The 288358-nt window shown below is 36.2% G+C and overlaps 23 protein-coding genes across 52 annotated transcripts; 11 read left to right on the forward strand and 12 right to left on the reverse strand.

Moving 5' to 3' along the window:
- Nucleotides 1–16337: 16337 nt before the first annotated feature.
- Nucleotides 16338–73217, reverse strand: LOC129245205 (tyrosine-protein kinase-like otk). Of its 3 annotated transcripts, none has more exons than XM_054883238.1 (9): nucleotides 73115–73217; nucleotides 42726–42857; nucleotides 42494–42655; nucleotides 29376–30316; nucleotides 20747–21182; nucleotides 19808–20625; nucleotides 18137–18297; nucleotides 17656–17992; nucleotides 16338–16552 (listed from the first exon to the last, which is right to left on the reverse strand). In XM_054883238.1, the coding sequence occupies exons 2-9, from the start codon at nucleotides 42847–42849 to the stop codon at nucleotides 16460–16462; spliced, it is 3072 nt and encodes a 1023-aa protein (XP_054739213.1). In that variant the 5' UTR covers nucleotides 42850–42857; nucleotides 73115–73217; the 3' UTR covers nucleotides 16338–16459. The 3 variants fall into 3 exon arrangements, with proteins under 3 accessions (XP_054739213.1, XP_054739212.1, XP_054739211.1); XM_054883237.1 differs by having other exon boundaries at nucleotides 73074–73168; XM_054883236.1 differs by lacking the exon at nucleotides 73115–73217 and adding an exon at nucleotides 55664–57242.
- Nucleotides 73218–73654: 437 nt separating this feature from the next.
- On the forward strand, nucleotides 73655–75172 carry LOC129244629 (zinc finger protein 184-like). The gene is made up of 2 exons (XM_054882363.1): nucleotides 73655–73986; nucleotides 74045–75172. The coding sequence occupies exons 1-2, from the start codon at nucleotides 73873–73875 to the stop codon at nucleotides 75077–75079; spliced, it is 1149 nt and encodes a 382-aa protein (XP_054738338.1). The 5' UTR covers nucleotides 73655–73872; the 3' UTR covers nucleotides 75080–75172.
- LOC129244630 (metallophosphoesterase 1) lies at nucleotides 75118–80171 on the forward strand. 4 transcript variants are annotated; one of them, XM_054882364.1, is made up of 8 exons: nucleotides 75118–75226; nucleotides 75526–76158; nucleotides 76221–76415; nucleotides 76464–76588; nucleotides 76657–76756; nucleotides 78895–79057; nucleotides 79113–79620; nucleotides 79694–80171. In XM_054882364.1, the coding sequence occupies exons 3-8, from the start codon at nucleotides 76390–76392 to the stop codon at nucleotides 79879–79881; spliced, it is 1110 nt and encodes a 369-aa protein (XP_054738339.1). In that variant the 5' UTR covers nucleotides 75118–75226; nucleotides 75526–76158; nucleotides 76221–76389; the 3' UTR covers nucleotides 79882–80171. The 4 variants fall into 4 exon arrangements, with proteins under 4 accessions (XP_054738339.1, XP_054738341.1, XP_054738340.1 ...); XM_054882366.1 differs by having other exon boundaries at nucleotides 79140–79620; XM_054882365.1 differs by having other exon boundaries at nucleotides 76479–76588.
- Nucleotides 80172–80786: 615 nt separating this feature from the next.
- Nucleotides 80787–111090, forward strand: LOC129244830 (protein 5NUC-like). 4 transcript variants are annotated; one of them, XM_054882709.1, is made up of 8 exons: nucleotides 80787–80870; nucleotides 108457–108698; nucleotides 108771–108921; nucleotides 108975–109231; nucleotides 109300–109421; nucleotides 109514–109668; nucleotides 109748–110048; nucleotides 110137–111090. In XM_054882709.1, the coding sequence occupies exons 2-8, from the start codon at nucleotides 108472–108474 to the stop codon at nucleotides 110700–110702; spliced, it is 1779 nt and encodes a 592-aa protein (XP_054738684.1). In that variant the 5' UTR covers nucleotides 80787–80870; nucleotides 108457–108471; the 3' UTR covers nucleotides 110703–111090. The 4 variants fall into 4 exon arrangements, with proteins under 4 accessions (XP_054738684.1, XP_054738683.1, XP_054738681.1 ...); XM_054882708.1 differs by lacking the exon at nucleotides 80787–80870 and adding an exon at nucleotides 95338–95449; XM_054882706.1 differs by lacking the exon at nucleotides 80787–80870 and adding an exon at nucleotides 95339–95643.
- Nucleotides 111091–113199: 2109 nt separating this feature from the next.
- LOC129244831 (retinol dehydrogenase 12-like) lies at nucleotides 113200–114998 on the reverse strand. The gene is made up of 6 exons (XM_054882711.1): nucleotides 114744–114998; nucleotides 114517–114682; nucleotides 114240–114337; nucleotides 114017–114173; nucleotides 113699–113958; nucleotides 113200–113631 (listed from the first exon to the last, which is right to left on the reverse strand). Exons 1-6 carry the CDS (start codon nucleotides 114800–114802, stop codon nucleotides 113397–113399), a joined length of 975 nt encoding a protein of 324 aa, XP_054738686.1. The 5' UTR covers nucleotides 114803–114998; the 3' UTR covers nucleotides 113200–113396.
- Nucleotides 114999–115395: 397 nt separating this feature from the next.
- LOC129244829 (sister chromatid cohesion protein PDS5 homolog B-B) lies at nucleotides 115396–122260 on the forward strand. Its single transcript, XM_054882705.1, has 14 exons — nucleotides 115396–115576; nucleotides 117057–117233; nucleotides 117290–117675; nucleotides 117736–117943; nucleotides 118008–118176; nucleotides 118267–119008; nucleotides 119068–119331; nucleotides 119408–119501; nucleotides 119551–120387; nucleotides 120449–120585; nucleotides 120646–120725; nucleotides 120780–121051; nucleotides 121130–121480; nucleotides 121541–122260. The coding sequence occupies exons 2-14, from the start codon at nucleotides 117153–117155 to the stop codon at nucleotides 121652–121654; spliced, it is 3735 nt and encodes a 1244-aa protein (XP_054738680.1). The 5' UTR covers nucleotides 115396–115576; nucleotides 117057–117152; the 3' UTR covers nucleotides 121655–122260.
- A 1510-nt stretch (nucleotides 122261–123770) lies between these two features.
- LOC129245916 (GTP-binding protein 128up) lies at nucleotides 123771–125476 on the reverse strand. Its single transcript, XM_054884357.1, has 6 exons — nucleotides 125295–125476; nucleotides 125071–125194; nucleotides 124817–124992; nucleotides 124209–124747; nucleotides 124023–124145; nucleotides 123771–123961 (listed from the first exon to the last, which is right to left on the reverse strand). Exons 1-6 carry the CDS (start codon nucleotides 125334–125336, stop codon nucleotides 123859–123861), a joined length of 1107 nt encoding a protein of 368 aa, XP_054740332.1. The 5' UTR covers nucleotides 125337–125476; the 3' UTR covers nucleotides 123771–123858.
- Nucleotides 125477–126428: 952 nt separating this feature from the next.
- Nucleotides 126429–129064, forward strand: LOC129244452 (exostosin-2). Its single transcript, XM_054882088.1, has 3 exons — nucleotides 126429–127986; nucleotides 128046–128205; nucleotides 128273–129064. Exons 1-3 carry the CDS (start codon nucleotides 126519–126521, stop codon nucleotides 128772–128774), a joined length of 2130 nt encoding a protein of 709 aa, XP_054738063.1. The 5' UTR covers nucleotides 126429–126518; the 3' UTR covers nucleotides 128775–129064.
- Nucleotides 129065–129150: 86 nt separating this feature from the next.
- LOC129244454 (uncharacterized) lies at nucleotides 129151–130241 on the forward strand. 2 transcript variants are annotated; one of them, XM_054882091.1, is made up of 4 exons: nucleotides 129151–129221; nucleotides 129301–129804; nucleotides 129865–129990; nucleotides 130056–130241. In XM_054882091.1, exons 1-4 carry the CDS (start codon nucleotides 129173–129175, stop codon nucleotides 130211–130213), a joined length of 837 nt encoding a protein of 278 aa, XP_054738066.1. In that variant the 5' UTR covers nucleotides 129151–129172; the 3' UTR covers nucleotides 130214–130241. The 2 variants fall into 2 exon arrangements, with proteins under 2 accessions (XP_054738066.1, XP_054738067.1); XM_054882092.1 differs by having other exon boundaries at nucleotides 129152–129221; nucleotides 129319–129804.
- On the reverse strand, nucleotides 130235–132829 carry LOC129244453 (ADP-ribosylation factor-like protein 6-interacting protein 6). 2 transcript variants are annotated; one of them, XM_054882089.1, is made up of 3 exons: nucleotides 132106–132829; nucleotides 130689–130908; nucleotides 130235–130632 (listed from the first exon to the last, which is right to left on the reverse strand). In XM_054882089.1, exons 1-3 carry the CDS (start codon nucleotides 132605–132607, stop codon nucleotides 130506–130508), a joined length of 849 nt encoding a protein of 282 aa, XP_054738064.1. In that variant the 5' UTR covers nucleotides 132608–132829; the 3' UTR covers nucleotides 130235–130505. The 2 variants fall into 2 exon arrangements, with proteins under 2 accessions (XP_054738064.1, XP_054738065.1); XM_054882090.1 differs by lacking the exon at nucleotides 132106–132829 and adding an exon at nucleotides 131545–131696.
- Nucleotides 132830–138225: 5396 nt separating this feature from the next.
- On the forward strand, nucleotides 138226–142563 carry LOC129243897 (uncharacterized). Of its 3 annotated transcripts, none has more exons than XM_054881324.1 (5): nucleotides 138226–138415; nucleotides 139099–139973; nucleotides 140089–140173; nucleotides 141639–141872; nucleotides 141968–142563. In XM_054881324.1, exons 2-5 carry the CDS (start codon nucleotides 139113–139115, stop codon nucleotides 142207–142209), a joined length of 1422 nt encoding a protein of 473 aa, XP_054737299.1. In that variant the 5' UTR covers nucleotides 138226–138415; nucleotides 139099–139112; the 3' UTR covers nucleotides 142210–142563. The 3 variants fall into 3 exon arrangements, with proteins under 3 accessions (XP_054737299.1, XP_054737298.1, XP_054737300.1); XM_054881323.1 differs by lacking the exon at nucleotides 138226–138415 and adding an exon at nucleotides 138422–138713; XM_054881325.1 differs by lacking the exon at nucleotides 138226–138415 and adding an exon at nucleotides 138422–138522.
- Nucleotides 142564–143459: 896 nt separating this feature from the next.
- LOC129243896 (protein lines) lies at nucleotides 143460–148360 on the reverse strand. Of its 4 annotated transcripts, XM_054881322.1 has the most exons (3): nucleotides 147687–147979; nucleotides 144080–147179; nucleotides 143883–143996 (listed from the first exon to the last, which is right to left on the reverse strand). In XM_054881322.1, the coding sequence occupies exons 2-3, from the start codon at nucleotides 147098–147100 to the stop codon at nucleotides 143988–143990; spliced, it is 3030 nt and encodes a 1009-aa protein (XP_054737297.1). In that variant the 5' UTR covers nucleotides 147101–147179; nucleotides 147687–147979; the 3' UTR covers nucleotides 143883–143987. The 4 variants fall into 4 exon arrangements, with proteins under 4 accessions (XP_054737296.1, XP_054737295.1, XP_054737293.1 ...); XM_054881321.1 differs by lacking the exon at nucleotides 147687–147979 and adding an exon at nucleotides 147987–148360 and having other exon boundaries at nucleotides 143460–147179; XM_054881320.1 differs by having other exon boundaries at nucleotides 143460–147179; nucleotides 147894–147996.
- A 14547-nt stretch (nucleotides 148361–162907) lies between these two features.
- LOC129246061 (glucose-6-phosphate isomerase) lies at nucleotides 162908–167785 on the forward strand. The gene is made up of 5 exons (XM_054884582.1): nucleotides 162908–163287; nucleotides 165573–166155; nucleotides 166223–166462; nucleotides 166528–167059; nucleotides 167129–167785. The coding sequence occupies exons 1-5, from the start codon at nucleotides 163154–163156 to the stop codon at nucleotides 167314–167316; spliced, it is 1677 nt and encodes a 558-aa protein (XP_054740557.1). The 5' UTR covers nucleotides 162908–163153; the 3' UTR covers nucleotides 167317–167785.
- Nucleotides 167786–168177: 392 nt separating this feature from the next.
- On the reverse strand, nucleotides 168178–170723 carry LOC129246060 (WD repeat-containing protein 43). 2 transcript variants are annotated; one of them, XM_054884581.1, is made up of 8 exons: nucleotides 170462–170723; nucleotides 170275–170382; nucleotides 169694–170223; nucleotides 169147–169635; nucleotides 168933–169061; nucleotides 168715–168864; nucleotides 168553–168650; nucleotides 168178–168493 (listed from the first exon to the last, which is right to left on the reverse strand). In XM_054884581.1, exons 1-8 carry the CDS (start codon nucleotides 170669–170671, stop codon nucleotides 168315–168317), a joined length of 1893 nt encoding a protein of 630 aa, XP_054740556.1. In that variant the 5' UTR covers nucleotides 170672–170723; the 3' UTR covers nucleotides 168178–168314. The 2 variants fall into 2 exon arrangements, with proteins under 2 accessions (XP_054740556.1, XP_054740555.1); XM_054884580.1 differs by having other exon boundaries at nucleotides 170275–170388; nucleotides 170462–170722.
- Nucleotides 170724–173799: 3076 nt separating this feature from the next.
- On the forward strand, nucleotides 173800–179748 carry LOC129244664 (KAT8 regulatory NSL complex subunit 3). 7 transcript variants are annotated; one of them, XM_054882421.1, is made up of 10 exons: nucleotides 174912–175150; nucleotides 175207–175308; nucleotides 175533–175885; nucleotides 175960–176486; nucleotides 176570–176867; nucleotides 176939–177086; nucleotides 177149–177386; nucleotides 177593–177643; nucleotides 177744–178550; nucleotides 178611–179748. In XM_054882421.1, exons 2-10 carry the CDS (start codon nucleotides 175300–175302, stop codon nucleotides 179549–179551), a joined length of 3372 nt encoding a protein of 1123 aa, XP_054738396.1. In that variant the 5' UTR covers nucleotides 174912–175150; nucleotides 175207–175299; the 3' UTR covers nucleotides 179552–179748. The 7 variants fall into 7 exon arrangements, with proteins under 7 accessions (XP_054738399.1, XP_054738393.1, XP_054738394.1 ...); XM_054882424.1 differs by lacking the exons at nucleotides 174912–175150; nucleotides 175207–175308 and adding an exon at nucleotides 173800–173819; XM_054882418.1 differs by lacking the exons at nucleotides 174912–175150; nucleotides 175207–175308 and adding an exon at nucleotides 173831–174243.
- A 56-nt stretch (nucleotides 179749–179804) lies between these two features.
- Nucleotides 179805–203727, reverse strand: LOC129244665 (mucin-2-like). Of its 5 annotated transcripts, none has more exons than XM_054882425.1 (5): nucleotides 203583–203727; nucleotides 199905–200175; nucleotides 187902–188201; nucleotides 184602–186884; nucleotides 179805–180500 (listed from the first exon to the last, which is right to left on the reverse strand). In XM_054882425.1, the coding sequence occupies exons 2-5, from the start codon at nucleotides 200032–200034 to the stop codon at nucleotides 180013–180015; spliced, it is 3201 nt and encodes a 1066-aa protein (XP_054738400.1). In that variant the 5' UTR covers nucleotides 200035–200175; nucleotides 203583–203727; the 3' UTR covers nucleotides 179805–180012. The 5 variants fall into 5 exon arrangements, with proteins under 5 accessions (XP_054738400.1, XP_054738402.1, XP_054738401.1 ...); XM_054882427.1 differs by having other exon boundaries at nucleotides 203575–203727; XM_054882426.1 differs by having other exon boundaries at nucleotides 203568–203727.
- A 25001-nt stretch (nucleotides 203728–228728) lies between these two features.
- LOC129243378 (serrate RNA effector molecule homolog) lies at nucleotides 228729–234535 on the forward strand. 4 transcript variants are annotated; one of them, XM_054880350.1, is made up of 9 exons: nucleotides 228729–228866; nucleotides 229224–229378; nucleotides 229446–229618; nucleotides 229700–229982; nucleotides 230902–230968; nucleotides 231036–232430; nucleotides 232492–233231; nucleotides 233292–233402; nucleotides 233586–234535. In XM_054880350.1, the coding sequence occupies exons 2-9, from the start codon at nucleotides 229227–229229 to the stop codon at nucleotides 233662–233664; spliced, it is 3000 nt and encodes a 999-aa protein (XP_054736325.1). In that variant the 5' UTR covers nucleotides 228729–228866; nucleotides 229224–229226; the 3' UTR covers nucleotides 233665–234535. The 4 variants fall into 4 exon arrangements, 3 of the variants coding, with proteins under 3 accessions (XP_054736325.1, XP_054736326.1, XP_054736327.1); XM_054880351.1 differs by having other exon boundaries at nucleotides 234115–234535; XM_054880352.1 differs by having other exon boundaries at nucleotides 233295–233402.
- Nucleotides 233819–237231, reverse strand: LOC129243380 (SET domain-containing protein SmydA-8). The gene is made up of 5 exons (XM_054880353.1): nucleotides 236788–237231; nucleotides 236288–236727; nucleotides 235837–236091; nucleotides 235203–235764; nucleotides 233819–235140 (listed from the first exon to the last, which is right to left on the reverse strand). Exons 2-5 carry the CDS (start codon nucleotides 236641–236643, stop codon nucleotides 234601–234603), a joined length of 1713 nt encoding a protein of 570 aa, XP_054736328.1. The 5' UTR covers nucleotides 236644–236727; nucleotides 236788–237231; the 3' UTR covers nucleotides 233819–234600.
- A 91-nt stretch (nucleotides 237232–237322) lies between these two features.
- LOC129243381 (pseudouridylate synthase TRUB2, mitochondrial) lies at nucleotides 237323–238540 on the reverse strand. Its single transcript, XM_054880354.1, has 3 exons — nucleotides 238329–238540; nucleotides 238051–238254; nucleotides 237323–237992 (listed from the first exon to the last, which is right to left on the reverse strand). Exons 1-3 carry the CDS (start codon nucleotides 238456–238458, stop codon nucleotides 237385–237387), a joined length of 942 nt encoding a protein of 313 aa, XP_054736329.1. The 5' UTR covers nucleotides 238459–238540; the 3' UTR covers nucleotides 237323–237384.
- Nucleotides 238541–239561: 1021 nt separating this feature from the next.
- Nucleotides 239562–241296, forward strand: LOC129245721 (WD repeat-containing protein 74). The gene is made up of 4 exons (XM_054884061.1): nucleotides 239562–239773; nucleotides 239894–240579; nucleotides 240642–241000; nucleotides 241066–241296. The coding sequence occupies exons 1-4, from the start codon at nucleotides 239686–239688 to the stop codon at nucleotides 241193–241195; spliced, it is 1263 nt and encodes a 420-aa protein (XP_054740036.1). The 5' UTR covers nucleotides 239562–239685; the 3' UTR covers nucleotides 241196–241296.
- A 147-nt stretch (nucleotides 241297–241443) lies between these two features.
- LOC129245719 (sodium channel protein Nach) lies at nucleotides 241444–244992 on the reverse strand. Its single transcript, XM_054884060.1, has 7 exons — nucleotides 244932–244992; nucleotides 244470–244708; nucleotides 242968–243171; nucleotides 242131–242867; nucleotides 241946–242063; nucleotides 241760–241866; nucleotides 241444–241689 (listed from the first exon to the last, which is right to left on the reverse strand). The coding sequence occupies exons 1-7, from the start codon at nucleotides 244986–244988 to the stop codon at nucleotides 241538–241540; spliced, it is 1614 nt and encodes a 537-aa protein (XP_054740035.1). The 5' UTR covers nucleotides 244989–244992; the 3' UTR covers nucleotides 241444–241537.
- Nucleotides 244993–251205: 6213 nt separating this feature from the next.
- LOC129244410 (putative gustatory receptor 36b) lies at nucleotides 251206–252485 on the reverse strand. Its single transcript, XM_054882031.1, has 2 exons — nucleotides 251433–252485; nucleotides 251206–251361 (listed from the first exon to the last, which is right to left on the reverse strand). Exons 1-2 carry the CDS (start codon nucleotides 252483–252485, stop codon nucleotides 251206–251208), a joined length of 1209 nt encoding a protein of 402 aa, XP_054738006.1.
- A 12330-nt stretch (nucleotides 252486–264815) lies between these two features.
- On the reverse strand, nucleotides 264816–266182 carry LOC129244411 (gustatory receptor 10a). Its single transcript, XM_054882032.1, has 2 exons — nucleotides 265109–266182; nucleotides 264816–264977 (listed from the first exon to the last, which is right to left on the reverse strand). The coding sequence occupies exons 1-2, from the start codon at nucleotides 266180–266182 to the stop codon at nucleotides 264816–264818; spliced, it is 1236 nt and encodes a 411-aa protein (XP_054738007.1).
- Nucleotides 266183–288358: the final 22176 nt, after the last annotated feature.

Here is a 288358-nt window from a genome sequence, read left to right on the forward strand (position 1 = left end):
GATATTGAATATTTTGTTTATGTACATATGTGACTAAATGTCCAATACATATTATATTGTGTTTAAACAATATTATTTAAATTATTTTTGTAAAAAAACATGACTTGCAAGTTGATGCATAAAATAGTGTCGATTATGATGCACATTATACTAGCAGTTTACATGGTCATATTTTGATTATCTTCGATGCAAATCTATAAGTGTTATATATTGTTAGAAAGGTCATTCAATTTACTATTAAAAAAGTATTTAAATTTTATTTTTTGCAAAACTTGGAAAGGCATACATTTTTTTAAAGAATACCTTATTTTGTATGCGTATTAGAAACTTCAAATGGACTTTTGACAGTTAGCTCCGTTTGGCTCTCTCGTAATTTTAATATCATAACATAAAGTAACTTATGTAGAAGTAAAATCAAAAAGAAAATTTTGCCCCAACCTGCCCCAAAATTAATTAGACACCAAATTTCTCTTTAAGAAAAGGAAAACAATTTTCAAAAAATTTTAGTAAAATTTGAATTAAAGATCAATCAAAAATATATCTAAATAAATAAACACATAATCATTTAGTTTGGTTGACATATCTATAGAAACAACACATTTTTTCATATTAAAACCCTTTGACCTTTGACCTCCAAATTAACTCCCTTCCACGCGAAGTATCACAAAGAAAGAAAGAGCGATAAAAAAGAAAAAAAGATTATAAAGGAAAAATTGTTGCGTGAAACTTGCAATGCAACCTGTTTTACGCCGGATGAAGCTTTAAGTTTGTTTGCTGATTTAGATCTTTCAAAAGCACCATATGGATTACTTCGGTTAAGCCTTATTAAGAAGAACTTTAATATATTTCCATCTTATAACGTATTGACAGGCGCAAAAAAACGATGTTATCCTCAACCCTCCAGCATTGAAGTCACAGATACTGGTGTTAAAGTTAATCTGCAAGAGTTACTGGATCATACTACAGCCCGTATCCTGAAAATTGAAAATGCTTACAAGCCAACAAAAAGAAATCTTCAATTGTTTACCAAATGGGGATGTGATGGTTCATCGGGACAAAGTGAATATAAACAAATTTTATCAGATGAAAAAAATTTGGTTTCGGATGCAAACTTATTTATTGCGTCTTTGGTTCCAATAAAGCTGACAGATATTGAAACAGAAGAGGTTCTTTGGCAAAATCCAGCTTGCTCTTCAATTCGATATTGCCGACCAATTTGGATAGAATTTGCGAAAGAAACCCCGGAGAAAACCCGTTCGGTGGTTGCTGATATTCGTGATCAAATTAATAATTTGACAACGTCTAAGATACACAGAGAGAACCAGGTAACAGAAATAAGTCACAAACTATTTTTAACTATGGTGGATGGAAAAGTTACACAAGTTCTAACTGGCACAAGTTCTGCAGCTGTGTGCACGGTATGTAATTCTAAGCCAAGCGAGATGAATAATTTGAAAAGAATAGATACAAAGCCAAAGAAAAGATACAAAGCATACGAGTACGGCTTGTCTACATTGCATGCTTGGATTAGATGCATGGAGTTAATTTTGCATATTTCATATAATCTCTCATTTGAAAAATGGACTGCAAGAACTTCGGAAGACAAAAAAAGTAAGGAAGACAAGAAGAAACTTGTGCAAAGTTTATTTCGAAGCCGGATGGGATTAAATATTGACAAACCCCGGCAAGGTACCGGAAACAGCAATGATGGCAATACAGCTCGACGGTTTTTTGAAAACTACAGTTGTTCTTCGGAAATTACAGGAGTTGATAAGAACCTCATTAAAAGATTTTATATAATTCTTCAAACTTTGGCATCAGGCCTTGCAATTAATCCGGAAAAATTTGGAGCATATACTCGAGCTACAGCGGAATTATACGTCACGAAGTATATGTGGTATAATATGCCATCTTCCGTTCACAAAATTTTAATACATGGCGAAAGTATCATTAAACATTTTGCTGTTTTGCCCATTGGCCATTTCTCTGAAGATGCCCAAGAGTCTCGCAACAAAGATTACAAAAATATAAGATAGAATCACGCTAGAAGGTGCTCTAGGTCAGCAACAAATGAAGATGTATTTAATGGACTTCTTTTTACATCAGATCCATATATCTCTAGTATTAGAAAAGCACCTATAAATATTGAAAAACAATTATTAGATGAAGCCAAGAGCTTAGTATTTATGTAAATAGCAGTATTATATTTTCTTTTATTATTTTTTTTCTTTAAGTTCCAAGTATAGGTATTAAGTATTTTCACTTTTAGAATTTAATTTGAAGTGAAGTATGGTAAAATATTATGATTTTGCTGATGTTGTTATGCAAAATATTTGTTTGTATGACAATATACACTTTTTTTAGTATTACAAACATAAAATAATACACCAAGTGTCCTTTTATTCTATAGTATAAACATTCTAGATATTACATAAAAATTTTCAGTTCGTTACTCCAATTAGGAACAAAGTTACAGATTTTTGAGACGGTACGCACGGTTCTGTCCCACAGTGCGCCGGCATGTAAACCGCACCAAACAGTGATTTTTTCGGGATGCAACGGTGCCTCATGAATCACGTGTGGTTTGTTTTCAGCCCAGTAACGCATATTTTGCTTGTTGACAAAGCTATTGAGCCAAAAGTGAGCTTCATCACTGAAGAGGATTTTTCGACTTTAAACTTTCTTAACAGAACACGCATTTTTATAATAAAATTCAATGATTTGCAAGCGTTGCTCAAGTGTGTAGCGTTCCATGATGAAATAAATGAAACAAGTGTCGTTTCTAATTAGCTGTCAACAGCTGTACGTGCATATGTATGCATGTAATTAAATTTGTGCAAAAGTTTTGTTACTCAGTTGCTTAATTATGGGCGAAAAGTTTGAATAGTGGTTGCAAATGTGTAAATCGGCATATTTCTGAAAGCGTCCATAGCAACTGAGTGGTTTGATTTCGAAATAATTGCTAACACCGCACTTTAATTTTTTCACTCATTCAAAAATTTTATGTGTTGTCGCATTATTGGATTATATTAAAATTAAAATTGAGTCGTTATTTTCCATTTTCATTTTATTCTTTTTGTATAAACATAACCTAAATTAATTGTATAAATGCAGACCCTTCATTGAAGTCTCGTTTTATGGATATGTCACTGTTGTGATCTAACGTGAAATATGTACCAATTTTATAATATATAATAACCAGAGAGCTTCCAGAAAGAACACACCCTGAACTCTATCTATCAGGCCTGAATTACGTAAATTATAAATTTAAAAATTTCATGAAAAAGATGGTTTCTAATGCTATAAAACTACAACTCCAAAATCGGCAGGCAATGGCAAACCTCCGAGAGTATTTCTGCTAAGAAAAAGCTCATCATAAAAATATTTGCCGCTCGGAGTCGGCTTAAAACTGTAAAACACTAATTTGTGGAACAGCATCAAGACGCACACCACAAATAGGAGGAGGAGCTCGGCTAAACACCCAAAAAGGGTGTACGCGCCAATATATAAATACAACACCAAAATTTGCCTTGAACCCTTCCGATATGGATATTACTTAAAAAAAAAAAAAAAAAAAAAATTGGTACAAAAAGTTTTAATCATTTTTATATAGTTAGGTGTTGCAATATGGGAATCTCTCTTTACTTTTCAATTTAAAATTTACCACTAAAAAAAAATACAAGTCTAACGGTTAGACGCGATAGAAGTGAAACCTTCCGTAAAACAAACTGAGAGAGAATGAGATCAAAAACAACAATTGACGCGGTATTTCAAAGATATGTTGACAACATCGAAACCAAAGCATTTGTATCATATTTTAGCTATCATAAGCCACTCGTATTATTTGTTGAAATTGAAAACATTGAGGATGAATAATAATAAAATGAAGAAAATAAAATATGAACTTTATAGCAATATTATAATTAACATATACAGTGAGTCACAGTCAAAGTGAGCCACCAATTCCTTGAAGATATTTGTTTAAACAACTTTTGTAAATACTTTCAAACACCCATTATTTTTTGTCAACTTTATCAAGTGAGCATGCTTGTGTAATCTTATTGTATTTTTGAAGTGAAAACTTCTTTAGAATCGTTGGGAGTGATTTGAGAAAAAGTGAAACGGAAATAGCGACCCTCTTGGCTACGAAGCGTTATATTATATGTTGATATAAACGTAGCGACGAACTAAATAACTTTTATTTTTTCTTGTGATTCGAACCAAGGATTTTGGATCGGAAGCTCACATTGCTAGCCGCTCGGCTACCGCGCCATGCTGTCGGCGCTGGCCTAAAAGTTATTTAGTTCGTCGCTACGTTTATATCAACATATAATATAACGCTTCGTAGCTAAATAACGCTCGGCTACCGCGCCATGCTGTCGGCGCTGGCCTAAAAGTTATTTAGTTCGTCGCTACGTTTATATCAACATATAATATAACGCTTCGTAGCTAAATAACTTTTAGGCCAGCGCCGACAGCATGGCGCGGTAGCCGAGCGACTAGCAATGTGAGCTTCCGATCCAAAATCCTTGGTTCGAATCACAAGAAAAAAATTTTTTTATACAGTTATTTTTTTTTTTTTATGATATGTTTATGAGGAGCTTTTTTTCATGGCAGAAATACACTCGGTGTTTTGCCATTGCCTGCTGAGGGGTGAGCGCTATTAGAAAAATGTTTTTCTTAATTTTGGTGTTTTCACCGAGATTCGAACTGACGTTCTCTCTGTGAATTCTGAATAGTAGTCACGCACCAACCCATTCGGCTACGGCGTTTGTTTAATTTTACTGATGCAAAAATGAGGGAAAATATTTGAATAAAGTTTGCTTACTGTTTACACATTTTCCAAAGGTGACGGAGAACCAAAATCAATAAATAGCATCACGGAATTCATTCACGAAAATTTAATAAAGTATACACCAGAAGTATCGCGGATACGATAAAGTTCCAATGATTTTAAGAGGTGATTTCAACGTAAATTTTGCATTGGACACAGCGGTTCCTTCAATTGACTTTCTCAATACAACATTCAATTTAAAAATGTGTAACAATCGCACTGAATCGACAACACGATCAAAAACAACAATTGACGCGGTATTTCAAAGATATGTTGACAACATCGAAACCAAAGCATTTGTATCATATTTTAGCTATCATAAGCCACTCGTATCATTTGTTGAAATTGAAAACATTGAGGATGAATAATAATAAAATGAAGAAAATAAAATATGAACTTTATATCAATATTATAATGAACCTATAATTATCCCGCCCCTAATGCTGTTTTCGTCTCATTCTCTCTCAGTTTGTTTTACGGAAGGTTTCACTTCTATCGCGTCTAACCGTTAGACTGGTATTTTTTTTTTCTGTTTGTTTGCTGCCAAAGTAAGAGTAATAATGAAGAACAAAAACAAACGCACAAACTAACGTCACACTCAAAGTGAGCCACCTAACATTGTTTCTTTTAAAATAACGGGATATGTATTTTTGGATACTAATTTTCGCTTGCATCTTATTCTTAGAGTTTTAGTTGTTTATTATCAAGCGGCTTATAAAGATGGGTCGACAAACAAGTGTTGAAATTAGACAGTTAGTAATTGATCTTTTTAAAAAAGGAAAATCCCAAAGAAAAATTGCGGAATATGTGAATAAAAGTCGAGGAACTGTCCAGCACATCATACATCGCTTTACTAGAGGAGGAAGAGTAGGAAACAAGCAGAAAGAAAGCAAAAAAAAACGTTTTCAGAAAGGGACGAGGCATTTATTTTGCGGGAAGTGAAGAAAAATCCTCATCTTAGTGCTCCAAAATTGACGAAACTGTAAGAAGAGTTCTCAGAAAGCATGGTTATAATGGTCGTACGGCCAGAAACAAGCCATTTATTAGCAGCAGCAAAAATCGAAAAAAAGGTTGGAGTTTGCGCTGAAATATGTCTACAAGGATATGAGTTTCTGGCAAAGGTTCATAACGGTATAACGCACCGTAGAGGCTATAATAATATTTTTGTAGGTTCTCTTTACAGACGAAAGTAAATTTAACTTATTTGGCTCTGACGGTAAGAAGATGGTATGGCGACAAAAAAACACTGACTTTCAGCCGAAAAACCTAACTCCCAGTATGAAGTACGGGGGTGGCTCCGTCATGGTTTAGGGCTGCATGGCAGGTGGTGGAACTGGAAATCTTCAACATATTCCAGGCATAATGGATAAATACGTTTATATAGACTTTTGAAGCAAAATCTTAAGCCAAGTGTCGAAAAACTAGGGATCGAAGGCAACTTCTATTTTTACCAGGACAATGATCCTAAGCACAAGTCGTTTGTTACGCGGGAATATCTATTATATAACTGCCCCCACGTATTGGAAGTACCACCGCAGTCTCCAGATATAAATATAATTGAAAACTTATGGTTCCGTCTTGACCAAAACTTGCGGAAACATAGCATTTCTTCAAAACAAAGTCTTTTAGATGCCTTACAAGACGAGTGGCGTGCAATTCTTTCCACATATACCTGTAAGTTATTAGAATCAATGCCCCGACGTCTAAAAGCCGTTATTTCCGCAAAAGGTGGCCCAACAAAGTATTAATTTGTTATTTAAGTTCAGTTCAGCTAAGGTGGCTCACTTTCACTGTGAGATAGATTTGTGAATTATTTTAGTTTTTGCTCATTTTTTTATAATAAACAAAGAAAGTTCTTCATGTAAGCGATAAATTATTGAAGCTAATATTCAAACAATAAAAACACATAAATCTTTTTTCCAATCTGTGGTATTTTTAAACAAATTTCTACTAAATCTGATGACTAGGAAGTGTGTCTCACTTTGACTGTGACTCACTGTAATTATCCCGCTCCTAATGCTGCTTTCGTCTCATTCTCTCTCAGTTTGTTTTACGGAAGGTTTCACTTCTATCGTGTCTAACCGTTAGACTGGTATTTTTTTTCTGTCGAAATTCACGACAGTTTTCTGCATTATTTTTCGGCATAATTGCGGTAAATATTTAAAAATGAAAATATTTACGAATATAAAAATACGGACGCAATACAGCACACGCGGTTGCTATTATGAGCGTCGTAACGCGTATAATACACAGACGTACTAACATACACGCAAACATTCGTAGGACGCTTGGTTTGAATTTTTTACACATATGTATGTATGCTATACTATGGCCTAGCCTATGTACGTACATATATATTTGTGTTCTGAACTTCCAGCAAAATAATGCTTAATAATATACACATATGCATCTACATGCAACCGCACACACAGGCCACTCACTTTATTCCTGTAAATGCGTATGTCGTCCAAAGCTAAAATTCTATGCCTAGCGACTACAAGAACAAAATGCATTAATAGGCGCAGGCGTAGTGGCCACCATCCTAGTTGCCATAGCGCTGAACAGTCGCGGCGGCGCCGAACAGTTTCAACTATTGTACTGTGCAACAAAAACTCATCATCAAAAAATTGATTTATAAATTCGAGCTCATAGTTCTAAGAGCAAGTACTTTCATTCATAAAACGAGCCGCCCATATGCTAATTTTCTCGACAATTCGAAAATAGTCAATATTGGAATATTTCGCGTAGAATTATTTGCCAATATTCAATTTTTGTCAAGTCGAGTGCCCGCGGCTCCGTAAATATGTTTGCACCCATATATGTATGTAAATATATGTTTCTAAATGCTCGACAACCGCAGCTGCCTGTTCAAGATTACTGTACATTAGGCCGGGTCGATTTGTGGGAAGGCAAAAAAATCGCCCATTGCTCTGTGAAAATCATATTCTAGGGATCAGAATAAGAAATTTTGCCGAAGGAACCATACACCAATTCCAAAATATCACCATTTTTGGCCTTTACTTGAAAAAATCAGCTAAATGGCTATGTTTTTTCTTTATTTTTATTTATTTATAATATTATCTATTTTTTCTCTTAAGAAATTTATTTAGTCAGAACATATGTAAATGAATGAATGTGAGCTATAGAAAAGAAACTAAAAAGTTCGACCCATATTGGGGGACATCAGAAATCATTTTAGAGGTATGGTTCCTTCGGCAAAGTTTCTTATTTTGATCCCTAGAATACGATTTTCATAGAGCAATGAGCGATTTTTAAATCGACCCGCCCTACTGTACATGCAATGCTGTGCCTATGAATGCGCGCTGGATTTCTTGAGAAATTTTACCGTATGTTTTGCTGTGGCGAGGCACGTATGTACATACACACAACATATATACATATATCCGCATATATACATACATATATAAATTCACAAATTTAAATTTGCTTATGCCATCCTTCTGTGTGCCTGGTAATGAAGCATTTTCTATACATACATATATATACGTATATCTTTTTTCTTCTTCTTTTTGGTGTCGCTTTTTCGTTTCATCGAGTCTCAAATCACTCCCAACGATTCTAAAGAAGTTTTCACTTCAAAAACAACTAAAGGTACTTCTGAGAGTTAGCCAACATTCTCTCTGAGGGAGGCAAACATCAGAAATGTACAAGAATGAAAAACAAGTAAGATCTACCAAATTTCCAGGGCGCGCTATTCAAACAAGTTATAAAAAAGTTGAAAATTATGTTACCTTGTTTCTATTTGAACTTGCTCACTACACACTTTTCCAAATTCAGCCGATCGTTTTTTCACGTATTGCATTAGCTTATGTTTGCGAATAACTGTTTTTCTCACTGGCTGATTTTCCAAGTAAAAATGTTTCCAATAAAAACTTTGCAACTTCCCCTCAAAACCAACTGCCAGATTGCTCTTTCAATTTCCCAGCCGCAATAACCGCAAAACCTGATAGTAAAAATTCGTATCGCGTACGAGAACACTTCAATGGAAAGCAACAAATTATTTCCATTACTGAAGTTCTTTAAATAATTTCAAAGAAAAATTACCAGTAACTAATTTGATGATTTCTATTTATTTTATTTTCATCTTATTGGTGTATTTATGTATGCTTTATTTGCTCATTTTTTATAAAAAAAATAATTCAAACATGATAAGCTTAAAATGCACTTAAAACTAATATACATACAAACATGTCCTTTAAGACAATATAGACATATTCACTATAGATATCTCAATTCGAATTTCAATAAAAAATACGAAAGAAATTAATACTTTTTATAAATTTTAAACAAAAGAAAGAAAACAGTTATGCAAAACATACAAAAGTGGACAAGTGGTAAAAATATTTACCTTCGTAGTCAAAACTACAACATAAGCCATCTATGTTGTTTATAGGTAAAAAAAAATTAAGTTTAAAATTTTATTTAAACATATCTATTTAACCGTTCATGTTAAAAACAGATTATTTAATGCGTTTACGAAACGCTTCGCGACTTCCCAAAACTATATTCGGCACAATTGCATGCAACCGCATTTACTTTATGGTACTTTCGAAGTTTGCTGGAAACTAAAATCCACCTCAGAGCTTTCAGATGTCCTCAAACCTATTTTGTATGAACGAGAAAGACACTCAAAAATTTGTTTTTTATTCAGTGAATTCCGGAGACTGAGGTTTGTGAAAAATGCTCTAATGTTATGTAACTAGTAACTGGTTTCAGTGCATCTGAAAATATTTCTGTGTGGAGACTTTTCATAAATTTCTTGTTAATAAGTATTTTAGACTTCGATAATATGCATGCAAGTACCCTACAAGACAGTGCTGAGTACTTTCGCCAAAAATTCCAACACATTGACAAATATTTTATCAGTCTCTAACACATGCGCATTGACAAATTGAAAATTGTCGAATGAGCAAAAGAGATAACTAAATGTGAAACTCTTTTTCTCGTGAAAGCGCTGTTGAAATGCTCCTTTTTATAATATTCGTCAGTAATGCCACAACGGGAGAAATATTGATTGGGTATTTTTAAAACAAAAATTGGGAATTTACAGTTTCCTTATTTTCAACAACAAAATAAGCACACTCAGTATAAAATACATAAATAAGCAAAAAATTAAAAAAACATACATATTTACATACAAAAACCAACTCTCAGTTTTCAATAGAATTACATGTATTCAGGAAAGTGTGATTGAATTTGACAGTGGTCTCATAAAAATTATATTATAACATAAAAAACATATTATATAATATTTTAAAACAATTAATTAAATGTATTACATTTAAATCGCGAAATTTTTCCTTTAACGTAAAAACGAACTGTTTTCGTCAATTATTTTTTGTGCTCTATTTCTGGCAGCACGCCATTCCGACTATTAGTTGTTCCCAGGAATTGGCAATACTAAGAAGTTATGAAGGAATTTCTAAGCGCGCTTTCAAACAAAAAGCGCATCTAGTTATCCATAATTGTAAAAATTTTCGTCGTGGAAGGCGGTTGTGCTTATTGTGATACGAGTATTATTTAAAATATTGCCGCAGTGAAAAGGGGATTGTGAATAAACAGAGTGTAAATCAGGTATGTATATTCAAATTCTAACCAAATGTGATTTTATCGTGGTTTCATAAGTATTTTGGTAAAATAAGCATTTTTAACATGGACTGTCACTTCAGCAGTATTCTCCGTATATGTATGGATAATGCTTATGCTGCTAAAGGGTGTTTTTTTAGAGGTTAGGTTTTCAAGATGAAATAAAAAGTATATAATTTAATGTTATGGCCAAGAATTTAGCTTTATTATAAAGATAAGGGTTTGCCATTATGTTTTAAAAATGATTTCGGGCAAGTGGCCGCGGCGGCTGGCTCGGATAAATTCCAGCCGAGAGACCCAATTTTCGACCACTTTTTGCAGCAATTGGGGCCGTATGTCAGCAATAACGCGCCGAATATTCCCTTCCAAGACGTCAATCGTCTCGGGCTTATCTGCGTAGACAAGCGACTTCACATAGCCCCACAAGAAATAGTCCAGCGGTGTTATATCGCACGATCTTGGAGGCCACGCCACAGGTCCACGGCGCGAGATAATGCGCTCACCAAAAGTTTACTTCAATAAATCGATTGTTGCGTTGGCTGTATGGCATGTAGCGCCGTCTTGTTGGAACCAAAGGTCGTCCACATCAACATCGTCCAATTCAGGCACGAAAAATCATTAATCATGGCTCTATAGCGCTCTCCATTGACTGTAACATTATGGCCGGCTTCATTTTTAAAGAAATATGGACCAATGATTCCCTCTGCCCATAGAGCACACCAAACAGTGACTTTTTGAGGATGTAACGGCGTCTCAGCAATGGCTTGTGGATTATGTGCACTCCAAATGCGACAATTTTGCTTATTGACATACCCATTCAACCAAAAGTGAGCTTCATCGCTGAACAAAATTTTCTTCGATGCGTCGCGCGAACCGGACCATTATTTTCGTAATAAATTTGCACGATTTGCAAACGTTGTTCAGGTGTAAGTCTATTCATTATGAAATGGCAAACCAAACTGAGCATAAATCAAGTGACAGCTGTCAAAAAGACCATTTACGAAAAAAGTAGTGCCAACTTGAAAACCTAACCTCTAAAAAACACCCTTTACAACAAAAACAACAACAACGTGTGAAGTTGCAGTTTTGTGGCTGCTCTGAAGAAATTGTGATATTTTGTTCAAAATAGTGAAAATTGCGATAAAATAAAATTTTCATAAAAAGTAAAAATAATAAATATAATAATATAAAAATAATAATAATAGTGAAATAATAATATAGAAATAATAAAAATTTTCTTTTTTTCAGAAGATTATACAGTAAATAAAAGCGGCAATTTGTCATCAATGAAAATATAACGTGAACTTTAAATAAGGTATTGTAAATTACTAACATAAACTTAAGTAGTTAAATACTAATCAAAATTTAAGTTGCAACAACAAAAGTGCATTGACTGACTTACTGCAAACATTGAAGAAGGTTGGGGTTGAAGGAATACCTTTATCCGCTAAAACTCTTTTAGTTTTTTCAGTTTTTTTTTAATCAAAAAATTTTGAATATTTGAAAGATGTAGATTATATAGACGTTGGGATTGATGGTCTGAAAGTATTTAAAAGTTCGAATCGGACATTATGGCCAATTTTTGGTTCTGTTGTAGGTTTTCCTTATAAATTTGAAAATTATTATACACAATAGATGTAACCAAAAAAAAAATATATTAATAGAAAATCTTTAAATCTGTAAATATGTAAAATCTTTAAATCTGTAAATATGTAAATGAAAATTCTTAGTTTGTGAACAAGAAATGAAAAAAATATATATTATTAGAATAAATTTAAATATGTAAATATATAATATAAAATTTTAAAATACTTAGTTTGTAAGCAATAAATGAATATAATAATATAAATGTAATTTCGTTTTCGTCGTGTAATTTCGAATAAGGAGTTTAGGTCATTTGTGCTGATGAGTTTGTGATGACAACAATGAGGAGTTTAGGCGATTTGTGCTGATGAGTTTGTGATGACAACAATGAGGAGTTTAGGCCATTTGTGCTGATGAGTTTGTGATGACAACAATGAGGAGTTTAGTATGCTTTAGAGCAGGGCAGATATATTTTTCAGTTATGAGAAATTGCTATTGGTAAAAGAGAGATAGAATATCACATCGACAAGGGGAAACTATCAGAACTTTCCCACGGCTAGAACAAAAATGTGTAGTTGGATGAGGATAGTGATGATGATAATATGAGTGCTTATATGATAGTCATCTGTCTTGTAGGGTACATACATATGTATATACATATATACATCTGTGTACTTTCTGCCTGTGTTTTAGCGAAATGTTTAAATCTTATGTTATTGACAGATTTAGTTTACCAACCTAATTTATAACGAATAAGAAAAAGATTTCAAATAATTTTAAAATAGCATAATTTAAAAGCATATGGACATGCAGTTTTATATATCATTCGAAAAATATTAACACATTCATGAATAAGGCTCAAAAGGTTTTAAAGGGTCTTTCAAAAGTTACGCGTAGAGTAGTGAATAATTCTTAGACGGTACCTTTTTTTATGTCATCTTTCACATTTGACAATTGAAGCCAACAACTGATTGAAGATGCTTTGTGCCCTGAGCTTAAAGGAATTGACATAAGGCGATCTTTATTTTTAGCAGGATGGAGCCTTTAGAAGCCACACAATACGGGAAAACATTGCATTTTTGCGACCCAAGTTTCCCGGTCGATTAATTTCACGTAATGGGGACATAAACTGGCCACCTATATCCTGATCACCAGATCTGGACTAATTTTTGTGGGCTTTTTTGAAAAGTTGAGTCTATTTGAATAAGGCAACAACGATTTCAGAGATGAAGCCCAACATTCGGATTGAGGTTGTTGAACTATATTCGATAATGTGCGAGCGAGTCCTTGAAAATTTTGATTCTCGCCTGCTGACGTTCCCATGGTGGACATATAAATGATGTAATTTGTCACACATAATTATTAAGAGCTGTTTTTTTGAATAAAAACAGTGAAATCTGAAAGAATCTAAATTTTTTACATGTTTTATTTTTGAACAACATCTAGGCGCGTCTTTTGAAAGACCCTTGATCTCAGTAAAATTTTAATAGTAATGTAAAAAATAGCAGTGAAAGCTATGAGTAAAGAAATTTTAGTTGTTATGTCAAATGTACGCAGATATACATTCATACTCGTATAAGTATGTATTTTTTATGTATCGATTTTTTGATGTTTTCCACACTTGACTACTTGATTAGTGCTTTGGATGAGATGAATTTTAGTGTCAGCTCCTTTGTAAAATTCTTCCGTTATACTTATATATAAGCATACAAATGCGTATACTCATACGTATACCCATACGTGTCTGCTTTGTGTTATTTAAAAAATTAGATTATTTATATTATTAATATATGGATGTATGTATGTATATTTGTTATATATACAGTGGAAATTATATTACTTATATATATGTATGTATATGTATGCTTATAAATGGCTAGTTACTTAGTATGTATGTATAAGTATATAAAGCCCCTAAGTTCTGTTTAAACTGTATTTGATTAAGAACCTAAAAACATTCGTTGATAATTTTTGAACTATCATGTCCATCTAGCGACATACATAATATACATACATATGTATTCATGAATGTGCGTAAGTATGCGCCTATTTACCGTACATTAAATACATTTGAAAGAATATGCCATCAAAAATACAAAATAAATACGTATGTATGTGCGTTTGTGGGTCTGTATGTATGTGTCTTAATCAAAGGAAAACTTTTCTGGAAGTTACATTTGCACCTAATCCTAGTTTTCAATGTGATGCACACAAGTACATATCTATTTACATATGCACGTTTGTTTTAAAATACACATAGCGCAACTTTTCAAAATTATATACAAGCACAACAATATTACGTAAAAATGGCGCTCGCCAATTATGCAATAAGTAGAATTCAGCACAAATTTACCAGTGTCGAATGTATGTATGTTTTCCAACTTAACCATACATATGCACGCATGTAAGTAAGTAAATCTACATTAATTTAATATAGTAAATGCATTTTCTGTACTTTTTTAATTGTTTTACAAAATGGCAATTTTTCTGGCAAACGAATTACGCAGCTATTTTGCGTAACATTTCCACGAGACTTTAGACTTTTTTCTAAAATGTGTTGAACACATTATCCACCACTCCTCAGCCAAGCCCTGCATGTTTATGCAAAATACGTATTTATAATTGTAGAATATCGGATGCCTTTGGAACTACAATACGTTTAAAAACTATAGCGCAGGGACTTTTTGACAATTTGCTTGCTTCATAATAAATTTTAATAATATTTTTTTTAAAATACTGTTCATTCACCTTCGAGCATCTAATAAATCTAAGTTTCAAATTGCAAATTAAAAAAGAAAATTCAACATTTTTTCATAAAAATATCATATTGTTTAATCATAATTTTTAGAAAAATGTCGGGTTTGCAGTGTTATAGCCCATTGAAATGTAACATAATAAAGTGCGAGTTTGAAGTGGCGCAAAAATCACGTTAATTTTCAACAATTATTTCGCATAAAAAACTTATTAAAATTAAATAAGAAACTTATAAATTGTCAAAACTTATTAATAATAGGTCTATCGATAAGTTCGTGCGGTTTTACAACAGATGGCGTAACTTGATTATTATTCCATCGATCCACATTTCCAAACATTCATTGGAGAGCTACTGTCGTAAGGCACAAACGTCAGTATAAGTTTTTTATTTGAAGCGTAAACAACAATATTTTTACCACACTTGAAAATGTCGAATTTCGTGCCAAATAATGTGTTTTTGCGGGGAATTTTTTAATATGAAGAAAAAAGCAGCCGAAAGTCATCGTATCTTGGTGGAAGTTTATGGTGAGCATGCTCTAGCTGAGCGAACGTGCCAGAAGTGGTTTGCACGCTTTAAAAGTGGTGATTTTGGCTTGGAAGACGAAGAACGCGAGGGTGCGCCGCCAAAGTTCATGGATACCGAATTGGAGGAATTGCTCGATCAAGATCCGGCTCAAACGCAAGAAGAGGTTGCAAAAACTTTAGGAGTTGATCAATCAACCATTTCCAAACGTTTAAAAGCCATGGGAATGATCCGAAAGGTAGGCCATTGCGTGCCGTATGAATTGAAGCCAAGAGACGTTGAACGCCGTTTTATGGCATGCGAACAACTGCTTCAACGGCACAAAAGAAAGGGTTTTTTGCATCGAATTGTGACTGGCGATGAAAAGTGGGTCCATTACGACAATCCAAAACGTCGGGCAACGTATGGATACCCTGGCCATGCTTCAACATCGACGTCGGCGCAGAATATTCATGGCCTGAAGGTTATGCTGTGTATCTGGTGGGACCAGCTGGGTGTTGTGTATTATGAGCTACTGAAACCGAATGAAACGATTACGGGGGATGTCTACCGACGACAATTGATGCGTTTGAGCCGAGCACTGCGAGAAAAACGGCCGCAATACGCCGATAGACACGACAAAGTTATTTTGCAACATGACAATGCTCGGCCACATGTTGCACAAGTGGTCAAAACATACTTAGAAACGCTCAAATGGGATGTCCTACCCCACCCGCTGTATAGTCCAGACCTTGCGCCATCCGATTACTATCTCTTCCGATCGATGCAACATGGCCTGGCTGACCAGCACTTCCGTAATTACGATGAAGTCAAAAAATGGATCGATTCGTGGATTGCGGCAAAACCGACCGAATTTTTCACAAAGGGAATCCGTGAATTGCCAGAAAGATGGGAAAAAGTAGTAGTAAGCGATGGACAATACTTTGAATATTAAATTTGTAACCTTTTTACGTCAATAAAGTTTCAAATTTCGAAAAAAAACCGCACGAACTTAAACATAGTCCTATTAATAATAATAAAAAAAATTATTTGGCTTACCACTAAAGCCCCCAAAAATTATATATAGATTCTCAGCTTCTCAACTTATAAGTAAAATAAAATTACATAAATATTTTAAGGTAAATATGTTGAATAAATTATAAATAAGAAAAGTATATTTATTTATCACCATTTTGCATTGCTTTACTGAGTGCTGAGCAGAGTTGACTAAATGATGGTCGCTCTTTCGGATTTAAGTTCCAACATGTGAGCTGTAATGAGAGGAAAATAAGAGCAATTTAGAAATAAAATGGGAGCAAACGTCTGTTTTAACTATACGTATATGAGTTCAAGAGGAAAAAATTAAAATCTCAAAATGAAATTTTACTACATTGTTGTTTGAGTCAAAATTGTAACCTATCTCTCTTTAATAAATCATGTTGATATCTTTAAACATTACAGAAATATCAAACGTTGTCATTAATCAGTGTGCACTTGGGATGCCAATTTTTGAGATATTACTCATTCCGGTGTTTTCGGGAACTTATTTTATATTCACACAATCCTGAAACTGCCCCTTTGATTTTGTTAAAGTTAATTGTTCAACAGGTGTAACATAGATGAACTCACCTTATTACAGTATTTTAAATCAAAGCATTACAAAAATTTAAGTACTGAGGGTACTATTCTCCAAGCGCGATCTGAATTTATTGCATATAAAGCCAACAGATAAGGGCATCGTTCTGCTCAAGACTTGTTGGCCTCCATCCCCACCATTAGAAAACAAGAAAATTTCCTTAATCAGATCTACTAACTGCCATACGACTTTCTGTTAAATTAATTCACCGAACTCCTATGCAATTTCTCCTGCAGGCTAACTGTTTTATGAGTCGCATATTTTTGAATTTTTTTTTTGCACTCTAAAAACACAATGCTCGGCCAAATACTAGCTCAGCTGTTTTACAAAAACGCATAAAGTTCTACAAATGTTGCAAATACAGATTTTCTTCCCTCGAAAAGGGGCATTTTTGTGATGAAAATTGTGCTAATTGCATCAGATATAGGTAAAAAAATATTTAGTAATTCCAGCATCTGAAGTGACTGAAAAAAAGACCGGAACTCCGGGATTGGCATCCCTAGTGTGCACTACTTTGAGGACAAGTTTATAGTCAGGCAAAATTTATACAAGTACACTTGAATTTATGGGCAAGAAGTCTTCGAAAATTGTTTAGTCCTTTTATCTATGTATTAAATATAATTTCGTGAAAAAAAAAATGGATTGCGTTACTTTGAGACTTCATAGCTAATAATACAAATGCATCTTAAGATCAATTTAATTAAATAATCAATTAGCGTAAATACATAAATTACTCACCAAAATCTCTTTCAAACTATCTGGTGTGCCATTCGCACATGCCCACTGCAATTTGCAAGACTGACTGCGTTGTATAACCTCTTCGTTACTCAGCTCTTCGAAAGGTAATTTCGTGGCCTGGCTGAATAGCTCCCAAACAACAACACCAAATGCAAAAATATCACTCTTTGTTGTGTAATCATCCTCTTGAATACATTCAGGCGCCAGCCAGCGAACAGGCAATAGAGTGTTGCGATGCTTGTAGTATTCTCGACTGTATTTGTCTTTGGATAAAGCGGGGTATGAGACTTTCACAATAAAATCACTGGAGATGACACAGTTGCGGGTAGCTAAGTCCCTTCAAAGGAGTGTAGAAAATAGTAAAATTATTAGTTTGTGTATTACAATTTACAAAAACTTCTGTTCAAATTAGAATGCAAATGCAGTAGGCTATTTTGCCTAAGAAGCGCAGTTCAGCAAATATTCAAATTTTATTCCTTACTTGTGTATAAATCGCGATCTGTAAATGGCATCCATGCCACGCGCAATTTGGTATGCTACCGCCAAAATTTGCCCCGTCTGGAGTGGTGGAGGCGATTGTGCAGAATTATTTGAGGTATTTACTTTGCCGGCAGTGGCCAGAAGGAATTGTTTCAGGTCACCCTAAGAATAAAAAAAAAGAGGTTGTCTGTAAAGTCGGTTTACTGACGATAGTTTAACGTGACAACGTCATAAGAAAATACTGATGTAATGGTTGCAATTTTCAAAACAAAATTTTAATTTTATTTGTTTGATAGATATTTTGTATGGATATAGAGGGGAGGTAAATGGAATCGCAATGGAATAGGTCAAGTTACATTTACACAAACATGAAAAATGACGAAACATTTATCAAATTCATGAAAGATATGTTCAATTTAGATTGTGCATCAGACGTTAATAATTCAACAAAACTAAGAGGCAACATCATCGATTTGCCTTTTTCAAGACACTTTACACTCGGAACACTCCCTTTCATTTCTTACTTTTTCTATCATCATCCTATTCTCAACAGAGAAATGGTTCCTTGCCATGCGCAATACATACATATATATGCTCACTAGGCCGGGTCGATTTGTCACATTCATTCATTTACATATGTTCTGACTAAATAAATTTCTTAAGAGAAAAAATAGATATTATTATAAATAAATAACAAATATTATTATAAATAAATAAAAATAAAGAAAAAACATAGCCATTTAGCTGATTTTTTCATGTAAAGGCCAAAAATAGTGATATTTTTAAATTGGGGGGCATCAGAATTCGTTTTAGAGGTATGGTTCCTTCGGCAAAGTTTCTTATTTTGATCCCTAGAATACGATTTTCACAGAGCAATGAACGATTTTTAAATCGACCCGCCCTAATGCTCACTCAAATAGGATAGAGCCAGTTGTCGATCGTTGCCGAACGCGGGGGCCGATTGTGCTCGTTGTCGTTCGTTCCGCGCTCTCGCTTGCAGTTCAAGCATTAGCTTACATTTGCTTGCGTACAGAATATGTAGATTCGTACATTTGATATGTCCATATGATTTGTATGCATCTTTACATATAGATTTGTTCTTTTTGAAAATTGCGCGAAATTGTATATGTATGTATATGTATGTTTAAATATATATATTAGTATACAACATATCTTATAAGGTATGTGGTAAATATTACCATAAATTTTTTCCTTCATATATAATAAAAAAATTAATAATAATAACATTAAAACAACATTATTAACAACTAGTCGTCACTAATTATAGATTCGGTAAGGATGATGATGATACACTTGGTTTTATTTTAAATTCTTCAAGTAAATCAAATTAATAATAATCAATAAGAAGGCATATGCATATACAAATGTGTGAATTTATATATGTACATATGCGCATATACATACATATATACGCTCACTTAGGTAGGATAGAGCAAGATGTCGAACGTTGCCGAACGGTGTGCTCTTTGTCGTTCGTTCCGCGCTTTCGCTTGCAGTTAATGCAAGGTAACGACCATGATCAAGATAACGACGAATGAGCAAGATAACGACCATTGAGCAAGATAACGACACATTTTTTCGTGCGTGCAGTCAAAACTAATAAATCATGAAATAAAACCTTCATACTTTGAGTATAGCAATTTATACTAACCCAGTCTGTGTATTCCAGCACCATATAATGTGGATCTTTCTCGCGGCAGATGCCAAACAATCGGACCACGCCCTTATGTGAAATAGCGCGAAACATATCGATTTGTCTTTTGAATTCCTGACAAATATTTTCATCCTTAAATTTATTCAATGCCTTAACCAACACTAATTTGTATTCATCTGTTGTTGTAGATGTAGTATCACCATCGGCACTGCCGGTTTCTTGTTCTTCTCGTATCTCTTCAATGTCATCCATTGATGTTTTCGAACGTCGCTTTTCGATTGAAGTGATTGTACCATTATTTTCACCGTTATTATGTCTGTCTGTTTCGATATCTTTTTCGTCCACCTGACGAATAACCGACGCCTTTACTTTGCCTACAAATATATCACCAAACTCGCCCCGTCCTATTTGTATAAGCTCACTGATACCTGAACGTGGCAAGGCCAACTGATCCAGGGCGTGTGAACGTTTTGAGCCCTTCGAGTGGTTACTACAAGCCGTGTCGTCGGATTTTGCTGCCTCGTTGCCGCTGCCACGAGGGTTATTATTGCCATTTACTTTACGAGTCTTTCCAGAGGACACGTGCTCTGGCAGGCAAGGCTCATTTTCGGGCAATTTGCCTAGTTCACCAGATTCGGGGTTATCTTTATTAGCTTCGTTTAAGCGTGCCTTACGTGCTTGACGGCGGAAGCGGCACCAAATCATTAAGCCAACAACCAGAACTATATAAGCCAGGGCTACAGACATTGTAATAAGAACAGCGCGTGTGATAAGAAAGCCATCACCTGTTTCTTCGGAAGCAGCACCGTCAGAGGCTACCCATTTATGAAAAAAAAGGGAAATAAAAAAAAAATGTTTATGATCGTCAAGAAGTGATATAATTTTTATGCATTTTATTAAAATTTAAAACAAGTGCTGTTATGAAAAATTACTCACATTTAACAACAAAGCGTACCTCCTCGCGCTTCAGTCCGGCACTGTTACCAATCGTACATCCGTAACGACCCTCATCGTCCATATGTACATCACGTATTTCGAGCGTGCCATTCTCCAGAAAACGAAAACGATTCTTGTCAGTATTATTCTCACTTAAATATTTCAAGTCCTTGTCCCACTGTATTGTGGGTTTGGGATCACCAATAGCTTGACAATGCATGACCGCCACCCCCATTTCACCCGTTTCGATGGGACCTTCGGGCGCAACAGAGAAGCGCGGCGCCACTACTACATTCACAGTGACGGTGGCATTGATTTGCCCTTGCGAATTGCTCGCAACACAGGTGTAATTGCCACGATGCTCGGCGCTAACGTTCTTGAATATTAACGTACCGTTGATGTCATCGACTGTCTCGGACAATTGACCATCAGATTCCTACGCGAAGATTGAAGGATAGAAAGAAAAGTGTAGTGTTAAGAGAAAACGAAGAATAAGAATGAGTATAACAAATATACGGTAGGGTGGATATTGCATTTGAGAGATTAAATTTTTTATATTGACTTTGAAAATGGAATGCCTTAAAAAAGGCAACATTTAAACCGAAAAAGTGTTGTGTTTTAGTTTTATAATTATTATTGTAATTTACAAATTCAAATTCGACTGCGATCCAATTTCAGCTTGTATATATGTATTTTAGGCAATTTTATAGATTTCTTAGATTGACAATGTTGTATTTCTGAGTAATTTTTAGAGGCAGAGTTACCAGCGGATTTAATTACTTGAATCGTCAACTTGAATTTTAACAATGTTGCCACTTATTACTTTAACACTTTCCCTTGTTAATTAAAGTTGAATCTTAAGTCATAAAATAATATTAATAATGAAAGCAGCAGCCAAAAAAAATCTTAATATAATATATATACATGATAAATACATATGTATATCTATGATAGTCCCATTTTTATACATAGAATCTTCAAACGGGTTCTTGGTAGCGGCTTCGTCATAATATCAGCTGTGTTTTGATCCGTGGAAACTCGTTCAATTCCCAGTCGTCCTTTGGAAATTTTATCCCGGATGAAAAAGTGTTTCATTGCTATATGCTTCGTTCTGCGGTGGAACTCTGGATTCTGTGCAAGTCTCACCGCTACATTGTTGTCAACTTGAACAATAGGGACACGTTTTAGTTTTACGATTGCACGAAAAAGGCGACTTAACCAAATGGCTTCTTTGGCTGCCTTGCTTGCTGCTATAATTTCTGCTTCCGTCGTGGAGCTCGCTACCCCTGTCTGCCGTTGACTTAGCCAGGAAATTGCTCCTCCTGCGTATTTGACGATGACTCCAGAAGTTGAGCGACCTGTTCTCAAACATCTTCCAAAATCTGCATCGCTGTAAACTTCCAGAATACCTTTTTCCTTGTTTCGTTGATAAACTGGGCCCAAATCTAAAGTTCCTGCAATGTATCGAAAAATTCTCTTGACTCGGACGATATCTTCAGAGGAGGGGTTCTCCAGGGATCTGGATACAAATCCTACGCTGTATGCCAGATCAGGTCTTGAACCAAGCATGAGATACATTAGATTTCCGACTGCCTGGCGGTAGGGAAACTTCTCTGACTTATGATCATCTTGATCATCCCTGATCCCAAAGTTTCTGAGTTCTTGAGAATTGGAGTTGAGATCGGCTCGCATTCTGAAAAATTAAACTTCTCTAAAATTTTTCTTGCATAAGAATATTGACAAATTTTAATGAAGTTTTCCTCTTGTTGAATTTCTAATCCTAAAAAGTAGTCAGCTTTCTTTGAAGTAATTTTAAATTCCGATTCCAACTCTTTTATGAAAAACTCCAGATTTCATGGATCTGTAGCTGCAACTAAGCCGTCATCCACATAAATAACAAGTATGACTTTATTGCCATCTTTCTCTTGAATGTATAGACATGGATCTGCACCACTAACCTGAAATCCTATAATAGTTTTTTCAGGAATTCCCCAATACGCTTGTTCCAACATCTTGGCGCTTGCTTCAGACCATAAAGGCTTCTTTTGAGCTTGCGGACTTGGTTGGTTCCATCTCCGTATCCTTGGGGCTGTTCCATAAAAACAGTTTCTTCAAGTTCTCCATATAAAAACGCTGTAGAGACGTCAAACTGTTTTAAAAACATATGCTCGTTTGCTGCAATGCTCCAAATTGATCGAATCGTTCCTAATTTTGCAACCGGACTAAAAGTTTCCCTGTAGTCTATGCCATGTCGTTGAGTGAATCCCTTGACGACGAGTCTTGCTTTGTACTTGTTGATTGTGCCGTCAGGATTCTTTTTCAAACGAAAAACCCACTTGCATGGAATCGCCTTTGAAACTGAAGGAAGTTCTGACATGACCCAGGTCTGATTCTCATTTAAAGAGGCGATTTCTTGATCCAAGGCCTTTTTCCACTCATTTTGTCCTCACTTTGCAAAGCATCTTCAAATATTTCAGGATCTTCAGTGATGTTGGCAAATTGCTCTACTGTTAAAACATAATCTTTGAGCTGTTTCGGTTTCGAAATCGTTGACCTATCTCTCAATTTTCTTTCTGTTGGTAATTTTGAGTTTTCTTCTTCTTCTGAATCGGACTCATTTCCAGTTTCATACTCTTCTTCGCTGCTCAGATCTTCTTCAGAGCCACATGTCTGCTTAGTCTTCAATGATGAACTTCTTCTTTCTTCAATGTAGTCCTCACCATCGTTCTCGACATCTCTCATTGGTAGTTTGACTTCTTCTTCACATTCTTTTGGCTTCTCTTGAAATTGGACGTCTCTTGACAAAATTACCTTGTGTTCTTCCTGAACGTAGATTCTGTATCGCTCGTCCTGATCGTATCCTACAAGGAATCCTCTCACTGATTTCTTGTCCATCTTCTTTCTCTTCTCAACTGGAATGTGAGCATAACAGGAAGATCCCATAATGCGCAAGTGCTTCAGCCTTGGTTTCTTGTTCATCCACAGTTCATAAGGACTAACACCGCCTGCAGACGATTTTCCCATTCTGTTGAGAATATAAATTGCTGACGTCACCAATTCTGCCCATATTGCATTCGGAAAAACAATCTCAGGATTTGAGTACTTGAAAGTTCTCGCCATCTCGACGATAGTACGGTTTTCACGCTCACTGCCGCCATTTTGCTCAGGCGTGTGCGGCGCTGTCAGTCTCTGCATGATTCCGTTTTCTGCTAGGATGCCCTTGACTTCTTCACAATCGAACTCTCCTCCATTGTCACTGAGTAGCTCTTCAATGCTGTGCCCAAGTGTCTTTGCATGTGCTAAAAACTGTTTTAACATAACTTTAACATCTGATATATGCTTAATTACGAAGCCATAACAAACTTTGTGTAGCTATCTTTGAACACAACTAGAAATCGTTTTTTACTAAAGGATTCGCAAAATGGGCCTACAACGTCTGTTGAAACAAGTTCTCCTGGTTTCGTTGCCTTTACTCTAGTGCCGAATGGTAGGCGATGTACTTTACCAAAAATACAGGGCTCACATATGTCTCTTACCATCTTCACGTTGACTCCCAGTTCCCTCTTCAGTAGCTCTCTTACGTGCCGCTTGTCCTGATGACCCCACCGCTCGTGGTACAGCTGCAGCGTAGAAGAATCTGCTTCAGCTACGTTGATCCTCTCTTCTTTCTCAGGTATAACTGGTTCAATAGCTGCCTTGTGGGCTGCTAAGACTGAAAAAAGATTCTTTGAAATTTTTGGTACAAACCAAACATCTTTCAAAATCATTTTTAATGTTTTTTCCCTTGTAAAAGACAAAATTTCAATGGTTCCTTTTCCGACTGCTTGAAGTGCTTCTTTACCAGCAGCTTTTATGGTACACGGACTCTGAAACTTCTCAAATTCGGTGAATAGATCCGGACAATTTGTCACATGCTTCGTGGCTCCATTGTCAATCCACCACTCTGTAGAATTCCTCCCAGTTGCGCCGATATTTTCACTGATGCAATCAAGAGCTACAGCCGTATCCAATGCGTTGCTCTGAGGATCGGCTTGTGCCTTATTTTTCGGTGGTCGTCCGTCTGCAATCCACTTTTTACATGTTTTAACCCAGTGTCCTTTTTTTACAGTAGTTACAAGTGCTATACTTCTTCTTTTGAAAGGACGTTTTTGCGAGTAGAGCCTCGTCGGTGACTTTTTCAGTGTCTGCAATCTTTCTGAAATTTCTTTCATACATGCACAACTGAGATATTAATTCATCAAAAGTTTTACTTTCATTTTTGGATAGCAACATCCAACTAGATTGAAAATTGTCAAAATCACTCGGCAAAATCTGCAGCGTTTTACAAACTAAAAGCAAATCAGGTAATGCATTCTCGTTTCGGGCCTTCAGCCCAATGTTCAACTTATTCCACAAACTTTTCAACTTTGCGACGTGCGTACTTACATCATCTCCACGCGCCCAGCTAAATGCAAAAAATTCTGTGCAAATCTTGAACAGCTGATCCTTCGACGATGCCTCGAAATGCTGTTTCAATGCTTCCCACGCCTCGTACGCAGATTCCTTGTCCATGATTTTCTCGTATACCGCGTCTGTTACTGAACTTGAAATCATTGATTTTGCATAGCTGTTAGCCTTGCGGTAGAAATCGCACTTCCTTTTGTGCTCCTGCGCATCTTTATCACTAGCTCCTTCCCACAAAGGTCTTGGCTTAGTTAATGTAATATTATCGATAACCTCCAACGCTCCTTCGTGGTAGTCTAGCATATCGCGCATTTTCCTTTTCCATATAGGCCAGTCTGACTCACCAGCTAAGGGCTTTATGTGCTTCGCCAAATCCATTGCTTCGTCAATGCTGAGATTACTTTTCTAGCCACGCCCTGATCACACTCGACTAACGAATTATTAATTACTCTCGTTTTTACGTACTTGACCCATAACCTGTTGTGTTTTAGTTTTATAATTATTAATTTACAAATTCAAATTCGACTGCAATCCAATTTCAGCTTGTATATACATATGTATTTTAAGCAATTTTATAGTTTTCTTAGATTGACAATGTTGTATATTATTTCTGAGTAATTTTTAGAGGCAGAGTTACCAGCGGATTTAATTACTTGAATCGTCAACTTGAATTTTAACAAAAAGTAGTGTTATAGATTAACTTTTTAAGTAGTTTAATGAATTATAGGATTAATAATTTGATTAAGAATGAACGTACATATGTATATATGCATGGGAATAAGTGTTCACTAAGTAAATACTTTTAAAATTTTCATTGAACTGTAATTTGGCATAAAATTCTTATTAATCGATATATCTAATTTAATCACTCCTTTAATTTCACTTAAAAAACGTATTATAAAATCTCTATTTAAAAAAAGGCACTTTTAACTGCTTTTTATACTGATCTCGAAAAAATGTGCCTTTCTATGATAAAAAGTAATTAAATATCGACCTACATACATTCCAACTAACTTTTAAGAATTACGAAAAATACCAACTTTGAAGAACATTATTTATTTTGGGTTACGTCATTTGTTTCCAAAGGGAGCCTTCGACAACGCAAATTACAAATCCATGGAAACAGCACTCGAAAAAAGAGGTGCAAACCCAATATTAACACACTGGATAAGCCAAATGCTTAATCAGAGGATTATTAAAGCCTCGTTAGGCCAAGCTGAACTTAATGTCACTGCTATGGTCCCTACTAGTTGATGACTTGGTGCAGCACCTAAACAATAAGGGATTTATAACCATTGGTTATGCAGATGACATATCTGTTATAATAAAAGGCAACCATGAAAGGACATTAACAGACTTAATGCAAAATGCCTTGAGTGCAACATGGGAATGGTGCAAAAAGGAGGGGCTGTCGATCAACCCTAACAAAACCACAATAATCCCCTTCACAAGAAAAAGAAAGTTAGAGTTTCCTGCATTGAAAATAAATGAAACAGTGATAGAACTAAAGGAAGAGGTCAAATATCTAGGTTTAACCTTAGATAAAAAACTCACTTGGGAATCACATATAAATAATATAACAAAAAAAGCCACGAAATCCTTGTGGACAACCAAACAATTACTAGGGAGATCCTGGGCCTCAGCCCTAGTATGGCCCTCTGGATATACACCCAAATGGTTAGACCAATCATACTGTATGGGGCACTAGTATGGTGGAGCAAATCTATCCAACAAACAGCGAAAACCAAACTGGGAAAAGTACAAAGGCTTGCTTGCCTATGCATCACAGGGGCTATGAGAACTACCGCAACAACTGGCATGGAAGCACTCCTTAATCTCCCACCACTTCATATAGCAATCCAAGAGGAAGCAGCTACGCAAGCACTCATGCTACACATGAAAGTAAATTTCAAATTGGGCAACCTCACCGGTCACCTTAATATCCTAAATAAAATCAGTAACACCATAAGCATGGCTCAAGTTTCAGACCACATTGACCCAACCCTCTCTTTCACAAAAGGATACACAGTTACCTTTCCTGAGAGGATCGAGTGGAAAACAAACCCGAAATGGATGAATGATGATTCACAAAAATGGTACACTGATGGATCAAAAACACCTTATGGTGTAGGAGCAGGTGTAGTGGGGCCCAGAATCCACAAATCATACACTCTCACCAGGGACACCACTATCTTCCAAGCGGAACTATACGCAATAATGGAAGCAGTAAACATCATGCAACGCAGAAACCACAAGAGAGTAAGGATTAAAATACTCTCGGACAGCCAATCAGTCCTAAAAGCTTTAGATAGCTATACATACAACTCAAAAACCCCCTTAGAATGCCACAAGGCACTCAATAATCTGGCATCCAAAAACAATGTCTCATTAATTTGGCTACCGGGATATGAGGGATATGACGGCAACGAAAAGGCAAGCCAAAAAAGGGGCAGATGTAAACTTCATCGGACCTAGTCCTATGTTCGGATTCAACAAAAACAACCTAAAACTCTATTAAATCAGCATTGGAACAATGTAGAGGGTCTTAGACACTCCAAAAAGTTCCTAAGTTTCAACGCTAAAAGAGCCAACATGGCCCTCACGTTAAACAAAAAGAGCATTCGCACTCTCACAGGCGCCCTCACGGGTCACTTCACCTGCAACAAACACTTACATAAATTAGGCATAACTAACACCAGCACCTGCAGATTCTGCTGCGAAGATGAGGAGTCTATGGAACATCTCATTATCGAATGTCCGGGGTTGACGCATAGAAGGAAAAGGTTTTTAAACAAGTTCATGCTTACAGATGAGGACCTTCAATCACTTCCTCAGAAGGAGCTGGTACAATTCATAAGCATACTTAACAGTCAATAGACATCATAGGGTGCACAATAGATCAATATGGTCGCAGTGCTAAAGGGCCACACCTTAACCCTTTACAACCATTAACATTGTTTCCAAACAAAAAACAACAACAAAATGCAATTTGCCTACATAAACACTTCTGGTTCTAAGGCTTATGGGCATACTGCACATGAAAACAAAAAAACCTTAGTAATTTCATTCGATACCTCATCTGATTTTTTAAGGCCTTATGAGCTCACCAATAAAATACTTCGTTCACAAGTATATATGTATATGTAAATACGTACATACAACATACGTTTACTCATACATGAAACCCAAAAACTATTTATGCATGTAGTTGCGTTTCTGCATTTTTCAGCGGCCTGTAAGCTCTTTTTTATTGCTTGCTGTACTGGTTTAGGCATCCCCTCGAGCTAACTAGGGGCTTGCATGTTGGTCTCAGACCGCTGCAGGTCTCAGACCTTGTGTACATACATATATGTATGTGTATGTATTACCATACAATTGAGTGGGGTTTAGGACGCCCTAATCCATTTCTGGTTTGTTATTGCTAGTCTGTTTTGAATATTCACAGTTTTCATTTTTCACAGTCATTCAATCGCTTTGTGCGGCAGTCAACCTGAAAGTGTTGCCATTGCCTTTGCCATTTCCATTGTAGACTACATAAAAACGCCACATAAAAAGTGCAAACATTAATGGATTAGAGAACGAATGCATTTTTTTAATTGAAAGTCTAGCCTAGCAATATGGATATGTGTATGTATATGTATTATTGTATCATATACATATGTATGTACATGGAATATATACATAAGTAGAAATGATCAGTTTTTTTATATCATCGCATGTAGGCAGACTTATTGATTCATTGCTTAAGCATCAATACCGCAAATTACCAACGATAAGGGATTTGTTGGCTTAATTCTAAAAAAGAATGCTACTCAAACTCACATAACCACAAATACACCTAATAACAGATTTCGTGCTATTCAAGCCGCGTTTCACTCAAGTCTTTCCTTTTGCATTTGTCAGTTTCTTTTTTCCAGAAATAAAACTCAGACTTTTTGACAACAGTTGCAGTCTCAATTCGTTCTTTGTAAACAATTCACAAAGTTTTAGTTGAAGTGGACAATGGCAAGTGGAATAACTGCTGCGCTTTTGTTGCACTGCCACATTGTTTGCACATTTAATATTTCAGGCAGTCTTTTAGCGTCTTGGCTTCTTTACATATTCTCATTCTAATGCCTTTGCCAGCTGTGGCTGACATATATGAGTATTTAATGTCACGTTGCTTACAGCATTCAACACTACTTACCCGTATCCATTTTACTTGTGGTGGTGGTGTTCCCTGCGCCTTACAATGCACCTTTCCCACACTGCCCAGCTCCAAGTTCTTTGACGTCGGCTGTGGCACGAACTTTAACTGTTCGATGACTTGTAGCTCACCAGGCTCCGAAGTAATCGGCCGATGACCTTCCACGTAGATTTGACAAACATATTGTCCGGCATCGCTTGCAAACACATTGTTGAACAGTAGGGAACCATTAGTTCGACTGAGAACTATGCGCGAATCCTCGCGCATCGTCAATTCCTTGCCCGTATCGGTAGGTGTAGAAGTAGAGGCTGTGGTAGCTGCACCGAGCTCCATCATACGAAAAACTTTACCGTCTTTCCGCCAACGTAGTTGCACTTGGCGATATTTTTGCGGCACCGAGTGGGAGCAGACTAATTCGATGGGCTCATTCTCTTTGACGTGCTTACTAGCCGGTCCCTCCCTGATGGTAACATCTGTGATGGGCGGCAATTTGTCTTCATCCATTTGACCACCACGCTTGCCGCGGCAAAGGAGCATTTCATTCATTATTTCCATGGGCAATTTTTGAATCTTCTTGAGACGCTCTATGCAATTGGAAGAGGTGAAGGCGGTATTGCCATTTCTGCCACCACCGATAATGGCACGCTCAGGCAATCCACCATCAATGTTCGACCATTGCAGTACATAACCTTTTTTGCTCATCGCACGTCCTGCAGCATTGGAGGCAATGCAACGATAAAAGCCGCTATCGGCAGCATTCGGTTTACGTATAATGAGACGATTTTGCTGTAGCTCGATGTTTTTGAGAGTACTCAATTTTTCGCTGTTGCGGAACCATTCGATTTCGAGCATTCCGTCGCCAGAAGAGCCCTCGACGTGGCACTTGAGAGTGACTTCATTGCGATTGCCGCTCAACAATTGAACGGTAGCCGTTTGTATCCCTGTAAGAGGATGAGAGAAGATAAACAAGGGGTAAGAGAGAGTAGTAGAAATTGAAGTGCTTTGTAAATTAGGGCCGTACGGGTATATTTTGGGTATAATGCTTTGATTGATTGGCAGCTACTTATTAAAAACTTCAAATGAAAAGTGAAAGTATATTAAATTGGAAAAACAAAAACAAACAGGTACGGATAGGGCATAGGGAATGACAAGTGAGAGTAACTTGTTTCATAATATTACTTAATATTGAAAATTTATGGAAAATTAAGAAGTATTCTGTTTTGAATTGCGTAAAATATTTGAAATGCAATTAGCATTATTAAAAAAAATGTTTATATATGTGCAAAAACGTTTTTAACATTCACAAGACCAAAAATATTAGCATGATAAATCGTTAAAGTTCATAGCAATGTTTATGCTAATTTTCCTTACAATATTATATTCTTCGATAAACGTACGTACCTATGTTATTGGACTCATTAAGGCACAGGACATTTATTGTACGCGCAATAAACCCATAAAATTCTATTCTAACACTGAAACACTTTTACGTGTATTGCAAATTGCCACTCACTGTTGCCACTTGTTACTTTGTTAGAAAACAATCAACACTACTGCATTGTATGCACATGAAATTTCGAACATAAGGCAGCTAAGGTATTAGTAGTCTTTTAGAACGGCCGCGAGTGGGATTAAAGCAGTCGCAAACTTCGCAGTGGAAATTACTTAAGTGTCACGTGATAATAAAATCAGACAATCAACTGCTAATTTGCACACGAAGCACCTTAGTACACCTGTACATTCAAAATACCACATGCATCAAAAAGTTCCCAGAAAATATTCAAAAAATTCAAAATACAAGTTTATTCCTCAAAAGTGATGCTATCGCCTTCAAAGTATTCTCCATCAACTGCAACGCACTTATGCCAGCGTCTGATCCAACTCTCGAAACATTACTGGAACTATTTTTTTGGTGTAGCCATCAGAGACGTCTTCGATTTTTCCATTACTTTCGTTTGTTAAAACTCGTTCCTCGTAGTGGTTTTTTGGAAAGAAGCAAAGCGAACCTTGTCAGGTGAATTCGATGGCTGTTGGATGATATTTGCTACGTTCTTGATCAAAAATTCACAAAAAATTATAGCACTGTGCAACGGTGCCCTATTATGGTGCAAAATCTACGAATTGCTCCACGCAACCGTCCCATAACGTCTATATAGTAGTCTTTAATAACTGTCTGACCGTGAGCATCACTTTCTTTTTTGGCTGAAAATGACGTGATTCTTTTGGTCTTGGTTCATTCGGAGCCCTCCACTCACTCGCCTGATGCCTGGATTGCGTGTCGTACTTATAAACCCACGTCCTGTCTCCAGTAATAATGCGTTTGGTGAATGTTGGGTCAATTTCAGCATTGGAAACCATGTATTTAGCGATATCAACGCGCTCCCTTTTCTGCATGACGGATCCATAGCCAATGTTCAAGTTCTCTGCCAGCCTTGTGATGGTTAATTTGCGGTTATTGATCAATATTATTAATGTTTTCATCAGTTTTCAATGTCGGCTGCTCATCATTCTCAATGGACTAACGACCATTTCTAAAGCGTTCATGGCACTCGTAAGCGGCTGTTTTCTTTAGAGTATCATTACCAACACAGTTTCCCAACATTTCAACCTAAGGTTTTCGCACCATCTAATCCATTTTTAATGCAAAATTTAATACAAACTTGTTGTTGGAAATTCAAATCCATTTTTAAAACTGTAAAAAATCGAAAACGCTTGCGGAGTTAGATTTATTCAGGCTCTTACAAATATTAAACAAAATAGAACTCAAACCGGTTGACGTACACACATGCATACATATGGAGTATTGGTGACTTATTCAACGAAGTTGCTAATCAAAATGCTAATGCGAAGGTTGAAAATAACTACTGGTTTACATTTACCCTGAACTGTATATATGGTATGTATATAGAGTATTTTAGCGTGAGGTATGGAACCTCGCAGTTTGTGCTTTTCTGTAAAGTGATAAATGGGGATGCCCATAGTAACATACATGTCACACACGGAATCTATACATCTTGTTCTGTGTGGCTAAAAATGGGCTTTTTTATTCATTATATTTTATCATGTCATCATGGAAAAACTCACGCCTCAAAAACATTTACAAGTTTACTTTGAAACTGGTACATCAATTCGTGCAACGTATAGAAAATTACATGTAACTTATAGTTTGGCAATCTTAGCCAGCAACTCGTTGTTCTGTTAATAAATTTTGCACCGCATTTACTATTTTCGATCAATGAATCAACGATTTTCTGCTTCAAGACATGGAAAATATGGATCCAGATGAAATGTGATTCCAATAGAATGGAGCTGCAAGCCATTCTGCAAGTGAAACCATGAAATTTAAATGAATGCCATTTGGTCCTTTTAACCGGGCAACTAGATCATGTGACTTAACACTGCTCAATTATTTTCAATGGGATAAGTTAAGTCATTGGTGTACGCTATCAAACCAGCAACAATTGATGGGCTGAAAGCCTACATTTATCGAATTATAGCAGAAATAAGACCAAATTTGCTTCAAACAATTATGGAAAGCTGGACTGATAGATTGCGTTACGTTTTATTTTTTCAGGAGAGCCAGAGGTGGACATACATACACTTCCAAATAAAAATAAATTCCTTAATCAAATTATTTATTTCGTTTGCTTTTTAAAAGTTCTCATAAGTTGTATCTTAGAAAAACACCCTGTATATATGTACACTTTGACAGAATTCACTTGCTACCTTTTCCGATCTTTATTTATGTATGTATGCTATTTTCTTTAAGCCAAGTTTATTTGCTATTCCAGTTTTTCTTATGGGATGTGTAAAGTTTCTTGGTGTGTTATGTAAATTTTACACACAATCCTCCGCTTGTTGTTGTTGTTTTTGTGATGGTGATGCACTGTTTGCCTAGATTGTTTATGTTAGAAAATCAGAAGAATCCACTACAAATGAAGTCGCATTGAACTCCAGTAGCATTTATTTAAATTTAGGGTCAAGTTTTGAGTGTAAGTTGAATCTTCCATTCCCGCCCAGCTAAGCTGAAACGTCTAATCTTGTAGGATTAAATTTGGCTTAAGAATTTGTCGCAGTTAAGTTCCACTGAAAAACTGACCCTCGGTACCTCGAGTCACGAACACTAACATAAATTTATCTTGCCCTCTACCAAGGGGTCTAAGATTTAGTTTTCTCTCTATCGAGTCAAATGCTACTGGGATAGATGGTGTAACATTCACCCTATTTCTTTAAAAACTGTTTGCCGACTTTGCATCCGTATATTACTCACTGTTTTAACATGATACTAACAACGTCCGTTTTCCCAAAATGTTGGAAACCTCAAAAATTTTGCCCATTCCTAAAGCCGGCGGTGAACTCAGACCCATCTTTCGAAGGTATTAGGATTAGCCATAAAAACTCGTATGCCTCTTTTACAATGGGCATCCCATAATGCACTAGCTCATAGCCGTAAGAAGTCTCAAGTGCTTATTATCTTCAGAAAGCCTCTCGACACTTCAACTTTTCCAAAAATCTTACTTGAAGGCATGTGCAATTACATATAGTACATATCTGCATTCGGCTAAAAATCTTGGAATCATTTTCAACCAACTCAAATTTAGTCGTAGGTAGGCTGTACCGAATGCTTTGCACATTTTAGAATACGTAACCCTCTACTCCTAATACTTTAACAAGCTTAATGCAGTGTTTAATAATATTGTTCGTTCTGTGCTCGGGATCAGGGCAAGAGATCACGTTTCTCATTTTGCTGACATTATCTACTCCATGTCCTCTTAATAATATAATAATAATAATTGGCGCGTCCACTTCTGTTAGGTGTTTGGCCGAGCTCCTCCTCCTATTTGTGGTGTGCGTCTTGATGTTGTTGCACAAAATGGAGGGACCTACAGTTTCAAGCCGACTCTGAACGGCAGATATTTTTTATGTTAACATGATTTGGTTTTTTCTTTGTAACTTAAAATATCTAAGTAAATTTTATCGCGAAAATTGTAACCTGTTTGGACTAGCACCAGTAATTATAAGGTTTCGCCTTGCTGTGTTAGGATGGAATCCTTAATAAATAACATACTTACATGTAATATGATACATAAGTAAAAATTGCTTGTTTTTAATTTATACATAATTTTTATATACTGCACCAGTTTATTTGGAAAAACATTAGGAGCGCTTTTCAGATTTTAGATATGCGTACATTGCCTTCATTACGTGGCAAAACTAGAAATTGAATTGGTGAAAATGAAGATAAGGACTTCATGACAGGATCACCAATTAGTACCATATATCTTATGAAACTTTCAAGGGGGCAGTTTTTCAGAGCTATTTTAACTGGAGTATTTTTTTCGATTGGGCGATTAAACTCAGTATAACAGTAAAGCAGGGTTAAACTTACATTGAAGAACTGGCCTCCAGAGTAGCTCTTTTTAGTATTTAATTAACGTTTAGCTCTTCAGCTGGGCTACAAATTTTTCCATGTACGATAACAGTATCAGATACATACGAGTATATTCTTCAGAGACCCAAAAGTAAATGCGTACGTCAAGTAAATACATACGTGCAATGCTTTTAAGTTTAACTCTTCTATCATTTGGGTTAACTTTTGGATGGTGAAGATACCATATCAACCCTTAAATTTTCGGAAATGTATAGTAAATGAACTAATTTATGTATGAGTTGAAGCTTACTCCAAAAACGGACACCTGGAGGTCATTGGTCACGCCCCAAATTCTTTGCATCTACTTATATACAACAAATTTCGAACCTAAAACTACCTTTATGTATGTACGTACATACACAGTATGAAAATAGAAGTTGATTGTAAACGGTGTTGTGACCCTCCAGCCATTAAAAATCCTTAAAGATTAATTGCGTCTCGATCCCACCTGGTCTTCGGCTCCTCGTTACCTTACGTTGGAGTGTTAGGGACCGACGCTGAATAAACAAATACGTTAAAGTTTATTAATCAATTGGAAGACTTCGCTGCATCGAATGCAATTTTATTTATTTTATTTTAAGCGCTGCGATAAGTTTGTTTATAATATAGTACTACGGTTTTGGTAAATGCAACGCGAAGTGAATAAGCATTGAATTTACGGTATTGTACTGCAAGCAGGTGCAAGTAAATGGAGGTGTGAAAAGATCGAAATAAATTTAACGCAAACTCAATGTACCGGGTACTCTTTGGTAAAATATGGCGGTAAGAAAGACAGCACTGCGGTAGAAGCCTAAAAGCAATGCAAGTTCCAAAAAATCTAACTGATCGATATAGTATGTTTTGCCTTGTTTGTGAACTTGTGATGTGTGTATGTATGCTGATGCGCGGTCACTTCACACTGCAAGTCCCGTCATTTCAGGGCAAGATACAGATATGTCTAATACATATGTATAAAGCTTATCAAAAAACATTTTCATTATCATATAGACATTTTATTATATTAAGTGAAGTTAAAAGATTGGAATGTTTTCCGCTAGATGTCTTTACTCTTTAGTCATATCTCCTGATGTATATGTACCTCGCATCGGGTCCTACTATACATTGTTTCCAAAACGAAGCCAGAAAAAGGGAAAATTCGCTACATTCTTCAGTACAACTACGCGCAAGGTGAAAGGTCGGCAGGCCGCCAAACAAATTTGTGCTGTTTATGGACCAATACAGGACAGTACCTAAACAGTCAAGCAGTGATTATTACCATTCCGTTGCGTTCGTCGAAAATGTCAATAAAATCTAGAAAATAGTCGAGGCAGACCGATATGTTAGCACTTATTCCATTGCACAAGTGTGGAATATTACTCAGAAAACTGTTCTGAATCTGGCGAATACCGTTGAAACCTTTTTATTTCACTTCATATACTAAAATTTATTAAAATTTTGTTCCGATATATAATATTATATATCAGTGGAGGATAGAATTGAGAAATTTCTGCTTTAAACGCTCAAAGGCTAAGTAGACTGCCTGAGCTGATACATAAATACATATGTACATAAATACGTATCCCACATACATATGAATGGATATTTTGGCCATGGATCTACTCACTTGAGGACTGGAGTTTTTACTTTACAGGTGCCCACTTAAATCATCATAATACATATGTATCCTTATACATATTATTTTCCTGGCTAAGCATTGCATTGTTCATATCGAGGGGAACAAGGCAACTGAGGGCCTTCTTCATGTATGTATGTATTTATGTGTAAGTATATACATACATATGTACGGTATGCGAAGTGAATGCATTTGGTTTACTTTTCCGCTACAGTACTGTTTGTTTTTGGAGTGTTATGTATTCTGTAAATTAATTAAAAACAAATTTAATTTACTGATTTGTTATACTAAAAATATACAATTCTTTCCACATTTTATAACTACCCTTATTTAATTTTTTACCAGAACAAGGAATTAGTATTGTTTTCTTGGATTTTTAAAATAGCTAATTATTTTACCGATGAATATCTTGCTGGCACCCAATCTACGTTTTTTATTAAACATTCATAAAAATTATAACACTTTTACACCAAGGAAGTAATGTTCACCACTTCACTACCACCCACCCCTATCCATCAAACAAAACAAACCAGTCTACAATACTCCAACCCATGTATAAATGTAAACAATAAACGTCAACAACAGAAAAGCAAAAACAACGAAGTCAATCGCCTCTAACGATGAAAGTGAAAAAGGCAATAATATTTGTCTGGCAATGAATGGCAGGCGAAGGATCCACTGAATACTGTCGTTCAGAATGAATGGGGACATTGAGACAATCGCCAACAATCACTAAAAACCGTGTTTGCAGAGTCAGTCGTTACTTGTATTTACAATTTTAATACGAGTGTTTGAATGCAACCATAAAGGGAATGTTGCTTCGTATACGTCTTGAGATTTCAATACGTCAACATCATCCACACAGGGGAAAAAGAGATTCTCTCGTCACTTACCAACGATATTTATGGGGAACTCTATATGGATTTTATGAAATATGCGCGATAATGAAAGTGAAACACGAAAATTAAGGAAAGTTTGGAAAATTGAGAACAACTGTTGTGAACATTAGAAAAACGTGAAATAGAAATACAATTATTTCAAAGTATGTATGCACATATTACTACCGGGTGCTTCAAAAAAATGTATACACACTTTGAACTTCCATAGAAAATTTATTTACCGGTCTACAAAGTTAAATTTCCGGAAAATAGAAAGCTGAAAGTCCAATGTAAATGAAACATAAATAACAAATGTTAATACTGTTCAAATTGGTGACCTGCAGCATCAATACATTTTTGAGTACGAGTCACCACAGATTCTGTACATCGTATCAAAACGTTGATGACTCATCACTTGTAGCTGTTCGAGGCCGACCTGAATGACCTTTATGCACATCACACACTGTTCCATGAACTTCGAATTTGTCTCGTATGCGTGTAATTGTTAATCTTGAAGGTGGTTCTGTATCATACTCCCTTCTCCACTGTCTTTGAACTTCATTTACATTCTCAAACTTCCAGTACCACTTAATAACCTGCTTACGTTCTTCAAAACTCAAACGTACGTCCCCCATGTTGATATTACAAATTCCAACTGATAATACAGGGTGGGGCAAACTCGATTCCCTAATGTAAACTGGCCATAATTTTTGACGTAGACGTAAATGCGGCTTAAAGTATGACATTTCAAAAAGTAGACGTCAGTAGAATTCTAACCATGTCGCAGGATACACCTGTCGAACGTTCTGAAATCGTCGAACTTTACATTAAGAATCAGAACTCAATTATTCTGACTCAACGCGCGTTTCGTGCAAAATTTCCTCGGAAAAAAGCACCTGATCCTAAGACAATTCGTGCATTATATGCTAAATTTAAATCTACTGGTATTCTCAGTAATGTGCCACGTCCAATTATACACCGCAGAGCTGATCAAACATCAATATCACCATTGCACAGGAGCTTTTACAGGAAAATCCAAATTTTTCGACTGAACGCGGTGCTCAGGCTTTGGGCATCAGTAAAAGGTCAATGCGACGTATTTTACGGATCGATTTGAAGTTGTTTCCGTACAAGATTCAAACTGTGCAACAATTGAATCCACAAGACTACCCTAGACGATTGCAATACGGCAAAACAATGGGAAATGTTTCCAAGTCGATTAGTGTCAAAAAAAGGTGATTTTGACTGGCCGCCGCGTTCACCTGACTTAACTGCTCCCGACTTTTTTCTGTGGGGATATTTGAAGGGAAAGGTTTACACTAACCAGCCGAAGACACTTACAGTTTTAAAAGAAAATATTCGACAAGAAATTGCAGCCATAGGACCAGATACATTAAAAAAAGTCATGGAAAATGCAAAAAAACGAGCTCAACTTTGCGTTAAAGAAAAAGGCAAACATTTGCGTGACATCATATTTCACACATAGTGTAATCGAATTCTATCGATTAACATTAGTTAACAAAACCGATTAAACTTAAATCTGTTGTATATTTTTCACATAATATGAAAAAAAAAAATAGGGAATGGAGTTTGCCCCTCACTGTATAACATAGAGGGACGATTATGCTGGCACCTGGCGAAGAAATATAACATTAGCCTTGTAGAGCGGGAAAACTACAATAGTTCAAAGTGTGTATACATTTTTTTGAAGCACCCGGTATATATAGCTATGTATGCATGTAATATACACATTCATATATAAAAATGAGAAAAGGGTGGCCGGATAACACCAGAAGACGGAGAAAAGTCGTAAAATGCAGCGGAGCGCTATGAAAAACATAAAAACCAAATAAAAAGGCAAATCGCTAAAAACAGCCAAACAACCCAACAACTAACGGAATAAACATTCTAACGACCCTCTGTAAAACATACAAGTATATGTACATATATACCCAGCTGCTCTTCTTCATCCACCCGCATGCATACTCGCGTACCAGTATGTATTAGTGTAAATAGCACTCACATACCTACATACATCCTACATAATGTGTCTCAACATTACAGCCGTCTATAACATTTGCACCCCGGTTCGGTTTGATGCGATGCGAGAAACAAATATTTGTAGAAAATTGCGCCGAACAACTTCCATTTCATTTTCAACGCCGGAAAAACGCATAAAATTTTACGAGCAGCAGCTGAATACAGAGGAATAACAGTGGTAAGGCAGCAGCAGCACGAATGGCGGCAATTTCGCCTACAGCAAATCACGGAATGAATTTGAACTGGTTTGGGTAAAACAAAGTGAGAGCTAAACTTTACTTCCATGTAAGGAAGGGAAGTAGAATAGAGCGAAGGTGGTGACTATGGAACACTACTTAATCTCTTGAGTTCGGGAATTCCTGGTATTTTCTGTTATTTTCCCCCATTTTTCATCTTAAATCAAATTAAAACAGTTCAAGGAAACACTTGGAAGCACCTTTAAGGACTTTTATGTATGATTTCAAATTTAATTTAATTAGAGGGAATTAAAAATAAAATTGAGCTAGAGATTTACATGCTTAGCTACATTAATAGCACAGTTCTACAAAATTATAATTTTTTCTTATATGGGAGTGGTTTCCGATGTATTTTTGTAATACAAAAGAATTGAGCTAAGTTCGTGAAACTGAACATTCTGAGGTTTTGAGAGTTTGGAGAGACTTTTGAATTTTGAAAAATTTACATCGGATTTCTAATCAATGACACCAAAAACTGGTAATTTTAATGCCCATTCTTTAACAAAAGTTATATGAATCAACGTTCCGAATTTTATTCGTAATTTATTAAATTTTCACCTGTTTTATATAGAAGAAAATGCGCAATACCATCAGCAAAACAAAATGTTAAAACCCAACGCGATTTTTGAGGCGCTTCAAAATTTCACTTAATTGCAATAAAATTTAATGAGATAGAAAACTGCTTCCTCAAAAGTTTTCTAAAAATTCTGATTAAAAAGTTGATGCATTTTGAACTGTGATCCATTGGACTTTTGTTAAAGAGTGAACTATGATTTTATTGAAAATTAGTTGAAACTAAATTCAAAAAATTAGTTTAAACAAAAGTCATAATGTGCATAATTGCAGTATGTGGCCTAATACTTACTAAAAGGAAGAAACTTCAAAAGAAATTGAGAGCGGTCGCAAAGCTAAGGAAGTGATTAAGGGGGTAGTATGGTTAATTCGGTGTAAAACAAGCATATTTTTCGAAATTTTTTTTGTCGACTCAGTTGATTTATTCAAAATTTTAAAATTACTTCATTATAAAGTCATATTTAAAGAATATTGTGTGAAATTTTCATTGATTTTTATGAAGAAATGAGTTGGTGGCAGCGAATCTTCGCGGACGTCTCATAAAAAAGTTTTATTGCGGTGTCCCTCAGAACTCATTACTGGATCAACTAAAATCAAAAAACCAAATTGATTTCATCAGCTAATAAAGTTTCGCAGGTAACAACGTCGAATTTTTTTTTTAATTTTTTAAAGCGCTTTGAAGTCAAAACACCGATTTTTCATAAAAAAAACTTGAATACTTTGTTGTTTTAAAATATGACAAAATTAAAAAAAAAAGAAACTCGACGTCATTACCTCGTGAATAAAGTAAAGAAACAAAAAAACCAAATTTGAAAAGAATCGGTGCAGTAGATATGAATCTACAGTGGACACCGACCGTAAAAAAGGCAAGTGTGAGAAAAACGCGTTTAAAGATTTTCGGCAGCGTGAAATCCGGTTGGAGAGGTAGATACTTAATCCTTTGTGTCTTTGTCAATTTTACTCTAATGCACTTCAAACTTTCACACAATAATCTTAAGATGTTATAGAATAATTTAAATAAAAAAAAAAAAAAAATGAAAAAAAAAATACCATACTACCCCCTTAAATTAAGGTGAAATCTGTACAAGTATAATATTTAGACGAATGCATGTATGTACAATTTTGCATGTGTACATTTTTATGTATTTATCTCACAAGAAATAGTTCTAGACATAAACGAGTTGTTGAAAGATGAAAGCCACAACTTGGAGGGCGGCAAGCAATGCGTAATGCACTAAAAGACAAATACTGAGTCGAATGGAAAACGAATGCTGCAGTAAATAGGGCGAAAAAGAGGCAGCTGAAACGCTGGCGTGGCGAATGCAATGAACGAGTATGTAATTCATAGATCTGCCCTTAATACGTGTTGCGTTCATACGCACATACATATGTATGTATGTACATATATAAAGTTTCCTTGATTCATAGCACATGAAATTTAATGAAGCGACAAAAGTGAATTTTCCAGCACTGTGGAAAAAAAGTTAAACCACAAACAACAAAGTGAAAAATAATGCAGTCAATTAAGCTGATGAAGGCTACAAGGCTAAAAAATAAACAAATGGGAAATCAAACATGGCTATAGTAAGCCAAAAGTATGTTCAATATATGCTGTTAGTTGCATGTAATGGCTCCGACGCTTGTTGTTTTTGTATTTTGTCTTACTGCACGTTTTAATGCATAGTTGTTGACAGCTTTTTGCCTACTCCGGCGAAATTTCGAGCTGGCGGCTTTAAATCAAAGGAAATAAATGTTTATGAGTTAATTAATGCCCAAATTATTAAGCCACTGGCCGAAGGATACGAACGCCAACAAGTCTACCTATTTAACTATTTTTCAATTTTTTTTCGAATATTTATTATTTCAGTATAGTATGTACAGCTCCATAACAAAAACCGTATGAATCCAATTTTAAAATCTTACACAAAAAATAGAAGAATTCAACCAACTTTCATCTCCAATCCAGTTTTTAATTATAATTTCTAGAAAGATTTTCGGAATGCAGTTTATAGTCCTTCAAATTTCATTGCAAGTTTAAACTGCTAAAAAATCAATTTGAATTTTTATAATTTTTTTGCCTTGACGGTGTTCTCCAAATAACAAATGGACGACAAAACTATTACTACTGTGCCGATTGACTTAATAGCTGGTAGAAGTGACCAGGTATAAAACGAAAGCAAATACAAATACCACAAATCCAAAGAAACTAATAGCTAACCGAGAACCTCATTGAGTCAGGGTCTTCAGTTTGGTGTATATTGGTTCTCATTGCAGTGATACGATTTTTACCAGAGGTCTTATTTCGTTTTGAAGTAAATTAGTTCACAATTCTAACAAATTCCACTTACAAATGATATTGAGCCTTGCCGGAGGTGATGCTTGACGTGCTCCACTTGTCGCACTCGTCGCTATACAAACGTAATCACCAATGTCAGTTTCACGTTGCGCTGCCTCAATATGAAGATTCGATTTAAATTGTCGCACACGTGTCGAATTTTCTACGGGTACATCTGAAAGCGTAAATATGAGTGTTAAATTTTTTTTTAATAAAATTTTATATTATATTATAATTGCACTTACTGTTGTGCAGCCAAGTGTAGTGGAGTTCATCGACGGATGTCGCGCGACAATTAAACACAACGGGATCGCCTTCGACGACTGTTTGACTTTGTGGCGTGGTAATGAAACGCGATGAATCTGCCATGGAAGACGCTGCAAAAAGTAAAAAAATTGACTACATAAATATTTTTCTTTTATTTACAAAAAAAAAAACAGAATAACGATGGCAACTAAAACGGTCTATTCCACTGCTAGCTTGGACTAAAAACGTATGGATACAATATTAAAAAAAGTAGATATCCTTTAATGATGTTTTCGTTTCAGGGAAGTTTTAAAACTCATTTAAAGCTCAACAACGCGCAAGCACTTGTATTTGCAGCCAGTCAACAATATGGAACAAATAATCAACCTTTCTGCTGCAATAGCAGGGGCAAGATATTTCTAACAAAAGAAACAGGAATGGCAAACCAACAAAAACAAAAGGCAAAAGCAAAAACAAAGTCACTCAACAACAAGACACAAGAATAAACCAACTCTGGTTGCAGGCAAATTGCAGAACAATGACAAGAACAACAACAACAAGAAAGAGGATAGCGTCTGCAGTCAGACAAATAGCAATGGCAGACAGACAGCCAGGCATGTGCAGCGGAAGGAGAGCAAGTGCACCGGCAGACACCACAGCAACAGACACGCTTACAAATGCATGAAATATGGAGGTATACTTATGTTTGTATGTATGTATACATATCTATGTAAACATGTGTGTATACATGTTCATATGTATGTCTACATACTCTTATGATTGCAAATGTTTGTACACGTGTGTGTGTGTGAGGAACGCATTTGCTGGAGGTCGTCGCCATCCATTAATGGTTGGAAAAACTTTGTTCCGTGGTAATGGCTAACACACACAGTCGCCGGTTGTGTGACTTTTGCTGATATTGTTTTTGTAATTGTTCCACGTTTTTACGAGGACTTTTTCACGGTTTTTCGATCCTTTCTATATTGTGTCATGAAGCCATAAAGGCAGCAGCTCAACCATTGCTACTTCCAGTGACAACTGAGGCTTCATTGTTTTTGCGATTGTCTGCACATATATATATACATACATATAAACATATATGTACATATGTATTTCCATTGTGCACTCTTTCGAGTGCATTGATGCTGTTGCGGCAATAAATATTGTAGTTCTCTGTTTATATTATTTGGCATGTCTTCCTATTGTTGTCACATTTAAGGTAATATTGTTTTTGTTTGCTTCAATTCGTATTTGCGCTGAGTGTGAAATAACATTTATTAAAAGTACAGACATATATTCATTTATTTGATTAGTGCCCCGTCACTTTTTAATTGATCAGTCTGTTAAAATTTAAAATAGCAGAGTAGTACAACATTCAATTCAAATTCTTAGCCAGAAAGACGTTCACAATGATCATCCTGTAAGATAATGCGTCGCTTGATTCAATATCCGTGAGTTATTATAAAAAATCTGGCCTTTTTCTCGAATATTCTTTCTCAAACGTTGCATATTGCCCAGATAATAATCTTTATTTACACCGACAATATCTTTGAATGGAGTTGGCTGTTTGTGCATCTATCCCGAGAAAGTATTGAAAGCTCGAAACACATTCAGCCACAAGTACTTTCAGGTAATATCCTCTTAACATCATTATTTTAGGTCACCCCACAAAAATGCCTAACACCTTAAAATTACAGCTCTGGTGGCTGACTATTATTGCAATTGCCAGCATATTGCGAATATCAATAACATCAATATCAATAACCAAATATTTAGAAGTTGTGCTCAAAATGGCACTCGCCTCGAATGCCCACTTGGAAGTGGTATGAATAAGGCGAGGGAACTTTCCTAACCTTCTTACGGTCTTTGGGAAAACAGAGGCCACACTGTTGTAAAAATAAACCAGTAGTCACCCAAGCAGCCCAAGTACAAAATTTAGTAAAATACATTTGGAGTGGTGTGCATCTAAATAGGAGGAGCAAGGAAATGGTCATCATAAAAAAGCTCATGGAAAAGCTCATCATAAAAATCATTTGCCGTTCGGAGACTTAAAACTGTAGGTCCTTCCATTTGTGAAACAACATCAAGCCGCACACCACCAATAGGAGGAGGAGCACGGCCAAACACCTAACAGAAGTGTACGCGCCAATTTTTTTTTAAGCCAGGAGCATTACGTGCAGTTTTCCGCGTAGTCGAAGGAGAAAGGCCAACAACGATAAATCGACATTTCAAGGTCTTCGTCTGTACTTCGTGAACAGTTTTATTGTTTCTTAAAGCAAATTTCCACAATTTGGAAGCGTTGTTCTGATGTTAAACAAGTCATGATGATTTTTCAAACCTTACTGAACAGAAATGTCAACTCAGTTTGGCTTTCTAAGCTGCCAAACCATAGTTATCGACATGTTCTCATGCAGCTAAATAAACACCCGATGTTTTTGTCGGATCTAAATGAGGTGGGAAGGAATACAATCACCAAGATTGGGCGAGTTTTACTGAGTGGTTTTCGAGATATAAGTATTTACCCAAAAGTGTGTATTAGACCGCCTATTTTGAAGAATATTATTTGCGACGTATTTATTTTTTTGGGCTCATTATTTCTACCAAATAACAGACTTTTTTTTTTAAAACTACCGTTATTTGATAAGTGGGCGCGGTTATTGCCCGTTTGTTCCGTTATCATCAATACCAAGCTTCATTTAAATTCATTAATTTTTGCTCGAATTATCGGACGGACAAACGAACGGATACACATCGTTAAAGCGACCACTCTCATCATTCTGAGCATTGAGGTATGTATATGGGTATGTCTGCATATATATCAATATCTATCTCGATTCTTTTAAGCTGTTACATACAACCGTTATATGAACAAAATTATATTAACCTTGGGCACAAGTGCGTGTGTATAAAAATAAGGTTAGAGCTGATAGAAACCAAATGGCGTGCTGTCCTTTGGACTGATATTTCTGCCAAAAGTTATTTATTCGCAGCTCGTACATAGCCAACGTGTCACGGTTATATGACTTTGTCACACTTCACGACGCGAGCAATCAAAAGTACAGCGCGTACGTGCCACATATGTATGTATTGTACTTACTACAACATACATATGTAACATATGTACATATGTAAAAAGGTTGAACCCCAGACGCAACAAAGCCGTTGCAAAAAAATAAAAAATCACTGAATTTTCTAAGATCGCTGAAAAAGCGACAATGACGCATACACACATATGCAAACATCCTCTGTTAGTTGGCATTAGGTACCTCATGCATAGTGAATAATCGATTTCATACTTGAAGTCACACAAACAAGCCGACAGCCGACACAGAGGCTAAACCTCACTCCACTTCATTCTATATTATAAACAATATATGTACTATATACATACATATGCATGCTTGTGCGAGTATGTATTTAAGCAGTTTATAAAGAGAACCTACACCATTAATAGCGGCATTATCCTCAAAACTACGAGAAATTCATCAGAATTGCCCAATCAGATGGTAAATCGGCAAGGGGGTTCATGTTGAAAATGAGCTTAGCCTATGACAGAGGGTTTTCTGTGTATTTGTGCGATAAAAATTCATGCATTCGTATATCTGCGAGATCACTACAGATATGGCAAATAATTTCGCAACAACGAAGAAAAGCTAAAGCGTGAACGCGGAGAGGAATGTACAGTCACTCACATTCAAAGTCGGGCAGATGCATACGAAAACTTCTAGTCATAATATCTATGTTTTGATGAAAGAAAACACTTTCTACCTTTTTCTGTTTTTTCACAAAAAGTGTTTTATTTAACAGCAACAAAAAAAATATATTCCAAAGTCTCTTATAAAATACACACGAAGGCTTAACTTAAATAAGGTCTCAGTCTCACATTCAAAGTCGGACACGACATAAAAAATCGAAAAAATTTGTGCACAACGCAAAATTAATACTTCGTTGCTCCACCTTTTTGCGTTTCAACAGCTTGTAGCCGGCTTGGCATCGATTCCACTAACTTTTTGCAAACATCAGGGCTTATTTTATTCCATTCTTCCTGCAGAGCAATTTTCAAGAGTTGAATTGATGTACACTGCCTTTCCTGCATCCGGCGACCTAATTCATCCCACAAATGCTCAATGGCATTGAGGTCGGGACTTTGTGCAGGGGTTTTTATTACCTTTGGACAGTTATATAACAACCAGCTCTTGACGTCATATGCGGAATGTTTGGGATCGTTGTCCTGCTAGAATTGAAAACTACTTTTGATGCCTAGTTTTCTCACGCTTTCTTTCAAATTTTGTTTCAAAATTGTTAAAAAAATGTGTTTATTCATTATTCCATCAACGAAATGCAATTTTCCAACTCCTGACGCTGCCACGCATCCCCAAACCATTACAGATCCACCACCGTGTTTAACCGTTTTTCTTTAATTCTTGCCTTCCAGCTCCTTGTTGGGTATCCGCCACACTTTACCCCTTCCATCACATCCAAATAAATTAAATTTACTTTCGTTAGTAAATAATACCTAAAGAATGAATATTAAAACCACTTACAGTGCTCCAAAAATCGAAATCCTTAGCCATAAATTGGCGAGCAAAAACAAGCCGGTCATTCTGGTTTTTCTTGCTTATTAGGGGCTTCTTCCGCGCAACTCGGCCATGAAAATCATTTTTTCGAAGAAGTCTTCTTATTGTTTCGGGATTTACCTCCACCCCACAAGCTTCTTTAACCATCGCAGTTAATTTTGGAGCAGAAATGAATGGATTTTTCTTCACTTCCCTTAGCACCATGCTCTCATCTTTGGAGGAAAGCTTCTTTGGACGGGTTCCACGATGCTTATTTGCAATGAAACCATTTTCATTGTATCTAGCAATAATATCGTGCACTGTTGACTTGCTTTTTTTTATCAATTTCGATATTGCTCGCTTAGATTTTCAGTCTAAGTGCAGTTGAATTACTATTTTGCGTTCCTCAAATGTAGACTGTTTAACATTACGCGGCATTTTGCAAAATACTTTTATAAACTCACCCAATGATTGACAAGGCAAGAATGAACAATAACTTTTAATACAAATATAGAAAATTTAGAAATAACGGTATGCATATTTGCAAAACATGGTTTGCCCGACTTTAAATGTAAGGCAGAGAAGTGGCCTTTTTCAGTTTTTTATACATTAACATTTTATAAAGCAACTTGGAATATATATTTTTTGTTGTTTTTAAATAAAACAATTTTTGTGAAAAAACAGAATAAGGTAGAAAGTGTTTTCTTTCATCAAAACATAGATATTACGACTAGAAGTTTTCGTATGCATCTGCCCGACTTTGAATGTGAGTGACTGTACATATTGTTTGAGTCGAAAGCGGACAATTTTTAAAAAGCAAAAATGGATAAGGAAAACACATTATGTGGGCGGTGGTAATGGGCGTGGTAAGTTGAAATTACCACCAAAAAGCGTATGGGTGAATGTAGGCGTAAATATTCAATGCGATCGCTGCGAAAATTGCAACTTAAGTGACCAACACTTCAGACCCTAATGGGTGCTTGTGGTCATGTTGTTGAAGTTTTTGCGGCAACGAGTTCTTAGCAAAACAACACAAATAGTCCAACAAAACTGCCGCAGGCACCCCATAATTAGGCTAAACTGAAGCGGCGGCCAATTGGCGCACGGACGGACAAACTTGTGGATGAATGTACTTGTAGAGAGGACCGAAGGAGTCACAAGGCAATTGTTGCTGCAGTGGCGTAGCGTTGCGCATTTAATTTGACGTGCACAAACAGACGCATAACGCCGACAAATCGACGGCACCAGCACACACACATGCAAGAGTGATTGCGATTAAAGCTATTCGTTCCTTGAATGGTTGCTGATGTCGGACGATGAATTTGCTGAGTGCGCTTTAGTGCCATGAATGCCGATGGAGCTGGAACTGCTTCGCTGTCATAAAACGTATTTTTTATTCGTTGTCGCAGTTTTTGCGGCAACACAAAGTGAGTTTGTGTGCTGCCTTACAATTTTATGACCCCCCTTTTTATTGGCATTCTCCCTTGTTTTATTTTATTTTCACAATCAACTGCAAAGACGTACCTGCTGTAGGATTGAGAAGTTGCTTTATGCTACATATACCATAAACTTGAAATTTATGATGCAACCGAAAGAGATCAGTTCGCATCAATTTCTCGTTGAAAGTATATCCGTACGCCCATGAAGATTTGACTGCTTGGGTTTGTATCAGTATCGGTGGATGGTGGCGTCTGCATTTGCCTACATCTGATTGTTGAAACTGCAACTACATTAATGACAATCAGCACTGTTGTCCTTTGAGTTAATGTTGATTTTGTTGCCACCGCTTCGGCTGCTGAAAGCATTTTATTGTTCATCAAGATTCGCCGGAGTGATAGTGGCATCGCAAGCGGAGACGAAGCAATTGAATTCTCTCCATGATGGAAACATTTGTCGGGGGAAATAAGCAGATCAAAAATTGCAATAATAAATTCGAACACATTGCCTATTAAGCGTTTTGTTACCAGCAGCATACACATGCACATTATGTCTATGCATGTAGGTAGTTTGGACATGTTTTCATTTTCATTTCCATTTGGAGAAGCAGCCAGACAGATTAGCTCATAATGGTTACAGGTTTTTCATTTAATTTAATTCTGCTGAACTTTTAAAATTCATCTTCCTCTAGTTTTATTTTGTAATGAAAAAATGCATTCTATTGCGTTTTATGGGAAATCGTTAAAACCAGTGAATAACTATCACCAAATTTGATAGAGGCAACCTAATTTATACTTCAATTAACGCAAAAGCAAGCGGAAGCAGTTTTCTCTCTCTGAACAGATTTAATGGCATAATATATATTATTATGCAAGAGCAGCCCGAATTGGTGAAAAATGGAGTCCTGCGATTGACATAGAAGGTTTTTAGTCTGGATAATAACTACTCTGACCGCAGTCGCTCCTAAGCAGGAAATACAAACTAATTTCATATTGAGCATTTTCTGCTACTAAATGCTGAATACTGAACACTTTGTTTCTAGAGAAGAATTGAAACGCTTCCCACAAATTGGGGGAGTATACCACGCACTACTTCCTCGCTGAGAAACATTTTATTAGAGGTGGCTGAAGTTGAAAAATGCTTCAGGTAGCTAATATTTGTAGATCTCAAGGTAAAATATAGACAAAACTCTAAAAATTACAAACATTTCTGTAACATTTTTATTTAAATGACAATTGTTATGTGGAAGCGGCTTTGTCAATATGTATTTGTTACATATTATATTTTCAAGTGTGCTTTACTTTACATTTGGCCATGTCAAATCTTGAAAGAAGTCCGAAAAGCCATTAAATAATTTTTTTATTTTTTTGTGTAAACAGTGACGATGCAACATTGGGAGGTAGTGTGCATCGTAACTCGCAACAGAATCATCTGAAACAAAAAAATCAAAAATGCAAAAAAATCAAAATGCATCCGTTAAAGTAAAAGTTTATCGAGCTATCCATGGGAAGACTTATTTTAGATGTTTCAAGTTTTCGTAACACTTGGATAACAAAAAACCGATTTATTTATTTATTTTCACTTAAAAAATCGGCTAATTTATTATTGCAAAATTAAGACTGTATTTATTTTAGAGTATTTATATAAAGTATTTTAGCGTATGGTATGGACTGCTGTAGCCGAATGGGTTGGTGCGTGAAACATCAAATGGTAAAAAAAGTTTGTCAAATAGCGATCGCCCCTCGGGAGGCAATGGCGAATCTCCGAGGAGTGTACTTTTGCAATGAAAAAGCTCTTCATACAAAAAAAAAAAACATCTGCCGTTTGGATACGGCTTAAAACTGCAGATCCCTCCATTTGTGGAACAACATCAGAAACAACAGTTAAACACCCAAAAAGGGTGTAGGTGCAAATTATATACAGATTAGTATTCAAAAAACCAAAAAGCTACCAAGTATGCCTAGTGAATTTTGTGAAAATGTACGTGCGACATTTTTAAGCGATTGATCTAATAGATTTTGAGTTACGGCGTGCACGGACTTCAAAAATAACAAGTTTCAGAAAAATGCTTTCATGTCGGGCAGTTATAGAAACCCGGCTTTGAGCAACGGAGGTTCAAATACTCATAACTTCGTGAATTTTGCTCCGAACATTAAAAACAATAATCTTGAGATATCATACATTTATGTAAAAAAAAGTCGAAATACTTTAACGTCTCTTAAGTGTCGCTGCATAACTGCACAGCATAATCTGAATTAAAAATCCCTTTGGAGCGTATTAAATACTATAAAAACGATCCAAACTACCCCTAAATTCGTTAGAAAGGCCTTTTGATATTAAGACCTCTCTATTCAACGAAAAAACCGCTTCGAATAAGCCCCTTATCTTGCAAGTACTACAGGCGAAGGAGATTTCATCGAATTAAGATACTAAATATAGATTGGTAGAGTTGTGATGGTTCGCCTCATTGTTCATTACAAAATTAAATGCACCTTCCAAAAACGATTACACGCGCTCCATTGAACTGGATTGAAATTAGCTTAGGCTCAAGGATATGATAGCGATTACGTTTGAGTTAAGGAAATGCCTTTCAGAGCTATTGAGGAAGATTAGATATGTCTGCAGCATCTATGCACATTTCAAAAATGTATGTATATTTATGAACAAGGTGTGTGGTTTAAGAAATCTTCAAGCGGTCTAAAATATACTTACGACTATACGGATACGAAAGCTGTTGAGCAGTCACTTACACTACGGCGGTAATAAGTTTTAAGTGGCCATTGACAGTCTTTGACAAATAGAAACATCTTCAGCATGCAGCGCAAAGAGAGATTAAAGAACGACAAAGAAGAGTACATGTATGAAATATGAATATGTATAAGTGCATACCTATAAAGAACCAACTATGAAAATAATGCAGACAATAAGAATAATTCGTTCAACCTCAAAACAAGAGAACAAAAGCCAAATCAGTAGCCATGGAAATGATTACGTTAAACTATCAGTAATGCAGCAGCACAGGAATAATACCTTAGGCGAAGCGAAGCGTAGACGAGCAAAGGAATGCAGATCTTCGACAAACCATGGCACACTAAACAATTTCAGACGTAGCTGCAAGTATTAATGGTACGGCACAAAAGACAACAAGTAAAGTTGTTTATGCTACCCACTTACAGAGCATATGTGCATATGTATGCATGCATGTTTGTTAAACCGAAAGGTAACACGATAAGGTTGCGCTCCGAACTAATGCTATTAGAGTTTCTTTTTCCTGTAGGTGGCTTTAGTTCCTGGTGGCATTAGTGGCCATCTATGAATGTATGTTCATGCGGGTGTGCATATATACAAGAACACACCACTGCTCATAAGCAAATACAAAGCCACGAAGTATATTTAACGTGCAGTTGAATTTATACTCGTATTAATATCTACAATGAGAAATGGTACGAAGTAATTACCACATCTTAGAAGGTGGCAGTAGCACAGAATGCAACGTGCAACATGCACTGGTACCTATTTAGTTGCACTTACTTGCATATAGTACATAGTGCTAGTACTAAAATAAGTGGCAGACCCGCAGCTAGGAAACATGGCAGCTTTAAGACATTGAGGGCAAAGCGGACACTTTTGTACGACATGGCCCTGTACGTCGAAACTGGAATCGATAAATTATCATGGCGCTAAGAAAGTTATACCAATTTTTTGCAAATAACAATATGCTCGCACGGTAAGGTCTAATGTGAAACAGCCCCTCTCGACGTGACGCTCAATGTGTTAAGACGTGCTTTTCTCCCAATTTATGTCAAGCGTCTTGGTTTTTCTACAAGCTTTATGCCGACTTAATTTTATTTTATTGATATTTTTTATTGCAGACCGACACATACCTATATAATAATATATAAAAATATATAATTCTGACTCTTCATATCTAAAGTTCTCGTAATAAGCGAACCCACAACCATTGGAAATGTAGCTGACATGCCATATTCAAGGGTACGCAACATACATAAGACGTACTTACAATACATACTATGTATACACATATACATTCATATGGTACTCAAATTCGTAGTCAACGTACATAGCAATAAAGTCAAATAAAAAATATTGTTAATATGCTCAACATACAAATTTAGTTAATTAAAAAAACTTTAAAAACTAATTTTATCTATTACCCTAGAAAATAATCCAACTGGAACGCTGATATGCGTACGTTTACCTACATGGAAATGCATGAGATCTGCAGACTATTTCCAATGACTTTTAGAATAAACGGGTTTGTCCGTGTGCTTTCAATGCGAGTATAAAATTAAAAGTTCCTGTATTCGAAGGAAGACATGTAGAATGATACGCCACAGGAATGAAGAAAAGGTATTAAATTCAACACATTATGGTTGTGTGAACTATGTCTACTAATAGTAAAGCGTATATCCTGAACACAAAAAACAATATAAGACTAAATAAAGAATATTATCTTTGCAATATGTGGCCTTTGGGAGAGAAAATTCGTCGAAAATGCCAGATTTGCCGAAAAAACTCATGGATTTTGCACCACTCGCAAAGTTTTTATTGTGAACGAATTTCTGGCTAATAACACAACAAATATCAATGCACAACCACCGACGTTCATACATTTTTCACTTCGAAGGTCCCGTTTTTCGCAGATAAAGTGTCTTTAAAAAAATATGCTTCCAGATGTTGTTTTAAAATAAAAATGTGATTCATTCAGGTTTCACTATTTTTATTCAAAATACGGCTCTTAACAATTATATGTGGACATTAAAATGCCCACCATAAGAACGTCTGCAAGTAAAATCTGCCAAACAGTCAATTCATGAATGCCTAATTGTTGAGAACGTCGACAGAACGATGTTAATCAATACTTTGCGCTGCAGCAGCAATGTTTTCAACAGAATCAGTTTCTCGAAAGTTTTTCACCAACCTTTGAATTATCGACTCATTCGGACAATTATTTCCACAAAAAAAAAAACGAATTTTGCGTTCCACCAATTTTAAAGGTCCACCATTGTCATAATAAATTTTAATAACTTTAACTCGTTGTTCTATCGTGTAATTGCACATCGTTTACATGACAAATATCAAAGATGGCATAAGAAAAGTACCGTCTTGTAAATATTTACCACTGATATCTAGGCGTCACTTTTGAAATACCCTTTAGAAGACAAAAAAATGGGATTTGCGATGAGAACTGAAGTCGATTTCGAAAAATGCGATTGACATATGTTTTGATGATTGGATTATACGTTGGCTTAATTTTACTCCATCGGAATGAGCCTATTTTGAAGGTGATACAATCAATTTTAAAAAGTAACAATCCTTTTTATTTTTACCGATTTCCGGTACTTTTTGACAAAATGTATCTTACAGCTAATGTTTTTGAGTCATTTGTGAATTCACTAACTCAGAAAAAGATGGAAGAGGAAAAGTGAAATCGCCTTAAGGTTTTAGAAATACATATTTTCAGATATCATAACTTCTATGTGGAAAAATATTATTCCGATGTCCATTTTTACCAATCAATTTTAAATTTATGAGACTATTAAAATTTAAAAGTGTAAAGTATATTTCAATACGAAAATTGTACAACTTTAAATTTGAACAGCCTGATTAATTTCAAAATGAAACCGGGAATGATATGTTTAAAATTGTAAGATATTCCAGAGCCGACCGCGACTAAGTTCACCAATGCTGGTGTAAATCGGAGATACAAGAGGAGATAGCGGATGTTTTCAAAGTGGTTATTACTTAAATTTTATGAAAAAGACCACAATGTACAGTTTTACATGACTCATCTTATACGATGGTCATCTCGTCTGACCAAATACACCCTTAATTTGTAAATTGAACTTGCTTCTGAATATACCCATGAATATACATACAATACCAAATTTATTAAAAATATATTATTTTTCTTCAAACGTCGCGATGTACTTACTTCAATTACATATAAACCAGCCGTTTCCCTGGCAGTCACTTCTACGTTACCGGAATACGATGAATTTAAATCCGACCAAGGGTCGCATTCTTCAAAATATATTGTTACAACAACAACCAGTAGGGAATTAAAATTTATATATCATTTTCTTAATATCGCATCTTTCATTTTATTTTTATCTGTCAATTAATCCGTTGTTTACAAGACATTTGAAGTTAATGTGCAAAAGTAATTTCATGAATACATTATATGGAAGAAAATGCATAAGACTCTTAGCGAAAGCGATGCGAACACTTGCATTTATTGCACTGAAATTTAACGAGCTGTAAAACTGCATACCCAGAATATTTCTAAAAGTTCTGATTAAGGAATTTTAAATTTTGATAAAAATCTAATTTTTTTTTTAGTTTTAAAGTGTGAATCTTAAGATTGATATCATTGGCCGAACTATATTTTTATAAAAAAAAAAAAACAACGAAAAATATTTAACTTAAAAATCATTGTGAATATTGTCAAAATAATCATTGTACGCAGACTCCTGCTGCTGAGCGTACATACCTATGTATACATACATATAAATAGCTGCTGCTGTATACATACATATAAATAGTAAACAACTTTCAAATTGTGCCACTATAATGTTTCGCTATTTATCGTAACCCAGGTATCAAAATAATAGAAAAGTTGTTTTCTAACTCCTTGGTAAAGTTTCTTATAAAAATCATCTTGGGTTAAGCGTAAAAATTGAAACCTCTTTCAATAGTACGACAGCATCAATACGTACTATACAGATTGTAGTACCGACTTGGTTTAAACACTCCACATTATTACTGTTACTTATTACTCATTGCAAAAACATAAGTTAAAGACAAACAGGATCTAGCACAACTTTTTTTGTTTTAGGTAGTCGCCCGGCGAATATCGCGAATATTCCCTATATTAAAATATTTAAATTTCCGAAGTTTCATTTTTTTTCAATAATCCTTACCTATCAGTTGGAGCACACAAACAACAGCGGCGAATAACCAATTTACAATGCAGCAATAATCCATTTCGTTTTTAGGTAATTCTTATTAAATGCAGAATAAGCCTTTCAGCTCTTATCTTCGCTAATGCTTAATGATGATTGCGAGATGGTAATGGCAACATTGGCTGCTCAAATATACTGCGGAAATCGCGTACGATGCAAAGACGGTGGTTTTAATAGTTTTTCACAGAAATTTTACACTTCGCCACCGCGCTACTACGAATGGAATGTGGGCAAACAAATGCACATACATACATGCATACGCATGAGGGGCCACGGCTGAGTAATGGATAAAAAATGCCCACCACACACTCTTCAATTCAAAATGTTCACTTCACTTTGCACATAAGCAAATATTTATTGTTTACCGACTAATATTTGTTATTCCTTAAGTCTCATGTAGGTATGCACATACATACATACACCTATGTTTTGCACTTTTCGGTTGAGTCTACGGCGAGACCGGGCAGACCGATTCGATGGCGGCCGTAAGTTTATTTAATGCCTGTATTCGAAGTTGTTGATTTAGTTGTTAGTTTCGGTTTTTTCGGCGTTGCACTTTTTAACAAGGCATCTTTTTTGTTTTTGTGTCCATGTGTATGCACTACGTACATACGAACGAGGCCTTATGCACTTGTTATTGCCTCAACTTAATTGTAATTTACTCAATGCAGGCCGATGAGTGAAACCGAGTTCGGCATTAAATGCATTCGATAGTTGTGTAATTAATAAAGAGTTGTGGTTGATTCAGCAATTATAAACACATATGCACATATGTACATACCTATGTATGTATTTTCGTAATCTTTTTATGGTTCTTGTTTTTATTATTTATCTTTGATATCGACGCACGGAATGACAAATGGCAGCATTTACAATGATAGCGAGGTGAATGGTGACGGCTGCGGCTCTACGACAAATGTATGATAAAAGGCGGCGTGCGGCTCGATTGATGGCACTAAAGTTTGTGTATGAGTAGAGTCATGCCACCAACAATCAGACAAACCGGCATGGCCAAGATACGCGACGCAACAATCGTATTACTAGATACTGATACGCCGAAAACTAATGGAGGTGTGTGTTGGTGTGCATTACACAAATGCAACTGCCGACATCGACTTTGTTGCGGTTGCCGGTAATTGTGCATAAGTGCATACGCTCTTTTATGCGTACATACTAGTGCGTACGTTTGTAAACGCCTAAATGTATCATGAAGAAACGCGCGGGGTGTTCAATGAACAACTACTGTGACTGCGTCAAATCGACGTGAGACAGTTCAATTACCTTTGTGTGACTTAATTAAAAATGTTTGCTCAAATAAGATGTATGGTAAATACTTAAATACACACCCAATAATTTACAATGCAAGAAGTGTTTTATTTTTCGCACAAATCTTTAATTTTGTATTCAACCAATTTGTTTTTTTTTTTCTTTGCATTCGTATTAGCTTTTCCTCAATATGAATCAAATGAACACTTCCCCCTCTTAATTTAATTGTTTCACAAACACGCGCGTATTCTTGAACAACTTAACCGTACTCATTCAACGTTCGACAAGAACTGAAGTTGAAGAACAGGAACAGGAACGACCAACCAGCCAACCCGCCACCCAGTTACCACTCAGCATATATCCCATTGGAGTAGACCTGGCGAAAGCCGGTTTCCTATGTAGCTCTCCCATTTTCTCTATACATGTAAGGCAACGTTAAATGAATGAGAGAACAAAACAAACGCGAGGAAAACATATCAACACACACATGCACGCCTGTAAATAATCATACAAGTTCTCTACATAGAGACATTGCTGGTATATATTTAAAATAAAAACTGTTCCCGCCACTGTCGAGTGAATCACATAGTAATAGAGAAATGGATAATGGGGGTTATGTTATGGTTTCTGGCACGGGCTCCATACACCGTGAATAAAATTCTTGATGACTTACTGATTTGCCTTTTAATTTAACATTTTTATGCGCGGAACAAACTAATTTTATTCAGAAATTTACGATTGTTCAGATGAGAGAAATGAAACCTCTTACTAAATATGAAAGTGATATGGCTTTGTGCGTGATTACCATTCGGTAGGAATGAAAAATCAAATGATGGAAAAGGTCCAAAGAAAAATATATAATATAATATTTTCAAGAGGCAAGCTTTCGTATTTTGGCGAACCTGCAGCCCATGACCAAACCTCAATATTTCTACCAGCTTTGGCTATTGTTCTCTTGCTTGTTGGAATCTTCATTATTGGTTTTCTGTACATATAAAAGTATACATAGCTTGTAGCTTAATTAATACAAATTTCAAACTAAACACAAAAATTAGAAGATTCCATAAAATTTCCATTACAGTTCCACGACTTTTAATACGAATTTCTAATAAAATTCTTCATTTTAGCTATAATAGGCAAGCTTGAAGTTGCTAAAAAATATGGTTGTTTTTTATAATTACTTTAGAGCTAAAAAATTATAAAAAATTAACGGAACTCAATCCCTTAGCACATCCGTCTGATTTTCGATATTACAACTTGTGTATCTTAATAGGTTTTACTTTATGGCCCATACATTCTGGCTTATCATACCTAGAAAAATGTAATATTTTATTGAAGTTTTATTAAAATGGTTACTCAAGCTACTATAAGTGAAATATTTTTAATATATTGAGAAAAGCAAGCAATTTAGTGTCTTGCAGAAAAAAGTGCCAGGTCAATTTAGGTTGTTTACCAAAAATACACAGAAATATGTAAACATAAAGGTAGTGATGCCAAACGAAAGAGTCAAATAACAATTATGTAGAAGAAGACAAGTTTCGCATTATTTTCAATAGGTTTAACGAGTTCCATCTGGAGTATTTTCATGTTACTTAATTTTCTCTCCAGTAAATGTATTAAATTACTCTCAGCAGAAGAAGGGCGAAGGGATTTTGGAATCTTATTTTTTTTATAAAGGATTGATAATAATCACAATAAAACCAACGAGGGTGTCAGCGCGAATTATATATCCATATATATCTAATAAATGATCTGCCTCTAATCTATAGTAATATGAGCTCATAACGAGACAATTAGCTAAAAAAATTAAAAATTTGGCAAGGAAATTATTAGAAAATTTTAGTATGAAGTCATACATATGTATGTACGTATTCATATTTAAAACAACGCCTTAAATTAATGGAAACTGCATGCCAGCAGTCATAAGTAATTATATACAACGAATGTCTGTACGTAAGTATTGTTGTTCGTAAACAAGTTCAAAGTAAAATTCTCCATTGACATACGATGCAGAGTATTAAAGAGTTGCTGCTTATTTTCCGATTCCTCGTACACACAAACGAAATCAAATGAAGACGTCACACCTTGATCTTAGCGATCGCTTTGAACTACCAGCCTTTAAAAGCATAGCAAAAAAATGTGTTTACTTTCAAACATAAACTGCAGCCCACACCCCCTTCGACACCTATCGGCATTCAAGAGTACATACATACATATGTACATACGCGTACATAGTAGTAAAGTATGTGAATGTGGATATTGTCGTATCACAAGTGCTAAACTTTTTAATGCCTTATTAATGCGGCTACAAAAAGTAATGAAATCAACCGCCTCCAGTTTGATCGTATTTTTATTGCTGTTTTTTAAAAGAGCGCCTTTGCTTGCCTGCAGCATCTACTACTCCGCAACGATATTTTAAACACAAAATTCTTTGTGGCGTTTTTTATTGGAAATTTCGCCTTTTTTGTTAGCAGCATACATACATACGTACCACACTACCAACCATTTGAGCGATCTACACGAATTTTACAAGCTCGCGCCGTCAACTTGTTTACTCGGAGCACTCGATGCTGTTAAAGCAATGCTTCCGTTGTTCTTCCGCAGCTGCTGATGATGTCGAGCAGTTCTTTTGATGTTATGCAGCAATGCAACTCACATTTTATTTTTATTTGTGTGTTTATTACTTTCTTTTATGGCAGCTGCCGAAGAATGAAATTAGCGTAACACAGAGGCCGTCAAATTCGAGAACGATCCTCGACGCTTCCAATCAGCCTTCGAAATGTTGCTGAAAGTTTGGCAGTGGAAGAAAATTCAAAATTTAACTTTTATTTTGTTTAGTCTAGAGGTATGGAATAATTATGTACATATATGTACATAAGAAAACGCTAAAAAGTTCAACTCCTTAACCTACGATTTAGATTCGAAGATGTTGGGCCGAAATCGTATACAATCTCGCGCAGTTTTTTTAAATCATCTAGTTTAATCCACACCATGGCACATGTAATATTCACTTCTGGCCCGATCACCGTATGCGGGATATGCCTGTAATATTTACGTTTGACCCAATCATCGTACGCGGGCTATGCCCGTTAACGAACTAAAAATATTTAATAAAGGAGGTCTACATACATATGTAATTGATTAGACCTGGCTGGATCTTCTGTTCTTGATTATTTAATATTTTGCACTTATTTACTTTTGAATTTTATTTTAACATTTTGTAAATGCATATTTACATTTTTAAATTCCTGCGCTTGAGAGGCTTATTTATATATGTATGTATGTATGTACATACATTCATATGCACAAAGCTAGTTATGTACATATGTATATGCATATACATACATATAAGCATACCACCCTACTCCTAAAATACAAATCACTATATTCGTATCATTTAATCAACAATTTTATGTAGACGAAACCATAAACTTTTTGAGCAATTTTCCTCAGAATTCAAGCTTAATTAACATCCCACACGAGAGACGGCATGCAGAGCACACAGGGTGTCGAAGATCGTAAAATTCCGCAGTAGCGCACAAAAGTTCATTCCACTTTTCATTAGCAAATTTCAGCAACTGAAAGCAACTTTTCAGGCGTCAATTTAAAAATTTACGACTTTTTTATTATACTTTTCCATGAACGTTTTGTGTTGCAAGCGCCTGATAACAACGCCTTTGCACATACAATGACAATGAAAGTGAAAAGGACGACTTCCACAGGACTTCGTGACAGGACACGGTTGTCCTGTTGACTCATAAAGTAACTGAAAGCCTTGCATACGCATAATACTGTATTAAAGGGCTGCGTTTCTGAGGGTATGGCGGAGAAGGGAGTTAAGCTAGGTGATAAAATGGTGTATGCTTTTTAAAAGTAGTAAATTTGAGAGTGGAAAGATATGCAGTGGTGTGGGAGCAAAGTAGAAAATTTATGCGTTTTGGCTTAGGCGATTTGCTGTGCATTTGCCAAGGTGTGAAGCACACTCCACATCATGGCACGGCCGCTTTGGGAGCGGGTTTTTATGACGAACTTGTGCAAACGCTATTACGCGCACTGCTATCATTGCGTATGTTGTTTTTGTTATACTTAAGTTTAATCCAGGCGATTGCAGTCAGCGCCACCAATGATCATTACTCGTAATAGCCAATAATGATGTTCATAGTTATGAGCAGAATGACGAGCCGAAGACTGCTCGCTGTTTTACGACCGTACATTCAACCGACCCAACGGTCGATTGCGCTGCAGCACCGCTGCGCTGTGTAATTCGGAGTTCATAGTTTTTGTACACTCCTTAGTCCTGCAGTACTCATCACCATAGTGTGGCATGGCAACATATCCCTGCCATTGGCATAGATATGAAGAGTAGCAACAACCGAATATCTTCCAACCCCACCGTAAGTTTAACTGCTCCCAGACTAATGCAGAGCTGTACTTTTTGAAACCCTTCTGCAACCATATTGTAGAAGTCTTTTAACGCTAACTTCCACACTCGTACAATGCCATTAAGAATGCGTAAGCAAAACCACAGTTGAACAACATCAACTGTTGGGATCATTTCGACAACATCGATATACCTCTTGTAGAGTTCACTTCAACAACATCGATATATCTTTTTTCATCGCTATACATATTTGCATTATCATTATTCATTATTATTCTCTTAACGTATTGTTCGTCAGTCAACTCGGATGTTAACTCTCTATCTAAATAAATGATTGCATTAAATAAATTTTAGTTTTTCAACAGAGAAAAAACCGCCGCAACATTTTTGGTCCTTCGAGCCGGATTACCGCGATAATTTAATTGCATATAGTCACACCGCGTTATATTAACATAACCTATTTTACCGCACCCGAAAAATGTCCGCATTCGTAAAAACACGTGATTCGGAGATAAATGCTATAAAAAGGTACATGACCAAGAGCAACGACGAAGCATTTGTTTTAGATTTAGAAAATGTCGAAAGTTATCTGCAGTTATTAAATGAACAGTGGGTACGATTTAAGACAGCCCAAGATGAAGTCGAGCTTTCTTGTGGTGCAGATAACATAGATGTCGAACAGAACGCGCGCATCCAGGCCGAGACCTGGTACGTTACAGCGCTATCACAATTCAGGCGCGTACAGAATTGTAGAGCCGAATCAGTTGCGAATTCCACAAATCCGCATCCCTCTTTAAGAACGTGTTGAATGCATTCCAACAACACATAAGGGAACTTAAGGCTTTAGGGCGACCAATGGATTTTTGGGACGATTGGTTAGTACATGAAATTGTAACCAGACTCTCCTTTGAAACTCGCAAACAGTGGGAGTTGTCACTCACTAGCGACGATCCTCCTACCGATCTTTCGTCCTTTTTGGAAATAAGGTGTCGCTCATTATCGATGATATCAACGCCGGCAACCCAGTCATGGTCAGGAAACCCGAACAATCTAAAATTAGTCGGAAAATCGGCAAAAGTTTTTCATGCCACCGCAGATCAATCGCGTTGTACATATTGTAACGCAGGTCACAAAATCTATTCTTGTGAAAAATTCCGTAGCTTAGATCTAAACGCAAGATCCAATTTTGTCAAAGATTTCAAGGCGTGCTTAAACTGTCTAAGTACCGGACATTTTAAGAAACGCTGCAATAGCGCGTCTTCCTGTCGAATATGTCGGCAGCGCCACCATACATTGCTTCATAGTTCGCCAGAGGCATCTACCTCTTCCCACGTCGTCGACTCACCCCGCACCGCTGCAGTTATGCTACCCGCCGCTAGCTCGCTCCCGCAAACCGCTGTTACATCCGCCTCCGCTTGCCTTAATTCCAAGGTTAACCCAATGCATAAAACACAAAAAGCCGTGTTGTTATCAACCGCCCTAGTAAAGGACGTGATTCTGCTGATCGATGGCAGAATGCTCGCTTATTATTCGATTCAGGTTCTCACGCCACATTCATAACTGAGGCATGCGTACAACATCTAGGTCTAGCTCGCAAATCTTCGTCCATATTTGTAACGGGAATTGGCGCTTCTCAGGGTGGCCGTTGTAGAGGCGAAACGACGTTATTGCTTTCTTCGCGACATTCAAGTGAGTGCTACCCCATCAACGCATTAATTTTACAAAAGACTACGGGCGATTTGCCGTCGCAGAGTTTAAGCGTTCCTGAATGGTCCCACATCAAGGGGCTGTTCTAAGCTGACCCACACTTCATGGAACCCGGCCGTGTAGACATCTTAGTGCGCATGGACTATATGGATCAACTCACTTTACTGAGCTGCGTAAAGGCCCACCTGGCACGCCAATAATACAGAAAACAGTCTTTGGCTGGTCGTTGTGTGGAAACGTAGATACATCCGTTCCACCCGCAAACCATATACAATCGTTACACTGTGATGTACATTTAGATAGAGCATTGGCTAGATTGTGGGAACTTGAAGAAGCGCCGCAAACACGATGTCTTACCCACAAGGAACGGTACTGGGAAGAACATTTTGAATCAACTCATATTAGGAAGCCGGACAGACGCTTTGTAGTGGAGTTGCCACTCAAGGTCGACGTGCCATTAGGTGAATCAAGGAGTCTCGCCGTACGAAACTTATTACGCATGGAGCGCAGATTTGCCGCTGATCAGGATCTGTGGACGAATTTCAGGAATTCATGCAGGAATTAATTGAAATGGGTCATATGGAGGTCGTGCCTGAAACGAAATATGCGAAATATTATATGCCACACCATACTGTTGTAAAGGAGTCCAGCGTCACGACAAAATTGCGAGTTGTGTTTAACGCGTCTGCTAAAACCACAACGGGGAATTCCCTCAACGATGCGCTTTATGTTGGTCCTCAATTACAAGAAGACTTGTACTCCATACTTTTGCACTTTAGAATACACAAATACGCAGTAACCAGTGTTGCCAATTTAGCGACTTTGTCGCTAGAATTGACGACTTTTGCTTGAGTCTTGGCGACAAAAAAAAAGTTTTGACGACAAAAATGATTTAGCGACTTATCTGGCGACTTTTGGAGAGCAAATCAAAACCGTTTTAGACAATAGATACTTTTCTGTCAACTTGATTACCCGTGAATGCCCTTTACTTTCCATACTCTAGAGTGACAATTTACTGACTATAGATAAAATAACGCACTGCCTATTAGTGTGTTATCGTCGATAAATTATCGATCTATAATTGAAATTTTAAATTTATAAATTAATATTTTTCCATAAAAATTTAGGATGACAGTCTTTAATGGACACTTAATAAAATAAAAAAAATCCGATCCACAAATTCCTTCATTTTCCCCCTAAAAAAATCACGTGGTGTTCCCCCTTAAAGCGTAGCTTTTTTACGACACTTTTTCTTTACTATGCTTAAATATATTTCATAAATCCATTTCAAGACTTTAATTAATAATAATATAGTAAATTGTTGTATAATTTGCCTGGTTTTATTATAAAAGCGTAATAGTTAATATTATTAATTTTATAAACTTTCAAATTTCCATTTGAATCCAGTACTGGATCAACTTCGTAAATAACTTTTTCAACATTTCTTGAATCACTCATGCTTTCCAATGATATTTTAAAGACACAAATGTTTTTCAGACACAAATTAACAAAGCGTTAGAAAATTTAGTAGATTTATCGAATCATAATAAAAAAAAACAGTATTTCAGGAGATTGAAACTAACTTCCGTTGATCTCAAATTTCAGTAGAGTTGGTATTACTGGTTTAATTATTATTCATCTAAAAATTTTAAATCCGCAGCTCGCCTCTTGTGCACCTCTCAGAATGAAATTTAGAATCCGCCCCTGATGGAGTTAGCGGCTTTCTAGCGACTTTTGATATTGGCCCTAGCGACTCAGATTTATTGGCGTTGGCAGTAACTGCAGACGTTGCAAAAATGTATCGACAAATCTGTGTTTCAGTTAAACATATCGACTTACATCGAATTGTTTGGCGCTCTAACACATCTCTACCGATTACAGATTACGACATGCTACGCGTAACTTATGGAGTTGCGTCCGCCTCGCATTTTGGCTGTCAAATCGATGCAACAAACCGCGAAACAATCTTCCAATTCTTTTCAGAAAGCAGTGGACGTAATTCTTAAGGGCTTTTACATGGACGATCTTCTCACTGGTGCGTCTAGCAAGTCGGAACTTAAAGCATTGCAGCGAAATGTGTCCGATATTCTACGGGAAGGTGGGTTCGAATTAAGAAAATGGGCGTCAAATTGTACAGAGCTAAATGAGACTATCGCTAGAGAATCCAAGAACATATCGCACTACACCGTAGATGGCAACAATGTATATGCTCTGGGACTAATTTGGTATATGGAAGAGGACTATTTTACATTTTCCATTTCTCTAGGAGAACCGCCCCACGTCTTAACTAAGAGAGCATTTCTGGTCGATGCCAGCAAACTTTTTGATCCATTGAGCTTACTTTCACCCGCAACGATTAGGTCGAAAATGTTGTTTCAGGACATCTGGCGTTCCAACACAGGATGGGACGACCCAGTACAAGATACGATAGGCAAGGTGTGGCTTGATCATCGCTCGCAATTACAACTTTTATCTGAACTTAAGGTCAACCGTTGGGTTGGAGTCGGGACGATAGGCTCATTTACTGAGTTGCACGTTTTCGCCGACGCTTCCGAGCGCGCCTATGCCGCAGTCATATATGCGCGCACTGTACATAGGGATGGTCACATTACAATCGGCTTAATTTCATCAAAGACTAAAGTTGCCCCGCTAAAAACAACGCTACCTCGCCTCGAGTTGTGTGCTGCACATCTCGCCGCAAAATTGGTCAAGGCCGTCATGCAAAGTTGGGAGGATTTTTCGCTGTCCACTGGTAGCATGGCCAGATTCCACAATTACGTTGGCGTGGCTGCAAGCACATCCTAATAAATGGGAAACATTCGTCGCAAACCGTGTCGCCTATATTCACGAGGTCCTGCCTCCCGAGTGCTGGAACCATATACGCTCTGAAAGCAATCCTGCGGACTGCGCGTCCAGAGGCATATCTCCGCTTCAACTTATGCATCATGAGTTATGGTGGTTCGGACCTGACTTCTTACGCGGAGGGGAACAGTTCTGGAAGCAACCCGCGCAAATAATGCATAAAACCGAAATAGGCTTACGAAAAGTTAAGGCTTGTATCACAGCTACTGACGTTCACTGGTCGATCATCACAAAATACTCATCTTATTCGCAATTAAGAAGAATGTATTGAGATTTATACACAATACCCGCTCTAGCTCGCTTGGAATCAATAACAAAAAATCGTGGATTCCTAATTGTCAGGAGTTGCTGGAATCCGAGCGAAAATTAATCAGGTATACACAAAATTTCTATTTTTCTAATGAAATACGTTGTTGCAGGGAAAAAAGCCGATTAAACTGCGTAGTAGTTTGCTGCGTTTACAACCGTTTCTCGATTCGTTTGGAATCCTTCGTGTTTGGTGGTCGGTTGAAATCCGCAGATATTGCAAATGATGTCAGACACCCCGTTATACTGCCAAAAAACTCTCCGCTTTCAAAACTCGTTGTTTTAAACATATGTACATCACTATACGCTAGCTACATGCAGGCCCCCGTATAATGCAAGTGATCCTGCAACGCCGGTATTGGGTCGTTGGTGCCCGCAACTTAATTCGTAATATCTATCGCAAATGTGTAAAATTTACCGCTTTAAATCGCAAGCTCGCAACACAATCAATGGGTAATCTTCCTTCGTCCCGCATAATATACGCTCGCTGCTTCGTTCGTACAGCAATAGACTTTGCTGGTCCTTATATGTTCAAATTTACGCATGGAAGAGAAGCTAAATCCGTAAAAGGTTATGTATCGTCATTTGTCTGCATGTGCACAGGTGCAATGCACCTCGAGTTTGTTGGAGATCTCTCAAGTTTTCGTTTCTAAATGCCTTTAAACGATTTATCAACCGGAGAGGCTATTGTAAAGAAATGTTTTCGGATAACGGGACGAATTCCGTTGGTGCAGAAAGGGAACTCCGTGAGAAATATCAAGAGTGCATGCAAGACTCCCAACTTCAATCGTTTTTTGCAGACTTTGCTATTGGGTGGCGATTCAATCCACCGTCCGCACCTCACATGGGATGATATTGGGAAACTGGAATCAAACACATAAAATATCATCTAAAACGCTCCCTCGGAGGAATTCTTTTAAGCTATGAGGAGTTTAGTACGCTCTTAACGGAGGTGGAAGCTTGCGTCAATTCCCGCCCATTATGCGACATTTCGACGGATGCAAGCGACTTATCGATTTTAACGCCTGGCCATTTTCTGGTAGGCGGACCATTGCGGGCAATTCCAGAACCTGAGGGTCAAGGGTTTTCTGGAACCCTGCAAAAAAGGTGGCAGTTGGTCTCTGCTATCTCGTCAACACTTTTGGCGCCGTTGGAGAGACGAATACCTCGTTAGCTTGCAACGACGTGCTAAGTGGTTTCGTCCATCACGAAATTTACAAGAAGGAGACGTCGTCGCTGTCTTTAATGAATCTTTTCCTCCAACAAAGTGGACACTCGCAAGAGTAATTCATTGTCTTCCTGGTAGAGATGGTCACGTACGTATCGTAACGATAAAAACCGCAAACGGAGAATTCACTCGCCCAATACCTAAGCTGTGTCTTCTACCAACTCAAGGGGACGTATTTTCCGAAGAAAACTAAAATGTAGTTATTTAACTTATTTAAAGTTTGAAATTCCTATTTTTGCTTAACTTTGTATTCGAATTTATTTCCTTTGTAATTTACATATTGAACATATCATGATAGTTCAAGGGTGGCGGTATGTTGGGTTCATTTGGACAACATCGATATACCTCTTGTTGAGTTCACTTCAACAACATCGATATATCTTTTTTCATCGCTATACATATTTGCATTATCATCATTCATTATTATTCCCTTAACATATTGTTCGTCAGTCAACTCGGATGTCAACTCTCTATCTAAATAAATGACTGCATTATGAACTTAAGTGCCTTTCAAAGCAGAAAAAACCGCCGCAACATTTTTGGTCCTTCGAGCCGGGTCAACCCCAACAATCATGTAATCAGATGTAAAGACACAAAATTATTCCAATAATTTTAGACTCAGTATAAATTAAAAAAATCAGTTAATATTGTAAATAGTATGATGCACTTACATACATTATGCATAAAGTGAATATTGTAAAACTAGTACTTCCGTGAGACTGTCCCAATTACACCATACACCTTAGGTAGAAAAGCGGTTGTACGAATAATCCTAATAAAAATTCGCTCTGCCAATTTACGTACACAAACAAAATGCTAAGCAACTAAAGCATTAACATTTAAGTGACGAGGGGTAGTAAATACTGTCCAACATAATCATAATTTCAGTAACCAGTTCTATCCTAGCTCTCTTCTATTTATGTATGTATGTATGTAGCTGTCACAAAGCAACAATAACAAGTAATGTTCGTACGAATCCTTCAATATGTTGGTGCTGACGCAGACGCCGCCGCTTCTGTCTGCAACGAATTTTGCAGCTCTCTTCGACATTTATTGATGCTATAAAGTTGAAGATTTATGATACGACTGCCCGACAAACCAAGGAAATATTTTTTTTTGTTTTTATTATAATTTGATAGCGTTTCAGAGGGTTTCAGTTTGACTACCCCTGAACTGTTCCCGTTATACTCATTGTACATTTAAATGCACATATGTACATATATATGTTTATGAACAAATGAATTCATTTGCGAAAACATATGTATGTGCATACTATGTATGTTAGGATTTATGTATGTGAATGCAAAGATATAGTTACCCTGTAGCAAATGTACTAGTTGTGATCTGTACCACAACTTGGGCAACTGTGTTCTTTCCATTTAAGCTACTGGTTTTTTTAACATGGCGAAGTCCTACGTGATATCAATTGTCAGATTTCGATCAGAAATATACCAGCCTCATACTAGTCCAAACTAGACTATAGTTAACTAAATATAATTATAGTTACAGTTATACATATATCGACATAACATATGTATAAGCCCGATTGAGCTTAAAAAGGTAATTAAATAAATGCATGAATCTTTATCGTTTCCTTTTTATTAAGTGCTACTTAAAAATTATTTAATTTTATTTATCAGTATTTGATTTGGTACTAATATTGTTAGAAAGGAAAAATAAATACATAAATATTTCAAAATTAGTGTCATCCCAAGGTTAAATAAAAGCATTTTCCATTATTTGCCATCTAAACTAAAAGATTTAAAGTAAAATTATCTTTTCCAATAATATCAAATGTTTTGGATTAGTTCGATTTCAGTCAGGAAATTCAAGTTGTAAACTTTGGTGCTTCATATAGGGTGCTATGTAAGGGATATGAAAGTACGTGCATGCTGTTTAAGAAAATTAATATAAGTCCATGTGTGCAACAATACATAATTAAACTCCACGACAAACCATATACATACATACATAAATATTATACGAGCATAAAATTTTCAAAAAGTTATCCAGGCATAACTCTTGGGGAGCTTTCGCTTCATGTGAATCGCTGCGTTAAGGATAAGAAGATCGAAAGTTGTTATAACTGGAAACTTTCACTTGTCTGTAAGACAATTTTTTTATGCAGGGAAATGCAGAGGGAATATTACACAAAATATAACTTGTTCGCCATTTTGATACGGTTCAATAAAACAAAAGCTGCCCATACGAGTTGGTGAAATATGCCCTTCAAAGATATGGCTGGAAATGAAACCTCAATGAACCTCTGGAATTCCATTTAAGGGGGGACCCTCATTTATCGGGTCAAAAAAATCGATTTTTTGGAAATAATTTTAATCTATTCTACAACTATTTAAGAATATACTTTCAAAATTTCAAGTCGATATCTGTATTTTTGAAGGAGTGACAAAATTTTTAACAGGACGCGGCGGGTGGCCTGATCGCCTGTATCCAAAACTTTAAACGCGTTTTTCTCGAAACATCATTTTTCGATTTTGTGTACACAATTGAGAACGCTGTATTGAACCAATCAGGCTTTACAATAGCTCATTTTAAAGATAATTAAATTGTTTTCAATGTGACATTAAGTGTTTTTTAAAAAAAAAAGATTTTCATATTTTTTTGTAATTTTAAAGTCAATTTTTATGCATGAAAAATCACTTTTAACATAAAACTGGGTAAAAAATATCAATTTCGACATTTTTTTTTTAAATCAAAATGTCACATCGAAGGTATTATCCTAAAGTTTTAAAAAAAATTTGGTTTTTTTATTTCAGAAAAAAATTCAGAGCGCTAGAATGTACACAGATAGAATGAGGTGCCATGGACGAGGTGTATATTTCCATACTTAAAATGTTTTTTTTCTTCTCCGAAAATTTTTGTAGACAGTCAAGACATTTATTAAAGTACTTTATGAATTACAAAACGTTTGAAGTTATTTTACCTGAGAAAAAAATTCCCAAAAATGATGCATTTTTCGACCGTCTAAATGAGGGTCCCCCCTTAAAAGAGCACAATGCCTAATTTCCCAAATATTCAAATTAGCAGTTGAAACCATCTCGTCCATCAAGATTAATTTTTTTCTGATGAGATTCAGAGATAATCCATCAATCAATCAAAAATACATCATACTAACGGATGACTTTATTTATAAAGTTTTTATCTGATCCCAATTAGACGTCATGCTCGGAAGCTCGGATGTACTCATTTTATTCCAATTAATTGGATCACCAAATTTAAACAGTAAAAAATTTTAACAATACAAAGATAATGTGATGAGAAATTTTCAAAGTCTGTTTAATATTGCCTTTAAAAGGTGGTAACTTAAACAAATATCATTTTCACCAGTCTGGTTAGCCGACATTGGGTTAGTCCGATCATTGTGAATATTTTAGAAGAGTTCACAAAAACTCATTGCGAATGCACGGAAACTGCACATCAGCTGACTTTAGTTTACAAGTATTAAATACATTGTATGGGGGAATAAATCCCCCACAATTACTTTTTATTTTATATTAACACTATTTATTTGTGATGTTTAATTCAAGACTGTTAAGATAAAAACTTATAACTTATAAAGGAACCAGTGATGGTAAATGATATTTTGAAAAATCCCTACACAGCCCAAAAAAATTCCCTACTTTTCCCTACGCCTACAAAAATTTTTGCCTATTCAATTCCCTATATTTTTTCTCCTGTGTTTGCACTATAATGAGGCACTTGCAACGTCAAAATTGAATTATTTGCTTACGTTTTGGACTTGATGCTATTTTGATACTTTATAATAAAAACAAATTTTATTTCAAATATTTATAAGTACACATATTGATTATATTATAAACACAAATGTAAAGAAAATTCAGCAAAAAGACTAAAAATTAGACTTTTTCATTACATTTAGTTCTGATTAAAGCAAGGCAGAGTTTTTATTTTTTCAGAATCCGGCACGGTTTCTTTTAAGAATGGGATTAAATGGTTCACCACTTGCAGCGCGACATTATGCTCAACGAAATTTCTGGAACCATTTGGTTCACTCGATTTTTTCTTAAAAAAATCCGTTTATTTTAGGTGTCATTTTTTTGCCTTCATATTTTTTTGATGTATTTCTGATTCGGCGTGCTTCTGAAAATCAGACTTGCCGCAGTTAAAAACTTTGTCGCACGGGAGTTTTCCTTACATTTACCATCACTGAAAGGAGCTCCAATTTTATATGTCTTGTCGTTTGAAAGAACGCTTCTCGGATCATCTCTTTCTTAGAACGAATAACGACGTTAAATTAAATTGAATAATGAATAATGAATTCAGTGTGGCCAAAAGGATAGGTATAGGTGTGTTCTCGTACGACACTTTCAGCTGTGTTCCCACAATTGCTTTTCATTATGCCTATTTTTGTTTGATTTTTCTAAATTATCAAATAAAGGTAGGAGAATACAAACAAAACAGTCGCAGTTTATTATTTACACGGTTTTCAGTGGCCACACTTATTCACACAGTAATTAGCTTTAAAAATTTAAAAGCCCTGACATAAGATAACACAAAGTGAAGTCGCCCCAAATGCGTTAAAGGTCCTTTGTAAAATATCTGTGCTGCTAACAAAAAAAAAGAAAATCGAGTAATTGTTCATCAAAAATGAAACATGAATTCACTCGCTTGAATATATTTGCATTGTACAGATGCATAAGTAAAAACACTCAATTAAAAATAAAAATAAATAATTGGCGCGTACACTTCTGTTAGGTGTTTGGCCGAGCTCCTCCTCCTATTTGTGGTGTGCGTCTTGATGTTGTTCCACAAATGGAGGGACCTGCAGTTTTAAGCCGACTCCGAACGGCAGATATTTTTATGAGGAGATTTTTCATGGCAGAAATGCCCTCGGAGGTTTGCCATTGCCTGCCTCAATTGGTTATCAAAAAATGCCCACTCAAATGGTCACCTGATTCCGAAACGCTCTTTTATGGAACATGGTTGCATGAACAATGATTAAATTTTGTAGAAAATCGTATCAAAAGGTCTAAAAAATTATGTCAAAATTCAGATATTTCTCAATAAAGAGCAATATTATATCTAAGAAATATATTAAAATTATTTGTTATTGTAAATTTTCCAAGTCAAAGGCCTTATTTTATATTTCTTTTTTTTCGATATTCTAATCTTTTTAAAATTACTATAAAATATCTAATTTGGCATAGTAACCCCCCAATACCCTCAAGCAAAAAGACCACTCACACCATTACACACTTGACTACCTGTCAAACTCCTACCAAGGGTGTCTGACAAAAATAGGAAGACGAAGAGTGTTTTTATTTGTATTTTTGTACAATGTATATTTGTCACATACATTATTCCCAGACACTAATCTTAGTAAAAGCTTCACATGCGCATAACGTACATTTGCATCTAAACTATCTCCCTTTGAATGCTGAATCCAAACACATTGCGCAGAGAAGTTACTGCCAATATGGGAGTATTAAATATAATATATGTATGTCTTCCGATAAACTTTGTCGAAGCTCTCGGATAATTTTAGAAATTTACATCTTTTTTTGAGTTGAAAATTTCAACTCAAACATTTACATAAATCCCATCTTTCACTTCCACCAAATAATTTTAGAACTTACCCGCCATAAAGGGACTCCACTATACTCTTGAGGATACTCACCCTCGACTATATTTCTTATGCTGAAAACAATGAACGTCGTACGCAGTACCTTACCGCAGCCCCCCTAACGAGCACAAGAACTCATCCCGTGCGAGCAACTGCGTTCTTTTAATTACATATTTACACAATACATTGGTTTGGGTGTGCATGTGTTTGGTTGTATCTACACAATGTTGCCATTGATATTTTTGTTTACACCCTTTTTCACACATCCGCGTTATCAGTTACAATTTTTCATTGTTTAATAAACCAAAGCCAAAAACCAACAAATGCAAATAGTTCATTTATCTATAATTAACATTATTCAACAGTGTTTTTAAGTTATTTTAATAAAAACTATAATTTTTCTAAGTTTATTTTGTAAATGACTTCGAAATGTATTGCTTGGCAACACTGTGTGGTGAGAGAGCAATCAGCTGACAGGGAATTTTTAAATATCGTGAAATAAAATCTACGATACTATGATACGGAAGGAAGGAATTTTTCATTTACATGGGGTTCTCATTAGTTTGATTGTAACAGCTGGGAGGGGCCGCGTTTACGTCGTTCACTGTTTTCAGCATTACAGGCGTGACATAATCCTCTGTGCAGGTATCCTTTCTTTAAATATTATACTGTACACCATGTCTCCTACGTATCTAGTACAAGTATTACATGAATAGCGAACACATTTTAGCAGCTGATGAATTCTCATCGCCAATGACAGTTGGCTTCGGAATCATTTTGCTTTTAAAATAATTTGAAATACAGTACCAAAAATGCCACTATATTGTCGCTTTTGCTTAAAAAGAAATCCGAGCAATTTTTCCGTTTATTCATATATGAGGAAAAAATATTTACCTAGAGTAATTTTCCACATCAGTGGAGTACAGGTACATCACGCAATTTTAATTTGAAGCAGACGTCCTAATAAAATATAACCTTTCACAGGTATCGATAGAGGAGGAGCCGGATGCGCAAATTTGTAATCGCTGCGCTGTGTCAGTATTGGTTGCTCAAAACATTATACTTCGAATACAAGAATCAGAAGAGTACTTCCAATTTCAGCGTGTTAAGGCGAGTGTTCCACAATGGCAATCGCCAATAACAACTACGAAAAATTTCGACCCAAATGTTGGTGAATTACTATCAAATGATTATGAGGAATCAAATTCAATTTCACACTGGAGCATAGCAGAGGAATCTTCGAATAACCAACGAAGTGAATTGGATATTTCACATCATGACAGCAAAATCCAGACAGTTACATTAAATATATCTGAAAAAATCGATAGATGCATGTCTTCGCATGAACTAGAATCCAAACGTATCAAAAGCGTTGGCGTCGCATCAGTTATTTTCAATTGTGAAGAGTGCGATTATAGTACCAAGATAGGTAAACGTATAATAGAACATAAACAAACTGAGCATGGTGTTTATGATCCAAACATCTACTCTTGCAACCTTTGCTCTCAATCTTTTTCCTGGAAACCCACACTCTATCGCCACATTGAGCTCGACCATAAAACATTACCTGCAGATAAAAAATATCTATGTAATGAATGTGGGCGCGCCTACATGCGCGAAGTCCACCTGCTCGAACATATAAAACAGCGTCATAGACCACGTAACTTCAAATGCCCTGATCCATTGTGCGAGCAATCTTTTACCCGAACTTTTACTCTACGGAGGCATTTCATCACCTCGCATACTGAACATACTAGCACTCGGTATCACTGCATAGATTGTGATAAATACTTTAAAGTTTACGATCAGTGGAAATATCATAATCAAGTGATTCACAAAAATGAGACAGTATATTGTCCACATTGTGGATATCCTTTCCGTTTTAAAGAGAAGTTAGAGGAACATCTTTTGAAGGATGTTTGCAAACGTAGTGTGGTGCCCTGCTCTTATTGCCAGAGACGTTTTACTACAAAAACTGGGCTTAGGGAGCATGTCCGAAATATACATAACATTTATTGAGTTTTAAGACCGGTATTCTCAGTGCCTACATTATGGACATATGTATTATACATAAAAAGAAAATGCTCAATAAAGTGTAAGATCCAAACTTAATTAGCCGTGGAGAGGGATGTGCGTTTACCACCAGAATTTATCAGAATCTAATAGGTAAGTCCTATATTATAATTCGACATGTTTAAACTAGTAAATATTGATATGAAACACTCCATGCCTAACACAATTCAATGATTGAGAACTTTCGCACTAGTATTTACTAAAGAAAAATAATTTATTTATTTAATAATGCATTTGAAACTTTACATACACGAATTAATATCTACAATTCTTCAATAAATTTTGCATAAAAAATTACTATTGCAAATAACGATAAATCATATGCATTGAACATGCTATGAAATATTGAGTTGCCATATCTGTACGAATGTATTGGAATTAATTTTATTCAGCAGCAGCAGTATCTATGCGAGTTGGTAACAATTGCCATTATTTACGGACAACACCAACAAAACAAGCACGAAAAAGCAGATTGCACATGAACGCAGGAAAAAATGCATCAAATATAAATAATGTGTAGCGTCCACAAAAATAGAACTTAACAATGGGTGGTCTTATTTATTTAGGGCTACGAATCTACGAACGACAAAGCACAACAAAGCAAAGTAAAAGGGAAACACGCCGTATGTAAAATACTTACAAATAAACGAGATTACGAATACTAAAGGCTAGTGCGAATTGATAGAAATTTAAGCCAACGTCTAAATGTATAATTATGTACGTGCCAAATGCAGAGAACGGTCATAAGACAAATGTTAATGTGCTTTAATTAAATTATGAAAGAAATGACGCGTGAGTATTATTGTCGTAGACTTTCTTCTTTTCACGAATGCCGTTTATGATAGCAGCCGTGGTAGGAGTGTTGAGCTTTTGTTGGCGTTGTTTATGTATTGATTAGTGGCAACGGAAATTGCACCTCTACCGGCACAGTCTTGTTCATCTATAATGAACAATGCAATGAACCAGGAATTAGAGTAGAAGTTGTGGACAAATACAATCATTTCAGGGATTGTACAATTAATCAGGTGAGTCTATAATCATGAAAATTTATTTCTTTAACATGTATATTTATTTATTTTCATTTAAGTGTTAGACAAATCAGAGAGATAACGGGACAGAATATCTACGTAACGGGAGTATGCGTGTTAAAGTCAGCTCAAGAGCATAGTTACAAGGGCCTTTGAATCACTTGAAAATATATCATATTCATCATATCGCGGACGTGTTTGAACACACTTAGCAAACGAGGGCAAATCATGGCATCTCTGCGTCTGATAAATAGGTACGTTAATGCAGACATAACAAACAACAAAATGTATTTTTTCGACAGCTTTGTATGTTATAGATTAGTACTGCGTGCATTCATATCACTATCGTTACTGCTGATTTTCTTCAACGAATTTATTATATACTACATTAGTCAAACCGCGTGGCAACAGATTGATTGTAAATATGGTGAATATAAATATGCTATGCACCAGCATATTATGCAAGCTTTTAATATGTCTTACATATTTTGTTAGATAACTGTACCCGCATATTATTTGTGGCTGATCCACAATTAATAGGTAATTCTTATGAGAAGGGCTTCTGGAGCCCCATATCGCGATACGATGCAGATAGGTAAGTATCCAGTAAAATTTTTTGTACACATATATATATAATTCAAAAATATGTCCCATTGCCAATTTCCATTTGATTAACAATGTACTTTGTAATACTGATTATACAACTATACAAATGTCGTGCATACACACTACATACATACACACAAAAGCACTATCTATATTACGGCGCACAACCGATTTCCATGTTAGAACGTTTGTACATTTGAAAATAGTTTTGGGTATGGGAATAAGTTATGAATTATTTAAACAATTAAATAATACATGATATTATGTGAAGTATGTGCCATTCGAAGCTACAACTTTACTCCATCTTTCAGGCAGCATACGGATTCCTCATTCATTGAGCCAGTTTGCGATGTTTTCGTAAAAAGTGAACCGCTCTCCATTAAGGGGGGAGCCTGGTTTATGAGGTCTAAAAATTGCATTTCTTTGCGATTTTTTTTTTTAAGGAAAAAATTAATTTAGCACTGCAAAGTTTTTTCTATCTTTTAATGAACATTTAAAAGTATAAAAAATTTTTGTACTGGTTAAAATAAGTTGAAAAAAATGTTTAACATAGAAATTAGTAGAGCGCTGCAACGCTGGAGTTTCCAACTGGCGTACAAGATACAGCTCGTAACTATTATCTAAAGCAAAAAATTCAAATAGATTTCTAATTATCATGATTTTTTATTCTAGATGAACTAAGAAAACTGAGAGAAATTCCAAAATTTCAACTTTTTGGAGGTTTTAAAGAAAAAAATGCCTTTCTATAAAAAAAAATTCACTTCAACTTGGTATAAAAATCTTGAAAATTTTTTTTTATCTATTTTGTTAGTTCAAATAGAAGAGAATTTAATACTGAATGGAATAAGCTATGATTAATTTCAAAAGGTTCATTCGTTTTTTTTTCATTTATGTACGCCAATTCAAAGAAATCATTAAAATGAAAAGTCGAGAAAAGAAGATGAAGTTTGTATTATAGCTGTCCGGTCACAGCGTAATTACCTAACGCTCGCCTACCTTTGGCTTTGTATCTACGGAAATATTGGGAATTAGGCTCTGTAACTTTGTGTGAATATTCTGAAATATATTAGGAATCGCTTAAAACGAAAAAAAAAAATTGATTTTTTTGACCTTATAAACCAGGTTCCCCCCTTAAGGGCTGACTGCATTGATCGGAAAAGATGGTAGTCCGAAGGTGTAATGCGAGTGGGGCAAGATTTCCCAATTTAGTCCCTCTAAATATTTCTGGACCGATTTAGGAAGACGCATCTCACATGTCACCAAACATCTCTTGATATCTCTCTCCCGCCGGCCAGTTACCTGCTTTCTGGACCATTCCCATCGCGTTTACCGACGGTTGATCTGCCAACATTAGCTGCACTTTTCTTTAAAAGGTAATAATGAAGCATAACTTTCCGCAAATGCTGTTTTTTCGGGACGAACGTAGACATTTTTGACGTCAGATAAAAAAGGATCTTTACGCTTCAAACGAATGTCAACTACTGCGTTGGAGACCTCACATATACACTTTCAAATCACCAGTATATTACTAGAGCGAATACAAAAATAATATCAGCAGCGACACCTCTTTTACGAGAACGGAAACTTATTCCCATACCCAATAATAATTATAAATAATTATTCCACTTATAGGAAACAAAAAAAAATTAAGAAAGAGAAGAAGCGCTTGCTGCTTAGACTATAGGCTTTCAAAAATTAAAATTTTGTTTAGTTCTTCATAGGTATAACAACTCAATAATGGAATTGATTTTTTGTCGAATTCTTACCGTACCTTATTCGTACAAATAAGGCCTAAAACCTTTGCCCGACTTTAGTAGGAACGATATTTTATATTTTTGGCCCTGTTTTCTCTCAACTGCCGTGGCCGGATGCTTTTTTGTGTGACTACCATTCGGTTGAGCCCGGGTGCAAAACCCACTATTGCCATGAAACTAAATGATCTAAAAGGTTTTTATAAGAATATTGAGCACCCCGGCAGACCTTTTTCCTGCCATAAAAAAGCTTTTCATAAAAAAATCTGCCGTTCGGAAGCTGTATAAAACTAACTGTAAATTCTTTGATTTGTGGAATAACATAAAGATGAAAGTCCCAATTTGTTGATAATTCAGCTTTGAATATTTGCTTCAGATACTTGCGAAAGACTTTCGAGCGATCCCTGCAGTTTACTCAACCACATGTTATTTGTTTCCTGGGTGATCTTTTGGACGAGGGTAGCATTGCTACGCAGCAAGATTTCAAAGGTTACGTCAAACGTTTTCAGCGCATTTACAAAACTAACACTGATATACGAGTAAGTTCAAATGTCCACTAGTGGAAAGGAAATCTGAAAATAAATGTGTATACAGTTTAAATTTATATCTCCATATACGCAGCGCATTCATGTGCCGGGTGATAATGACATTGGCGGTGAGGATGGTGAATATATTTCAAATTCGAATGTGCGCCGTTTCGAAGAGGCATTTCAAAGTGAGGACCTGTTTGATTACGAGAATATGCTACGATTCTTCAAAATCAATCGGATGATGCTTGACTTCACGAATCCAGATCGCGAGCACAACGGACAACGGCTGCGCATTGGTATCTCTCATGCACCAATTCTAATTGGGGGTGGACCACTGTTGCGTTCAGTACTTAGCGAATTAGACCCTCACGTAATATTCTCTGGTCATTGGCATGAATCCAGAATTTTTATACATCCATCGACACATGTGGTGAATTTCTATGAGTCAACTGTGCGGCACTTCGATCTGCGCGCTCTAAAAGAAAAAGAGCATGAATACTTGGAGATTATGGTGCCGACAGCTTCATACCGCATGGGTAAAATGAAGATGGGACTTGGATATGCAGTGCTAGGTAAGTGAACTGTACTACATTTTTAGTTTTAGAGAATTTAACAATTACCTTTTTTATGGTATTCTATTTGCAGAGAACCATCAGCTTAGTTACACAGTGCTCTGGCTGCCCAGCCGGTTCATCTACTTATTTTTGTACTTGTTTTGGCTGCTTCTGTCATTGTGTGGTTTCATTGTGTTTAGAATGATGACGCGATGCCCTTTTCGTGTAGCCAAACGTCAATCGCCATACAGCCGAATTTCAAGCATACCTCAATTTTAGAATATTTTAACATAAATATATATGTATAATGTAGACACAGTTAACCGTATATGCAGTTTTTGAGAACTATACTAAACAATGTATGTCAAAAAAAATAAGCAGATTTTAATATTATACTTTAGTTAATAGTAACATATACCTTTGTAGTTCAAGATAATTAAATTTACCATAATTTATTTTACAATAATATTCGTTGAAAATGAATGTGTTATAAGATAAAGTAAAAGTGATGTATTAGTACAACAATAAAGTGGAAACACCGTATTGTTGGTGTTTCTATGAACTCGCAATATGTTATATTTAATTGGTAGTTGAAAATGTGTTTCCTCTCTAAATTTTGGGAAGGTCTAGAGGAACGAGGAACATTTATGAGAAAAGATCACTTAAATCATTCAGAGATTTTATGCTAACCATCAGTGTTTAATGTTTTCACAATAATTTCGCTTTGCTTACTTAAATGTTTGAGTAAAAAAACACATTTTATTACAATATGTTTAAATGTTTTTATGTAAGGAAATTGTATTACTCATGTCCAGGTAATTAAACTATTTAATTGTATTACAGGATTGAGTTATTAAATATAATTTAATTGATATTTTTGTTTGTGCCGAGGCCATAAAACTTCGCCAATCGCCTCTGTACAATTACTTGAACGAAGCGCAGGTAGGTTCTTTTGTACCTGGTCGTTTCATTTAGTTTGTGGGCGTTCTCGCTTTCGCTTTCTACTCATGAGTGCTGGGTCGAAGGACTTTTCCTGTATTTTAATAAATAAAATGAAATAACGCGCTTATTTCACAAAGGCCGAATGTGAGCGAACGACAAGTATACATCGGGCTTAGACTGGTAAAGCAAAGTGCTGAAACGGTGTAGGCGTCACAAAACAAATAGCAGCGGTTAGTTTTCATATAGTTACTGATTAGTCGCCAGGTATTATTTAGAAACACGGGAACGGCAACCTCATTTAAAGTTGAATACAAATATACGCAAATGTAAGCAAAAATTTTAATTGAATAAATAACGAACTTTCTGATTCTCTGATTCATAAAATCAATTCCCTTTAAATAATCGTTTCTCATTAACGTAGAGTTTTTACAATGAATATTTGTGCATGTAATAGTATTTAATTGAATACTGAATTACTCAATAATTTAATATAATCATAAACTGCCTAGTCTATATGTAGGTACATACATATACATATAGTATACCTACGAGTGTACTCATATTTCAGACTTGTTTTGTTGAACTCTTCTTTTATTAATTTTGCGTTACACAATTAAAGTAGTGAAGTGTTTATTCGTGGCTAAAATTACTGTACATTATTTCTATGCATACATACATATACACATACAATGTTAAATTTTTAAATTTTACATTTTTGCACGCGAATAAAAGTGCAACGCCATGAAGGCTGTCAATGTAAAGAAATTAAAGGTATTCCCCATATTAAATATAATATTGTACGTATTAGTATACAAATGTACATTATTCAGATTTGTTTCGATTGCGTATCTATTTTTCTTTTTACCTAGCAAACACAAAAAAAATATCCAACATTTGATAGGTCTAAAGTTCGCGAATTGAGTTTCAGCATACTTTGTCATTTCATATTAATGATTTTCTCAAATCTTATTCATCGACTAGTGCTGAAGTTGGGGGATATCTGGGGAAATCGTTAACAACTTTCATGCAGCACTTATATTTTCCTGGCTTAAAAGGCTCATATTTTGGCCCAGAACATACCCTACTCGTCTATTTGCTTTTAATGTTCTTTTACGTCTTCGCTAAGTAAACGTATTGTTCGATTAACGTGTAAGTTTTCATACCAACTAAGTGCCGGTAATGGAATTAATTTTATTTTATATAAATGATCTTTATTTCAAAAATTTAATATAATTAATTTTTAATCTAAATAAAAAAAAGATTATTTCTTTTGTAGCAATTGGAGTAATTCCTTTGAAGTCAAGTGGAGAATTACTAATTTCTCAACTTGATAACTAAAAAACATTCAAAATGTCCCTTTTAAGCTTTCTGATATGCTGTTTAGCATTAACGTTGGAGATTCCAGAAATCTATTTCATATTTTCTCAAGTTGGTATCAAACAAAAAGGTTTGTTGGGTATTCCTTCAGTTATGTATTTCATAAAGTATAATATACTTATGTACATACTCATATAGGCGAATTGCTCGCAACAAGGGGAGTTCATTCCGAACAACAACAATATTATTAAATCTAAATTTTTCATTTTATTTCGCTGTAGAAGTTTTTAAATATAATTACTTATCTGGTTTATTAATTAATAAAGTTATATAAATATATATAATTGGCGCTTACAGCCTTTTTGGGTGTTTGGCCAAGCTCCTTCTCCTATTTGTAGCGTGCATCTTGGAGTTGTTTCACAAATGGAGGGACCTACAATTTAATACGATTCCGAACGGCAAATGATTTTTTATGAAGAGCTTTTTCATGACAGAAATACACTCGGAGATTTGACATTGCCTGCCAAGAGGCGACCGCTATTAGAAAAAACGTTTTCTTCATTTTGGTGGTTCACGGAGATTCGAACCTACGTTCTCTCCGAATTTCGAATGGTAGCCACGCATCAAACCATTTGGGTACGGCGGTGGAATTAATAAAGTTAATCCTCTGTAAATTATTGAATACATGTGTGCATCTATGCATGTATGAACTTATGAAATTGTTCGATTCGAAATCAAATGCTTGACTACGTCATTACTTTAATAACTTAATCTTCACATTTCATGCGACAAACTATTGTGATACGTTCGATTTTTTGACGTGATAACGTCTTATAATTCGATTTAGCACGAAAAAATGTGTCGTTTTCTTGCTCAATCGTCGTTATCTTGTTCATGCGTCGTTACCTTGCTTGAACTGCAAGCGAGAGCTCGGAACGAACGACAAAGAGCACAATCGGCCCCCGCATTCGGCAACGTTCGACATTTGGCTCTCTCCTACTTGAGTGAGCATATTATATATATATGTATATGCGCATATGTATACAAATTCACATATTTGTATTTGCATATGCTTTCTTATTGATTGTTATTAATTTGATTTACTTGAAGAATTTAAAATATTATATTATTTATATATTATATTAGGCCGGGTCGATTTGTGGGGTGGCAAAAAAATCGCCCATTGCTCTGTGAAAATCATATTCTAGGGATCAAAATAAGAAACTTTGACGGAGGAACCATACCTCAAAAACGAATTCTGATGTCCTCTAATTTGGGTCGAACTTTTGGGTAGGGGCCTTCTTAAGAAATGCGGGTTTTTTGCAACCATTTCAACAATTAAGGTATCACTGGAGTGCACCGCAACCCTTAAAACAATGAAATGTGACACAATTGCAGATCGTAAAATTGCTTGTGTTGTTTTTTTTTTAAGCAACCACAAGACACAGCAGATAGAATTGAAATTACCATTTCATTCTTATTACCTCGTCTCGTAGACCATATATAACGCAACAGGTTTTGTGAATGCATTAAGTCGTTGTGAAGAACTCAAAGAATGAAGTGCTAATTTCAGATAAAAAAATATTTCAAAAAAAAATAATAAGTGAAGTGACCATTCCAAATCAAAAAGAATATTTAAATTAAATCTACAAAATGAATTAGATCTAAGTAATTAATAATGTTTTCTATAATTAAAAAAAATAAATGAATTTTTAATTTATGGTCGTTAATGGGTTAAATTCCATTTGTTTTTTAAGATTTATTCTTACTACTGAATTTCTGACTAGTTTTGGTTTGAATATCATGGTTTTTTAGCTGTAATTAATTTTGCACAGAAAAAGTAGTCATTTGATCTGGACTACACGGCCTTTTGAGTAATAGCGACTTGTAGTTTTGCACATAATTTCATATAAAAAAATTAAATATATATATTTTATACTTCATGAATAATCGCGGTCCTTTTTTTCTGACACAGACTGTAAAGAGGTATGCATTATTAATCATCTTTTCTCATATCTCATCGATTATCAATTATTATTATTTTTATTTCATTCAAACATAGTTTTACACACAAACTTGCCACGGAATGTTATGACACCTCTCAGCTCCACAGTTATGCTCTTTGTGATGGGTGCCAGGCCACTGCGAAATAGCAGAAAACAAGGTCGCCGCGATCTGGTAAGAGGAGAATCTCCGCTGCCGGGTCAAAGCCAATCTCTGGCCTCGGCTGGTATGCATATTGTGGATTATAGCCGAAACGTGGTAAGCACTGGGGTATATCTAAGAAATCTGAGGTAAGCATTGAGTGCATTTTTACCGGTCGAGTCAAGCCGATATAAGATTTCACATAGATTACCTAAGTGATTGCGTTTGTAGCTGAACAAAATCGGTCTGTCTACCTCTCCCTAGTTTGGAGGAGGTTAAAAAGACGTTGCAACATATTTTATGCGAATGTCCGACCTTTGCTACATCCTCTACACCGCAAGATGAAGCAACTACATCAACTATCGAAAACCCAATGAGTCTTATACCCAAGCATCATGTTACTGTTTTTGGTGTGTCTACTGATTTAACTGATCTTAATTTCCCAACCCATCTGGATATCTTGAGATATTATTTTTACTTAAGCGAACGTGCTAAAACAGAACAAAAAAAGTTTTCCCATAAATCATTCACTATTCAAGTACAAGATAAGTTGATTGGAATTTGGGAAAAACTTGGTATGGAAATAATGCTGAAAAAAAGTGTAACAGTATAAAAGTGGTATTGGTAATTGAATAAATTGCTTGACAAGTATCAAGAGCAAATCAAGAGAAGAAACAACACCCAACAATTTACAGAGTATGTAAAATCTCTGGAAACAATTTTTTACGTTGGAATATGTAAATGCGATTTGAAGGCTGCTCCATGTGCATGCGGCTGGGTTCCGAACGCCTCAAAGAGTTCATGCACGATCAACATAATCAGAGAAGACTAACAATGGATGCATTTGTGATGTCATCAATCTATGTCATCAATGCCAACATACCAAGATCCCGATGATTCAACATTCGCACCGCCACCGGTTCAAGAAGATATGGATAGAAGCACAAGTTCACAATACACGGAGAGATACGATTGTTTTAACTTTGCCTTGGTATGTGACAGATTTGGTGTGCCTGACAGAGTAGCATCAGCATTGGGAACCGCTCTTTTGCAAGATTTTAAAATTAAAGATAAGTATGGGAAACCTCTCATCATGGATAAATCGAAAGTTCGCAGAGAAAAAGAGAAATGCAGACAAGAAGTGCTTCGCAAACGGTTAGATGATACCAATTTGTTAGCGTTTTCATTCGATGGCAGAAAAGATGATACTTTAACGATAGATAAAATTGATGAGAAGTATCATACTAGGATGGTAAAAGAACCTCATCTTGTTATTTTGAGAGAACCCAATTCTGAATTGATTGGTTACGTAAGACTGGAACATGAAACCGCTGAATACAAAAAAACCAAATTAAATGGTTTTTTTCAACGATAAAAATATGTCACTGGATGCATTAATTAGAATATGCACTGACGGTGAGCCAGCAAACACGGCCCACACAGTGGAATTATACGACGATTCGAATTGCTGTTAAAAAAACCAATGCATTGGTTCGTTTGCCTTGAACACTTCAACGAACTTCCGTTTCGGCATTTGTTTGAAGCTTTGGATAAATCAACCAGCACTGGACCAAGATCGGTAACCCGAAAACTGAGCCGTCAAATCGAAACTTGTGAAACTCTTCCGGTAAGTTATTGCTATCACTCATTTATTATAATTGTCAACCATTTTTAATTATTTTATTATTATTCAGGTGGTGGACGGCATCCATTGAGTTGCAAAATATGCCCCCTGCTCCAGAAAAAATTGAATTTTCCACCGATTCTAAGTACTTATACGACATGGCCCATGCAATTTCTAGCGGCGTGGTTCCGGTGGCTCTGGCTAACATCAAACCAGGGAAAATTATACATTCTCGGTGGCTCACCAAGGCCGCTAGATTATTGCGATTATATGTGACAACGGAAAATCCAGATGCAAATTTAAGAATTCTGGTTGAATTTATAATTAAATGTTATGTGCCAATGTACTTCAATATCAAGAATTACAGCTCTGTCGTGTACGGCAGTGCATTATTTTTGAAGTGCATTGGTTGGTCACGATTTCTAGAACCTCGTTTACGCAAAATTGTCAATCAAGTAATTAAAGAAAATTCATATTATGCGCATTCGGAAAATATCTTATTATCAATGTTGTTTGATGATAGCAAAAAAAAGTGCGACTGTGCCATCAAGAAAATTCTACGCTATCGAACCGATGTTGACGAGCCAATGCAACTTAGAGTTTATAAAAAACCAGATATAAACTTTAATTGCGCAAGTTATACGGAAATGATCAATTTGAATGATATAAATATCGTATTTGAACCACCATTCACGCGAAGCATTCCGTACGATACATTCCCATGGCAGCCGGTTCTACGTTACCGGAATGACTCGGGTTTTTATTCCCGACCAAGGGCTGCCGCCCCAGTACACTAGCCCTGTCTAGTGATCCGTATCTTACCCCCGTTAATGATCCACCGTTTAATGATCCAAAAATTCCATCACACATACAAGGAACGGAACGACATGTTCAATTGCTAGCTAGCGTTTCCAAACGGGTTATGCCGGAAAATGTAGAGGCTGTTATGGCGACGACATTAGAGAGCCGTGCGAAATTGTCCAGACTTGAAAGTAAAAGTCTTCAACCAATAATTTTTTTAGTTTCTTTTCTATAACTCACTTAAATTAATTTTTTCATTTACATATGTTCTGACTAATTAAATTTCTTAAGAGAAAAAATAGATATTATTATAAATAAATAATAAATAAATAATAAAAATTTGCCCCTACCCAAAGTTCGATCCAAATTGGGGGACATCAGAATTCGTTTTAGAGGTATGGTTCCTTCGGCAAAGTTTCTTATTTTGATCCCTAGAATACGATTTTCACAGAGCAATGAGCGATTTTTAAATCGACCCGCCCTAATATATATATATAATATACATATGTTCTATGCCAATACATAAAGGTTGTCAAGAAAGTCCTGCGGTATTTCCGCAAGCTTGTCTTTGCAAGCGCGTAGTTCTAGTTGTATTCGTCGCATCGGTTCACGCTAGAACTTTTTGGAAAGCTCTTTTCACGTGCTAACACGTGTTTGATTAATTGTTGTTTGCTTTTAGTCGTTCGTGAGTTATAGCATCGCAAACATGGAGCAAAATAAAGAGAAAATACGGCATATTTTACAGTACTATTACGATAAAGGCAAAAATGCATCTCATGCTGCCAATAAAATTTGTGCAGTTTATGGACCCGATACAGTTTCCATTTCCACCGCACAACGATGGTTTCAACATTTTCGTTCTGGTGCAGAGGTGATCGAAGATGCGCCACGGGCCGGAAGCCCTGTCGTCGAAAATTGCGATAAAATCGCTGAATTGATCGAAAGAGACCGGCATAGTAGCAGCCATAGCATCGGCCAAGAGCTGGGCATGAGTCATCAAACCGTTATAAACAATTTGAAGAAACTTGGATTCAAAAAGAAGCTCGATGTATGGGTGCCACACGACTTGACGCAAAAAAACATTTTTTCCCGTATGGATGCATGCGAATCGCTTCTGAATCGCAACAAAATCGACCCGTTTTTGAAGCGGATGGTGACTGGCGATGAAAAGTGGGTCACTTACGACAACGTGAAGCGCAAACGGTCGTGGTCGAAATGCGCTGAAGCTGCCCAGACGGTGGTCAAGCCTGGATTGACGGCCAGGAAGGTTCTTCTGTGTGTTTGGTGGGATTGGCAGGGAATCATCCACTATGAGCTGCTCCCCTATGGCCAAACGCTCAAATCGGACCTGTACTGCCAACAACTGGACCGCTTGAATGCAGCACTCATTCAGAAGAGGCCATCTTTGATCAACAGAGGCCGAATTGTCTTCCATCAGGACAACGCCAGACCACACACATCTTTGGTGACGCGCCAGAAGCTCCGGGAGCTCGGATGGGAGGTTCTTTTGCATCCACCGTATAGTCCGGATCTCGCACCAAGTGATTACCACTTATTTCTGTCCATGGCGAACGAGCTTGGTAGTCGGAAGTTGTCCACAAGAGAGTCCTGTGAAAATTGGCTCTCCGAGTTTTTTGACAATAGGGAAGCGAGCTTCTATAAGAGAGGCATTATGAAGTTAGCATCTCGTTGGGAACTCGTCATCGAACAAAACGGCGCATATTTGACTTAAATCGCATTATTATAACCAATTTTATGAACAATTGAAAATTCAATAAAAATACCGCAAGACTTTTTTGACAACCTATATAAACATGCATATATACAATTTCGCGCAATTTGCAAACAAAAAGAACAAATCTATTGTATATGTAAAGATGCATACAAATCATATGGACATATCAAATGTACGAATCTATTCTGTACGCAAGCAAATGTAAGCTAATGCTTGAACTGCAAGAGAGCTCGGAACGAACGACAAAGACGCACAATCGGCTTCCGCGTTCGGCAACGTTCGACATTTGGCTTTCTCCTTCTTGAGTGAGCAAAGATATGTATGTATATGCGTATATGTATACAAATTCACATATTTGTATTTGCATATGCCTTCTTATTGATTGTTATTAATTTGATTTACTTGAAGAATTTAAAATATTATATACATATATATATGTATATTTACATATTATATGTATGTCCTATGTCAATACATATAAACATGCATATATACAATTTCGCGCAATTTGCAAACAAAAAGAACAAATCTATTGTATATGTCAAGATGCATACAAATCATATGGGCATATCAAATGTACGAATCTATTCTGTACGCAAGCAAATGTAAGCTAATGCTTGAACTGCAAGAGAGCTCGGAACGAACGACAAAGAGCACAATCGGCTTCCGCGTTCGGCAACGGTCGACATTTGGCTTTCTCCTTCTTGAGTGAGCAAAGATATGTATGTATATGCGTATATGTATACAAATTCACATGTTTGTATTTGCATATGCCTTCTTATTGATTGTTATTAATTTGATTTACTTGAAGAATTTAAAATATTATATACATATAAATATGTATATTTACATATTATATGTAATATATGTCCTATGCCAATACATATAAACATGCATACATGCAATTTCGCTCAATTTGCAAACAAAAAGTACAAATCTACATATATGTATGTAAAGATGCATTCAAATCATATGGACATATCAAATGTACGAATCTATTCTGTACGCAAGCAAATGTAAGCTAATGCTTGAACTGCAGAGAGCTTGGAACGAACGACAAAGACGCACAATCGGCCTCCGCGTTCGGCAACGTTCGACATTTGGCTCTCTCCTTCTTGAGTGAGCATATATATGTATGTATATGCGCATATGTATATAAATTCACAAATAAAATTAAAATTTTGTTTTGAAAATTGCAATCATTACATCAGTATTTTCTTATGACGTTGTCACGTTAAGCTATCATCAGTAAACCGACTTTACAGACAACCTCTTTTTACATACAAAATGTTTGTATTTGTAAATAAACTTGTGCTCACATACTTAAGTATTTTTTTCTTTTTACAATATTCGCAATATTTTCCATGCTAAATTGTTTTCGTTGATGTTTTATAAGCCTTATAAATCAATTCACAAATATGTAGCAAATTTAAAAAGAAATTTCCATCGCATTTTCAACTTTTTAATTAGAAACTTTACAAAACTTCTGGGTATGCAGTTAAATCGCCTATTAATAATTTTAGTATAATAGTGTGTAAGTATTTAGTAGTAGAAGTAGCTCAAAAATCGCTTTAAGTTTCAATTATTTTTGCATTTTTTTCCATATAAAATATTTCCGAGCATGACCTTCTTTTTTAAAAAATCCAAAGTACATTAAAAAATAAAAAGAATATTGCATCGTTTTTAAGCGAGTAACTCGCGTATATAAATATATATACGTATGCATATGTATATAAATATAACCTTTCATTACAAATTTCTCAGAAACCTTTATAACGAGCATGATGACATTTTGAAATATATTATTGAGAAGCGAATGAAACAAGGAAAGAAATTATAAGCCCCTTTTTCTGATAACAGTTATGAAACAAAACAAACAGTTTTTTAATATCTAAAATTTCTACCAAGGCGATTTCATATAAGGTTTTATTACTAGAGCAGCTGATTTATTTCTTGCGATTTAGTATTTTGAATCCTTTGCGACTTTATTACTACTTTGTTTGTTTGGTTACACTCTGATTGACATTTTGGCATAACAAATTGCAAGAACAAAGCCCATGTAAATTTTGTTGTTGCTTTAGAGCCACCACCTTGTATAGATTCGCCTTTATTTCTACCTTATACTAGGCCTCTTCTCTTCGCCATTTCCCCGCTCGCTATCTCTATGCTCGATTAACTTGATGAAAAAATTGCATGCGAAAGCAACAACAAAATTATCGAGTAAGATTCCCCGATAGCGAGTATGGCTATAGCTCAAGGCGAATAGGGTATCTTAGGTAGCGCCGTTAAAAAACAGTTACTTTAGTTTTCGCGATTTTGACAAGTCTGATGTCAGCTCAGTTCGCAATACAAAACACACAAGAAGTAGCAAAAACTACATGCTTGTGAAAATTCAGTGACTGGCTTGGTAATATTGTGATTTATGAGATTTAAACTAATCCAACTAATGAAAACGAGTGCCGTTTGTTACATTGTGAAAACACACATTAATATAAAGCCTCCAAATTCAGTTTGCGTTTTTATGCGGAAACGCCGTGGAAAAAAGTATGTGGGGGTCTGTATAATTTCTTGTGTTTGGTTGTTTCCATTGTTTTCGCCCACTCTTCTTCTTCACAAACAAGTAATTCCCCTTACTTTTGCTTGTTTATTCATCCGCTCTCACGACACGACGATTTCGGAAGACGCAATCGGTATTCTATCATTCTTGGCTATAGCCAAGGTGAATCTATTAAAGATGGTATCGGTAAATCAGCTGATTTGTTTTTTTTTTTCTTTCGTCGTTGGCTGTCCATGTGGCTGTCAGTCTAGAATGAAAAAAGATTCAGTCTTTGTTTTCTACTTTGCCAATACTTTGCTTTGACAATTAAACGTACAAAACATTGTTGTTGGTCTAGTGCCACCACCTTCAATGAATGCGCCTTGGTTATAGCTCATTAGGCCGCATTGCCTTACCAGCACATGTAATTTAAAGCAGCTCTCTTCCCGCGTTGCCGAAATATGCTCATTTGCTTCATCTATTCGCCACTTGCTAAGTCTTGGGGGAAAAAGAGGCCTACTATAACGTTAATTCATTAAAAAATAAAATCAACAAATCGGTATAACTCATTTTAAAATTATTTTACTTTAAACAAAAAGGTGTATTTTAAATGGTATCTAAGCTTGGATAATCAACTAAAAATTATTTGGCAAAATATTTTTTTTTTTTTAATTTCAGTTCAATTTGCAACAATGTTGTGTTTACCAGCCCAATTTATAATTCCTCTTGGATTATTTGAAATCACATGCATGCATATGTGTGTATATTTGAACAATTTTGTATAATATCCAATTTCAAGCTGTCATATTCTGCAATGAAAATAGAAGACTTGCGCAACATTCAATACCATTGCCCGGAAACGACCTAAATAAAAGTTGAAAGACAATATACTTATAGTATACATATGTAATTTACAGTTGAATAGTTGGAAAAAGGACGTAAATCTTCTAAAGTCAGATAGGTTGATTTGTTTGTGATAAGCATAGGCATGCACAAGTGTCTCCAATTCACATGCGAGTACAAGTACAATAAACATACATACACACGCGCAAATTTTCTGTTATTAGAAATAAGAAAACGTGCCGTAAAAATATGTTAATCTTTATGATCGCGCACTTGGTTTAAAAAAAATAGTAATAAACAACAAATGTAGGAATATTACTTAGTAGGAAATATGACATTTTATTCGCACCAAGTACTATAAAGATATCTTGGAAGTGTATGGAGTTGGGATCATTCTTTTAATCTTACTTTGAATTACTCATAACCACAGGCTATAGAAAATGTTGCTGCATTGGGCTGCGGTTAATCGTATTATGCATTGATATATATGTATATATATACATATAGATAAGTACTTAATCAAATGTATATGTACATACATTTATGCATTATTCTTATACATACATAGATCTTGATAAATGACAATATGTTTTCACAAAAAATTATTTGAATAATTCGTAATGTTATCAAGCAAACCAAGTAACTGTTCTCTCTGAAATCACGTGGCTCGTTTGCTGAAAGAATGTCAAGCCATTTGTGAACAAAATTCGTGGCGATATCTATAAACAGCACCTCATTATATTAAAGTGTGTATTTACCTTTACTTAGGGACCAATAGTAGTTAAATAGCTAAATTTGAAACTGAACTTGTGTTCTCGTGAGTTATGACATTCTTCCAGCAAACGAGCCATATTTGCATTTAGTACAATATATACTGAGAAATACTAAACCGCTTTTTTTAATTATAATATACATAAGTTACAGCACTTTCAAAGGAATCTGATGATTTTTGTATGCATATTAGGGTGCATTTCACTCCAAACAATAAAAAAATTACACTGTTTTTCCATCGAAACTATAAAATTTATTACATTTTAAGACCTTCGCCAAAGTATTTTGTGAAGATTTACATTAATACTTTTGCTAATGACACTGGTATTATGACGACAGCAGCATCCCGACAACATAAATAAAATCTCTAAATGACTCCGGAGCCGGCGTTTGAAAGTGGAGAAAATAAATCTTCCCATGTAAGCTTTGTCACAAAGCGAACTACCTGCTCACAAATCAACTTAAATCTTACCTCAGTACCGCAAGTGATACTGCCAAATACCTAAGCATTCCTCTCCAGAAGGAAAGCTTTAGGACTCATATTTCGAAACATGTATTGGGTGTTAAACCGTAAATCTGGACTTATGGAATCCAACTGCGGAGTACAAAATCAAATTCAAACCGGCATCTACTCTCATGACACCATTGCGTGTCTTTTTAAGGTAGAAAAGGAAAACACCGATCCAGCTCATCTAAGAGCTACCTATAAAATGTAAAATTTGCTTACTAAAAAGGAAAATATACAGGAAATATACCTTTAATACTTAAATCAATGTCAGTTGTTAAATAAATTAAAACATTTGTAAAAGGTTTTAAATGAATTGTAAGTATTAGAAAAAAAAACATTAGGTGGGTCGCCGTGAAAGTATTTCATTTTTTTTATTCCTGTGATACAATTTTTAAATATTTTTTAGCAGACCTTTTCAGCTTAAACTCCTCTATCCTCTCAGGGGATTTTTCGGAAAAACTATTGTTCTTTATAAAAATCACTCGATTTTGAAAGTTGTTCTTGTTGTTGGAGCAGGTCAATTTTGGAGGTATTTTCAAATCGGACCAGCTCACGTATATATTTTGAAATTTAATATTTTTCCGAAACATTTTGGCGAAAGTCTTAAAATAAATGATAATATAATAAATATTATTATATTCTTCTTATTCAATCTTCTCAAGAATTTGCAAGCTTATTTATCGATATTTTGCAAAATTTTCAGTCAATGGCGATCGTCATTACCACTACAGCTCTAGAAATTCTTGCTATAAAAGCTAACCACTCTAGGATCCGTTAAACCCTTGCTTTCATGCCTTCATATTTATGTATGGGATTTTAAATACATACGTATGTACATATGTACGATGCATTAAAACACGCACATAATTTAAAGTGTGTAATTCGCGTTGCAAGGTTTAGAGCAAAAAAACATTTATTACAGGTAATAATATATATGAATTGTAATTGGTTACGTGTTTATTGTTTATCTGCTAAAACCAATGCGTCAGACGCAAAACACAAGACATTTTTTTCGAATACTCAATTAAATCATTCAGATTAAACAAAATGTATTTATATTTATGCAAGGCAGAAGCCAAAGAATACAAATATGTATGTATCAGTTCTTCCAGAGTCCTTTTTCTCCAATACAAATCGCCTCGTCCCCTTCGTACGAGTATTTATGATCATTTGTATGTATGTAAATACTCGTTTGTATGTATGTAAATACTATTTACTTTTATCATTTTAAATTAGATTTGACTCAGTTGAAAGTTTAGCGTATAGTGATCGCTTTCCTAGTGAGAGCCTCATGAACTGCAACTGTTGTATGCATTATTTATTACCTGCTTGCTTTTGCATGATAACGTGACCATGCTTATATTAATCTCATATACTATAATATGTAAGTACATAAGCGTATAATAAACATTTTTTCTCTAAGCTGTAGTTACAGAAATTGTTTCAAGCATTAGCAAAGCTTCATAAAGACAGATATAAACAGTGCGTCATTTAACTATAGCACAGGGGCTTACTAACAAGTTTCACCAATTTATTTGTTTTTATTTACTTTAATAATTTTTTTTTTAATAAAAATATAGTTCATTCACCTACAAATACCTACAAAAAAATTGTCAAAAATCAACGCGATTTTTGAGTCACTTCAAGCTTACTTTCTCTTATACCAAAATGCAATGCCGGCTCCGAACATTAATAGGATTTATTTATCAATATTGGACACATTGCCTGCAGATTGGCGAAAGATATTAAAAAATAAATGCTGCTATCATTTGCTGTTTCATGTCTTCAGAGGGCATCAAACCCAACACTAACCGAAAGGTCACACAGAACTCATACGCTATTGCTGAAGCTTATTCGAAAAGCTCAATGCTAAAAGCACTTTAGACCTAAAGTAATCCGAAAATGGCACGACTGTAATAGCCAAGTGTATTTGTGCAAGACATGCTGCCAAAATATCATTGACTCGATTCCCGCTGCCGCATGAAAACTTTCGCCCTCGGCCAGCAATGGAAGTGACGTATGCTAAATTCATTCCGGAAGGAGAAACAGTCAAAACAGATTATGGAATTTTGGAATTGTGGAAAATTTGTAGAAAATACCAAAAATCGTTTATCGGCTAACTCTGGTATTTAACAGATCTAAGCTCTCCACAAAATTGAAATAATTGCATCGGAGTACCCGTCGTAAGTATATTGAAACCATAAAATAAAATTTGCTGATAATGTTCAAGGTGAGGGCATATACATAAAATGAATGGAAATGAGAAATGCAAATTGTACGCTTTATTCGCAAGCTGTAGCGAACAATTTCACTGAATCTGTCTGTCATTCAGATGCGACCTATATTATATTATATTATTTTCCCAACTCAAATTAGCTTGTGCGTTAAGATTTTTTTACATGCTATTAACAATATCCAGTAGAGACACATATTTATTCATATCTATACCTTCGTTTAGATTGTGCATATGTGTGTGTTCGCGCTTTGACTTCGAGTGGCGCAAAAGACAAAATTTGTTTCAAAACGTGTAGTGGAGTCGTTGGCACTGGTTTGTTTGGTTACGGCTGCTGCTGTTTTTGATTATTTTCTCGTATAGCAGATCCCGCGTTCATGTAATACATAATCGTACGTATGTATGCATGTTATGACAACTTGCCGGGTTGTTTTGATCGTGTGCCATTGTTTTAAGTGCTGAATATTATAATTAGTGGTAAAATTTTTGCGCGAGTGTAAATGTAATATTTAAATATTCACAAAATTTGAAAACATCCAATACTTGCATATAGTATATACATATATATATTATATATATGTATCAAGTGAGTTATAACACAAGTGAATGTTAAATATATTTAAATTTTTCTCTGTACATAAATGTATGTACCATATGTATGTAGATGCTTTCATTTAGCCATTTGGCTTCACTACTTAATCAATTAACAACAGTGTCGTAAGTGATAAAATAAGTCAACATTGCAATTTTGCTCCACCAGTTCATTTTGCTGCATCCGCATCAGCAATAATATGACAAATTTAGAAAATTATATCGTACTCTAATTTTTATTTTTGTTGCTCGATCTAATGTTTAGTTTTTTCAAGTTTGTTTCCTTTGACTTAGCCTTCGCCTTCGCGCAACTACCATTATTTTTTCGCCCATTACACACACATACATATAAGTACTATACTGTGCATAAGTATGTACTCGTACTCAAATTAATCAGAAGAATTTACTAAGTTTATGTTTTATTGAATGCAAATTTCTCAGTCTTATTGAGTATGTGTAAGCTGATAACATTGAATGAAACTTATCGGCATAAATACATTAAGTTAGATATAAAAACCCGTTAAACTTAACAGGTGCAACAATTTAAAAACACATCTAATTTCGGAAGAATATTACTGTAATTTTATTTGAGAAATTTTTTTTATTTCCCATTCTTTTTGAATATACATATTTTTTAGTTTTAGTTTTCCATTATATCTCGAAAATTGTTTCAACTCAAAAATTTATTTATTTATAAAGCACATGGCTTTACAATAAAAAGTGTATTAAAGAGAGTAAAATCAATAGCCATATTTTCTTTCGAAATAGTTTTGTCATTATGCATTAACTCGTTTGCCAATAGAAACTTTAAATTTACATTTATAAAAATCTTCATTCAATCGAACCGAAATCCTTTTGCTGTAATGTTTTTGTAATGGATGAAATTTTTAAACAAATAAGGATGTGTCCGCTTTGACAGAGCTTACAAGACCTTTCCTGGAGATCCATCGTCAACAGCACTTGCCACAACAAGTGAAGGCGTTGGGTTTTAATTCCCTAAGCCAAAACGCCTTCATATACATATAATATATACTTAGCTCATGTAGTTCATCGGACCATTCATAAGCAAGAGCCAGCCAAAAGCGGGTTAATGTAAACAGATATATGAACAAACATTTTAACATTTTCATTGCCAAATAATCGTAAGTCAAATATTAATTTCACTTGGTTTAATACACTTTGCAGTAAAATATGCAAAGTTATATTTTGAAATGGTATACCAATGATTTCCTCATTAATTTTTGTTCGTCTTGGCGTCAAATTTTATATATCAAAGGTATTTCAATAGAGTACTAAAACATTTCCGTATTTCTTTATTAACTTGGAAATTTTCTATTTTTTGTAATGTTGTTGTTGTTGTTGTAGCATCATAAATATTCCCCGTACATGGGAATGCTGGTGGAGTGACAGTCCTTGGCCGGATATTAATCCGGGTCGTTCCAGTAACGTAGAACCGCCGTAGGGAACGTTGTAGTCGTATTCCTTTTTGTAAAAGTAAAATCATTACCTGTACTAACTTCCTGTGCATTTTCCTTGTTAGTTTTAGAATTAATAAATTTTCGGTTTTTTTCAACTATTGATTCACATGTAAGGTGGGCATGGTTAGTGCCTGATTTTATTGATTTTCAATAACAAGCTATTTTGGGCCAAGGGCAACTTTTGTCCAATTTTCGTGTGCACGGACAGACAAACAAACATGGTTCAAATCGATGTCTCTCATAACTCTGAATATTTTGGTATATAAACGCCTATATGTGTATATCTTGATTCCGTTAGGCTCTTACAAGCAAAAATAATGTGAAGTAAGGAACTGAAAATATTTTTGAAATAAAAAAAACATTGATAAAAAATGAGCAAGCATTTTAAATGGCCGCAAAATTAATGTACTCGTAGTAACAGATTTTTGTCGAATAGTGTTTTTTTTTGTTTTGTTTTTGAATAGTGTAAATGAACTCATATGTTTGCACTCGTATGATTGCATGTATTTCGGCACTTTTTAAGCAAATTACTTTTACAAGAGAATACAATTACACATGCATTTGGGCTATCCATGTATGTACGTACACATTTTGTTGTACTTTCTGTTACACTTCTGCTCGGAGTTTCTTGAAATATAAAACTTTATTAAACCATATGAAATTATTTTCGATAAAGGGGCAGAAAAATACACCTGTACACTTGTATGTATTTCGTAATGAAATACTTTAATTCCACACATAAACATACATATGTATGTATACATATATATATGTGTGTAAACATGTATACACATAAAATGTAAGGTTTATTTAATTACAAATGATTAATGATTTTACTTGTTCGGCTATTTAAAACACATTTTCTCCAAACTTTGTTTGTACTTTTGCATATTTTAAAAATTACTAGTATTTTTCGTTAAACTTATCCAAAGTGGTTCAGGCGATTCCGGCGGAAATCAAAAGGAGAGAGATGCTCATTCATCATAACCACATGCAGATAATAATGATGCAGATTAATTAGCAAAACTTAAGAGAATTGGTTTAAGCGAAAATGTGTATTTTATTAATAACTAAAGTCTTCAAGGATAAACTAAAAATTTCAGCAATACAGATTTTGAAACACTTATCTCACACAGCTGGTAGGAACGAATCAAATAATTTTAATTGCTGCTGCAGATTTCTGTATACGAATATATGAACGTATGCACATGTACATATGTATGTATATGCCATTGAGACCGATTCACAAATGTTTTTGGGGCTTTCGTACCTACTCCATCTTACAGTATGACTAAGAAAAATGCTGTTTCTGTTATACTTGTATATACAAACAGTTACACACAAAGAAATCCGCGCAGCTTGTATTTAACGGGTTGCATATACCTACAGTTACGGAGATAAAAATCCCAGCAGCTTTTCTTAAAAATACATTCGATATTTGTCCTTTCAAATCATGCAGTTTTTGAGTTCTGTGCGAAATACGATATGTCCAATTTTATTAAATTAACCGAAATTGAGAAGATAAAATTTTGGCTCTGCGGAAAAAAACTATTTACATATGTAAGTAGTGCCTAGAATCGTTAAAAATGCTTATAGAAACATGTGTGTGAAGCGGAGACTGATTCAGTAGGTGTCACAAAGTCTAGCTCGAGTGAGAATCACTGCCCACAACGCACGAATTTGCATACTTATTTTTTATTTAATATAAATTATATTTAAAACGTTATTTACAATTATTAATGCAGTATTTGGTAGAATTATCAGCTTTAACCCTCATCCTGTTTTAAAAAACAGAGACAAGTCCTGTATTTTGAGCAAATGTTCCCCAATAGAATTTTATTGCATTTCTGCGCAACTATTACAAGTGATTAGGTCTTCGAATGTTACATGTTGTATTGCTCTTAATGATATATACTGGATTTTGCAAAAATTACACGGCGCTTTCTTCGCAGTATTCTCTTTTTGCGACTGCCCAAATACCCTCACAACACAACTATGTGGCTGAGATGTTCGTTCTACCCTTTCGTTCTCCAAGTGATAAATCCCCAACTGTTCTCATGGTGAAACAAATTCAGAAGGTGTAGCCAATATCCGCGAATTGAAGGCATTAGCTGATTGACTGACGTAACCGGGTCATGACAACGGTTTGTATACATTGGTGATATACGAAAGAATCAACACAGTCCCCGCTCATAACGCTTCATTGCCGTCTGGATAACGACTCATTGGGCAAGTGTATGAATATATGTGAATTGAGCGCGGATAGAATTCGTCTTTTACCAAAGCTGAAGGCCAAACCTGGTAATCTATTATATCATCCTTGAGTTGCGCCCCGAAAAGGCTACGGCGGAAATATTCAGTAGCCACATTGGAGATATAAGCAAATAACACGAAAAACCTGCAAAATACAACATATGAAACTAGCGTTTCTAACTAAAAACATGCAGAATGTTTAATTCGAATCAAATTTTTTTTATCAGCTATTCCACATACAGGGTGAACGATATGAAGTGTTACCTATTCAAAACACCATAACTTTTTTGTGTGAAATTAGTTTTTATTGATTTCAAAGACAAAATTGTTCAAAAACGATTACACTTTTAACATATATTCACTTTAGCTCGATATGACCACCTTTTGCCTTGACTATAGCCTTCAAACGGTCAAAAAATGAGTTGCATGCTGCACGAACGTGATCTTGAGGTATTTTGGCCCATTCTCGTATAATCACTTTTTTCAGCGCATCCATGCATCTTCAAAATGGACCAGATGGAATAGTCCATCGGATTTGCGTCTGGCGAATTCGAAAGCCATTGTGTGGACGAAATGAAGTGTGGAACATGATTTTTTAACCATTCTTCGTTCACACGAGCTTTATGAGACGGTGCCGAGTCCTGTTGGAACGTCCATGGTCTACGACCGAAATGGCTGCGTGTCCACGGCTCTAAATCAGCTTCTAAAACATTTTCCCGATAATAAGTCGCATTCACTTTGACACCAGGCTCGATAAAAACGATTGGAGAGCGTCCATCAGCGGTCACTGCGGCCCAAACCATTACTTGCGATGGGAAATTGCTTGGAGTGGCCATACGCGGGCTCAAATTCTCGTATGAGCGTTCGGTCAAGTAAACACGATCGTTTTGAGTGTTTATAAACTGCTCAATTGGGAAATTTTTTTCATCAGAAAACACAATGTTAGGAAATTCGCCACGTTCGTGCAAGCGCAACAACTCCTTTGCTCTTTCGCACCGAACTTTTTTTGCTGGGGTGAAAGATCGTGTGCTTTTTGGAACTTATAAGCCTTGACCTTGAGATCATTTTCCAATATGCGTCGAATGCTGTCTTGCGATATTTTCAATTCTTTGGCCATTTTTCTTCCACTTCGACGTGGATTTCGTTCGAGTCGAGCCTTCACTTTCCGAACCATTTCGGGCGTTGCTGCGGTTTTTTTTTGGTCCACCTCCATAGCGTTTTGCAATGCTACCAGTATCATTGTAACGTTTTATAGTGCGATACACAAACATTGTATTCACTTTGAGGTGACTGCGCTCACGAACAATGGTTGGTTGTGATTTTCCAGCCAAATATAACGTAATCACATTATAACGTTTGAATTCCATCACAGAAAAAAAAATTCAACAAAACTGAGACGCAAATGCTTTTGATTTCTTATAAACAATATATTGAACTGTCATTAGAACAATTTTGATGTTGATGTCATGTCTGTAAAACAGATACAAGCAGTGTGAAGTTGGTAACACTTCATATCGTTCACCCTGTATGTAGCTATCAAGTCTACTTAGAACCTTCATTTGGCGTCGGTTCCGTCCCTAGGATTCAAAATGTTTTCTTAAATACGCTTTCCGCTCCTTACGTTTATCTGACTCGTTTCCTTCCTAGAATGCTTACTCATTATTAATTAATCTTCAATCGTCAAAAAAGAGAAGGTCAGTCGTTTACTTTTGCCTTTGACATTATTCAAACAGCCGTTACGTTCTCTCCGAATTCCGAATGCTTAGATCTGGCGGGAAATAAACTTGAAAAGCGTCTGTGCGATTCGGGGTTATGGTAAATTTAATTCTCAAATTAATCCAGTTTAATTATCATTTTTTTCGCTAGAACTCGCTATTTCCACACACCATTTATGACCCAGAAAAAATATAAAGGGTCTTTCAAAACACGCGCTAAGATGTGTTTTTTTAACTGTAAAAATTTACATTCATTCAGGCTTCACTATTTTTATTCAAAATATGGCTCTCAACAATTATGCCATATGTGAAAAATTACATCATTTACCATAAAAAAGGTACCGTCTAGGAATTATTCACTACTGACATCTAGGCGTCACTTTTGAAAGAACCTTTATTATTTTCATTCAATTTACATATGTGAAGTAAAAGGTTCAAATATTCAATTTTCGATACACTCAAATTCAAGCGAATTATTCTTGAATTTACATACATGAGTCTAGTATACGTAAGCTGCTTGAAGAGGCAAGTGGGCCAAGATGATCTCATTAGGGTTTAATTAATAACTTTCACAAGTTGGTTTTTGCTCACATGTACATGTGGGCATACACTTTGAAATTGCTCTTAGAACTTTTATGTATGAAATATGTGGGACTGGCGACATGAATTCTTTTTACCCTCCGCCTTTCAAACTTGGTATTCAAATAATTATTATATTACATGTTTCTTACTCATAGTTCGTTAATTAATTTCCAAGACCGTTAGTGGCAAACCCTATTAAGAAACTGCCATAGTTTGCATTTCAAACAGCTACCAAAATAAAACGCTCCCTAAAAAAGGAATAAATTATTAAAAGAAATGAGACACGCAATTACGCCACTCCGCTGAACTTGGAAGCTAAATTTGTAGCAGAAGTGCCAGAAAGCATATGTGGACTTTTGCATGTACATATGTACATAGCAAAAAACATATAATGTTCAATTAGCAAAAATGTGCGGTTTATATGGTATTCATCATTTTGATATATAGAATTATATAATATGACTATTCCCGCAACAGGTTCGAAAGCATTTAAGAGGGTGTTTTCGCTTTCAATTCTTTGCAAACCCGTAAATATTGTTGTTGTTATGCCAATTGTTGCTTATTTCTTACTTCTTTAAATAATATTGTTGTATTTATTGTTGCTTTCCCTAAATGTTTATATTCAAATTAACCAAATTGGTTCAGCTGTAGGTATTTAAAAACATTCATATGTGAAATTATGTACATAGGTATGTAGGTACGAGTATGTATGTACATTGAATATTCACGCGAATACTTATTTCGGAAAAAATAGTTTTTTTTCTTCTTGCATGTAAAACTTTCATTATCACATGAAATATTAAGACATTAAACGAACCATACAGATCCATATACACATACAGACACCAATGGACAGATAAATTAGAATGCCACTCTCTGCAGCGTGTTGTTGGCATTTGGCCGAGCTCTCCTCCAATTTGTGGTGTGGGGCTTGATGTTGTTCCACAAATGTAGATTCGATTAGATAAGACTTATTGGAGGCTTGCACTTCGACCGCATGGTCCTTTGTGCCCTCTACTCATCGGAGTAACTCATCCATCCAGACACAGTTCTCTTATTAATTTTAAGACAGACAACCTACGTACTGTGCCAGCGTTCTGTGCGTATGTGCCTTTCTTCTGGCTACAAATGGCCGAAATTTAAGAACATACAGCTTTATGCCCGCTCTGAATGGCAGATGGATTTTTATTCGAAGCTTGAATTACGCGAACAGATTTATTTTTTTTAAGTAATTTTCCACAATGTGTAAGCTTTTTTCTGGCGTTAAACGTTGTATGCCATTCTCAGCTGTTAAAAAAAAAAACTATCGATATCGATAGGTTTCATGCAGTTAAGAAAACACCCGATACTTACAAAAAAGCAAAACCAAACACTGATCAATGAAATCGCTGCTAAGCCACTTTGTTTTTAGTTTTAAAACTAAGCGCCTCTCCTCCAAGCGGTTCATCTATAAGTAATATATAAACTTTATCAAACAGCCAAATACTTCAACTTTTAGTATAGTAAAGTTTATTTATTTTTTATTTTTACTATGTTCTTATTTATCTGTCAATAAATGTGCATTTGTACATAATAGGAGCTTACATCCTTTATTAGGTATTTGGCTGAGCTTCCTCTCAATTTGAAGTGTTGTTGTTATTACTTGATGTTGAAGGATCTAATAGCCTTACGTCGCTTCTGAACGGCAAATTGTGATTTTATAATACTTATATATCTGGAGTGTAATAAATTGTGCGGTAAGACGGTACGTACTTATACAAGTACACGTATACATAGCAGGTGTGTATGAATGTTCACAAATTTTAAGGAGTGTCACGGGTACCGTTGCTAAGGTAATAGGTACTTTCGTAATTATACTAATATGACTCAGTCCAACCTATGCAAATACAACGGTTATGGAACATCAATTTTTAAATTTGTACCGAAATGCTCTCGAAAAACCAGTCATTGATGATTTACGACCCCAGGAAATTTTTCACTTTTTTCAGGTACTCTTAGCATAAGCTTTTACGACAAAAATGGCCACTCATTATAGGGCCTCGCAAAAATGTTACTTATCATAAGTATGGGAAAAGAACAAGAAAAATTCAACCCTTTCGCAAATTATATATTTAATAAAAATATATACAGTGCAGTCTAGTGATAATGGACTCCAAGAGACTGAGACGAACTGTCCATTATAACTTAGCATTCATCTTAACAGGATATAAATTATGTACATTCATTCATTGGTAAAATATTGTACTTGCACATGCATATAAGACATACAAAAACCTTCAATGGAACATAATTTAAAAAAAATCAGTTAGTTGCGCTATAATTTTCGAGCTTCGTATTTTTTTTTAATCAAATCGATAGATAATTTATTATCACACACATCATCCCTCCAAATTTCATGATGCAGAATGTACCGTTACTTTAATTTATAGCAGAAACAATTTTGGCGTTAATACTATGACTAGTTTTTATACAGTTTTTGTGCGCTCGAAGTCTTTTTTTCTTTTTTAAATTAATGAAAACAAGTGACTAAATTACAATATATTCGTTTATTAATATGCCGCTGAGGCAACTTAATAATTTTTTTTTAGATTGCACCAAATTTAAAGAAATATATATTATTTTAGATTTTATATTATAAAGAAATGTTTTTAAGGTTACGGATTGTTGGTGTATTTTATTAAATTGCCGTTGCCAAACAATTTTTTTTTTTTTTGGTTGCTCTCTTTTTATTTGTTTCATTTAATCCTAGCCTTGCCGGCCTGTGAACACGGCTTTGTAAATATAACTCTGCATGTCCCTTAATGACTAACTAAATACATATCTGTATGAAGAATTGCTAAAGAGAGAAGGAAGATTGCGGGTGACTTCCTTTTTCTGATTAACAAATCGTACACGCGCTTCATTTTACCAGAGTAATTAACCTCTGCGGTAGTCGTGCGTGAAACAGCAAAATGATAGAAATTTTTTTTCTTATAACGGTCACCCCTCGGCAGGCAACAGCAAATCTCACAGTGTATTTCTGCCATAAAAATAAAGAACAACGCACCAAACTTGGACAAATCCTATTATTCGGAAGGAATCAACAAACTAGAACAGGAGACTATGTCGAAAAATAAAAAGGGTTATCCCAAACAATTAAGTAGTTTTTAAAGCAAAAGCACAGACTTTATTATTTTTATTTCGTTACTATTTTAGCTCGTTGTGTATTTTGCGTTGTGAAATTTGTTTTTATACGAAATCAATCAAATTCAGATCCAAAGTTTTTAATCATAATACTCATATTAACAAGATGTCAACGACAGTATTACAAAACCTAACAAAAAATTGATGAGCCTGTGGATTTTAAATTTAAAATTTAGCCTTGGTTTTCAAATGTATGCGACATTAACCATAAATAAATAAATAAATAATTAACCATATAGCCAGCAAAATATTGATCATTCGCCGTTAAGCACCTTCAGTAAGATATGACGCAGAAGATAATTTATTTCATTAAAATTTTAAAACGTACAATACATACATATCTACTTAAACAAGCTTGTGTAAGTGATACACTTAACACTGATCTGCTTTTTGAAACGTGTTTTTTTAACTACCCAATAAACGTTTAGGCTTGAGCTCAACTTGGCGTTAAATAGAGAACTAAGGTTCTTCTCAAATCTCCAAAGCTGTTTCTCAACAGTACTTCAAGTGTAGAGTCATAGCGTTTTCAACAAAAGAACATTTTTCGTTGGATGAAAATTGAACTGTTACTCAAGTTGGGGAAAAGTTAGTTTTCACCTTGAACTCCTATGTGATTTTCCAATTGATCTCAAGCATTCCATTAAAATAATAATAAAATAATTCATATCTTTTTAATTGAAACGGCATAGTTAAATTGAAATTATTTTCTTTAGCAGTCTAAGATTAGTATGCATTGGAGATGATGTTGGATATCAACCTGAGAACTATTCATTTCTTCAAAGTTGGAAAAATATTTTTTTAGTGTTAGTTGGGTACGTCCATGTATTCTTACATATATTCCATATGTATGTATGCAGCTCTCAGCTACTTTGGAATTCGGTAGTTTAGTATCTTATCGACAGTTTAGTACTCAAGCCTGCCACATTTATTGTCCAAAATGTTGCTTATACGTACATACAACATATGTATGCATATATTCATTTCTGCCTTAGATAGCGTGATAAAGTCCAATTGATTTTCTGATGTATGTAGTTCTCGTAAGCTTACTCGTGCCTCAGTCCTGCTGAAGATCGGTTCGGTTGTTTGCCCGTCTCAAAGTAGGTAGCGGCATTTAGTATTAAAACAATAAGAAAAAAAACTTGGATTGGAAGTGACTCTGTATATACACTAAGGAGCAAAAGTGAGCACAAAAAAGATATTTAAAAAGATTCAGCAGAAATTTTAATACCGCTTTTAAGTTTTTAGCATTATTTATTTTTTATATTACTATACTTAGGTGTAGGAACTTGATTACATTATACTTATAAACTTAACATTACAATATATTCTATATTATTTATTAATAAAAACCAAAAAAGGACATGTGTTCAGTTTTGCACTCGCTTCGAAATTCAAATTTAAATATACATAGTTAAAATTTTAATAACTTGTTATTCCTCCTTTTGCCTTTATTGTTGCTCTCACACGTTTCGGCATGCTTGCTATTAAGTTTAGACACGTTTCTACCGGTATTTCTTCCCAACTTATTTGAACTCTTTCCCACAGTTCATGAATGCTATTTGGGGCCTCATCAAAGTTACCTAACCGTCGTTTCACTATAGACCACAAGTTTTCTATAGCATTGAGGTCAGGGCTTTGAGATGGCCACTCAACGGTCTCGTAATTCTGGATTTTTGGAAAATTTCGGACGAGCTTTGAGGAATGCTTGGAGTCATTGTCCTGTTGGAAAACTACTTCATTCTCTGGAAATTCCATTTGACCCAAAGCTACCGGCATATTTTCGTACAGAATTTGATGATACACCTCTTTCGTCATGATTCCTCTAATAAGCTCTAACGGTCATACTCCGAAATAGGGAAAACATCCCCAGACCATCAGTGATCCGCCACCATGTTTAACCGTTTCTATTACCTGATGACCCTGGGTGGCTCTTCCTGTGTCAGACCAAAAATATCGTATGCCATCTGAGTTAATCCGAATAATTTTGCATTCATCAGACCATATCACTCGTTTCCAGTCTTCTATAGTCCAATGCTGATGAGCTAAGGCAAATGACATTCGAGCCTTTCTGTTTTTGACGGAAAGTTTTGGCTTTTTGGGCTTTTTGGCGGCAAAACATCCAACTTTTTTTAGTGTCCGACGCGCGGTCCAAGCAGTAGCCTTATTTCCTATGCTTTCAGCAGCTTTTTTGGTGTTTTGGTTTTTCCAGCCATTAAACTTCTGGCCATGTGCCTTGCATCTTGGTCAGATAGGATACGAGGGCGGCCATTTTTTGCACTTGGCCCTTTCAAATTTTTATTTTTTTTAATTTTAATCACCATAGCTTGAGATATCCGTAGCTCAGAAGCAATTTGTCTCGTTGATTTGCCTTCTAAAATTAATTCTCCAGCTTTTACCACTTTTTCATTATTAATTTTTCGCATTTTTCACAAAATATAAATTTTACTCACAAAATGAACCTTAACGAATGAAAACCACAACGCAACAGAAAAATAAAGGAAGTAACGAATACCGTACAAATCTATCGAAATAAATAAACTTGTTATTGATATTAACGGTTAACTTCCAAATCATAAGGGGAAATAGAGTGAGGGCAAAAGTGATTACATGTTGCTCTTAAATGCTCGCTGCTTTCAAATTCTTCTGTTATACAATACTATAATTGTTGTTTTTGTTTCCTAGTATTTTGTAACACACTAATTCCAAATAGGTGGTACCAGTTTTAATAAAAAACCATGCATAGCGCTGAAATTGATTATAATACAGCTGAATTGTAATTTTGTGATCACTTTTGCTCCATAGTGTACTTAACAAGTTAATTACTTGGTCTTATTTAAACGGCGTGTGAAAATAAATATATGTATTAAATAAAAACGTATTTAGTCAAAATAATAGACTTAAATTAATAAAGATTAAGTCTTAAATCGTTTTTATATTTTTAACATATATACATATGTATATATAATGTATGAATATATGCATTCCATAATATATATACCGATATCGCATGCTTATTCCGTATTGCAAACATAAAAACCGTTATTAGCGCTCATATCCATTTATGGTGTATTCACTATGGTTACGCATTTATGGAGTAATAGCTTATCTTAGGGAATATTTAAAAATATTTTTGTTTTTTTTGTGGCTTTCGTTAGAAGGCCAATATATGCTGTAAAACTATAATATTGGATCGCATAACTAGATGGATATATGTATGTTCTTTTTACCAAACTCGTACACGAATATCGACCTATTTATATTTTTATGAAAAAAAAAACGCACACAGATCAACCGCTATTCATCTTACTTGGAAAGAATCTGCAAAAAAGCAACGATACACGCCACATCTTTGTCGATTCTAAAAGCTCTTTCGATAACACGAAAGTGGTTTCATATAACACGCGTTTTCTGAGTTTAATATCCTTGGATAACTTATACGACTTATCAAATTGGCCCTGCGTGGAACCATCGTTAGAATTGGAAAAATGTCTCCGAACTATTTGATGCCAAACGGGGAAATTGAAAATTGCCTTTTTAGAATAACTCTTTACTAATGTTGACGTTTCCGAAGACTAAAAGCTTCGTTGACTTTTTCAGCACTAAACCAAAGATATGACCAAAATAGTTTTATGCTTGCTGGTGACTTATGCCACGTTACTGAGTCAGTCACGTGCTAACCCGATTGATAAAAAAGCCTTTGTTGCCACTGAATTCATAGTACTGCACAACAATGATATGCACGCTCGTTTCGAACAAACCAATATAAATGGCGGCAAATGTCTAGAATCAGACGCCAACTCCAATAAATGTTATGGTGGTTTTGCGCGAGTGGCATACGAGTGAGTGTATAAAGATTAACAATCTATCTGATTTTTCAAAGTTAATAAGTTTCCTTCCTTTACATATTAAAGAGTGCGAAAATATCGAAAAGAGGCAGCAGATGGTGGTAAACCGGTGCTATACCTAAATGCTGGAGACACCTATACTGGAACATCGTGGTTCGCTGTCTTTAAAGACAACATCAGCGCAGCATTCCTGAACAAATTACAGCCGGACGCAATCGTAAGTAGTAGAGCATTTTATTTTGCTTACACTCCCCCTTTTTCGTTTTTTAGTCATTGGGGAATCATGAATTTGACGAAAAAGTCGCAGGCTTAGTGCCATTTTTGAAAAATGTGCAATTCCCCGTTGTTACTTGCAATTTGGACTTAAGTAAGGTGCCTGAAATGAGTGCGGCCGAGCATTTGATGAACTCGACTGTTTTTGAAATTAACGGCACAAAAGTTGGTGTGATTGGTTATTTGACGCCTGATACGAAGTATTTAATAACGCCAAATACACTTGACTTTATGGACGAAATTGAGAGTATTAAGTCAGTAGTTAAATTATGAATTATTTATTTTTAAGCTTAAAACCATATTTTCGTTTTCATTCGCTTAGTGAAGAGGCTGCAAAATTGAAGGCGCAAGGCATAAACATTATTATTGCTTTAGGCCATTCCGGTTACCAACGAGATCAACAAATTGCTGCAAATTGCCCCGAGATTGATGTTGTTATTGGTGGTAAGCTATAATTAAGTATTCCTATTAAGTATTCAATGAAAGACGTTCGTGTTTACTAGTTAGGTTTCATTATTGATTTCCAATCTTTTTAGGCCACTCCCACTCTTTTCTATACACCGGAACAGAGCCTGATGCAGAGCGCAGTGAGGGTCCCTACCCGACTGTTGTAACACAGAAGAGCGGCAAGGAAGTGCCTGTAGTACAAGCGTATGCCTACACTAAATATCTAGGCAAGCTTCATTTGCAGGTGGGCAGGTTCAGAAAATACCCTATAACTTTCATATTACTATTCATAATTTAATAAAATATTTCGGCAATATTTTTAGTTCGATAAAGAGGGAAATCTCATTGAGTTTGATGGGGCACCCATTTTGTTAAATGCATCTGTGCCACGAGAAGACGATGTCCTGCAGTTACTAGAAGTGTACAGACCCAATATCACTGATTTGGAAAACTCAATTGTGGGGCACACTAAAGTGAAACTTGAGGGTAGCTCATCCGTTTGTCGCAGATTCGAATGTAATTTAGGCAATTTTATTGCCGATTCTTTAGTTTATGCTCGAGTGGTTGAAGATCAAGGTGGTACTTATTGGACTGATGCACCAATTGCAATCATTAATAGTGGTGGTGCGTAGTACCTATATTTATATTTGCTCGAACCTGCATGCATATCTAATTTGCTTAGTACTGATACACATTTATATTTATAAAATAGGTATACGTGCCGGTGTCGATAAGCGTTCGGATGGTTCAATTACTGAAAATGACATTTTGTCTGTTCTGCCATTTAAAAACAATCTCTATGTGATCCGCATATCTGGAAAGAAATTGCGCTCTACCCTTGAACTGTCGGCCACGAAACGCACCAAAGATTCCAGTGGTGGTTTCCTGCAGTTTTCTGGTTTCCGAGTTACTTACGATTACCGTAATGAAGAGGGTAATCGGGTGACTGCGGTCGAAGTACGCTGTGCAGAATGTGATGTTCCAGATTACGAACCGTTAGACGATTCCAAAGAATATAGCATTATAACGACTGAATTCCTTAAAGATGGCGGTGACAACCATGATCTGATTGAAAATGGCACTGTACCCATAAGCATGAAATGGCATGATCAAGAAGCGGTGGTCGAATATTTGAAGCATCGCGACTTCATTTACCCCGAATTGGAAGGGCGAATTGTGATAATCGAGTCCTCAAACTCCGGAACGACAGCTGTCAGATCTCTTATCTGGCTAACACTTGTGAGTTCGATGATGTTTTTCATCCGGTCACTTCATTAGCAGTCAGCATTACTAATAATCCTTGTAGATCAAAATTACAGCTGATTTCAAGGGTTATGCATATATACATTCAGGCATAAACAATTTTATTGCTGGAGTAGAACAATTGAAAGAGAATCATATATGTCTATAGCTTTCTTTGAATTAAAAAAACATAATTATAATTAATTGTACTCACAAGCATGCTTTAAAGCAAATATTTAGGTGCACAAAAATGTCTTTTGTAAACTTAAAATTAAAAAAAAAAAGTAAATGTAAAAATTAAAATCAATTTCAAATGGTAGATTGCTCTTTTTTGATAATGCCAAAACGTTTAACACGCTTCGTTATATTTTTCCATATATGTATGTACGTACTTTGTAAGCTTAATAAACCATTATAATTCACACGCTTATAAATTTTCAATTATATTTAAGAACACTGTAAGTACTTTCAAACTTCTCTTTAAAATAGATTCGGCAGTTATTAACAGTTAGTGCAGACAAGTGCTGAATATAATAAACTCAAAACTAAACAGAAAATAGCGGCCAAACATTTAATAACCAATGGGATCGGTTATCACTGTTTGGATGTATTTCTTTAAGCCAGGCAATGAAATAAATTAAAGTTCTGAAAAAAGTCCTTTATTGAGCATGTCATTAACGGTTTCAAAGTAATACTATATACAAGAAAATAGCGGCTGCACAGCTTTTCTTGGACGATGCCTTCTCTGAAGGTCACGCGGCCGGGTCGACAGCAACTGCGAATTACTATTTTTGTAACAATGGGTCAACCTTAAATTTAAATTTAGTTGGTCAGTATTCGAGCTATGAATCCGACTTTCTTAAAAAATATAGTAAAAAAAAAACGTGTTTGAAGTTTTCTGTACGCCGTAGCGATTATAAAAGGGGATGGGCCACATTGAAAATCGAAATACATATTTCGAAAATTTTCCCAATCTTTAATAATAAATTGTTCTGTATTCAGTGACAACTTAAATTTTCCACTCCTTAATTTTTTTTCTGTATTAAGCTTATAATACAAAGTAAATATTATAATTATTATGAAAACTGAAGCTGCCATGCAGCGCCATCACCAGAGGCGATCGCCTGGCTTCTTAATCTATTGTTGCATTTTGGAAGTAGGGAGAAAGGGAAAGAATGTGATCTCCAGTGATCGCCCCCCGCGAAAATGATAGCAGGGGGGTAGTAGAAATAGTACACAAAGTAAACAATACGTAAGTGCATAAAGCGGTGAAATGAGCTTTATTAATTCAAATGTAAAAATTCATATGTAAAAATATGCATTGTTAATTTAACTAAAGTGTTTATTATAAGTGCTAAAACTGAAACTAGAGTGAAACTATTTGTATTCTTAATCCTTTTTTTTTTACTTTACATTATATAAGATGTAGTATTATTTCTTGTGTATAACTTAAATTTCGTTTGCATTTTATTCGAATAATTTTTTTTGTTGAAATCTGTACTGAAATGATAAATAAAACGACTTAGTTATAGTCAAAACTCTGTAGAGCAAAGCTTGATCAAATACTTAATGCGAGAGTGTATTCGACATTTAAAAAAAAACTGTATTCTCATCTTCATCTAATACAATATTTTAATTTAAATACAATTTTTTAGTTTTTTCAGCTGAATGCAATGTTATTGTCGATTCAATATATTCCTACGTCCATTGATGCCTTTCCCCGTTATTTTCTAATTAAATTAAGCTGTTGCTGGACTTAAACTTCTCAAACTCTACGACTTTTGCATTGAACCTGGCCAATTCTTTTTCAAAAGTTGCAATCCGGCAGTCGTATTTAATTTACATACTTAATTTTTATTAATTAGAAGCGGTTTTTAATCAGTCTGAGTACAAGCATCGACGATTGGAAAATCGGGTTGAACAGGCTCATTCCAAATATTTTGAATTTGGACAGGCCTTGGAAGAACATCACTAGAATGTTTAGCTTTTTTCCGATCAGACTCGGTCTCAAAGTGCATTTCAGAAAAATGAAACGTATATACTTGTTTCACCAGACTTCAAGAAGTTGCCACTCGTCACAATCCATTTTTTTTTTTCTTTTGACTTCTTTCCTTGGGACGTGGACAAATTGTGTGGCTTCTTGTGTCCCCGTCCTGTGGCTATTGGCATAATATGCCTATTTAAACAGAAATACAGTATTATAAGATGCCATACATATGTTACATAAAATCTTTCCCCATAAATCATAAAAAAAAAATTTATTTAGCGTATTAGATGTATTGCCTTTATGAAATTTACTAATCTTAAGAAAAATTACCATTATATTACTATTACTGATATATTACTACTAAACTGAAGAGTGAGCAATATTGTTGATCAACTAAGAAGACGATTTCTTCTGTGAAAGCTCTTTGAATACAAAACATTTTCTTATTAAGTCATGAATTTTTCCCAATAGGCAATTTCTAAAATATTTATGAAATTTTAACAAAAAAAACTTACAGAGGCCTAACAATAAATAAAAGATAATGCATTAAAAGAAAAATATAGTATTATTAAGAAGATTTGATAGAATATTTAATTTAATTTTTTACTCAATAATATATGCAGTTTGTTCTCCGAATAAAATTAGGCAGTTATTTTCGACTAAATCTGCCTCCAATATATGCCGTACATTGCAAGAAATATGGACATATTTATATTTACTGCCATTCTAGATACAAGTATATTTTACTTCAAATCCAATTGCGCTAATCTCAATTTGATAAGGCGATCACTTTCATTCCACAACCACTTAGCCAATTCATCATCGCGAGCAACTGAAGTGGTTTTTTTTGGCTGACAGTCGCTGAAATAAGTCCCGCTAACAAATTCCAAGTCTGGATCCAGAGCAGCATATATGGTAGTTTGAGCTCCGTTCGGCGTTGTTTTGAAAAATGGCCATTTCAAAACATTTGCAATAGAACTGAATTGTAAGAACAGAGAAAGGAGGGAACTATTTACGGAAATATCGAAATGCACGCTATACATACCTTAAAATCGGTTTATTAATTATTGAATTGTAGCGCATTAATTCTGATTCGACAACACCCGGATGCAATGAATTAACAGTCACTTTAGTGCCTTGTAAACGTTTGGCCAATTCGTGAGCAAACAAAATATTGGCAATTTTACTATGTGTATACACTTTTGAAGGATTGTAGGAATGTTCGCTGAGGAAATCATTTTTTTTAAATGGGCCCATTGCATGTGCTAAACTTGATAGCACCACTATTCGACTGGGAGCGGATTTCTTAAGAAAAATTTATTACATAAAATCAATACAAATTATTTTCTAAATATGAACGAACCTTTAACAAATCGAGAAGCAAATTAGTTAAATGGAAATGGCCTAAGTGGTTAACACCAATCTGCATTTCGAAACCGTCTTCAGTAACCATGTGTGGGCAGGCCATAATTCCAGCGTTGTTGATTAGAATGTCTAGACGCGATTCGAGTTTCTTGAAACTTTAAGTACAAATTGTATTTCTAAAATATTTTTGTTTGAATTGTAATGAAGTTTGAATTACTCACTTATCAGCGAACTCTTCTATTGATTTAATGGAAGCCAAATCTAGCTTCACGCCATGTATATTTTTATTACATGTGTCCTTGATTAGTTCTTGTCGGGCCTTAAAAACAAGATTACATCAATTAAATCAGTAATTATAAACATATCTATCTGAACGTAGTATTCAATATGTTGAGAACGAAATAATATATACTATTCATGTACTTAGTTTGTCAGTGTAAGTGCACTCCAATATTTTCTTAAAATCTGTAAATTCCTTATTTCCTTCTAATTTAATACCTCTTCACATTTTTTCATATCGCGACAGGCCATATAGACAGTGGCTCCACGCTTAGCAAGTTCACGGACCGTCTCTTTCCCAATGCCAGTGTTTGCTCCTGTGACGACTACCACTTTCCCTAAAGCCGTGGTATTTTTTCGATATTTACCACCCTGCATATAAATCCTATAAAAGGAGATGTCCTGTAATATTACGTAGAATCCAAATAATGTCAGTCTCTACATACCGGAAAAGCCAAAGGGCACCGGCTCCAATTAGCAACCAGGCGTACGGTATTTGCTCCATGATGCACCCCTTATTCGAATACGTATTGAAATTTAAAGATTGATTAGTGATTTCTAGATTCTTCCGCCTTTATTCAACTATAATCTCAACCATGAATAATACTGATATTTTAAAGGTAAAATAATCTATCCCTATCACAAACCAAAATATTTTTGCTAAAATGGTCAGGAGAGAAAACTTCACCAGAGTTGCAAGAGCGTACGAAAAATACCACCTACACATATGTATGACGGATAAGATTGCTGCTTTTTTATCATAAGAGTTACTTCTGGTTAGATCATGTAAAAGATGAAAGGAGAAATTTATGAGATGTTCTGGAACAAAAAGGAATTTTAGCTGATAACCTTAAACAAGATTGGAATGTTTTTTTACAAGTCAGTTAATAGGGTTATACCCGGGCGGAATTCATGTAGCATTTTCAAATATATCAGTCGGCTTTATAATAATTGAAATAATTTTTTAGCTCAGAGTTGTATTTTTCAATATACAATCAATTAGCGCCACCTACAGGTGAAATAGTCAATAGTTTTACTAGCGCCATCTGCAACGGAAATTTCGGTAACAGCGACGCCTCAAAAGATGGCGTTCGGTTTTCTCTTCGGCAGCAGAAGAATAAAGCACGGAGAAGAATAGCGTAAAAATATTGTTAGGTATTTGCGCGAAAATCTACATAATATTAGTGCAGAAATATGCAACTATAGTGAAAAACGACAAATAAAGTGGACATTCGATGTCTCCTATTATAAAGTGAATTGTATATTAAATTGCAAAGATGTAAGAATATAGAATTTTTTTGGTGTTGTGTACCAGTTTTGGTGACAGCCACAGCGGCAACAGCGCTGATGTGAAGCACCAAGACGATAAGAATACGCAAAAAAGGAAAAGTGTAGGAATATAAGCATGCCGGTAGCTTATAAATTAGTTTCGTTTTTTGCTTATTGTTGATATAAAAGTTTCGTGATATTTTACGTACGAATTCCAATAAATAAACAAATTAAATGAGACTAGAAGTTTACTAAATTTATTTTCATACCTAATTCAGTGATGCCAACCGTTAAATAAAAAAAGAAAGGCAAACAAGGAGAGCAATTTAATGTGATGAAAACTAATTTTTGGAAATATACCATTATTAAATTTAACTACGGTAATTATACAGAAGAGCGGCCCTTCAGAAAATCAATATTTTTGTAAAATTTTTTCAATGATATCAATAAAATGTATTGTAAAAGAGTGTTTAAGATCGGGGGAACTATACTTTTATGTAGGATTTACTGTTAATATGAATATCAAATCCGGCGGGCGACACAACAAGAATTACCGCTTGAACATTATATAAGTGTTTTGAAATGTTGTCCAACTCCGGCTACGCAATCCACAGTATTTTTGCGTAAAACTCCTTTTCGCGTGGGCGGCCTTCGGCCGCGCTTCAAAAAAATAACCCTCATCAGTCCAACTCCGGCTACGCAATCCACAGTATTTTTGCGTAGAACTGCTTTTCGCGTGGGCGGCCTTCGGCCGCGCTTCAAAAAAATAACCCTCATCAGTCCAACTCCGGCTACGCAATCCACAGTATTTTTGCGTAGAACTCCTTTTCGCGTGGGCGGCCTTCGGCCGCGCTTCAAAAAAATAACCCTCATCAGTCCAACTCCGGCTACGCAATCCACAGTATTTTTGCGTAGAACTCCTTTTCGCGTGGGCGGCCTTCGGCCGCGCTTCAAAAAAATAACCCTCATCAGTCCAACTCCGGCTACGCAATCCACAATATTTTTGCGTAGAACTCCTTAAACACTCTTTTACAATACATTTTATTGATATCATTGAAAAAATTTTACAAAAATATTGATTTTCTGAAGGGCCGCCGGATTTGATATTCATATTAACAGTAAATCCTACATAAAAGTATAGTTCCCCCGATCTTAAACACTCTTTTACAATACATTTTATTGATATCATTGAAAAAATTTTACAAAAATATTGATTTTCTGAAGGGCCGCTCTTCTGTATAATTACCTTAACTACATTTACGCACACAGACATATAACATCGTAAAATAAACGAAATCTTAAATATTTTTCAAATGCATTGTCAATTAACTTTGGCAACCCTGTTATCTGCAATAACATGTAATATTTGCTATTAATTTTCTGAATATCACTTTAAATGTGATCCTTATTAAATAAAACTCTCCGACCTGTACATGTTAACGAAATTGTTTTTAATTACAACGAAACTATTTTTTGAAATATTCACATAGATATTTTAAATATAATCTGAAATTTAACTAAAGCAAAGAATTCAGAAAGGAAGTACAGAAACAAAAGAAATCCGGCATAATTTGATAGCATCAAAGATGACGGAGGTAAAATATCCTTCAGGCTGTCGTCCGCTGACTGAGGATTTAGGGACAGACGAACTCATCCGTAGACTTAAGGTAAGATAATGAATGTATTCGATCGGCACCCTTTGTAACATAATTTTAAATTCCAGACACTAACTCATGCCTTACAAGCGATGGGACAAGATGAAAAACACCTTCATGACTACATACAATTGGCGTTGCTACTAGTAGATGATTACTTTCTACAACACACGTCGCGTGATGTTCAACTTTTAGTTGCATGTTGTATAGCTGATATTTTAAGAGTGTTTGCCCCTGAGGCACCATATAAGGACCAAGACCAAATCAAAACTATATTCATGTTCTTCATTAAGCAACTTCACGGTCTCAAAGATCCAAAAGATGCATCATTTAAAAGATATTTCTATTTGCTGGAAAATTTGGCCTTCGTAAAATCGTTTAACATGTGTTTTGAAATTGAGGATTGTCAGAAAATATTCTGTCAACTTTTTGCAATGATATTTAAAATAATTAAGTATGTATTTATTTGAATGTTTTTAGAAACTTAGATGGTTTTAAAAAATTATATTTTCAGCGAGAATCATAGCACCAAAGTGAAAAATTTCATGATTGACATAATGAGTCCCCTCATTACGGAGGCAGACAATGTGACAACACCGTTATTGGATTTAATTTTGATTAACATTGTAGAACCTCAGAAATCTAATAATATTCATGCTCATCAGTTAGCAGAACAATTAGTGCAGAAGACTAGTTACGCCTTGGAACCAATTATAAAAATCGTATGTTTTAAACTGACTCTGGAGTGTACACTAACCAAATATGAATTTCTTTATTTCATTTTAGTTTTTTAACCAAGTGCTTATTATGGGTAAAATTGATAAAAATATTGCGATTACTTCAAAAATTTATGATCTGATTTATGAGCTAAATCAAATTAGTCCGAATCTGATGTGCTCTGTTTTGCCACAACTGGAATGTAAATTAAAATCTACAAATGAAATAGAACGGATGAGTGAGTATTCTTATATTTAAAACCTAAAATATGTTTATGAATCTAGGATTATATTATTTAATAATAATAATTAATTTGTTTCCACCTCAGAGGCTGTATCTTTATTGGCAAGAATGTTTTCCGAAAAGGATTCTCAGCTTTCAAAAAAACACACTGCATTATTGCGTGTGCTCTTGGGTCGCTTTTGCGATATTGCACCTGCGATACGTGTTAAATGTGTACAATCTTCAATGCATTTCTTGCTCAATCATCCACATTTGCGCAAAGATATTATCGAATGTTTACGGGCGCGACAGCATGATTCCGATGAAACGGTACGTTACGAAGTTGTGATGGCTATTGTTGCGACAGCGAAGCGAGAATTCAATATCGTATGCGAATCTCAAGATTTATTGCACATTGTTCGTGAACGTACGCTAGACAAGAAATTTAAAATTCGTAAAGAAGCTATGAACGGACTAGCATTTATCTATAAAGGAGTGAAATGTGAGCCTAATGATCTTTCCTCTGAAGTAAAGGAATCTGTAGGTTGGATTAAAAATAAAATTTTACATGGCTATTATATGCCTGGGATTGAGGATCGCCTACTTGTTGAACGCTTACTTATCACCTGCCTAGTGCCGTACAAACTGCCGCCCGAGGAAAGAATGAAAAAGTTGTATCATCTGCTTGGTACACTCGATGATAATGCCATGAAAGCATTTATGGAAATACAAAAAAATCAAATGAAAACACGAAAAACTGTTAGCGATTGGGTAAAAATGCATCACACCAAAGACCTTACACAAAAAATGCAAAACCAACTTAACGTTAAACAGGCCATAATTTGCAAGTAAGATGATAATTATATTTTCTAATATTACAGCTTAAAAATATTACTTTGTAATTTAGATTACTGCCAGACCCTCTTAAAGCCAGTGAATTTATAGCGAAATTTAGTGTCAACATGCGCAAAGATACAACATTATTGCGTTACATGGAGATCATATTAAAGCGTGATGTGTCTTGTAAAGAGTGTGCAGATACCATGTCCTTGCTTCTGAAGAAACTCGGAAATCCAATGACGGCAAATATTTATTATAATACCGTAAAAATGCTTATAGAACGAATTGCATCAGTTATGGTGGATAAAGAGTCCATCGGAATTTTGATAAGGTATGTAGTGAATGAAGGATTCGGAGAAAGTATGAATTTCTTGAATAAAAAAAATTTGTATACGCAATTTTCCCAGCCTTATTGACCAATGTATGCAACGCGGCAAAATTGTGGAGGAAGTGGGTATACCAAGTGACGAAGCCGGAGAACTTGGTCTTAAATTTCTATGTGTAAGTTCATTATATCAATTATATGATCTTTTAATACTTTTTTTTTCAGATGCTTTCGTATATATTTTCCGCTCATTTTTTCACCGATGAAACCTTACAACACATGATCGCCTTATTGAGTCACGAAGAGGATTACGCTGCACCACTTATTTTAAAGGCACTCGCCCATCTAGGAAGATACCATCCTCTCTGCGACACAAATCCAGCTCTTTTGGAAGCGCTTGCTTCAATTTGTAAAGATTTTGCGCTAACCGGGACTATAAAACAAGCCAAACACGCAGTTCGTTGCATATTTGTCAATGTACAAACTCAAACGGCAGGTGGCGCTGGCGCCGAAGCTATTAGTCCTCCACCAAAAACGCCTATCATTCATCCTATTTTTAATGAAATCATAGAAATATTACGCGTCACGCTCTCCCCACAAGATCCGTATCAACATACGAAAATTTGTACGTTAGGTCACATTGCGTATCATATGCCCCAAGCCTTCCTCACGCCTGTGAAAAATATGATAGCGCGACGCGTTGTCAAAGAATTACTGATCCAAGGCGTTTCCGAAACACGTGATTGCATTCTACCGGATGGTGACTGGTGTGACAAAAACAGACTGCCTGCGGACACACTTTGCAAGCTCGATGCACTTAAGACAATGGCGCGCTGGCTAATAGGCCTGCGTTCAGATGAACATGCCGCACAGAAGACGTTTCGTATGTTAGTCGCGTTTATAAATCAGCGAGGTGATTTATTAGAGCAGAATCGTTTATGTCCGGCAGAAAAGTCGTGGCTACGGCTCAGTGCTGCTTGTGCCATGCTAAAGATTTGCGAACAAAAAGGTGTTGGAGATCAGTACAACGCTGAGCAGTATTTCAATTTATCGCAAGTTATGGTAAGGATTTTACATATAAATATTAATTTACAAATACATACAATGTATAATTTTATGACAGTGTGATCCTGTGCCTGAGGTACGCGACATGTTCGCACGAAAGCTACATAAAGGTTTGGGCAAAGGATTACCGAACAAATGCTTACCATTGGATTTTATGGGATACTACGCATTAGTTGGTCATGAAACTGATAAAAGGTATGCATTTATTTTGTTACAATCGTTTAGAATTATAATTGATTTTATATTTATTTTTAGACTTATTGAGGTCATTCGCAACTACGTAGAAGTCGATGTTAATAAAAGACGTGATTATCTCAAAACTATAGCGACAATGTGTACGTAGAAAAGTTTTTTGTCTTAAATAATTTCATTATACATTTTTTTTACAGCGTCAGAGGGCAAAAACGATACACAAACCGCATACATTTTGCCTGACTTCATGTTAGCTTTCGCGATACCCCTCCTTGCACATGATCCAAAGTTCACCAACTACGAAGATCGCAACCAGCTGAAACAAGTTGAAAAATGTTTGCGTTTTATTCTTGAACCGCTAATGGCGAGACGAGAAGCTTTTTCCTACAGCTTCTACACAAATCTTATACAGATGATGAAAGACCACCAGGATACCACACCGAATGCAGAAGATAATTCATATAACTTCGTAAGTCATGCTTATAAGTTACAGCAAAGGATTATTTTTGATATAAACGCAACTTAAAATCTATGTAAACTGTTTTAGAAAATATGGGCGGCATGTGATCTAGCTTTGTACATAATCAACTCTAAAATCGGTGATGGCAGCACCTCTTCAAATTCATTTTCTGTACAAATACAATTACCAGAGATGTATTATAAGCCTTTAGATAAACCCGGTAACAATACAAAGGTTTACATACCTCTGGATATGTATACGTTAGCATCAAGTCCAATATCCGCAGCGTCAAAGTTAACTACGTCGACAAATGTCTCAACGGTAGTTAAAAAGTTAGCTACTTCAGCAGCTAGTAGCACGAATATAACAATGCGCCTCGGCGAAAAACGCCCTGCTGATAATCTAGCGAGTAATGAAAACTCCCCGACTAATGCCCAGGTGAGCATGATACTCGAATTTTACAAACCACTTAAAACAACTTTCATATTTTCATGATAGGATAACACTGTTACTTACGAGGAGGGTAAGGTTGAATCGAATGCAAGTAGTATAGTTGAGCCGGCAACTAAACGAACACGCGGTCCATTGCGTGCTGGAAAAACAGTTTCATAAAATCAAAACAATGGCGTGGTTAAATAAACCGAACGTCCGCAAATGCATCCCTCCTAAACCGGCACAGCGCCTTGGAGCACTCATACGTACTATGCAGGGAACCGTAACAACACATACACATACATAGCCGTTGCATTTAGTGACGGAGATCTGTACATTTTTTAAATCAGAAAGCCAACCTATTAATTCTTTACTAGTAGGTGAATTTTTACTTTTCAACTTCAAGCACCCTTTTGGTGCTTGCGTGTGGGGAAGCACAAACACAAACGATGAAAGCAAATGTTTGTGTATATATTGGTTTTATTATGACTGGGGGTCCTGACCGATCTTATGATGTTGATTGCTGTTTAGCCAAGTTTCGTTTAATATTCCCAGATTTACTGTTATGCCTCATTATAAATTACAATTACACAAAGAACACGTACTAAGAAAAATATTTGTTTGATTTATATAAAATAATCTAAAACAAAGGAACATAAAACTACTTTAGATAGCATTTAAGTATTTATGTATATCATATTATATGCCTCTACAAAATCATATATAAATATGCATGCAAACTTACGAAATGAGAAACTGGATTGAATATAAAATATTTAAAAATAATTTTGAATTTTTTATTCTCAAACGCTAAACTTTGGGATGAAATTAAAGAATCGATTTATGTATTTTTTGGCATCCTTCTCACTTCAAATTTTTCACTGCCTAAAATCAATATAAATTTCTGCCGCTAAATCCTGGATTCTTAATATTCAATTTCGCTAAAATTTTTAATACGAATTTTATTTATTCTGAAAGCAATAAACAATTTTTATTATTGTTGTAACAGTTTACTAAACCCTGCCAGTGCAGTTTAGTTACCGATTCCTCGTCTACCACATCTAACTTTAGACCCAGGAAACGTGCTGTTTCGACGGATTGGGGCCAGAGGGATAGGGGTGTTAAGTAAGTAGGTTTGCTTACTGCCGGTTGCCACAAAAAGTTTTTTTAAATTACAATACAGTTTAATTGAGCAGAAAAGTATAGGTTCGATACGGTGAAATCAAGTTCAATAGAATCTGAGGTATTATTAAGTTCATGACGAGACCGAGCAGTTGGGGGAATTGCGGGCGTGGCTTGATCTTAATTTAATCAAATGAAAAAGATATTTATTACGTGAAACCCTAGTAGGGATGGAAAACTTAGCAGCCAGCTTCACCCTTAATAATATTAAATAAAAATTACAGTTTAAGATTAATTAGAAGTAAGCGGGATTCATTTGACGGGACAGGACAGGATCATAGAAATTCAGGGGAGAGAGAGCATACTTACGAAAACCATGACATATTCTAATGTAAATCGAACAAAAGCCGTAAAAAGCTTATCAAAACCCACACCTAAATTTTTAATTTCTACAACAGATTATATGTAGTAGAACATATAGGAACAACGTTAGTTATTATTGAATACACAAGTTTAAAACATTTTTTAATATTAGGCGATAGTCGAGAGATGCTACACCAAATAACTAACTATTAACATCGGCCTTAAGAGTATATACATAAATATTTGTAAATAGTATATAAATATCTTATTTTCAAATCATCCGCATCCAGAAGGAAAAAAATCTACAAGTAACGTTGATAAATAAAACAAAACGTAAGGACCCGAAATACTTCCCTGAGGTACACCAGAGGATGAAGAGAAGATGCAGCAAAAGGAATTATTTAAGAAACATCGCGCTCAAACTATAAGCAAAATAAAGGCCCAAATAAAGAATTTCAACTAATAAAATTTAGTAGACATGTTGGCTTGACTGGAAACTGTGAACCTACCTGTAACAAAATAATACTGGTATGGTTGTACAATACTTTTATTTGCAAAATAAATAATATATTTTAATGTTTGACAATATTTCCAAACAGTTTAGATATCGACGAGATCTTCGAGATCGGTCTGTAATCATAGACGTCCTAATACTTGCTAATACTTTTAAATTATTCTCTCTCTTCTTTTGGTCACGTAAAATATAAAAAATATCTTTTAATCTTTTCCGAAGCTCAAGTGTATTTAAATTTGGGCATATATATTTTCATTCAAACAAATTACATTCCATACAATCATAATAGGTAACCTGTATTTTTAGTCCAAAAATGTCAACTTTATTTAAGTTTAAAAATTATAATAGCTTTAAAGTGTTCATGCAAATAATACACTGCCTACGTTTATACTTTCTTTACAATTTGGACAACGTCTTCATCGTTTAGGATATGATCAATGCCCACCTTTTGGGGCTGATGCTTTACCGAAGAGCCCCACACCAAAGCGCTAAAGCAGGTGAAAAATTGTTGGGTCAAACAATTTGTTGAAGATAGTAGAGGGTACTTACTATTTGAATTCTTTAGCAATTGAGCGATGTAATTTATTGCAAAAATCTTGGATGCTTGTACGTTCATTGTGCAATACAATAGGTGAGTTGTAATCCGGTAGTTGACCCTTAGGTTTAGTATAACTGTTGAAAACAACAATATTAAATATTTGTAATAGTTTAACTTTTATATAATACGGCATTTACATTCGAACCAGCTTCAAATACTCCCACATCATTTCTAGCAAATCGTCAAAATTCCAACGATGATGCGCAGAAATGGGAACACAATGCGGAATCTTATAAATTACATCCAGTTCCTCAATGGAGATTTGGTCAATTTTATTCAGCAAATAAATGCAGGGTATGTAGATACGGTTACCTTCTATAACATCAATTAAATCGTCACTGGTCGCATCGTATCGTAAGGTAATATCAGCATTATGTATCTTATATTCGGACAGGATTGTCTTGACTAGATCAGGATCTAATTCTGACTGCGGTACCATACTATTGAGATTGACACCTCCCTTATCTTTGCGTTTGAAGTAAATATTTGGAGGCTTTTTGTTTAAGCGAATGCCGAAGCCTTCCAATTCGTGCTCAAGTAGTTTTTTATGCCCCAAGGGTTTAAGGCAATCTAGCACCATAAAAATTAAGTTACATGTTCGTGCAACAGCAATCACTTGCCGACCACGGCCTTTACCATCTTTAGCACCCTCAATGATACCAGGTAAATCCAGAAGCTGTTGGCGTAAAATTATGCACATATTTTAGAAAACAAATATATAATATAGTGATTTTGAGTTCTTTGCCTGAATTTTTGCGCCCTTATATTTTATACAACCAGGAACCGTGGTTAATGTTGTGAATTCGTACGCTGCAACCTCACTGTAGACACCTGCCAAGTTAGAGAGCAGCGTTGATTTACCAACTGATGGGAATCCCACGAAGCCAACTCGAGCATCACCAGTTTTAGCAACTTCAAAGCCTGTGCGATTAAGAAATTTTTAAGAATTTATGATTCGTAGATCTTTAAACATATATTAATATATCTATGTCTTGTTACCATCACCACCGGCACCACCACCACCACCTTTTGGTGATATCAGCTCTCGGCGCAACTTTGCCAATTTAGCTTTCAAAAGACCCAGATGAGCTGATGTAGCTTTATTCTTTTGGGTTCGTGCCATCTATATTTATCCAAATTTCCATAGTAGCAACGGTTGCAGCAAATGATGTTAAGGTTAGTTTTTATTTTGAGTGCTATATCAATTGCATTTTCAATTTTACCTCGGACTCGATGGCCGCAATTTTTTCAAGTATTGTACTCATATCGCCGATACCTTTTCACACCGGTTTTCCTAAAATATAGTTGACTTAGATTTTCACGAAAAAAAACCTTTTTTGTTGACAAAAAACCCCGAAGTAACGCGTGGATAACCAACTAAAATTCCTTCAAAAAGAAATAACAAGTACTCCAACAAACACTATAAACGTCAAATGTCAAAAAATAACCAAGGCTTGAAAGCAAGGCGAATTGAGTACTGATTACCATCACGGCGAATTGAGTACTCAAGGTGGCGCCATTAAACAACAGTTACTTTACTCTGACGACGCTCCCTTCGCAATACAAAACAAACAAAAATAGGAGAGATTGCATGTTTGTGAAAATTCAGTGCATGGCTTGGTAATATTGTGATTTGTAATATTAAAAATAAAACTAAACTAATGCAAATGAAGCTCCGCGTGTTAAATTGTTAAAGCACAAATTAACATTAATTTCTTGTGTTTGGTTCTTTCCATTGCTTTCGGCTACTCTTCTTTTTCACAAACAAGTAATTCCCCTTCCGTTTGTTTGTTTATTAATGAACTCTTACTACACGGCGAATTCGGAAGTCGCAAACTTCTCTATCATTCTTGGGTATTAGTGTTTAGCTTAATTTGGCCCCTTTCGTTCAGGTGGAAAAAAGGGTCGCCATGGATTTATTGGGTAAAACTTTAAGATTCCTCGCAGTGAAAAACAAGACAGGTTGTACACACTAGCTACCGATGTCATTGCCGGTTGTCATTATCGAGCTATCGTCAGAATATGAGATTACTGAAACTCCCTCTAGTGGTTGAGAAAACTTCGAGATAGTGAGTGAAGGACACCACCCTGCAGAACTCCTTACTTTATCCTCCTCTCTTTTGTGTTTAAATCTTGAAATTTTACTGTTTCCACATCGAGCTTATACCACGGCGAATTAAGACATGTATATGCTTTTTGCAATTTGGTGAATTTAATGCCAACATTTCAGCCAGAATCGAGGCAACAATGAAATTAACAAATTACTTAAACATTCAAACTGTCATAAAGAAATAACTCAATCTGTTATGAATTCGCCTTGAAGGTAAAGAATTATATGACTTTTAAGAGTGGGCAGGTTAGGTGGCATCACTGATCGTTGATGTTGCAGGAATTCCTATGTGTAGGGGACGTTAGCATCCTTGTAACATCCAATTAAATATTTAGGAATGAAGAAGTTGGTTGCTTCAATCAATCATCGTAGTGAACGTTTTCAAACTTCAATTTCGTATATAATAATATTGGTTTTAGCTATCAGTAGTGTTTGCATCGTGTGCGATCTTTTCAACTTGCGTGATGAAGTTGGCCGACACAACAACAAAGTTCCACTGGACCTTGATCATGTCCACGAGATCTTGTTATCAAGTGGCAGTGAGGAGACACGAGAAAGGCAAGATAATTGTAGATTATGGGATTGCGTGAATTTGTATCGATGCGGGCAAATGGGACATGACCAACTCACCGTATATGTATATCCTCTTCAGGAATATATCGATGAGACAAGCCGGAAGACAATTTCAATTCTTACACGCGAATATTACCAAATTCTTGAGGCGGTTGTAAGCAGCCGATACTATACACCCAATCCAAATGAGGCGTGTTTGTTCCTTCCAAGCATTGATACCTTGAATGGGAACTTGGTTGAACCGAGTGCAATTGAACGAGCATTAGCGATGCAAAATCATTGGGATAATGGAGAGAATCACATTATATTCAATATGATACCACGAGTTGACTTAAGTGTTCTGAAAACCGATCGTGCCATAGTTCTTGGAGGTGGATTTGATTCATGGTCTTATAGAACAGGATTTGATTTAGCAATACCAATTTTTAGTCCATCACAACAAAAAGTAGCTGATTTGTCAGCTAAATCGACACATTTGCCTCGAAAAAACATACTGGTAGTAGTTTTGCCAAACGTGTATCAAAAATACCACAGAAATATACAGACTTTAGTTGACGATAACCCGAACGATGTTCTAATCGTTGACAAATGTATTGCACAAGAAACAGAATTCTCTAAAGATACAATACGATGTAATAACAGTCATGGTAAATCTTTCGAATATCCACGGGTTTACGAAAAAGGAACTTTCTGTTTATATTCGCATAGTGGAAACGTAGGAAAATCGGATTTAATAGAAATACTAGCCTATAATTGCATTCCATTAATTGGTGTAGATAATTTTGTGCTGCCTTTTGAGGATGTACTTGATTGGTCGTTATTTTCAATAAGAATCCGTGAGGCGGAAATACATTCCATAGTAAAAAAGTTGCGTAAAGTATCGCACACCAAAATTTTCGAATTACAACGGCAAGGGCGCTGGGTATATAATCGATATTTTAAAAATTTGAATGCTATAACGCTTACTGCATTGGAGATTTTGGAAAACCGAATATTTCCACATCGTGCTCGGAGCATAATGGACTGGAATAAACCGGATGATAATTATCGTAGCACTTTCAATCCCCTCTTCTTACCAGTAATTTCCCCCAAGGCGCAAGGATTTACTGCTGTGATACTTACCTATGACCGGGTTGAAAGTCTGTTCACATTGATACAAAAGTTAGCGATGGTGCCATCACTTCAAAGCATTCTAGTTATTTGGAATAATCAAAATAAGATGCCCCCACATTGTAAGATATTAAACTACCTTCAGGTTATTAGTTTGTAATGATTTTCATTTTCGTTTCAGTGTCTGCATTTCCAACAATTTCGAAACCACTAAAAGTCATTCAAACGCGAGCAAACAAGCTTTCAAATCGTTTTTATCCATATAATGAAATTGAAACAGAAGCTATTCTCACAATTGATGACGATATTAACATGCTAACTACAGATGAATTGGATTTTGGGTAATGTACTTTTACTTGCATTCATCATGCGCGCAGTAAATAATATATATGTATTTATTTATTTTAGGTACGAAGTTTGGCGAGAGTTTCCAGACCGAATAGTGGGATTTCCCAGTCGCATTCATGTATGGGATAATGTATCTATGCATTGGCGTTATGAGTCCGAGTGGACTAATCAGATATCAATGGTCCTTACTGGAGCCGCTTTTCATCATAAATTTTGGAGCCATATGTACACCTATGCAATGCCTGGAGATATCAAAGACTGGGTGGATCAACATATGAATTGTGAGGATATCGCTATGAATTTTCTTGTTGCCAACATTACAAATAAGCCACCCATAAAAGTAACGCCTCGTAAGAAATTCAAATGTCCTGAATGTACAAATACAGAAATGCTTTCGGCCGATTTGAATCATATGCGCGAAAGATCGGCTTGCATTGACAGGTTTGCTAGTATTTATGGACGCGTGCCCCTGCGTAGCGTGGAATTTCGAGCAGATCCTGTGCTCTTCAGAGATAATTTCCCCGAAAAATTGAAACGTTTCAATGATGTTGGAAATTTGTAATCCATACTCGTTTATGACAAGAAAAAGAATGTTTTGTGCATCGGTTAATATAATTTTTACTAATATTTTATAAACCAATTCTGATTGCCATATAATTATGTAATACTAATATGAATCCCTAAAAATTTGTTTTTACTGTACATTTTTAATATTTTTATACTATAGAATATTTAAAGATACAGAGTAAGGCGATGCTGAAATGTTATATATTTTTTATTGTTTGCGTGCTTTACGCGAGCTAATCGAGAGTAAATAAATATGGAAAGATCAAAGAAATGATCACAATAAGACTGAAGTATTTTTCGAATGCAACCATATTTATCATACACTCCGTTATTAATTCCACCTGGCAATAATGCACATAGGTAAAAGTACAGCAAGCGCTACAACATGCGTTTATGCTAAAGTTAAATTTACTGAAATTGATTTCAAAAATGTTTGCTTCAAGTAAGTTTTTAATGCACAAATATATATATATTTATACAAATACATCTTTAAGAAAACTGATATACTGACATTGATTTAGATAAACCAAAAATGCTAGATGCACCGGGTTCAAAAATTACAAACTCACGACAGCAATTTGTAAACGCTTTGAACGTAAGTTTCGATACCGCTGAGAGCTTACTACAAAAAAATTACGTGATGGGTAAAAATTTAAAGCAAACAAAATTACCTTTCGGAACCTCGGTTAAAAGGTCAAAAATTGAAGATGACTGTAACGGCATACCTATTGCTCCACAACAATACGGGAAATCGGAACTCTTTTTGCTGCCACTTCCACATTCAAAAGAAGCATTTTCTATCCAAAGGAAAGGGAGTTTAAATAGAACTATGGATGTTGTTACTGATGATTCACATGAAAATAACTCTCGAGATTTTATTAGAGAATTGCCAGCGAATATCCCTAACATTAATCCAATATTACTAAAGAATGGCCGAAGCAAACTAGCGTTGATGGGTCGCATCGATTTTTGTTTAAAAATGCATAAAGTTCACCCGACAATGGACGCATTATGGGATGTCTACGGTTTGCTATTTACATTTAAAACAAAATCCATAAATGCTATAAATACCATTAACTATTCAGGGCAATTAAAGAAGGTAGTGAGCGGAAAGTACCAAGGTGAAAATATTTTGTTGTTGCGCAACTCAGATGGAGGGCCTATACTTCAAAGTATTTATTACGACTTTACTTTACGTGGATTTGAATCGGGTATGTTAGAATCCTTTCTTAGCTTGCAAAATTTGCTTATTTACTTAATCCTTATGATTTCCAAGGATGCTTTTTACGTGCCATCGGACGCTTTGTTGGAGAAAATCGTCTGCAGACGTTTAAATTACAAAAACTCGAGAAAGAAAATTACATGCAGTGGATTCAGAATTTTAACCGAATTCATAATGTTGCTTCGTTTGCCTTGCTCCAAAATCGGCAATGAATAATAATAAAGAAATGGAAGTCAAGTTTAGATTTTTTTATTAGAAATACATATGTATATGTAAGTTTGTTTTGTTTTTTAGGTATCATACATATGCACATACACATATTCAGATAGACAGGTACAAGTGTATGTATGATGTTATTTTTATATGGTCTACAGATGATTTATTTGTATTAATTCGAATCAATACTTGAGGCATACTTAAATTAGTTTGTACTAGATTTAAACAAATTCAAAATTCTCTTAACTTACTTTCTCATAAATAATGTTTTAATTTAAACTGCAATATTCAGACTTTGCTATCAAAAAGATCAAAACTACTAAAATCACAGTACATCAAAGTACTGACTATTGCGCCGGCAGCTAGAGCGATTATATAGCCCAGATGCAAAGCACTACGTCGTTCACGGCGGTAACTAGGAATATAATAATACTAAAATTAGAATTCAAACATTTTAAACTTTAAACTTACGTTTGTTTCAAAGGTGAGAAGGGAGATGGTGGACTTATACCAGGGACGTCGCTGTCAAAATATACCAGCATACAGGAAAAAAAAGCCACCGCTATACCACACAATAATGGGCTGAATTTAACGTATAAATCCTGCTCATGTGTCCATTTTATAGCCTCTTGTATTTTGGTTTGCACCATCTTGCAAATATCGAAAAGGCTTTCGTTTTTTGCGTAAGGCACTGAAAAAAAATATATACAAATTTGTTAGAAATGAAATTTGGGAACAGCAGTCCAACATTTCTATACTATTTTTCGTAAAATACATATATATATACTTATATGTATAGATATGCCCTCAACAAAACTGTAGGAGACCGGCAAACAAAGTATCCGATATGCTTTGTTTTATTTCTATTTCGTATTTTTTTCTATCTCCAAAATTGTTTAATCTATGTATTTTGACTTCGCTATTTTACGAAAGAGGTGCAGAGGTAAGAATAAGGTACGTGGCAATGAACAAAGGGTAATTATTCGTTTGTAGTTATACTGGCAAATGCATAAATATGCAATACATATTTAAACTTTTTGTTTTCGTGAGTTTAGATCTCGGAAAATAACTGAACAGCATATACTCAAATTACCGACACAGCTTCACATTGGTATTAGAGTAAAGTTCGCACCTTTGTTCTAATGTACATAGTATGTACATATGTATATAAATTGTATGTTCAAGAATTTAGTTCAATCGAGAACAACCGGAATTTATATCCGGCCAAAGATTGTGACCCCAGCAGCATTCCCGTAGGGGGAGTATTTGTGCTGCTCCAACAACAACATTATAGGTAATGATGTATGCGTCTAATTTGTATACTTACCTGGAGAAAAGTTCATAATAATGCAATTAAATTTCCACTTTTAAATTTATGGAAATATTTGAAACATATGTAGGTATATGCATGTACATACATATATACATGCACAGATAGGTCTAATAACGGCAAAACATTAAGCAAGATTTTCTAATAACGAATTGTTTTTTCCCACTTCGGCCAGTGCGAAAAAAACACTAAAAGAACGCATCGATAATTTGCGTACATATACATACATATGTATGTTTGTAAGTGGATATAAGCAAGGTACATGAATGCGGCTGTTGTGAGATCATCGATACTTTACGCTATTTATATTTAAATATTGTCTATAAACTAACAATTTACGCTTCGGTCAATGTCACTAGCAACCAGCTAATGATATTAGAAATAAGTCGAAATGACATAGAAAGACTAATGATGCAAAAAGGTAAAATGTAGAATGTTTATAGCTTGAATACTAATGGAGTAATACGGAAAAATTAATATGTATGTATATACATATGTTCATTACAGGTATTAATCGGACTATTTATAGGAAAAAATACATCTTTGACAAACACTTACTTGTAACAATAACCATTTTACAAAATATTGCAAGAACTAATAGTGCAAGCAATGCCAAAAATTTTATATCCACAAACGTTATAGTCAAGAAATTTATTTCACTCTTGCAAATCTTTGCATGACTTTTCTTGAATATATTGTCAGAAATATTTTTACATCCGGTTTGTAGTTCTGAAACTCGATGGTGAATCCTTAAATCGTTTAATTTCCGAAAAATTAGGGAGTAATCTATTTTTATTCCGCTATAGTATTTATTTTCCGACGGTTGAACTAGTAATGTAGCCGACGGTGATTTCTGTATTAGCGTAAACGAGTGAATGATGTTTGAGCTGCTACGTGATCGGGCGGACGGAGAGTTCGAAGTGGAACTATCAATTGAATCATCGTAGTCGCAGTCAACGCATCTGTTTGAGGATAGAGTGCAGCGCACAATTGCTCCGGGCTTCCCACAAGCTTTTTTACCAACGCCGACGTCACAATCGCCGTTGCTGTTAGCGGCCATACTTTTGATTCGGTTGTTTTATGTGGGGGCGGGGACCACAACGAGTATCTTGAATTCTATGATGCAGTTTCTTTTCTGTCCATTTATAAAGTAAAAGCACAACAATAGACTAGAGAAGTAAACAAATCGTTTCAGTTTTGCTTCTCACTCCTGTGTTTACTTCGTCAACAAAACAAGTGCCAAACAAAACAGAACAGCCGCAATGGAAATATATAAGCTTTTGGTGACGTCATTTAAAAATGGCGACGTCACAAAAAGTGTTGTTTGCTACCGTTTTTAGACTTTTACTAACAACGAAACTCCGCAGGCAATCAATTATTGCGGATCAGCTGTAATTGTGCTTGCCAGAAATGTCCATATACATCACAAATTATTGTGAGTTGGCTTTTGATATCTTAATATAAATATTTGTGAGATGGTGTCAACTAGATATATTCGTTGCATTAAAGCACTTAAAATTTTAAAAATGTTGCCGCAATGAACATTTCATGGCAATGACAAATTGGTTGCTGAACTACCAAACTGACAGTTCAAGATATTTACACTGATATAATTGGACAGTATTGTCTGACATAAGTATCATTAAATAAACGTTTGCCTGTGGAGATGTGAGTTAAGAAAAACATTTAAGAGCAGTTAAATTTTAATATATTTTCTGTGGATCAAATTAATTTGCTGTGGATTTGCTTAAAAATCTGATTTTCATTGACATTACTTGACGCTCACACGCGATAGTTCTGCAAACACAATAACACTATATTCACATTTTTTTACTAATACATTCACACTTCTTTAATTGCCTTCGTTGTTGTTGTTGTTTTAACAGCATAGGTAGCCCTGTCTGTGTAAGTATATCATCGGTCGTCTTCGTCTAGCTCATCTAAGGGTAGGCCCCGGAAACATGCTGTTTCGACAGGTTGGGTCCACAGGGAGAGGGGGGTTAGATGAGTCGGTTTGAGGGGACATGTGAAGAGGTGGTTAGTGTGGTGCGGGGTACCTTGACATGCCGGACATGTGTTTGGTATGTCGGGGTCGATTCTGAATATGTAGAAGTTTAACCTGTTACAGTATCCAGAACGTAATTGTGCCAATGTTACACGAGTCTCACGGGGAAACTGGAGCTCTTCATCTGCGATAGGTGGTGGTTGGACTCCGATTACGGCATTCACAGGACGGGAGTTCAAGAAGGTGGTAACGGTCTCCCAGTGAATGTCGTTTATTGACTGTCTAAATACTGTCCGGTTCAGTAGGCTTCGGTCAGTTTGGTCCTGGATTTCGTCAGCGTAGTCTAGGAGGTGTCTCCTGACATGCCTGGGAGGTGGCTCAGGCTCAAGCAGGTGTCTGCAGGGGTGAAACCTGCGGTAACATCCCAGCAGGAACTGCTTGCTGAGCAGTTTGTTGTGCTCCGCTACTGGGAGCATTTGTGCCTCGTTGAGAAGATGTTGGATGGGTGACATCATTAGGCACCCGGTCGCTGTCCGAATGGCGGTATTTTGACATGTCTGTAGCTTTGTCCACTGCGAATCACTAGTTCCAGGCGACCAGACAGGCGCAGCATAGTTTAGAACCGGCCGGCCAATTGCCTTAAATGTCGAAAGCAACAGTTCTTTGTCTTTGTCCTTAGTGCTTCCGGCCAGCGATTTGAGGACCTTGTTGTGATTTTGGACTTTTGTGGCAATTGCGGTTGTATGCGCAGAGAAGGAGAGCAAGCTGTCAAAGGTTACACCCAAAATTTTTGGGTTACTTACAGTCGGAATTGGTGTGTCGTCGACTTTTACCTTAAGGGACAGCTTGACCTCCTTTGTCCAGGTGGTGAAAAGGGTCGCCGTGGACTTGGTGGGGGAGAGTTGGAGATTCCTCGCTGTGAAAAAGCGAGAAAGGTCGGTGAGGTAATTGTTCACTTTGGAACACAGGCCATCGATGTCATTGCTCGACGCCATTATCGTGCAGTCGTCAGCGTATGAGATCAGGGAAACTCCCGCTGGTGGTTGGGGTAGCTTCGAGATGTAGAAGTTAAAAAGCAAGGGAGAAAGGATACCACCCTGCGGTACATCTTGCTTAATCTTCCTCTGCTTTGATATTTGATCTCGAAAAATCACTGACGAGTGCCGACCGCTCAGGTAGTTCGCGGACCACCTCTTCAGCCCTGGCGGGAGTGTCGACTGATAAATATCATCTAGTAGCATCGAATAGCTGACTGTGTCGAAAGCCTTCTTTAGGTCCAACGCTACTAGGTTTTGGTTAAGCCCGCGATTTATCTGGTGGTGAGTGCAGTGGTGGTGCTGTGCACTCGTCGGAATCCGTGCTGATGTGGGACTGGGGCCAGGTATGTCGTGTAGAGTGTGATTAGGAGGGCTTCAAGTGTCTTCACTACTGGGGAAAGGAGAGTTATCGGCCGATAAGACTCCCCTTGGTTGGCGGGTTTCCCAGGTTTCAGTAGTGGGACCACTCTCCCTGCTTTCCACTTGTCAGGGATGATGAGAGTGGCCAGGGACAGATTGAAGACCCTTGTGAGAAATCCTACTCCCAAAGGTCCCGGGTGCTTCAGCATCACCGCGTTTAGTCCGTCAGGGCAATTGGCTTTCGATGATTTCGACTTGTTGATGGCCCCCTGAACCACATCACCGGAGAAAGTAAGTGGCGCACTGTCGTTCGCCAGTTTGTGCAGCTTCTGGTAACACGACGTTTGGTTCTGTCGGCCGGAGGATGCAGTATGAAAAGCCGGCTAAAATAGCTCGCGCATCTCTTCGGGTCCGACGAAGTACAACCGTTGAAGGTGATAGCCACCTTGTCGTTGTGCTTCGTCGGGTTCGACAGGGACCTAACGGTGGACCAGAGCTTACTCACCCCAGAGGTGAGGTTACAGGTCTTCAGGTGCTCAACCCATTTGGTCCGCTTATGTTGATTTACCAGTTGCCGGATCTCCAAATTGAGATCCCTTATGCGGGGATCCCCGGGATCGGCTTGGCGTAGGTGGTCACGCTCGTTAGCTAAACTGGCTGCTTCGGCTGGGAAATGAGGACGGATGTCCTTATAACTTCCAGCTGGAATGAAGCGAGCCGCAGCAGCTGTGAGCACCTTGCAGAATGCGCGTTCGCCCACGCGCACATCAGTGGGGATGGGAAGAGCGGCGAAGGTGTCCTCGGTGAATTCCGTGAAGCCGACCCAATTAGCTTTTTTAAAGTTAAAATAGGGCCGGTGGTTCGCGGAAACAAAGTCGGCAGGTCTCTCAATCGAGACGATAATGGGCAAGTGGTCTGATGCAAGCGATAGCATAGGTCGCCACGTTATGCTATTTATCAGACCCGCGCTAGCTATTGTTAGGTCAGGCGAGCTGCTACAATTGCCCACTACCCTGGTGGGGGTGTCGTCGTTCACAGTGCTGAATGTCGAGTCGTCTATCTGCTCTGCCAATAGCTGTCCCCTACGATCATTTGGCAGGCTTGAATGCCAAAGATCGTGATGCGCATTGAAGTCACCTACCACCTATCCGTTTTCACCTCTGATGAGCGCACGTATATAAGGGTGATATCCTGCCGGGCAGCAGGTGACAGGGGGTATATATATGTTAAATAATTCGAGCTCGGAATCGCCTGACCGGACAGCTATGCCTTGACATTCTAAGGTGCTGTCCCTGCGGTCGATTCCTTCATCGATGAGACGATACTGCACTGTGTGGTGGACTATAAACGCTAGGCCACCACCATTGTCTCGCTCGCGATCGTGTCTGTGCACGTAATAGCTATTCCTGGTGATCAGAGATCACCTAGCGTGCAACTTTGTTTCTTGGACCGCAGCTATTTTAATACTGTGCCGGCTCATAAAGTCTACTATCTCGTCGACCTTACTCGTAAGTCTGTTGCAGTTAAACTGGAGAAGCTTGAAGCTTCTCGGTGAGGCCTGTGTAATTCGGGGGGTGAGGGACGCGTGGGGTTGTCTACGTTGGACCTGCTGCGCAATCCACTGTGGTTGTTGCGGCCTGATGGTGGTGGGCGGCCGCGCCTCCGGGGGCGGTGGTGGGTGCAGAGCTCTGCAGCAAGGGGCAACGTAGGCAGTTGTCCACTCACGGGTGGTGCACAGGCCGGAACATTTCCGAAAATGGCACCAGCCATTGCAGGAATTGCATTGGACTGATACCAGATTCCGAGGTATTACGGTCTGACACACGGAACAGACTGTGCGGGGGACCAGGAGCTGCTGGTTTGCCTCGCACTGGGGTTGGAGGAGGAAGGAAGGGGAGGGGTTGAAGGGGAGTTGTGTTGCTCCGATAGGCTCCTCACCGTGGAGGTGTGGGTTGTGGTGGCGGTTGGTAGTGCCGGCCTATCAGGGGGTGTAGTAGCCGTGGAGGCATCAGACGCCTGCTGGCGGGAGCAACACGTGACCACATACCGTGTGGACCACTCCTTGTGCGACTTAAGGCCTGAACAGGTCTTAAGGTGGCTCCACCCGTCGCACTTATTACACCTAACCGAGGTGGAGTTCGGGTAAAGCCGTTTGTGGCAGACGCAGCAGTAGAATACCTCTGGCCCGAGGTTGGATTCGACTCCAGCTCTCAGGAGAAGTATTTGGAGCAGGATTGCTGCGAGAGTTTGCTCCTGTGACGTAAGGGTTGGGGTGATATACGATACACTAGACAGGGCTAGTATACTGGGGCGACAGCCCTTAGTCGGGAAAAACCCGCGTCATTCCGGTAACGTAGAACCGGCTGACATGGGAATGTTAATTGCCTTCGTCACTGTCCATGCTTTTTCGAAAAGCAAATTTGACAAATGACTGACCAATTTGGCGACGTATCGCTGTAACTCTCGAAAAAAAAAAATAAAACCGCATAAGAGCGCACCATTCGGAGAAATCCATTTCAATTTGGAGAGTTTGGTAAGTGTTATTGAAATATGTTTATAATCTACGCTTCACTCAAATGCAAACTAAACAAATCGAGTAAGTGCAGACAATTTGTACAAAACGACGCTAACGACTTTTGCTTAAAAGTGAACTGTCTAGGCGCCTAAGTAACACAAACAAATTTTCTCTATTTCGTTAACTAATACGTATTTTCAATTGGTGTAAACCCAAGGTTACGCGCTAGATGTTTTACCAGTCGTCCATAAAATTCTTTTAAGTATAGCAATGTGGCAGAATTTTTATACCTAACTTTTATATCTCCGCATTGCTGATCAGAATTATGCCAATATTTCTCAATTAAAAGCGTACTTTAATTCATGAGTGGAAAGTAATTGCCAAAAACTGAAAATTTAACCAATTAAGCATGCCCAAAATGATTCAGTATTCATATATTTCTGAAAGACATATGTATGTACATCAATTTTATTATTCCAAGAAAGACAGTTACAATCTTTGTTTTTATGAAATAATAATATTATTTATTTTTTTTTTTTTTTAATGTGGTAAAAATTGTAAAAGTTATTATGTTCACCTTAAGTTTACAAAGGAGAAATAAACTGCAGTGTTTTAGAAAACACGCTCACTCTTCAAAAAGGATGTGTGTATGTATAAAAATGCGTAAACACAAATTCAAATGTTTGGCCATGGGTAAAAGTAAACAAAAAAGCATTACTCGTACCGTTTTTTCTCAGTTCTCTTCGACACAGCTGGGAGTTATTAGGGATTTGAATGCATTATTAGGGATGCTGCAACAGATGGCTTAAAAAAATATTGGTGTACATTCCGTCTACATACACAAGCGGCACTCATTGTATGCATGATTATGGGCAATTGACAGTGCATATGGATATGTGCATGCCTCTCTCCACACGATAATACGATTTGATGTCCGGAAGTACAATTACGGTGATTAATGTTCGCAGCAAGCTGATAGATACCTACTAACGAAACAGTGTCAAAGCTCAAGCGTTTAAAGACATTTGCCAAATCATGCATTAAAAAAGTTGCCATAAGTAAATGGTTTTAAATCACATCCTACAATTTAAAAATTATACTATATTTCACATTGTTTTAGTGTGAGATTACTTAAAATGTGAAGTAATAATTAAATGCAAAGCAAAATTTCAAAACTACATTCGAATAAGTTCTGCAGGACAATAAACCGAAGTTAAGCCTAAACATTTATATGCACTAAATTAAACATGTGCGTAGATATATTTCTTTTTTATATATTTTAGCGTGTGCCGGCCATTTCAATATAAAGTATTAAAACAAAGAAACATTTTAAAACTTTTCAAGTGCTTAATGGATTTTTCACACAAAGTTAAATCAATGCATTAACCATTCTTATTGATTTTTCCACAGTAACGCCTAAAAAAGCGAGCACTATTTGTTCACATTTTTATTGTTTCGATAATAAATAGGTTGTACTGTTTAACATATTAACATTTAACATATAATATGCATATGTATATGTTCCAAAGCTCCCAATGTAGACACATTAAATGCTCCGTTTTATTTGATGAAGTTGAAATGCCTGTATCTCCTTTTGTTTTGCAAATTTTACATTATATTTTTTTCCTGTTTAGCAAACTTGTAAATTATGGCGAATTCTGCGAATAGCAAAGATGTAATTGAGTTTGTAAAGGATGCTGAAGACGAACGAAAGGCAAACGAAGAACTCTCGGAAGAGTTCGGAACTCACGTATCCGAACGAGTAAAATTGTATGAAGCGGGCATGAAAGGATCAGCATCGTTAGCTCATCTAAGAAACAACAAGAACAACAACATACGGCATGTGGTACCTGTAGGCGTGTTGATTGTGTTATTTACTTTGTATTTAACAACTGCTACCTTACAATGCAACTATGTGAATAGAGAACAGGAAGGTCTTAGATGCAAAGACGACGATACTATATTGCAAAGTCAAGAACTACAAGCACTGGAAGCGGCTAAACGTGTAAGAATACTCGAAAAGCTCTTGGAATACAAAGATCTTTGTACTGAGCTAGAGGTGTTTACGAAAGATCTGCGTTGGACAAACGAAATTTATGACAAATTAGATTCGTTAAAGGAATTTGAAAATGAATGGGAACAATCGGCTAAAGGTTTTCTAGATATGAACAGTGGTAGTGGTACTGACGGTGAAGAGGAACAAGGTAATTCCAATATTGAAGAGATTGGAGTAGAACCTGAAGATTCTCAATTAGCTGAAGAGGATAACAAATCAGTACGCCGGAATGGACAAAACTGGCCACATGGAGCAGTTGCATTGAAAAAGAAAAAGGTTAAGAGCGAAAATAATAAAAATAACCATAGCATTGGCAACAACCCCAACAGTAAAAAAGATCAGCCAATAGCCAAGAAAACGAATACGGCAGAACCTATCATTTATCTATTCGCGTTGGTATTTATTTATTTACTATTGAAAGCCGCCTCGGACATAAATCAACACTACAAATCAGTGAGTGCACACGTACATATGTTCATACACACATGTGTATTTATGAATATAAGATATATAGACCAAAAAAGCGTTAAATTATTAATTGGATATTATTAAACTTTTTTATTTGCAGCAAAATAAGGGAGGCAAACGGCTAAGACGTTGCTCTTTGCAGTCTTATGCTCAGACTCACAAACAAGATCGTCGTGCTTCCAAAGGTATAGCATACAATAAATTGTAAGAATATGTTAATTCAGAAGAGTTAAACTATTATTATTAATTAAAACTAAATTGGGGAAAAAATGAAAGTTAACTTTTAAAACTAATAAAAAAAGCTTTATTTACTGAGGAAGCAATGAATATTATGTTGAAAAGGAAGCTAGATATAAAGCTAAAGAAAATTAATGAATTCCAAACTTAATCAAAAAAATTGCAAACACTTGCATTCCTCTGACATATAAAATATAAATAAAGTACTCACAACTGCAGTTTAAGAATCTGTATAGAAAATATGTGTTCTATTGTAGTTTACTACTGGTTTTGAAAACTAAATACTCACAAATATATACATTTTACCGCACGCACAAATGCATATATACATATTTATGGGAGTGTAAATGAGATCACACGCATATAAAAAAAATTATTAAATTAATTTACCGCAATTTCCATTAAATGTACGTATGTGATTTTGTTTTATATATTTGTGTATTTATTTATGCATTTTGGTGTATTTATCGATTAATTTTGCAACGGTTTATATTCTAAAGAGTAGTTTAATAGTTATATTCTCCATAACTATGTATGCCTTTCTCTGTATATATACACATTTTCTTCCTTCGAATTTCTTCCGTCTTCCTTACGTTACACTTTTTTCAATTCCAGGTCTTCATCGTATTTGTACTCGTACTTACTGAACGACCCTAGCACTCTTTATGGTATCGCATTAAATGTCTAAGTATCTATATTAGGTATATGTGTATTGTATGAACACGAACAGCACATCCTTGCAACTCCATGGCCCAAAAAATAATTTAAACTCTCTGTTTTTTGTTTTAAAATTTCATTGGAAATTGATCATCTAGATCTGTCTCTATCGCTATTGTAATAATATGATCTATGAACTGTGTGATATACTTCGTTTAAAGCATATATGTATGTACATATGTATATGGATGCATTACCATAGATAAGTGTATGAATGTAGAATGGTTTGCTGTGAATGTATTTATTCATAAATTGGTCCATGACTAGTTTACAATGCTTTGGAAAATATATAAAAGTTCTGTAAAGTTGTGCAAAACCTCGAATGAATATCAATTTTAATTGTAATTAAGAAAGAAATTTACATTTAATTATGCTTAATAGATCAATAAAAATTTAACTCTCTATAACTGTAATTGAAAATGTTTGCTGTTTTATTTACCGACGTCTTAGGCTTTCAAGTACTATAAATTTAAATTTGTTCACTTTCTGAATTTGATCATAAAGTTTTGTTTTTGTTTTTTAAATAAATACATAGTAAGTATATAGGCAGTTCATATACACATATAAAAGATTTAAATTCAAATAGAAATAAGTGAAAGGATTCTGCTTTAAAGCCTCAAATAAGACGTCAACGACCTAAATGAAGGGTAGTAAAAATGAATAATATTATAATAACATTAACAAATTCTACTTTAGGGTCTCCGAAGAAAAAATCAAACAGAGAATTAATACTGGAAATGCGATCGAAGTCCGTAGATCGCTTCAATGATAACGCTGCGAAAAAATCCGAAATACTAGCCAACCTACGGAAATACACATCGTTTGATGATCATAATCGGCTAGAAAATATTGAATACGGTGCCTTTCGTTTTCCACATCTAACAACATGGGAGGCCCAGAGTAGAGGGGCAATTTCTTTCAATCGTAAAGGTAAGTTTATAATATTGTTATCAATTAAAAAAAAGGAAAATTTTCCAAACCAAAAAAAAATTAAAGATAAGGGGTTCTTCTTTTACAATGTTTAGAAACTATGTATCCAAAAGTATCTAACCGACGTTGCTCAGTACCAATTTCACTAAATTTTCAACGTCAAAAACTATCGACAATGACATTAGTTCCTGCCTCGAGTATGGCCCGCCGAACTTCTTTCTCAGGCGTTCATTTTGGAACAGAGGCTTTCCTAGGCGGATTACAATTTGCTGATCGCGGACAGGATTCGCCCTTCCTCGAAGTCAAACGCCGTGTGCGTATGATAAATCGACACTAAGCTGTTAGGCGATTGAACAAAACAGAAAAGATCCTTCTCACCACTGTCGGATCTGCCAGAATAACTTCAAATGATATCTAACCAAGAACTATCAGCCAGGATCATTCACCAAGTTTATGGGGAATCTCTTTTTAGTAAAATTCATTCATTTCATCATGAACTTTACTTACATATGTATAAACATAAACCAAACATATAAAACCCCAAAACAATTTAATTTTAAGATAACTTTATAGGTCATAACTATGAATTGAGTATCGTATACATATGTGCATAGGTATGTCAAGTACAAAAAGTCCATATTAATAAATCTGTATTTAAAGATACTAAATGAACAATACAGGAAACATCGACTTAATGTTTTTAAATGTTTTCTAAAATATTTGCTATAGTTTATTAAAATTTGGGTGTAATAAGAAATGTTTATATACATCATATGTATATACACACATATAGTGTGAAGATGTTTTTATATAACTGACCGAAACGCAGTTTAAAAATATGGTATGCTTCACTATTCTTCAGCACTCTCACACTAATCGTGCGCTATTGTACGATCCAAAATTAGAAATTATATAATTCCATAGAATTTGTATACTCTACAATACTTTATAAAATGTTTCTTTATTACGTAAAAACTTATAAAATATTACAAATATTGTATATATTATAATATATATATGTACACAACAGTAATGGTGGAATTTCTCACAACTATTTCGGCACTTTATTGGGGTTGAAAATTAGCTTGACTATAAAAAATTAAACACACCCTTTGCAACCCTTCGATCAAACGCTAAGCCATTGACATTAAAACATTTCTCAAGATGCACTACTGAATTTAAGGTTTTGAACTTTTAGTTAAATTGTGATGATCGTAAGATATTAAGGGACATATTCTAAAGAAAGTGTGGCATTTGTTTTTTACATTCAAGTCATATTTCTTTCATATGCATAATTGGAAGATCGTATTTACATCCATTGACATTTTTATTATAAAATTATAGCTATTAAATATTACTTTAATCATACATATACATATATAATCAAACTGGGCACACATTTAAAGTGTATTGTAGCTGTTGAGTTTTTAATGGTTAAGTATTGTGTTATTGTTTTAAATTTTAAGAAATACATCTTAAACTAAGGCAAGATTAAAAACAATCTTAAAACTGTTGAATAATCATTTTAAAAATTGTTTTAGGTTACACAAATAAAATTTTAATATATGTATTTTGTGTACGTCAACTTTAAAGTTACTTAACTTTATTATATATGTAAGTCACTAATTGGCAAATTAAATTATACTAATTTATGGTTCTACATTAAGTTATTTAAATTTTAAGGATACATTTAAATTAAAATAAATGTAACTATTGTTTAAAAGAAAATTTCTTTGTGCTATAGATATTCAAGTCTTTTAATTTAATATTACGTTTGATAGTTTTTATTTCATTTTCAATTTATATTAAAGGTTTTTGATAGCACAAGAACAATATTTGTCACCGCAATAAGAAAATAAATTAAATAAAAAATAAATAACTTCTCTGATAGTGTAATTTTAAGCTATTGTCGATTTTTTAAGAAAGCTGTAAGGAACATTTCACGTTAGGCTGCGATCGTTGCCCTCATAGAGACTTTCGCAGCTTTCCAGTAGCCGAAGCACCGGCGAAATGTCGTAGGGATATAGCTGGCGAGCTACTAATCGTGAGATGTGCAGGCGCAGTCTTATCAGAACACTCATTGCTTCGTCCAGAGTTGGTGTACCCATTCCGAAATCATGACAGCTTCGTAAGAACATATCCCAATTAGCTCTTATATATTTTAAAAAGCGCAGGAGATAAAGTAGAAAACATGTCTCATTACTCACAAGTAGATCAAGCAATAGGTCTGAGCTGTTTGAAATCATTTTGAGAAATTCTAAAAACGTGTATACGGGATTCAACATAGACACGAGTTCAGGGAAAGCATTATTGCGAAAGGATATTCCAGCTGTTACGTCCAACGTACAGACCATTGCTTCGATTAAATGGTCATCCTGATCATCAAAAAGATGTATGAGTATTTTGCTAAAATGACATTCGGGGTGAAATTCTAGTTTGTGTTTTATAAATGACTCCAATTTCCGCAGTACATCACGAATGGACCGCTCAATAAGTACCATATCTTGATAGGCGTCACAGTCATGTGAATCAATGGAAGAGTCGGAGGAATCGCTGCGTATCTCCTTCACTGTTACAGCGACAGATTTGAGCACAAGAAGCACCATTTTTTGTAGAATCGTTTTATCCATTTCGATGACATTGGCATCTGGTTCTATAGGACCATTCGATATAATTACGGTAGAGTTGAGGGACTGGTCGTAGTTAGACAGCTGCTGATTCGTTGGAGTAGAGACTGTAGCAGCAGATGAACAATTGCCGCCACGAGGCTGCGGCGATGACGTATGCATTTGTGTCATGCATCGTTCCGACGTCCCCGTCTGTGGACCATCCTCTGTATATATAACCGCTGCGCGCTTGAAGCCCAAGAAACTAACCATGTTCTCAGGCTGACGCCTCGGAAGTGAGTCTAAAATGCGTGCTTCTTTCACATGTCGTACAATTCTTTGAGCTAGACGGCACGTTTCTACCGGCAACATATCCTGCAATGCCAGCGTAGATCCGTAACAAAGTGCTTCGTTAAATAAGCACAGTAGCTGCTTATAGACGGTGCATGACAACTGCTGCTGTTGTAAAAGTAATTCGAATTTATCTAGTTGCGCGTAGAAAGGGCGAGTTTCGACCACTGAAAGATTCGCCTTCACTGATATGATATTTTCCCATAACTGTAGAAAATTTAGGATACAATGCTCTGCATGATCTATATGCATATGGTTTACGATAAGGGCCGACATATTCTTCACCAGAGCAGGCCATTTATTTTCGAGTATTTTAATAGTGACCCCTTTAAGATGTGAGGTATCGAAACTCTCCGAATCGGTAAGCGTTATTATATGACAACCTGACGATAAAAGCGAATTGGCAACGGGGTTCGATGTAATTGGTTGCGTGTCGTTGATGTCCACATTAAACTCTGCTGTATTGGAAGTGTTCGAAAAGTGTGTCGCAAGTGTATCAAATGACGGTGTATGCGAGTGGTGATCACCTAAGCTGTTTTGGTGCATTTGTTGATGATTATAGGGGTGGGTATGAGCACTTACGTAATGCGATGCCGAAATTACTGACTCATATGGAATTGTAGGAAGATAGTTCGTATTGCTTTGGATGGTAGTTACGTGAGGAAAATGTTGACGATGGTGATGCTGCATCGATATTTGTGATACGTGATGATGATGATTCCTCCGCGCGTGCGCCTGAACCATACTTTCTTCCAACACATCGTCATCCAAATCATCCTCTTCATCATCTTCAATTTCTTCCTCATCGTCTTCATCATCCTCTTCGTGATCAGCTCCATCACCAAGTGTGCCACGAAATTGTAATGCGAAGTAGTTTGTTTCTAATGTTGGTTGATGCGGCTGAAAATGAAAAAACCTCTCGGGATTTAACCCATCACTTTCCGCACTACCACTCGTATTGCTATATGCTATATTTCTACATCGATCAGACCCAGTAGACCCACTACCTCCTTGAATGTCGGCAATTTCATCCTCAAGAGGGTGCAAATCAATATCTTTCCACTCAACTATTCTTTTGATTATCTCCAAACTAAAATGTATTTTCTGAACCGCAGTACCGTCGAGTCGATCAAAATTAAATAAATTATCAACCAAGTTCTTAAGCCAATTATCATTTAGCTCTTGTTTTGCGATCACCAGAAATGAGGCCAATACCCTTGCAGCTAAAAATTGTACATACTCATTGCTGTAGGCAGCCAAAACGATAATTTCATCAATAAGGTTATGATCATTGCGTATAAGTACATCGCACACGTCCATAATGCGTGCACAGATAAAACCTTTCGAATTTTGCTTAAGATAAATGTCAAAAAGTAGTTGCAAATTTGAGAGAAATTGTAAAAGTTTTTCCGTCGGCCATTCCGAAAGATTCGCAATTCGTTTTTGTCCATTCGAGTCGATCGAATAATGTGATTGGAAAGGTTTTCGTAATGTGCGTTCGGATACACCGCAAAGGCATTGCTTGTTTAGCGAGGTTTCGAATTCACGCATATCCTGAGAATGGGCTGTTGTCAATGTCGGAGTTTCCTTTTGATGTATTGTTTGTTCTGTCAACAATTTTGTGTTGGTTGTGTTTACCATAATGGATAGCAAATCTGGAATCAGTGTTATGCGATCGACTTCGTCGGAGCTGCTGCCTGTTGTACCAGTGCACCCAATTTTTGCAATACCACCATTTTGCGATACTATTTCGGGCTTTATAAGTTTATTACTGGAACTTGTGCTGTTTGTGACGCCTTCGATTCCTGGTAGAATGTGCGCAGCTGCTCCCTGGTCATTCAATAAATGAGACAATGATGTGGCACGTGAGCCACTAGGAGTGGAAGTTGGAGAATTGTTTGTTGAACTTGGTGTCGATATTGAATTAGCGGAAGACGAAAGCGAAGAGCAACGTAACTGTTGCTGATTACTGTTATTCACTAATTTGCCATTGATACTTGATTGTAGAAGGCTAACTCCTGCGGTATCAATGATGTCGGGTGGCGGTGAAGCTGTTGCTGTGGCCACTCCTCTTGACGAAGCCGATTTAACAACTTTAGCAGATTTGTTTATATTAGTTTTAATTTTTTCAATTTTTTGCCGTTTTGTTTGTGGCTGCTCGACATTGTTATTGCTGCCGCTATTGCAATTGTGATTATTGTTTGTTGACGTCGGTGTGGTATTACTACTGACAGCGTTCGGATCTACTTTAATAGATGATGAATTAGACATTTTGCGAACGATCGACAACACGTTATCAGAACTTTCCCTTTACTCTTACAAATTGATATACTCCGATGAAAACTCCGATCTGCAAAATATTAAAAAAATACTAGTGTTACATATGATGGTTCATATGTAAATGTGTGTTTAATAGTGACGCGATCAAATGTTTTTTCTATTTAATATATTACTTCGAAACTGGTAATTTAATAACAATTTTTGTGTTTGTCTTATAAAATTTGAACAATTATTAACACATATATTTATTTTAGGAATTTTCTTTTAATCAACTATGCTCAAACTGGCTCATGAAACAGTTGTACCATCCCATTGGACAAAAGAAACTACTGTGCTACGCATTTGCAAGGTTACGTATGCATTTCAACAGCAACACCAAAACCACGCACAGGTTTTATGTGGATGCCGCTGTTAACTTAATAGTGGAGGCGTCAGTTCTCTATCGCATAGAATACGCACACGCGGCGACAACAGAGTACTCTGTTACGTTGATACATCATTAAAGAGATAAATATCCTCATATTTTCAACTGCGATTGTGACCAGTTAGCACTTTTTAACCCAAAGTGCATATTTACCTTTTTCCTATCTTTTTCCCCCCTTTCTGCTTTTTAGCAATAGCAATAGACCAGTGACACTTTCTTGTTTCTTTCGTTTTCTCGCGAGATCGAGTCCGCTTTCTTCACTTTATTCTGTCTGCTGTGCATTTTTCCTCACGTATAGCTCTTTCATTCATTTATTAAAACATTAAATGGCATTTTTAATACAACCTAATGTTCACTTACTGCGACAAAAACATTTTTTCTAATTATTATGTACTACTCAGTTTTGCTTTTTTATTGGAAATTGACTTCTTAATTACACACACTAATACACACCATCTTGCAGTGCAACCAATATGACGGCAGAACGAACCGATCAACCAGTTACCAAATTTGTGCTGCCACTTTGTGTGTTATATTTAAAGGGCAAGCTACATCTAAATATACTACATATTTTCTTATAGCTATTTTTGTCGTGTCTAACACTTCTTGAATATGCATATATGTTTTATTATATAAGTCATAACATTTAAACAAATAATGACATTACGGCAAGAGAAACCAGAACAGCCTAAGTATTATTTCGAACGATAGGTTGCACAATTGTCCGCAGTGTTAACGTCTCTGCTTGCAACCTTGTAATGCTATGTTCCCACGAAACGTAATTCGATCTCTAATTTATGATTAACTTCCCAATTATCCTTTGAAACCTAAACGAAGTGAACAAATATTGAATAATAACCATAAAAAAGTACTTTATAATAATAGAAGAAAATAAATAAAATATGAACATCATTATTATGTCGAGAAGGATCCTGAATATAAGTTAACACATGACTCCCACGAGTGACACATGAATACCATGTGCAGACTTAGCTACTTTGCATGAGCGTGGGAAAGCTAAACTTTTCATGATCCCACAAATTAAATTCACATAACTGCAGTGGTAGGGATCATATTCATACTTACCGACAAGTGCAGACTACAACAACAACTCCATATTCATCTACCTATACAAACTACAACAACAACATTGGAATTCCACGCTTTTCAGACCAACAACAACAATAGAGTATTTGCCAGAAAAATAATTGTGCCAAGAATAGGGACAAGTTAGATTTTAATTTATAAGTTAAGTTCAGTTCCGTTTTTGAGTTGCAATAAAGAAGAGCGCATCGCGCTACAAACAAAAAACCTCCGGTTTTCTTTTTTAATAAGCCACTTCCATTCATTCAGTAACTGGATGGAAACCGATTGAGTTAATTTCTTCCATGCCAACGTGGCTTAAAACTGAAATTAAGGTGAAATTAATGAAAGTTCAGGAAAATAAGTTGGAATACACAATAAGGATAAAGTGACGCGATTTTTCAATCCAGGAGATAAGGTCTATGTTAAGACCAATAAAAGAATAGGCAGTAAGTTTTCCAAAGTTTTTATAGAAAAAACGGTACAGAAGGATTTAGGATCCACCGTTCTAATAGATAATAGGAAGGTCCACAAAGGCAACCTGAGGTATAAGTTTTTTTTTCTCTTTCAGATTTTTTATACTACTTTTAATTCAAGGGTTATACGGTAAAATAACGGACTTTTCAAATTCGAACTACATACCGAAAGTTGGGAAAGTTTTGACTACATGACACATTGTACAAACCTTACGACTTACCGTAACGTTGTAGAGGGAACAGAAAATATACTTCACGTTTTCCCTCAATCTCATATGAAACAAATTCTCCAATCGGACATGGAACACATACTCAGACTGATGGACACACTTCAGATTCATCATAGACATACACAAAGTATATATATAATTGGTACAGCACTCAAATACGTAGGCGGAACCCCGGATTTTGACGACTTCAATGAGGTAAAATTCAGAGAAAGAGCGCTCATTGAATCTAATGAACGTCAATTCACTATTAATACAAAGGTACAAGTACAAATTAACCAACTTATTGATACAGTCAACCAAATTTTAAGAACTACCAAGGAAAATAAAATAGATACAGGGAATTTATACGGATTATTGACGGCAAGAAACTGGGCAGTTATAACTGACTTAGAGAATATAATTTATTCTATAGTTTTAGGAAAAGTAAATATAGTAAATCCTATTATTCTTGACACAAAAGAAATTTCAAAAATATTAATCACTGAGCTTGCTGCAAATGTTAGTATAAGAGATATTATAAGTAATTCTAAGATGAAAATTTTTCAAAATAATGAATTAATTTACTTTATAATTAAATTTCCAAGAATAAAAAAATTATGCAGTTTAGTTAGGGTGTTTCCAGTGGCACATGACCAAAGGACAATATTCTTAGAAACTAATAAAGTTGCGGACTGTGGAGACTCAACCATTCCTGTCCCAAATTGCACGACGGCACTAACAGCTAAATTTTGTAGAGTAAAATTAGGTGCGACGTGTGTGCAACAACTGTTTAACAATCACAAAGCTACATGTAAAACTACATTCAACCAACTCGAACCAGTTGCCGAGGTAGAAAATGGGGTAATTATAATAAATGACCAAACTGTTGAAGTTCAAGAAGCAGACAATTCATCAGTCACGATATCTGGCACCTTTTTAATAACTTTTGATAAAACAATTCACGTAAACGGTACGACTTTTGTCAACGAAAAGGCAATAGCAACACTCTACCCGGGAGTTCCCTCAACCCAGTTTGTGAATTTGATGGAAGATTTGGAACTTTTAAGCTTACCGTACCTACACAGAATCAATTTGAAGAATCTTGGATACATTGAAAAACTACATGACGACATTCAAACTCGTTCAATTCAGGGAGGATCAATACTAATTATCATAGTCATCGTTGTTGCCATAACCTTTGTAATCAAAAAATACAAAGCAACCAAAGTGAAAAAGGATAAGATAGAAAGAGATGAGATAGCAGCAAAGAGCATAAAACCGGCCGAGGACGGTCTAAATTTACGAGGGGGGCAGTTAACACATGACTCCCACGAGTGACACATGAATACCATGTGCAGACTTAGCTACTTTGCATTAGCGTGGGAAAGCTAAACTTTTCATGATCCCACAAATTTAATTCACATAACTGCAGTGGTAGGGATCATATTCATACTTACCGACAAGTGCAGACTACAACAACAACTCCATATTCATTTACCTATACAAACTACAACAACAACATTGGAATTCCACGCTTTTCAGACCAACAACAACAATAGAGTATTTGCCAGAAAAATAATTGTGCCAAGAATAGGGACAAGTTAGATTTTAATTTATAAGTTAAGTTCAGTTCCGTTTTTGAGTTGCAATAAAGAAGAGCGCATCGCGCTACAAACAAAAAACCTCCGGTTTTCTTTTTTAATAAGCACATAGTGCTTTAACAATAATTTATATTAAGAAAGGTGGAGGAAAACAAATTTCCTCTACTGAAGTGTTCCAACTCTTCCTAAATACTGTGGAATTCTTGTCTCTGAAAGCTTGAACTGGAAGAAGGTGAGTCCTTTGAAAAGTTAATATTAACTGGTGAATATTCTTATAAAATGTCTTTTTACAACTACTTTGGGAGACTAACTGCCAGCGAACTGATGTATAACTCGAGTAATAATAAAACGCAAAGAGCAAGACAAGAAGCAGAGCTGACAAAGTAAATTACGGATTCTAATTAGCGAATTACGTGCCGTGGGAGCATAGTATAACTCTGCCGTTCGTCTTCGTCTTCGCTTTGCCATACATCTATTACTCGACCTGGCTGGAATGATGTTGCCGGATGATATTTTAATGCATTTTGAAAAAGGATGAGAATAGCAGAGTTATAAGCTAGTTAGATATAAACGCAGTTTATTATAAAATATGTTTCAGGTACGTTAACATGTAAAATTCATTTACGTCTTACATCTAAAAGTGTGTTCACATATGTATTAATTACAAATAAATCCACAAAATTAATCCACCCACACATATGGCAGATTACCTGCAAAATTGAGAATCAGCTGTCAGTACTATTGTGAAAGTTTTTCTTTATAGAAACTCTTTTGGTTTGTTTGTTTGTTAACAGTAACAGTAGCCCCGCCAGTGTCGGGTATATCACCTATCGTCTTCGTCTAGCTAATCTAGGGGTAGGCCCAGAAAACATGCTGTTTCGACGGGATGGGTCCAGAGGGAGAGGGGTGTTAGATGAGTCGGCTTTAGGGGACATGTGAAAAGATGGTTAGTGTCGTGCGTGGTGCCTTCACATGCCGGACATGTGTTTGGTATGTCAGAGTCGATTCTAAATAGGTAGGAGTTAACCTGCTACAATATCCAGAACGTAATTGTGCCAGTATTACACGTGTCTCACGAGGAAGCTGGATCTCTTCATCTGCTGTAGGTGGTGGTTGGACTCCGATTACGGCACTCACAGGACGGGAGCTTAAGAAGGTGGTGACGGTCTCCCGGTGAATGTCGTTTATTGACTGTCTAAATACTGTCAGGTCCAGTAGATTGCGGTAAGTTTTGTCCTGGATTTCGTCAGCGAAGTCTAAGAGATGTCTCCTGACGTGCCTGGGAGGTGGCTCAGGTTCAAGCAGGTGTCTGCAGGGGTGAAACCTGCGGTAACATCCTAGAAGGAACTGCTTGCTGAGCAGTTTGTTGTGCTCCATTACTGGGAGCATTTGTGCCTCGTTATGTAGGTGTTGAACCGGGGACATCAGGAGGCAACCGGTTGCTGTCCGAATGGCAGTATTTTGGCATGTCTGAAGCTTTGTCCACTGCGTGTCACTAGTTCCAGGCGACCAGACGGGCGCTGCATTGTTTAGAACCGGCCGACCAATTGCCTTAAATGTCGATAGCAACAGTTCTTTGTCTTTGTCCTTAGTGCTGCCGGCAAGCGATTTGAGGACCTTGTTGCGGTTTTGGACTTTAGTGGCAATTGCGGTTGTGTGCGCTGAGAAGGAGAGCAAACTGTCAAAGGTTACACCCAAAATTTTGGGGTTGTTTACTGTCGGTATTGGTGTGTCATCGACTTTCACCTTAAGGGACAGTTTGGCCTCCTTTGTCCAGGTGGTGAAGAGGTCGCCGTGGACTTGGTGGGGGAAAGTTGGAGATTCCTCGCAGTGAAAAAGCGAGAAAGGTCGGTGAGGTAACTGTTCACTTTGGAACACAGGCCATCGATGTCATTGATCGACGCCATTATCGTACAGTCGTCCGCGTATGAGATCAGGGAAACTCCCGCTGGTGGTTGGGGGAGCTTCGAGATATAGAAGTTGAACAGCAAGGGAGAAATGACACCACCCTGCGGTACACCTTGCTTTAATGTTTGATCTGGAAAAGTCCCTGACGAGTGACGACCGCTCAGATAGTTTGCGGACCACAGCTTTAGCCCTGGCGGGAGTGTCGACTGATAAATATCATCTAGTAGCATCGAATGGCTGACTGTGTCGAAAGCCTTCTTTAGGTCCAACGCTACTAGGACAGTCCTCTCGCAGGGGCGGTTTTGGTTAAGCCCGCGATTTATTTGGGCGTTTATGGCGGTGAGTGCAGTGGTGGTGCTATGCGCTCGGCCAGGTGTTTCGTGAAGAGTGGGAGTAGGAGTAGGCGGGTTTCAAGTGTCTTCACTACTGGGGAAAGGAGAGTTATCGGACGATAAGACTCCCCTTGGTTGGCGAGTTTCCCAGGTTTCAGTGGTGGGACCACTCTCCCTGCTTTCCACTTGTCAGGGATGATGAGAGTGGCCAGGGACAGATTGAAGACCCTTGTGAGAAATCCTACTCCCAAAGGTCCCAGGTGCTTTAGCATCACCGCGTTTAGTCCGTGAGGGCAATTGGCTTTAGATGTTTTCGATTTGTTCATGGCCCCCTGCACCTCATCACCGGAGAAAGTAAGTGGCGCACTGTCGTTGGTCAGTTTGTGCAACCTTCTGGTAGCACGACGTTTGGATCTGTCGGCCGGAGGATGCAGTATAAAAAGCCCGCTAAAATAGCTCGCGCATCTCTTCGGGTCCGACGAAGTACAACCGTTGAAGGTGATAGCCATCTTCTCGTTGTGCTTCGTCGGGCTCGACAGGGACCTAACGGTGGACCTGAGCTTACTCACCCCAGAGGTGAGGTTACAGGTCTTCAAGGGCTCAACCCATTTAGTCCGCTTGTGTTGGTCTACCAGTTGCTGGATCTCCAAATTGAGATCCCTTATGCGGGGATCCCCGGGATCGGCCTGGCGTAGGTGGTCACGCTCGTTTGCCAAGCTGGCTGCTTCGGCTGGGAAATAAGGACGGATGTCCTTAAAGCTGAAGCGAGCCGCAGCAGCTGTGAGCACCTCGCTGAATGCGCGTTCACATGCGCGCACATCGGTGGGGATGGGAAGAGCGGCGAAGGTGTCCTCAGTGAATTCCGTGAAGCCGGAAAGTTAAAATAGGACCGGTGGTTCGCGGAAACAAAGTCGGCAGGTCTCTCAATCGAGACGATAATGGGCAAGTGATCTGATGCAAGCGATAGCATAGGTCGCCACGTTATGCTATTTATCAGATCCGCGCCAGCTATTGTTAGGTCAGGCGAGCTGCTACAATTGCCCACTACCCTGGTGGGGGCTTCGTCGTTCACAGTGCTTAATGTCGAATCGTCTATTTGCTGTCCGGTTTTCACCTCTGATGTGCGCACCTATACTCTGATATCCTGCCGGGCGGCAGGTGACAGGGGGTATATAAATGTTAAAAATTTCGAGCTCTGAATCACCTGTCCGGACAGCTATGCCTTGACATTCTAAGGTGTTGTCCCTGCGGTTGATTCCTTCATCAATGAGACGATACTGCACTGTGTGGTAGACTATAAACGCTAGGCCACCACCATTGTCTCGCTCGCAATCATGTCTGTGCACGTTATAGCCATCCCTGGTGATCAGAGATGACCTAGCGTGCAGCCTGGTTTCCTGGACCGCAGCTTCTTGATACTGTCCCGGCTCATGAAGTCAACTATCTCGTCGACCTTGCTCTTGAGTCCGTTACAGTTAAATTGAAGAAGCTTAAAGTTTCTGGGTGATGTCGTTGTAGCTCGGGGGGTGAGGGACGCATGGGGTTGCCTACGTTGGGCCTGCTGTGTAATCCGCTGTTGTTGTTGCGGCCTGTTGATGGTGGGCGGCCGCGCCATGGGTGGCGGTTGCGGGTGCAGAGCTCTACAGCAGGGGGCAACGTAGCCTATTGTCCACTCACGGGTGGTGCGCAGGACGGAACATCTCCGAAAATGGCACCAGCCATAGCAAGAATTGTAATTGACTGATGCCACATTCCGAGGTATTACGGCCTGACACACGGAACAGACTGTGCGGGGGACCAGGAGCTGCTGGTTTGTCCCCGCACTGGGGTTGGAGCAGGAGGGAAGACGATGGGTTAAGTCAGGCGCTCCGATAGGCTCCTCACCGTGGAGGTGTGGGTTGTGGTGGCGGTTGGTAGTGCCGGCCTATCAGGGGGGGTAGTAGCCGTGGAGGCATTAGACGCCTGCTGGCGGAAGCAAAACGAGGCCACATACCGTGTGGTCCACTCCCTATGTTTCTTAAGGCCTGAACAGGTCTTAAGATGGCTCCACCCGATGCACTTCTTGCACCTAACCGAGGTGGAGTTCGGGTGGAGCCGTTTATGGCAGACGCAGCAATAGAATACTTCTGGCCCAGGGTTGGATTCAACTCCAGCTCTGAGAAGAAGTATTTGGAGCAAGGTTGCTGCGAGGAGTTGCTCCTGTGACGTAAGGGGTGGGGTTTATTGGGGCGGCAGCCCTTGGTCGGGAAAAACCCGAGTCATTCCGGTAACGTAGAACCGGCTGCCATGGGAATGACTCTTTTGGTGGAACAGTTCGGTGTTTTTGGTTTGTTTAATTATTATTAACGATATAAAAAAAATACAAGAAGAAGGAATAGCTAATTTAATTGCGCAATTGCCTGCTATTAATAAGCAGTTGGAGAAAATCCGTAAACGACGTTTACTGAGGTTTCAAAAAATTATGACAGCAATACGCATTTGAAATTTGATATTACATTTTATAATAAGTAATAAGAGGACACACGTTTACGGACACACGCTATTTTTCTGTTATATGAACGCATAGTACGCATAATACCTAACAATTTTTTTATTAGAATTATATCTACAAATCTGTTTTCTTTGACGGCTTTGAACTCGTAAAAATAATGATCTATTACACAGAAAACACAGGGTTGCATGTCAAAAAGTATGGTTTTATCTAGGATTATTTTATAATCCCATATTTTGGGAGAGAAATTTTGTATGGGAAATTACGCTTTTTAATTATGGATTTTTAGTTAACCTCGAAAAATTAGATCATCTACTTATGTGTATAATAAAGTATTTATAAAAATTCAAAAAATATCTTTTCAGTCTTAAATCTTAAAAAATATTAAAAAATGGCAAAATATTAATTCAACCTCAATTCACAATGTTAATAAAACATATATTATTTCAGTCTTAAATCTTAAATCTAAAAAAAATATTTGCACTAAAAAAAAGAAAAATCAAGGTATTACTAAGTAAAGTTAGAAAAAAATACATAAATAGTTTTGCATCTATCTGCAGCATTCATGCCCCTGCAAATTTTTCTGGGGGAAGGAGGATGGACTGAATTGATCACGGGTCAGAGATTCAAAAACAAACAAAAGCTGCATTTCCACAATCGAGAAATGCCTTGACATGATTGAGGTCACCGACATAGGAATATCCAAAACTTTGCCGCTCGGAGCTGATGACCTTGAAATAAAAACAAGGTTGTATATGTCATTTTCCGAAAGCGGAGTAAGGCTCCGTATATTTTCGCCAATTTTTTTCTTGCTCCGGTTTGTCAAGTCAACTTATATCTTGAAAGAAAATACAATGGAAACAACAGTTTGCGATAAATTATATATGTACGTAATGAAATGTATGCTTACTTTTTCATTCGAGAGCCGTACTTCAAGGAGGAAAATTTATTTTCCTCATAATTTCCTCTCACCGCTCTTTTGCATTTTTCAAATTGAATGGTTGTTGTTGTTGTTGTAATAGCACATGGGGAATGCTGCTGGAGTGACAGTCCTTGGCCGGATATAAATCCGGGTCGTTTCGGTAACGTAGAACCGACTGTCGTGGAAACGATTGAATTTGATTGAATGGTTGTAGTTTTTCTCAGTGCATAAATATTAATATTTGATTTTAAATAAATTTAAAAATCTTAGCGAAAACTTCAATCCTCTCGTCTGTTTTGAACGATTATCTCTTATCTTTCGTTGTTGTTGTTGTTGTAGCAGTATCTTCGCCCTGTCAGTGTAGTGTAATTACCGGTCGTCTTCGTCTAGCTCATCTAACGGTAGGCCCAGGAAACTGGCTGTTTCGACGGGTTGGGTCCAGAGGGAGAGGGGTGTTAGATGAGTGGGTTTGATGGGGCATGTGAAAAGGTGGTTAGTGTCGTGCGGGATGCCTCACATGCTGGACATAAGTTTAGTATGTCGGGGTCGATTCTGGATAGGTAGGAGTTTAACCTGCTACAGTATCCAGAACGTAATTGTGCCAAGGTTACGCGGGAGTCTCGGGGAAGCTGGAGCTCTTCGTCTGCGATAGGTGGTGGTTGGACTCCGATAACGGCATTCGGGGGTCGGGAGCTTAAGAAGGTGGTAAGGGTCTCCCGATGAATGTCGTTAATGGTCTGATCCTGGTTACACTATCTGATCCTGGAGTGGTCTGTCTGTTTGGTCCTGGATCTCGTCCATGTAGTTGAGGAAGTGTCTACTGATGTGCCTGGGAGGTGGCTCAGGCTCGAGCAGGTGTCTGCATGGGTGAGGCCTACGGTGACACCCTAGCAGAACTGCTTGCCGAGCATTTTGTTGTGCTCCTTAACAGGGAGCATGTGAGTCTCGTCGTGCAAGTGCTGAATTTGGGGCATCAGGAGACATCCTGTCGCGGTCCTAATGGCAGAATTTTGGCAGGTCTGGAGCTTCGTCCACTGCGTATCAGTGGTTCCAGGCGACCAGACAGGCGCGGCATAGTTGAGAACCGGTCGGCTTATTGCTTTGAAAGTCGACAGCAACATTTCTTTGTCATTGCCCCAAGTGCTGCCGGCGAGCGACTTGAGGACCTTGTTGCGATTCTGTACTCTCGTTGCAATAGCGGTTGTGTGCGCTGAGAAGGTGAGCAAGCTGTCAAAGGTGACTCCCAAAATTCTGGGGTTATTAACCATCGCTATTGGGGTATCATCGACGTGCACCTGAAGTTGCAGCTTGACCTCCTTTGTCCAGGTGGTAAAAAGGGTCGCCGTGAATTTAGTGGGAGAAAGTTTTAAGTTTCTCGCAGTGAAGAAGCGAGAAAGCCGGGCGAGGTAGTCGTTTACTTTAGAGCATAGGTCATCAATGTCATTGCCCGACGCCATTATCGTGCAGTCGTCGGCGTATGAGACCAGTGAGAGTCCCGCTGGTGGCTGGGGGAGTTTCGAAATATAGAAATTAAAAAGCAAGGGTGAAAGGACACCACCCTGCGGTACTCCTTGCTTTATTTTTCTCTGTTTTGAGATTTGGTCTCGAAATATCACCGACGAGTGACGACCACTCAGGTAGTTCGCGGTCCACCTCTTCAGCCCTGGCGGGAATGTCGACTGTAAAATGTTATCTAGTAGCGTGGCGTGGCTGACTGTATCGAAAGCCTTTTGTAGGTCCAACACTACTAGGACAGTCCTCTCGCAGGGGCGGTTTTGGTTTAGTCCGTGATTTACCTGGGTGTTTATGACGGTGAGTGCCGTGGTGGTGCTGTGCCCTCTACGGAAACCATGCTGGTGTGGGGCTGGAGTAAGGTGTTCTGTGAGGAGTGGGAGTAGAAGGGCTTCAAGCGTCTTCACTACTGGGGAAAGGAGAGTTATTGGACAATAAGACTCCCCTTGGTTGGCGATTTCGCAGGCTTCAGTAGTGGGACCACTCTCCCTAATTTCCACTTATCAGGAATGATGAGAGTGGCCATGGACAGGTTGAAGATCTTAGTGAGGTATTCTACTCCCAATGGACCCAGCTTTTTCAACATCAGCATGTTTAGTCCGTCGGGGCCAATGGCTTTTGATGGTTTCATATGTTTGATGGCCCCCTGAACCTCGTCGCTGGTGAAAGTAAGCGGTGCACTGTTGTATAGGAGTTTGTGCAACCGTCTGGTGGCACAACGTTTGGAACTGTCGACCGGAGGATGCAGTATAAATTGTCAGCTTAAATAGCTCGCGCATCTCTTCGGATCCGACGAAGTACGACCGTTGAAGGTGATATCCACCTTGTCGTTGTTCTTCGTCGGGTTCGACAGGGACCTTACGGTGGACCAGAGCTTGCTCACACCAGAGGTGAAATTACAGGACTTCAGATGCTCTACCCATTTGGTCCGCTTATGTTGGGTGACCAGTTGCCGGATCTCCGAATTGAGATCCTTTATTCGAGGATCCCCGGGATCGGCCTGGCGTAGGTGGTCACGCTCGTTAGCTAAACTGGCTGCTTCGGCTGGGAAATTCGGACGTAATTCCCGGATCCGTCCAGCAGGTATGAAGCGAGCCGCGGCGGCTGTGATCGCCTTGCGGAATGCGTGTTCGCCTGCGCGCACATCGGTGGGAGTGGGTAGGGCTGCGAAGATGTCCTCAGTCAATTCCGCGAATCTGGTCCAATCAGCTTTGTTAAAGTTGATGTATGACCGGTGATCCGCGGAAACGAAGTCGGCAGGTCTCTCGATCGAGATGATAATGGGCAAGTGGTCTGATGCAAGCGATAGCATAAGTCGCCAGGTTATGCTATTTATCAGACCAGCGCTAGCAATTGTTATGTCAGGCGAGCTGCTGCAATTGCCCACTACCCTAGTGGGGGCGTCGTCGTTTACAGTGCTGAACGTCGAATCGTCTATCTGCTCTGCCAATAGCTGTCCCCTACGATCATTTGGCAGGCTTGAATGCCAAAGATCGTGATGCGCATTGAAGTCACCTACTACCAATCGGTTTTCTCCCCTGATGAGCGCACCAATATCAGGGAGACATCCTGCCGGGCAGCAGGTGACAGGGGGTATGTAAATATTGAATATTTCGAGCTCGGCATCGCCTGACCGGACAGCTATACCTTGACGTTCTAAGGTGCTGTCCCTGCGGTCGATGCCTTCATCAATAAGACGATACTGCACTGAATGGTGTACTATGAACGCTAGACCACCACCGTTGTCTCGCTCGCGGTCCTTTCGGTGCACATTGTAGCCGTCCCTGGTAATCAGGGGGGAGCTAGCGTGCAGTTTTGTCTCCTGGACCGCAGCTATCTTGATTCCGAACCGACTCATGAAGCCGACTATCTCGTCAATCTTGCTCGTGAGACCGTTGCAGTTTAATTGCAAAAGCTTGAAGCTTCGCGGGAGTGTCGTCGTAATTCGGGGGGTGAGGGATGCGTGATGTTGTCTGCGTTGGTCCTGTTGTACGTTCCGCAAAATGGGTAGTGGCCTGATGTTGTCTGATGGCCGCGCCACTGGGGGCGGTTGCGGGTGCAAAGCTCTGCAGCAGGGGGCAACGTAGTCGCGTGTTCACTCACGGGTGGTGTGCAGGCCGGAGCACCTCCGAAAATGGCACCAGCCACTGCAGAATTGCATTGGACGGTTGTCAAGTTCCGAGGAACTACGGTCTGACACACGGAGCAGACTGTGCGGGGGACCAAGAGCTGCTGGTTTGTCCCCGCTTTGGGGTAGGAGCAGGAGGGTTGTGGGTTAGTGAGGGAGTTATGTTGCTCTTGGGGGCTCCTTACCGTTGAGGTGTTGTTAGTGGCGGCAGTGTGATGTGCCGTTGCACTGGTTACACCTAATCGAGGTGGAGTTCGGGTGGAGCCGTTTGTGGCAAATGCAGCAATAGAATACTTCAGGTCCGGCGTTGGGTTCGACGCCAGCCCGAAAGAGAGGTATTTGGAGCAAACTGGCTGCAATGAGTTGCTCCTGTGACGAAAGATTGGGGGTAAAATACGGTACACTAGAAAGGGCTAGTATACTGGGGCGGCAGCCCTTGGTCGGGAAAAACCCGAGTCATTCCGGTAACGTAGAACCGGCTGCCTTTCTTATCTTTCGTCTTCTGTTCTAGTTCATAAGCCCCAAACCTGACGATAATCACGGTATACTGAATACAAAAGGCGCCAACTGAAAATCGCTACTTTATTTCTCGTGATTTTGAAAATCGATGACGTCATCTCCGGGGATCAAAAACCAGTGAATGGCTTAGTAATATTGTGATTTTAAGATTATATTTAACATATATAATATAATATATATAATATATACATTAGGCCGGGTCGATTTGTGGGGAGGCAAAAAAATCGCCCATTGCTTTGTAAAAATCATATTCTAGGGATCAAAATAAGAAACTTTGCCGAAGGAACCATGTCTCTAAAACGAATTCTGATGCCCTCCAATTTGGGACGAACTTTTTAGTTTCTTTTCTCATGTAAAGCCAAAAATGGTGATATTTTGAAATGATTGTATGGGGAACCCCCAGGGGAGTTCCAGGGGGTATGTCACTGGCATGGGTGGATCGGCCGTCCAAAGTTAGTGGGGGTCGGTCATACATTTGGATTCGATTGGAGCACTCTAAATGGGTCAAAGTGGGATTTCGAATTCGTTTTAGAGGTATGGTTCCTTCGGCAAAGTTTCTTATTTTGATCCCTAGAATACGATTTTCACAGAGCAATGAGCGATTTTTAAATCAACCCGCCCTAATATACCTACATATATAATATATATAATTGACACTTACACTCTTGGGCTTGATCGAGCTCCTCCTCCGATTCGTGGCGTGCATCTTGATGTAGTTCCCCAAATAGAGGAACCTACAGTTTTCAGCCGACTCGGAACGGCAGATATTTTTTATGAGGTGCGCTTGTTCATGGGAGATATACATTTGGAGCGAAATACATTTCGTTTGCATTAGTTTGTTTAGTTTAAATCTCACAAATCACAATACTACAAAATTATTCACTGAATTTTCACAAATATGTAATTTCTCCTACTTTTGTTTGTTCTGTTAGTTTGTTTTGTACTGCGACGAAAACTGACGTCAGAGTAAAGTAACTGTTTTTCAATGGCACCACCTTCAGTACTCAACGCGCATAGGTATGCTTCTTGCTCCCATTTCATGTCGGCTGTTCAACGAGTTAGTCCTTTTCTTTTTTTACTTTTACTTTTTAAGTTGTTGGCTTATTGCTAGTACTTTAATGAAATCACCTTGTCAAAAACTGTTAATATTGCTTACAAAACGGACTTACAGATGTCGCTGTTATATGTTCTTTTGACACAAGCTTAAGTAAATTTTATAACTTTAACCCTGAAACACAATACACTTGTTGAACTTGCTTAAGTAATAAAAGTATAAGCAAAAGTAAAAAGTTTACGAGTTCGTTACTCAGGTAAGAATGTATATGGTAAAAGTTTTAATTAAATTAATTGATTGTTAACAACTATTCTATGACCTTAATCGCATGGTATAATTGTATAAAATATGCCAGATAGCAATGATATTCGTTTTCAGCTACAGCAACAATTATATATATATATAATTGGCGCGTATACCCTTTTTGGGTGTTTGGCCGAGCTCCTGCTCCTATTTGTGGTGTGCGTCTTGGTATTGATCCACAAATGGAGGGACCTACAGTTTCAAGCCGATTCCGAACGGCAGATATTTTTTATGGGGAGATTTTTCATGACAGAAAAATACTCGGAGATTTGCCATCGCCTGCCCAGGGGTGACCGCTATTAGAAAAAATGTTTTCTTCATTTTGATCTTTTATCGAGATTCGTACCAACGTTCTCTCTGAATTCCAAATGGTAGTTACGCACCCACTCATTCGGCTATGGCTAACAGTTATACAGTAATTTTTTGTCATTCTGTTTTATTAAAAAAAAAGCATTGAAACCACCTAGTCAACGTTTTATTTTAATTTATATAAATGAAAATTAATTAAAATGTCAGAATTAAATATTGAACGAAGCAATTAAACAAAATAAGTTACGTTAAAATTATTACAAGACCCAACATTTTCAAAACTGCTCTCTAAACATGCATATGTTTGGGCTCCATACATATATTGAAAGTAACTATAACAATTCAGAATCTAAAGCTATACTGGGTTAAAATCAAAATGAAAATAAGGAAGCTTCAATGTGCATCAAACAGTCTGGCACGCCTTATATTGTGACACTATGCTTAGTCGCTTTAAGTGAACAAAACTTAAACACTTATGCAAGATTTGTGTTCAAGACTTTAGTTTTTCATTCGACATTGACAAACCTGCGTAAAGAGAAATTGAATTTGTTTCGCCTATTGGTTTAGTCGTTATAAATTTTTCTGGTCATCCGTGCGAGAGTGGTTAAGTTGCAATAATTCAGCATTATCACTTAGTTTGTTTTATTAAATAAATAAATTGTCATCGTAGTCAGTTGTACTATTTGCTGCATAAATTACGTTTAGTACTTGCACGGAAAAATCGGCGGTTTTGCAAAAGTTTAGTCTCAAATAGTTACATTAATATTAGAAAAATGGCAGGACCACTTCCATTCCTTTTAGATGAACCGGCATATAAAAATTTGGAGCGATTTTATATGTCTACTGGCCAAAATATTAATATGACGGAACTCTTCGCTCAGGATCCGAATCGCTTTAAAAAGTATAGGTGAGTCGTCTTGGGATGTACATGTAGGTTGTAATTTGGCTGTGTAAAAAATTGGGTGGTAAAATTTTTGTATAAGAACACAATTTTTGGATGTGTATATCCACATTTGTATGTATATATAAATATATATGTTATCACACGTATATCTCATATTTATACATACATATACAGGTTATCATACATACATACGTGTATCTCATGAAGGGTTGGCTTTCCATTACTCTCACGAAAGTTTTGTTTATAATATTTAAGTGCGTAGACATAATTTAAAAAATTATTGCAAACAAATGAAAGAAATATATGGGCCTTTTGATTTACATTATTTTTGTATAAATAGGCATTAAGAATAAATATGAATATTTAGCATTCAAAATGCTTAGTCGTGTATAAGTTTAAAAAAATTCCCTATTACCCGCGCTTATTTTACTTAAATACAAACACCAAAAAGGACAATATTCATTCATACATTCTTTTTGTTTGATATTTGATTTAAAGCGTTTTAAGAAATACCTTACATATTTTTTTATATGTATGTATATAAGTATATATATTTGGCGCTTGCAGCTTTTTTGCGTGCATCTTGATGGAAACATTTGTGGAACACGCCCCTCATATTTTATTAAAATTCTATTATTGCAATTGTTCTAAACGTTTGTAATACCATTCAAAATAAATTTGAGGGACTAATTGCCAAAACGGATTGTAGTGAGAAATGAATAAAGCTAACCAAAAAAAACCCCCATTCAACCAAAAATCTTTTGACGAGAGCGCATTATATATATGTATAAGAATATTTTTGTAAATTCATAATTTTACGCTTTTCCTGGCGTTTCTATAGAGAACCTATGAGGTTAGGATTTTCAAATGCGGGGGAAAATTGCAAATTTGCCCGCCCTTTCCAATTATGTCTAGTTCATATCATTCGAATTACTCTCGAGTTCGGGCCCGGGGTAAAAAGTCCCCGATCAATCATTGTATTAGTAGTAATGGAAAGTTTAGACGTAAAGTTTGAATGATGCATATGTATATACTCCAACGTCAACTACACAATTTCAATAACAAATAAAAGTCATTTATGTTTAAAAATGTGCATGCCTTGTCTTTTAAATAAATTAAGCGTATCTGTACTTAAGAAATTTTCTCTGAACAAAGTGATTACAATATATACTTATCAGTTTCAACCGTTATTGCATCAACTGAATGATTCCCAAAAAAGCTATCTGCACTAAAATCTCCAATAATACATATGTATATTGGATAGGAAATATTGTATGCACATGTGTGCATGATATTACATACATATTACTGTATATGTATCAGGTCATATAAATATTTGCAAAGCTGTGAAAAAGCACATTCATATACATACATTTATAACATACGACCATACACATACTTTTGTATGGCAGTGAGTGTATGTACGGTTATTCAAACCCATAAGAATATTTTAACAGCTTAATTTCTAATGAACGACTGAATGAATGTATCGCAGACCTTGCTATTGACCTACACAGGGTAAATTATATACGTACATATAACTATATATGCCGGCAGGTTATTTCTATCAATTAACTTTTGAATCTTAGATTGGATTGCCTATCACTACAAATTTAGCGTAAGTATGTACGTGAGCAAATTTATATATGCATGAAATATTAATTTAATGGGAGACTGGTACCCCGGTGAGTTAAAGTTTCACGTGCTCAGACTGTGCCTTGTAGCGGCTTACTCAACTCAGTTAGTATATAGCTTCAAAATTTTCACAACTCAATACATTGGTTAAATGTGCATACATACATATGTACACACCATGGTAAAAAGCGATTTGAGTGATGTGAAAGTAGTTCACCATATCTACGGCATCATACATATATACCCAAATATATGTATTCATATGTATATAACTTGAATTTGTAACGAGCTGAAAGATATCCTTAAATATATTCATATTGAATTAAATTTGAATTTTCGTAACAAATTAGAAATATAATGTAGATAAAATCGAAATTTTCTAGGCTATTCACATTTTTATGTACCATGAGTAAAAGCGTAAGATAATTTGTATACCTGGGGTATTCGGAGTGACAATTATAGGCTTTTAATTTATCAACTAAAAAGTGTTAATTTTCACTTCAAAGTTAGCACCTATATATGTATGTACAAAAATAAAAAAAAACCAAGAAGGTTGTTGAGTGTTCCATAATAATATATAAATTATAATATTAGATATAAGAGTTTACACCATTTCTATTTCATACTATGATTTCGTATTTTTTCGTATTTAGCCTTCGCTTGAAGACTCCCAACGATGGCGAGATATTGATTGACTATTCAAAGAACCGCATTACAGAGGATGTGATGTCTCTGTTATTTGACTTAGCAAAAGTACGTAAAGTGGCTGAAGCGCGCGATGCCATGTTCTCTGGACAACCCATCAACATTACGGAAGGTCGTGCTGTACTCCATGTTGCACTTCGCAATCGCGGAAATGAAGCGATTCTTGTCGATTGCAATGACGTTATGCCGTTAGTGCGAGCGGAATTGTCACATATGAAGGAATTCACCAATCAGGTCCTCTCAGGTGTATGGCGTGGCTGTACCGGAAAGCAAATAACTGATGTTGTTAACATTGGTATTGGTGGCTCCGATCTGGGACCATTAATGGTAACCGAAGCCCTCAAACCTTACTGCAAGGGTCTGCGCTCACATTTCGTTTCGAATATTGATGGAACACACTTGGCGGAAGTTCTGAAACGTGTTAATTATGAGACAACACTGTTTATTGTTGCCTCGAAAACATTCACAACTCAAGAGACGATAACTAATGCTACCTCCGCAAAGAACTGGCTGCTCGAGCAAGTGAAAGAGGTAAAGTTTCCTTCTGTAAAAAATATTATATATTCGCTAACTTTTATTTCTTCATTCTTCATGTTAGCCCGCCGCCGTTGCTAAACATTTTGTAGCGTTGTCTACGAACAAGGAGAAAGTTACTGCTTTCGGAATCGACAGTAAGAATATGTTTGGATTCTGGGATTGGGTTGGTGGGCGTTACTCACTTTGGTCAGCTATTGGCTTGTCTATCTGTCTGTCAATAGGCTTTGAAAACTTTGAGCAACTGCTTGAAGGAGGCTATTTTCTAGATAACCATTTTAGAACTGCGCCATTGGAACAAAATGTAAGTTTAGAAGTGTTAGTATAATTTTTGATAGTGACTGTAAATAAAAAAAAATTATTTTTAAGGCACCTGTTATACTAGCGCTTTTGGGTATTTGGTATTCAAACTTGCACAATGCTGAGACACATGCTCTACTTCCTTACGATCAATATTTGCATCGCTTCGCGGCCTATTTCCAGCAGGGTGATATGGAAAGTAATGGTAAATTTGTAACCAAGACGGATTCCAAGGTAGTCACTTACAAAACTGGCCCAATCGTTTGGGGAGAACCAGGCACCAATGGTCAACATGCTTTCTATCAACTGATTCATCAAGGCACTAGGTTGATCCCTTGCGATTTCATTGCAGCAGCACAGACACATAATCCAATATCTGGAGGAGTACATCATAAAATTCTTTTGGCTAATTTCTTGGCCCAGACGGAGGCGTTGATGCAAGGAAAAACTACAGCACAGGCGCGTGTGGAACTCGAGAAGACTGGTTTGTCCGGTGAGAAATTGGAAGAGCTGTTGCCACATAAGACATTTGTTGGTAACAGGCCCACCAACTCAATTGTAGTGAAGAAAGTTACACCATTCACGTTGGGCGTACTTATTGGTAACTAATATAAAAATTAATAATTGCTAATACAACAATGAAATGCGACTATTTTTTTTTGTTTTACAGCTTTATACGAACATAAAATCTTCACACAGGGCATAATCTGGGATATTAACTCCTTTGATCAATGGGGTGTTGAATTGGGTAAACAATTAGCCAAGGCAATTGAACCCGAATTAGCTACACCGAGTGAAGTAACTACACACGACTCATCCACTAACGGGCTTATTAGCTTCTTGAAAGCGAATTGGTAAACTTAATTTAAACGCTATATAAAATTTCCATTTGAAAGTACTCCAGCGCGCCACGGCAAAATAAGACAACAGAAAGCATTTTAAAAAGCACAAAATAGCAAAAAATTACAAGAAAATCTAGACACAAGTATGAAGTAGGAATGTCGCTGGAGCGCAGGTTTTAGATATAATTTCCAGCAATTCGTTTAGTCACTATAAAAACATTCAAACTGCAATCTTTATTTATTAGATTGCTGAAAAGCTTATAATTGTGAAACAAATTGAATTTAGAATAGTTTTCAACTTTATTGAAGGGCAATTTGGAACCAATTTAGTGAGAAAATTAAAAATGTTGAAGACACAAACTCAGCTGGCTGCCTCTTATTGAAGTTAAATCAAAGTTTTGTTATTAATATCTACTGATATTGAGAGATTATCAGAAAAACATACAGGGTTCACTCAGAGTTTCCTGATAAAATTATTTAGTAATTGTTGTACGCTATATTACAAAACAAAAAATAAATTTGATGTTAGATGGTAGAATAATTGTATTTATTTTGGGTGGTAATTTGAATAAACATTTGCATTACCCAATAGAAAACCAGGTAAAATATCATTGAGTCATCCAAGTGGTATTGTCTAAATTGCCTAGAAGCACATGAGTATTATTTGATGGGTCCGGTTTCCAAATTTACTTGGGATATGAAATGTAAAATTGCAGAATTGTAGTAGCAACCATCTCTCGTCTGGAAATGGCAAACCACATAGTAAATTTCTTCCACGAAAGTTCCGAATAAAACCCATCTTCCGCTCGGAGGTTCTTACCAACAATCTCCTGCACCCCAAATGCCGCCATGGGATATATAAATATAAACATAAATATTAAATATGATATTTCCACATATATATATTTATATATATAAAGAACTATAACATTGGATTGTGGTAACATGTTTTTTTGTTTTTACTTATCAGTTAACATCTGCTAAATTGCAAAGAAATGTGAATGGATATAAGTTTTATGTATCCATTTCTTCTCCCTCGTCAGCATCACTGTCATCATCATTTTCATTCTCACTTTCATCGTTATCTTCACTATCTTGTTCCATATTTTCGACAGTGTCTTCAATATCTTCGTCCCATTCATCGTCAGGTGAGCTCTTTTCCCCCTCATCTTCCAGTTCGGGGTCAGATGAATCTATAAATCAATTGTTTATTACAAAGAAAATAAAGTAATGGTTACTATTTTTTCCATACCATTATCTTCGTACACTAAAACATTTGCACTGTTTAAGTTGTCTTCGTCAGTGTTGCGTTTTATTTGATTAATCAACAAATCCAGTCGCCCAGCAACTCTGTGAAATGAACATTTTTAGTAGTTAAACCTTCTGCAATTTAGATTTAAAAAATCAAACAAACTTTGACAATTCTTTAAGGCAGTTCACACGATGCTCTATTATTCCGATACATGGACCGAATTTGTTTAGCAGATCTTCAGATCCCAAAGCCATTAGTTGGCTAGAGTGTGTTTGTACTAAAATTTTAAGCCAATCAACTGCATATTCGACACTGAAAATATTTATTATACGAATTCGCTATGATAGAATAACTCTTGAGTAATGTGAGCGACTACTTACTTCATACGTTTTTGCTGCATGAACTGCGTCAACTCATTGACTAATGGGCCCACGTATGGCACCGGTAGTTTATGAAGGGTTAACTGTATTGTTTTAGTGTCATGAGTGTGCAACACGGAGCGTAAAAGACTGAATAGATTATTGATAAATATTTAATAACTGTTGGATGATTGTTCGATGTTGAGATACTTTCAAATAATACTTTCATACTTACGTATTGTCTTTGCTGTGCAGAGCCTGCACCAATAGCTGTACTTTGCTCTGTGCTTGGGGCGCTACTCCACCGGGAAGTGCATTTAAGTTCAAATTTTGTAATCGTGACTCCATAGGCATTTCTACTGCCTTCAACTTTTTCTTTGAAACTGTTACAGTAGACTTGTAGTCTACTTTGGCTTCGTTGACAATTGGAGTGAGTGTCTTTAGTGCCCCCCCAGATTTGCCATCTTTTCTGGATAATTTTCCTTGTGTTAAGTATAGTAATTTTGGATCGGCACGTATTAGGACTTGCAGCTTTTCAGCGAAATTCGGTTTTAAACGTTCAAAAACTAAAAAGCTTGAGTTTCCATATCCAAAAATAAGTTCTTGGGGATGGGCGCTATGCCGTAAGGACACTGAAATGGCTGGTATAGGAGCAATTACGGTGGCACTGTCCGATGCGATTTCTATAGTTAGTTTTGGTTTTATAGGTTTTTCTGCTTTTATGCTAAAATGAGAATACAAATGTAAATAAGGAACTATCAAAATTATGGTGGACAACTCACTTTTCTACAGCAATTAGGTACACATGTATTACACCACTGCGAGTTACACTCGCTACTCTCAAATTACGGTCATTATCCACATGAGAAGTGAGGCAGTGTGCGACGTCTTCCATAAGCAATGTGCACGTTGCACTTTTATTTCGACCTTTTTTGCCAATCTTCCATAGACATATTATACGTTCCATCCGTGATGTACTGAGAACATATTCGATACTCTCATCTAATTCCAAAAAACTCATCAAATTTATATCAGACGTATGTCCTGTAAATGTTTGCATCAGTTCTTGCGAAGCTGTTGAGAAAATTTTAATTTGACGTCCTCCAACCACCAAATTTTTTGATATTTTCGAATATACAATGCTATATGGTTTTTCTGTCCCCACTGACCACGATGATAGCTGCTTTTCATCAGCGACTGACCAAACTATTATCTGGCAATCTTCGCCACTACTATATAGGTGACCTTCATCATCTTGAGTTAGACAAGTTACTTTTCCACTATGCCCTTCGCCTTTTAAAGTTCTTTCAATCTGTAAAAGTATATTCCTTTTAACACTGTTTTACTAGAGATGGCTTATTACCTTGCCCAAAGCGTAGGAATAGAGGGAAATATTTCCGTTACTAGTACCTAATGCAAGGTAAATTGCTCCTTCATCTTTAGTAGAACCGGCATGCAACTTCCGAGCTTTCTTAAACTGTTGTGACAATAACAAAACAACAACGTATTTATATGAGACAAAGCCATAGTTATGATATAAAGTATATTACCTTTTTTTCGGTTGGTTCCCCGGATACAGAACCAGCAATGAACCACGTGAATGCAGTGCATGGTCCAGACAGTTGCAGATTTGGTGTATACTCCTGCTTTAGTTCGTTTGTATCTGTGTCCCATATACGAAGAATTCCTTGATCATTGATAAATGCAAATAATTTGGCATCGGGCGAAAAGCCTAACACGTGGTGTGACCCTAGCGCCATCGCGTCCGCTCTTTGAAAAACACAAAATTATACAAATAATTTGTGCTTCATGCACTTGTTTTCATCACTTGTTTTGTCAAAATTGTGAGCTGCCACTTACAGAAAATTTCAAATATATGGGTGTTCACAATGGTGATGTGTTGATGGTTCATGGCAAAATAATAAAAGGTGAAGGTGAAGAATAAAGAAACTTTCTCTGTTCATGTTCTACACTTAGGCTGCTTTAGATTTTACAATCATTTTTGTATACACAATTTTTTTGCCATGGCGTCATGGACAAAAGAAAGTATTTGTTCCTTTTGCATTTTGACGTATTGTTATAATTTTTGCTTTCACAATTTAACACGCGGCATTTCATTTTTATTCTTCTGTTTAATTTAAAAATAGCAAATCTTAAAATCTTAATTGTCATTAAGCCATAGATGGAATATTCACGAATACAGATCTGTTAATTCGCTGTACTGACATCATAGGTGTTCAAAACAACGGTAAATGAGTGGTTTCCGGAAGGTGCCACTATCGATATTCTGTACAACGAGTTTGTATTCTATCTTTCTTGCTTTGCTTGCAGATATATATTCATATTTGTAGTTTTAAGTTTGTTCGAATATATACTTCTTCTTCTTCTTAATCGGCGTATCCATGCTGGGTGTTCGGGATTACATACAAACGTCATTGTGATCTTAGTCGTATGGTTGTCAGGTCATATTATTAATGATGTCAATATCTTTTTATCTGTTTTTCGCTGCTGCTGTTAGTTCGCCGATTGTTTTGAGGCCTGTCCACTCTTTGATGTTGTCTAGCCATGTCATTTTCTTCCTACCAATTCCTCTTTGTCCTTCAATTTTTCCTTGCATCAGCAGTTTTAAAAGATCATACTTGTCACCTCTTGTTATGTGTCCGAAATAAGCGACTTTCCTCCTTTTTATGTCCGTAAGCATGTTCCTAGCGGTTTGCATTCTATTTAGCACTATGTCATTTGATATTTTGTCGTTCCAGCATATTTTCAACATTTTTCTGTAACACCACATTTCGAAAGATTCTAGTCGGTGTATGCTCACGGTTTTCAATGTCCAGGCCTCACATCCATATAAGAGTGTTGACCATACATAACATTCTAAAAATCTTGTCTTTAACCCGATTGGTATGTCCCGGTGTGTCAGTATCTTTTTGATCTTCATGAAGGCCGCTCTAGCCATTTCTATTCTGCCTCTTATCTCCTATTCATGGTCCCATTGGTCATTCAGCCATACACCCAAATACCTGAAACGTTTTACTCTTTCTATTGTTTTGCCACCTATGGTTAGTCTCGCATAGGAATAGTCTCTGCTGCTTTTATTTACAATAATAAATTTGGCGTGTCAATATTTAAGTTTAGTTCGAAGTTTTTGCTATGTTTTTCAACTTGGTTTACAATAGTTTGGAGATCCTGGAAATTGTTTGTTACTAACGTTGTATCGTCTGCATAGCGAATGTTATTTATATATATCCCATTAACTTTAATACCTAATTCTGCGTCATTTATTGCTTCTTCAAATATTTTTTCTGCGTACACATTAAATAATAGTGGCGATAGAATGCAACCTTGTTTCCCTCCTCTGTAGATTTTTGTCTCTCTTGTGGTGCTGTCTCTGAATCTGATTTCTGCAGTCTGATTCCAATATAAGTTTTGTATACATTTGACGTCATATTTGTTTATGTCCAAATCTTCCATTACTTCAAATAGCTTGTTATGTTGTATTTTGTCAAAGGCTTTCTCTCGACATGCATATATCTTGATTGGCGTCCTGTGATTTTTGTGTAAGCATTTGAAGACTAAATATTGCTTCTCTGGCCCCAAACCCTTTCTTAAAGCCAAATTGTGTTGTTCTTATAGCGGCCTCGCATTCCTGATAAATTCTGTTGTGAATGATTTTAAGAAAAAATTTTAGCGTTCATTAGACTTATTAGCCGATAATCCTTGCATTGTTTTGCATTGGTCTTTTTTGGTATCACAATAAACGTGGATTTTAGCCATGAGCTTGGATAATTAGCAGTTTCATATATGTGGTTAAACACTTTCCAGAGAACGTTAATGATACATTATGATACATTAACGTTCTCTGCACTTTCATTAGGGTTGGCTCCACTGTCATTTATAAGTTTGAGAATATCAGTTGGGATTTCGTCACAGCCTGTTGCTTTTTTTGGTTTTGATAATTTTATCGCATATTTTATTTCAGACATAGTTATTTTAAGTAGTGGATCATCTGTTGAGTCGTTTGTGCTGATATTTACATCTCTTGAATCATCTTTGACTAATTCATGGACATATTGTACCCAAATATTGCGTTTTTCGTTTTCGTCTGTTATAACTTTGTCGTTTGTATCGTATAATGTATTAATTGCATTGTATCTTCTCAGGTTGCATATTTCCTTTAGTTTTCTGTGTAAATTAAAACTATCAGGTAACTTCCAATCGCTCTATATCCTCACATTGTCTGCCCATCCATTGGTTTCTTGCGTCTCTTATTTTGTCTCTGATTTCCTTGTTTCTACGTTTATATTCGTCAATGTTTATGTTCCGATATTTCCTTCTCTCATTCATCAAGTTCAGAATTTCATCATTCATCCATTTTTCTTTTGGTACATTAGTTTTTGTTCCTTTGTTGTATGCGTAAACGTCGTTTACGGATTTCATCCAGCTGTTTATTATTAGCAGCCAATTGCGTAATTAAGTTAGCTATTCCTTCTCCATATTGTTTCTTCATATCGTTAATAATAATTAAACAAACCAAAACCAAACACCGAACTACTCCACCAAAATAATCTACGTTACCGGAATGACTCGGGTTTTTATTCCCGACCAAGGGCTGCCGCCCCAGTATACTAGCCCTGTCTAGTGCACCGTATTTTACCCTTACCAAAATAATTTCTATGAAGAAAAACCTTTTACAACAGTATTGACAGCTGATTGTCAATTTTGCAGATAATTTGCCATATGTGAACGAGTAGATTAATTGGTAATTAATGCATATGTGAACGTACTATAGCCAATAATTTTTTTTTCTAGATATGGCATCACGTGAAAATTCACCACGCATAATCAACACATAATCAACATCAGTTAATGGTGTAATCCGTAGAGCGGCAAGTGTTCGGGAATTATGTTAGTAAATTGAGCAAATACAAACTATTTTTATTGTTGATTTAAGTTCATGCATTGGAACTGTATCGAAATTAATATCTAAGGCTGTATGTAAAGGCAGTTAGAAATATGCAATATTTTTGCAAGTAGTGATTTCTTTGAGTTCTATGACATTGCGTGTTGAGTTGTATTAGTTGTCAAAATCATTTGTGGCCGATCAGCAAACGTTGGCGACAGCAGGCAGATTGCAAACGTTTTGCAGTGTTTATCAATATAGTTTATTATAATATTGTGCTAATTGTTAAAGCGGTGTAAGGTCTGCAAAGCTGAAAAGCTATTGCTGGTGATGGCTTCATATATGAAATTGTTTGAAGACTTTTTGCAGCGTAAAGAATGTGATGGCAGTCGCACAGCACTTGCTGCGTCTGAAGACGAAGATGTAGAGGTAAACAATGATTGAAATTGTTTAATGCGTAAAAAGTTCTATTACAAATAACATAAAAGATTGCTACATAAATAAAATTATTCTTTTGGAATCATTAAATCTATATTTTGTTTATGGAATCACTACAAAGTAGTGGTGAAATTGCCTGTAATCTATTACAAACCAGAAAAAGAAAAAATTAATAACAATGTTACCATATATAATCGTAAAATGAAAAAGTTCATAGATAATTTTAATATGTACAAAATATACAAACTACCTTCAATTATTTATCAGTTTTATGTTAGTTAAGAGCAATTAAATTTAGATTAAGTGCGAATGGCGACTTCTCATATTGGAAAAAACTGAATTGTAATTTTTCCTTGTTTGTTTTGTATTGGAAAATAGCCTAACGTGAGACCTACCAAAATCGCGAAAAATAAAATAACTGTTTTGGGAAGACACCACCTGCAGTATTCAATTGACCTTGATGTGCCTACTATATAGTTAAAGGAAAAATCAATGTTCTATTCAAATAGGAGCTTGAACTCAACTACTAAAGAAAATGAAATCATTGGAAATAACCTAGGGCGCAACACGTTACCTATTGCATAACTGTTGCGATTGTACTAAGGTTTGATTGTGGTTTGGAAAAGATGTCTTAATTCTAATTTTGTAATTTTTCAAAACGTAAATATATGGCAGCTTTACTAGCGACGCCATGTTGCAAAAAAAGGAGAGGGAAAAGAAATTAAAATTTATCAATAAGACTGTCGTAAAAGTGAAAAGTTTAAAATGTTTAAAATTTATAGTATATAATTGTGTATAATAATTCTGGAGTACATGGTTAATCACTGGGAGATTGGTTTTGTGTATAATTATCCGTAGAATATAATGATGACAAAAAATAAAAAAAGGAAATACTAGAGTACAAATGCTAAAATACATGAAGAATATATAGTGTAAAATTAAATTGTCGAAAAGTTACAGGCATAAGCAAAAGTGGCAAACTACATTGCAAAAGGTGTGCCGGTCCGGCCGAGAGCATCAGTTGTAGCACTCGCAGCAGCGCCGGCAATGAAAAGAGTAAATTAATATTTTTACTCACATAATTCTTTAGTGAAACATATATTTTAATTGTTGAGCGTAAATTCTGCACTTAATACTTTACTGGTTTAAAAAATATTGAAACTCCCATGAAAATGTTGTCAGTTAAAATAAATATTACCTAATGATGTGTTAGACATTAATGAAAAAAAGAATCAATATCGTTTTCTTTTATTCCCACTTCCATATTTGATTATTTTCAGCAACCGAATACCAATCCTGAGTCAATTAGTGGAACTATTAATGCTATCAGTAGCGGTGGTGGTGGCGACAATAAAATGGAGCATAGTTATACGCGAGACAACACTCGGGCTATAGGAAGCGTTAGCACCGGTTTGTCACCGGCTAGGACAATTCTAGTTCGACGTACGCCACAGTGCCCTTCTTGCCATACCCATCCACTTGAAGAGCATGATTTTGATGACTGCAACCAGGCAAATGTGCCTTCGTACAATGAAATCGGAGCTAAAGAAGCCATGAATGAGTGCTCTCGTATTGCCAAATACGTTAAGAACAATAATCCTGACGATGATGACTGGGAATTACATGTTAATCAGTATGTATCATAAGCAATATTCTACAAAATTATAAATTTAACATCTCTATAATATGTTTATTTAAATATTCTAGAATTGGATGGAGTAACATGCAAAAGACCCTTTTTAGTAAAGTTGCAAATATTTTGGACAATGATCAGTTAGGACGTCTGGCGAATGTTAACCGACAAAACGAGCCAATGCAACGTCGTGTTGTAGTCGATAAGTCAGCTAGTCGTATGCGTAGGGCTCTAGCATATGTCGCTTGGGATTCACGTCTCACACAATGGTTGCATTGTCTGCTAATGGATTCTTTGCCATCGACTTACATGGCCTCATATTTAGATATTTTACAAACTTTAAAATCAAAACTACCAACCCTGATGGATAAAATGCTATTTGGACGGCCACTAAATGTAAGCCAAGAGCTCTTGGCCCCGGTAATGAAGAATAAATGGGAGCCCATTGTTAATACGAAAGTGCGCAAACTAACACAGAATGCAGTTATTGTTGCTTTGCCCTCTGTACCTACCAGTGGTCCAATACCAAATAGGCTTCAAAAATGGTATCATCAATTGGCAAGCATAACGCAGATTGTACAAGTAACACTTCCTTCAAATGGTAAGCCCACGCCCTCATTTATTGACTTATATGTATGTATATATACTCATATGAGTTGTTAATTTATTTTTATAAATATACAGTAAGCCATATAACTCGGCAGCCATTAGAGCAAGTTGCTGAACAAATAGTCTCACTTACAAGGGTAAAAATACAGGAGCTTCGGAATGAGAACTCCCAACGTAGCATCATATTGATAGGTTTTAATGCAGGTGCTGGTCTAGCTTTGCAAGTGGCTGTATCAGAAAATGTAGCATGCGTGGTGTGCATGGGGTTCGCATACAATACATTTAACGGAGTGCGTGGTACTCCAGATGACCGAATATTGGACATAAAAATTCCAATTCTTTTTGTGATTGGTCAAAACTCGGCGAAAACCAGGTGTGAAATAATTGTTTTTAGTCAATAATTGAGGTGTAATCCAAACATTACAAATGAATTTTTAATTATAGCACGGAAGAAATTGAGTCACTACGTGAAAAAATGCAGTCGGAAACTTCTTTGGTGGTGGTGGGGAGCGCTGACGACGTTTTACGTGTTCCTAAAAGTCGTCGCAAATTAGATAATGTTACGCAGTCTATGGTGGACGCTATGGTTGTGGTACGTATCCTTAGTTATTCGATTATTTTAAAATTTATAAGGAAAATAAATTTGTAATTCAGGATGAACTTTATGAGTTTATTAAAAAAATGCTAACAAATCCGCCTGGACCACGTGTGCCTACCACAATTACAAGTTTAGTACATACTAAGCAGGGACGAAATGCAATGGGTAATATCTCCAGTGGAAGTAGTGCTGAAGGGAACACCAAGGTTGGAGCTATACAACGCAAGCGTAAGAATGACGCTTTGAGCTCTGACCAAGATCAGACGCCGACGAAAAGCAAATGTGTTCAATCAAGTATGTTATTTGAATGTACATATTTCATAAATCTCATATCTCCCATTTTATGTTTTTGGGGACTCTCCTATTTTTTAATCTTAGTTAGAAGATCTTAAGTTATTCAAGGCAATTTTAATACTTATTAATAAATTAAATTTTTCATGTACTAATCAACATCAAAATGCGAAATTACCGTATACTTTCAAATCCCATCCTTATCCAAGACAAACCAAGAAAAGTAAAAATCCCCGACCCGTTGCAAGTGAAGCGGAAGGGTAAAAACTCATGTTCATTTCGTTAATTTAATGCCTGGTTTAAGTATAAAGGAGTTCATCCCTAATACACCTACATTTTCTTTTAATTATTGTTTTATAGTGGGTCGTCCGCGCACCCGACCCTTGAATGTGCCGAGCTCTGCGCCAGCCAAGGTTACGCAGGCGACATTGAAGGTTGGCTCCACTAAGGCAACTCAACAACAACAAAAGAAGTCGCAGATATCACCTAGCTCTTCTATCACTAACGATGATCTCAACATGGCCATACAATCGATATTGGGCGATTCAAATGAAGAGGACGGTTCGATACTTAATTCTAGTACAGAATCTTCCCAACGAGCACAGAAACTTGTGACGAACTATGAAATTGTTGCACCATCAAAGTCGACTCCAATAAAAACAGCATTATTAAACCCTCTGCAAAAGCAGGTGCTCCCAGCTGGTGCTAAAATAAAGATGATACCATCAAATCAATTCGTACAACTCAAACCGCCGCTGCAATCACAATCGAAAATCTATACAATTAAGACCGCGTCAATGCAGCAGAACACCGCTTCCGGAAGTACATCTATAGGGAGCATTGTTTCAACATCGCCAAACTGCAACACTGCAGGACAGCATCAACAGCAGATCTTTACTCTTAAGTCTCCGAATGGCCAAACGACTCAGTTTGTAACAGCCGCACCCCCTGGACAAGGTCAACAAAAATACACGGTTGTGAAAAATACAAGTGGTGGCACCACACTTCAACTGGCCGGTGTAAAGACAACGGCTGCGACGAGCGTCTCAGGTGTATCGACTTCAAATGTGGACTTATCAAATATCATAGATATGCCAATTGTGTTCGCTGATAATGATGGCAATCTCTCTGATTCTGTAGCTGTATCAGCTGTAACTACCAAACCAGGTACGCTTCGTATAAACATTTTCTTAACTTTATTTATATCGGCTACTAAACTTTTTTCAGCTAATACCTCCGGTGTTGGCCAACTGATTATAAGTCAAAAAATTATGAAAGAGGCCAATGCCTCTGCATCTAATACCACCGGTATTATGTCTACATCTCCCAAGACTGGGGGTGGTACATACATAATTAATAAGACTACCGGTAGCCCAGTTTTACAACATACAAATCAAACCGCAAATAAACAAAATAAAGTAGTTTTCATCAATCGAAATACAATGAAACCATGCCCGAACATCATATCTCGATCAAATGTTGCACAACAATTGCCGAAATATACCAAAGTTGTTGTTACCAATCCGAAAACATCTGCAACAACACTTGTGCCACGTCCAGCAACGCACCTGTCATCAGCTACGTCCAGTGGTAGCAGCGTTAATACACCAATTGTTTCTTCGGTAAAACAAGTAAATTTGCAGGCATTAAAATCTCCAGTGAGCATTGGTGCTCGTCAGACATCAGGCATATTGAACGTTTCTACAAAGTCTCTACCACAAGTGCAAATTATTAGCACAACTGCCGGTGGAGCGGCTATTACGCCAACTGTGGGCAATAATACTAATACGGGCCCTTCGACAGTAATAAGTGGTGGCAGCGGTGTACTAGCAGATCGACCACATATTCGAAATATTGTTGTAAAACCTGGTGGCTTGAAGCAAATCCCACCTCAATTGAAGACGCAGCTACTCAATCGCAACTTGACGGTACGCAAGTTGGTGAATATTGTACCGGCCACAAAGGCAGTCGGTGCTTCCTCAACTTCACCTGGTGTAACAATAGTAGCGCAAACCACCGCTGTATCACAGGATTCCATTAGTAGTGGGGTCACTAGTACATCAACGTCTATTCAAACCTCACCAAAGGTGATCACTTTAAATCCGATCAATCCCTCGGTTCCCATAGGAAGCACTGCATCTGGCAATAGCAATAGCGCTGCTGATTGATTCTTATCTTTGGCTTTCTCACCATAACCCTACGTTAGCGTTTAACTTCGTAGTTCAACTTACCTTTTGTAGCATAACAAAAATATTAGTTTAAAAAATATTATATTTCATTCCCACATACTTATGTATATAATTTGGTAGTTCAACTACTTCATACATATTCATACTCCTAAAAATAAATTTTTAAAGAAATTTTACTATCTTTGGGTTTTTAATAAGACAGATACTGAATTATACAAAGGTACATAAAAAATTAGATTTTTTTATAATTTTATTACATACAATTTTACATAGTTTATTCAATCGTTGGCTTATTTTTGTCCCGTTACAGAATAAACGCAAACTCTTTACATAAATTAGAATACTCTCTGACATACCATATAGTATAAACAAACGTGTGTTATAAATAAATAATCTTTGACACTCCGATAGGCTCTTAGTGGTGTTTACTTATAGTGAAATTATCCGCTTTTGGCAATGTCAAAAGGGACCAACACCCCGGGTGGACCGCCAAAAGTGCCCTGATATTTATTAACACCCACGCCGGTGTCGGGCGTGACACCGGCTGGTGTCGCAATGCCGATGCGGTTTGCAAAACTTGGGTTTGTGGGCAGCTTTGGTGCGGTTGTAGGTAGACCTACTGTTGCCTGGCCGAATGCGCCACTGGATGAAGGCCGGGTAGATCCATCTGCTTGCACTGCATAACCCAGTTTTCCGCTGCCCAACACACCTGGTGCTCCACCAAAACCACCAGTGTATTTACCAACGCCAATACTAGTTGCTGGAACAATGGCACCGTTGCTATTAAAGCCGCCGAAATTCATGCTTTGCTGTGTGCTGGTAAAACTAGAGAAACTGCTAGGTGTTGCAGCCTTATTAAAGGTTTGCGAACTTCCACTAAAGCTACTGCTACTACTTGAGAAACGATCCGATGTACTGTGCTGGAAATCTGTTGGTAGGAAAAAAAAGTTTTATTAGCAAGCCAGAAAGGCCTAGCCAATACACACATGTGTCAATATATCTGCGTACTTTTGATAAAACAACTTAATTCAGATGAGCACTTTTTTCTGTAACGCATTAAATTGCTTGCTTTACTCGAAATAATTAATCATTCATAGTGGTGGTTTGAGTAATCATGTTAATGAAAGATGAATGAAATACAAAATTTTTCTATGGTAGTTCAGAATTTATTGACCCTTAAAGCATCATCTGTTAACGTGACATAAGTTGTTTTGCCAGAAACCCACAGATATTTTAGAAAGCATTTAGTCAACTCAGGTCGCACCCGCACAGTTAGACCACAGAACTTCTGTAAGATGACACATTTCTCATAAAAAATGTTCAGGGCCTAGTAAGCAATCTAACAAACTGTAAGTACTGGGGTGTAGTAGAGCTTCTTTATTTTATTTATTTCATTTTTCCAGTCTGTGGATTATTACATCCTCACAGACTAAGATTCAAATTCAGATACATTATAAAATTTATAATAGAAGTAAGTAATATTTAAATGGAATTTTCAATAACTTCTATGTACAGTCCGTTTCACTTGATTAGAGACAATAAATAAAAATTTATGGAAGAAAATGGTTATTAAAGCAGCCGTATTTGATCTAGTAACACAAGGGGTTCTGATAATTCAAAAGAAGACTGTACTTGGCTCAAAAATAAACATGCATCAAAATATTAGGCCACCTTTTGTTGTAGTTGTTTTAACAGTAATAGAAGCCCCGTAAGTGTAGGGTATATCACCGGTCATCTTCGTCTGGCTCATCTAAAGGTAGGCCCAGGAAACATGCTGTTTCGACGGGTTGGGTCAATGCTCTGATAAATAGCATAACGTGGCGACCTATGCTATCGCTTGCATCAGACCACTTGCCCATTATCGTCTCGATCGAGAGACCTGCCGACTTCGTTTCCGCGAATCACCGGTCCTATTTTAACTTTAAAAAAGCTAATTGGGCCGGCTTCACGGAATTCACCGAGGACACCTTCGCCGCTCTTCCCATCCCCACTGATGTGCGCGTTGGCGAACGCGCATTCCGCAAGGTGCTCACAGCTGCTGCGGCTCGCTTCATCCCAGCTGGATGTTATAAGGACATACGTCCTCATTTCCCAGCAGAAGCAGCCAGTTTAGCAACCGAGCGTGACCACCTACGCCAGGCCGATCCCGGGGATCCCCGCATAAGGGATCTTAATTTGGAGATCCGGCAACTGGTAAATCAACACAAGCGGACCAAATGGGTTGAGCACCTGAAGACTTGTAACCTCACCTCCGGAGTGGGTAAGCTCTGGTCCACCGTTAGGTCCCTGTCGAACCCGACGAAACACAACGACAAGGTGGCAATCACCTTCAACGGTTGTACTTCGTCGGACCCGAAGCGATGCGCGAGCTATTTTAGCCGGCTGTTTACACTGCATCCTCCGGGCGACAGAACCAAACGTCGTGTTACCAGAAGGCTGCACAAACTGACGAACGACAGTGCGCCACTTACCTTCTCCGGTGATGAGGTTCAGGGGGCCATCAACAAAACGAAGACATCGAAAGCCATTGGCCCTGACGGACTTAACGCGCTGATGCTGAAGCATCTGGGACCCCTGGGAGTAGGATATCTCACAAGGGTCTTCAATTTGTCTCTGGCCACTCTCATCATCCCTGACAAGTGGAAAGCAGGGAGAGTGGTCCCACTATTGAAACCTGGGAAACCCGCCAACCAAGGGGAGTCTTATCGGCCGATAACTCTCCTTTCCCCAGTAGTGAAGACACTTGAGGCCCTCCTACTCCCACTCTTCACGACACACCTGGCCCCAGCCCCACATCAGCACGGATTCCGACGAGTGCACAGCACCACCACGGCACTCACCGCCATAAACGCCCAGATAAATCGCGGGCTTAACCAAAACCGCCCCTGCGAGAGGACTGTCCTAGTAGCGTTGGACCTAAAGAAGGCTTTCGATACAGTCAGCCATTCCACGCTACTAGATGATATTTATCAGTCGACACTCCCGCCAGGGCTGAAGAGGTGGTCCGCGAACTACCTGAGCGGTCGGCACTCGTCAGTGATTTTTCGAGATCAAATATCAAAGCAGAGGAAGATTAAGCAAGGCGTACCGCAGGGTGGTGTCCTTTCACCCTTGCTTTTTAACTTCTACATCTCGAAGCTCCCCCAACCACCAGCGGGAGTTTCCCTGATCTCATACGCTGACGATTGCACGATAATGGCGTCGGGCAATGACATCGATGGCCTGTGTTCCAAAGTGAACAACTACCTCACCGACCTTTCTCGCTTTTTCACTGCGAGGAATCTCCAACTTTCCCCCACCAAGTCCACGGCGACCCTTTTCACCACCTGGACAAAGGAGGTCAAGCTGTCCCTTAAGGTAAAAGTCGATGACACACCAATTCCGACTGTGAATAACCCAAAAATTTTGGGTGTAACCTTCGACAGCTTGCTCTCCTTCTCTGCGCATACAACCGCAATTGCCACTAAGGTCCAAAATCGCAACAAGGTCCTCAAATCGCTGGCCGGCAGCACTTGGGGCAAGGACAAAGAACTGTTGCTTTCGACATTTAAGGCAATTGGCCGGCCGGTTCTAAACTATGCTGCGCCTGTCTGGTCGCCTGGTACTAGTGATTCGCAGTGGACAAAGCTGCAGACATGTCAGAATACCGCCATTCGGACAGCGACCGGGTGCCTCCTGATGTCGCCCATACAACACCTGCACAACGAGGCACAAATGCTCCCAGTTGCGGAGCACAACAAATTGCTCAGCAAGCAGTTCCTGCTGGGGTGCTACCGCAGGTTTCACCCCTGCAGACACCTGCTTGAGCCCGAGCCGCCTCCCAGACACGTCAGGAGACATCTCCTCGACTACGCTGACGAACTCCAGGACAAAACTAACCGAGACCTACTGGACAGGACAGTATTCAGACAGTCAATAAACGACATTCACCGGGAGACCGTTACCACCTTCATGAACTCCCGTCCTGTGAATGCCGTAATCGGAGTCCAACCACCACCCATTGCAGATGAAGAGCTCCAGCTTCCCCGTGAGACTCGTGTAACATTGGCACAATTACGTTCTGGATATTGTAGCAGGTTAAACTCCTACCTATCCAGAATTGACCCCGACATACCAAACACATGTCCGGCATGTGAAGGGACCCCGCACGACACTAACCACCTCTTCACATGCCCCCTCAATCAGACTCATCTAACCCCCCTCTCCCTCTGGACCCAACCTGTCGAAACAGCATGTTTCCTGGGCCTACCCCTAGATGAGCTAGACGAAGATGACAGATGATATACCTACACTAACAGGGCTAACTACGCTGTTAAAAACAACAACAACAACGGGTTGGGTCAAGAGGGGAGGGATGTTAGATGAGTAGGTTTTAAATGGCATGAGTCGTGCGGGGTACCTTCACATGCCGGACATATGTTTGGTATGTCGGGGTAACTTCTGGTTAAGTAGGAGTTTAACCTGCTACAATATCCGGACGTAATTGTGCCAGTGTTACGCGGGTCTCACGGGAAAGCTGGAGCTCTTCATCTGCTAGAGGTGGTGGTTGGACTCCGATTACGGCATTCACAGGACGGCCACCTCTTTTCGCCAAGCGTTAGAAGTGGGAACAGGTGAAGCATGCTGGAAATTTTTGGAAGCATTTCAAAAAAGATGTGTTTAGTTTAAAAATGAAACTCGAACTTGAAAGGTCCTGTATAACCTGCGCAAAGTTGTGCAGTTTTGAAAATCAACCGAGTGGAGACTTAAGCAAGGTGGATTAGGTGTGTTTACCATAGTCGAGCTCATCCTCCGATTTGTGTTGTTCGCCTTAATGTTGTTCTACAAATGGAGGGACCACAGCTTTATGCCTATCTCGCCTCCGTAGCAGATGGATTTATGAGGAGTTTTTCACGGCAGAAATATACTCTGAGGTTTGACATTGGATGTTTCATGCCCATAGTGGACTTCAAACCAGGGCAGGCAAACTATGCAACTATGATATTTAAATCATGGAAGTGCGTACATATGTTTGTTATTAAAAAATTACCTTTTTGAAGAGTTGTTTGTCCAGCGGTGGTACTCGTAGTAAATCCAAATTGCTTTGATGGTATTGTAGCATCACTGGTAAAACCGAATATGTTGTTGGTTATCACTTTGCCTTCGTTACTCTTCGTAAAAGTGGTCTTTGTCGAACTGCCAAGTTCTTGATCCCCTGATGACGCTGCATCGGCGCTTCCAGGCGCCGTTGTTGATTCGAATGGAGCTGGAAAATTTTTATTAAAACTTGATGAGGATGGTTTCTGGTTAAATGCTTGTCCAGCTGTTGCTGCTGGTTGCAGTTGAGTTTGTTGTTGTTGGCTGTAATTATTAGCGTTTAGATTGTTTGTTTGTGGATTTTCCTTGTTGACCTCATTTACGGCAGCAGCGTTGACGTTACTTTCGGTTTCTGCAGTAGGTGGTATGAAAAGGACTGGTGGCAAAGCAGCCGTCTCTTCTTGATTGTTGTTTTTGTTGTTAGGCACTATCGCGAATGCATTATGGATGCTGGATGGTTTGACAGTTGTGGTGACTTTTGATGGGAAATTATTAAAAGCGAAAGTACGTGTAGTAGAAGTAGAGGCGGAAGCAGAAATGGAGTCGTGCCGATTAGTTAAACTGGGTGAAATTTGAAAGGAATTAAAGGATGGGGGGGAGGATGTTATGAAAACAGGTTTTGTTGCATCTGTCGCCAGTATGTTCTGCTGTGAAGGTGGTAATAAATCATTGGAGACCTCTGACTTGGAGTCGCCTGTATTGTATATGAACGGCACACCTGGGGCTAAGTCGGGATAATCGAAATCAGCTAACCATGACGGTATGGTGGCGGAATCGAATGGATTCTCCTCTATTGGTGTTGCTGGAGTTGTAGTCGTCGTCGATGTGGTTGTTGTGGTTGTAGTGGAAAATTTGTTTGTATTCAACGATCCTAACGAAGGTGCATCATTGCTGCGTGTTGGTAAGAAGGGATTTGAATTTGAGAATTTTGATTTTCCGGCTCCTTGACTATTCTCCACTTCGGTATTCGTTATATGATCTGTGTTAGTAGTAGGAAGATTTTGATTAAACCTATTGAAATCATTGTGTTGTTGGTGCGTAGGTGTTATCAAACGCGGTCTTTGTGTCGTCGTTGTGGTGCTGGTGGCGCTTTTACTAAGGAATGATGTGCTCACTTTCGAACTGGGAAATGTGGTAGATGAGGCGAGTATTGAATCGTGCGATTGTGCGATATGATTAGAAGAGAAACGATCATCGAAAGTGTTTGGTCTTTGGGTGGTTGTGGTAGAGGTAGTTCGGGCGGTCGTGGGATAAGCGCGCACCCAATGTGGTCGGGGTGTTGAAACGGTGGGACGTCGGGTAGTAGTGGTAAATGCTTGACGAGTACTAGAAGTTGTTACTGTGGTACGTGGACGGCTCGTGGTAGTGGTAGTTGTAAATTGACCTGTTGGTCCCGGCAAATCGATGTTATTAAGATCGGTATATGGTTCAAGTGGAGGGAGGATATCACGTGAAATTGTGTCATTATATTCTTGAATATTTTCCGGAGTGATAAATGTTACAGCGGCATCCAACTCAGGGTCATCAATATCGGCCAACCAAGATGGTATGGTGTAAGAGTCGCCACCTTCCAATTGGAAGAAGTCGTTGGGGTTAAGTGGCGCGGGTGTGGTTGTTGTTGTAGTGGTGCGGAATGTGGTTGTGGCGCGACGTGTTGTTGTTGTGGTTGGACGATGGGTTGTCGTAGTTGGACGATGAGTTGTCGTTGTTGGTCGTTGGGTTGTCGTTGTAGTCCTCGTTGTCGTCGGCCTTGTTGTCCGCACAGTAGTTGACCTGGGTATGGTAGTAGTTGAACTCGTGAAATAAACGCCACTCCGTTTTGAATCAGTAAGCGGTACTATGGAAACACTTTCTTTACTAGAGACGGCGTTTAGACCGCCTTGCGAATTTAAAGTCTGTGCCGCGGTTAGAGAGGTACTTATTTTGGATTCTTGCTCTAGTGGTGGCAGTAAATCCCATGCTATGACCTTCAAGGATGACGTATCATCGGCGGGCACATATTCAACCGGACCACCAATGTCAGGGTCGTTAAGTTCAAGTATATATGACGGTAATGAGTTAAGAGCGCTATTTCGTTCGTGACCGGTTTGCTTTGGTGAGACTGGACTTGACTGCTCCGACTTCATTTCGACTAGTTGAGCATTTTCCACATCTACTGTAGCAGCAGCCTCGGGAAATGATCCCGTACCGGTTGTACCATCAATCGAGTCGCTCGGCACACCAACGGCAATGGGATCTAAGGAGGGAAGGGGAGTTTGGTATTTAGCAGCAATGCGATTAATAATGGCTAGATCAGTAGGAACGTTTGGATAATTAAAATTACCATTACTCAGGGGAGAGGGGGCTTTGCTGTGAGGGATGGTAGTGGGACTTCTTTTAACTCGCTGGATGAAGTTTTTATTAGTATCGTTAGCAATGAAAACTTGATGTTCGCTTTCAAATGGAGGATAATGCGATGAATTGGGGTTAGTTTGGGCAATTGGCGCTTTTAGTAGAATTGATGAGGTTGTTAATGGAGATATTGAACTATATTCTAAGTCTGGTGTAAGTTTATCCGTTAAATCAAGTAAGGAATGCTTAATAAAATTAAATTTAGCTAATTGGTTAAAATATGGTTGTGTATCCGAAGGCGGAGGCGAAGAAGCCAACAAAGTTGGTGCGCTTGTGGTAGTGTCGGTTGTGTCAACAGTGTTTGCTTTGAATGTATTTGTGGTGCTATCAGTAGTGCTAGTGCCGGCAAGCGTGCGGTCCTTATTATTCCAGTGCTCGATTTGTTTTGAGTTATCAGTTTTTAGTGATTTTATGTTTTTGTGTGCATTAGTGCCGATTAAATCGCTACCATTTTCAATAAAGTTCCATTTTCGAGAATTTTTGTTGTTGTATGTGTGCACTGATTCATTTTTAAAATAGACTAAGTGGCTTTCACCGATTTCGTTCAGTACTTGTTGGTATCGAATCGAATCGAACAATTTAGGCTCAATGTGCTCGGCTTCATTACTGGGTTTGGAGTTGTTGTCAAGGTTAGTGACCTCGGCAATTTTATGACGATTTTTCAAAACATCTAAGACATAATCATCGTTGCTAATAAAGTTGATTACTCTGTCCTCGTTTACCTCAACATCTTCGGCCTGCTCTTGTTGACTATATTCAAGTTCACCGCTCTTGTTTTGTTGATTGTTCGTATTTAAATTGGTAGTATTGTTTGGTGCAATAAAATTTTTATTTTTTGTACTAGTGTTATTATTAAACTCACCAATGAATGGTGGCAGTAGGTCATCGGCTGGCTTCTTTATCTCGGTTATGCCCGAGGCATAGTTGGGTATTTCAAATTGTAAACCCTGCGCACTGATTACCTTCCGGCCATCAGGTGTATCGATGGGTTTGAGCGCCTCAATCGGATTACCATAACTATCAACGGCCGAAGGTTGGCTTTTGATGAAACCACCAGCACCGCCACCGTTATCGCTATTGAGAGCAGCAGCAACTGCGTCGGTGAATACTGCTGGTTGCGCTTCTAAAGGAAATGGCGATTGTGGTGGTGGTGCAATGCCATCTGAAAAGGAAGTTTTTGTTTTGTTTTGTTGTTCTTTTGTTGTATTGCATTTCGTATTTAGTTTTGAATGTGTGTTGAACGAGTATACATAGTTATGTATATACATATATCGGAAATATTATTCATATACGACATAGTAGATAGAGTTGTTTGTGTGTGTGTGTGTGTTTGTTTGTGTTTGTGTTTGAGTCGAAGTTGAGTGTATTCCCCAACAGATACAATTACATATTTTTCATGCATTAATTAATCGAATTCTACTTTTTCCTTTCTTTTATCCGATGCTTGACTATAAGACCATACATTTATTTGAAATTGAAAGGATATAGAGAAGTACTTTGATGGTTTAAGATGCATTAGAGTGTATATTAAAAAATAGATGTAAGCTCTTTAGTCACACTAGCATACAAAAATGTCCCACTTTTGGAAATGTTAAGCCGCTAGCTCCTGAAGCTGCTTAGTGAATATGTGAATGCAAAATAAAATCAAACAATTTTAGGTATTTCTAAATGATGAACATTGTTATATTTTTAGGCGCAAAAGCAATTGTTATAAAACTAAAGTCATAGTATATATAATTGTGTGAAAGTGTGTGTGTGCTTCTTAGCCGGTGCAAAGTCATAGAGAAGTTATTACCGGCGTTTAACGAGGACGAAACGTTATGACTATTTTTCAGATTAGGAAACATTTTATTATTTGGAATCAAAGTTTTTATTTTTGTACGGACTTTTCAAACGACCCTCATACATGCATGTCTGTCTGTTTGGGAAGGGAAACTTGAAAGCGTATAAATTTATTTATTTACATAATTTTTCAAGCCAACATCTCTTAAGTTTCTCAGTTGTGCTATTTCGCTTGTTGAGGTAAAATTTTTGTGATTTTCACTTTTCTTCTTTTATAACAATTTTTTGAGCGTTGGGCGCAAGATTTAATAAATAAGTTGGGATTGACAACTCAGTGTGGGTCTCTTTTGCATTCCTATTTGTATTTGAATACACCGCATTGTAGTCACTTGCGTAATTTTAGAGCGAGAAAGCTTTATGGTTATACTTTTGAAATTTCAAGCGTTATTAAAATTTAAAGAAAAAAAATATTGAATGAATATTGAAAATAACCAAAATAACTCCCTCCGATTATATATGGGGCATTCTTCGCCAACCGGACACCGCCATCTGCCCAGAACAGTTTTTATAAAAAAAATTTTTCCCTATGCCGAAATAAAAGCTTATGTCATGTACTTTAATTTGTCATGTGGCACTTTTTAAATATTCAAGATGGACGACGAATATTGACAAATATGTTGGAAAACACCAAAAAAAAATGAAGTAGTTTGTTAAGAAAAGTAGAGAGAGAGATTCTGGTGCAACGTTCGACTGTTTCATTAACAGCACTAGTTCTTGATGTATTTCACATGTCAAACGGTACAGAAATAATTTGAACAAATTATAGAAAAGTCTAAACGAATAAACTATTAAAAATAAATCTGTCAAACAGTTCTTTTTAGAACTATTATCGCATCTGTTGTCGATATCGCTAAACTTCGTAAAACGTTGTTTAACAGTTTTATTGACAGCACAAGTTCTGTATAGGTCTTAATCGTTAAACTGTTTGGAGATTATTATAAAAAATTCTGAAAGAATAAATTAATATCTAATACCTGTCAAACAGTTCTTTTCAGAACTATTATCGCCTAAAAAATGTTGGGAAAATCGAGAAAAGATCGATGCATTAATCCCTTTAGAAAAGTAGGTCCATCTTGAATATTTAAAAGGTGCCACATGACAAATTAAAGTACATGACATAAGCTTTTATTTCGGCATAGGGAAACATTTTTTTTATAAAAACTGTTCTGGGCAGATGGGGGTGTCCGGTTGGCGAAGAATGCCCCATATATATATATATATTGTAGAGTACCTTCACTTCACTTTCAAACTTCTTTCGAATTCTTTAAATATATTTTTAATAGGTAAATGAACTCAAACTTAAATTATTTATACCATTTCAATGTCAATGCCATTGTTGTCAAATAAACACTTTAATTTCAATGACAAAATTCTTTTTCTTTTTTTTTTTGAAACCCAAAACATAAGTAAACACATGGCACACACCAAATACATTTTTTCTGTCATATGATACCTCACTCCAAAGCAAAACCATAGCTTACTGTCAAGTAAGTCTGCCTAAGCAAAATTTAAGTTAGCCTAAGCAAAATTTTATTGTATAGTATTTTTTTTTGAATTTATAATTTTGTTATTGATTTTTACTTGTAACAATGTTTAGTTGTAATTATATATTTTATTGATGAGAAGACAAAAAGAAAGTATAAAATAAAGCCATTCTATCAGAAGGCGGGCAATTCAGTCTTAGCCTGGTAGTTGGAAGGCAGTCATTTGCCCTAACTAAATACAACAAAATCTTTTATTTAAAAGGAACCTTTAGTCGGCAGGTTTGCTCTAAAGCTCTTCCCGGATAATAAAGACTTCTCATGGCGAACCTTTAGTCGGCAGGTTTGCTCTAAAGCTCTTCCCGGATAATAAAGACTTCTCGTGGCGAACCTTTAGTCGGCAGGTTTGCTCTAAAGCTCTTCCCCGATAATAAAGTACTTTTCAATATAAATAATTGGCGCGTACACCCTTTTTGGGTGTTTGGCCGAGCTCCTCCCCCTATTTGTGGTGTGCGTCTTGATGTTATTCCACAAATGGAGTTTCAAGCCGACTCCGAACGGCAGATATTTTTATGAGGAGCTTTTTCATGGCAGAAATACAATCGGAAGTTTGCCATTGCTGGCCGAGGAGAGACAGCTATTAGAAAAACGTTTTTCTTAATTTTGGTGTTTCACCGAGATTCGAACCGACGTTCTCTCTGTGAACTCTGAATGGTAATCACGAACCAATCTATTCGGCTATGGCGGCCGCCTCCCTCCGATTAACATAACCAATTTGTTTTGTTCTTTTAATTTTTGCGAATTAATTTCGTTTTTCATGTAGTTTTTATAAGGTTCAACATTAATGGCCATTATTTCGTAATGAATATAACAACAAACAAAAAAATAACCATTTTCATATATACCATTCCATAGCCATTTCTTAGATTTTCTTGTAAACAGCATTTGAAGAGGAGGACGAATTATTTTATCGCCTTATTATAATTACAAGTTGCAATTAAGAGTTGCTTACAGCGTCAGCACTTTTAAGTAATTATGAATCAACAAATGCCGGCATGTTATAAGCTTACATGGCAAATTTCAGCGTGATATGTCACATAGTTTGTTTTCTGTGCTACTGTAAACAAGTCAAGCTCGAGTGTGTTCTTCGAATTTAACGATGGAAATTCAAGTTGAACAAAGAATTTGTTTGAAATTTTGTTATTCCAACAAAATTTCGGCTTCAGCCGCCTTAAAAATGTTGCAGACAACCTATGGGGACTCTGCTCTATCGCGTGCACGTGTTTTCCAGTGGTTCAAATCGTTCAAAGAGGGCCGTAAATCAACCCAAAAAACCACGCCAAAGTCGTTCAAAAATTAAGGTTATGCTGACTGTTTTTTTCGATTACGAAGGTGTGGTGCACTCGGAGTTCCTTCCGCAAGGCCGATCGGTTAACGCTGAATATTATTTAGACGTTTTAAAGCGTTTGCGCGAGAACATTCGTCTTAAAAGGAAAGAATTGTGGGACAACAAATCATGGTTCTTGCATCACGATAATGCACCAGCTCACACATCACGTCTTGTTCGCGATTATTTGAACAAAAATAATGTTAATATCGTTCCGCAAGCACCGTATTCGCCTGATATGGCTCCATGTGACTTTTTCCTGTTTTCCAAGCTCAAGTTGCCGCTCCGTGGAAAACATTTTGAGACAATTGAAGTCATAAAAGGGAATTCGAAGAGCACACTCGAGCTTGACTTGTTTATAGTAGCACAGAAAACAAACTATGTGACATATCACGCTGAAATTTGCCATGTAAGCTTATAACAGTCCTACCAAAAATTTATTTTTGCCATATGTCATTTGCGGACCGTTTTATTGATAACGTCTCGTTCATATTTGAGCAGAAGATATGCAAATAATTATGCGCTCATGTTGATATAACGCAGATATATATGTACATACATTAGGGTGCCTCACTAAAAAAAGTAGCGTTTTTCCACCAGACCTATTACATTTATTTTATTTTAAAAATTTGGCCATAATATTTTTCTTGAAAAATTACATTAGATGATAGAATATATAATTATAAGCTTAAAAGGCGTGCATAAAAATATTTAAAAATTGTATCAACGACTTTGAAAAAATGAGATATTTGACTTTTTTTGGCGAATTCATTCAAGGTGGTGCGCTAGAGCAGCTGATTTTTTTTAATTTCTTGTTACTCACGGCTCAAATTTTCTTTGGCAAATATTACCATTTTTGTTTTTTTTTTAATTGATTTTAGGAGGTACTTTTAAATCGGGCCAGCTAACGTAGGTCTTTATATTTTCAGAAACATCTTGGTCGAATTATTAATTTATAATATATTTGGTAGCTCCGACTGAAAAATAGTACCGATTGTTTTTCTGTATGAAGAGTGATGCACCCTAAGGTACATACATACACTCATATATACAAATATAAATACAATAAATAATTTCTACACCATACTCGATTTAAATTACTTCTTGTACGGCTTGCCTTAAGGCCATGTTGTTTAATTAACTTAATTATCATTTTATATTCATCTTTTTAACATTTCCTTCTCCGCTTTTTAGATTTTAAGATAACATTTAAATTAGCGATTACGTTCGGGTAATGGCTAATTGCCTTATTAACTAACATACTGCCTTCACAGCTTGTTTACGAATTTTACAACAGTCGAATTAGCAATTCACCACTGTGGGTGAGAATTTGTACCTGTGGCGATGATTTCGTGATGCCTAGGAAAGAAAATGTCAAAGTAATAATAATGGAGATATTCCCATATATTTTTGCTGCCCTGCTGTACCTCGTCAGCTTCGGTCCCTTTTTTGTATTTGTATTCTCCTTTCATTAATACTTCCTTAATTCTATTTGTGTTATATTGCATGAGAGTTTACATTTTATTTTTAATTTTTTTCTTCATAAAACTAGTTATTGATTCATCCACAAATATTTATTCAATAACTTGCCTCACGCCAAATAAATACATTTTAAATGTAGCCAATAGTTGTTTTTTTTAAGCCAAGGAAAAATACACTAATGCGTCGTCAAGAATTTCTTGGAATTCCTGAATAATATTTAAATATATACATATTTAAGTGTAAACTTGTGTTTGCAGCAGCTATTGTTTTATAAGCTTTTGCACATGTATGTAAGAGTATGCGGCGTTCTTGGGTTCGTGTAGATATAGAGGTCTCATGGTTTAAAAATGCTTTCTTTTTTCAAAGAGATATAATTTCAATTACACATTGATTTGATTAAGAAACTCAATGGGCATATATACATACATAATTATATACGCAATACGGAGTTGAGTATTATATCTAACCCTAAAGCTTTTTGGAATTTTGTTAAAGCGAGAATGGCATGCTCGAATATTCCTTCTGCTGTTTTCCAAAACTATAAACTTGCCTGCACTCCTAATACTGGTGCGAGTTTGTTTGCTGACTTTTTCAAATCAAATTTCCGCAGCGTTGACTCTCCTGCAGATTTTTCATCCGATGTAAGTTCATTGCTTAGTTTTGGCTCATTAAGCCTTTTTGCAGCTAATTTTTCAAAGCTGATACTTGCACTTAGATCTTAATCTCAAACAGATATTGATGGCGCATCGTCTTTTTTTAATTTGGTCTGCAATTGTTCACCCGTTGCTAATAATATCTGACAACTTCATTTCTCCTCTGTGATAATCCAAGGTAAAATTTTCCGCGAAGTAGCATCTCAGGTCCTTTTCTTTTCGTGTTATTGAAGATATATTATTAAAGATATGAGCTGATTGATGATGCAAATTCTTGTATTTCATATTTTTTCAAATAATACATGTACAAAAATACATCTAAAAAACATCACAATAATTTATTGAACAATTAAAGTACATTAATTTATGGAATTAAAAAAGTTCCTTTTTCACGTCGTATTCAAAAAGTTTGTGCCCTTCTTCTTTTGCAAGAATTTATTGATAATTTATTTTGCGCAGCTAAATGAGTTTTTCTATTTTGAATAGCTAAATTTTTCTCAGATTAATCGAAAACAAAGTGAATTAAAGCAATCTCAGCGCAAAATTAAACTTGACAATCTCAAATCACATCAACTCAAATAGGGATAGAGGGTAAGATGAAATTCATCCCAAAAAACGTAAGAAATGTTTTGCACGAGGCTGGATTCAATTAAATTCTCTTAGCAACCAATCAATGAAGAGAAAGGCCTATGCAAAATACTACAAAGACAACCGTGCACTATTATGTTTTAAAATGAAAGCAAACTTAATAGCTTTCGCTCGAAAAATAGGGGTACTGCGAAAATTTAATATGACATTGGACCCAAAAAATCTTGTTTTCGCCGTAGATTGCGTACAGCGTGCACCTTCCAACACGACAATGACCTTTAACAAACGGCTCACGATGTACGAATGTGGCTACCGAAAAGCTGATACATTCGATGCCAAATCGGTAGAATGCTATTATAAAATGAAATGATATGTCAACAATGCATTAAATTTTTATTTTAATACATGAAAATAAGTGTACCAATACTTTTTTCCACGTGCAAAAGGGACTTTTTTGATTCCATGAATGTGCTTTAACTATTCAATAAGTTATTATTATTATTAATTGGCGCGTACACCCTTTTTGGGTGTTTGGCCGAGCTCCACCTCCTATTTGTGGTGTGCGTCCTGATGCTGTTCCACAAATGGAAGGACCTACCGTTTTAAGCCGGCTCCAACGGCAGATATTTTTATGAGGAGCTTTTTCATGGCAGAAATACACTCGGAGGTTTGCCATTGCCTGCCGAGGGGTGACCGCTATAAGAAAAATGTTTTTCTTAATTTTGGTGTTTCACCGAGATTCGAACGTTCTCTCTGTGAATTCCGAATGGTAGTCACGCACCAACCCATTCGGCTACGGCGGCCGCCAATAAATTAGACGTATTTAAATACACGTAAAATATAATGCACATGAAAATATAATGTTTATTTCGTTGAAAGTGATTTTTGATGTCAAAGCTGACTTTATCTACTGTTCCAATATTTCTTTTCAGAAGTGTACGTAAGCGCCAAAACAGCTAAAAATGTTGTTTAGTCTTTAATATTAATACGTGTGTATAATTAAAAGTCTGCAAATTTTGTTTATCAAAGAAATAATTAATCATATTATTGGGTGGGAAGTTAAAATCAATTGATTTTAAAATTCGTGGTGATCAAAACTATTGTGCGATTATTAGAAATATGCAAAAAACATTAGGAAACATTCCGATTTAATTAATTTGTGCTACATGTACGGTTACTTATGTATGTATGGATGTACAATACAAAATATACATAGGTAGGTATGTAAACAAATGCTTACATACATTTGTGCTTGCTTTAATGCAAAGCGCGGAAGCAAGCAAAAATTATATTTTAAAAGTAAATTGTTTGGCATTTCGATAATTCGATTTGAGATGTGAAGTACACGGGGAGTGCCACATACATATGTTTATGTGCATGGATGTGCGTTTATTAACAAATTTGTATGACAAATTAATTGATGGTTGGCTACGCATTAAGATTTGCGCTTTGCATTGCTCTTGCCTACATACATACATTCACACATACATACAAGTGATAAGTACCCGGAACTGTCATAAGTATGTTTAAAGAAAATATTTTTAAAGACTTCTGACTGAAAATCGCATTTGCACAACCTTACGAGTATCTCGTCACAAATTGTGATGCATTACAAGAAATTTGTATTTCTATATACTTTTTACATTCAAGCTTTACTTTCATAAATATATTATAGGAGTACAAAAACACACATACTTAGGTATGTATGTAAAAAATTATAGAAGTGTAGAGCTTAAAATTTGTTTTCGAATATGTACAGGCTGCAATAAAATTAGTGGAATATTATTTTTAATGCGTCATACTTTCGATTTTTTTAAATAATTTATAAATATTTTTTAAAATATTCATTGGTGCACAAGTGCGTGTACATACCTACATATACATATACAGTTATGTACAAAATTCAGTATAAAGAAAAAATTCTGTTTTATTTGAATGAAAATACTCGACAATTAATTTAACAACTGTAATTTATTGTTCCAGTCAAGTAATGACATTTTACTAGAACGACTACACCAAAACGCCATAAATTTGGCTTAATTATTTGTTTCAGAGCATTGTAGAAAGTCCCACGCTTGCTTAAAAATAAAAAGATTAATTTAAAACTGGAATTCGCCAAAAAAAAAGTTTTTTTTTATTTCATTCCGCGATTTACGAAACAAATGTCAACTTAAGTCTGAAAAACAACTAATTTTTTCCTTCACAAGCAGTAAAATATTTAATTCAACAAGAAAAATTAAATTTATAAACATTACCTTAATGACCATCTCATAATATGAAATGTCGCAAACTAAGCAAAATGAGTTGAGTTCATATTTGGTAAATTTAGAAAAAAGTGATTTTGGATTATTCTTTCTTTCTTTTCTTTCTTTTATTGACGATGAGTTTTTATGAATTTAATTAAGTTCAACTTAAGATTTGCAATAATTTTCAAAACGGAAGAATTTCCTGAGATTTACATAAAAATAATACATACATATGCACTTATGTATATGCAAAGTATATTTTTATGGCTATGTGACTGGCATGCCGAACCAAAGTGAACATAATTTATAGAACGAAGAATAAAATATTACCACAACAATGCCAGTTCTACACATGAGTAATGCAAATATGCAAATATTCGAATTCTCAAAATGAAACCAAAAAAAATTTCCATTTTTTTCGCTAAACTAGTATTTCCAGTCATCCTTTTAAAGGTCGTTACTATTTATAATTGTTTAGCAAAGCAGTTACCCGGATACACATGTATGTATTTAATTATAAAACAATTAATTTTGTATGTTTGTAAGTACATACGTATGTATTTTCTAAGAATCATCACGTCGCTCGTGCATGGCATATCGGCTACTATTAGTCCTCAAGTTGTGGGTTCAATCGCTACTTTAAAACATTGAAAATATTAAAAATTATAGAGAAAATCACTTCTAATCTCGATTAACCCTCGGCAGAGGGTTCGATTTGGGCACTTTATTTGCGTGGGGAAACCCTCTTATTAACAAATAAATATCACGTCAAAACTTTAAAACACTGATTTGAAGTCATGTAAGAGGAATGGCCTATGATTGGGACTTTGATGCTGAAATTATCCTTAAGATAAAAAAGGTCTCCGTCCACCATCGAAGAGGCTGATTTAATCGGCCATTGAATAAATATTTTTTTGTACTTTGGTAGTGCGCTAAATGTACACCGCCGAATAAAGAGGGTTGATATTTTGAGCTGAAGCTAAATTGCCTCCTTTGCTGAAATTCCTTGTCGACGACAAAAAAGACAGTTCAAAAAACGTACAGTCCGGAGGTCTGGCTCTTAGAGTGTTGGATGCATTCAAAGGAAAGAAAACTGATTCACCCTGTCTAACCATAATTTTCGGAATTGATTTTCTTTCAAAAGTCTCAATTTGATTATCCTGTGGTGGTTTTATTATTAGTATTATTAAAAGAAAAAAAGAATAAAAATAATAATTATAATCACAGAATTATAACACCATCTCTCGGAGCGGCGGCGTTCCTGATAAAATCATCGGCATTATCAAAGCCTTGTATAGTATCTAATGCAATGCTGAGTGTATGCTTCAAAGGAAAACGCAGCGGCAAATTTACCATAAACAACGGCATTCGCCAGGACTGCCTCTTATCGCCGCGTTTGTTCATAACAATTCTGGATGGTGTCTTAAAACTTACAAATTCAGAAGTTCCAGAAAGACTACAATGGAGGTTGAACCAGAAACTTAGCGACCTGGATTATGCTGACGCCACTGCAAAATTTCGCCAACTAGAAAAGAATGCGCGTTGGTCTTAAAATAAACTTCACAAAAAAAATATGAGAATACAAACAACAAACTTACAAATCACAAAAGATGGTGGCGCAGTTGCAGATATGGCAGCTCGTATTTGTAAAGCTCGGACTGTGTTCCATAAGCTTAGCAGAAAGGGGCGATCTTACACCCTATCACTAAAAACTAAACTTAAAATCTCCAATACCAGTGTTAAATCGGCCCTCCTATATGGCTCTGAAACCTGGTTTGTGTCTGACCACATAATATGGACCTTCTTCTGCTTAATAAAAGCTGCCCAATTAATTCCGAAATAAAAGGGCGGAAATGGAATTGGATTGGACATACTCTCCGCAAAGAAAACGATAATGTTGCTAAATGGGCTTTTCAATGGAATCCGCAAGGAAGTCGACGCAGAGGTCGCCCACGTCAAACTTGGTTGCGCACAATCTGCCACGAGAGTCCTTCAACCACTGCCTGGAACCAAATTAGGCACATAGTCATAATTATGGGCTCAAAGCTTCAGAGTATCAAATTTGTACATTAGAGGGTTAAGAAATACTGGGGTTTCCATGTTGTGTTTAGTGAGCTGGTAATGGCGTAAAAATTTAAAATTACCAATTTATTGTACTGGGTTGGACATTAAACAAAATTTAATCCACTTATTTTAGTTCAAGGACATTTTTTTCACTACTTTTTGAAGATCATTCGACCTGACGGCCAAATATGATCTTTTTTCGGATCTATTTTTTTAAGGAGCAATTTTTGTGGGCTTTCGCGGAAAGAAAATCAACATAGAAATGCTCAAATTGCAAAAAAATATATATAATATTTCGTATGCTGTGTACAATTGGTAAACATATATCCACCTAAATACAATATATACGTATATAGATATGTACATACATAGGTATGTGTGAAGAGATGGACGCGTTTTTTCTTTGCTAGTATTTTGATTTTTTTTGGAGACAAAACCTCGGCAACTCGTAGTAAATTTTACTCAAATAAGTAGCGCGATGACACTAATGGCTTTGGTAATTTGGAGTGCGGAAATCTAAATGACTCGATTTGTATGTAGATGCATAAGTTCGCTTTCAGGTCTAAGCTGCTTAAATGCATAATTAAACTTCTGGTACATGAGCATTGGGATTACATACAAAGAAACACATACATACATACCTATGTTCATAAACTGAAATAGCTGCTTAGCGTGATTGGAGTAAATTGGGTAAATGATAAAATTAGCACTGATGTGAAACTAAAATGTATGCAGTTTGTAAATAGTTCGGTTAGTAATAATAATATACATATATACATATGTATAGCTCGTCTAAATATAACGCAAAGAAAAGTAGTTTTCGTAATTATGTAATTAAAACACCAAGTTTGATCATTTTTTAGTTTTTCTTCTTTTTTGAAAGCTGTTAGTAAAGCTTTGTTACTAATATTTATATGTATTATATGTATGTATTTTATTTAAGCAGTTACCAAATTATTTACAAATAGCTGTATTAGTAGTGAAATTCCACAACACCAAAAGTAAGTACAAGTACTCGTATATGCAAATGTAAGGCAGATATGTATTATTATATATTATTATAAATATATCAAAATAAAAGGTGAGATAGCAAAAATGGCACGACATAAGTGCTTGAAATACCAAGTTTGGCTGGCGCTCCAAAAGCTGTCGTCACAAATGATCCACTCAATAAAGTAACGGTAATAGTACAAACGGCAAATAGCCACAATGTGTTTAATCCCCGGTAAGGGATTCGTGCTGATGATCGCATAATTTTATACTTTACGATGAATTTCTTCTTTTTATTAGTTTTGATTTTTGTATTGCACTTTTTCGGCACTTCTCTATTTTAGCAGTGAAAGGAGAATATAAATTTTTTAATGAACCATTAAGTGCACTTCCCTTTGGAAACCTGTTGAATTTAGATGGTTGATATTTTTTTAAGTAATAAAATCGTTGACCATAGGGTTATACTTATGAAATCGGAATTCAAATATTTTAGCTGGGTGGCGCCAGCTACAAATGCAGGAATGATTTCTTCAAACAACGATATGTGGGAACACTGGTTTTTGTTATTATGTAATGTGGTATGAGTTTCTAAAACCAGGAGATATTGTTACTCAACGTTGTTAACAACAACTAATCGCTTTAAGACGTGCTTTGCTACAAAAAAATATTTCAAAATGTCAAGATAGGCTACACAAAGTGATTTTTCTCGATGATAATACTGTGTGACAAAAAAAAAATTAAATATACTTTTATGGAGACCTAGCACAACTTGTGGGTATAGAAAAACTAAAAAAATGGTATAGGAGAAATTTCCAATACACCCCCAAAATCTCATTTTATGGTCATAAAACCGTTTTTCAGTAGGTTGATGTGAACAATCACTCCTAACTTCACCAATTTCCATCCGATTTCCAATTTGGTTTTTTGTTCGAAAGAACAAAAACAAACCTTTTTGACAGTGTGTTGACAATTTTTCTGAAATGACAAGTGACGAGACTGTAGACGGAAGTATTTGGAATTTTTTTATTTTTTCTAAATTTTTTCAACTTTTACATAATTTTTACGATATTATCCGTTATTGAGGATTCTTTTTAGTACACTACTGTTTTAGTAAATTTAATTTTGCGTCGAATGAGCTATATTTGACTGTAATTGAATTCAAATTAATAGAACTGTGTGAGTTTTAAGATTTTTTTTTTACTAATTTGGTATGTAGGTATAAAATCTTAAAACCCACACAACTCTATTAATTTTAATTAAATTACAGTCAAATATAGCTCATTCGACGTAAAATTAAATTTACTAAAACAATAGTGTACTAAAAAAATCCTCAATATCGGATAACATTGTAAAAATTATGTCAAAGTTGAAAAAATAGAGAAAAAATAAAAAAAAAAATCCTAATACTTCCGTCTACAGTCTCGTCAGTTGTCATTTCAGAAAAATTGTCAACACACTGTCAAAAAGTTTTGTTTTTGTTCTTTCGAATTAAAAAAACAAATTCGAAATCGGATGGAAATTGGCGAAGTTAGGAGTGATTGTTCACATCAACCTACTGAAAAACGGTTTTATGGCCATAAAATGAGATTTTGGGGGTGTATTGGAAATTTCTCCTATACCATTTTTCTTAGTTTTACTATACCTACAAGTTGTACTAGGTCTCCATAAAAGTATAATATCACTGTCGCACAGTGTAATGCATTGACGCACAGAAGAAAGCTTCGTACACAGGCAGTTAACTAGATGGCTCCGCCCCTCGATAATTATTCAGCGGACTGACTAACTTTTAATATTTGATTCCCTACAAAAATGTGAAAAAAGGCTCGATCATTTATTAGACTTAAAAGACCAATACAACTGTAGCAAAATTAAATTTCTTTTTAAATAATAATATTCAATATAGTCAAAATTTCTCCTCTTTCGAATGAAACTGCATATGAAATCTGGGGATCCTTATATCTGAGGTATGAAATATTTTCAACATTTTTGCAATTTTGTGTGGTATACTGTGGATATAACTCCTTTGGCAAATACATATTAACTCTCTTTCTTTTTTACATATGAGTTTCTTTAGTGTTTAGTGGAACATTCACATTTTTTACTATATTTTAAGTCGTATATTATATGTGTTTTCCCCTATATTACCTGAAAAGGTACAAAAATGGGACATATGTGAAGGAGATCTGGGGTTAATATTTCCCAATAGTAATGCACGGTGTTATATATATTATAATTCATTTTTCAAATGTGATTTCGTATGTCATTTCATCCAAAAAAGAGGCAAATTATAAAAAAGGAATTCAGACCTAAACTCCAAAAGTCGTTATAACAGACTTTACTTCTCGGTTCTCTTGGCAAAAAACCGGGTCAGCTTTGATTTTTTTTTTTTGTTGTAGAGTGTAATGCTTGTGGTGAGTCGTCTATGAATTTCCTGAGTAATGAGGAAGATTGTATCTAGCAATGACAATTACTTCTTGTAACCAACGGGTATTTTTTATTTAAAAATTCCGGTTTCATAGGTATACATCGATAACTTTGTTTTTATTTGGAATATGGTAGTAGTAGTAGTTCATTTTATATTCAATCATTAATTTAATATTAAATTTTTTTGACACTTCGTCCATGCAGAGTCTTAAATTGTTGAAATAGTTAAATCAAACTAAAAAAATGGAATCGGCATCGCAACAGGATAATATAATAATAAATACTTTTTTTAAACTAGTCAAAATATATTCAAGAGATTGCGATTTTTCCATGGGAATTATATACTTCATCACCACCAAAATATTTCGGGAAAATAATAAGATTTACGATAGCTGAACCGTTTGGAAATACATCCGAAAGTCGATGTTTTCATAAATAAAATTAGTTCGTATTTTTTTTGTTTTCGGTTGATAGAAGAGTTTAAGTTTAAAAGCTCGGCATAAAAATGTTAAAAAATTTTATCAACGCAATTAAAAGGATGAGGATTTTTGAGGTACATTCAAGTCGGTCCAGCTCACTTTAGTCATAATACTTTTCTTAATATTTTTTCAGAAATTTCAAAATATTGTATTATAATGATGAAAAAACAGTACCGATTTTTTTCGTATGTAAAGTGCTCAACTATAAGTTAACGGTCACGAATTTTAGGCATACAAATATTTTTATATATGAATTTGGTATTTCCAAATTTTCAAGTAGCTTTTTATTGTTTGTAGTTTTGTTGATAAATGTGTTCGATTATTTCGCACTTATTTTTCTCCTATTTATCAAGCAAATTTTCATGTAAATATTTTGAATTTTTTCTGAGGTTTTAACCGTCATTCGTAGTGATATAACACCGATATTTTTAATAGTCGTTTAAATTCGTGCGAAGACTAACACATCATCCTTTTAAATTCGCCTTTTTTATTATTTCTTTAATTTTTTTCTTTATCCATTATTTTCCAGCTATTCAAGTGGAATAACTTTTCCAAAGTATGTATGCATGTATAACGAAACGTGCGAGTATTCCTCGCTTGCTGAGTCTATAATGGGTGAACTTCGAATAGATATTCCCCCGGCTGCAATTTGCAGAGTGACAATAATCGTAAATTCGTAGTAAAATTAAAAATTCAAATTCACAGAATTGTGTCGTTTGGATTTGCGGCGGACGGCCCACCGACAATTGGCCAATTCAGCGTAGATGACAATCAAACTGTAAACACTATCTTTATTTGGAGTCGCGAATATTCATCGCATTAAGTAGACGCGGGAATTACACAATTTAGACATGAAAATTTGTATTTATGTATGAAAATTTGCATATGTTACTCTCTACTTGGGTACCAATTCTTTCTCCGTGGAATTTGTTGCAATGTACGCGAAACGTCAAACAATACGTCCGCACCGCACGAGTTCTACAGTTTTAATAAACGCGCGTTTCTTGAGTTTGTCTTGCAACAGTCCGCTACTACAGCTTGAAGCAGAGCTTCCAGCATTTAAAGCACCACAACACCCAATACAACAGGTCGCTAAAGCTGATGACGGCAACAGCAGCAGCACAGCAGCAGCGGGTGATTGTCGAACTATCGTCAGCGTCTTGACTGCAGCATCAAATCGCGAAATTTACTCGCTCAATTGTGAATCTCGATTTTTGCTTTTCGTTTATTTTTTCTCATCTGGCTTTTAAGTGATCGTGAGGTGCCAAAAGGGAGCTGCGCAAGCGCTTCAAAGTTACACAGTTTACATACATGCATACATACACATGAACACATACTTATGAAGACTAGATTGTTTTGCATCGAATATAATCGATCGCATGGTAAGCTGATCGTTTGATCACACAAATGAATATTCAAGTGTTTGGGCGTTTTTATTATTGGTTGCTCAGCGCATTCATTGTATATTTTCAACACCACGTTTTTACTATCTAACATACAGACATACATACACCACTATTTATATCATTGCGGGAGTTATTGTGATATATTCATCTAACTATTATTTACTCGTATCTTTTTTTTTGCTGGCATGTGAGTTTTAGGAAATGTACGCATTGGAAAAAAATCTCTGAAAGCTATAAAATTTATTGTTGTTATTTTAAGTCTCGACTATGATTTTTTGCTATTATAATTATTGTGCACAAATCTCAACACATACATATGTAACTGCATACTCAAACACACGATTGTGCTGAATGCGGCGAGACTGGCGCATATCTATGAAGAATTGCATTCAAACTGGAATTAAGTGACGGGTATGGAGTACATACTTCATTAAGCTACATTTTACTAAAGATTTACTGACACACACGTACGTACAAATTTATACAAATCATAAGAAAGACGAGATTAAATTGTAGGAATCATCATCGTCAAAGCCGGCATTTTTTTTCAAAAAGTTTTTTGCAGTGCTACAAAGCCATATATTAAAACTTTTGGAATTGTATATTTCTTATAATTATTATATTTATAGTTTTTTTTGAAAAAGACAAGCGTTCATATAGTCTTGAAAGTACATTATGAGCCTAAATGTTTTTTATAGTCGAAGCTTCCATATTTTGGTCATAGAAAGCGTTATTTTACGTGTAAAGAGTGTTGTAAGTCCTTTCCTGCTAGTCAATGTTCTATTGACGCGGATCGTTTTCGTAGAACACTTTAAACTGCTTTCTATATTACTTCGGGAGGGCCCAGAACGGCATCCATCTGCATCCACCATATTTGTAGCCAGTTTTCATGCTATAGGCTCGTCTTCTTGTGTCTCTATCTGCGAGGCTTCATTTTGTTGCACTGTGTCGAGGTCAATCTTTTTTTTCGTAGTACGTTCTCGATGTATTTCTTTACCGCGTTCCAGCTGTCCTCTCGTTCGAGCATTTTGCTGATTATGTTGCTCGGTGCGATGTCGCTAATCTGCTCCCTCAGAGCATTTCTTTCCGCGAGTCATCTGTTACAACTAAAAAACGTGTGTTCAGCGTCATCGCTCAGCGCTTCGCAGTATATGCACTTAGAATCGGTTACCTTGCCCATGCAGTATAGGTATCTCCGGAAGTATCCGTGGCCCGAGAGGAACTGAGTTAAGAAGTAGTTCACTTCCCCGAAGTTCCTTTGGACCCATTTGTCAAATGATGGAATAAGTTTCGCCGTCCATCTGCCACTCGGCTCAGTGTCCCATCGACTTTGCCACCGCAGCATGGCTTGGCATCTCCGTTCTGAGACGCTAGTGATGACGGGTTTCTTCTTGGAGTCCCACGCATCAATTCGTTCCCGAACCATAAAGTCGACGGGTATCTGCTCGCTGATCACGAAAATTGCTGCGCCTGAGACAGTGCGGTAGGATGAGACAACTCTGAGTGCCGCTGTTCGTTGCACGGCCTCCGGTGCTTTGCGCTTGGCTTTGCAGTTTAGAACAATTCCCCATACTTCGTTGCCGTACAGAAGAATTGAGCTTATGGCCGCCATAATTGGCTTTCTTTTGTTTTTTGTTGGCCCACCGATGTTTGCCATTAATCTACTGAGAATATCCGTGACCTTTGCTGCTTTGGTAGCCGCATGCCGTATATGGGCCCAGAAAGTAAGCCTGCAGTCCAGTTGAATACCTAAGTATTTCATTACTTTTTGGGTCACTAAGGAAATTTCGCCTATTTGTATGCTGACCTCGAGTGGGATGTGACCTCGTGTCATAAGGATGACTTCAGTTTTATATTTGGCGAGTTCCAGGCCGTGGTCCTCAAGCCATATTTGCGTCCTTATCATGATTTGGTTCAGCTTCCTTCTAGCGTTCTCAGTGTCCCGAGCTGGTATGACCGCCGCTATATCGTCCGCGTATCCCACTAGATATGTGTCTCCTGGCATTTCTATGTTCAATATCTCATCGTAGCTCAGATTCCAGAGATCGGGGCCGAGAATAGATCCTTGAGCTGCGCCAGACGTTATCACTTTTGTTTTCTGACCATCTGGTGTGTCGTAGAGCAGTTCACGCTCACTCAGGTATCTCTGGAGAATCCTTAGCAGGTATGTATTATTTGTGAACCATTGTAATTGGCCTACTAAATATTTGATGAATTTCATCATTATAAGTACAGTAGCTTTTCTGTTCGAAAAATGTTTTTAGGCAGTGTAATTTATTATGTAACTTGCGAGTAGCCCTTTTGATTTTATTTATTTTGAGAATTCCCATTTAATTTTTGTCATACATATTTGTTATGTGAAAATATATTACAACTATAAATTTTCCTATAAAAAATAGGTCAACCTGACTTTTGTACCAAAATGTAAAATCATTACTCAAATATAACGCAAGAGCAAATAAATGTTAATCATTGTAACGTTACCAGCAATAGCGTCATCGTAATTATCCCTATTACGTTATTACATAAGTAATCAGCTATGAAAGAGCGCAATTAACAAGGCAGTCCATTAAAGATGCTGTGGAGCTACTCGCAGACAGTGGAAAGATATACATATGTATATAGTATATGTGCACATGAACACAAGTGTATGTGTACATATTACAAACAAAGCTCAAAGCTGAAAATATGCATTTAAAATATAATTTTTCATCTTATGTTATTAAAACCGTTATGCATCAGATAATCCGTTCAAGTGCCAATTGACGTCACGTCAATATGGATTTCACACAGTTCCAGATTCTGAATTCTCCGAACTCTTTAAGGTCTTAATTTGATTTTTTTAATTATGAAACTAGCCACGTTCAAGCTTTTTTTTATAACAAAATGTATGTACATAAGTGAAAAAATATTAATTGCGTTCAATTAACATAAGAAAGAGGGGAAAAAAGTAATTTTTGCTATGTAACGAATGAAATTTTAAAATTATAATATTTACAAAATGCATTTAATGTTTTAAAATAAGCGTGAAAAAATATAAATTATAATACAGACTGCGTTTAAATTTAATATCTCTTCGATAACGATAAATAAGTTCAGTAATTCTTGTGAAACTTATGAAGTTATGCTTTTATGTATGTAGGTACATGTGTGTGAACAAAATTTAACAATAACAAATTAAAAGTTTGCTCTCCTTCAAATTGTTGAAATTGTGAGAGGTCTTAATATCGGTTCCTCACAGAGAAGTGGAGCCCTAACAGATTAAAACTCACTTTCAAAAGAATCCTAATGGCAGTGTTCTTTATACAAAAGCAAGTACACTTAAGAAAATTGGTTGTGGTATTAGTATTAGGGAGTGTCTTAGCGCTTTTTCGCAAGACTGGCCGATTTGGTTTTTAAATAGGTATGCATATATATACATATACTTATATATGTAGATATCTATTTACTTAGCTTAGTTTACGTCTCTTCACTTGAATGGAACCAGATCTTTGTGGAATTTCACGTTGGTGCTGAATTTTATTGGTTAATGTTAATTTCGAACAGGTTAAGTTTTGAAAACTTAAATGTATACACACACATTTATACATTTATATGCTTACCCGTATAAAATTAGCAGCAGCTAAGACATTTTGTATAAATTAGCTCGATTACAGTCTGCAAGTCCGAACACGTATGAATGAGTGTTTCAGTCTTCTGTAAATTGTGGGGACCACCGTGGGTTTACTTTTGATTTCATCGAAAACAAGAAAATTAATTATAAAAGCAGAAAAATGTTTGTATGTATTTGAGAGACTTTTATAACGGCACTAGAAGTAGCAACAGAAGAACATAATCCAATATTAATTTTTTCGGCAAAAAGAAGTTAATTGGATTCGGCAAATTTTGTGATCGCAAATTGGAGTCCAATTTCAAAAATTGTATACCACATCACAATTTAAAGAAAAATATACCTTTATTTTTCCATAGGAAGGCATAAAAAATTTAGAACTTAGAAGCCTTTTTTCTCAACTATTTTAGTAAGCCATAGTGGCTAAAACTTGTAAACTTTGCTTCGTTTATAGTAATATACATTCAGATTTCTGACTTAAAAAGCATTACTTCATCAAATTGAGCCACGCTTTTTCTAAACTTTGGCACTATGGAAGATTTTGGAAGTTATGGGGAAACGCGCCTCAAACGTTTGCAACTAATCCCTTCCCAGTGATAACCAGAGATTTTGTTACATGGTGCAGTTATACAAAATTTTTCACAAAGTTAAATTTGTGTTCCATTTCTCCTCCAGTTTTTAGAAAAAAGGGAAGTCTGTGCCTGATTTTAACAAAACCACTAACCTTTTCTACTCCTTCTAATAAAATACCAATACCAAAGTTTTGGAAACTATTTTAATAAAAATTTATTATATTTAATTTTTCTATGAAGTATCATTGATTAAAAATCAAATACTGTTAAATTCAAATAATTTGCTTTGCCATAAGTTCAGAGAAATAAAAAAATGAAGAAGTCCAGGAAGACGAACTTTATTTATAAATACGAGTATCGTCACGCTTGTGTGGTATGAGGACACCATTCATTTTTCGCCTGCTTTTGGTCATTTGTTTGATTCAGATAGTTTCTGGCGGAGTTGGCGGCTTGTTCGCATTTGAATGGTCCTTTTTCCTTTTTATCTAGTGCATACTGATATTTTTTTCGACTCTTGCATCTACCATGAATTTTTCAAGTTAATGAAATCAATACGACGAGTGAGTCTGGGAAGTAATGCTATCAGTAAGTAGATGACCAATTTATGAATAGTTTATGAATGTTTTATCTAGTGCATACATTTTTTTATTTGAATTAGTAGATTAAGTAATTTTAAGCAACTAGCTTTCGGACACAGAAAATTTTAATTAAAATGTGCTATTGACCATTTCTACAAGCCAATTTTACAATAATTATAAGCAGTATGGACCGATATGAGTATACATACACACACAGTATACCCGTACATATGCTTCTCATATGCATGCATGAATGCAATCACTTTATTTTTTATCTGTTCATAATGACTGACTGAGTAATAAGTAAGGATTGTTGTGTACTTATAGATGTAATTAATAACTGGGAAGTTTACTACTCAAATTAAATTAAAATAAAAATATTTCTAACTTTTAAAGCCCGACTTGAAACGGCTATCTTCCATTTTGAATAGGCAGACCCAGAGCCTAAACATACATATCTCGCCACGACTACCAGCAACGTGTGACTTATAATTAGAAAATCACAATCTAATACATACATATGTGCGTATGTATGTATAAATCTTAGGCGTTTTTTAATGCGACTTGGCTTTTGTTGCTAATTCGCGAACTGACAATCGTGCAGCATCTGCCCTTTCATTGTAGTTTATTAATCAACATTTGTGAATTTTTATCTATTGTTTAACTGCAATCGAATTTATGTATACAAACGCGCTAATATCCGGGTTTGTCTGAGATATTGTCAATTGTTTTCATTTCGCGCCCAATTTTTTTTTATTTAATTCTATTTTCTTTTTTTGTTTGTCTTTGCTTCTCTGCTTTCTTTGCGAATTTTTGTAAAACCTTAAGCCGTTTACCATTCGCCATTCGCGTGTGTTTATTCAATAAAAATTAAATAAAAAAATGGATTTGAAATAATTTATTTAAATAGTAAACACTTTTGTATTTTATTAAGCTGCTGGCGCTGTGGATCTGAAGTTGCTGAAATATGCACTCAAATTTCATTGCAAATTATTGCATTAGAAATGTATTTTCAACACGAAGTTGTGTGGGATTTTCGCAATCGAGTAGGTTTGTATTCGTTTGTATGTATATATGTATAATACGTTTATAAAGAAATTCGAGGATTAACCGAAGAATAAAAAATATTTTGAAAATTTCTTAAATATTGGTGCATGCTTTAGGAAGAAATCGTGTGCACGATTACAAATAATTATAGCAGTCGGGGGATAATGGGTGAACCGATCAACAATATACATACATTCGAGTACATACGGACCCATTTCGCTGTATACTCATATGCATGCATGTATGAATTAAATGCCTCGAGCCGCATTACCAACTTGAAAGTCAATAAAAATCAATGCTTTCATCTGGCAGTTTATGCTCTGAGCTATTGGTTTTCAATCCAAAATATGATATATGTAAATATACATATGTACATACATACAACATACTTATGCATATGTATAATATAATTTGCAAAGCGGATTACATTTGTGTGACCAGCTTATTCAGCTCTTTAACATTTCCATTCAATTTCTCACTTGAAATCAAACAAAAATAATCGATAATCCTCAGGCAACTCCAGTGCCAAGTGATTAATCTTGGTTCTCATTTAGAAATAAGCTTCGTGTTGACGTCAAAACATATAAACATAACATAATATGTATACATGTGTTAGCACGGACACGTCTAACTTGTGAATGATTTATTCACAAAAAAATACATATGTAAATGTTTATGTACCTACGTATTTGAATGGTAATGGCTTTTTAAATAATTTTCCACAGCTAAATTTTTTAATTTGCAAGCAATGAATAGACGCAAAATTTGGAAATGACATTTTAAGTATGGCCCTACATATGTATTAAGTATGTGTACAGATGTATATGAATTCAACTATAGATATGTATGTGTGTATATGGATTCTTAGCTACACATTTCTGATTTAGCTAAATTTTCTTTACGGGTTCCATATCGAACAAGAGGGTTACGTAGAGGAGATCAAACTAATTTTTTTTTTTTGGGGGAAATAGAGGGCATCAAAATTTTGAGAATGTCGTTATTTTTGTAGCTACGAACATTACCGGGTTGCCATCTTTCGAAGATGAAGAAGATCGCACCATAACTGCCAATGGTGACCGATTTCTTGCGGCCATTCTTCGAAGAAAACCAGTAGGGGGCAGTTGATTTCAGGAAGATGGCGCAACATGTCACACCATGTGCCAGTCGAAGTATTTACTCAGGACAATATTCCCTCGACGGCTGATCTCCAAGGAGGGCACCGGATTTTAAGCGAAAGGTGTAAACTGTTAGTGTCTGATTGATGCATTTTTCATAAGCATAAGGTGTCAAGTATAAATGGAACACCCTGTATTTACATATGTACCTAAACAATACATAAATATACATTCGAAGTCATTTACAGCATTTCCAGATAGATTTGAGTTGTTGAGATGAACTTATTCTTAATAAAACTTGCCCAGCCAAACCAACAAAGCCACTAAGAGTTGGCTTCAAGCATGAATTTGAATATGATTATATTTAATATAAATATGTATAATACTAAAAATTATTAAGTTTTGAACCAGTTTCAAAATAAACAACCGCAGATTACTAGAAGTGTGGTTCAAATGTCGCTCCGCCAGTTTTTTGTATTTTTTATTTTGTGGTCGCTCCAAATCGAGATGACTGGCGACCGACGACTATGATGACGTTGACGTTGCTTCTGCTGCTTGTGGTTATTTAAGCGCCGAAGTACACCAGCTTTTACGTGCTAATCAAAAATTTAAACTCAAACTCTTAGTAGCACTTAGTCGGTAATAATTTCAAAATTTAATATTACCATAAAAATGCGTAATGCTCTCCGCAAACTTGTACGAAAACGAGGAGATGATACTCGATGGTAGAAAAAAAGTGCATCAAATAATGTATTAATGAACAAATTGGCTGCTGGACTGCTGAAAGAAAGAGCGCGCAACAAGAAACATGCTTATAAACTGGAAAATGCAGTTTCGTAATTATTTATGGGCAAACATATGTACAAATGCATACAAAATCTGGCCATAACCATGCTGACCTATTGCCACTTTTCCCTTTTTAACAACGATGCGTAGTTGGTTTTTCTTCTTTAAATTGCAATATCTTTTAATAATCTCTGTGTTATACAATCTTGCACATATCCATATATAATATTCATGTGTTTAGGTACATGTATCTACTCGTCCCACCTATTTGGATGCGGAGTAGGTTTTTTTACTTTACATGCTTGTTTTTGTGTGTGTATGTGTGTTAAGCGGCGCTGTATCTTCGCACGGCTTCACCCTGACCTTAACACACATTCAACAGCTCTCAGATGACAACACATCTTGGAGACTCATGTGCCTGCGTTGTTGTTGTATTTTACGTGTTTTTAGTTACTAAATAAAATTTTGCACGGCTATAAAAAGTGAAACTAAATAAAAGAAGAAAGCCAAATACGAACTAAATGAAGTGATGAGGTGTCGTAGACTACTGATGTTTGCTTAGATGAATTCTCTTGAACCCTTTTTAAAATACTGCCTTAAGGTATTTTAACATTTTGTTGCATTTTTTATTTTTGTTAATACATACATAGTATCTCAAGAATATTGTGCCAAGAATGATAAAGTTACGATTATTGGAGCATCCGCTGCTCCAGGCCGGGTTTCTTTACCTGTTCGGCTTTAAAGCTTGCTCAAGTCAGTGAAATGACATTAAATAAAGGAATTGATCGCGTTTACAAATCATATAGTAATTTTTTTCAGAACATGGACAGGCTTTGGCAAACTTAGTCATGGAGTGGTAGTCAGTTGAATAACGCGGGATAGTAATCCAAACGGAAATGGATGTTCTACAAGAAGTGCATTTCGTATTGAACGATGGGGCTCATTTTTCCTAAACGGATCTGTTAACAAGCAAAACTGTAGCATTTGGGGACTGAAAGCCACATGCCATTAAAAAAAACATGTATTCATAACGATTCACTGTTTGGTGCGGTTTTTGGGCGGCCGGAATCATCGGACCGTACTTCTTCGAAAATGACACTGCTAGCGCAGTTACGGTTAACATTATAATGACAGGATAACAAACTTTATATAGCCTGAAATAGATGCCATGGACTTGAACAATATCTTGAATAGGATGGTGCCACTTGCCACATGGCGAATGAAACAATGGCCTTACTACGAACGAAGTTCCTATTACGAATTATCTGACACAACAATGAGGTCGAATGGATGCCGAGGTCTTGGGACTTGAAACCATTGGACTTCTTAATCTGGGGTTCCGTGAAAAATATGGTATATGCCAATAAGCTCGTGACGATTCCAGAGCTCAAGAATGAAATCATACGGGCTATAAATGATATAGAGCCCGAACTATGCCATAAAGTCATAAAAAATTTGGATATGTGAATCCTGTGTTGCCGGCGGAGGAGTGGTGAGTATTTAACGGATATTAAACTATATAGATGTCTTTTTGAGCAGAGAGAGTAACACTTTACTATCTCAAATAGTTGATTTCCTGCACCCTTATAAAAAGGTAAGCAAGGTTTAAACAATTACTAAAAAGTATACGATTTTGACAATTTAGAAGTTATAGACAAACCAGAGTTTTTAATGAACTCCCTGCATATATTATGTATAAATGAATTTCTGTGGCAAAGAACCATCACTTTCTTTTTTGCTCTTTACAACCAGTTGCCTATGGGTGTATGCACCTAATGCATACTCGTAGCCATTTAGCCTTAGTATTTGTCAGTTTTAAGTTTGCTGCCTTGAAGCCACAACAGTCCTATCACAACGTGAGTTCCATCTCAGGTGCATACACATGCGTGTATGTATATACTATATAGTATATATGTATATATATATATATATATATATATATATATATATATATATATATAAGCCTCATATCGTCATATATATATATATATATATGTGTGTGTGTGTGTGTATGCAATTAAAATTCTCGATATATCGAATTCATTTACATAAATACAACATGTATATACAAACATGTATATGTATGGTAAGCACAGGTATTAAATTTTAAATAAATATCTATTTCGTTTTAACACAGTTTTGTATGTTTCGTTTGTGTTTGTGTGCTGAAAGATTCTCCAGTAAACCGGCTAACAAGTGTCATTCTACTCGTGCATTTGTAACCGTTTATTTTTGAATTTTTACATCATTTGTATACAAATGTTCATTAGTGTTTTCATAATTAGTTTTTGCGTTAAATTTTAATTGCTACTTATCTGGGTCATTGCCACCCGCCCGCCATGTGCCAACAACTTCGAAAAATTTTGACGATTTAAGTTTTAAAACTCAAATTCGTATAAATTCGTACAATATACATACATGCATCCGCGATGTTGAAAAAGTAAAAATTTTGACGATTTAAGTTTTAAAACTCAAATTCGTATAAATTCGTACAATATACATACATGCATCCGCGATGTTGAAAAAGTAATGGATTAAGCAGGTTTCTTGTTTGTATCAATAAAAATTGACCATTCAAAAACCATTTGTTTTTAATAAATTAATAATTTAAATATGGAATTTGAATCTGAAAATTTTGGACTTATCAGGTGGTGCGTGCTAAATTCGTTATTGCTAAAACTCAAAAGCCCACAATTAAATACATATACACATATGTATTATACGAATACATATACATATATATATTATACGAATACATGTACATATATGTATTATACGAATACATATAGGGTGGGCCAAATACATGTATTTATCTTTTTAAAAAATTAAAGAGTATGAAAGAAGCATTTTTGACGTGATAACGTCTTATAATTCGATTAAGCCGGCTGCACGCACGAAAAAATGTGTCGTTACCTTGCTCATTAGTGTTACCTCGCTCATTTGTCGTTACCTTGCTAATTTGTCGTTACCTTGCTCATTTGTCGTTACCTTGCTCATTGCCGTTACCTTGAATGAACTGAGAGCGAAAGCGCGGAATGAACAAAGTAAACGAACGGCAACGTTCGACATCTGGCTCTGTCCTACTTGAGTGAACATATATATGTATGTATATGCGCATTTGTATATAAATTCACATAATTGTATTTGCATATGCCTTCTTCCTGTGTGCATGGTAATGAACCATTTATCTGTTGAGAATAGGACGATGATAGGAAAAGTAGGAAATGAAGGGGAGTGTTTCGAGTGTAAAGTGTCTTGAAAAATGCAAATCGATGATGGTGCCTCTTAGTGTTGTTGACTTATTAACTTGACCTATTCCATTGCAATTCCATTTACCTCCTCCTCTACATCCATACAAAATATCTATCAAACAAATAAAATTAAAATTTTGTTTTGAAAATTGCAACCATTACATCAATAATTTCTTATGACGTTGTCACGTTAAACTATCGTCAGTAAACCGACTTTACAGACAACCTCTTTTTTTATTTAGGACTTTATCGGAAATCACAAACATTAAAATTATTTATAGAATACGATTTTACTTATGTGGTTGCTTCACCTAGCTTCATCTATGCGCATTCCGTCAATCCTCGCAGTTCAGATGCGGCGAATTAACAACGCCTAGACTATCTATAACAGTATTTCACAGCCTTGGAAGAATGCGTTAAACTCGCCTAGAAGAAAACAAATGTGACGCGGAGAAGAAAGCACGTTTCCCTAAAAATGTATTTTCCCAGTTTGTGCAGCATAGGATAACTGTGACAATGAGCTTGCGTAATTTCCCAATGTTGTTCAAGGATAAATTGTCTCATTTCATTCAGCGTAGGTATGGACCTTGGCTATAAGTAAAAACGTTGTGCGGGAAAAAGCAGAAAATGTGACAAATTATCAAAAATAGTATATTAAAAAATATACTTAAATTTGTACCATACCTGCAGTAAGCATATCTGCATACGTGTGTGTATATGTTCGTACACCGTGCAACTCTTATTCCCCTTTGTTTGTAAGCCTCATATCGTCATATGAATTCAAAAAAGCCCTAAGTTACAAAAAAATCAAAATCGACTTTTTACTTGATTATCATGTACCGTATCATAATACATGTTCCTTTAAAATTTTATAATTCAACAACCAATAATGACGTTGGTATAAACAAAATTCGAAAAGCCCTAAGTGCAAGCGTAACAAATTTTCCAACCAAAACTGTAACTTACGCCTTTAGAGAAATAATAAACAACAAACACAAGAAGGCATAGCATGTCATGCCATTGTGTGTGTTCTTATTTAGCAGTTTTTTTATTTATCAGTTACTAATGAAAAGTATTGACGATAAGGTTTTTTGTATCTCTGTATTAACAGTTTTTTTTTTTTTTTTTTTTTTTTTATATGTTTCTACAGTCTCCGACTGTCACTCATAGCGAGCGGTTCATTCTTTCGTTTTGTGTCTGCATAGCCCACGTGGCTTTCGATTTGGACATTCTTTTTCTATCAATTGATTTCGTTCATTTACATACAGTGCCAATATCTAATTAAACTACACCTTTGGTTAAGTGCTAAAACCATGGCCCCCGGGCCACCGCTAATTGGCGCTAATCGGTTCGCATTGCTAGCCGATAGCACAACAATAAAAAAGAAAAAAAAGAGTGAAAAACAACAAAAAACATCTCTGAATACCCCTTTCATTAATTTCCCCGAGCTTCCATCTACCAATAAAGCAAATCCTAAATTTATAGTCTTGGAATCTGTTGACAAAAATAAGCCTTTATCTCACTACTCTTGCTTTGCGGTTCATAAATCTATTCGTGCAGTGAGTAAAGAATTCCAAACAGTCTCAGAAATCCGCGATGGTAACATTTTATTATTAGTGAACAACAAAAGCATTGCTGAAAGATTTATCTCCTTAAAAGAACTCCCCGGCATATGTCGTGTAAAAGTAAAATATCACGAAAATCTTAACTACAGTAAAGGAACAGTATATGCACCATTCCTAATCAATGTACAATGTAATGTAAATTGTGAGTGAACTTAGCCCCTAAGGAGTGGTCGCTGTTTATAAATTCCAAAGAAAAGGTAGCAATGAAAAAATATTTTCTACTGGCGTTATATTACTTACATTCGACCTCTTCCATACCCCCGAAAAGATGGACATTGCTTGGCGTAATGTTCGTGTTAGGCAATACATTCCTAACCCCATGCGCTGCAAGAGCTGTCAATTGCTCGGACATACAGCCAAATTCTGCAAACGTTCACCAGCATGTGAACATTGTAACTTGCCCCCTCACTCACCCGAAGCATGTAAGCGCACGCAATGTGCAAACTGCTCCTCTGATCACCCTGCTTCCTCCAACAAGTGTGAAAAGTTCATCCAAGCAAAAGAAATTTTAAAAGTAAAGGTGACTCAAAAGTGCACTATGCGAGAATCCATAAAAACACACAAAACAATCACTCCAAATCTCTCTGAAAATTCTCCTTCATGTGCTTCCATTGTTTATAATCCAAATAATAATATTGAACTAAACAACACTCAACCACAAAATAAGACTATTGTCAGCGAATAATTTGACACTCCAACGCCACAAATGCAGGAGATCTGCATTCCACAATCCAATTCACAGCTTATTAAAAACACTCAATCTTTTATCCAATCTCTCACTTCACATTCGATACCCACCCAATCGCAAGTTCAAAACAACAACCAAGCTATTGATATTAATTTACAACATTCCTTTTTGAACACTAACACCAATATAGAAAATTATCTACATTTACCTTCAAACTACTCTCTTGACTTCGCTCATATCAGCAACCCAGATGAAATGAACGCTTACTCTCATATCAACTCTTTACCTCCTGCTGATGACTCCACAATGTTATCAGACAAAGAATAAAAATGCAAAGCATAAGATGTAAATTAACAATTATTGATCAACTAATTCACAAAGCAAAAACAAGACACTACTTACATATATACCCTACAGATTAACTTTTTGTTTTTTCGTTCATACACTCTTTCTATCCATTCTCTCTTTGCCACATTTTGTTTATTTAATCATGACTAAAGTACTACAATGGAATATCAAAGGCTATTGGAATAATTACCATGAATTGCAACTCTTGTTAAACGAATATAATCCGGCAATTATTGCATTGTACATTGTAAATACCTTAAATTTAAACTTAATAATAGATTAAATCTCACTAAATACTTTGCTTCAAAATATAGTAATGTTACCCAAAATTCTCTAATAAATCTAACAAAATCATTAATAATATCTTGCATAGATTACGGTCTACCAATATATGGACAGTGTTCAAAAGGCACCCTCGCGAACATATCAGCAATCTACCATTCAGCCGTTCGTAAAATTCTTCGAGCTTTTCCAACCTCCCCGACAAAAAATATTTTAGCCGAAGCTGAACTCCCCGAAATGAGTGATAGACTAAGGTATAATACACTTCGTTTAATTCCAAGGATATATTGTTCCAGTAACCCAATTATAAACAATGACTTGAAAAATGTCATCAGAAGAACCACAAAATTGAAGCGTGAATCAGCTATGTATATACAAAGCGGTGGATGAAACCGCGAAATTCGACGTTTCCATAAAGCCCATGTTAACTTTTCAATCGAGATTCCCACCCTGGGAACTTCCTCCATCCATTTTCATCACCAGCCTACTGATGTATTCAAAACAAAACACCTCTAAACTTGTTTATCAAATGCTATTCTTTCAAATCAAGAACTATTGGGATGCCAAAGGCTGGAAATTTATTTACACTGACGGCTCTAAAGAAACCGACTCAACTGCATTTGCTGTGGTATCTGATAAGGGAAGTATACTTAGGACTGGTCTTCTACTCCCACACAACTCGATATTTACTACCGAGGCGATTGCTATAAACTTCGCCATTGACTACGCCTCCTCAACTAAAGGAAAATATATAATCTGTACAGACAGTAAATCTGCCATCGCAGCTCTGTCGAGCGCAAACAGCAGAGAACCTTTAATTGACAATATTCGAAATAAATTGTCCCAGCAAAAGGCAAAAATAAAAGTTATGTGGATCCCTGGACACAGCGGAATTCTTGGCAACGAAAACGCTGATAAAGCAGCGAAAAATGTCAGCAATATCTCTACATTCTGTTTCGAAACCTTCGTTAAATCCGACATTCTCAGGATAATCGATAGTATCTATCACTCAACCGTAAGGGAGAAATGGCTTACATACCAACACAGCTACAAATCCATAAATCCAGAACGACTAAAAGCAATTATTCCAACTGGAGCGACACTGCAGCAGACAAAAATCTTTACCCGACTCCGGCTAGGACACACAAATATTACTCACCAACACCTTCTAAAAGGAATGCCTGCCCCGATTTGCTCAGCATGTAACTGTCCACTGTCCATTATTCATATAATAGACTACTGCACCAAGTATAACAATGGCAGAAACAATATCTTTAACGGCAGCAAACCTTCCGAGTCACTGAAAAAGATTTCTCTAGAAAATATGTCGAAAATTTATAATTTTATATATAAAATTGGACTAGTTTATCTTTTATAATTTTGTTTATTAATTCCCTACACATAATAATTTTTATTCTAATATTTTTTTTTTATAAATAAGTAAAAAATCTATTAGTATTATTTCAGGCCGATAGTCCTAGCTACTAGTGCCTTTCGTAATGTAATATAGTTATTTATAATTATATTTCTAATAAATAAATAAATAAATAAATATATGTTTCTAAGAGGCTTTACTGAATTGGAGTTTATTTAATTAAAACTAAAAATCTCTAAAAATGATTAACGAAACTAATTTTGATAAGTCAGTGTTAAAAAAAACGGTGAATAAAACATATTTAAATTACAATAACCGAATGACCGGCAAAATTTATAAAGGTCTTAATAAGGGAATTGTGTGTGGAAAAAGAATCGTCGAAAAATGGGCTTAAGATGTCAGTCTAAATATTGTGAAAAAAGCACATTGCGTCATTGCTCTCAATATGATGAAAATATACGCTATGAAATATTTGATGGATTTTCGAACATGTCGTGGAAAGAAAAAAAGATTTATGTAATAAATCAAGTAGAATTAAAAGAAAAAGCACGAAACCGTAACACATTTTCGAGGCGATCGCTATTTAAACGGTATTATTTAAAGCAAAATCTACTCGTATCCAGGTTTGCCGGCAAATGTTTATGTCAACTCTTGGAATAAATGAAAAAATGATAAGAAATTGGGTAGATTCGAACATTTTAAAACACACGCAATTGGATATTGCTCCGCCAAAAGGAACGTCGAAAAATGCTAAAAAATACGAAAAGCGCCTTAACTTTTTAAAGAAATGGTTAAACAGTATTCCAAAACTTGAATCCCATACCGAAGACAATACAGTACAAAAAATTGTTTACAAACAGATATTAAATCATAAAACCAACTTTATAAACTATATTGTGAAGAATGCGGTGGTAATAATGCGATGAAATTTTACCAGTATCGTATCCAAAATTTATCTTACCATAAAACAACAAAATATTTCATTGTTTAAACCAAGGAACGATATGTGTGATATTTGTGTATCATTTGAGGCAAAAAACATAACTGAGGATCAATATAATAGTCATAGATCACAAATCAATGAAATGAGAAAAGAAAAAGAAAACGATATCGAAAGTGCCAAGTCTGGACTGTGCTTTTTATTATGCATGGATATGCAAGCAGTGAAACTGATTCCCCAAAAAAATGCTAGTGCCTCATATTATAAAATGAAATTACAGGTGCATAATTTCACTATTTATAATATCATTACTCACAAGTCTGATAATTACAATTGGGATGAGTCTGAAGGGAATCTTGCAGCGTCTACTACCGCCACATGTATTGTTAAATACTTAGAGAAGTGTTTACTTCGGTCACCGGATACGAGTATTAACCATGTCATAATATATTCTGATGGCTGCTTTTATCAAAACCGCAATGCCATATTGTCAAACGCATTGCTATCTTTGTGCATTGAAAAAAACATAACGATAGAGCATAAATATTCAATAGTTGGACACACTCAAATGGAGTGCGATTCAACACATTCGCTTATCCAAAGAAAAATTAACAATAAAAAAATTAATCTTCCGTCTGAATTTGTTCAGTATGTTAAGGATTCTCGAAAGACTCAATTTCCACTGAACACTTATCACCTTGCTCATTCATATTTTCGGGATTACGACTTTCTTCCTAAGCGATACTCTTCTATTTGTCCAGGTAACATCATCAAAATCAACTTTCACGATCTACTTTTACAATAAAATGTGTTTTACAGGCAAAAAAATTGGTGATCCTACCGTTAACAAAATTCGAGTACTGGCGTATGATCCGCTTGGAATTATTTATTTTAAAACAAACATCAAAGACGAATATACTCATCTTCCACACCGATGTGCCAAAAATTTTCATGACTCCCAACTTGCTCCATTACATACCAAAAGATTAAACATTTCTAAAAAAAAGTGGGAACATCTTAACGATCTTAAGTCCTTTATACCAGCAGATTGTCATAATTTTTATACTAATTTGCCCTGTGAAAATGAATAGCAAGATTTATGTAAAGTTTTCATCTTTTTACGAATTTTATTTCCTTTTGTTTAACTTTCTTTTTGAGAATAATTTTTTGTTTTGTTGGTTTCTTATCAAAATAAAAAATATATAATAATAAATTGGATAATATCCATTATAATATATTATTATATTATAATCAATTTAATGCAAGAAATAAGTAAAATATTTTGAGAAAATTACCAAAAAACAAACTTTCTATTTGAGTTACGCCCTCTTCGATTTCAGAAAAAACTAATTGTAGAAGGCGTAAGTTTCATATATGTATCTGTAAGTAATACGAAAAGTAATATTTTTTCTTCAAATACTGATTTTTTTATGAAAAATAATCTTAACTTGAGAAAATATTGAAAACCTTTGCCTTATTTTTCATTTTAAAAGGTTTTTTGTTTCTCCTGTAAAATTTTTAAAATGTAATTTAGGGCTTTTTTGATTTCATGTGACGATATGTACATACATACATAAATATGTATGCATATTTGGAATTGAATTTCATATTTTTGACTTGATTTTCATTCGATAACATTGCTCGAGCAAAAAAACAAAAAAAAAAAATAATAATAATTAATTTGCGGGGGCTGAGGAATAAGTTATGATATTACATAAAAATAATTGGCGGTGAAGGAAAGCCAAGAGTAACTGCTTAAATAGTGAAAACTTGTTAACGTTAAAGATATTGTAAAATATTCCAAAAATACAAACTATAATCATTGAAGGTGGCTCAAAAAAGGCCCCATATATATATATATATACATATAAATAAGCCCGTATGTATTTGCGTAGATAAATTAAAATAAATTATTTAGACTTGAAATTGTTTTATTTAACAAAGAATGAATATTGAATAGTATGTTTTGTTTATTCGACACTCAAATTTTTACTTTTTCTGTGTACATATCTATAAACTAAACCATATCTGTTCAAAATTCTAAAATACTTTCCTTTCACCACTTTTGGGACAAAGTAGAAAGATTTGAGGTAATGCCAAATTTAATTTTATTTTGACCTCAACAGACCTTTATTAATTTTTTATTGTAATCACACATTTACACGAATATAAATATTTGTACACAATGGAATAAGAATCATTCGTAACAATCCGTTGATCCCAAAACTTCCCCACATTTTGGTCTCCTCGTTTTGTTCAACTATAAGTCGTAATCGGCTGTTGAAAACCTCTTGTAATTCGTAATGCAAAGACAAGCTCTGCTGATATGTTGGAAGATGATGAAATCTTGGAAGAAGTTTTAGCGGAAAACTATTGCAGGGATGGCGACAGTGTAGAGGCCTTACGACATATAGAAAACTATGTTTTTATTTCTCAAATTATGTCTTTCAATGAACATTTTTTTAATTTATTTGATTGTTAAGGAAAGCTCTGTGCAATTACACGTTTTGTAACTTATTTTTTATATAGCTACGTTTATTTATTGAATGTTTACATATGTATCTCGTTTTATTTTTGTATTAAATAAATGTCTATTAGAACATAATACAACAATTCCATATATTCCGTAATTGTTTTTATTTTCACATCCTTTGGTTTAACACTAAACCTACCATGACCATACACATATGACCCATTTTAAACTTTTTGTCAGAAGTTCTTAGAAATAACATTATTAAATCGCCTTTTGCCTTCACGAGTTTTATTAAAAAATACATCGAATGTATTTTTCAAGATTTACTCCTCTTTTGCTAATTGTTTTACCGAGAAATATATGTGATCTCAGTAATATATATGACATTTTAAAGACGGGTCATTTGACCCACTTTGGCAGGTTAAGTGTTAATTTAGGCAACATGCGTATGTATATTTTATCTTCCTGTATTTATTTGTATGAGTATGAATGCACTTGCATTTTTATTTATGTATGTGTGCGAGCTTAGATATAAGATAAAAAGAGTGTATTGCGTATCTTCAATATAATTTATTTATTTATTTATTATTATTGAAAAAGGATAATATAATTATGCCTTAACAATCTAGAAAAAGCGTTAGCAACTAAGGCCATCAGCTTCTTAAAATTAATTTATTACTACTATGTGTACAAATAAGACTTATGTATATATCTCATACTTCAAAGTAAATGTTTAGTTTAGTTATAAATCTTATAAATTCTTTTATGTTGGTGTGTGTTACATTTGAGAGCAATTCCCTTATATTGGGGTTGGCCATAGATTGGCGTATTGTTTCAAGCGCTAGGCATCCTTCGATTATATGTGGTATTGTTAAGTTCGCATCGTTGCAAAAATAGCAGAGTGGTGGTTGGACGTTTTGGAAGAGATGTTGTTGGGTTAGTCTGATGTGTCCTAGACGGAAGCGGGTGTATATAATCTGCAATATAAGATATAGCTTATATCATGTTTAACAATATTTCAACACTTTTCAAATGTGGCGTTCGCGCATAAATAATTACATGGTCCTCTCGGTTACCATTTGATCTTAATTAAACACTCATAGTAAGCAATAAATTGCTTTCTATAAGTTATGGTGTTTACTTTTTCCATTCTACCGATATTTGGTACATTATATGGAATTCAGTTAATGATACTCACGCTCTCGTCTTTTTAGCCTCTGGTGACGCTCCAGCATGCTTGTCCAGCAGGCTTATATGTGTGCGTGTCGGGTGACACTCGTACTTGCTTCGTGTCACACATACTTGTTGTCGGCTTTTGCATGATGAAAATCAAAAATTTTAGATATTAGCGTCAAGTACCCGACACGCGCACATATAAGCCTGCTGGACAAGCATGCTGGAGCGTGACCAGAGGCTATATCAGACGGTCTGAAACAGGGTTTTTAATGAGAGAGGGGAAAGTTTTACGAGTTTACTTCGACAATTTCTGGCGTCGAAAAGTACGGTTTAATAATTAATATAAGCCTTTTTTGAGGAATTAAATCAGTTTTTCTCATTATTATTCTTTCTCATTATGTTTTTTAAACGTTTGGGATTGTACGTTTGTCATTGAGTTGTACCTAAAATGCTGCTTTACAATGGTCAAAACGTATTGTACAAATCGAAAAGTTTTTTATCATCGCTCATATACATACACTATATGTAAACGGTTGAAAATGTGCCTTTAAAATCTCACCATTCTTATGGCAGATCTCAAATGAGATCTCGATCGTGATATTTTTAATTTGATAGTTTTAATTTTTTTTTACCCGAGACCTTGGTAATGCTCTCAAAAATCGTAAGTCATCCCAATATTATCTTTCCATTCACTACTGCTTGAAGCGTTAAGAGCTTCAACATTAACAAGCTATCTGCTATTTTATACAGTTTTAAAATAAGCAACGAGGCCTCTGAAGTGAATATGTCTGAATCTGGGGTTCCGAATTGAAAAAGTATTATGGAAATCTAGTCGGTCGAATTATTTTTCTAGCTCCAATATATACAAGTAGTGCTAAATCTCTAATATATGATTCATGTATTTTCAAAACAAAAAGTAAGTAAATACTTTAACCGCGTATTCGATACCAATCTTAGTACTTGCGTAAAGACCCGAGTACAAAAAATACTCATTACTCTAACAAAGTAGTTCACTCAATGCTTTTACTCGTAGTTACTCGTATCGGAACAATACTAATTATTCAGGAGGAAAACAAAGTTTCGAGAATAAGATGTACTGTTGCGTGAAGCTTCAATACGAAAGTTAAATAAGAGGAACAGGTCTGATGCCACATACTGGTTGATTATATCTATACTAATATTATAGAGAGGAAAACTTTGTTTGTTTGTAATGAATAGGCTCAAAAACTACTGGACCGATTTTAAAAATTCTTTCACCATTCGAAAGCTACATTATCCACGAGTAACATGGATTATATTTTATTTTGGAAATAGGGCTCGAGATATAGGTCAAAACGTGGACCCGGGTAACCTTCGGATGTGTATGTACAATATGGGTATCAAATGGAAGCTGTTGGTGAATGCTTTAGTCCAAAGTATTTTTCATGCCGCTCCGTGACTAGGGTCTCGAGATATAGGTCAAAACGTGGACCCGGGTAACCTTTGGTTGTGTATGTACAATATGGGTATCAAATGAAAGCTATTGGTGAATGCTTTAATACGGGGTAATTTTCATACCTATTGATGACTAGGGTCTCGAAATATATGCCAAAACGTGGACCCGCCGTGTCTTTGCACCGAATTAAGGGGGGAAGCTGGTCTAGAGCGCAAAAAATGGGCATATTTTATGAATTTATTTTGATTCAACAAAGGAATCAATCGAAAATCTGTGAAATAGGTTTAATAATATAGCTTTCATGGTACAAATACAAAATTTTTCGTCTGAATTAATTTCAAAATGGCCGCTGTCCAGCAGTTCTCCTAAGGCGCCTTTTTTTCTAGTGGGTCCATTGCCGAAGACGTAAACTCCTTAATTTTTGTCCTGGATCAAAAAATAAAATTTTTTTAGTTTCTATATAACAACAGAAAGAGACGTACGTAGGATTTTTTCGATATTTTGTTTTTTCGCGAAATGGTGCACGTTTGAACAAAAAGTTACAATTTTCACTATAAAGAACGACATAAAATTGTTGATTAAAAAAAAAAACTATGTAATATAAATAAAAAATCCTACGTACGTCTCCGGAGAACGGTATTTCGAATGTATTGTCAAAATTTCGTAAGAATCGGTAAAGATTTGTTCGAGTTATGTCTTCGGCCAGTTTAAAAAAAGTGATTTCGAGAAAAACGCGTTTAAAATTGTAAGTAGGCATACCTGCGAGGCACTGCCGTCGAATGAAAAATTTGGGCATTTAGACATTTTTGCTGGCATCCCTCATTTGGTATATTATTTCTAAGACCCTAAAGCACCTTTTAAGACAAAAAAAAATTTTCGATTTTTTCAAAATTCTAGACCAGTTTCCCCCCTTAAACCAAACTAACGCACATTGTTAAGTAAGTATTGAAAATGGGTTTCGTAAAGTTTGGTTGTAATTCGGAGCACTGGCAACGGGTACAGCGTTCTTTTAAACCAGCCATAATGTCGCTTACTTTTTTAACGCTTGGGGCGGAACTGAACTGTCAAATTGACAGTGTGAGTTACAATGTGGCAATATTTCTTTCTGATTTGGATGTCAAAAGGAAAAAAACGTAAGTGCAACATGTAAAAATTGTTTGTGAATTTTTTTGGAGTGGATTTTGGAACAGTGAATACAATAATTTCTTACGAAATTTGAGAATTTAATGTGAAATCCGAATGAAATTATGTGTTCGTGGAAAAAACAATTTTTTTCGTTTTTTATTTTGAAAAATATAAATGGATAATGGTTAAAAAAGCTCCAATGCTTAAACATATAAATTGAAACGAAAAATTCATGGATGATCAGGAAAAAAGACGATTGTTTATTCATAAGCGTTGATTTGAAATTTAAAAACAATCTTCTTTTTTCCTGATTTTCAATTTATATTTTATATTTACTCAAAAACAAATAGAAAAACAAAAAATATTGTTTATGCCAAAGCGCTTGAATAAAGAATAAAGAAATAAATAATATGAAAATCATATATTTTCTGTTCTAAACCATATCTATTCTATTTTAGTGTGCCCAGCGAAGGGGGCCGGGTTTGCTAGTATTATATATGTATGTATATAAATTAGCGCGTACATCCTTTTTGGCTGTTTGGCCGAGCTCCTCCCCTTATTTGTGGTGTGCGTCTTGATGTTTTTGCACAAATGGAGGGACCTACAGTTTCAAGCCGACTTCGAACGGTAGATATTTTTATGAGGAGCTTTTTCATGGCAGAAATACACTCAGAGGTTTGCCATTGCCATTTAAAGTTGTAAGTAGGCATACCTGCGAGGCACTGCCGTCGAATGAAAAATTTGGGCATTTAGACATTTTTGCTGGCATCCCTCATTTGGTATATTATTTCTAAGACCCTAAAGCACCTTTTAAGACAAAAAAAAATTTTCGATTTTTTCAAAATTCTAGACCAGTTTCCCCCCTTAAACCAAACTAACGCACATTGTTAAGTAAGTATTGAAAATGGGTTTCGTAAAGTTTGGTTGTAATTCGGAGCACTGGCAACGGGTACAGCGTTCTTTTAAACCAGCCATAATGTCGCTTACTTTTTTAACGCTTGGGGCGGAACTGAACTGTCAAATTGACAGTGTGAGTTACAATGTGGCAATATTTCTTTCTGATTTGGATGTCAAAAGGAAAAAACGTAAGTGCAACATGTAAAAATTGTTTGTGAATTTTTTTGGAGTGGATTTTGGAACAGTGAATACAATAATTTCTTACGAAATTTGAGAATTTAATGTGAAATCCGAATGAAATTATGTGTTCGTGGAAAAAACAATTTTTTTCGTTTTTTATTTTGAAAAATATAAATGGATAATGGTTAAAAAAGCTCCAATGCTTAAACATATAAATTGAAACGAAAAATTCATGGATGATCAGGAAAAAAGACGATTGTTTATTCATAAGCGTTGATTTGAAATTTAAAAACAATCTTCTTTTTTCCTGATTTTCAATTTATATTTTATATTTACTCAAAAACAAATAGAAAAACAAAAAATATTGTTTATGCCAAAGCGCTTGAATAAAGAATAAAGAAATAAATAATATGAAAATCATATATTTTCTGTTCTAAACCATATCTATTCTATTTTAGTGTGCCCAGCGAAGGGGGCCGGGTTTGCTAGTATTATATATGTATGTATATAAATTAGCGCGTACATCCTTTTTGGCTGTTTGGCCGAGCTCCTCCCCTTATTTGTGGTGTGCGTCTTGATGTTTTTGCACAAATGGAGGGACCTACAGTTTCAAGCCGACTTCGAACGGTAGATATTTTTATGAGGAGCTTTTTCATGGCAGAAATACACTCAGAGGTTTGCCATTGCCTGCCGAGAAAAATGTTTTTCTTAATTTGAGATTTGAACCTGCGTTCTCTCTGTGAATTCCGAATGGTAATCACGCACCAACAATTCGGCTACGGCGGCCGCCGAACAGTTTGATTAGATACAGATTGATTAGAATAGAAAAAAGTTACTTTAGAGGAAAGCCGAAGTTACAAACGCACCATTAAGAACACACATATTCTGAAAATTTGTGTGTACTTTTGTGCACTTAAATGTTTGGATACTAAATATAATAGCAAGCGAAAACAAATCTTATGGGCACATGATACAAATATTACAATTTATTTTATAGTTTCAGATCTGTTGAAAAGCTATATCATTCTAGTAATGTAGATACGCGTAATTAGATTTAATTAACATCTACTCCCTTGAAGCACCCTGTGCCTCGTAACGCCATCTGCTGGCCGATCACATTAACTTCAAGCGCTGAATACCTAGCGTTGGCATAAGGGCACAATGCGATATTTGGTTGGTTGGCAGCATAAGTCAATTATTTAATTGTCATTTGCAGCAAGAATAAGTTAATTTAACTAAAGGTTGTCTGTAGTGTGTTCTTTAGATTGTCGGTTAATATTTGGTAAGTTAGTGAAACTATGTGATATTTTATGTGTACAGAAATTTCTTAAGTGCATAAAAGTCATTACTTTTCATGAATTTGTTGATTTATGTTGATAAGTGTGTACGTTTTGTATGTATGTTTTTGCTTTCTGTTAATAAAATAATTATTAACTAATATCGCAAATGATTATAACAAGTTGGAAAACTACTCTGGATGGTGATTTTCCAAATTTAAGGCGTTGAGGAAAATTATTTCAACATTATTTAGGAGTGAGGTTATGTACGGCGCTTTCACTTGTATGATGGCTTCATTTTATGTTAATTTGCTATATTCTTAAATTGTGTTACAAAATATTTTAAAGTGTCTTAATTGTAGAGAATGGCTGATTCAGATGACGAATACGATCGCAAACGTCGCGATAAGTTCCGTGGTGAACGAAGCTCTGGAGATAGTTACCGTTCAGAGCGACGCGATGATCGTCGGAGTGGCGGTGGTGCAGGGGGAAGTAGTCGTGATGACTGGGCAGATCGGTAAATATATTGAGAAAAATGAAAAGTATTTTAAAGATCAATTCTTACACTAATACTGACGTTACAGAAATCCCTTTCGTGGTGGCGGTGGAAGTGGTGGGAGTGGAAGACCGAGGCCTGACTATCGGGATTATCGTGGTGGGGCGCGCGAGCGTTATGGCTCACCTGGACGTGAAATGCCGCCAGCAAAACGTATGCGTCCAGATTGGGGTGATGATTTGCGTGGCAATCCTCGTTATGGTATGCTAAAAATTGATTTGAAATGATTAGGTTATGTCAAATGATGTAAAATGTAACGGGAGCTTTATTACATTTATTAAGGTTACGATCCTTATCTAATGCATGCTTGGAACGAACATTACGCGGCTCATAGCTATCACAGCGGTTATGGTGCCCATGGGCATGTCCCGCATACAGCACGCGAACCACCAAGTACCAATGATATGCAGACACAACCGGCTATGCTTACGTTAAAACAATTCTTAGATACTCAGGACGATGGAATTTCTGACTCAGAAGTTTTGCGAAAGTACAGCGAGTACAAAATTGAATTTAAGCGGCAGCAGTTAAATGAATTTTTCGTTGCACACAAAGACGAGGAATGGTAAGACATGAAATAAGTGTAAGAGAAAATTAACAAACGTTAAACCAGATTGCTTACGGATAAGTAGCCATGCCACTGTTTGATGCTGCTATATACCCACTTCTACATAAAAAACTATGCAACTGGAAATTTAAAGTTTTTGTTAACTTTCTTTTACTTTAATACATTTGCTTTAATCACCTGTTGAAACTGATTGATATGAATTACAATTTAAAATTGTTGTAAAGTTTTGTATAATGAAGTTTTTTTCTACAGCCATTTGCGTATGGGGTGCTATACGTTACTTGAGATTTGCTGTTGAACTTATGTATGTGCAAATTTTGTGCAGCTGGTTGCAGCAGCAGCTCAATTTTAGCGAAAGGCTACACATGCACACGCTCGTAGCTACTACAAAATGTTCCCAACTACCACTACTACTACTATCACCTTCTCGTTCTCGCGTTACTCGTATATATTCAGAAATATATAACGAGATTTTCGAATTTTTGTAAATTTTGCACTGGGCGAGCAATGCTCTAGTGTGTTAATTTGATCGCGTTTTAATTTTATCCGCTTTTAAATTCAAACGAATACACATACAAATAAGATATGAAAAAATTTTGTCCAGAGGTAAGATTTGGGTATTTAATTCATAGTTAAATTTAATTGATATGGAAGAAAGTTTATACTTTTCAACTACTTCTACTGCACCAAAGGAAAGCTCCAAAATTTTTACCTTAACGATTAATTAAATGTTTTTAAGGGAACTTGTATCTTCGAAAAATTTAACATCTACAGCTAACAATGGGAAACGAAAAGTATTCCAGTTTCATTAAAAACAACCTTGAATTTCATTATGATATATAAAAGTTTAATTAAAGTGTGTGTAAATTTCGGTTTATTTGTTTGATTCATATCTTCTCTTATTTTCATTTGTTAGGTTTAAAAACAAATATCATCCCGTAGATAGTGTTAAGCGGAAGGAGGAACAACTAGGTTTCTTAAAGGTATTATGCTTATATATTATTAAATAAGGTTTGAAAAAACTTAACGGGTTATGTTTTACTATTTTAGAGACGAGTTGATGTTTTCAATGAAGTCTTGGAAAATGGCCAAGTAAAGACGGTATCAGTTGATACGTCACAAACGGATCCCTTGCTTCGTTTGCTTGATACAGTGGTTATTAAATTGGAAGGTGGGACGGATGATGATCTGAAAATACTCGATGAGAAACCTAGAGAGTATACCTTCCCAGAAAGAACTTTCGAGAAAAAGCCGGAGCATGACGACGATGTGATTATAACTTCGGTGGGCAAAAAACGAAACGAAGACGATGATGAACCGAAAGTTGTATCGCCACGCCCGATACGTCGCGCCCAAGTTTCAGATGATGAGGAGAACTGGGACGATGATGATGCTGACGACAGTAAGAATATTGCTAACAAAAGTGGGGATAAGAGAGATATGTCTGATGACGAAGATAAAAGTGAAGACGACGAGAAGGCTAAGGATAAAAAGTCCTTAAAACGTAAACGAGCCAGTTCAGAATCATCTTCTTCGTCGTCTTCGGATTCTGATTCCAGTAGTTCCAGCTCCAGTGATGAAGATGATGATGATAAAGTAAAAGACAAATATGACTTGGATAGTGTAAAAGAAGAAAAGGGAGAAGAAGCAGATAAGGATGAAGGAGTCGAAATTAAAGACAAAAATGACACGGATAAAGCTGTTGAGGAAGAATCGGAAGCGCCTCCGGTTGAGAGTAAATTAAATGGCGAGGATGAAAAAGAACCCGAAGTTACTCAAAATGGTTTTGTTGAGGAGAAAAGGACAGAAGATAATGAGGGAAATAATAATGAGGAAGAACATGCGGAGAAAATTGATACTGATAAAGTTGTTGAAAAAATTTTAGATGATGAGAGTAAGAAAGATACAAGTTTAAACAGTGATGATGCTAAAGATCAGGAAGAGGTGGAAGATAAAGATGATTCAGTAGATGATGAAGCTAAAAAAGAAATTGAAACTGAAGAAAAGGAAAACCCGGATGATGTTCAACCTGAGACTATCGACTTGGACAAAGTCAAGGATGGTCCACAACCTCGCGCGCTTCATCGAACATCTTCGATATTTTTGCGGAATCTTGCGCCTTCTATAACCAAGGCAGAAATTGAAACGTTATGCCAACGTTTTGATGGTTATTTGCGTGTGGCAATAGCTGATCCTTTGGTCGATCGGCGATGGTACCGTCGCGGTTGGGTAACATTCAAACGAGATGTCAACATCAAAGAGATATGTTGGAATTTAAACAATACACGACTGCGTGATTGCGAGATGGGTGCAATAGTGAATCGTGACTTAAGCCGACGAGTACGCCCAGTAAATGGAATGACTGCACATAAATCTATTGTACGAGCTGACATCAAATTATGTGCGAAGATTGCTTTGAACTTGGACGAAAAATTCAAATTATGGGTAAATATTTACAAATTTTTTATTGGCTAATTAAAATTAAAATTATGTTCACTTTTATTAGGATAAGGGGTCCGATAGTGATATTAAGCAAAATGCGGAGAACTCCAAGGACAATGGTGATATCAGTGCGTCCTATGGTTTTAAGTCGAATAATCCAGTTTTACAAAATATTACGGATTACCTAATCGAGGAAGCATCAGCAGAGGAAGAAGAGCTACTTGGTATATCTGGGGAAAATAAAGAGTCTGAAGGGGAGATAATTGAAAGAGATGCACAGCTTATTTCCGTGCTTGATAGCCTGATTTTATATCTTCGCATCGTTCACTCAGTCGATTTTTATAATCACTGCGAGTATCCCTATGAAGATGAAATGCCAAATCGTTGTGGCATAATACACGCCCGTGGACCGCCGCCGTCGAAAGTGTCTCAAAATGATATACAGGATTATATAAAAAACTTTGAAAATAAAATGCAAACATTCTTAGCGAAGACGACAACTGTTGAAGAAGAAGAGCTTAAGAATTTGGGATGCAAAGATGCCGAGGTTGAAGTAGAGAAGTTCGTGCAGGCGAACACACAGGAATTAGCAAAGGACAAGTGGTTATGTCCGTTATCGGGCAAGAAATTCAAAGGTCCTGAATTTATACGAAAACACATATTCAATAAGCATACCGAAAAGGTAGATGAAGTACGCAAGGAGGTAGAGTTCTTCAATAACTATTTGCGGGACCCCAAACGCCCACAGCTTCCAGAACATGCTAGTTCCACTAAGCGTACAGTCTCAGAATCTGGTGGCTTAGGGTAAGTATAATAATATAGTTTTTTTTTTATTTGTATCTAATGACATTCATTTGGTTTTAGTAGCTATCGACCGCCAGTATATCCACCTGCATTTATGCCTCCATATGCTGCTTATGCACCGCCGATGATGATGCCTGGTCGCGGAGGACGCGGATTTGGCCCTGGCCGCAGGTAGTTTATAGTGAACGAATATAACTTGATATATATAATTGACATCATTCGTAATATTACAAATATTATTCATTGTAGTTTGTATCGGTTCTTGTATGTTTTGTTTGTCCACCTTTTATTTCTTTACCATCTGTATATTTTTCGAACGTATTGTGAAATTTGTTGTGTACAACCTTTTTACAGAGAACCAATGGAACAGCAACGTCGTATAATTGGTTATCATGACCTGGATGCGCCTGCTAATTTCGATATGTTCGAATAAATTGTCTTGATTCGTAGGAGTACTACTACAACAACTTACAACTGCTATAGTTACACGCCACATTTCAGAATAAAATTAAACACCTACACATACTATGTAGAGTCTGAAAGAGGCAAAAGGAAAACTACCAAAAAAAAAAAAACAAGAAATTAAATTCAGCGAATTAATAACCATGTACAATTTATGACTTCAACATAAACAGTTAAAATGTCCTAGCGGTTGTGCTTAGTTTAAAGTTGTTTTCTGTATATAATCATTTTCGTGACGGAAACTTTTCAAAACACTTCAAGTTTTATGCAATACATTACTACCACTTGATGCTAATGCTAATTTTAACTTTTCTTAATTTGGTTTTTTAGTTTAATGAATTAAGTAATTTTAAATAATCCATAAAGAAAATTAAAAGAGTTTAAATAAAAATAAATTGTATTTATGCTTATATGCTTACAGACCCGCTAATAAGTATCGTCAATTAACACAGTACAGGGACTTGGATGCCCCTCAAGAACCAGTTGACATTTTTAACTAATGCTGAATGAAAATCTTTACCCACTGTACTACAATTAATTTAAGAGCTTACTCTTATTTAACAGAAAATGTAAACAAATAATTAAATTAATTGAAAAAAATTCAAAATATTCATATTTATAATAATTTGCCGTTGCAATATAAGGCGGAATTAGAAATTCTATTATTCTATGTATACATGAAAAAATAGTCAATGGAGTTAACTTTCTCAAATTAATAATCTTCAGAGAAAGCTGAAAATATTTAATACAATTGAAATCAAATGCAATAAAACAGTAACTTTGGGACGAGAGACTCGTGAAAAAGCATAACTATTCAAAAATATACAAATAGAATAAACAAATGTATATTTATTCATTGGAAGGCAAATAAGGATGGCACTTAGGTGCTACTTAATAAACTGCTAAGTTAGCTATTATTCTTGATTAACGTATCCAATTCGTTAAGCGACTTTAGTACAGCATCGCTCAGCTTGCTGCCTGCCACATTATCCAACTCCTTTTCCAAGACCTTGGCCGCTTTAAGCAGCTTCTTGCGAGCTAAATTAAAGGCATCAAATGCCTTCGCTGTGTTATCTTCGTTCTTGTTACTACTTGCTAGTACAGGTTTGCCGCGCTCAACCAGAACCGTTTGCATTTCGTACAGTATAATACCAACATAAATTGACAAGCGTATGGTGTATGGATCCAGTTTTTGACAGATATCGTAAAGTTCCTCACATAATTGTAATTTCTTGGTTAAAAGTCCTTCACCCATTTTTTTCAGTAAATTACCAGATTCCGTGCCGTATAATTGTATAAGTGTGTGCTTCAAATTGAACAAATGATAGTGGTGAGGATGCAGAAATTTCGATAGTTTTTCGATAAGTGCTTCCAATTGTTTAACTGTAGGTTTGCGAGCCAAGAGATTTTCAACTTCATCGGCCATTTGCGTCAGAAGATAACGAACCTATACATATAAATATGTATGAAAAAATCCAGAATTGTCGTAACGAACGTGCTATTACTCACCTCTTCCCCACTGATCGTGATCGGGCACTTGTTGCATGCCCAGTCGCTTTTAATATCGAGGGGATCCTTTGGCAATTGGATACCTTCACATGATTCTCCTTCATCGCCCATACATAGCATTGAACTGAAATGAGTACCATATTCTGTGGGATCGCGGCAGCGTTCACATTTGCAGAGAAAATGCTTTGTCATGGTCAAGTGCTCCTGGCGCATCTGTGTGCCCCATAACATGTTTGAGTACATGATGATTAGGTGTTCATCTCTCTCAATATCTCTACCGGCTATAACAGAGATTTTGAAGCCGTTACGCTGGTCGAATTGAAAGTAGCAATTTGGTTGGCAGGCGTGCTCCATCATACAGGCCGTGTAGAAAACGCCGCTCAACTCAATGCCAGATGGCAAATTAATGCACATATAATTCGTCTCAATGATGCCACAAATGCGATGCAGAACCGGTGTGTCATACTCGTGCAGATATTTTTGCTTTTGTTTTTGCTCAACGCTTTTTAGGCGGTGCAGGAAGTTCCGTTCTAGATAAGAGACAATCCTCTTTTCGGCATCACTACGTATACATAAATTGTGTGGAGAATATTCTTATCGTGATATAAACCTAAAAATATAAATAATTGCTTACTCATGTAACTCAGAACCAACACGCTCCTCCTCATGACTTTGCATATCCATTAGCTCAGCCCATTTTTTTGGATTTTGACGTTGCAATAACAGACACTTAAGCACAACTAAAGCATCCGAGCGATAGTAGTCTATAAGTGAGCGAGGATCTGAAGACGCTGGACCGGGCCCTAGCATAAGTATCGTACATTCCAGGCCATGAAGATTCGGATTATCCAAACCTCCACAGTTTGCGGAGCATGTTGGCCAATGGCATCTGAAATATGTGGATAGATCACCACTTTTGGTCATAATTTGTGGTTTTCGTTGGATATATACATACATACGTAAATATCATACTTACAGCCGGAGCTCTGATAACAAGAGCTTTAGGGTCTTATTTACTTAATTTATTTGGTTACTTATAATATTTCGAATTAACGGGGGCATGCAGTATTTGTGTAATAACTTACTTGGGACATTGATGGATGCCCATGCGGCAAGGTGTGAAGCATCCTACACACGGCATAACTGGCACTTGTTCCTCGCGCTCATTTAGATACCATTTTGGACCGACAATAATTGGCATTTCAACGAAAATCGCACTGCCTGCTTTAATTGGGCGCGTGGCTCTCAAGTAACGTCCTAAAACCCTATCTTTGGCTATACGAAATGGTCGACATTCGGTTTTGTGCTGCTTCCAGTGCTGCCTTTGGTGCTCGGCGCCACAGTATTTCACCAGCTTGCATGCTGAACAGTAAAGCTTTGCTGGTGTTTGACATACGGCACAGGTGGTGGGTGAAGCCGATTCTGGCGGTGAGGTGGACATGTTTGTGTATATTAATTTTTTCTTAATTGATAATCCAAATTTGTACGAAAAATTATTTTGTTTTATTCAATTTCACACTGTACGCTGCTTGTATAATTTTCGATTAACTCATTAAATTGGTATATCTACTTAGAGTATACATACGTATGTATTTGTATGTTGGTGCTTTATTTTTAGATCAAGAATACTATTTCCGCACTCTGACACTTTCCATGCAATTCTGTGATCTGTTAGCCCAAACACTAAGAATTTTCATTGAAAATATTTTTTATAATTAATACATGCTTGCAACAAAAAATTTGGATGTTGTTGCTACTTGATGGCTAGTCTGTTAATAGCATGTGTGTACTCGGCTGCTGATCCTCCTCGACTGACGATGAGCGTTAAACTTTAAAGTTTTCGGAGGCAGTGATGAGATCTTCAGTTGATATTTGAGTGCATACAGAATTGAAGGCTCTATAGGTGAGGCAAGAGACATGTACGTATTATATTATATACTCTTAAAATATCACAGCTCTTTTATTATGATATTCGACAAGAGGTTATTGGGCAGCAGTAGTAAATAAGGAAATTATACACTGGAAATAGTACTATAAGGGATTACAATTGCATGAGAATACTTACAAACTGATGTAATTTGTTTTTTAATAACGAAAAAAAAAAAACATTTATTGGTATGTATATTTGTCAATACTTTAATTTATAATTTAATTTCCTAACAAAAGTTGTAAACCAATTTTCCTAATCACTTCTAAGTTCAATTTTATCTTGCTCCAAAAGATGTGGATGTTCCTTCAGAACTTGCCACTGTTGTCGCATGTTTTTCATAACGCCTCTTACGGTCCAACCATGACGCAGCAGAGCGTTCTCAACGCTGAAGTGCCCGTGTCGGATGCAGCGTATAGACGTGCAATGCGCTACCGTTCGCAACTCAATGCCCATTTCGTTTACCAAGGATGCTAAGTAATCTTCACATTCGTTAATCGCATGCACCTCCAATGTAAAATCAGGACGTTGAAAGCCAATCAGTTTGATGCCATAAATTACGGGATGTGATGTATCAGCTGGTCGTACTAGACCTTTGCAGGCGATTTCGTAGGCCGCTTGGGATTGCAGGTCGACACCACAGAGTTCGAACATTTTACGTTGATGTGAAGCCTGCATGGAAGCGGCCAATGCGCTCACACGTTCTGGATGTACATGCTGGCAACAAGCCCGTACGGTTATGCGTGCATCAGAAAAATGTGTTTCTGTAGCGATGCCTAAGCGGCCAGATACATGATAGGCACGCAGCGGACGATTTCGTTGTATATTTTGCGACTGTCGTATGCCCTTATTAATACCAAATACTGAAAATTGGACATTTTGTTAAAAAAAAAAATTTAATTAAATACCACGAAAGCTTACACAATACACCACTAGTGTGAATTCCTAAACCGGCTACAAGTGCACAACGTATGTCGGATATTTGATATCTCGGCCCTGTGGCCAAGACATGATCAGCTAAATCAATCGATTCTATTTTTCGCAATAATGGATTTGCAGCACCTCCGGGTTCCAAAAGCGGCGTTTCCAATTTACGAGGTTCGCGAACTTGCATACTATTTAAATCTAAGTAAAACATGAAAGCAGACCCCTGAAATATATGCCTTAAATAATAAAAGAGAATTTCCTATTTGAATTACCTTTGGTTATGTTATGGAGTACCGCATTTTTTACATGCTTGACTTTCATCCCAGCTGGCTTATATATGTTCAAGATCCCATTTAGGTGTCTAAAAACTGTTGGTGCGTCGTAAACTTTGGTCAACGACATTTTTATTTAAAAATTACCATTTAATTATTTAGATTTAGCTAACTTTATCAGCTGATCGTGCTGGTAGTGAAACGGTGTTGGACCCTTTGGTACTTTTGTACTTTTTTGATACAATTTCATTTACAATAAGTACTTAAATTATACAGCCTCAATAAATTCTTAATACTGAAAATTCATAACATTTTTTTTTGCATTCTCCTTTTGTTTTTGACTCTTCGAATTTGCCCTTATGGACGTTATTTTTTAGAAGTGTGTAAATGACATTCCTACAACGTTGTATAATTTTAAGAAAATTCATACCAGTTTTTTTGATTTGCAAAGCATTTTAAATGTATTCCAATTTTTGTGAACGACGTCAAACAACAACAACTTAAAACTCAATAATTCAAACAAAACAATTTAATTTACTATTGAGTAGCATCAAATCAAAGCTAACGGTACTCACACTCACCAACATATGGTAAACGTACGCGCGTATCAGCTGACACGATGAAACTAATGAGAGCCCCATGTAAATGAATTCTCACCACCGTTCTGTTCCGTAGTTTCATCGTGTCAGCTGATAAGTTTGTACGTTGGTGAGTGTGAGCACCATAAGAGGGTATTAAGAAAACGGTATTAAGAAAATAATCAGTATAATCTGCACTCTTTGAAAAAGAACGATGTAAAGGGGAAATAGAGGGTATCCCCATCTTAAAATTGAAAACTGCGCCCTCGAAGGCTAATAGTTTTTAAGTAATTTATTGATAATGTTGTGTAATTTAACGAAAAGTCACTTGATGGATGTTTGTGAATCTGCAGTATTTTTCTTTAGTTCAAAGATGATAGAGTACTTAATTTGCCTTGGTTTTAGTTAGAACTCACGAAACATTACTGAAAAAAACATGGTTTAATTTCGCAGATTTTTAAACTGAGTTTAGTTTTGTTACAAGATACTATACATAAAAAAAATAATAGTATTAATAAGTTTTCAACAGATTTGTTAAAAAAAAAATTCAATACTAACTTTTTGATGAATTCACAAACTTACAATCTATTAGCAGGTTTCGTCATGCGACCATGTTTATTTCCTTTGACGGTTCTAACGAGAGCTGTCAAATATAGATTTGTTTTTCTGTTTATGCACGTGTTAGTCGGTTTGTTTGGATTGTAATTTTCAGATTTAAGTTTAGAAAAAAACAATTCAATAATTACTTCCTGGATTCGGTTAAGGTAATTTGTTGAGAAATGAAGTGGACCACAGCGAATTTTAAAACTCCTAACTATACGGAAAACCATGAACTCTACGTTGGCACAAGTACCGGCTCTTTCAAAAGTAAGCATTGTCTATAGACTCCACCTTGAATTCAAGAAATTCGTCCTGAAATTTAGCTTACGAATTTATATTCATGGCATTTACTTCTGCTTCAAATTTTCATATATTTTAAATTTGCAGGATTTGTGCCTGCTTTTGAGGAGAATCCTTTCGCACAGCGAAATCTTTGTGATATAAGCCAGCTTGAAAAACATGATCGTGTTACAGCGTTAGCTTTTGGGAGTGATACATCTGAAATTTTAATTGGCCGCGCTAAACAGAATGCTCAGCTTCATTCGCTGTGTACCGACAAACTAGAGCGCACTTTCGATCTTAAATTTACACCAATCATGGGGTTTGCACGTTTTGACGAATATTTAGCAGCTGGCTTCTCCAATGGTAAAGTGCAGCGAATTTCCCTCGAGAATAGTTCAGAATCAGAGCTTTTGGTTAGTAGCGGAGACGATATGTCACATCTACGTCAATGCCCGATAAATCGAAATCTTGTGGCTACTGGTGGTAAAGGACGTCAAAACAATTTAAAGATTTTCGACATGGCGGTTGATGGTAAACAATTATTCAGTTCGAAAAATTTGCCCAATGATTTCCTTCAGCTCGAAGTACCAGTTTGGGATAGTGACGTGTGCTTTATAGATTCCCCATATACACTTGCTACTTGTTCGCGTTATGGTTATGTGCGAGTGTATGATACTCGTAAACAGCGCCGTCCTGTGCAGCGTTTCGCCACTGAGGATCAGTTGAGCTTTGCCACTCTAGCGGCGCATGGAAATTTCATATATACAGGCACAACAATGGGAGCCATGAAGGTAAATAATAATAAGAGAAAAATCAATTATAAATATAATTTATCTGAAACCCACAATTACAGGCATTTGATATAAGATTCATGAAGAGATTTCTACATACTTATAAAGGCTTTACTGGTGCTATCAGTGATGTCTCATTAGACAGTACTGGCAAATATTTGGCTTCTGCGTCCTTGGATCGTTACGTTCGTGTACATCACGTGGACTCCACAGTTCTTCTCTATCAATGCTATGTAAGGTCAAAGGCTACTCGTGTATTAATACGTGAATCGACTGATAATCCAAACTCTGGTGCAACTGAAGCGACGGAAGAAGACGTAAATGAGAGTAAAAGCTCAAAAAAGTTTTCTAAAAAAGCAAGACGTGCTGAGCCAGAGGATAAAGAGTATGAGGACATGTTTGAAAATATGCAAACAGTGTGGTGAGTAAATTGCTTTTTATTATATGGAGATTCAGAACAATAACTCGATTAAAATCTTTTACTAGTGATAATGAAAATGATGACGATAGTGAAGGGGAAACTGAATCGGCTGAAGAAACAAAAAGAAACGAGAAAATCGGCTCCAAGCGAAAGGTTGATAATCAAGTTGGCAAAAATAAAAAGAAGAAAAAATGAAGAGCATGTTTTTTGTACATAAGCTTAATATGTATGTATGTATGTTTAATATATGATTGGTTGAAAATAAGAAATAAAATCTATACGCCTTTTCAAAAGAATATCAGCGGTAAACCAAAATTTTACAAAACCTATTGAATACAGCCTTAACCTTAAAATCCAATTTTTTTCCTTACAAAACTCAATTCATATTTTTATTTAAGTTTTAATTTCATTAAATTTGTAATGACATCCATTAAAATGTGCATATATGAAGATTAAATTAAAAGAAACAGACGACATTTCAAAACAGTACCTAAATAAAGTTTCTCCCTTTCCTTCTATTCCACATAAAGTCACATATTATTTTTTGCTCTGCGAATGATTTAGTGATTGAAGGAGTACGCAATGGGTTTTGTAATTCACGTATAAACGATGTGTACAATAGTAACTAAATTCTATTAGGGATACCATACTAATCCCCAGGCACAAATTGAATACCCCGCCTAAATCCGCTGGAAAAAAATATATTCTCCAATTTATGTATGTCTGTTTTGTATGAATTATGTATAAATATTTGCATACATAATAAACCGATCCACGACATGACGACCACTTTGCGTATGGCTGGGACGGTCTGTTTGGTCAGGTAGGCGCGAACGATGAATGTGTCGTATGCGTCAATGGTCGAACTGTGAATATACTCGTATGAATGTATGCAGAAATGTTACTTATATTAATTCATAATTATTGGCATTCTACTTTACTTACTAATGTGTGCTCACCGAGCAGTTGTGCAGTTTTAAATCAGCTTTGTAGGCTGAACTTGAATATGTAACGTCATAGCAGTTTGGTAGGCAACTTTCGCATTTCACGCTTTTAAATGAATCTAAATTAAAGCATCTAACGGTGAATACGAGTCGAAATTCCCAAATATATTTAAAATTAGATTATACCATAATTTTGCGAATAACAAGCGCTGTCGTTTAATTTGCATTCGCGAAAATCGACCAGTGAATTGGGCATGTGATAGGGCACACAGTTGCACAACTTCATTAAAGCTTCTGTTCGGCAAGCGAGCAAGCATGCCGCCTGACGATAATTATGTAGCTCGAGATCGTCTGAAATTAAGCAATCACGTTTTCCTTGCGATAATTCCAATACCTCAGGTGAGGAGCTTTGCACAGTTGGTGAAATTTCCACAAAACTTTCCGAGTTCGATGTAATGGTTACTGAGGATGTGACTTCTGTAACATAGTCCATAGGATGGTGTACCAGCACGATTAGACCAGTTGAGAGATTGCGTTCGGAGCCCTCTGCGCCCACAATAGTTAAGCCTCCATCTATCCCGAAAATGTTTGCCGAAAATGGAACGTATGAGAGGTTTTTCGGATTATAATTGAACGAGCAACATGGCCCTAGAAAAGATGTTGTTGATATAAATGAAAGATATTCGTGGCGCTGACGACATGGAAACTCAGTGATGCCCCAATAACAACGTTTAACAAAGTCATTACAGTTACCACTGACTGCTTTGGCCGCCTCGTAAATAGTTTTATTGTTGAGACGAAGCACCTCGTCGGCATATTTGAAGCTATTTTTCCCCGGAGTTTTCCAGTTTTGATCGGTGAAGGCATTTATATATTCGAAACCGACAGCGACCTTTTGTAGATCGATATTATCAGGAATATTTCTGTATATAGGTAATAAAAAGTATAATTAAAAAGCTATAAATGTGTATGCAGGGATTTCGGCAGGAGTTTGTTAAGCCCGCTAGGGGATGCGGGACTTACAATGTTTTTATATAACGCTGCACTCGCTCACGGTTGACCACTTTGGGACTGCATATGGTAATACCCGGAAATGCCACATCGGTTATAGCCAGATCACTTGAAATTGTATTCAAAATTGGGTATGAGTAGAATTTCAACCACAATTGCAGGGATAAGTAAACGCCCAGCAGCAGCAGGCTGAGGAGCACAGTTGACCAAATCCACCTGTGTTTGTATATGGATGTGTAGTATTCATATGCTTGTGTATGTAAGAGGTAATAAATAACGCAGACAAACATCAATCCATTGGACCTGCTAAAATGGATATCAGGCATTTTCGATCTGAATCTGACCACAGAAATGCTCTATTAAGTGAAGTCTCCAGATATTAGCACGATTTCCTGGAAAACTTAAATTTTTTACTATGAAAATTATATGAAAACACAACACTAACAATGGATTTTTGCTGATATCCTTCACACGAGTTTCTGAGAAATTAGTCATTAACACTGCATGCCAAAACCCACATCAGACATTTAGTTTTGACGTGAGTTTCAGAATTTTTTTAAGCGAGGATTTCGACGCCATAAGCATCGTTTCCATGACAGTCGGTTCTACTCTACCGGAACGACCAGGAATTATATCCGGTCAAGGACTGTCACTTCAGCAGCATTCCCCGTCCATGTATGGGGAATGTTCATGCTGCTACAACAACAACAACAACGCAACGTTCTGCAGACACCCAATCAAAGAACCATTAATTAAATGCTTCGAACAAACGCTTTTCGTTTTCAGGCTTCTCAAATCTAATGGCGAACCAAGGGGACACTATCCATATGATTGAATGAATGAGTGAATAAGATTTGAGGTTGGCACTTCGACCTCATGGTGTTCTGTGCCCTCTATTCATCACAGTACCTCATCTAAACTCACTTTTCTTTATTAAACTTAGGTAGAGCTGGGTTGGGCTGAGCGAATATGCCTTGTTTCTGGCTGCATCTGGTCGAGAAGTCTTAACCTTCTCCGCGCTATAGCGTCAAGAAGAAGATGTATTGGAGTCTCCGAGGACTGGTCGCAGAAACGACAGGAGTCGCTGGGCTATAACGCATTCCTGCGCTGATGATCTGCAATGACCTGTGAGAATGCCCATGAGCATTCTGAGTTTATTCTTAGAGAGGGTTATGAGCTGATTATAACCCCTCAGTAAGGACTTCGTGTGACGTAGCCCCATAATTTGGTGCCAGCTAACAGCTCTTAGCTTATCTCTTCACTTCTAGCTTCTCCTTGATGATGGGTTGTCCATAGCAAGGAAGTCTTGGGTCCCATTAGTAACAAGGTCGTAGCCTCTCTAGCTACCATCTACATACTTGTTGGATTTTACCATTTCCAATTGACTGAAACAATTCTACGACATGTTCTGGGTTTTTTTTTAGTAATAGTATATTTCTGAGATTAGATTGACATTCGAAAATTGGAAGACTTTGTCTGCTTAATATTTTAAAAATTGTACCACAAATAAATACCTAGAAATACCATGCGTTTTATTCCGTCGCAGCAGCCATATCCCACTAACTTTGGTGGTTTGCGTGTATTCCCAAAACGTGTCCACTATGGCTAGTCGCAGTCTCTGCATAACATCTTGTCGATAGTTGGGATTTAAAATTTGCGGATGGAAATGTTGCGGTTGTTTCAATTTGGGACGTTGCTTCAATTTATTACCTTTCGCGTTTTGCTTCCACACTTGAATAAACATTTTGTCGAACTACGGAAAAAGTACAAATATTTTCAGGCTTTATACAGGGCTGTGTGGTGAATTAAATCTTTTTTAACGGTTAATTATGACTACATACAAGTAATTAGAAGATAAGTGCTTAAGTAGCTAAGCATACAAATAAAAGTAAATCAATTAGTGGCCATAATAGGAATGAAGCAAACATTAAAGTAGGAAAAAACTTGAAATGAACACGAAGTAGATCCATCCTTACTTTACGCACACTTCTACATTTTTTATTGTCCTCATTTTTTCTGTACTTAACTAACATTAATATCAAATACTGTAAACATTGTACTGAAAGTGTTGTAAGTGTTCACACTATAATGGAAGTGTTTTGATAGACATACATCCGTAAGGATTAGTCTTGTATGAAACAGAAGACAATCTTGAAAAGTACTTTTACAACTAGTAAACTTAGCCAATACGGGTAGTCTTCAATGGCTAGTATATGTTTGCATGTATGTACGCCATTTATTTACTTCTGTTTAACAAGTTTTTTACTTTTTGTTCATATTCACAGTTATTCGAGTTCGTTCACTTCCATAATGTGCATATAAATGTGTATACTATGAATAAGTATCTGATGGATGTGTGAAACGTACGACAGTGACGTAAGAAAAACATTCTTTCAAGGGAAAACCTTAGTCGTTTGACTTGGTAACGATATTTGAGATTCCGTCCTGTCCATATGTATTTAATTTATAAAACCAAAAATGTCAGGATAAGACGCTAAAGTTAAAAGGAGACCTGGAAATGGTGGTTTGACAAACGAATATCTATACAAGAAAAACACAAAAAGCTACGAATATCGAGGTATCGCTACTTGGCTCTCTTGAGGTGACAAAATTGCAATTGATGAAATTAAATGGTTTTATTTTTATTTTTTAGCTTGAAAATATAACCATTTACGAAGCGCCCCGTGGTACTACAAAGTCAGTGAAAGAAATCTAAATTGATATCGGGAAGCGAGTAACGGTTAAAGTTACTAAGAATTTTTTACTTCTCGAGCCCAAGTGTTTGCTAAAATTTAAAAGTTTTTTTTTCAGGGTTTTCACTATTTTATATACACAATAACTCTACATACCTGTGGATATTTCTTGAACGCAAAATATATCTAAACAGTATTAGGCATTTCACGCATAGTTGATTTTTGTTGTTTTAATGCATAGTCCGGCATAATAATAGTGTCTACAAACATCTATGTCTACAAACCTCTTTTCTTTGCCGGCATACATTTTATTTAGTTTTTATTTTTACGTTTCTCCTTACATTTGTAATAATAATTATCGGTAAAACAGAAAACACAGGGTTGTACAGCAAAAAGTATATTTATAATTTGAGATTATTTTTCAATCTTGGATTTCGGGAGAGACATTTTGTACGGTTAATCTCTCGTACATTTTAATTACGGATTGGGAGTTAAACTTGAAAAGGTAGATGATATAGTTATGTGTGAACCTATTAAAACTTTACGGTGACGTAACTGCAGATGCGGTGTGTGAGAGAACTGAGAAAATATAGTCAAAATGGTAGGATTTTATAAACATAAATGAATAAAAAACAATTTAAACAAAACTCTACAGTTACGTCAGCTCAACAGCGGATTCTGTAAATTTTACTGTATTCATTCTGTATTCTCTCAAACCTATTTGGTGAAAAAAACCCCAAAATTCGCCCCTCAAGTGATTGCCTTACTATGTAATAACTATGCAATTATGAATGTGCATGTATGAATGTGTGTTGACATTAGTATTTTCTTATGTAGGCACATTTCTAAGCAGTCTTAACAACTCTTGCCAAAATCTCTCTGTGTTCATTGCGTTCCCACCTTTCCACTGTTTAACGCATTCATATACATGTATGTTGATGTGGGTAAGCGTCTGTGTATTGTATATTCTTCTCTAAAGGCTTTAGCTGCTCTTGGCTAGACAGCTTGATTTGGATTTGTTTTTATTGTTTTCGTCAGCAATTATTGTCTTTATGGTCATTACTTAAGGGATTTTGATTTCAATGAGCCTGATGATGGGCGTTCGGCTTAAGTGGTGGGGATGCAGGATTTTGAAACTTAGATTTAATAATATATTTATATGTGGTCGAGCAATAATACTCGTACTGGTTTTTCTAAAGGTAAAGTATCATTGCGACCCCCTAGTCGGTTTGGATTTTCACCAGAATTCAGCAGCCATTTGATACATCTTTGATTTTATTTCTGCCCTTCAATTTTTGTAAAATATGTGCAAAAGAAAAAATATTTTCTACCAATCTATACATACATAAGTAAATACATATGTGCATATATACCGATTCCAAGCATTGTCTGAACTCTTCAGTTATAAACGAAACGGTTTTAGAATTTGTTTTCAGATGTTATGAAAAAATTCTCCTTCGTACTTTTCAGAAATTAACATTTGAAATTAACTCTAATGTTCATTTCAGTGTAAACACATTAGGATGGTAAATAAATAAATAAATAATAAAATAGACAAATAAATAAATGAATAAGTAAATAAATAAATAAATACGTAAATTAATAATAATATTTTAAGATGTCGGCCAAAGTTTTTCGGAAACATATTAAGATTTACGTGAGCTGGATTGATTTAAAAATACTTTTAAAAATCGAGTTTAAAAATAAAATTAGTTTTTAAACAGTTTTTTTTCTTCGAAAAAATAATCCCGGATGAGAGAGAAGTTTAAGCTGAGCTAAGGCTGCATAAAAATGTTGAAAATTTATCAACAGAATACATCAACAGAAAACACATGTTTTAAAAACGAATTCTATTTATAAAAATATAAATTTTCGGAGGTCCACTTCACGTAAGTCCTAATATTTTTACAAATATAAGAAAATTTAAGACATTTTAAAATTCAGATGGAAAACGAGTACCGATGTTTTTTTATATGGAAAGTGATGCACCCTAATACACATAAATACGTATCTATACACATATGTATATGTATGTATGTTCTTTCTTGTTAAACTACCAAACCGCTCATTTTGTTTTATTTGTGGAAATTTCCGCTTTACTTCTAACCACTCATCAGGATTCTTAAGTACGAGTAGGTAGGTACTCATGTTGAGCGTTGGTTTTTTGGTTGTTTACTTATCATTTACACCTTCATAAACAATTACTTTTAATGGGGTAAAATAAATGTTTTCGAGGGTCAACTTAGAATCGTACTTCAAGCCATAACCACTGAGGGCACTTGTGTTAGCTAGGAGCTCGTTAGAATAATAGATACTCATAAAAACATTTCTTTAGTTGTTATTAAAGAGGATTGTGAGTAAAGAAAGAAATAAATAAAGAAATAAAAATGGAGGTTCAGGCTTCGCAAGGAACACTACCAACAATATACGGTAAGTAAATTTCTTAACTCAATGCATCGCTTATTGTCGCAACTTCCTGCCCTTCGTTTCACTCAACCCATTGTCAACAATAATCAAATTTCTCATAATTTCACAAATGCTTTGAATGAAGGTACGTAAATTGAAACACAAATTAAATCATACTTTTTTTAAATGCCTTGGATATTTTCCAACAAAGGGAATAAAGAGACTTTTATTTTTTTAGGATGTCCAAGAAGGAGTTGTTGGCATCCAAATTAGTTTAACATAATAATAATTATTGTGGAAGGCATTAACGAACATAGTTAGATGAGCAATTTTATGACATTTACTGACGTACATATGTAAGAGGACTACTTGAGAGAGGCGATTTTTTATTTCTCTATAAAAATATATACTTATTGAGAAAGCATTTGATTGACTAAAACACAATAATATATGGTGTGCCCTAATCAAGACGCAATACGAAGATTTTGAATGCCAAATTTTGCATGACGGTGTGAGACAGGGTTGCATCTTATCACCGCTTCTTTTCCCAGTCGTCCCATGAAATTCTAGCTACTCAATTGATATTGTAGAAAGAAGGAAATTGTTGTGACCCCCTATTTCAATGGAATATCTTGAAGATTTAGATTTTGCCGACGATATAGTACTGCTTTCTTAACGCAGATCAGACATGTAAAGCAAACTCAACGACCCTGTAAGACACTCTAACGCATCTGGACTCAAAGCCAATGTAAAGAAAACAAAATATTATATTTGGCGATAAATGCGAATGATACGTCTATCAATATTGGAGAGAATAGCATTGACAAAGTGAGCGGCTTTCAATATCTTGGAAGCCAATTCACGGCAAATGGGGTATGCAAAAGTGATTATGGCTAGTATCCAATCAGTGTGGCTGTTCAAACAAATCGGCGTGCATACTAAACCTCGAAGTTTTAATTCAAATTTGAAGTCTGACCTTCTATTTGGTGGCTAGAAAATTGGATATCGAACGCCGACTTATACCGACAATGCCAACAAAAATCGCTCGCGCAAGATATCAGAGAAAGCAAGTGGCGGTGGCTCGGTCATATACTACGCAAGGGAGGCACGGAGATTGCCAAGCACTAGACTGGAATTCCCAGGGTCAGCGGAATCGAGACAGATATACGGGCTCATGACACCGTTGTGTTAGTTAAAGTTGTGTGAAGTGAAAGTGTGAAAGTTAATTAAAAGCTGTGAACAAAAACTTGACGTGGCAGCAAGTAAAAGAAAAAGCACGGAACACAACGGGGTGGAAAAATTTTGCTTCGGCCTATTTTTCGTAGCGGAGCTTGAGGAACTATAATGATGAACATTCCTTCACTTCACTTCGTATCATACTAAGTTTTTCATTTATCTTAAAGTTCAGTTTTTCATTTATAAAAATTTAAGACATTTCAATTTACACATCAATACCCGATAGTTTTTGAATACACATTGAGGAATGCGCCCTAATCGAAGGCCTCAGCATTTACGAACTGCTGCCAACAATTTTGCATCGCAGACAATATGTTGCTGATAATGGTTGGCAAACTGTGCGCCGAGCAAAGGATGTCACGAACAGGCCGTATTTTTTCCCTCCAAATATACAAATGGTGGGCGCGAAAGTTTCATCAATGACATGTATACATACATGCAGAAAATTAAATAAAGTAGGAGCAGGTAGAAAAGGATGTGGCAGCTATGCAGTAGTGCGCACCCGATTGTGTGCAGTGGAGGTATTTGATATTTGGAATAAAAAAAAGAACAAACAACAAAACATATAGACATAGAAACATAGTGTTTTGTCTACACTATTTCATAGCAGCAAATTGGTTTTCATATGTAGGCGCAGCGCATACTCCAGAGCTCTCTATGTGTAAGTATATATGTACTCGTATGTATGTTTGTGGATGTATAGAGATATTTGCATATAATATGTCCATCGTTTGTGGGAGGCATACCGTCTATAGATTCAAAGACGTGGAGGCCTTCCTAACTTTACCGAAAAAGCTATTAATGAAAGGTAAATTTTCGATCGAATCGTGCAATTGTAGCTTCCATCATTTTTGTAGAGTTGGTGCATTTGTAAAAAAAAATGTTCGATTTTTTTCCAAAAATAAGTGAAAAGTTTTGAAATTGCTTTACATATTTAATAAAACATATAATAATAAAACCGCTTGTGAAAATTCACTATCGAAATTGTGAGCATTTCGCAAAGACGGTTCGAAAATATCGTCACCTTGTGTTAATTGCTTCAGAAACTGAAATCATTGGATCATCATTTGTGACGTATGTTCAGTGGAGGCTCTTCTTCCCTCGATTAATGGTTTCAAGGCAAAGAGGCATTCCTTTTACATGTTGTCTACTCCTTGTACTGCTAATTTGATGTTTAATTTTTAATTTTGGTTCTATACGGATAGATTGCGTTAGCTATCCGATGCATTTTTATCACTGAATATACCTATTTAAGCTAATTTCTTATGCAACACCGCAATAGGCTTGCCACACCGGTAATTTGGTGTTCGGGAAAATTTATAAAATCACAGTACGTGCAAAGAATTTCCGAATACAGAATTGTAGCTTTACAGAGTTTGCTCTGAATATCCCTAATAATTATGCATATATAAATTGGGATTAAGGACTATAATGAAATGTAGAATACAAGATTGCGCAGTTCGATGTGAAAAAATTAGCTTAACTTCACCGTGACGTAATTCTAGTCGAGGTTTGTGATAGAGAGTGTCAAAATAGCTAGAAATAACACCAAGCGAGAAAAATTTTATATACACGTGAAACTAAAGACTGTACTTACACTCGTACATAGTAATGTTGCATTCCCTGTTTTTCATTTTCTCATTTTTCTAAAGAGCTTCAATGTTTCGGAGAACTAAAAAAATAGTTTTATATACATATTTATACTCACTCTATGAACTAATTTTATCTGTTTCTCATTCATTCCATTCTTCTATTCTCTTTCCCTTGACATTTCTAATTTAAAAAATGTTGTTGTTGATACTGTGTAATGCATTCAAGTATTTAATTTACTAGAGCAATGGATGACTCGGAAATTATAAGGATTTTTACGAAAATAATATTCAAAGCGGTATTTAAAAATGTAATTAATTAATATTTATTGAAAATATTGATAATCAAACTGCATTATTAGAATCGAATTCATTAACACTGAGGCGAACATCGAGAAGATCCATTGGGTGTTGAAGCTAAATAGTCCTAATAACTTCAAGTGAAATTCATCGAGATACAATTGCAAACGAAATGTTTCCAACTGAAATTATCAAAAAAAGAACAAACAAAAAAATCTTTTCTCTTAGAACTATTATCACATTTTTTACTCACACTTCGTTCGAACTCATTAGTCAACAGTTGCAAGGGAGTAAGCTGCTCCAAATGTACGCAAGTTATGCGAAATACATCGACATGCTCGACGATTGCGCTCAGAAAGTCCTTCAAGTCCGCCAAGTAGACAGTGCACGAGGCTATCATCAACACAGAAATCCAGCCATTCTGACTAGCCGTGAATTCACCCGTTCTAATCACCGAATAAGCGGAATATATTAAGCAGACATTGAAAATAAACATATTGATTAATACACCCAAGCCTTGTAATTTGAACATGGCATTAATGCGTACTGCCAGTGCCTGTAGCTGGCTGTGCGCCTTCGCCAACTCATCGAGATCATTGGACAATTTTCGACAGCGTGCTATTAAATGTGTTTGGGAGCGTTGATGGCGAAACATTCGTGCGATGCTTTTTGCTCTTTTTAAAATACCGATCAATTGCCGATTCAGCATACGGCCAAATAGTATAACGGTTTGTATGGCGAAATAGTATTGATTCATAACCAAACACAAAAAATTTGATATGACAGTCAACACTAAGGTGCTGACAATGAACGAAGCTGTGGCGGTATGTTTGTAGTTGTTCAATAGTGTAATCAAACCTGAAGCCTCAATAACGATACCTGCCAGTATATTTCGTATAATTCTGATTTCGTAAGTCCTTTGAAATTCCAGCGGTGTTGGAAAACGTGAAAAGTAATGCCATCGCAAGTCGTTGAAATCGCGTATGACAGCCAAAATTTCAGCGCGCTTTTTCCAATTATAGATAATCGCTAGAACTACGGCTAATACTCTTACTATTTTCGTGATTATGAAAAGGTAGATAAGTAACAATCCCGCATGCTCGTGCTGCAACAATAGACGTAAAGAATAATGATAAATCCAAGGCAGACAGAGCAAGGTCAGCATGTTGGTAGCGGCACTATAGAAGGTGATGAAAGTTGTGGTGAGCGTTTGGTCAGTGGCGAAGTTATAACGGAAACGCAAAAAGCCCACAGCGAGTGCGTAATAGTGGTGAGAATAGAGGAGCCAATATGTGATGCGATACATTTTCGACACGAGCTAAACAACGACTAGAATAGTAAGCCAGTGCATTTGATAAAGGGATTAGCATAACGATGCATGTATGTAATTCAGTAGTTTACGTAATAAGCAACTACACTGGTCGATACCCTGCGCTGCTGATATTGTAGTGTGATAATATTCCATGGGAGCAAATTAAATACGAGGGTTTCCTATTAAGTTTTGAGGTGTGCCAACACTAACGTGAATAGGTCAATTCTGACATTGCTGTCGTGAAGTTTGACCTTTTAAATGATAATCGTCCTGGAATTTTTTGCTATACGAATGCAGTTTGTATTGTTTATCTAGGTAAAGAAAAATATATATAATTAACAATATGAATAAGTCAATAAACCAACAATCGTTCTCTTCAACTTGCTTCGACTATTGGTGATGAAACAGCATCTCGAGCCGCAATGGCAAATTCAATCGTGGTCGCACTTTACTGGACGATTTTCTCGAAGGTCGACCAAGTTTGGTTTTTGAGTCAGAAAAAATCGATGCTTTGTGTGGATTGATATGACAAAATCATCATAAGACATATCGTGAGATTGAGATATGCTTGGGCATTAGCTCCATTCGCATACATACTGCATAAAAACTGTTGATGCGCGTTGGATATCTCATAAATTGGCAATTGTCCAAAAAGGGCGTGTGGGCAAAGAAATGTTGGTAAAACTCAATCGCGGTTCGGCAAAAGACATTTAAAACATCGTGACCAGCGACAAATCATGTATCTATGCATAAGAATTTCAAATTAAACAGCAGTTGACTCTATGGGGTTTTCGAAGCAAATGGTCGTGAATTTCTTTTGAATAATAAGACATGCCACCATGTGCCTTTAAAGAAATTATCTCCTATTTGTTAGTCAGAAGCTTTTAAAAGAATAGCGGAAACTAAACGCAAACGTTCGAAACAAAAAAAAAATATACGTTCCTGCATTTGGGAAACAACATCATGACGCACAACACACATAGGGCAAATGCCCAGGAAAGGATTTACCCACCAATTATATACATAGATTCTAGTTGGGGAAAAAGAAATCCATTATTTTAATTGTTATTTTGCGCAAATGGCTTAAAACTGTTTTATAGTCGATCTTTAGCTCTTGGGCGATGCTACGACTACTAATATGCCGGCCAATTTCTAATATATTATTTGTGTGACTTTATCGATATTTTCGACGACGGGCTGCTTGTGCGAGATGCATTTTTAATGCAAACAAAAAACCGCAAGTGAATTTTTTAGTGTGAAATATCACCTTGGCAACGAGCATAATATTTAAATTCTTTATCTACACTTTACGAGATATCGATTACTACAGCCATCTACCCAAAAAATAATGTGTTTGAAGGGAAAACTTCTTTAGAATCGTTGGACGGTGCTCGTATTGTAACTCCACAGATAGATCTGAATGCACAGCAACTAGAATCACTGTCTGTTCAGCTCTCTAAAGTGGGAGAAATATGTGCATGCGAAACAGGATTGAGCAATGGAAAAACAGTTTTAATTGTGGCAATTTATATTTCACCGAATCAATCAATAAATAGCATCACGGAATTCATTCACGAAAATTTAATAAAGTATACACCAGAAGTATCGCGGATACTTAGAAAAGATTACGATAAAGATCCAATGATTTTAAGTGGCGATTTTAACGTAAATTTTGCATTGGACACAGCGGTTCCTTTAATTGACTTTCTCAATACAACATTCAATTTAAAAATGTGTAACAATCGCACTGAATCGACAACACGATCAAAAACAACAATTGACGCGGTATTTCAAATATATTTTGACAACATCGAAACCATAGCATTTGTATCATATTTTAGCTATCATAAACCACTCGTATCATTTGTTGAAATTGAAAACATTGAGGATGAATAATAATAAAATGGAGAAAATAAAATATGAACTTTATAGCAATATTATAATGAACCTATAATTATCCCGCTCCTAATGCTGCTTTCGTCTCATTCTCTCTCAGTTTGTTTTACGGAAGGTTTCACTTCTATCGCCTCTAACCGTTAGACTGGTATTTTTTGTTTTTTGCCCCAAACTATTATATATTATGTATAATCATAAAAGACGAATCATTCTCCACCACGGCAATGCAGGTTCTCACAAGTGATTTTTGAACATTTAAAATATTGAATTGTTAGGTCAGTCCTAATTTGGCACCTTTTAATTCAAGAACTCGAAGTAAAATGCAAAACAACATTTCCTGGTGCTCGAAGAGGCCGTTGATGCTGTGAGATCGAATGCTTCGGTAGTTTACTTCAATCGGAGTAAAAAAGGTGTTTCGAAAATTGGTTAAAATGCATGCAAAATTTATTTGATTTCCATGGAAAATATTCTGAAAAATAATTAATCTATTTTCAATTATAAATGTTTATTTTTACTTGTCTATCTCATTTGCTTAAAGTAACTTGAATAGGTAGCCCTCGTACTTGCTTTGAAAAGTGTGAGTTATTGATTGGTTTCTATTTGGCTATATTTTTTAATGGAATTATTAATTTTATCTTGATAATACTTCAATTCTTATTATTCATCGAACTGCTTCCCCAAATCCCACTGTAACAGAAGCAAAACATTTTTTACCAGAGCACCAAAAATCAGGAAAGAAAGTCGTTTATTCAAATCAATCATGCCAAGAATTCTAATTCGCAGTTTGTGCTGTCGCAATTGCTGTGAGAGTAAGTCGCACTGCAAAAAATTTAAGGTTATATTTTCTATAATTTTTGTTTCTAAATAATACGCACCGAACACTCCACAGAACTATCCACTTCGCTTAGCTCCTCAAATAACTTCAGCACAACTGCTGTTTCACGCGCTGCCCCAACCACCCGCTCACAGAGTGTGTCCAAAAGAAATGAGTCCGAAATAATAGCAAAAAACGCAATGAAATTAAACACATGGTCAACCGGGCTGAGTTCTTTAAAAAACGTATTATTGCCAACCTTAAAACCCATGTAGCCAATTGCAATGTTGTGGATAATTTTACTAATTAGCGTCGTCACAATCTGTAGTCGGTAGCAATCGGTAAAACGCTCTGCCAATTCAGTAAGACGGCGATGCACTCGCGCAATTTCCATTAATTCCTCCGATAGGCGTTGCTGCATGCGCTTGCGCAAGCGGTGCGTACAATACTTTCGAATTTGCAGCAATTGAAGGAGATTGAAAATACGCTGCAGTTGCGCGTTCAACCAGCAAAAACGTTCCCACACGTACCACATCGCCAGAAAGTAATGGAGTATTGTGTGCAGGAGTACACTATTTATGCAGGTCATATGCGCGGTAAATAACACTGAGATCAGGTTGAGCTCCGATGAATATAATGTAGTCAAATATAAAGTCGAGCAGGTCTGGATGATGACGTTGAGGTATTTTGTCCATAGCAAATGCTTGCCATACAATCGCGCGCAGCGTTGCTTTACCGTCGCAGGCACACACATATCAAAATACGCGCTCTCCAAGTTCAGCATTTGCGTCAGCATTTCGATAAGAGCACGTTCCCGCTTCCATCGGAAAAGTATAGTCAGCGCTGTTAACGCCAGTAGCTGTGTGATATTGACGACTTTTACGATGTCCATCAAACGATTTTCGGTGAGGTATTGTAAGTACGTTAAAGAGTATGTGTAGGTTAGAGGCATAATGCAGACAACCAGTGCATTCAAACTGCAAGCGTAGATTTGCGCTAGCGGTGAACGACGGAAGCGGCGCTGGTCGAAATCGAAACGAATCGCTGCCGCGCCAATGGCGAGCGAGCAATAGTAAGTGTACAACTGCCATCGACGCACTGTGAACTTATGTGTTGTTGATGGCATCAATTCAAGTCTAGTTGGGTGGATTGCGTGTGCGTGTTGCAGGCCCGCGTGATCCCTACTGATTGTTGCGTGAATTCGCTGGAGCAAAAGTATTTGTTTGTTTGTTTTCTTTTACTCTTGGGTTTGCAATTTAATAAATTAGAAACGTGTTGAGCTTAACTGATTGACCGAGCAGATGCTTTGAACAGTTCAGCGATAAGATTGTGTCATGGTAAAGGGGAATAGGAAGGGATGAGTAGAATGTAGTAAAGTAAAATGTAAATAACAAAATAGTAAAGCTACAAACATCCGCTAACCAGCTGTCGGTGTACCTTATGCTGATGACTGTTTGGATGTGCTCCATTAGCTCATTTGACTGGGGGTGGATATGACCGGGATTCGCTTAAAACAAATTGAAATTGGCTAGTGATTGTTGGTTTTTGATAAGTCATTGAAATAAAATAAAAATAAAATCATAACCAACAGTCATTGAGAGTACAACTGAGATTGTCTACATAATAGTCAGTCCCATGAACTAGAATGACTCGAAGGACTGCTTCTTCAGTAATCCTATTTAGATTGGTGAGTTTCACTATTTGCAGGTATTTATAAAACAAATAGTTCAGAAATACGAGGCCCGTACACAGCAGGAGGGACCAAGTGAAAGTTTAAGTTGATTTTCTCAAAGGAGTTCAAAAACGATTTTCTAAGCTTGTAGTAATGGACACTGCGCTTTGGTATTGCGTTAAGTGATAAATACTACCGTAATTCACGGCAAGTGTTTATTAGGTCCGCGTTTTACACAACAGAGGGATCCTGCGAACTGCAACTGTACACATCGCCCAGCTTCTCTTTCGCGTAGGGAACTCAACTGGAGTGACACTTTTGAAAAATCGATTCTTTATATTTTTGAAAATTTCGCTAATAATTTATAATAAATTTTTCTTGATTTATAAAAAGAGAACAGCACGTATGTATTTTTCTCTAAACGATAATTTTAAAATTTCCGACATTCGTTTTGTAGCTTTGTGGCTTCATGTAATAAACCTTATGGCATGCAAAAAATCGGCAGCTTGCCTGCAAAGCTCTGCCATTTTGTCAAATTTTCATGTTTCTATATAGGGTACATACAGTATTAGAGGGCATGCATATGTGTGGCTGGAGTTTATGGAAACCATTATTTTTCTTTTTCCTTTTTTCGGATAAGACATGGAGGACTACCATACAACTTGACTCAAGGAATGAAGAGACATGCAATTCTCGTCACTCTACTATAAGTGCACATAACACTGATATAGAAATCTCTAATTTTCTTATTCGTTCGTTCATAAGGTTCGCCGTGAGTTGAAAGCATCAGGGGGCGATGCAGAATCTAATGCAAAACGCAAAAGACACGAGGGAGCTTAATGTTTCTGAAAGCCTTATCCGTTGAAGGTAGTTTATGTTGGAGCAAACACGGGAACAGCGAATTATCTGATCAAAATGCCTCTAAACAAAATTAAACACTCTGAAGCGCCTAAGATAATTTAACATGTGTTTGACGAAAAAAAACGTTGACGAATACCAAAAAAAGACCAGCCGCAGAAATGCCAGAGGTTCTGTTGTCATGCACACAAAGTTTCCAATCACTGTTACGGTTTTAGGAGCAACAACACCCATACCACCACACTTCTTTACTCAAGGAGTTTGAGTGAACTCTGCCGTATATATCGAGATTCTAGAAGCATACATCTTTCAGCAAAACTCTGCTCGTTCACACAAATCGATGACGACACAAAATTGGATGGCTGAAAATTTCCATGACTACATAACACCGAACTTGTGGCCGCCTAACTACCTAGAAAAACACAAATATCGGTTAAAAAAAAATCGGTGAAATGAGCCTAAAGTCTCACTAGTACGCTACCCAGGCTGAATTCTTTCAGTCGTAGGTCGATAACTCTGAAAAACACAAAAATCTGTTTAAAGCTGCTGATTGTAACAACGATTTGATGAAAACCAATCAATGACGAAAGCACTGAGCACAGCGTTCAAAACTTCATACGTTCAATTAAAAATACGGGGTATAATCTATATACGCTTCCAGTCTATCATGTACTATTTCATTGCTGCGGAGAAAAATTGCTAAACGCTAGTTGTATTTTGGCATACGTTCAATTTCCATATTCCTATTATACCACCTACGACAGCTTTTATTCTATGGTAGAAAATTAATTTCAATTGGTTACTGTTGGGGTGAGGTGGTGCAAAGTTTACGAACTTTTTAATCGAGCATTTACATTTTATCGGTTGGTAAACTTAAAAGTAGATGTGGGAGGAAGTATTTCTTCTGCTGTTAAATTTGTAACGTTAAACCAGCATTGATAGAAGAACAGAGGTTAAACAAATTTGATTTCATTGCAACAACAAAATGTGTGGCATGTGAGTTAAGGCACAAACATCGTTAAACGTACTTTGAAGGAGAGGGAAAATGAGAGGGGTATTAAAGCTAAATCCGCTTTGTTTATTTTTGGCTAAAAAGTTGTGCAAGTAAAGCTGACGAGGTCTTTAAATAAATATTAGGAGATGTATTTATATCTACAATAGAAAAAGCAATTCGTTTTATTTTTAGACAATTTCTTTGTTATTAAGCCAACATTATTCTGTTTCTATTTTAGGCTACTTTGGGTTCGGTTTTTTATGTGTTTAATGCATTGCCTTCACTCACAAAACTACAAACGTACAAAAAAATATACACAAATTTAGATAACTTACTTGGCGAATCCAGTGAGAAATTCTATCAAAATATTACTTTTTTCAAATAGTACTAATTTATCATCATCATCATCATTAGCATTACAGTCTTGTGCAGACCATTGCTTCCACAACTACGGTTCTCCACTCCGATCGATTCTCTACTACTCCTTTCCAGTTTGTGATACCCATTTTCTGCAGGTCGGCTGTGACCTCATCTACCCAGCGTTTGTTTGGTCTCCCTCGACATCTCCGTCCAATTGGTTGTCTATGGAACGCTATATTGGCAGCTCTCCATTTGGGCATTCGGTACATGTGCCCCAGCCATCTGATTCGTTGACTTTTTATAAAGCGTATTGCGTTTCCATTACGTATCAATGTGTCTAGCTCATGATTGTATCTTATCCGATACGTTCCGTCATCTCGCCGGGAAGGACCATATATTGTTCGCAGTATCTTTCTTTCAAACCTTAGTATTTGGTCCATGTCTTTGGTTTTAAGTACCCATACCTCACTGCTGTATGTTAGTATGGGTCTTATAAGCGCTTTATACATTGCCATCTTTTGATCTCTTGATAGCAATCGGGACTTGAATAATTTTATGTGAGCAAAGAATGCTTTATTTGCCGCACTTACTCGGTCATTTATTGCCACGGAAGTGTCAGAATTACTGCTGATGAAAAAACCTAAGTATTTAAATTTGTCGACCTTCTGTATGCATTCACCATCTATTTCAATGTGTGCATCTTCACTCGGTTTCTTTGCGAAGTGCATATATTTCGTTTTATCTATGTTTACCCGTAGACCCACTTCTAAAGCTGTGTTTTTCAATCGCATATAAATTTTCTTAAGCTCATGATCATTCTGTGCAATCACGACAATGTCATCGGCATAAGCTAACACTTGCGAGCTGCAATTAAAAATCGAATTGCCACATTTCAGTTTGCATACTACCTCATGTAGTAATAAATTAAAAATTGTCGCTGATAGTGAATCGCCTTGTTTTACACCTGATGAAATGCTGAATTCGTTGGTAACATCTCCATTTATCATAACCTTGGCATTAGTGTTTGATAGTGTCATCTGAATTAGTTTTATAATTTTTACCGGTATACCTTGTTTAAGCATTATGTCGTTCAGACAGTTTCTATTGATGCTGTCGAAAGCTTGCTTAAAATCAATGAACAGACAGTGCAGATTTAGTTCGAACTCTCTGTGTTTCTCAAGAATTTGCATTAGTGTGAAACATTGGTCTGTTGTGGATCTACCCTGGCGAAAACCGCACTGGTAGTCATCCAAAATTTCCTCAGCATATACGCTCAACCTTTTATTGAGTATATTTGTAAAGACTTTATAACCAGTGTTGAGGAGAGATATGCCTCGATAATTATTACAATTTGTTTTGTCGCCTTTTTTATGTAATGGTACTATAAGGCTATTGTTCCATTCTTCCGGTAGATGTTCGGTTTCCCAAATTTTGCGTATCAGTTCTGTTATCATGTTATTGAGTACTTCACCGCCGTATTTTAGAAGTTCTGCATTTATTTGGTCACTTCCGCTGCTTTTATTATTTTTTAACTTTTTCAGACTTTCTACCACTTCGTTACGACCCGGTGCTTCTATGAAGTTTTCTGCTGTAAAGTATGTCTCATCTATACAGTGTGGACCGTAGTCTGTTGCATGTTCTATATTCAGAAGATCACTAAAGTATTCTTGCCATCTATTAAAAATTTTTTCTCTTTCTGTTATTATTTCACCTTCCTTGTTTTTGCACAAATTTGTTCGTGGCTGATATGTCTTTGTTTGGCTTCTAATTGCGCTGTACATATTTCTTACATTTCCTTGACTGAAATCATTCTCGATACGCTGAACTTTGCTGTTGATGTCCTGTTTTTTCCTTTGTTTTATAATTTTCTTTGCGGCTTGCCTTTTTTCGTTATATTCAAGTAGGTTTTGTCTTGTTCGTTTGTTTAAATATTTTCTTCGCGCTTCGTTTTTTGTTTCAATAGCTGCTTTACACTCTGCATCGAACCACTCATTTGTGGTGCATCTTTTTGTGCCTATTTTCTCTTTAGCTGCTCCAATAACCGCATTTTTTACTTTAGCCCAGATTATTTCTGCTGAGTCTTCCTTTGTTACGATTAGATTACTCTTTATGATTTCTTGGTATGCACGACGCTCTTTCTCATCCGCTGAAATTCGCTCAGTACTCCATTTTACTTTCTTGAACCTGCGATCGTTGCCTATATTTGAAATTTTTTGCCTTATCCTGGCAATCACCATGTAGTGGTCAGAGTCACAGTTTGCGCCTCTAAACGATCTGACGTCAATGATCGAGGTTGCGTGTCTTTTATCCATCAATACATGATCTATCTGGTTCGCTCCTCTCCTTCCGGGCATTTCCCAGGTTTGCTTATGAATTTTCTTGTGTGGAAAAGAAACGCTGCTTATTTATTAGTCGTGCACCATTATCGTTCGATTCGTCGTGTAGAGAGTGCTTTCCCCCAACGTCTTTGCTAATATTGGTGTTTCCCACCTTTGCATTTAAATCTCCGAGGAGCATTTTTATGTCATATTTACATGATTTTGACAAATAGTACTAATTATTTTATTCAAAAGAAATTGTATTCAACTATCTACGTACTAAGCAAGAATAATCTATTTATACTAAAAAATAGTTTCATTATAAAGGGTCTATTAAAAATGATGCCTAAATGTCATCTTTGACATTTGTCCCGTAGACAGAGTACAATTTTACACGATGGAACAACGCGTTAAAATTATTGCAATTTATTATGGAAATAGTCGATCTAGAATAGTCGAACAATATATTTCAAAATTCGCGATTTCTTTGGTGAAACTAATTTTCGAATGAGTCAACAATTCAAAGGTTGGCGAAAAAATTTCAAGAAAGTGTATAGAACGAGGATAGAAAAAGGACTGGCAGACCAGAAATTGAACGTTGTGCTGAGAATATTGTTACTGTAGCGCAAAGTGTTGCTGAACAACTTTCTACAACGATATATCGATGTTCTCAACAATTAAGCATCTATGAATCGGTTATTTGGCGGATTCTATGTGAGCCAATGTTGCTTTTGCCCGAAACGGAAGTTTTAGGTACGGTATTATGAAAGGGCAAAACAAGCTTGGGGTCTTACTTTTAAGAATATCGCTTTCTTCGAGAGCAAAAAAAAAAATGTTGTTGGCGCAACGAAGTAGTTTTCACTACCAACGTAGTCTTTAGTATATTATTATATATATATTTTTGCATACTAATACTTTTCGATACATCCTTGAATTGTTCTACATTCCACATTCCACTTATTGTATTACATTTCATTTTTTGAACTCATTGTCAGTTACTTGTAAGCATTCAAAGAATAAACTACAAAAACTCAAACTCTGCTTTAAAAAATGTTAATAGATTTTTTATTATATTATAAAGTTAGTTAATCTCTAGTTTGGGAGATCTGAAATGAAAAATTGATAAAGTGGGGATATCAACTATAAAAAAATGGGGAAAGTTTGAAATCTGTCAGTATGAAAAGTATGAAATTTTTCAAATATTTGCAAAAACTATACTTATATATTAAAGATAACCATTTTAAATTTCTTTTACGTTGATTTTTAGATTTCGAATTCAAATTTCCTAAAAATTTAAAATAATTTAGGAAGTCAATTTTTGGACTTTAAATAGATTGATTCCATCAACATATTTTATAAAATCATTTTTTATTTAATTTTTGTTTATTTCAAATAATTTAGTAAACTAGTTAAAATATATTCTTGATTCTATATTATATTGTAGTGCTCTAAAAAAAATATATAAGGAAAATAAAATAATAAATATTAATTTAATAAAATTGATGATCATATTTTTTTTTAATTCTAAAGTGCTCTTTTAGTAATAATGTTTTTTTTTTCTAAAGTATTATAATAAATCATAATTTAACGAAATAATTAGAACCATGTTTTTAATTTTTAAGTGTAATATTTTGTTGATATGTAAGGGAAATACAAAAATATATAAAAAAATTTTTTTTTTTAATTCTTAAGTGTATCTTAAGAAAGGATATTTTAATATGAATAACTTTTTAAAGTTATTATGGTACAGATATAATTTAAATCTCTTAGATCTATTCTTATCTAGTTCACTTAATATTAGTTGTCTTCTCCACGTGTGCACTAGACGTCCCCTTCTGCGTGATCCCAATGGGTTTCATTCGATCGCTTGCCTGCACCTTGTGCAGGTTTTCTAAGCGTATGTCCGATCCAATTTCATTTTCTTTTCAGAATATTTCTTTTAATGAGCTTGTCATTGTATATAGTTTTTGGCCACCTTATCTTTAGTATACGCCTAATGCCCCCAGGCCCGTGCGTAGGGAGGGGGGGGTTTGGGGATTCAAACCCCCCTTTTTGGGAGATTTCAGCAAACATTTATATTTCAAATGGCCAAATTCCATTCCATCTGATACTCTTTACAGCCTTAGATGCGGATCGAATTTTTTGGTGGGTATATATGTATTCAAATTGTTATTTACGTTCGTGCACTCACTTGTAAGTGCAAAGCGGTTTAAATTTGCCTTATTACTTATAACTGAACCGCAATGTGGCATTTTCTCTCGCTTTCGTACACATAAAAAACCGAATTGAAAGCTTGGCTGATGCAGCGAAACAAATTTTGATGGAAAGAAGACAAAACGCTGAGGGTGACTTTAGACAAATTTTCAAAAGCGTGAGCGAAATTAGCGAACAATATGAAATTGAATTGCGAAAGCTAAGGATTGCGTCGCAACAGACCCAACGTTCCAACATACCGTATATTGATTCGTTTCTGGTACAATTGCAATCTCGATTCTTAAATCACCGCAATATTTTATCAAATTTCGCTTGCCTTTTTCCCAACAAAATGCAAATTTTCGAGGAAGAGTCCTGCGCTCAACTATTCCAACCATACTGTTCAATTTTGCCGACGATTCCCGTGAAATCTGGGTGAACGAAGTACAACTTTGGCGGAAGCTCATTGCCGGAAAGGAAATAAAAAACTCACTTCAAGCACTCGATATTTGTAATGAAGATGCGTTTCCAAATGTTAACCAGATGCTTCGCGTGATGGCAGTTTTGCCTGTGACAACAGCGACGAATGAACGATCCTTCTCAACTTTGCGACGACTGAAAACATATTTGAGATCAACAATGTCTGAAGATCGCCTGAACGGCTTAGCCTCACTCAATGTACATCGCGATGTCAAAATCGATCCGCAAATAATTTTGAAAGAGTTTTTTTCAGTACCTCGAAGAGTTGATTTATTACATACCTAAATGTAGCTAATTATTACTTTTGACAATAAAATTTCTGTACTCTAAATTTTTTTTTTTTCTTTTTTCATTGATTACGTAACTTGAGTTAAAACCACCCCCTCGGAAATTTTCTGCGCACGGGCCTAAATGCACCGATTTGTAAAAGATTGCATACGTTGAACTAGCCGTTCAGAATATGAAATATGATTTGCATCCGTATAGTAAAACCGATATGACGTTGGAATTAAATATTCTTAATTTAGTGCAACGCGACAGGAATGAGGAAAATCAGTATGGTACTATTTAAAAAACTCTTCGAGAATACTCCAAAGCTCACTTTTGAACAGTTTTTTTACTCTATGCGAAAAATTCGATATTTGAAAGATTTAGTTGGAGTGTCTGCCGCCGAAACCACACTTAGGCTAAAAATGTAGGCTAAAAGCGAAAACAAGATTCACATTTAATTATTTTTTCTCTACTTTGTTCCTGTCAAATTCAAATCGAATTGCACCAGTGTTATGAAATATGAGAATCCAGTGGCTGCCGTCAAATACGTCAACCGCCTGTCCAGCACAAAGAGACCGCAAATGCGAACCTCCACTCGATTATTCATCAGGAAAAGTGTGAAGCATTCGATCTGTATTGCGAAAAAATAGCGAAAACAAATGCAAGTAATAAATATTTAAATATTTATGTACAGCCGCATAAATATTTAGTGAAGCGAATTGCACCCACTAAGAGTTATATCGTATACCCAAACACACTCACCGTCTGCTGGAGGCGTACATCCAGATCGCCCACCTGGTTAAACTGACGCAACGTTTGATTAATGTTTCGCAGTTCCAGACTGATGTTCTCACTTACCAACGCCACAATGTAAGTGTCCACGTAGAAGATGATGGCATGCAGCGCGTTAAGTACGATAGCTGGCGAGGCGCGCGCCTGTGAATGCTTCACAAACAGATTGAAGAGGATGAACGAGTTAGTGAGATTGCTGATGAGCGTAATGAAGACAAGACCGAGTATCTGGAATTGATGCATTGTCAGGCTGTCTTGGTAAAGTAGATTTATTTGTTGGTAGCGCTGAGCCAACGTATCCAGCCGCTCGCACAGTAAACCGCACAGATGCGGTACAGTGCCACGCCGTTGGCCGCACAGCCGAAAGTAATGCAACAGCTTAGTTTCGCGCACCACCTGACGAAGCTGTTGGTTAAGTTGTTGGTAGAATTTTAAAGCGCTGCTGTTGATGAAGTAAAAATAGTCAGCCATATTCTCGGTATAGTTCCAAAGCACAAATGTGTACACAGCGATATATACAAGCACCGGATGGGCGCCGGTGAAGTGCTGGTAGAGTATATTTGCCACTTGCACTGCCATCATGGCGTTAATGAGGCCGAACTTGAAGAGTAACATCGCTTCGAATTGACGGCGCGGTCCTTCGTCGTATACAGGCAGCATCTGAAGGCTGCTATTGAAGTCATCTTCGAGCTGTTGTCGTTTTCTGGTGACTGCACGTATGGCTGTGTAGTGTGCGAAATTCGCGACATATGTCACAACAACAGTTATATACTTGAGCAGCGTATTGGCGAAGTTGACAAGCAGCAGCAGTTGTCCGCGTTGATCGCGCGTTTCGGTGAGCGCGGAGATGTTGTGCGCAAAGTAGACGGGTAGTACAACAATAAGAAACACACTGAGCACGTGACCATAAATAACGGCAATTCGATGCGGGAGTGTGTAGGTTGGACTTTGTGGTATGTAATTGATTACCATCAGGCCGTAGAGGGTTGCATAGATGTGACCGTATTTATAGATGATATGCTTGTTACGCTCCCAGAAGCTCATATCGGTGTCAATGGAGATGAATGGAATTCAACGCAAAGAAGTGCCAGGTAAACTGAAGGAGTATTTGCAGTTGTGCGCTGCGTTGCCTAAATACAAATTAGACTGTAAGCCAGGTTTGTCTCACCTTTTTATGGTTGGCTAAGGTTTCGGCAATTATTTATTTTAATTACTTTGATGCATTACATGAGGAATTTTTCCATTTTTGAAATTCATAACTCCTTTATTCATAACGCTTAGTCGGCACGCCATGAACCTCCCATGCACGCAGAAATTGTGTCACGCGCTGTGTATTCGACATTCCCACACCGCTTTGCATACTTATGAGCGCAACTGTCTGCTAGCATGAGTGACATTTAACGAGTCCTTAACTACGTGTCCCACAGGTTTTATTACACCACATCCCAAACGTTACGACGCACGTCAGCGCTTGGGTCTTCGAAGTGACATCGCTTATGCAAATTTAGTGTGCTTGGCAACCAATTTGCATATCCCTAATGGACGCGCATAAAAGGGGAAGTGATGCGCCTAGAATTATGCTGAGCAAGTGATTTAAATTTGAACTGATATGCGAGATTTTGCCACTATTCACCACGTGTACTTACCGCAATTAGTATTAACAGTTAATGCTGAGCAAATGTATATACATAGCAATGCTGTTTATATAAGCAATTCTGTGCACTTAACGAGGCAATGAGTCCTGGCATGCTCTTGCTAGCTTGCCCTCAAAATTGTTTTCTTTCATGCCAGTTAAGAAAGCTAAAGTCTTGATAACTACGAGTAGTAGATAAATGGCTCACGTAAATATTTGTATTCAACTAAATCCACTAATGCGAGAAGAAAGCGTTCCAATTAAATCGAATGAAGCTCGGCATTAGCACTAAAAGAGGAAGCGCCAAGCGGAAGAAGAAAAGGAGGACGCTTTACGGCACTCGCGACTCACTTTTTGTAATCCTATGCGAACGTTACAATAAGCCGATGAGGTTGGATTTGTTTTGTGTCAGTGATATTTTACTTTTGCATTAGTTATACAAGAGGATTATAATTCATAGAAAAAGTTTTATTAGTTGTAAATAACTCAGAAATCGCACTTTTGAAATTGTCAATGAGATATTTCTTCAGCTTCAGTGCATAAATACATAATTTTTAAACGCATATTTTTAAAAGCTCGTCTTTGAAGAACTAAGAACTCTATGCACATTACATACTTACTTCCTGCTGTCCTGATCTCCTCGTGAAGCCTAGGGCCGATACAATAGATCTAAATCGTATTCTAGAAGGTGCTGCACGCCAACTGTTATTCCAGATGTGATTTGCGGCGTCGAGTTCCCTATTGATAGTCCTGTGCAAAGTGTTCGTTGGAGTACCAAGTCGTCTGGGGCCCTGGGCATTCCATCTTAGCGCCTGCGTTCACCAATGCAGTGCCACTTACACCTGCCAATCCCAATCGGTACAGTGCCATAAATCCTCGTTACTAATTTTTTCCGGCTCTCGATATTTCCAAGTATTATTCGCAAGCATTGATAATAAATGTTTGAAATTTCGATTTGGTGCGGGAGGAGCCTTTCCATGTTTCGTTTCCATTGGGTTCAAAGATACAGGGCTTTCCTTTGCGTGATATCTGGTCTGATTTCCATACGTTCGCCAGCATGCTAAATACCGAATTTGCTTTGTTAATCCTTGGATCTACGTCTTCGTCAGCACCGCTTTTGGCTATTATAACACTACCCAAATATACAAAGTTCTGTACGCTTTCAATGTGTTCATCACCTAATTTCATTGCTCTAGTGTGATATGAATAGTGTTTATAAGGTCGATGCAAGATTGGCCGGCTTTGAAACTAAACATTTTATGCAAAAATAAAGGATTTATTTTTCCCCACACTAATATTGTATTATCATTTCCGGCAAACTTTCCAATTTTAGTGATCTGATTTCCCGCCATGACTTCTGCTTTTGATGGAGGGCGAATATTAACATTATTTAATTACGTCGGTACGTTAGATTATCTAAATTAATTAGATTATTTAATAATCTTATAGTGGGTTACTATTAAAGAGCTCATCGGCTAATGTTCCTGTGATGTCGTAGAGCTGTTATGTATTACCAAGCGCAGCCGCACCTTCTGCGGCTTCTGCGAGATTTTCAAGCTATGTTCGTTTATCTTTTCTAAATGATTTTTTCCTTGATTTTCGCTTCTTATTTCGGTAGTCTAAGCATTGTCTCCATTTGTGGAAGACGCATCACCAAGACGCACACCACAAATAGGATGAGGAGCTCGGCCAAACATCCTATTATACATATATATATTATATATATATACGAATTGCCTATCTACTTCATCATACAGATTTTGAAGGCCTTTTGTAGTCACGTTTGCTTTTTAGACTCGAATTATATCCTCTTGTTGTTAGCATATCCTGAATTACATATTATGCTTAGATATACACTACTCTGAATCACATTTTGATCTCAACGAAAGTACCTACTCGAGTTCAAGAGAACGTGCAATTCCTTGTTGGTCACATAAAAAAGGGATTGGAGGGTATTTTTATTGTAGCTTTAACAATTTTTTTTATAACAAATGGATTCCTGTTTTTCTGGATGTTTGTGGATGATGAAGAGAATTGAATTTTAGTAATTTGCATAGACAATTAGCAAGAGGTTTAGCAAGAAATCAGATTTAGATAGAAGTTGAAAGTGCTATTTACCAGAAAATATAAACTTCCACACTTTAGACTTTCCAGATCACGTTCTCCCGCTTTCATCGGAAGTTCGGTATCTTAGAGTGATACTTGACTCCAAACTCCATTGGAAGCTGCACATTGAAAATCGGGTAAAGAAGGCGTACAGCTTTGTACTCATGCAAATGCATGTTCAGTAAAGAATGAGGGCTTAAGCCCCAGGTCGTTCTTTGGATGTAAAACGCAGTGGTTCTGTCAATTTAAACGTATGGATGCCTAGTTTGGTGGGAAGCTCTTGGGAAGGCCTATAACATCACTAAAGTGGAGAGGGTGCAAAGGACTGCATAAAGAGAGTGCCCCAGAATTGTCACTCCAACCGCAGACTGAGTGTTGTGCCAGGGCAATCTTTCTAAGTAGGCACGATTGGAACGAGCGAAAAATCTGTACCCATGATGGTATCTCTGTCTTCACTGACAGGAGCAGGGGTTTTCTCTAAATCGGTCAATTTATCTATTTCCTTAAAACTGCCGAATACTGCTCGTGTGTTTTAGGCCGAAGCCTTTGCGATTCTACAGGCATGCACAATATACTTAGGGAACGTGAGAGTGAGGGTGATCCCATTATTTTTTCGGATGGTCAAGCCGCGTTGTCGTTGTGCAGACCCAAACTGGCCAACTCCTGTAAGGAGGAGATCAAATATCTTGGGTGTGCAGGTAACATTTTTCATATTTTATAATTTTGCAACGGACTATAGTAAAGTTTGTATACATTTGGTCTTTTTCCAAAGTCGTTTAAAGATTACAGCCATTGCTCGGGAAATTGTCTTTATTTATTTAACAAAACAAAACAAACAAAAAATCATTCTACTGAAGTTTGAAATTCTTGTGCCTCGTTAAGTTATAAATGTTTTCTTTTTATTTTGTTTCTGTTATTTATAGGCAAGCATCCAGTTTCACTTGATGGCAAAATAACAGAGTAAAGCGAAGAGATAGTCTCCATGCTGACAAGAACAACAAAATACATACATATTGAAACTTGCCTCGACGTTCACTTCATTCTGGGAAAATGATGAGTGATATCAGATGTGGCTAAATTAGCGTTAAAGGCGCGGACATCGAAGCGCCGCTCGTACATAGGTGGCCTGCAAGTCTCAGGCTGAACCGGCTTCTATTCTATTTTGATTTGTGTTTATTTCTCTTAATGTTTTTATAGTGAAATTTGAATATTTTCCGCATAAGGGCGCAATGTAGGCAATCGCTTATAAAAATGACATGGCGGGCAGTAAAGTAGATGTATGTGTGTGTGAGTTTAGTAGGTTCAGCTGACACTTCTTCTTTTGCCCATTGGCTTTATTTGCGGAATGGTTTTGCAATTATCCTCAACTAATACTCGTAAATATGTACCTACTTTGAGCGCAAACGGCATGCATTAAATCAAGCGTTCCACGTGCGACAGATGCAACAGCTGCTTCTTAGGCTGTAATATTATATAGGTGAGCTTTAATTAAAGAGTACTGATTTTATGGCCAAGCCACGTATTATCAATTAGGGATTTTCCCATAGCTTGCTTCGCTATTGAAACAAGATTAATTACATGCTTACAGATGCAAAATACAGCCAAGCATCCCTTTTATTTATTTAATACGCTACCTTTCATGAGGGGGCATAATACACATTTGAATTATGGCTCGGAAATCAATAGCTCGTTGGTTGAAAGTTAATCAAAAGCAGTTTATATATTTCTTAGAAATATTGTAGCCACAAAACAGTGTGAAGTAAAGAAAGACCAACGTAAAGATAAGCTGGGGAGCAGTTATTATAAGAATAATATCGTTAGGCGAGATGCGGGGGTAAAGTAAAACTGACGAATAAGTTCAATGTAAGGATTAATGCTTTTAACGCAATTAGAATACAACTTGGTTATGCTTAGCTTACTTTGTAACAATTCGGACTGTGAAACGAATCATTCTCCGTTTTACTATTTCATGTAATAAGTTTGGGAAAGAATCTGCCTTCGTTCCATAATAACATCAGCCATCGCTGCTTAGTGTGAGGTCTACTCTTTCTAACGCAATATCTCTTGTTTCTATTTAGCATATCAGATCAACGAACTGTTATGATATTTCACTTGAAACCTGGAAGAACCCCTAGGAATACTCATAATTTATTGAAGGAAGTACAGAGACAATCACAATAATAGCTGCGCAGTATTTTGCAAAGTTTTAACTATTTATTTATTTTTTATTTAATTTTTTGTATTTTGTTATAAAAACGTAGCTCAATTAAGGCAAAAACCATGTATCGCAAAGTTTTAGACTTTGTACAAAATTTGAAAAGCTCAAAAAAATGTCAGCAATATATCAAACTTTTTGTCAAAACTATGATACATAAAATCTGGGTACACACTTTTATAGCGCATTGAATTTTGGTTTAGTCAATCAAAAATCTGGCTTTTTTTTAATTTTTTATTGATTGTGTTATGCATTTTCTTTCACATAACGATTACTCAAATGAATGTATATAACGTGAACGTGTATTTGAGTGAGTACGTGGCTTAAGCGTTTTCAAGATGGCCGGGAACACTTTTCAAGTCGCCTTTTCAAGTCGAAAAAAGGGTGACAATATTGAAGAACTGGTAATCTGATTCGATCTAACTGGCAGTTAAGCGTATTTTTTTTTTTGAAATATTTGTGGGCTTTCTCAGCGGATGCTTGAAAATTATTTATTATACATATGTATGTTAGTATTATATTTATTTTCATTCATTATGTTCGACTACGTAGCCGTTCATACGGTCATATATGTACATATATGCACTTATACAATAAATGGATGGAAATTTATAGAAAAAAATGAATTGTATTGTATATTTTTATGATTTCTAGAATCGTTATAATCATTTTAGAGTCTCAACACCCCCCCCTGGCTTTTCACGAAAAATTTGTATTCTGACTTTCCCCAAAAATTTTATTGGACAATTTTTTGTTTCAAATCTTATTAATTTTTATTTGTTCTTAATGAATTGCTTTGCCGCACTCTAATTATGCGATTTCTAAGTTTTCATTAAAACTTCAACCTGACTTTCGCTTCCTCCGGCTCAACGTTGGTTAAGAATATGCCATAAAAGTTTTTGACATCTCCAACGACACGTAAAAGTCTATTACAGTCTGTTGCATAGTGCGGCAAATAAAAAGGAATAATACATGTTATGAGTAAACAACAATATGACACTAAAGCGACAGCTGGTACATAAACAGGCATCGGCAGCGCACACAACGCAGAGCCTTACTGAGATGTTGTTACTGCTCTGAAGGCATCTGGTGACAGCATCAATGGGATAGCGGGAGGAAGGCTGCTGTCTTAAAAAAAAACAACAAAAAAAGTCGTAGGAACGGGTATCGGTGGCTGTCAATACTTTTCCATTCTTTATTTCCGTTCTTTAATTAAAATTTATACTACGACGCGTTCAAGCTCTGCATTTCAAGTGTCTGTTTGGCGGCGAACTAGTTGTTCTATTTTAACTTATTTTTGTGCGGTGACTTGTGTTATGCAAATATTTATTTAAATAACAATTCAAACTGAATTAAAATTGTGTCAAAACAAATATCTGTTAGCTGCGTAGTTTGGGTTGTGCGACATAAGGCATGCGTAACATTTACTTAGTGTTGTACTTGTGCTGAAATATTTATAATGATTGCGAAAGGCTAGCAGGGATTTGAAAAGGGTAGATCGGAATTTACTTTGGGCATAAATTTTAGAGAAATTATATGCAGAACGTCTTTCATAACATTGGCCTGACATAGTTTTTGTAGGTTATATGCCGAAATAGTTGCAGGTGAATAGTTAGGTTTTTCTACAAACGGCGTACCAGGGGGAAACATTTTTCTATTTTTTTATATAAAAACAAAAGAAAACTAATGTTATCAAATTTGGAAAATTGTATTAGCTTTTAAGTTTACACATGCACAAAACTCAACACCACATCGACCATTTTCCAATTAAGGGCAGTTCACAACTGAGCGCTATTGATCTATCATCAAGGAATTTGATAATTATGTTTGTGAATAATTCAATTGCTATAGTGCCAGCGTGACTCTCTATTAAAGAGTTGAAGCTCTGAACTCTAATTAACTGTTGAATGTCTGTTCACATGACTCTTTGAAAATGTTTGCTTATCTTAGTGATATAATTTTCTTTTATTTGGGTTTGGCGAAACATATTTGAAGAGAATTGTTGATAAAATAAGGAACTCAAACTGTCAACATTTACCACTTCAACAAGCACTGCACGTACGTCATTTGTAAAAACTTTTTCAATTATTGTGACTGTTGTTGTTTGTACTTCTGTTTTTCTTGTTCGCCACTTGCCTTCGGCCGTATGAGGCAATTGAGTATTCGGAAAGTGTGCAGAACTGGTGAGATTTGGCTTACCACCAGCAATACACTAACAAACAAAAACAAAAATCAACAAACAAACCAATTTATGAACAGCTGCTGCGAGCGATATAGAAAAGATAGAATTATTAGAAAATAAAAACGTATATGATAGAAGAGCAAATAACGTATGAGATGCAAATTAAAGCTGAGGAAGTGAGTAAAATACTTCTAGCTATTTGTGATGAGAAAAGAACACACTTTTTTGTAATTGGAATAATTTATATAGGATTTTTCAGTAAGAGCGCTTCAACTTTTGAACTTTTTTGAATAAAACACAAACGGTTTGACTTTTTTAACTAATTTGTTTTTTATTATCGAGTTTGGACATATAAATTTAAGTATGAAATTCGATTTCTTTTGCATGACCACCGCGTGCACGTTTTACGAAGTCCAATCGTTGAACCCAATTTTCGACCACTCTTTTGCATAAATCGGCCGAAATGCCAGCAATTTCGCGTTCAATATTGGCTCTGAGCTCACAAATCGTCGCCGGGTTGTTACTGTAGACCAATGATTTCACATAACCACCCCAAAACGGGACGGCTTGTTAAATGGACCGTAAAATGGCCGCAATGCTCTTAAAGTAGCAGCAACAGAACGATTATTTTCATAAAAAATTTGCACGATTTGCAATCGTTGCTCAAGTGTGTAGCGTTCCATGATGAAATGTATACTAATGAAGTTTACAAATGACAAGCGAAAAATAAAAAATATTGCGTCGTTCGCCCTCCCTATCGGAAAAAAGTTGAAGCGCATCTATTAAAAAACCCTATATAAATACATAAATTAAAATCACAAACGCCTACATTTTGCTTTCACTAAAATCCCTGCCCCTTTTCGAAAACTCTCTGCATCTAACGAAATTAAGCTTAAACTGTCATAAAGCAAAGCATAAAATTGGATTTAGTCGCACTTGAGGATCTGAATGAAAAAGACTGCATGGCCATTGTTAAGTACCTTACAACTATTACACACATTTGTGATAAATTGGATTTACATTCATAGTAAAACTACGCCAGTTTCCATCCTAAGCACTCATGTACTCTCATACACATATGGTGTATGCATTATATATGCACAATGCATACACATGAATGTAGGTGTCACATGGCTCCTTATCTTCAGTTATCTTCCATCCATTGCCATCTTACTTCCCTTCCCCTTCTCTATTACGACTTTCTGGGTTTGTGTAGTAGATGGTGTGGGTGCAAACAATATGTAAATCCTAGAGTGGGCCAAGCTAGTAAAGGAAAAGGAGACGTGACGAGCAAGGAAAGGAAGTAATGTCGGCATAGTAAAACGTGCTGTTCAATCAGTCAGATGAGCAGGTTAGCAAATATTTTTTAGTGTTGGATATAAAGGAAGCGAGTGGGCATTAGACAGTCTGAGAGAGTAGTGCCGACTAGGCAGCCCACACAGTCTGCCGATTGAATCTCATGAAAGCGGAAATTTTGAAAATAGCATTCCGTTAGGGCTATAAGTGATAAATTAGGTCGTCTTGCGGCTGCCGTGGCTAGGCAGTTGGGGATGAGACTGCCAATGCTCGGCATAAAGTTAATTGAAATGTACGAGCTGGTAAAGTGCAAACTTCGATAAATGCGTAGTAGTCTACATTCTTTTACTTTTTACTGGGCCTTGAAGTGATTACTAAAGAATTAGCAGTAATTTTTGGGTTTAAAATTTGAATACGTGCCAAGTTAATGAAAGCTATAGCTCGTTTTATGTTCCAGGCCGAATTTGTTGGGGCGCCATTTATGTTTGGTTAGTATTTGTTAGTTGCAGAGAATGGAGGAACATAATTTATAATAGAGTATTTGTAGTAAGCGCCGTCATAGCCGAATCGGTTGGTGCGGTTATTGCATTGATGGAGGGAGGCAAAGTGGAACTATTTTTTTGTGACTATAAAGTGCTTGAAATTCAGAGTCGAATTACTCAAAAAAAAAAAATGCTCATTGACCATTTTTTATATAAAAGTTAAAAAAAAATTAATTTTTAGATTTAAGGGACTCATCTTTAGTATTGAAAGGTAAAGATAGGTAAACGGCATAAAACTGAAACATTTTTTTAATTACCAAAAATGATGGTTTTGGGGGTTTCAAACCCCTTTTATTTCAGATACAATAATACTATGATGGGTTGGGTTCTAAAACTATTTGAAAATAACCAAAAACTATTCTTTTGATTTTCTTAGTTTTATTTTTGAAAAAGTGAAATGTTGTTTTGAAGCTTATAAAAATTATTAAAATTATGATTTAAGGATTTTCCAACTCTTTAATTTCAAAAACGTACCGTGATGATTTCCGTTCTGAAATTTTTCGAAAGTTGTCAAAAAGTATTATACTACTGTGGGCAAAAAGTAAGGTGAATTTGGTTGTAAAATGAAAAATCTTTATTTATTCTTGTAAATCAATTTCATCCCCTTTAAAATAATCCCCTCTCGATGAAATACACTTATGCCAACGATTTTTCCAATCCCCGAAACATGCCAAATAGTCCATTTCCGGTATAGCCATCAGCACCTTCTTCGATTCAGCTTTTATCTCCTCAATCGACGGAGTGGTCTCTTGAGTTTTGGGAATAGCCAGAAGTCACACGGAGCCAAATCAGGCGAATACGGTGCTTGCGGAACGATATGCATGGAATTTTTGGCGAAATGGTCACGAAGAACGAGTGCAGTGTGAGACGGTGCATTATCGTGATGCAAAAACCAAGAGTTGTTGGCCCATAAATCTGGTCTTTTTAGACGAATTGCTTCACGTAAATGACGCATAACGCTCAAATAATATTCCTTATTAACAGTTTGGCCAGGTAGAAGGAATTCATAGTGCACCACATAACGAAAATCGAAAAAATCTGTTATCATGACGAACGACTTTGACGTGTTCTTTTCGCTTTGGCGTCGCCTTTAGCACGATATTCGCTTGATTGGTCGGTTGTTTCAGGATTGTAAGCATAAATCCAAGTCTCATCTCCCGTAATGATGCATTTGAGCTTGTCCTGATAGTCTGAAAGCATTGTTTCACACACATCAACGCGACGACTTTTTTCCAAGAAATTGAGAGTTTTCGGTACCAAACGAGATTTGACTTTTCGTAGGCCCAAATGGTCTTTCAAAATGGTTTTCACAGATCCTTCTGATATTCCGATCATATCAGTAAGGTCTTTAACAGTCAACCGACGATTTTTGAGCACTAACTCCTTCACTTTAATGACGTGTTGGTCATCTGTTGACGTCGATGGTCGTCTGGAGCGCTCCAAGTCATCAACACGTTCTCGACCCTCTTTGAAGTCTTTGTACCACTTATAAACATTTTTCTGCGACATGGTCGAATCACCAAATGCCTTCTACAACATGCTAAACGTTTCCGCAGCCGAAATTTCATTCAGCAAACAAAATTTGATGGCACTTCTCTGCTCAATCAAATCAGACATTGTAAAAATCGAAAAATGCACTCTTGGTCGTTTGGTAAACACAGGCGTAAATATATTACTGATAATGACATTCACATGAAAGTTGGCCCAGATGTTATTAACAGTGCTGCTAACTCATGAAAAAAATAACTAGAGCGAAATTTTAATCCCGCAAAGTTTGACAAATAAATTCACCTTACTTTTTGCCCACAGTAGTATGTTTTTTGTTTTTTGATTTCGAAAAAGTGAAATTTTTCAAAAGTTATTATTTTGTAAGCGCAAATCGTTTTTCTTTCAAAAAAAGAGGTTGTCTGTAAAGTCGGTTTACTGACGATAGTTTAACGTGACAACGTCATAAGAAAATACTGATGTAATGGTTGCAATTTTCAAAACAAATTTTAATTTTATTTGTTTGATAGATTTTTGTATGGATATAGAGAAGGAGGTAAATGGAATCGCAATGAAATAGGTCAAGTCACATTTACACAAACGTGAAAAATGACGAAACATTTATAAAATTCATGAAAGATATGTTCAATTTCGATTGTGCATCAGACGTTAATAAGTCAACAACACTGAGAGGCAACATCGTCGATTTGACTTTTTCAAGAACCATTACACTCGAAACACTCTCTTTCATATTTCCTACTTTTCCTCTCATCGTCCTATTCTCAACAGAGAAATGGTTCATTACCATGCACACAGGAAGAAGGCATATGCAAATACAAATATGTGAATTTATATACATATGCGCATATACATACATATTTATGTATGCTCACTCAAGTAGGAGAGCGCCAGATGTCGAACGTTGCCGAACGCGGGGGCGAATTGTGCTCTTTGTCGTTCGTTCCGCGTTCACGCTTGCAGTTCAAGCAATGTACATTAGCTTACATTTGCTTGCGTACAGAATAGATTCGTACATTTGATATGTCTATATGATTTGTATGCATCTTTACATATAGATTTGTTCTTTTTGTTTGAAAATTGCGCGAAATTACGCATGTTGCCGAGTGCGGGGGCCGCTTGTGCTCTTTGTCGTTCGTTCCGCGCTTTCGCTTGCAGTTCAAGCAAGGCAACGACCATGAGCAAGGTAACGACAAATGAGCAAGATAACGACGATTGAGCAAGATAACGACCATTTAGCAAGATAACGACATATTTTTTCGTGCGTGCAGCCGGCTAAATCGAATTATAAGACGCTATTACGTCAAAAGAAAACGAAACGTTGTTAGCCCTAAAACTTTCAAAAATGATTGATTCTTCTGGGGTTTCATATCTTTTTACTTCAAAAAAGTATTGTGATGGACTCTGCTCTACAAGTTTGCGAAAATTACAAAAAATTATGATTTTAGTATTCTTCAACGCCTTTTATTTGAAACACATGGGCTCAGCAAAAATTTTTTAAAAACAACCAAAAACTATGTTTCTGTATTCCTTTTTCCTTTTTTATCTCAAAAATGAGGTGCTATAGATTAAGCTCTAAAATATAATATAAAAAAATATATCTTTAAGGTATTTAACTCATTCCATTTTCGAATTTTAAACGAAGTCCGGAAATGTTGGAAAAGAAAAAGGAATTGTTTTAAAAGGTTGCTGTGTCGTTATTCACCAAATCATAATCGTGAAAGTTGAATAACTTATTGTAAATTTTTACAAGCTAAATGAACCGTTAGGTAAAGTTACTAATTCGTGATTACCTCTCCTTTGATACATCGAAAAACAAGCCCAACTCATTGACGCTGTTAATCCTCTAACATTTTCTTCAGCTGCAAAATTTTTTCCTTAGCTGAATGATTTTAAATGCTTAACAAACTTTTCCTTTCATGACACGATTATCGGCACGTCAAGCAGACTACGCTCTTAAGGCAAAGTGGGAGATAGGAAATCGTTGCTTCAAAAAATTAAAATTATTTATTGGCAAAAATTATCATCCGAAGATTTTATTTAGCTTTTCAGCGCTCTCTAATACTCGGTTAAAAATTTTTGAATTATACAAAAGCGATTTAAATTTATCGTCCTAGTTTATCATTCCGGTTCGCAAGGCACTTCATTGGATCAATTTCATATTAAAACAGAGATATAAAGGAATATTGGAGACAACAATTATATCTGTACGTTGTATGGTCATGTACCTTAAAATAATGTATGATACCTACCTATCGCATTATACTTTTAAATTTCTGACCACTTAGTTTCATATTAGGTTTAGTATTCCATAAAATCAAAAATTTCAAAGTTGCCTCCGTCTTTTGTAATAAATTTTCTGAAAGTTTTAAGCATTAAGCTCATAAATGAATATGTGCAGCAGCACAACATGGCGTATGAGTAACCATTACATGAAATTAAAGCATCCAGTGTAACCCAGCTGTCATGACAAATACACAATACAAGCCAATGTATGTTCATATGTAAACTGGGCAGAAATGAAAACATCAGACACAGTTATTAGTGTTGACAGGCCACGAAACATACAAACCAAAAACTATAAACACGACTCGCATGTAAGGAGAAGAATTTAAAGTGTGCAGTGCAAAATATATCCACAGCAAATTGGTATTTAAGTTACATTAATGAGTGTGCAGAGTTGTTGTAGCACCAAATGTTTAAGGTTGGTTACCAATAACAAATAAAATTATACAATATTACGCACGATATAAACAGAGTGTTTGTGTTGGCTTGGGCTAGCTGATGATGCAGCAAGGCGATGCAATGAGATTTATGGTGAAAAGAGTGTGCGAGTAAATTGGTGAGGGGCATCATGTGTGTTTATTTATTTAGTCTTATTTGCATGTGGATAATTACTTGTTGTTTATGTTAAGTGAGCTCGTGGTAAACAAGCAAGCAAACGAGCGAGAAATGTCCTGCTGACAACAGTTTGCAGCGCGTTTAGTTTAGTTTCAACTATTTATGTATGTGTAAAAAACGGATACAAAGTGCATGTGAATAATTTTCGAAATGGTTTGGCTTACTGTCGGATGCAGCTAAAGGTTGTTGCCTATTAAAGGCAAACCATTAATAGGGTTTTATGTAATTTGAGTGCTTTGCGAAATTGAATAGCAATGGAATGCTGGATGACATTTTTCGATAGTCATGCGGACTTTAATTAATTCTCAATGAGCAAATTTGAATTATTTGATGTTTATTACAAAAAATATTATTTTACCATATAATGCCATTTCATATATTTAAATGAAAACAAAAATTTACAATGATTTAATTTAAACTTAATTTTTTCCATGAAGTGAAAGGATGACGACAACGTGGCCAAACATATGCTACGGCCGAATCCGTTCCAGCAAATTAGGTATGCAGTTGGAAGACCATGTATAACCTGGCGACTGGCGACAACTCTCAGCATATCATGGAGCGAAAGGAGAGTCCTAGCGCAAAGCCGTATCCGATGGCGTTCTGGAGTTGCTGATGCCCTATGCTCCACTAGCTTAAAGGAAAATGGTACGTATATAAATATATAATGTTCCTGCCGCTGTAGCTATTTCAGATGCTGCTCTTGAAGAAATGAAAGGGAAAACATGTACTTTTTCCCAAACGCTTTCACAAAACAAAAAAATTAAATAAAAAAAAATTGAAAAACTTAAAAACTTTTGGCCAGATCAATGTTTATAGTTTTGAGAATATCATATGCGTCTGATTATTTCTAAATTAAAATAATTTTCAAAGTTAATGCAATTAAAAGTGAACGTGATTGCCTAAAGTTCTCCGCATATTTCGTTAATACCGGAATAAGAAATATAAAGTACCCGCTCATATACTATTCTCTCTAGCGTTCACATTCTCAGCTAAGATAAAATGGTTTGAAATCATTTTAGAAAGGGAACTCCACTGGAGACGGTACATTGAGGGTCGTTTAAAAAAGCCAATCAATGTTCGACTATAACACCGTATTTAAGATGTCATCTAGGAACAAATTTATGGAATGTAATGGGCAGATTCACGACGATCCTGCATTCCACTTCCCTAACGGATCTAGGACTTTTATTGAATTTTCAATTCGCAAAACGATCAGACTAAATGCCTTAGATTTGGACACTTAAAAATTCTACTGTTTATGAGATCTGAAGACTAATAGGTAGACTACTATTTTCTTGTCCCTTTACGAATATATATATATATATATATATATAACTAACATAAACCACAATTTAAAGGTTTATTATTATAAATTTATTCAGAATGGTGTTCACACACACACGTGTAAATAGTTTGAAATAAGAAACAAGAGTGCATGAGGAAGAACTTAAAAGCTAAGAACTTACTCTAAAGTAGTAATTGAAATTATACTATATACAGTTAGAGAGAATAACAATGTTTTAGGGAATTGTTGTAGAGACATAATGTCACTCCCCCTTCCTAAGAAATTGCTGTATACTTAAACTAAATACGTAAAATTCAAAAAAAATTTAATTTAATTATGTTAATGGATTTTAGTAAATACAAAACATCTTCTACGTCTAAACGTTTTCTGGAATTTTCCGCACTTGCGAAATTTGTATCAATAGCAGTATCTTTTCTTGTAGAATTTATATTTTGGATTCTTTTCTCTTTAATTAGTTGCTGATTTAGTTTAGGAGACAGTTTGTTAAAAACTATATTATATGGGGTCTCACCAGTAGTAGAATGTACAATGTTATGGTTATAAGTAAAAATTGTTTGCTCTATTTTATAATATTTTAATTCTTGATTATTGGAAGTGTTAATTATTCGAAGTTTTTCGTTCAAGGTTTTATCTAAGCGCTCGATGTCACCAATAACAGTTTTACCAGTAGTCACTTCCAACTTTACATTTAATTGTTCACACCACTGCTTTATATTCACATTATTTATACCTTGGTCTTGATCTATTTTAAGTACCTTTGGGGGACCCATAACATTAAATACGTTTAATAGCGTTTTCTTAGTTTCTAACCAATTTAGTGAACTAATTTCTTCCACTATAGCATATTGAGAATAAATGTCTATACATGTCAAGTAGTGATGTTTATCCCATTCCCAAATGTCATGGTGTGACTTTTATAGGAATTTTAAATGCGATGTGATCATTTTTGCAATGATTACACAATTCACACTCATTAATGACTTGGGTGATTTCTTTTAAATAATTAGGAAAGTAGTACTTTGTTTTAAAACAATTGGCAACCTTTTCAATACCCTGATGCAGCCCTTCAAGGTGAATTTGTAAAATTTTTGTTTTAAGGTCGGCGTATTCAAATATATTTTCTAACAATTTCGTTGCTCTAACTAGTGAATTTCGCTTATTTTGAAAGACCGATTTATACACATTTTGAAAAATTACAAAGTCATAATCGTTTGGTATATATGTACATAGCAACTTTAAAATTAAGCAGATACTTACTAATTATTTCTTTTATCAATACAGTGCTAAGTTCAGTATAAGTTACTGTAGTTAAATTATTTTTAAACACATTTTCTATTTTGAACGAGTTCTTTTCACCTCGTATTAACTTTAATTGCCGCTTGAATATATTTAAGGGTCTTTCTGTAATTCCTATTAAGTTTTGAGAGTGTTCAGAAGCCGAGTGAATAGTTGCTACAATTGAATCATCTTCGCCATAGTTACATTCCTGAATTTTAATTCTTGATAACGCATCAGCAACGTAGTTTTCTCTCTCAGCAATATATTTTACTTCAAAATCAAACTCCTTCAATTTAGTTTTCCACCTTTGCAACTTTGAATTCGGCTCTTTAAAATGGTGTAGCCATTGCAAAGGTCGATGGTCAGTGTGAATAACGAACTTCCTACCATATAAGTATAGCCGAAAATACTTTGTTGCCCACACCAAAGCTAGCAATTCCTTTTCGGTTGCTGAGTAGTTAACTTCATGCTCATTTAACGTACGGCTCGCATAGCACACGGGTCGCCCATCTTGGCTTAGGACTGCCCCTAGAGCTTTATTCGATGCATCTGTTGTGACAGTAAACATTTTTCTGTAAACAGGATAAGCTAATATCGGATCCTTAGTAATCAGCAGTTTAATTGTATCTATTGCTCTTAAATACTTTTCATTAGTTGAGTCGATTTTGTTACCCTTTTTTAAACAATGCGTAAGGGGTTTAGTTATGTTAGAGAAGTCTTTGATAAATTTGCGGTAGAGCCCTGCTAAACCAAGAAATTTTTTTATTTCTTTTTCTGTTTTAGGAACGGGGTATTTAAGAATTGCTGCCACTTTATTGGGATTTGGTTTTATCCCGTCTCTGGTAATGATGTGGCCAAGTAATTCTGTCTCGTTCTTTAAAAATTCACACTTGTTTAATTGGCTTTACTTAATCTATCAAAAACTTTATTAAGCGAATCGATATGCTCCTGTAAGGATGTACTAAAAACAATTATGTCATCTGGTAAACTCTGCAATTGACATCGATTAAACCATCCAGCACCGTATTCATCAGCCTCTGGAAGGTCGCCGGAGCATTTTTCAACCCAAAAGGCATTCTGAGAAATTTGTAATGGCCATTTTGTGTTGAAAATGCTGCCTTTCTACGAATGCTGTCTCACGCTCTTCTTCATTTAAGTGGTCTAATCTAAATATATTTTCTTTTGAATCTTGCCTTATGCCTAATTCATCCAACAGATTGATATATTCGCTACGAAAGATTTCATCCACGAACTTGTATTTTACTCCATTAAAAGTAATAGCTTTGCTTGGTATGTCTATATTTGCGCATAATTGGTTGAGTGCATTCCATCCTAACTATCCATCGAAACTATTAGAAAAATCATATACGTAAAATATTATTTTATTTCTTTTATCGTCAACTAATTCCTGCGTGTAATTTATATTTATTGATCCGGTAACGGTTTTTAAAGTTATGGCGTCGGAAGAAATTATTTCACTATTTATAATGTTTGGCTTGATTAAGCTTACTGAAGAGCCAGTATCAATCAAAGTTTGTTTTGAATATTCAACTGAATTCTTGGTAATTTCCCGGTAATTTCTTGGTAATGAAAATTTTGCTCATCTTGTTCCTTAGGTACTGGAGCACCGAATCGTCTAATGCGAGACTGATTAGAGTTAGCTCGATTTGTTCGAGTACGATTTGTTCGAAACGAAACTGATTTGAATCAGGTACTGGCATATAAGGAACGCGGTATTGGGAACTTTGCTGGCTGTAGTGCGGCATATTTTGCACTCTGCTACTGGGAAAAGGGGATTGGTACGGATAAAAACTAGTATCTACTGCAGAAGAAAGTGGATAGGTATTGAAAATAGGAAAATTTGGTACATAATTTTGGAAATTATTGTCTTTATGCATATTTTGCTCAGCAGTATTTTGCTTACTAAGATTTACGATTTGCTTATTTTCATTGTATTCACCATTTTCTTTCAAAATTCGAATAGCAGCTCTTAAGTCAGCTGGTGAATTAATATTAATCAAAGCAGTAAGATGATTTGGTAACTCTCTTTTCAATGTTTTTAAACTTATTTGTTGTAATTCAGTTTTCAAAAAATTTTCCTGAGAAATACCTAAATTACCTAATTTAATACGATCTCTTATTTTACATACATACTTCTTGATTAATATCATCACATAACTGTTTTACACTCTTGCTAAGTTTAATATTATCAATTGACAATATTAGGGTGCGTGCATGTCAGAGCTGTGATAAGCGATAAGAGCGTCGATAAGAGCAGCGACAAAAGCATAGCGTCGAGCTTTAGTTTTGTGTGGTGTATACAACAGAGCTGCGATAAGAGCGTTAGTTGCTTTTGAAATTTAAGTTTTTTTAGATCTCTGAGTGACCAGGGTCTCGAGATATAGCCGAAAAGGTGGACCAAGGTACCCTTGGATGTGTTTGTACAATATGGGTATCAGATGGAAGCTGTTGATGAAAGCTTTTAAGATGGAGCTGGAGATGGAAGAGGAAAAAGAAGAGGAAGAGAAAGAGGAAGAGGAAGAGAAAGAGGAAGACCACTTATTATTAAAAATTAAAAAAAAAAATTCTAAAAAAATTTTAAAATGTTACATATACACTTATTATATAAACGTTAATCTGCAGTCAGCTATAGTGAAAAATTCATTGTATCATTGCCGGCGTGATTGGTGATCGTTTCCTTAATTTTTTACAGAAAGGTTATGCTAATATGAGATATTACCTATATCATTCATATATTTACGTATTACCTGTGTACTCACAAATATACGGTTGAAGCAAATATATGTCAGTTTTTTTACTTCGCCTGGAAAAGTTTATATAAATTTAAGAAGAGTAAATAGAACTTATTTTATATCAGACATGGGTGCTTCAACAGTTGGACAAATTGTAAAAGAAGTTGTTAACGTTATATGGGAAGTGCTTCATCCCATCCACATGAAAGTTCCAAACGAAAGTGATTTTTTAAAAATTGCGGAGGAATACAAAAAGTTGTGGGATTTCCCTAATTGCATTGGGAGTATAGACGGGAAACACGTTCGTGTACAAAGCCCTGCACATTCTGGAACAATGCACTACAATTATAAAAATTTTTTTTCTATTGTTTTACAAGCATTAGTGGACGCTAATTACAAGTTTATATGCATTGATGTTGGTGGTTACGGTAAACAGAGTGATGGTGGAACATTTAGGGCTTCGAATTTATTTGTATATTTAACCGACGGAAGACTCAAAATTCCTGATGCCTGTGCGTTACCAAATTCTGGCATCATTGCACCTTTTGTAATTATAGGCGATGAAGCTTATCCACTTTTACCTTATTTATTAAAGCCTTATAGGAGAAACCAATTAGATGCGGACAAGGAATATTATAATGCTAGGCTGTCAAGGGCGAGAAGAACGGTTGAATGTGCTTTTGGTATAATTTATTCCAAATGGAGAATTTTAGCTACAACCATTCAAACCAACCCAACCTTAGCTGACGTTATAATTAAGTGCATTTGCTTACTGCATAATATAATTATTGATAGAGAAGGAATTGAGCACCATTTGACTCAAAACTGGACTTCAGTACCTAGAAATATTGCATTAAACCAAACTGTTGTAGGGCGACAGAATCACAATGCAGAAAATATTCGCGATATATTCAAACTGTACTTTTGTCATAATCCAATTTAATAAATATGAAATAATGACACAATAACAAAAAAATAACCGTTTTAATGCGACAAACAAAAAGAAATATGTACTTGTACATGCTCAAACGAAAGTAAACGGTAAATTTTTGTTGTTACTATTAGTATTAATTACTATGTATTATTGATATTTGAGCAACAATTTTTCAATAAAAAACATGAAAACATATTATTGCACTTACTTGTTGTATTGAATTGTTTGGATATCTCTTGCCACAATTTATCCAAAATAAACCTGTTGTGGTGATTTGGATCTTTTTGATCCCAAATTGCAGGTTTTAAAAATACTGCACTTATAAAATCTTCTGTGTCCATCATCGATAATAGCGAAGAAATTACTAACCTACAATTTCTACGCTCTTATCGATGATAGCGAGCGAAGAGTGAGTTAGCGCGCTGCTCCGACATGCACACTTCTATTAAAATGCATGCATTAATTTTCTACGCTTCGCTCTTATCGACGCTCTTATCGCTTATCACAGCTCTGACATGCACGCACCCTTAGAGTAGTTATGGGTGTATGCTCAGTAAATTCACTAATTAATAACTCGCGTAGTGAAAGCCAATCAGATGGTTGTTCTCTCCTTATTACATCCAAAGCTGCTCCACGTAGTGTGCTTACTATACACTGGAAGTAGAAGGGCTTCTCTTCATTTGTAAGAGAAGTGAATGGCGGAATGATGTTGTCAATACTGCCAATGAAGAGCGATAGGTAATTCTGTCTCCATCGAAAGGGGAGACTAACTTAATGCTTTGCACGACGCGATCTCTTCTTTCTCTGATTTCTTCCATGGTTATTCTTTTGCAGGTACTTATATTCAGTGAGCCGATTTGTGTGCAAATTTCGTGAAGCTGTTGGTCTTGCATACGATATGTTTATTGTTGTTGTGCCTAAAACCGAACGTCTATTTGCATTGCGCTCATTAACATTGTTATTTTTATTGTTCTTTCTCCGTTCTTCGACCGCTATTTGACTTTGCTTGCAGTCTTACAATTTATTTGTTGTTGTTTTAATAAATTTTCCACAACCGCTTGAGTATGAACAGTTATTTTCATCAAAATGTTTCTTATTCAATTTAAACTTTAATTTTATAAATGTCTTATTACTTAGCTTCAAGTTTTTTTTTTTCCTATTTTTAAATGCTTATTATCGCAAATAGTCCAAACGCTGTCGCCAAGAAAAGCGAGAAGAAGAAGGTCTTTGTGATTAGTCGTGTAATTAGAGCGCTCCTACAAAACTCTTAATTTTACCAAGGACATTCGAAGAAATAAAAAGTTTCAACATTGGAAGCGGATGTTGAAGTGTTGGTGATTGCTGTTGTGGTGTGGCAAAACTGCTGGACGAGGGAGTTGGCGAAAATTATTAAATTAAAAAGATTCGCCTGGTGGTGGCCTTTCTGAGTGTCCTTTTTGATCATTATTCGCGCGGAGAAATTAACTGAAAACTGAAATCAAAGCGACATCTAGTGGCAGGCAGGAGTACTGTGATAATAGGTTGGTGTATAAGCTAAGTGAGGTGAATTATCATCCTACAGACCGTAACACCCATTCTATTGAGGGGGGACAATACATTTGTCACAACAACAAGTTGCTCCGAGACTCTGCGAGTTGAATAAATGCGTTACTGACGTAAGTTTACGAGCCTTTGATTGTTCAGTGAGACTTGGGAACTTCATCAAGATCTGTGTATCTCCTGTCTTTTATTGAGCGGAACAGTGAAGGTGAAATTGTCTGCGATTTACATTTTGGCGCGTTCAATCAACATAACTTCAAATTATTAGCTCTATACATAACATAACAACAAATAGAATTTAGGTACTAGCTTAGCGCCACCTACTGGCGGGTAGCATAACGAATTTGTATACGAGTAGTTACAGAGATTAAAGGTGTAACGTATCAAAGGCATTGCCACCTAGTAGTAGTTACTAAATAATAATTATTTTATAATTGTTAATACTTGCAAGTTGACAAAATGCAACGAACTCCTACTTCAAGTAATGCGGCTAAGAGAAGAGTTACCGAATTATCTCCGGATCTTTCACTGCAAGATGTAGTAATGACAGCCATACGTGGAATTGGAACCAACCTTAATAAGCAATTAGAGCGATTAGCTTCTAAACAAGACATAAGAGATTTAAAAGAGTCAATGGGATTGGAAATTAAAAAGCTAAAGGCTGAAAACGAATTCCTTAAACCAGAAGTTCAAAAATTAAAAAAAGACAGGGAATTGGAACAAAAAGAAATACTACGCCTTGTTGACCAAAGTAAGCGAAATACATAGGTTATTTTTTAAAGGCGTTACAAAAGATGAAAAACCAACCTAGCTGTTCAAAAATTATACGATAAATATAATAAGTGCAATATAATAGCAGAATTTGAAACTGTGGAAATGGCAGGAGATATCCTTAAAAACGCTAGAATGTTGCGAGGTTCGGATATACATATTGAAATGGACCTTAGCTCTGAAAGGCAACAAAATAGAAAATTGCAGTTAAAACAAAAGCTCTTGACCTTAAGTAGAAGGCATAAGATATTCGTAAGG

Source organism: Anastrepha obliqua, chromosome 4 (genome assembly GCF_027943255.1).
Source record: "Anastrepha obliqua isolate idAnaObli1 chromosome 4, idAnaObli1_1.0, whole genome shotgun sequence".
NCBI lineage: Eukaryota > Metazoa > Arthropoda > Insecta > Diptera > Tephritidae > Anastrepha > Anastrepha obliqua.

Bases quoted from the DNA above. Each gene is read 5' to 3' on its own strand.
- LOC129244831 (XM_054882711.1), bottom strand. From the start codon at position 114,802: ATGGAGCAAATACCGTACGCCTGGTTGCTAATTGGAGCCGGTGCCCTT. The intron at 114,683-114,743 runs GTATGTAGAGAC...CTCCTTTTATAG, and splicing joins GGTGCCCTTTGGCTTTTCCG to GATTTATATGCAGGGTGGTA. The intron at 114,338-114,516 runs GTATTAAATTAG...CTTGTTTTTAAG, and splicing joins ATATGAAAAAATGTGAAGAG to GCCCGACAAGAACTAATCAA.
- LOC129244453 (XM_054882089.1), bottom strand. From the start codon at position 132,607: ATGGCCGCTAACAGCAACGGCGATTGTGACGTCGGCGTTGGTAAAAAA. The intron at 130,909-132,105 runs GTAAGTGTTTGT...ATTTTTTTTCAG, and splicing joins TAAAATGGTTATTGTTACAA to TGCCTTACGCAAAAAACGAA. The intron at 130,633-130,688 runs GTAAGTTTAAAG...TTATATTCCTAG, and splicing joins TTCTCACCTTTGAAACAAAC to TTACCGCCGTGAACGACGTA.
- LOC129243380 (XM_054880353.1), bottom strand. From the start codon at position 236,643: ATGTCCACCTCACCGCCAGAATCGGCTTCACCCACCACCTGTGCCGTA. The intron at 235,765-235,836 runs GTAAGCAATTAT...ATGTATACGTAG, and splicing joins GTTGGTTCTGAGTTACATGA to TGATGCCGAAAAGAGGATTG. The intron at 235,141-235,202 runs GTGAGTAATAGC...TTATATGTATAG, and splicing joins TCACGATCAGTGGGGAAGAG to GTTCGTTATCTTCTGACGCA.
- LOC129245721 (XM_054884061.1), top strand. From the start codon at position 239,686: ATGAAGTGGACCACAGCGAATTTTAAAACTCCTAACTATACGGAAAAC. The intron at 240,580-240,641 runs GTAAATAATAAT...CCACAATTACAG, and splicing joins CAACAATGGGAGCCATGAAG to GCATTTGATATAAGATTCAT. The intron at 241,001-241,065 runs GTGAGTAAATTG...ATCTTTTACTAG, and splicing joins GAAAATATGCAAACAGTGTG to TGATAATGAAAATGATGACG.
- LOC129244410 (XM_054882031.1), bottom strand. From the start codon at position 252,485: ATGTATCGCATCACATATTGGCTCCTCTATTCTCACCACTATTACGCA. The intron at 251,362-251,432 runs GTGAGTAAAAAA...TGATAATTTCAG, and splicing joins CTAATGAGTTCGAACGAAGT to TTGGAAACATTTCGTTTGCA.
- LOC129243381 (XM_054880354.1), bottom strand. From the start codon at position 238,458: ATGTCGTTGACCAAAGTTTACGACGCACCAACAGTTTTTAGACACCTA. The intron at 238,255-238,328 runs GTAATTCAAATA...TGTTTTACTTAG, and splicing joins ACTCCATAACATAACCAAAG to ATTTAAATAGTATGCAAGTT. The intron at 237,993-238,050 runs GTAAGCTTTCGT...TCCAATTTTCAG, and splicing joins TCACACTAGTGGTGTATTGT to TATTTGGTATTAATAAGGGC.
- LOC129243897 (XM_054881324.1), top strand. From the start codon at position 139,113: ATGGCGAATTCTGCGAATAGCAAAGATGTAATTGAGTTTGTAAAGGAT. The intron at 139,974-140,088 runs GTGAGTGCACAC...TTTTATTTGCAG, and splicing joins TAAATCAACACTACAAATCA to CAAAATAAGGGAGGCAAACG. The intron at 141,873-141,967 runs GTAAGTTTATAA...TACAATGTTTAG, and splicing joins AATTTCTTTCAATCGTAAAG to AAACTATGTATCCAAAAGTA.
- LOC129246061 (XM_054884582.1), top strand. From the start codon at position 163,154: ATGGCAGGACCACTTCCATTCCTTTTAGATGAACCGGCATATAAAAAT. The intron at 166,156-166,222 runs GTAAAGTTTCCT...TCTTCATGTTAG, and splicing joins TGCTCGAGCAAGTGAAAGAG to CCCGCCGCCGTTGCTAAACA. The intron at 166,463-166,527 runs GTAAGTTTAGAA...ATTATTTTTAAG, and splicing joins CTGCGCCATTGGAACAAAAT to GCACCTGTTATACTAGCGCT.
- LOC129244664 (XM_054882418.1), top strand. From the start codon at position 174,145: ATGGCTTCATATATGAAATTGTTTGAAGACTTTTTGCAGCGTAAAGAA. The intron at 176,487-176,569 runs GTAAGCCCACGC...ATAAATATACAG, and splicing joins AGTAACACTTCCTTCAAATG to TAAGCCATATAACTCGGCAG. The intron at 177,087-177,148 runs GTACGTATCCTT...TTTGTAATTCAG, and splicing joins TGGTGGACGCTATGGTTGTG to GATGAACTTTATGAGTTTAT.
- LOC129244829 (XM_054882705.1), top strand. From the start codon at position 117,153: ATGACGGAGGTAAAATATCCTTCAGGCTGTCGTCCGCTGACTGAGGAT. The intron at 117,944-118,007 runs GTATGTTTTAAA...ATTTCATTTTAG, and splicing joins TGGAACCAATTATAAAAATC to TTTTTTAACCAAGTGCTTAT. The intron at 119,009-119,067 runs GTAAGATGATAA...TTTGTAATTTAG, and splicing joins AAACAGGCCATAATTTGCAA to ATTACTGCCAGACCCTCTTA.
- LOC129246060 (XM_054884580.1), bottom strand. From the start codon at position 170,671: ATGGCGCTAGGGTCACACCACGTGTTAGGCTTTTCGCCCGATGCCAAA. The intron at 170,389-170,461 runs GTAATATACTTT...TTGTCACAACAG, and splicing joins GGGAACCAACCGAAAAAAAG to TTTAAGAAAGCTCGGAAGTT. The intron at 168,494-168,552 runs GTATGGAAAAAA...ATTGATTTATAG, and splicing joins TTTAGTGTACGAAGATAATG to ATTCATCTGACCCCGAACTG.
- LOC129244630 (XM_054882364.1), top strand. From the start codon at position 76,390: ATGGCATCTCTGCGTCTGATAAATAG. The intron at 79,058-79,112 runs GTAAGTTCAAAT...ATGTGTATACAG, and splicing joins AAACTAACACTGATATACGA to TTTAAATTTATATCTCCATA. The intron at 79,621-79,693 runs GTAAGTGAACTG...TTCTATTTGCAG, and splicing joins ACTTGGATATGCAGTGCTAG to AGAACCATCAGCTTAGTTAC.
- LOC129245719 (XM_054884060.1), bottom strand. From the start codon at position 244,988: ATGTTAGTTAAGTACAGAAAAAATGAGGACAATAAAAAATGTAGAAGT. The intron at 244,709-244,931 runs GTAAGGATGGAT...CTTTTTCCGTAG, and splicing joins AATGTAGAAGTGTGCGTAAA to TTCGACAAAATGTTTATTCA. The intron at 241,690-241,759 runs GTATGCAAATAT...ATTTTTTTCCAG, and splicing joins GTCGTGGATCGGTTTATTAT to CGGATTTAGGCGGGGTATTC.
- LOC129244454 (XM_054882091.1), top strand. From the start codon at position 129,173: ATGCTAAAGTTAAATTTACTGAAATTGATTTCAAAAATGTTTGCTTCA. The intron at 129,222-129,300 runs GTAAGTTTTTAA...ACATTGATTTAG, and splicing joins TTCAAAAATGTTTGCTTCAA to ATAAACCAAAAATGCTAGAT. The intron at 129,991-130,055 runs GTATGTTAGAAT...ATGATTTCCAAG, and splicing joins TTTACGTGGATTTGAATCGG to GATGCTTTTTACGTGCCATC.
- LOC129245205 (XM_054883236.1), bottom strand. From the start codon at position 55,727: ATGGATTATTGCTGCATTGTAAATTGGTTATTCGCCGCTGTTGTTTGT. The intron at 21,183-29,375 runs GTAAGTAGTGTT...ATCTTCGCGTAG, and splicing joins CACAAGTAAAATGGATACGG to GAATCTGATGGTCAATTGTC. The intron at 20,626-20,746 runs GTGAGTAATTTT...ATAAATGGGTAG, and splicing joins GGTACGCTTTGTTGTTAAAT to CCTCTGACGGTGCTGCTTCC.
- LOC129244452 (XM_054882088.1), top strand. From the start codon at position 126,519: ATGAAGAAGTTGGTTGCTTCAATCAATCATCGTAGTGAACGTTTTCAA. The intron at 127,987-128,045 runs GTAAGATATTAA...TTTTCGTTTCAG, and splicing joins AAATAAGATGCCCCCACATT to TGTCTGCATTTCCAACAATT. The intron at 128,206-128,272 runs GTAATGTACTTT...TATTTATTTTAG, and splicing joins ACAGATGAATTGGATTTTGG to GTACGAAGTTTGGCGAGAGT.
- LOC129244665 (XM_054882425.1), bottom strand. From the start codon at position 200,034: ATGCGATCATCAGCACGAATCCCTTACCGGGGATTAAACACATTGTGG. The intron at 188,202-199,904 runs GTATTTCAAGCA...CTTCCTTTTCAG, and splicing joins TGGAGCGCCAGCCAAACTTG to ATGGCATTGCACCACCACCA. The intron at 180,501-184,601 runs GTAATTTTTTAA...TCCTACCAACAG, and splicing joins ACAAACAACTCTTCAAAAAG to ATTTCCAGCACAGTACATCG.
- LOC129244830 (XM_054882709.1), top strand. From the start codon at position 108,472: ATGACCAAAATAGTTTTATGCTTGCTGGTGACTTATGCCACGTTACTG. The intron at 108,922-108,974 runs GTAAGTAGTAGA...TTCGTTTTTTAG, and splicing joins AATTACAGCCGGACGCAATC to TCATTGGGGAATCATGAATT. The intron at 109,669-109,747 runs GTGGGCAGGTTC...CAATATTTTTAG, and splicing joins TAGGCAAGCTTCATTTGCAG to TTCGATAAAGAGGGAAATCT.
- LOC129245916 (XM_054884357.1), bottom strand. From the start codon at position 125,336: ATGAGTACAATACTTGAAAAAATTGCGGCCATCGAGTCCGAG. The intron at 124,748-124,816 runs GCAAAGAACTCA...TTACGCCAACAG, and splicing joins ATAAGGGCGCAAAAATTCAG to CTTCTGGATTTACCTGGTAT. The intron at 123,962-124,022 runs GTAAGTACCCTC...CACCTGCTTTAG, and splicing joins ATTGCTAAAGAATTCAAATA to CGCTTTGGTGTGGGGCTCTT.
- LOC129243378 (XM_054880350.1), top strand. From the start codon at position 229,227: ATGGCTGATTCAGATGACGAATACGATCGCAAACGTCGCGATAAGTTC. The intron at 232,431-232,491 runs GTAAATATTTAC...CACTTTTATTAG, and splicing joins ACGAAAAATTCAAATTATGG to GATAAGGGGTCCGATAGTGA. The intron at 233,403-233,585 runs GTAGTTTATAGT...ACCTTTTTACAG, and splicing joins GGATTTGGCCCTGGCCGCAG to AGAACCAATGGAACAGCAAC.
- LOC129244411 (XM_054882032.1), bottom strand. From the start codon at position 266,182: ATGAGCTTCTGGGAGCGTAACAAGCATATCATCTATAAATACGGTCAC. The intron at 264,978-265,108 runs GTGAGTGTGTTT...TTCGCAATACAG, and splicing joins ATGTACGCCTCCAGCAGACG to ATCGAATGCTTCACACTTTT.
- LOC129243896 (XM_054881321.1), bottom strand. From the start codon at position 147,100: ATGTCTAATTCATCATCTATTAAAGTAGATCCGAACGCTGTCAGTAGT.
- LOC129244629 (XM_054882363.1), top strand. From the start codon at position 73,873: ATGCCACTATATTGTCGCTTTTGCTTAAAAAGAAATCCGAGCAATTTT. The intron at 73,987-74,044 runs GTACATCACGCA...AACCTTTCACAG, and splicing joins TCCACATCAGTGGAGTACAG to GTATCGATAGAGGAGGAGCC.